We start from the raw sequence: 284,790 nt of genomic DNA, 5'->3' as shown, positions 1-284,790 counted from the left end.
ATCTGCTCTTAATGCTCCAGCAGACCCGTAGTTTCAGCCTCTGCAGGACAGTTCTCCCCTGAGATTAAAACACTTCTCTTGGCCTCATATGTAATCTCAGCAGGCCACTGCTGATGCTGGTCCTTATTTACAGCTTGCAGACTTGCAGAAACACACAGTGTGAAAGCATGTATGAAAATGACATAGAAAAGAAATAATAATCTTACATGATAAAGCAAAACTTTTTCTTGTTTTGTTTTCAGCTGCACACTGTGTGATGCACAGAGGTTTTGGTAGCAGCAGCATGCAGATGTAAAGCAGGGCCTTCTGCTGCAGTTGCCTTCCCAGGAAAACCCACTAGAGGGAGACACCAGCTCACTTATTTGCAACTCATGACTGTGTTTCACATAGCGTGGTGATTCTTGTTTAAGTGTGTGATCACTGCCATCACTATAATTGACAAAACTGTGAAAGAATGATGCCAAACTGCAACAATGCAGCAACAACAGATGTTTGCTTTTCATTTATACTTTATTTTTCCTGCATATTCAAATATCAATTATAATATCAATTTCAGGGGGATTTTGATTAGTTACTAAAATCACAGATCACCAAATGAGTTTGTCATTTTTCAGAATAGCCAAGATGAGTGGAGAGATCACCGAAGAGGGCAGCGGTGGAAGAAGTAAAAATACTCATTATGCAGAATGGCCCCTTCCAGAATAATATATATTATTTTACTTGATTATAATTCTTCTTCTTTTTTGTTATTAATATGTATTTGCAAAGTAACTAGAAACTATTATTGAATAAATGTAGTGGCGTAAAAAAGTACGATATTTGCCTCTGAGTTGTAGCAGAGTAGAAGAGTGGAAACACTCGAGTAAAGTACCTCAAAACTGTACTTAAGTACGGTACTTGAGTAAATGTATATAGATAGTTTCCACCACGGGAGGAGGGACATTCTGCAAGAGCAGTTCATGTAGAGCTCAGTTACTAACGTTTGCAGTGCTGGATGCTATTAAAGTAAAACAATCATGCAAAGTATCAAGTAACAGTGGGACTAAACTCGGCAGTATGTGTGGAACTGATGAAAAGGTCTTTGCTTGTAACTTACAGTGTGAAGTGTGACTGAACCCTCTACAGCGCTGAAACTGCTGTGTCTTTAAAACCCTCTCTGTTCCTGGCTCTTTGCCCAGAAAGTTCATTTCCCATTTCCCATCCAGCCACATGGACTGAGCTCCGCCACGCAGGGAGAACAAGTATTTTCACTCAGAGAGCGGCACCTCCGACAGCAGTCTGAGCACGGACTCCCTGTAGGAGCCCCTGGCACTGACCAAGGACTTTTACATCCACTGTGTTGTGAAGGACGCGGACCTGCCAGCTGATCCGTCAGTCCTCAGAGAAGCCGAGGTAAGATTTACACTCTGAAACTCAAAGAGTGACAGCCAGTCTGCCTGTCAGGTGCCCCGTTACGCACATCATTATGTGCTTTGAGTACACTGTAGGTTTGCTGTAGGTGACGGTGTGTTTTCTGGTATTGATCTGCTGACTTTTGGACAGTGTGTCAGATGACTCATTGAATGTGCTGTGTCTGGTTTTAAAAAGTCCTGCTGCCATGTGGGAGCTATTGTCTTTTGCATGAACACAAAGCCTCTTTTCATGGATCTATAATTCCCCTCACTAGTCGACCCAGCAGTTTGTGGTGTGTGTGTGTGTGTGTGTGTGTGTGTGTGAAGCACGGAGCTGTTAACTGCTTCTGTTCATTAACGCTCCTCTTGTGAAGTAAAAGGCAGGTTACTGGAGATGTTTGCCCTTGAGGAGGAATGAGTCACAAAGATTTGAATGGAAAAGAAATTTGGCAAATTGTGGTTCAGACTGAAAAAGCTTGGTTTGCTCAAGTCCTCACAGCAGGCAGCAGTGACCAGGCTATACAAACAGGATGCTTGTCTGCACACACACACACACACTTACACACTCTGGTTGAATGAGCAGGCTGGGGGCACCGGCACCACCGCAATCAGTGCTGTTGATGCAATAAGCAAAGTGAGATGTTTTGCTATAAACTGGCCGGTTTGTTGTTGTGGAGGCTGCATCCCGTGAGCGATTAGTGCCGCTGAGGTTTCTGGAGGATTTTCTGGGGAGATGAGGTCACAGGGAGACACACCCAGAGGCCCTGTGCTCCGAGCAGGACAGGACCAGGGGTGGAAGACGTTCAACAGCAGCTCTGACTGAGTCACTTGCCGGGAGGAAGCCATAGTTTTTGTTGGAATTTCCATTCAGTTTGGTGCACAAGAATTTTGGTCTGGATGTGGTATTTATACTGAGACACAAGGCATGACATACAGAAGCCTTATGACAGCTTTAATAGGGTTACATAATGCGCTTTATTTTTATACAAATGATAGTTTTGCAAGAGGTTTCTTTTTCCAAATTGTGTCATCTAAGATCCCAACATGAAAAGGAGCATTTTGAAAGAGGGTGCTTCATTAAGTAAAAGAACATATTCACGCTGGAATGTGTTTGGAATGAGGAACATTTCCTCTCTGCCAAAAAAGATCACGTTGGATGGCCTGTGAACTCTTGGAAGCATTTAAATCCCCACTTCCTGACCTCCCCTCTCCTCACATGAGAGTTCACATCCAACAAGTGCATTCTTTGTGCTCTAGTCTCTTTTGACTGCCCTCCAAGGATCACAAACAAGTTTTAAATATAGCGCAATCTGTTGCAATGTTTTCAGCCTGCGTGCTCTGTTCTGATTTATGGAGGCTCAGTCACCGGTGTGGACGGACGTGGCTGGGAGGGCTGACCGAGCAGGAAGTGAAGTGCTGGGGAAGTTGAGTCAACACAGGGCTGTTTCTCAGACTTGTGTCGCTTCTGGTCTCATGCCTGTCAATGGACAAACAGGTACCGAGACCGAGATTGCGATAACACAGATTTACAGACGTAGGCAGACAGACAGACATGGCCTGGCAAAAAAAATGAAACGAAAGTGTGTGGAGTCTGGGGTGGGAAGGGTGATTTTTCTGCTTCTGTCTGGATCAAAGAGAGGGGAAACAAGCATAACTGAAACAGACTTCATGCACACTATTAATCCTATTTATAAAGAGTTACCACAGTGGAATGTGCGAGGCATTGCATCAAGAATGGCATTTAAAAGAGGACAAAGTCTTCAAAGTTTTGTTCAAAACACGCTTGGTCCTTACAATCAAAAACATGCCTGTGTCATCCTTCATTTGGAACATCATTTATCAGTTTCTTTTTCCGACTATACGATGTATTTCCCTAATCATCTCCTGATCTGTGCACCACATTCAGCCCTTCTCCTTGGCTGTAGTTAAACATTACATTCTGTAGTGGAGTGGATTACAAAGAGAGGACTCCCATTTGTCTGTGGAGCTATTGTCATTTTTGCGGCTGGGATCACTCACATGACATCCCATTGACTGTTTATGTGTACACTGTGTATTACACAAGGACTTCATTCTGCCACACAGCTGTTTGACTCGCCCTGATAAACACATTGTGACTGGCGTTTCAAAGCACAACAAGCTGTGGTCAGCTCTGAGCGACGCAATACGCCAGACAAGCTCTGAACACACGCAACTGCAAGTCAACTCTTTTAGGGAGTGAAACCGTAGTGACGTTTTCCTCACTGAGCTGCATTTCTGAGGTATAATCTCCAAAATTACAGACTCCAGTGAGCGATGCTGGCAGCACAGCCCAGCCCGGCCCTTGACCATGATGGAATGGATGTAGGCAAACTATGAATGATGATGATGATGAAGGAGTTGCCCTCTTACTATTACTGTGTGGTCACTCTGACACACAGCAGGGAAAGTACAGCACCAGTGCACAGACTCTGGCAGTGTTCACAGTCTACCAGTAGATGTCAGGCTTCACTCCATGAGAGACCAGGATAACCTGCATGTCTGGACAACTTTTTCTCCCCTCCTTCCACACGGTGGCAGAGTGGTGTGACAGATTATCCTGTTACTCATGTAGCTCCAAACCTTTTTTGGCTTGTGCCCCCTTATAAACAGAATAGATCTACTTCTGATCCCTCGAGCAGCCCAATCAAAGAGTTAGTCTTCCTTCACAGATTGTTTCATCTGAAGAATTTTAGAGACTGCGGGCCATAGTCACAAAACAAGGCTATGGCTAAAAGTAGCTCCTAACTGGCGGGACTTTAGGACTCCTACGTTTTTGGTCTAAAGAGTAATTCACAAAGCATTTCAGCGCAAAAAGTAGGTCCTAACTCTGAGAGAAGTTTGGGGTAGTCCAGTATGGCAAGCCCGTTTTTACATTCAATCAAACTACACTCCTATCTTTAATTATAGAATATCCATAATAGCATTTCTCCGAGTGAGAATGGAAATTTAAGATTCAAAGCTACATTTTGGATATCTTATAGTAGAATTATGACTAGTGACAACTGGATTGTGGATATCTGAAATGGGAGTTTTTCCTCGGAATAATTATTTTGCAGATATCCAGAATGTTCATTCTAGATATCAAAAATGCAATTGTGGACATCTGAAAGTAAAGGAATAGCAAAAGTGACGTCATTTGTCCTCGGAAGAAGGAGGCTGTGGATATCTGAAATGTTCTTTATGACTAGAAAGAATTGAATTACAGATATCTGCAATATATATATATATATATATATATATATATATGTATAGTCTAGCTATAAATTAATCAAAACGGCTTGCCATAAGTAAGGACTCCAAAGACTTGCTCACAGATCACTCAGCTGCTACAGGTAATGTGCCTCATGTCAGCATGTCAGTGTTTTGGAAAAGTACAACAATAATAAACAAATCTTTTGATAATTAAGATAATTAATGTAATTAATTTACAACCCCACCCCTTCTGTTAGCTTAGGACTTCTCTCACTCCCTCAGTAAAAGTTGTGAATAGCTCTTAAGAGGAAACTCCTAACTCTTTTTTCTTCCTGTCTTGTTTATTTATCTCATGGCCCCCTTAGATTTATCTAGGGAACGGCTGACATAACAACAGTGGATGTAACAGTGAACACATCCATCTAAGGGGTGGACAATATACCAGGAGAACTTTAAACTTACAACTCCCCACACTGTGGCCTCAAAAATGACCATACAGTTCAATCAACATCAGCTGGCTATATAGATAAAAAACACTCACACACTGTCTTCTCTTAAATATCTTACAAGTGTATATTACTAGTTTGACAACATACTGAATGTAACACACCATGACTTAATGTGATGGATCTTTAAGTATAAGTTAAACTTTGCAAGAAAATACTTTCATCATTAACTTCTGACTCATCTCAACTATCAAGATTAGGAGTGAGGGACGTAGACTCTAAATACCTAAAGCACTCAGGTATTCACAGTAGAAACATACCTCTGTTATCTGCAGGTACTTCTTCTGTGTCTAGTCTTATTTAAAAGTGCAGCACACAACAGTGTTTTCTTTTACGTGTCCGTGCGACTGGGTGTATGCATGTGATGCAATGTGTGGTATGAGAAATGGGACAACCTTTCCTCGCTCCTTGACCTTTGACCTGTGTGTAGCTCAAAGCTAGAAGGGGTGGAAAACAAGGTGTGACTTTCACAGTCAGACATTGCAATGTCAAATTTTAGTGATTGTGTAAAAAAAAAATCCAGTTGGTTTTAACTTTCAAAGCTCTCATCACACCTGTGCCTTCTCTACTTCTGGTTGGTTGAACCAATTAGCGTAGATGGCACTGTCCTCCTTGCTTTGCACCAAACCTTTCCTTAAATGTATCTTAAAATACAGACATGGTGAAATAACAAAAGCAGCTCTTTTGTTTATTTTTGTGTGTGAAAGATGCCAAGTTATATAGATTTGTTTGATTGCTTTCCAGGCTGAGGCTAGTCTTGAACAATCACAAGGATTATGAACACTATTTCTGATCTCTCACATAACCCAGATTCTGTTTCAGCTTCAAACGAAGATTTAAAGAGAACGTGTTTCCGCCTGTCGGAGAGTTCAATCTGAGGAAAAACAGTTGCCTCAGGAATAGTCACATTTTCTCTCTCTAAGATTAATATGCACTGGCACTGCTTATGTTGCACAGATTTCACAACCAGTGTACACTCCAGTGTTCAACTGAACAGTTGGAAAAATGCACTTCAACATGGCCAGCAAACCAGAAGAGATTCAATTACTGGTAAATTATTATCACGCAACAAGTCATGGACATAACTCAAATCAGCTGATTCTGCCCTAAAGGACTTAAAACCACTTCACATTTTACATAATAACTTCTGAAAAATTTAATTATGAATAGGCTGCACTTGAAAAGACAGAGGCCCAGTGTTCCTCTGAACGCTCTCGCAGTGTCTGGAACTGGTCAAGCCAGATCTCTCAAAAGCCCAGAGCCACATCCTCACACAGGAATGAATTCCCACTTTATCTCATGACTCACAACATCTTTTTATGGCTGAGACTTTCAACCCAATACAACCCGCACAGAGGACTCAAGCTGATCGCTCCCAATGTTATTACACCACAATATCAGCTGCTGAATGTTTACCTCCAGTATGTGCAGTTAAGTTGGGGGAGGAGACTCGAGGAGGGAGGGACAAGAGGACCCACCTGTCAAGAGAGAAGAAGAAACCTGACAGCAGAGCAGCACTGCTACTGAACAGTCTCAGAGTGCAGGAGAGAATGCCTACTAGTTAAGTGGCAGTCTATCCATCGACTGGAGAGAGGGAAGATCACAATGGGTGGCAATATAAGTCAGAAGAAGAGCAGCAGGCGAGACGGCTCAAGGAGTCACATCAACATCACGTGAGTCAGATCACTCACCTGTTTGATGCTGATTTTACGCTGCATTTTAGAAAACCTATTCTCACTCAGTCCTAATTTACTGATTCAAACTTGTGTTGCTTACAGCTGTAGCAGCGATGAATGAAGCGCTTTAACTCTCCCACATTAATAGTTCATATTTGTGAAGCGGTATGCAGTTATAAGAATGCAGTAGCAGTGAGAATATGAAACATATACTACTACATTTCACAATACTGAGCGTATAACTGCATTCTTTTTCCATTTGGCGTGAGAGTGGCCTCTGTTCAAGCGTCCACTTGCACACACATGCAAATATTCACACACCCTCAAAATGAACCCACAGATAAGACTGCACACACTCAGACTGTTAAATGTGTTTGCTCACTGGCCTTACACAAGTATGTGGATATGCTTAGAGCAAACACACAGATGACAATAAAATAGGATCTGATCTCACATTACAGGCAATGAATCAAATAGAACCAGAAGGTTGAGCATGTTCAAAATTTAATGTGCAACTTTTTTAAAAACAAAAAGGAGTTAGGACTGGTACACCAAGCAGTCGTGACTGGTTTAACGTGATCGTTTACGGGGCTGTCTGAACACATCCACAGTTGTCTCATCACAGCATGATCTCATTGTGAGAAATATAGCTTCACTGTGTCAATATTTGCTTGAGGCGATTCATGTCCTCTTTGTGCTGGGAGACACAGTGGCAGCTCTGCCCTCTGTAGGCTGGACTACAGACACATTGGACCGTGAAACACACACTGCTGTACTTCAAGAGCTGTCTGGACTGTAAACATTCAACACAGTTCACTTATGGAAAAAAACACGTTCTACAACCACAGCTAGTGATTTCACTGTTAATGCACAGCACTGGACAGCCAGTTGATAGACAGCGTTGGTCTCTGTAATGTTTCCTCGTGCCGAAGGCTGAGACTGAGTAAAACAACACTGTTTTCTTACTGTAATTTACAGACAGAAGATCACACTTCCTCAGAAAGTAGAAAGACTCCCTTTGCTCATACGCATCAAACCTCCCAGCTTTTAAATCCACAATAAGTATATAACACCCTCACTTATTCCTAACTTTGGCTGTCTGCATCAAAACCCGCTTCTGTGTTTGTGGTCTCAGTCTCTTCTGCTTTGACCCAGGCTTTGCTCTTCTGTGTTTTAGGTGACAGCATGTCAGGCTGGCACGAATCAGCAAATCTCTCGCGCGCTTTCTCCCAGTTCTTCTGGGACTTTGATTTGGTCACAGAGACATTGTCCAGAGACATGGCGGCACCAGCCCCCAAACCTGACTGGGACTTTCTGATTTTCAGTTCAATCTGTGGAGAAAGGAACGAGAAAGAAATCAAATCAAATCATTTTGTGGCTTCATAATACATTTTAGTCAAAACAGAATCTGCCAACAGGAATGTCTTACCGGGTCTTTCATTCCAGTTCCCTCTTTACCCAGTCCCTCTCCTTTCTTCCAGCCCATCTTTTCCAGCATTTTCCGTCCTTTATTGACGTCACTGATCTCCCTTTAAGAAGACATAATACATGATTACCACTTCATCCCTTGTTTCCCTTCTCTAGAAATCACAGTCAATGACAATACACTTACTTATGAACAGAAGCGGGTGCATCATCTCGTTGGAAAACACCCTCGCTGCCCACAGTCTGTCGTCGAGACTCTGCTCGGTCCGTGTATTTGGGGTTCCTCAGGGCTTTGGCCTCCTCATACTCACTGCTCTGTTTACAGAAAAGCACGGAGGTGATTGGCTGCACAAAGAGAAGAAGAGGGTTTAACACATAAACTGGCTGCTGCTAGTCCTGATAACACTCACCTGCAGGCCATATTTGGCCTTCATCTGCTTCAGCTCCTTTTGTCTCAATGCTTCTTTATCCTCTTTGGTGGGAGCAGGGCCTTTGGGAAAATACACAGTTAAGCAAAACTCTTCCATTCGAAAATGATTTTCTTCTTTCGTCTCCCAACGTGATGAGATCAGCAACCACAGCTAGTGAGTGCAATTTCACATAGAGCCTTTGTTTGAAGAATGGTTTAAAACATCAAAAAGCATATCAGGTTTTAAGACATTTAGGCTAGGGATGTGCGCAATTAGTTGATTTAAACGTTCGACCCTTGCTTAGTCGGCACCAGAAATACTAGGGGGTTAAATGAATTATTCATATTTTATTCATGTACAACACCAGTTAACTGTTGCATCTAAGATGTCATGCAGCCACTAGCCGAGGCAGCAACCCCCTCTCCCCGCACTAATGTCCGGATATAAACCTGTGAGGTGGAAAGTGAGACAAAGATGATGTCTCGTAAAACCAGCGCGGTTTGGCAGTATTTTGATCTAGAAAATGTACATAGGTTGTGTCAGAATACACTGGCATATAAGCACTCAACTTGAGGACATTCAGCACAGGCATGTGGACGTTAACCTACAAGGAGAACAAGCTGCTGGTGCTAGCACTGCTAACAGTAGCCACATTCTACAACCTGTTAAGTAGTCTATTATTAGACTAGTCTAAATTTAGATTTCCAGTTAACCAACAAAGAAATTAGTCTTTGGGAACATCCCTGGTTTAGGCTCAATATATCACTGTTGTTTCATGAATCTGTGGTTGTGTTTTCTCTTGAGGTGGCTCACCCATCTTCTCCTCTCTCCTGTGCTTGCTGAGGTGAGCCATCACCTGACCAGGCTCACAGCCATCACAGGTATCAGTCCCCGAGTGGATATGGAAGGACAGCACAGTCTCTCCCATCTTCACCTCATCACCGTGCATCAGAGCGTGGGGCTCACACTTGGTTTTGGGCTGCAGAAGAAAGATTTGTTGATTACGACATTGCTGAGTTTAAGTTTTATTTTGAGGCAACAAACAAAATGTTGACCTGTAAGATCCTGTTTCCATTGATGACTGTTCCATTCTGGCTTCCCTGGTCCACCAGCATGTAGCTCTGCTGCTGCTGGTCAAAGTACACCTCTGCGTGGAACTTAAACCAAACACAGGTCACAGTTAGAAACATGACACAACCCTGCAATACACAAGAGAATTATGTCGATACCAGGAGAAAAATAAAAGTGGAGGGGTACCTTGCTGACTCCCATTTCTGGTATTCGGATTGCATGGTCCATATCTTTCTCTCTGCAACAGAAAGACAGCAGGTCGTCTTCAAAGAGTTGTCTGAGACATTTTTATGACTTGCTGAGAGATCAATTCCTCATATTTTTACTAAGTGAGACACTACTTGTTGTCTCACAAAGAGGGTTTATTTCTCAGTTTTTGCTTGAAGCCATGTCATTCCATCTTTGGTACTGCAGCCAGTTTCCCACTGTGGCAAACCATTCTTAAACAACACACAATTACTTTTGCTTGTTGTGAAAGTATCAAACCTTTTACTGAAATGTAAGTTATGCTGCCACATGACACAAGAGAAAATAGCACAAACCTGCCAATGGTGGCTGGAGAGTCGGCTGTGATGATGAACAGAGTGCCCACCTGCAGCACTGGAGATCTGACCACTGTCACTCTCACACAGGGCGGCCAAATGTCTTTGACTGCAAGAAAAGCAAACCCATTGCATTGTCACAGGAACATGGGGGCCTCAAACAGCTGCAGTGTTAGGAACAAATGACAAGTGAACTAGATTCAAGTTACAGCCAGATTTACACAGGAGCTACCTGTGAAGATGTGTGCCCTGAAAAAGCTCTGAATGCTGAAAGCTCTCGTTTTTTCCTCTCACCTTCTTGAGTCTGAGTCTCCATCTCTGACTCTGGGCTTTCATTGGAGGGGGAGCTAGAAGATGATAACGAGGGAGTGGACTCCCACTCCTCTTTCTCCGACTCTGTGATCTCACCCTCTTCTGGTTCGCTGTCCCCCTCCGAGTCATCACTTTGAGTTGAGCTCTTTTTTTTCTTCTGCTTTTTTGACTTGGATTTCTTCCTTTTCTTCCTTGATCTACCCTTATCATCATAGTGCGAACCGTTTTTCTGCTTCTTCCTCTTCGATGAGGATTTGTTGCTCTCCTCCCGGTGTTTAGAAGAGTCTTTTCTACGTGGAGCCACATCTGGACTGCCAGACCTTCGTTTCAGTTTTCGTGATTCTGTGGTCCTCTTAGTTGTTTGCTGTTCTACCCACTCAGTTTCTTCTTCTTCCAACTTTACTTCATCAAATATGAGTTCCTGCCATCAGACAGTCGACAGTAAGATTACCATCTCCATTGATGCTCACTGACAGCGGGCAAGCAGGCTTTGTAGATCCCATGTTCCACCTGTCTGGCAGTGTTTTTGTACATGGTTTCAGTCTTCAAAGACAATTCACTATAGACCTCCACCAAATTACAGGATTAACAGGGAAATGTTCCTGATCTAAATATTACTTTGCACAGATTAAGCACAGGCAACCAAATCCTTGAGTCATTTGTGGTCCATAACACTGTACAGAGCAACTAATGACCATTCCACCTGGGCATTACTTTCCTAGTTTGGCCATCACATTATTGGCTGTGTTAAAATTGCATCATTTACTTTAGAGCTTCATATAGACCCCAAAACACTGTGTGAATCATCCCATTCAAATGTTTTTAAGGGGTTGCTTGTGTGAATAACAGAACCTGCAACCTTTGTTGGAATTGTTCGAATAATTTATGACTATTTATTCCTCCTATCGTGATGGCAAAACTAGGCCCAGGTTAAACGTATCTTGAACTATTCTTTTTAATTGCTTTGTATGTTATTGAAGGTGTACCTCTGTGAGAAGCAGTATTCCAGTAAGAAGAAATCTTCATTTTAGCCAATGACTTAGTCACCTCTTGCACCTAGGTCAGAGGATAACCTTTTAGTCAACTAGCCTCAAATCGATACAAAAAGGGGAAAAAAGCAAGCATTTGAAGACTGAGACCAATAAAGTCATGAGGATTTGAAACATCACGGTTTTTATGGGGAACTACAAAGTCAAAAGCCATCTGTCAGCCATCAAGTATAAAATGTATGCTTTGTCATGAATCAATAAAAGATCCAGGTGTTACATACCTTATCGTCCGGGTGTGAGGTTTTCTTGGACCCTTTCTTGAGCTTTCTGACCTTCTTTTCACCGCTGCTCTTGTCTTTGCAAGGCTCTACAGTAGTTTGTGCAGCAGGAACCTCGATCCTGGAATGAAACTGGTATCGTCCACTCTCTGCATCATAGTAGTAGTAAATGCCTGTGTTGGCATCATAGTACAACTGACTGGCCTGCGGAAGAGAAAAACATGTACAACACCACAGGATTGGTACAAAGTGTCTGTCAAAAAACAACTAAATTGCTGCAAAGTTAATTTGTCTGTAAACGACCTAATTTTACTGAAAAGGGTGTTTGACAAACCGAGTCATAGTAGAAGCCTGTGCTGTGGTCATAGTACAACCCAGTAGTCTCATCAAAGACGAACCCAGTCTGTGTCATAGCCTCTTCAGCTGTGGCCCTCAATATATCAGCTATGGATCCTCCATCACCCTCCTGAAAGAGACAATGCTATTGTCAGCTCAAAACATACTCCAACTTCTAAATTCAACTTATCCACTCATATCAACAGTGTTGATTCAATTAGTCAATTAATCGATTAATTTCATTAATTTAACTATCAATTCCAATTCTAATAGTTAATTTTTACTTTCATAACATAAAAACACCTAACATTTGCAATTACATCTGTCTCAAGTAACTTTTTAATAAAACACACCTCTGTTGTGGCTGCAACTCGGTTGCCAGGTTGACCTGACACATCGGCAGCTGCTGCTTCATCTGGTGTTAAAACCTCTGCTGCTAAAACCTCTGCTGCCTCGCCGCCATCAGCTGCATCCACTGCAGCTACTGTGTTCAGGCCTTCCTGAGTGTCTGAAGCCTCTGGGTTCTGATTGTAGCCTCCATAGTAGTAGTTGTAATAATCTGGAAAGAAAATATTTTAACATTTGTAACAATTTACTCGCTTTCTGACTAACTGAAATGATCATCTAATTGAATTAACGTACATGCGAAATTAACCCACCAGTTTCTGTCCATATGTTTTCTTCTGTCTGAGTTTCACAGTCGACTCTGTCTTTACCTTTCTTCTTCCGTTCATGAATCTCTGCGCTCAGCTGGTCAACCTGAAACAATACGTTTCAGATAAATTCAGTTGGCAGTTTTGTAATAACATGATAATAGGACTGTAAGGATTGTAATTCTGAGATTTACAAAGTGTCGCCGAAAATAAAGCCCACCTCCACTTAAATCATAAAAAAAAATACAATTTTATGAAATAAAACACTGACCAACAAAGAGCAGATATTCTACTTCACACAGCAAAAGCCACAGATTTTATGAGTGTGGCTATCAGTTATTAGGTTATCAGACTGTCATTTACTAACTAATGTGATCACAAGGTGAGATGTGTTATCTCTACTAAACAATTTCCTATATTATGCAATATATCCAATATTGAAATAAAAATTACCTTCTGGGTAAATTAAACTATAACTCATAGCATCTGGGTAACATTTCCATTTTTAATTATTCAAGATTCATTTTATAAATGTTTCAGAGTCATTTTTAGCTGCCTATATTAACACCAAAACGGGATTTTACAGGATGAATAAATACCTGTATGTGTTGACAGAAAAAGAGGATAGATATCATCTCAGCTAAAATAACACACTGTGGTGAACAGCTCTGAACACAGCAGACAGCATACAGAGGTCTGCATTGAGGTCAAGATAGTCCTTTCTATAAGCGTCAGTATGCACTGACCTGTTTCCTCAGGTCTTCGTTGTAGCTCTCGGTGCTCCTCTGCAGTCTTTGGGACTGGTTCAGTTGATTCTGTAACTTGACCAGCTCGGCTCTGCACTCGTTGAGCTCCTGCTTCAGCGACTCGACTCTCAGACGGAGCTCAACCTCTTCAGACTCCGCGTCCTTTTCTCCATCTTCGTTCTCCATTAGTTCAACTGAAGACGTTAACAGTCAACTTTGTAACTCATATGAGGCAGCTTCGGAATATTTAACGGAAGCTAGCTCATATAACATTACTGTTTCTGGATGTTTACTAGCTGGTTCTCTCTTTCAATGGAGCCAGTAGATAGCACAGTTGGCACAGAAATAATGAATGACCTTAAATTGTTCAGCACAGCACTCGTGCTAAATAAGCACACAAATGTTAACTAACTTAATCGCTGACTCCATCTGGGCTAAACTAACGATATAACGTAGCGTTAGCTTTGACTGAATGGTGCACTTCTTACCGTTTGTTTCGTTTTTGTCTCTTTGGCAGTGAATTTCCTGTCAGCACGGCACATGAACGGACCTGAAAGTTGAAAATAGACATTTTGTAACTACCCTGTATTTCCGACACAGCCGAGTACATGTTTTGAGGATAATTAGACAGTTACAGTTATAACCGTGGTAATATTTACTGTCCACCCTGTTCGCAACCGCCATTTACTACTAGCTAACTACGTCACAACGGAAGTGTTTCTTCTTCAGGTTTGGCGGACTTCTGTTCCCGCTGTACATCTGACACATATCGAAGAACTTTACTGCCACCCATCGACGAACTATTTCCAAGCTTACCAGTAAAACCTTGTACATCTAGTACATTTTAGTTTGTATATTTTACCTTTACCTTAGTTCAAATCCCCTTATGTTAACTTCCCTGCCCCTTCACAATGTTGTTTTTGACGGCAACATATTTTGCTATGCAGCACGGTAAGTGTCAGAAATCAGCATACAGTGCTCCATCTGCTCTCAGTTTTCACAATTACACAGTTCACTCCTTTATTTTTATTATTGTAGAGTAAAGCTGACACTGGAGAACACATTGCACTACACTGGCATGCTAATTAGCTTGATCTTAGCGCAGCAATCGACAACATTTGTGGTAAGTTAACTGAAAAATTGTTTAGGAATATGGTGGTATTATGGTGGAAATATTGGTCGTTATTTCAGTTTTATGCTTGAGTTTAAATTGAATTAACACACTTCAAATCTTAGAAAAAAGCCCTAGTTTGTGTGCAATACTGAGCATTTTGAAATTTGAATGGAATTTGTTCTCTATGTAACAGCTAAATTATAGCCTAAATACAGTGGAGGTGTATTTGGATCCAAAGGCTTTTCATGTTATAGCTTCTAATGACTCAGATTGTACATTTCATCATAAAGAACCTATGCACAATTGATCAGTGTGCAATAGTGGGCATTATGAATGAAGTCTGTATGCTGAGTTATATACAAATGAGTGGGAGTCTGTATACTTTAATGCATTATTTAACTCTAAACTGCACATGTCATCATGGTGAGTTTGTACTGTATGCAGGTGTGTCACATAATAGATGTCATATGCTAATTTTAGGTTTGTGTATGAACTTCAGCAAAGGTCATTTCACCACTAGATGTCACTGCAACACACTGATTCTGCTATTTGACAGCGCAGACTGAATCTGAGGGAAATTACGTACTTTCATGACCTGAGAACGTACTCATCTGTGGCAGGATGTGGTCATAACTTCCAACGTCAAAGCAAAACATTTTCTGCCACTAACCAGTATGTTCATCTCACACTGTTCAGTTTGTGTCACTTACAGCTGTCCTTATTGCTGTTTGAAGGCTGACATTTTAGTTTCCCTCACAGTTGTGTTAAAGCAATAGTGAGGACTACTGTATGCTAACAGGCTAATTGTTGCACACATCATCTCTGTCAGTGGCCCTTGCTCAACTTGTCCTTCCTCTCCCTCATCTGTTCCTCAAACGCACACATAACCTTTCTTCTGGTCAGATTTCGATTCACTTCCTTCCGCTCTGTGTGTCTACACTTATTTCAGGCTCCAGAGGAAGGGCTGTTATATAATATTTGGGCTCCACTATTGTCCTCTAAAAATGAAACACAGTCTCTATTTATGGGGAGAGTGTGTTTACAGCGTTACACTGTAGACACAGTGTAAATATATCATGTGGGTATTGTGTTTCTGCATTCTTTCAGACACTTGTGCGGTGAAGTTGCAGAGCAGCTTTGTCAGAAAAATATTGTTAATGCATGTTAAACCCAACATGGAGACTAAACATAAATGTGTCACTAGTCACATTTTTACTGAGACAGGCAGAATATGAGTTGCTGTGTCAACTGAGAAACACTTCACAACAGAATGAGGAGGCCAGAGTTGTTTTCCTTCTAGTTTTAGTGACTTTTTTGTTTTCTGAAAAATGCCTTTGGGGTTCCTCCCACTGTGTTTGAAATCTGAGCTCTTTTTGAGTAGTGTTTGGATTTTGGTGGAGTGTCAGACTCCTTGGCAGGAGTTCTGGTGGCTGTGGTGGTGGGAGAATGGGGTGGTCTTTTATCTGGAGACACACACAGCTGCCCCACGCTACCTACTGATGTTTATTGATGCCATTTTTAGACTAGAAAAGCAAGCATAAAGCTGTCGTCTGGTTTGTTTTTAAAGGAGTGGAAAAGATGGTGGTATTCAGTTTAGTTTTTTAGTGTGTTTCTAAAAACACTGGCAACGAATAGTAATGATTTTATGTTAGGGATGGTAATAGGAACACTTTCTTATGTAACCTTCTTATCTCTGGCTACCATGAGTCTTGACTGGCCCATCACCACTGGTGCAGGGAGCCATTTAGAATAAACAGTGAATCCATGGAAACACAGAATTTAATGCTCTTTCCACTTACGAACATCAATTTATTGTGAAATGATAACCCCCACAGATGCAGAAAACACTTCACTATTTCACCCTCCCTTTAAGGTTTCTCACGTATTGTAGCCTTGTCCATTAATCAAACTCAACTGAGTGCTGATCGAGGATTATTGACAAGGATAGCATGTGGGAATAGTTTATTCTAATGAGCCTGAGCGACTGAGGGTCTCCACTGATGCTTAATGACTTCCAAGACAGGAATGCCTGGTTCTTTTTGCGAGACAGACAAGAAAGAGAGAATAAAGGCACAAATTGATTCTTGTGCTCCAGTGATAATCTCTTTGAGCTACTTGCTAACTACTACTTGCACAAGACTAATGCAAGCAGCCCAGCCTCAAGCCTCAAACTCCACCAGACTCCAGACAGTAAATAAGTGGTCAGAGGACAAACTCCACCTTTTCTGGTCCAATGTGGAAACTGTGAGCTGGACTGAGGCACGTGTGTCTCTGCTCCTCCATTGGAATTTGGGAGGAGTTTAGCTGCTGCGTGGCCAAGACAAACCCTGGAGGAGTTTCTGGAGGGGGAGTACAGTATTAGAAAACAATACACACACTGAGGATGCTTTAGCGTGTTATATGACAAGGCTCACGAAGCAGAAAACATCACATACACCATAGAGGTGTTCTTGAAAAAGCACTGAGTTTAAAGTAACTAAATTGCCATTGCAAACACTGCTGCAAATGTGGGTCATATTAGCCATTTATCAGAGATTTGTCAATCCCCAACATACTGTATGCACAGAGTCTGTTAAATCCCCTTGGTTGATTTCATCTTGTGAGTGCTGTGCCTCTTTTTTTATGGGGTTTTCCTTTGTCATCATTTATGAGATGCTCACCTGCAAATTAAAGGATAGATGTCTTTACAAATCTATCTTAATGCCGTACTCACTTGTCTCTTTGTACAATGAAAGCATGCCTGTGTGTACATTAAAAGAGTTATTGGTGGCTACAATCATTCCTCCCATCAGTACTGGCCATGAAGACATCTCTGCAGTGTGGACAAAAGGAATCAGTTCATTGACCACTAACTCTTTTGATGTACACACAGGCATGTGAGAATTGTTTTAAGGTAGAGCTTAAAAAATGGGAACCTGTCTTTTAAGCACAGAAGCTCCAAAGTTGAGGGGCACTGACCGCAAAAGCCCATCACCTTAGCAACAGCCAGCAGAGCCCGACCTGAGGCTGCACTCTGGCTCATAGGAGAGCAGCGATTCAGCATATAACGATGATCATGAATGTTGTGTTTGCGGATAACATGTCTAGTGGGAGCATGTGTATAGAGAACATCAGGGCCAATGGTGGGCTTCTTATTTCAAGGGTCTCTTGGTTTACATGGAGAGTCCTCTGTTGATACTAGTGAATGGCTTTAGCAGCATTAGTTATTGTAGAGAGCAGTCTCTGCTGTGGTACTTCAGACACACCTCATGAGTAATGTCGTGCTTTCTTTCTTTTCCTTTACCTTGACGACATTCAACAATATGTACCTGTGTCAGATGCTACAATGGGTTTTTACCATCTATTAATGAGTGCACTATAGGACATGGATCCCAGTCAGTTCAGTGGTCTGAAGGGTTACTGCAGACAAATTGAATTCAGCCAGGTAGATCTCCTGGGGCTGTCCAACAGAACTGGTTCCCCTGGTCATGCATGCCTGCCACTGGATGGGAGAAACAGTTAACTGTTTAACAGCCTGGGGGAGCAAAGAAGGCTTTAGGATCCAGCCCCACATTCCTAACCTCTCTCTCTGGGCTACAAAATGTGGAGCCCCAACGGTTCAGCCCCTCCTCCTCCTCCTCCTGTGTTTGTTTTCTGACTCCCTCCTTCTGCTTCAGAGTGGAAGAGCGGCCTGACAGGGACGTACCATTCTCCAACCGCAGGGGAACTCGTTTAGCTGAGCGAAGAAGGTGCGTTCATTTTTAGAACTTCAAGCTTCCTGCCTCCCCCGCTGTGTTTTTTGTCAGTGGACTGTCCCGAAGTGGAGGGGAATGGCTGGGGAGGGGGGTTCAGTGGAGGAGAGAGTGAGAACAGCATTTTGAGACCCAGCTGATCAGAGCTGTGGTATTCTGCCACAGAGGCAGAGGGAGAGGAAGCGTGACTGGGAAAAAAAGAAAAGAGAAGATATAGAAAGCAGCTGAAATCTTTGTGATTTTGAGACTGAAAATATACAAATAGAATAGAGTGAGAAAAAATGTCTCCTTCCTTTCAACTCATGTGAAGAGAGAGGCTCTGTGGAAAGATGTGAGAGCTGGTGGCAGGGTGAAAATCTGAAGAAGAACAAACACACAGAAGAGGATCGGTCAGGCTCTGGAAACCAGTCCACTGAATCCTTGAGTCGACAGAGGGCTGAAGAACCCCCTGAGAAAGGAGGGGCGATGTCTTGGCTGTCACCCGTGTCATGGGCCAAATGGACGTGGACGGCGGTGCGAGGGGGAGAGGGAGAGGAGGATGAAGAGGGGCAGGAGGCCAGCGAGGAGAGGGAGCAACGTGGAGAGAGAGGAGAGGAAGAGGAGGAGGAGAGATCTCAAGGCTGCAGGCAAGTGTTGTGCTAGAGCCCTGAGACTACTGAGACTGTGGGGGCATTTTCACAAGTGTGTTCATGTGTGTGTGGGTGTGTCCACCTGTCAGGTTGAGGAATCTTAATATTATGAAGGGTAGATGAATTGGGCAGAGGAAAAAGAGGAGGGAAAAACATATCTGCTGTCTGCATCAACGTTTCTTTCATTTCCATGCAGAGATGTCAAATGTGTTGTGTTGTCGAGCAGCGCTGACACATTTCTGGAGGGGCTGTGTTTAGACTGTGACAGTGTTTCAACTGAATGTTTTTCTCAGCCTCTCTGGCACATCCTCATTTCTGTGGCCTCACAGAAATAACACACGGCTGTCAGGTGCAGTTTAATGATGTAATCATTGCTAACACTCAAACATGACACATGCTCAAGGCCTTATTGACTCTGCTCCTCATGTCTGCTGTGATAATTATATTATCTCAGCCATTGTTCCAAGTGAACACAAAGATTTCACATCTACTTCTTTGTGCCGACTTCCACACTTAAACATTTTATTGACCAGATAATGTATCACAACCCTGCCTTAAATGTTTCTTTACTATCCCAGCAGTTATCTAACCAGAGTCACATCAATATCTAACTACACTGTCATGTTGTCTCCTGAAATGATCAGATCAAATTGAATCTACAATGTTAAAATCACAAGTCAGTGTTGAAAAGGGTCCAAATATATTGTAGCCGCAGTGTTCCCATGTTATTTTGAAATATATTTACAGTATAGTTTGTATGGTGCAGTCTCATACCTCATACTGCTGAAGATGTGACAGGAAAGAGTGGGCTGCCCTATTTCCTCTTTCTGTCTTTTACTTAAATGTTCTCCCCTTAACTGGCATGAATCAAATAGTGCCGAGCGCTGCCAAAGTACAATACAACGTCAGAGGAGAAGGCAGGGTAGTAAGGTATCATTTAGATGGATTTGGGACAGTAAAGACTCGCAAAAGCACATCAGATTGCTCTTAGCACATGATACATAATACTAGAAATATTGAAATGTGTATATGATTATATTCAGTACTCTTCAGATTTATATCCACAACAGCATTGACACATTCAAAACGTGGTAGTAGTGTTACCCCTTTAGGCATTCAAAGCAACGCTAGAGGGGAACATCACCCTGTCGTTGAACTGCAACCTGCTGTGATTAGAGGGTCACAAGTAGACACTTAAAGGATCACAAGCTAAGATGGTTGTGAAACACTAGCTTAGATTATGATGCCATGAATCCTACAGTATCTGGAATTAAATAAGTTCTCCGTATGATTGAATACATTTGTGAGGGAATAGAAATAAAGAGTTGCATTTACCACATATTGGACATTTTAATGCAGTTAGTGCAGTGCTGTTTACGCAAGTCATCTTTACAGTTCACAGCGCTGATTCAGCCTTTTGCTTTTGAGTTTGCATAGTTCAAATGTTTATAATGTGATCACTACTCCTCAGTTGCATGATTTAAATCAGTTATTTCTGTCCTCCTACTTCCTCATGTTTGAATGTTTGGGAAGTTCACACTCTTTCTCTCTCTCTCTCTCTGTGTCTCTCTGGCTTCCACAGCTCTGACTCAGAGGGTCAGTTTGACACTCCCGAAGCAGCAACTCCTGTCCACGTCCCTCTGACCTTCCCAGGAGAGCTGGAGAACAACAACACTGATGCAGACAAAACAGGTGAGGCCACTGCTGAGAGAAGAGAGAGAGATAAAGGGAAGGCAGAGTCAGCGTACTGTCCCAAGACGTAAACACACTGCAGTAACACCTCGGGGGAGCTGAAGGTTCTCATTAACATAAAAATATTAAACAGATCAGAAGAAATGCCTTTTCAAGCGCCCAGCACACATCATAGACAGATTGTCCCTCCCTGAAGTTGCCATGGAAACAAGAGTCTTTTGATGTTGCTCTACATGTTCAGACATCACATGTGTGAGCATGTGTTTGTCTTTATAGTCAATGAAAGAAAAGATGTGTCAACTAAATCATCTTTATATGTTAAAATAGTCATTGTAAATCACACATTTGGGGATTTATGAATTCCACCACTGTGTCTGAACTGTGTGCATGGCGTGTCAGGTTCACCACACCACAGTAATTGGATACATATGCACTCTGACTGTTTGAGGAATGTACCCACCTACTGCATTTGAGCTTTAAATAGGAATTTACCTGCTTTTTTTTTTTACCTATGAGTATCACGACAAGTTATGCCAATATTCAAGTTTCTTATGGATCATAAAAAACGTGTTATTGAATTGCAATGTTTTGTTACAGGTACTTAAGGTTAATAATACCTAAGCTGTGAAACATGCATGCTTGGTATGTAAGCTGGTGTGCACACTGAGCAGGGATTTTGGGTGGGTTTTGGGTGTGATGATGGCGGAAGCACTGTTGTTGTCAGTTTGAATCACTAACAGGAGGAGCCTATAGCAGAGTGTGGGAATGGCCTTTGCTCTGGAATTCAACAGGTTCAACAAAAGCTTTGGTTCACCCTGTTTTGTATTGGTAACTGATAGAGGTCACAATGAGGGGAGTGACTGAACAAAGCTTGTTATCAGGCTGAAATCGTCATGCAGCTCGCCTTTTTTACGGAGGTTTTTAGGAGGCCACGCGTTGATGTGAGGCAGTTGCCATTTCATTAGGAATAAAACCTTCCTGTAAAACAGCTCCAACGACATTTTCCAAAAGTGTACATTGTAAAGGTCAACAAGTGTGGAGCAAGGAGGGAGTTGACTTTTGTTTCAACCACAAACACCCCTTCCCGCAGCTGTGAATGAGGAAGTTTGAATCCTGGCAGGCATTAGTTGCAGTGCTTCTAGAAACTACTTGAATGTAAACACACTGATTGCTGTGTCCGTCTGTGCCCATCCAAAGTCTCCATTACTGCTTCAGCGTCAGTCTATACATGGTGACAGTATTATAAATGTTTAATAGATAGTTGAAGACTTTGTTGAAGTCGAACCTTAACTTGACTATATTAACAGATGGATACTTCAGGGTTGCTTTGTATGTCTCCTGTGGTGAAATGGATGATAAATGATGAGTTAATACATATAACATTCGTTATCAATACTATTTTGCAATGTCTTGGTTTTTAAAAAATTGCTTTAAATTCAAGATAATCATTAATATGATATAGGTGTTTACCTACCATGCACGAGTACATAGTACTTTTTACTCATACTAAAATCAATGAAATATATCATACAAAATGGAAAACAAATTAATTAAAAAACAATTCCTATATTAGTCAAATTAGACCACATGTGTTGCGTATTATTGCAAACAGGCATTGCAGCTGAGTGAGATATATCCCTGCTGTGACATGTTCTGCCTTTATAAACACAAGAGTGAGAGAACAAAAAGGGAATGTTACTGTGTTTGTATTGAATATGCATGTGGATATGAGTGAGGAAGGATGTTTGTATGGGCACGTTGGACTGCAGGATTACTAAATGACACTCTGGCGACATGCTAATGTGAAAGGAAGCAGTTAGAAACACGGTAGGCTGTGCTAGTCTCCTAGCAACATAATATTTCAAGAATATGACAGGCGTACTGAAATATGTCCATGTGTCAAAAGGTTTTCTGGAGGCAATAATTACACCACAACAGTCGCTACCCCTGTTGTCCTCAACACACAACACAAAATAAATCATTCCCCTTCTATTTTCTAATGCACTACTTGAACTACTACTACTCATAGTAAGACATCGCCATGGCAACAGCAGCAATTGGAACAGTTGGCTGGCTTGTAACCAATCAGATGTCACCTACATCTCAGTTTAGATTTGATTGGGCAGATTATCACAGGTTTTCCATACTTTGAATATGTTTTTATTGTTAATTCTGTTTTTTCTTTCTTTTTCTTCTCATTTCTTTTTCAGATGTGGATCAAGAGGAGCACTTGATAGTGACTTCTCCTGTTTGGGATCAGGATATTTTGCTCAGCCACAGCATGGGTCAGGATGAGCCTGTGGCCCCCATGGGTGGCCCACTGGAAGTAAACATCCAGACCCTGGAAGCAGAACAAACAGAGAATCTCCCAGAAGCCTTGGGCTCTGTGCCTGTCCCTGCTTCATCCTCAGTGAAGGAAACGCCTGAAGAGGCTAAATGCACAGCGCCATCCTCTGAGCCATCCCAAGCCCCAGTTCCCGTCCTAGTTGCTGATCCTGTCCCAGATGTGGCTCCAGCGCCAGCTCCAGCTGAAGCTCCTGCTCCTGCTCCAGCTCCAGCCCCATCCCCAGCCCCAGCCTCATCCCCAGCCCCAGCCCCAGCCCCAGCCCCAGCCCCAGCCCCATCCCCAGCCCCAGCCCCAGCCCCAGCTCCAGCCCAAGCCCCAGCCCCAGCCCCATCCCCAGCCCCAGCCCCAGCCCCATCCCCAGCTTCTGCTCCTGCTCCTGCTCCTGCTCCTGCTCCAATCCCCGAACCAGACTCAGTCCAGAGCAGTGAACCTGCAACCAGCCCAGCTCCAGAGCCCCCTGAGCAGAAACCTCTTGCTGAACCAGAACCACAGTGCAATGGCCTCAACCAGATAGAGCCCACTAAAAAGACTAAAACCAGCAAGCCTAAGCCTCCGTCCCTGAAGGTAAAGGCCTCGCTGAACGAGCTCGCCCAAACAAATGAGGAACAAGAACTTCCTGTTCCCAAGGCCACTTACAAATTTGACCCTGACCAGCTGGATGACAGCTTTAACCCCTTCACCAGTGGTGGATCCAAAATCCAGAACTCTCCCCCACCGTGCGGTCCGAGTTCTCTCCCTAGACTCGAGCCCCTCGGTGGCTCACTGCCTGTCTGTGAGGCCAGCTCGGCAGCTCCAGCAGAAGTGGACCTGATGGAGTCATCATCAGAGGTGAAGCCTGTGCTGCTGGAGTTCGGTTTGGATGAGGGGACAGTCAGTAAGCCACGACCGAGGAAATTAGGTGGTAAAAAGACAATCAGCAGACTCGCAGCTAAGAAGCAGAAGCCCAAAGGATCAGAGGCTCCCTGCAAACCTGCACCAGAACCAACAATGTCAGAAACCGATTCTCAACCAGCGTCAGAACCATTTTCTAAACCAGCATCAGAACCAGTTTCAGATCCTCTTCCAGAAACTGCTTTGCCAGTTTCAGACTCTGCTGCAGCTCTGAACCTTGACGATGTTCCTATTCCCAAGACAGGAACATATAACTTTGATCCCAGTCAGTGGGACGACCCGAACTTCAATCCGTTTGGTAGTAATAGCACAATGAGCAGCTCCCCAGTACTCCCTAAGAGCTCCTACAGTTTTGATCCAGACAATTTTGACGACTCTGTGGACCCTTTTAAATCCTCCAAAACCCTGAGCACAGAGGACTCGTCCAGCGGGGCCCCTCAACCGGAGAAAAAAGTAAAAGATGGAGGAAAACAGAAAGCAGGGCATCCGGCGGGCGAGAAGAAAGCGAGGCAGATTCCCAAGACAAGCAAAGAGAGGACAATCACGTAAGTCTGCAGCAAAATGAAAACTTTATTTCTTGCCCAAAGAGTTTGCAATTGTGAGGTTGTGACATTATCCCCAATAAAAAAAGAATATTTACATCTGCTAGTGGTACGTACCATACAATGCTTTGAACACATGCCAAACACTTAACTCTGCATACTGACCGATGATGCAATCCCAGGTTATATATAGGCTTTTAGCTTCAGTGGTTTGGACTAGTGTCAGCTTTTCCAGGTCTGTCTGCATCTTGTATTTATGCTCAAACTTTAAATTATCTAACATGCTCAGCTGAACACCTCTCTTCCCCCTGGTCTGTTCTTCGTCCCCTTGATCAATATCCTCTTCATCCTTCATCCTTCATCCTTCTTCCCCTTGTGTGTTACGCAACCCCCGTCCTCTGCTTTGGTCCACCTCTATTAGCCCCAGGACAACTGAACAAGTCAAGTTTCTCTGTTTTCTGTTGTAAGTACTCTCACTATCGACGCTGTCTTTCTTTCGTGCATGCTGGCTTCCCATTTTACTCTCATCGTGGCATGTGCCATGTCAGAACTGAGTGTCGAGGGAGCATGTGGGGGGAATAAATGTCTTCCTCGGTTCCACCTCAGCTCACAAGACCATCCCCTGATACATCAGCGAGTTAATTTGTCCCGTCTTGTGATCCCTATAGAAGTTGGGCAGTAGCTATACTAGCTATGTATGTAACTGTATGTAGCTGTACCTCCTTCAATATGGGGCTATGCAATCGGCTCAAAAGGCATAGACAAGCTTGCAGCTCAATGGTTGTATAAACAGGAGGAAGAGGAAATAAAATGTTAAAGGATCACTACTCGTGGATCTACATAATCTGACACTTGTATCGTTGTTATGTGCTTGTTTTGTAGGAATTCCTGTAAACTTCAGAAATATGATGAGAGCCAGTCGTTGGTGCTGGACGTGTGTCATCAGGTAAAGTGTGTGTTTCCGTGTGAGTGTTGTGTCAGCTGAAATGTTTCACCTTACTGCAGTGACACTGCAATTTGTCCATTATTCAGCAGCTGTCCAACCTCTTGGCCTCACCTCTTCACACACACACACACACACACACACACACACACACACACACACACACACACACACACACACACTGTGACACAAGCTGACAGGAGCATCAGCAGTGTCTCCAGCTCTGCAGTGCCGGCTTGGCATGATGACAGACCTGTGACTTATCACTCTGCGGTCAAATATTAGTCTGCTGCTCCCATGTGCCCTCAACATCATCACCTCCTCCATCCTTACAAGGTGTTATATAATACCAGAGTCTCCAAGATAACTTATTGTGACATAGTTTGTCAGTGTTTGCTCACTAATGTTACTTTATGTGGCGTAACTTCCCCAGCATAATGCAGGTGGAATATATTCATTAAACACTGGAGTTGCGTTTGATATGAATTAACGTGAGAAGTGATACTTTCAGTATCATTGTGCACTGTATCCACAATTGTACATGAAAAGTTTAAATCCATAATGGTACATATACACTTTCCCATGCACTAGGAACAGTTTTTGTTAAAGCTGCTAACTGGAGTTGTTTTTATGTATTTTATTTTGTCCACTTTTTGACATTGTAATGTGGATCCTATCTTCCTCTCTTGTCTTCAGGGGGAGGATGAGGTGGTGGTCCAGACCCCAGAGATCACTCAGCGAGTTCATCACGCCACAGATGAGGAGAAGCTGGCCTCCACTGGCATCATGAGCCAGACAACGGACAGCCAGGAGGAGAGAGGAGAACCCGAATGCAACAAAGCACCGGCGAAAAAACAGCCAATCATTGATGTGCCTGTTATGGATGGTATGTTTGGATTGTCAAACCCTCCACTGTGTGTAGAGTTTAAAGCAGTGTTTGGAGTTAAAATAAACAATAGCAGATAGTGAAAAGAGACTTTTGCCTCCATAGATAGGGGTTGTTGTAAGTCATGCTAAAAATGTTTTCACAAAGCAATGCATGTTTTTATTATGTGAAGCAAACAGCACGAGTAGACTGAATAATTCTGTCACTAGTCATAATATCTGGTCTCTTTTATTCCACTCGATCTTCTAAGCTTACTTGTGATGTATTTAAGCGAGTAGTATTTTATAGGACACATGAAAGCCCATTTTAGCTCAGTGTCTGCATGAGGCATGGTGTTAAAGAAGTAGCCATAACAGAGAGGTGGCATTTCCGACAATAGGATGAATTGGAAAATGTGAACAAGGATAGGGATTCAGTTACATAACTTTCTCAACAACTGCTGCAGGACTATTGGAGACTGCAAAGGCCCAAGAATGTGTCGAACTTTATGAAGACGAAAAATGGGGCATGCATGCTCAGCAAAACCCTGTCCTGGACAAAAGAAAGTTATAAATATTACACTGGGGAAGAAGTGCTTCCCACAGTTGTACATTATAAGCAGTCTGTGTCAGCGCTGCAAGTATCACAGCATCTTTTCATCACAGAAGAGACCATCCAATGAAAACCAGACAAATAGTATCAATATGTTCTTAATGCTGAAGTTCAGGTGAGTTATTGACATTGAGCGCTTCTGTGTGGATCTGCTTCTCTTTTGTAATTTAGTTATGAATAAGTAGTGCAATTAAAAGTCGTCATTTGTCAGTGAATTGTGTGTTCTTTTCTCCTCAAAGGTTCAGAGACTAAGATTGCAGATCACCTGGAAGAGAAGGACACCTGCTGTCTGAAAGATGATATAGTAAGTAGACAAAAGGAACCACAGGGAGGGAGCAGAATGATTATTTAAACATGACTTGACATGGCTTGTTTTGCACCAACTGTTCTTTATATCAATTGGGAAAACGATAGTTTAGCCATAAACTTTAGTCCTATTTTTTCATACTGTGTTGCTTTCTTATGCCCAATTAGCTATTCTGCCACAATAATCTAATAGTAACTCACATAATATTTGTTCAAGATAACCACACTTGCACCTTCAGGTTATACAAATGTTTGATTAATAAAATCAACACAAATGTGACCAGTTTTCCCAGAGCACTCCTTGCATCATGTGATCTGACATGAAAGGTAAAAACAGCAAAAGTAGTGGTTTGTGATAAGTCATAAGGGATCTAATTACAAAATGTAAGGATCATGGATGTTCTTGTCAGATTTTAGACTTAGACTAGCTCACAGTGTGTTTTCTGCACGTTCCACAGAGTGAGATATCCATGAACCAAACAACAAAGGTGACCAGCTGTGAGGGCCTGGACACGGCAGCCCTGTTCCAGGACAACATCCCTCTGAGTGAGATGGACAAGGCCACAGTGCTCACCCTGATCAGAGAAGAGGTGCGTCACTGTCACACACTCATATCATGAAGTGAATCTGCTGATGATTAGTTATTTAGATCCGATTTATTTCTCTTCATGCCGTGTCTTCCGATCAGATCATCACTAAAGAGATTGAGGTCAATGAGTGGAAGAGGAAGTACGAGGAGAGCAGAGCTGAGGTTTTGGAGATGAGGTATGAAGCTCTGCTGTTCCCCCTGATCCTTGCTTCCCATCACAGTGCAAATGTAGAAAACAATATAAATAATTTAAAGGAACAAAGTTGACAAGTGGTGTACTTTCTATTCTTATCTTGACAGGAAAATAGTGGCAGAGTATGAGAAAACAGTTGCACAGATGATCGGTAAGTTGCTGCCACCTGGTGGTGGTATGTTCTGCATGGGTTTGTTTGTTTTACTGTAATAATACCTTATTATAAGTAGCGTGTGTATTTCATGACTGCTCCCCCAATATTGTGACACCTCCAGGATACATTACATTTAAGGATGCATTACATTAGTATATATATTGCACTTCATATGTGTATAGTCAAGTCAGAAAGTACAGAACATTTGAGGATTTTAAATGAAACAATGTCGATGAGGTTAAAGTGTCAACGCTGAGCTTTATTCTGAGCTTGTTTACATCCACATGAGAGATTGTAGTAATTGTAGCCCTTTTTTTATTCATACATCCCTACTTTTTGGGGAACATAAAGTAATTGGATTGAGTTTACTTAAACTTAACGAAGTCACCATATTTAATATTTGCTTGGTGTTCTTTTGTAGTCTACAACTGCCCAATGTCCGTGGCTCAAAAACACCAGCAGGCCTCGTGATGCTCTGTCAGGCCTGCAATGCAGCCAGGTTGTCCTCCGAGTGAAGCACATGATCAGGTGTACTGAAGTCAGGTGCCTTACCTGGTCAATGAAGTATATTCCACTGTGTGGCTATAAAATACTAAATATTTAGTATGTCCAGTATGGACGTACATAGTTGGCAGTAATCTTATAGTCACTGTATCCTGTCAAACACCGTGTGCTGGAGCAGCCTACATCTCCAAAACAATGGAAAACATACCACCTGCACTGTCAGATGAAACATCAACACAATTTAATAATATAAAGGTTGCATTTGACAGAGCAGTTTCAGTCCAGTCTTTCCGGTAAGTGGTGTACATCTAGCCCTGACCTACTTAAAATCTTATCTTTTGACTCCTCCGTTGGTGGCAGAGGACGAGCAGCAGCAGAAGACTCTGTCCTGTAGTAAATCAGTCAGGCAGTTGACCGCAGAGAGGGATCAGGCCATGGCTGACCTCAACTCTGTGGAGCGCTCCTTCGCTGACCTCTTCAGGAGGTACGAGAACATGAAGGGAGTCCTGGAGGGCTTCAAGAAGGTCAGTAGAGCTTCCGTGTGACTCTCATGAGATGCTAGCCAGCCCCACTATCACATAATAGCCAGATCACTAGATATTCTCTACATGTATCTCTCCAGAATGAGGAGGTGCTGAAGAAGTGTGCGCAGGACTACCTGATGCGGATCAAGCAGGAGGAGCAGCGATACCAAACCCTCAAGGTGCATGCTGAGGAGAAACTGGACAAGTAAGCTTCCATGTCTGCAATTTGTGATTCCAGGATTCAACCATTAGACAGGTTTCTAATCCTGAAAAGTCATTTGCATTTCAAGGCTAGAATGTAGTCTCTCATTTTGACACCCTCTCTCGTCTCCTTCACTTCCTGTCCGACAGGGCTAATGAGGAGATAGCCCAGGTACGCTCCAAGGCCAACGCCGAGGGTGTCGCACTAAACGCCAGCCTGAGGAAGGAGCAGATGAAGGCGGAGTCACTTGAAAGAGCTGTCCTTCAAAAGGTAGGGAGACTGCAAACATGATTAAAATGGATTCACTGAGTTAAACTGTGTGAGTGCAAGGCAGGGTGTGCTGAAAATGTGTCTTCCCATCAGCTTTTTCTTGTGCCACCAGGAGGAACTCTGAAACTTTTTGTTCTTCTTGCGTTGGTAACATATCTTTTCCTGTTTAGTGCAATTAGATCCAACAGATTTTAGAGCAAAATCCCACCCATGTGACTCATAATGTTAGAAAAATGCAGCTTAATGGTGTTCAATTATGGGGGTTTCAAAAGTGCTTAATTCACAGTGATCTGTAAAGTTACTGTAAAGCCCTTCAACATGTGCAGGCTCTGAGCACAGATTTTATAAACGCGCAGCTGCCAACACACTGGCATGGAGTCTAACACTAGGGGGCAGTGTTTGATTTACTAAAACCAGAGTCTGGCGAAAATTAAGAAGAAATTTAGATACAGAACCCCATTACGATTATATCAACCCAAATCCCTGAAAATAAATAAGAAAGTAACTGATGAAAAATAGATAATATTGATTTACAAAACATGTTTTTAGCTCTTATTTTTAGTTTGCTGATGGGTGTCGGCCCAACCACAGTGTGGTCCTTCCCATCAGTTAGTGTCAGTGGTGGAAGAAGTACTCAGATCCTTTACTTAAGTAAAAGTAGGTACTGTAGTATCTCATAGTCTAAAAATACTCCATTACAAGTAAAAGTCCTGATTCAAAACTTAAAACTTTACTGAAGTAAAAGTGCAGAAGTATTATCAGCCAAATGTACCAAAGTATCAAAGGTAAAAGTACTCATTATGCAGAATGGCTCCTTTGAAAGTGTTATATTACTATTGAATATGATATTATTCTGTTTGTATCACTAACAAATACATGTTAGTGTCTAACACAGCTCAATGGATCTGCGAACAGATTTAAAGACTTTTATTGAACGTTTCTGTCCTGGCTTCTGAGCTTTACCACCAATGTCTAACCGCTCTGCCTCTCTTTGTCTCTTACAGAATCAAGAGATCGAGGAGCTCACTAAGATCTGCGACGAACTGATCGCCAAACTGGGAACAGAATAAGAGGCCTTTAATCAAACTCTCACTGCAACATTGATGTAAATTCTGTACATGATCACAAGCACATGTCAACCTTTCTCTCTCTCTCTGTTATATATTATTGAAACACAGAACGTTTGCACTTGCTCTTCTGATCTTTTCAGACTGAAATATGAAACCAGAACAAATAACTGTTCATTGTGTTAATCATGTCATGGCAGTTGAAGAAGCACAAAGTTAGCATGACATTACCATTTAATTATTTTGAAGGAGAAGCGTCACAATCTTTGGTTGAGGATTTACAGTAAAGATTCATCAGTTTTTACTAGTTTGTTGTATTACAAAGAATTTCCATTGCCATTTTATACCGCATGTTTAACACAAAACTGAAGTGGGAACTAAGGGAAAGACGATGTGGTCACACAGCACAGACATCTTTTACCACAGCACGTCTACACTGTAATTAACTGTGTTGACGATGTGGTCTTCACAAAAGACAAATCTCTATATTGAGTGCCTGAACTGATCATAGTGTATTAGTTTTCTGGCACATAAATATTTCTTGCTGCCATTTCTTTTGTGATACTGCTGGTTATCTACTCTCATCAGCAAATGAACTGTATGTAATATTACGGAGTATTTCTTAAGTTTGTTTCTAGAGTTTGAAGTTTTACATCATGCACATTATGCCCCCCACAAATCTCTGGGATTGTTAAATATGAAGAGCACTTAAGAGAACCATATCTTAAATTCCGTTCTATAATATTTTATTCATTTGATGATAGTTTGACGGTGACGGGTGGAAACTAAAGTTTAGTTTGACGCTTGAGTTGTAAAAACTCTTATGCTCTTATTATATTGTAATATTAAACCATGTGCCATGTTTAATTTTCTCGCTCTGCGTTTGAGTGTGGAAAAGTCTGACACATTCAGTCGCTGCCATGTAGATATTGTTGGACTGTATTCATATTTTATCTGTGAGCCCAAATGTTGTTGGTGTGCCTTTATTTCGTCTATTTTCTTTCTTCATGTTCCTTCATGCAGTTCCTTCTCTGTTGCCAAAGTATACAATGTATAGTATATATCTTTTATGATCAAAATATCCTAAACAGCAGTGAGTTATAATGGGTTTGCAGTTTTAATGCTTTGCCTGCAGTAGATGAATGGGCACACATGGTGGACTACGTTACTCTTTAAGGTGAAGGTCTGTTTTGGTGATCTGAGCAGAGGTTCATCAGGTAATAATATCTCCATCAGCATTTTCTGGTCGGATTGATCCTGAAGGAGCACAAACAAGTGCATGTTTGGTCAGCTGTGTTTCAGTTATAAAGGACAGGTCCTTCTGTGGAAGCCTTCTTCTACGTTAGCACAATCAATTGCCAAATGTCGTTGTAAAATGACATGTGTGTCAGCGTGACTCTATGTCCTATTGTAGTGGTGTTACATTAGTCTGAAGGTGCTTTTCAATGCAAATCCATTGTTACAGTAAAATATGTGTACATTTTATACTTTATGAAAAGAATACTCAGAATTTTGTTCCTAATATTTGTAAAATTGAAGAAGTAAATATATCCAGAGTGTCTGTTAACTGCTATATTTTGTGCATTATTGAATAAATGGTTAAGATTTCATATTTCCTCCATTGCCTGAATCATTTAAGCTGAGCAAATCAGGAACACATAACATCTTTGTTGTTCCTGAGTCCACTATCACAGCAGCGATGAATATAAACACAGTCACTGTTTATCCCAACAGGGAAGCCAGAAGCCACATTTCATCATTGTTTTCATGCTCTTGCAGTCACTGGCTTTACAAACATGTCATTAGTGGCATCTTGTTTGTGAGTTAAGAGCCTGCAGTTTCCTCCAGCAGTCAGATTGAACAAATATAACAATGTAGTCATAAATGTATCAGCAAATAAGTCTCAGGTCATCTGGCATGGTCCACAATGTTGGCGTTTTTTGTTTTTTTTTACCATGTTGAGAGTGCTTTATCCAAATATGAATTTTATGATGTCATCTTGAAATGAAAAATCACAAATAGGGTTAAATTTGTATAGTGTGAATTAAAAAGAAAAGCAGCAAATCCTCACATTTGTGAAGCTGGAACCATGCAATGTTTTTGCATGAAAAATGACAAAATGTTATCAAAATAGATGCCAATTAATTTTCTGTCAATTGGCTAATTGATAAATTGACTAATTGTTTCACCTGTACTTGTATATACTTGGGTAGTTTAATAACAAAACATCATATTTTATAAGCTCTTCATATGTTTTGTAAGGATAAACCCTGAATTTGTGAGTAGTAACTACAGCTCTCAGACAAATGTAGTGAAGGAGAAGGTAACAATATTTATAGTAGATAATAGTAGAAGTGGAAAGTGGCATTACGAACGTAAAAGTACAAGTACCTTAAATTTGTACTTAAGTACAGTACTTGAGTAAATGTACTTACATTTCCCCACTGCATACGCATTAGGAAATGAAGTAGTAAGGTGGAGGTAAGTAATCTGAATGATGTCAGTAAAATATGTTCATGCTAATTTTAGTAATTTCTTTATGTTTACTGTCACTGTTTATATCAATAAATTCTATACTTACCTGTTATTACATATGTCTTTTTGATGAGTTTTGTCTTGTTGTCCTTTTAGTGTACCTTGTCCCAGGGTCAGTATTTGCAGCGCCTTCTCACCACATGGTGGTGTCCTTAAACATCACAGTACCACAAACACAGGGCCAGTCGTGATGGGACCCTATTCTGACAGATCAGTCAGGAGGTTTAGGCATGGCAGTTAGTTACTTAATTTTTATTATCCAAAATGTGGAAATAGTTTTTGACTTCATCTGAAAAGCTTTAGTCCTTATATTTAATTGATATTTCTTACTTTGTTGCATCTGCAACTTCCTTAAATAGCAGAGAAAGTCAAGATCTGACTACCAAAGTAAGACTGGTCCTCCTTTGTGAAAATATTCACCACCATTTTGTCACAGATTTGGTCCAAACTTGTAAAAGAAAACATCTGGCTCTCTTTGACTTGTTTTGTCAGCCTCTCCTTTACCTTGTCTGTCAGCCATGGCATGATGGGGAGAAAGCCAGTGGACTTGGACTTAAAAGGTGTGTCAAGTGTTGATTTTCAGTGAACTCAGCACTACTACATATTTTACATATTACAGCAGTTACTTGATTCAATCTGAATATCAAAAATGTTATTCAATGGAACTTTAAAGACACAGATTTAGCACCAATGGCGCCCACAACATTTCACGGCTAACGCTATGGAACCATCAACTGTGAGGACATTTTGGGATGTGGGGCCAGTTTTCGGTGTCAACATCACATCCTTCCTAGTAAAAAATAATCACTTTCCCTCTTATGGAAAGTACAGAAAGAACATTATAGCATATAATAATACTTTAACAAATAAACTAAATTCCACATTCTTGATTTAAACAGTAAAATAGACATAAAATGCAGAGTCAGTCTGTATAAAGCTATAAGATGTTAGCAAATGGAATTCTACATAAAGTTAAAGTTTCATAATCCACAGATCCAGGTCCATGGTCTTTCCAGCGGCTGGAGTGTGTTTTTGTAACCCTGGTGATTGGGCCGGGGAGGGCGGGTTCAGGATGCTGAGGCGGCCTCTCATTGGCTGCTCTGTGTGGTGAGGAGTGGGACGGGAGCGCGCGGCCAGCTGTGAGGGGAGCAGAGAAAACAGCCAGGGGAGTACTAAAGAGGGACAAAGAACCGCTGCTTCACGTCTCATCCTCTCCAACAGGTTGGAAACCGCAAAGCCCGCGTCTTGGAGAGGGCCAACTGCTTGTTCTTCGTCTGTCAAAGTAAGTGTTTCCTGTCACTTCTCGATAATCTCAGTGCACCACTGATGGGAAGTTGTTTTGCACGTGCATAAATACATAAAACATTGAGATAGCAGACTGTAACGTGGAGCTTTTTCTTTTTTTCGTCCTCTCTCTGCGATTGAAAACATAAAAGGATGTCAATTTGAATGTTTCGACTTTTAAACTAATTTAATGAAAATGTTCATCTCATACTTGTATTCCGTGTATGTGCCACAGCTTAATCAGAATATGGGCTACTACAGTGTGCTGCATAGTCGTAAATACCTAAATAATAACCTAAATCTAAAAGGATTTAGCATCACTCTGCTATTTAGCTATGCCTTACTCTGGTGCTGACATTGGACGAGTTTCCTGAAAAAGCTGCAGGACTCTTCTGCCTCTGCAGACATTCACGAGGTCTTTCTCCTCACTGTGGATATTGGGATCTGTGCTGGACAGGGCTCAACAGGCACTTGATGGTTGATTTGTGCATTTCAGAAATGAACAATAGACCATACAAGAGCTCTGGCTTTGACTGAGAAAGCAATAAATTCAGCATGTGGGATTTTTGGATTTTCCAGTTGACTTGGCAATCCTTGGCTTTCACTTATTGTTTGGCCTCATTGTTATTATGCAACACTACATGTTTTAAATGTTCCACAATGTTGAACTCTGCGTTTACAACCTGCTTTAACCTCCTAAGACCTGGCATCCACATGCGTGGACATCACATTTTGGGTTATACCATAATACTTAATTCTGCTTATATGGAAATTCAAAATTGTCCCCGTCTGCGGAACCACATCATGTCAACAGATGATGCTTAGTTTTTATACTTATCAGGTCCCAATAAGCCCAAATAGCAGAAATTAAGATAGAGCTTGGGTCTTAGGAGGTTAAATAAAAGTCTAAGTTTCGGAGCCAGATTAAAACTGTGAACATTCGTCTGTAGGAACTGGGTGTGTCTCCTCTGGTTTTTGTAAGCAGTATTATCTAAAACATACATAGCACATGTTCAAGTGTTCGTTTTTCATAAATGGGTATGTGGAGTTGACACGTGCTCATGCTGACTGGAGGGATGTTGTGCTCTGATGGACTAATTTAAGATGGTTGGTTCTGTGGCTTTCACTGTAGTGAGAAGAAACACTCTGGATATTAAAAAGCAAAGTTAAAGTGGCTCCTTCGTCCCGCTGAACTTGTTCCTTTCATGGGAAGATAAACCAGATGTTTCACTCACGCAGTACAACAATTTATTGACTGTTAATCCATGGGTGTTTTTTTCAAGCCTGTGCGCTGTGCAGTTTGTTTGGATGTTACTATGACGTCAAGCCCCCCCCCCCCCCCCCCCCCCCCCCACTAAAGACGTGGAGGTCTCCTTACTTTCACTGTCTTCCTGCCCTTCCTTTACTCCAGGAACATTCCTCCCTAAGGGTCTTTTGGTTCCCTCAGTTGACACTTTCATGGTTTGCCATGAAATATTGAGGTGGAGTCAACTTTCCCTCTGAACCTCAGTTGCACAGCCTCCAGGCACAGATGAGCAGATAAGTGAGAAGGGGGGCACCCACCCTGCAGGAGCCCACATTTGCTCTCCATTAGGCTGTCAGAAAGACAGGGAGAGGAATCCTTGTCTCAGCAACATATCCTTCGTTCTCACCCAAACCTTCCCAAATTCTCCTTCTTCTCTCTCTTAGTGGCAGTCAAATGTAGTTTCACTGTTTGCTCAATATACTGTGAAACTGCAGAGAATTCCTGCTAGTGATTCACAAGCTTATACTTGTGGTTGCGTAGAGGCCAGTGAGGGGTCTCAGGGAGCCTGATGATGGCCAAACCAAACTGTTACTGCACAAGACTTTATACTGAAACTGCTCACACGCTCAAAAATTATGGACAAAACCGCCACACACCACAAATTGCTGTCTGCCTCTGCAACATTCAGCCCTCAGTTTAACTCTTTGGAATTGGGAAATGTTGCGTTTAAGGTCCATCTCTTTAGAAATATTCAAAAAGCATAGTCCAGTGCAGTTTAAAACAGCTTCTATTACCAATGCTCACAGTCTTTTGTCTCATTTTCTCCCTGTAGTTCACTGTCTTTCACTCCCTGCATCATGCTGCGACCAGTCGCCATCCACTGCCTCTTGTCCACCTTGCTGTGCATGTGGGCGCTGTGCAAAGCCCAGTCAGACTCTAGCCCCCCTGCACAAATCCAACTACGTCTAGCCGGGGAGAAGCGGAAACACTATGAGGGCCGGGTGGAAGTTTTCTACAATGGAGAGTGGGGGACGGTGTGCGATGATGACTTCTCCATCTCCGCTGCCCAAGTGGTGTGCAGAGAGCTTGGCTTCGTGAATGCAGAGTCCTGGTTGCCGTCAGCCAAGTACGGAAGAGGAGAAGGTAAGAAAACTAGCGTGGAGATTATTAGAAGTATCCAAGCATCATCTTAAAATCATTTTATCCAGCTGTCTAAGAAGTGAGGTGAGGGTTATAGGGTGTTAATCTCAGCACACCGCCCACCACACACACATTCAAAGACAGTATATCTTTTCATACAGTTTCACATGTTCCATGGAAATTCTTGAATGAGGTACACGTTTCCGCCTGTCTGACTGCTAATACCCTCAGGCAGTGGTTTCCCCATTAGAGAACTGAGACACGCCAATCAGTTCTGAGCATGAGGCGGGGGGGACTGGAAACGCTGGGTGTGTAAACCAGACACACACACACTGACGTAATCTCATCTCCTCTCACTTTGTATGAATATCCTCCATCACTGTAAAAACACTGAACATGAGGTTTCCAACTCTGTAACTGGGATAGCTGCCGGCTGCTGGTGTTAAATGTCAGTCGGTAGCTGTTAATTAACTCAGTGTCCCTCATTAAAGGCGCATGTTTTCCCACTGGGTCGGTCACATCCAGCCAGCCACTTCAAAAGTGAAGTAATTAACTTAGTTACTCGCTTCCCACTGCACCATAGACATTATAGCAATTCTAAGAATCACATTCATGAAGTAATACTCCCCCATACATATAATGTTGCACACATGGAATATTTTACAAGAAGCAATTAAAAAGCAGTTTGATGTACAGTATACAGACAACTGTTTGCACTGCGTGTTAGCAGTGGCTACTGCATACAAAGATGGGGGCCTTTGGGATTGAGTTAGGGTATGCCCTACCACTGTTTTGTGTACTAAAAGAAACTTGTGCCAGTTTGATGTCATTTTGTAAAGTTGGACTAATTTCAACATAAGATGTGTGCAGATACAGCATTTTGCCATTTATCACAAGAGAATTACCCAACATGTTTTAGGTAATGATGAGGAGGGGATCCTCTTTTCATGTTTAGTTTGTTGGAGAATCACTTTGAAAGGAGGGTATTTGCAGCCTTAGACTAGCTGTGTGCATGTGAGTGAATGGAAACTACTTTTATCTGTGTTTTCTTGTTGTTGGTGGAGACACATGGCTATAAAAATGATCAAGAGCATTTTCCACATCCCATCATGATGATTTACGCAGTGGTGAGAGAAACCACTAAATGTTTTTAATTGAAGACATAACTACATAACAAGTACGAGGACATCCCTTTTTGGATGCAGGGACGTTCAGATCAGATCCTCAGCTGCCTTTACACAGCTATTGTTTGCCATTATAAAAACATATGTGCCATGTGTTAAAAGAATATCAGAAAGGGCTTCAGGCTACATCTCCAAACAGGATCGACTGCAACTACACAGAATCTGTTTTATTTATTTAGATCTTTGTTGGAACACTGTGCTCTGTCCAGTTTGTTATAATTTTGAGTTAAGGTCATGCGGTTGTCTTCGGGTACCAATAAAATCTCAATCAGAAAATTCATGGCTCCCTGCGCACTGCTCTCTGCTCTTTTCACTGGCGTGTGAAATTACATTCGCATAAGGCCTGCGCTTTAACACAGCAATCTGGATTTATCACAACTGGCAATGCTGAATATTTATTTAGACAAAGGTGTCCTGAGACCATGCTGGTTCTCCCTTGGAAACTCCAGGTATTGGAGTATTTCATCACCAGAAGACTTGGCTCTTATTATGAAAATGTTCCAGAGGCAAACATCTCTCTGCCAGGAGGCGGCTACGTGACCGTACAACATGCAGTCACTTTCTTGGTATGATCAGGACGTTCCTCTGCAACATGTTCAGACTGAATGTCAGAATGATGAGCAGTCAGTCGGTGGTTGCCATGGCCACAGTTACGTGGTTTCCCTCACGGGTGATTCAGAACAGCCAGCTGGACGGCAGATGATTTGCTTCAGCCGTGACAGCATTTATTTGGCAGGTTTTGGCTGAAAGAATGCATCAGGTTATATTGGAGACCAAACACATCTCCACGTGAGTAGGTTTACTGTCTCTGTAACTTGACTTCAGTGGAAATGCTGAAATAGATGTCTAAAGGGCGTGACATACGGCTTAAACTTTCCAGGTACGATACTATAAGCACTCTTCCATTTATGTTTTCTCATAAATGAATGCTTTCTTAGGGAAAGTTACTGGGAACTGAAGCTTGTGGCCCCATGTAGCTCAATGGGAAGAGTGTGGCAGCGGTCCAGCAAGTGAAAAGGGTTTGATTCGTGATAGCAAGGGTCAACCACACATTGGGATTTATAATACGTATTGATTCATCTGTTGATTATTTTCCTTAAATAATCGATTCATCATTTGGTCAAAATGTTAAAAGAAATGCGACACATGTCCATAACAATTTCCTATAGTTCTTCAGACTGCTTGTTTTATCCGACCGACAGTCCAAAACCCAAAGATATTCAGTTTATTCAGTCTTTCACAAAAAAGTAAAGCAAAGTCAAACAGAAAAATAAATAAAATCTATCTGCATCACAACATTTATTCATTTGCTTGTATTTGCGCCACTCTCTTTGTTCCAGGCCGTATCTGGCTAGACAACGTGCACTGCAGTGGTGGAGAGAAGAGCCTGGCTCAGTGTCAGTCCAATGGCTTTGGAGTGTCTGACTGCAAACATTCAGAAGATGTCGGCGTGGTGTGCACCCAGAGACGCATTCCAGGCTTCAAGTTCATCCGGAACCAGGCCAACAACGAGGAGGTAGGCTCCCATGGAGCAACACGCGCACACATACAGTAAATATATATGTGCCTATACGCATAGAAAACTCACACAAATGTAAACACCGGGGTGGGATCACTTGATCACATAGTTAATAACACTCAGTTAGCATCGACACATGGTTCGCACACGTAAGTCAAACAGATGTTCAGCACAATAAAAAAAAGGAACAGAGGATAGGCTTAAGATGAAAGAAAAACTTTATCATCGTGCATTGATCCAAGTAGCTGGAAGTGTTTTCTTCAAATCCTTCCAACTTTCCAGACGGAGCCAGACAGATCGGTGAATTGAATGTAATGTCTATCTGTCTGTAGACAGAACAGGAGCAATATTTTGCTGCATTAAAACACAGTCTTTAGATTGTTATGATTTACCATTGTAAAATTATGAAACACGTTTGATTCACTGAATTACTTTCACACCTCTGCTCCAAACCTGCTTACAGACCGGGATTGGGAAATGTAATTTAAAAATGTCTTGTTAATATTAACCAACATTTTAATTAAGTGTCAGGTCAGATGTATCGACCATACCACATGACTTCTTTTACTCTCTGTACTGGGTTAATATATTAGCAAGCTAATGTTAGTTTTGTCAGTTAAGCTAGCTGGCTAGCTATACAACAGTTACACCAAGACGTTTGTGGGCCTAAATGTTTTGTAACAATTCATCTCTATGTACAAACTAGTATGTGTGCGATCCGTTTTGATTTAGTGATGCATACATTTCCACATAGTACGAACTTGTGAACAGCTGGCGCAACCGGCTGCAGTATTTTGCACTCTGTATGATTAAATGGATAAAACGAGTAATGAAAATAATGGCCTAATGGGCACTAAAGTATGTCTGGACAGAATGAGACAGCAGTTCTTCCTCGTAGGTAGTCAGGTCTGCCGTGACATGAAGCCAGTGAAATAATCCACAAGTTAGCGTATAATGTCGAGCTGTCCCCTCCGCCATTTGCACTGATGACTTTGCCAGGCTCCAATTAGTCTGTCCCTGCCCACACCAGACCCCCTCTCTGCAGCCTGGGAGTTTTTGGAGATGACTCAGAGAGGGGGAAGACCATCCTGTCTGGCTGCAGAGAACGCCTTTGTACCGGATGGAAAGTCAGTGTGGGCTTGTGGACGTGACGGGAGAAAGGGAGGGAGAGAAGAGAATAGAAAGACACTGCTGTGGAGGGTTTCACTATTAAAACCAGAGATGAAGCAACATTTCTTTAGCAGCTTAGAAGACAGTCGAGAGTTAACGCTTATGACTGTATTCATACTAGAGTGTTTTGTTTGTTCATACTAGAAGTCGGGGGGGGGGGGGGTTTGGCTGTGTTACCAGACTCCCTACAACAGCCAGAACAGTGACTGTGTTTTTTACTGGATTCAGTTAAGGAAACATGCCTGAGGAGAGCATCTGAAATCCCTGTGTATCTTTCTCATGCCTAGTTGAGTCATGGGAATGGAGGAATAGACGACAGGAGAAATTGAAATATTTAATAATGGACCACTGAACCCTAATGTTCTTATTTTTAAAGGTCGTGTATGTATGCAGCACCCCCTTGTTCCCTATTTGTCTTGTGTATTTAGGGTCCCTGGGGTGTTGCTGCAGTTCAGTCCCCACCCTGTAAATATTTCCTTGGTCTGGCCGCAGCCTTTGAAGTCGCAGGGGAGAGGAATGGGGAAAAGGTGTAGCTACACCTCTTAAACCACGCTCGAGCTGACGTCAGCAATGGGCAGCGCTGTTCCTTCAATCTGTTTATTCACGGCATGAATTGACATTCTGTGCTCAATCTGGAAAGTTAACACCCTAACAGAGCGTGCACTACAGTCCAAGTAGAGGTCAATGCTAAAAAGAATGGAGCAACTGGTATGTTTGCTTCTATGTGAGTGCTTTCCAACTTTCAAGATGATAAATCTTTCTACAACAGAGTACAGCTTACAAGTGCATTGTCTCGACTTTAGGCTCTTAACTTGTAATATCAGTGTCAGTGATGTGTCTGCTCATGTTGATATGATTTAAGTGAAGATTCTGAATTCGAGTTACATCATTTGGACGAGCAGCAATTTCTTCTAGTAAGTGTTTTTCAGTGCTGTATTTCAGGGTAAATCTACAGGTCAAAAAGTAGCTTCAAACAACAGCTATTTTGTTTTTGTCAGGGATACATCATGGGACTACTTTGCAGTATATGGGAATATGTTAAGACCAGAGCAGCTCACCCTGGCAAGTTCAGCTTTGACCACAAATAACAGTCTACCGAAGATCAGTCTGTCATTAATGATAACAGCAGTTTCCACTGGCACGAGTTGCAGTCGAAGACACGCTACCCTATAAGCAAACTAATATTAAGGCATTAACATTTACAAAATCTGAAGTCAGTATCAAGTTTTGCTGAAAACCAAAAGTGTCTTTCTCAGACAGGCCAAGCTCTTATGAGAGCAGCCATTTAACATCTTACCTCCCCAACGTCTGCTTTGATTAAGTAATGTCAGTCTGTAATGCTGTCCTGATCTGTCCTCTGAAGACAAAAAAAGCCATTACAACCATAATCTTCTAGTAATGCAACACTCCTAACACAACAACAGAACATACATTCCGTGTGTCATTGTCATGAATAATATTTTAACATGCAGCATCTAATGTGCCTGTGCCTGGAATCAGTTTAATTGAACACAACGCACAATGTCTTATTTCTTTATTTGTCTGTCTAACCAGACGTAGCATGAGTTTAGCAGAGGGAGGAGATTATGGCTGAGGAGGTCTTTCAGTCAGTAGGGGGGATTACATTTGTCAGCACAACCAAACACTAAGATGGCCGGAAACTTTGTTTATCATCTGTTAGTGGGGACTTTTAAACCAACTCTACCATATTTGGTTGTTGTACGTGTCATCAGTGTCCACAGGATCATTGCTATAAATACATGTACTTGCAATACATGTAGATGCCTGAAATTTCAGTCTGTATATGCATAGGTAAGCTTATTTGTACCTTTCTGATTGTTCACAAACCAATAAGCAATTTCCAGCTAAATAAATCCTACTGCTCGCAGAACCTCGCACATCATTATAGACACAGATTTCAAGTCTAGATGAGTTCATCTTCAAGTATTCTTCCTGAAGGTATGAGAAAAAAACAGAGCACCAAAAGCAGCTGCAGTTGCCCAACGCACCACTTAGTGTGTTCACGCCAACCAAACACCAGTCAACACAAAGGCTTCAGAAACTAGTTGTATTCACAGAATTCAGCGGTTACGTAAGCGCAGCATATGTAAACAGGGCAAAGGTTGCACTTCTTTATCAGGCACGATGGTGTCCGCTTACAAGAATTTCACTTCCTCACACTCGCAGCTATACAACAAAAGGAAACCCGAGCCAAAGTTGGATTTGCCTCCAACATGATGTATGCAAGAGGCTTGTGAGGAGGAGAGGGATCGAGGGGAGAAAAGGTTGATGCGTGTCAGGAGGCTGAAGCCGGTTTCTCTCAGCAGACAGATCAACCACATGTTCAACAGCTGGATCCCACTGTGGCCTTAGCTCTCCTTTGGGCTGCAGAGTGCCCAAAGTCTAGACTTTTATTATTCATACCTGCACTTTAATGATTTACCATTCGCACATTGTGCTGATTCAGTAAATGTGAATTATTTTATGTGCAGTGCACATATGCATCAAGACAAGTATTTCAGATATTACACAATTTAAGCTATTCAAATGGAAGATAAAGGTTCCCATGAGTCACTTAACTGTGTACGTGCGTCTAGTCTACCTATAGTAATGATTCTTTTCCTTTTCATTGCCATGATGAGAGCAGTACACTCACTGATAGTTATTCCAGATGCAAAGCACACAGCTACTCACACACACACACACACACACACGCACACACACACACACACACACACACACACACACACACACTTCCTCAGTCAAGTCAGTCAGGCAAACTGGGGGCCAGTGAGGCAGAAAGTGGGGTGGGGCAGATGTGAAAGTCATTTCAAAGAGCGTTGCTGTTCTCCTGCTTTTCATCTAAACTGTGGCATGATTATCATTCATACTTGCCATGTTTTGTAAGGAGGGGCGGGGGCAGGTGGGCGGGGGGGTCTGGGGGCACGTGTAGATAAACGTGCGGCGGGGCTGGAAGGCTGAATAAAGCGGAAGAAATGCACAGTAGTGGAAGCATTAGTCAGACACTGGCTAGACCACAGTCTCATGTTCACACATCTACTCACTGAGGGGGACCCAGTCAGAAAAACAAGTCTGTTCTCCAGTTGGAAATAGTTCAGTGATGGTCAAAGCTCACTTCAGAGGCTAGTAATGAATAGAGCTAAATGAAGAATGTTTCCTTTTTTCCACCACGTACGAACAAGACCAAGAATATGTGACTTTATTTCAGGAATATTGCAATAAACATTTATTTTGATAAATAGGTAATGGTTACTATTTAAGGTAGGGCTTATTTTCTTATTTAATATTTCCAACACAGCCAGTCACAGACTGAATGAATCACTACAGTACTATGGTCAGGGAGTGACAGTAAGATGAGGTAACCTTATAGAAATGTCCAGTTGAGAATTAACCTCGGTTTAACCTGCAGAACGGAAAGCCTGCACTCATTACATGTTCCAAGGAATAGTTCGACATTTTTAGAAATGTGCTTTTTTGGGTTTCCGAGAGTTAGATGCTAAGCTAAGCTAAATGGCTGCTGGCGGTTGCTTCATTTTTACCATACAGACATGAAGTTGGTATCAATCTTCTCGTCTAACTCTCGGTAAGAAAACAAAAAAGTGTATTTAGCAAAATGTTGTACTATTTCTTTCTTTAGTCAAATAATGTGGAAAAAAATATCATTCTTCTTCTTTATGCTGTGAAATAATTTTCCTGCGTTTTTCTACAAAGAGTGCTAAAAAAGTGACCAATGTGTAAATCTGGGTTTTGGCCAAACAGGATTATGCTGAGTTTATGTCTGGTGGTCTGGTTTTTGGGGGGGCGTGCCTGGACGGATCCCAGCTGTGGGTATCTGTCCTGTTCTCTTTGGTCTCACACGATCAGACGGCCAGTTTCCTCTGTCTGCGCCAAATGCAACACTGGTCAGACCCATCTCAGTGCCCCATTTCAAACTCACCTCGGACCCCCTGTCCCGTCTGGTATTTTTGTCTTCATACCTGGCTTCACTTTGATTACTCACATTTTCCATTTTATTCCATGTTCTGTATCAGATGTACTTCAGTTTAGCCATTTACGAGTATGGATTTCACTTTTGTCTTCTTTGTTTCTTTTTGTTGTTGCATGTTTTTAATTAACTCCATGTTTTTTATACCATAATGAATAATCTCTGCATCATTCTCATCTTGCGTTTATATTGAAGCAAAGTAGGTTTTAAATTGAGAACACCAGATCCCTGATCATGATCACGTCTCCTCACCTTCCCATCCTGCCAGGCACAGACGGAAAAAAACACTGGCCAGCAGGAATCTCTTCATGAAAGAGTGGTTTTTACCCGCTTTAACCACTGTGGTCAGCGGGAGGACCGGGGTCACTGTAGAAACAGTCTGACTTAGTCGTGGCTCCTCCTGCATTGCAGTCTTTAGTGTTTAGATACCCTGAAGCCTTGAACATTCCCTCAGGCTGACGCCATCTCAGGAAACCACCCTGTGGGCAAACGTTTAGTATTTCTGGGAGACGTGCCTGGATGTTGGTTTTTTTGCAGAGTTTAAGAAACGAGCTGTTGTGAAATTACTGAGATCAGCATTTGCATACCACAGAGCAGCTCAGAGTTTTAGCTCTTTTTGGCTCCCACAGTGCAGCCTCACGCCCAGCCAGGAACAAACTGCAGAACTCGGAGGGAAATGATTTGAACAATGGCAGAGGTATTAGGTAGCTGTTTTCCCATAAAGCCCTGGAGGTCAAAGGTTACCATTCCTTCGTGGTTTAGGAGTCTTCAGGCCACATGATGCTAACTGGGGTTGGTGACCCCCGGTCTTCATAGTAGACCGTGGACCACCCTCAGACACTCAACCCAACCTGAACTCTGTCACCACAGCTTCTTTCTTTAGCCTGTCTTTAAAATCTTCATGGATAACGTTTTTCTTTTTTAACTTCTCCTATGAGTGCTTTCTGTTTTCTGATCGTCCAAGAAATCCAAGATGCTAGGGGAGAAGTCTTTGAAGAGACATTTGGCCTAGATTTCTTCCACACTTCCCCGCAGGGAAAAGACTAGTGTTTCTTCCTTTGTGCCTTACTGGTTCATTCGAGCTTCCCAGCTCACTGTTATAATAGCATTGATATATTTCACGCCATATGTGCATATCAAGTAACTTTTCATAAAGTGCTGTCATGTTTGATGTATGTTGTCCGCCATCTCCATACGGGCCCTTACATCTCAGCTCTAAACTCTGAAGACGCAACAAAGATGGAGGAAAAATTCCAGACATTCATCCAACCTCCTAAGGCCTCTCGGCAACACTTAACAAGTTTAAACAAAGATTTCATCTTCAGATTTTTCAACTTGACTTGTATTTTCAAGCATATGTGCAAACTGTGCAGTTGCTAATGGGCCACAGTGGGATTTCTTTTTTTTCCAAAACGTTCACTATACGATCTTCCTTTATGACTCATAGGCTGTATTGTATTTACAATATATCAAGTGGAACAGTACATGTGAAGTCCAAAGTACAAATAAAACCAACTACATCCTCGAAATAACATTTTTGTCTTGTTCGCTTCCCTAATTATATAACCATGTTTATAAAGCAGTGACTCTATGTTGGTATATTTATGGAAACTTCAAGGTAGAATTCAATGAATGTTGAATGTGATGTAGCACTGCAGGTTCATGGAAACATGATTTACAGGGAATTTAAAAAATGACTCCATTGAAGCGCAACATTATTGCGAGGGCACACAAAGTATTTGTAACCATGGGCTTTTAAGGGGCTCCTTTGTTTGATTTGACATGGTTAGCATGAAAAAAGACACTATTGAGACACTTCTGATAAGGGGTCGAACTCGGTTTATGAGGAACAGTTCCAAACTGTTTTCATGTTACAACCTACCAATAGCTTGATATTTTCTGCCACCAATATCTTTCAGTTTTTCCACTTTTTTAAGTCAGCTTTTCCCTTTTCGCCCTGATTTTGTTTGTCATTGTGGAAAAGATTTCACAAACATCATTCAGAACACCATTAGTCACCACAAGTTGAGATAACACAGACTAATGAAACTCTGTTAGCATCTCTTGGAGGCAGGTAGATATCCTATTTGATGGTAAGAGTTGCCCAATTTCACTTTGCTAATTTACAAACACAACTAAGAGTCTACAGCCATGTTAGCGCCTCTGTTGGGCTGTATGTAGGCACAGCAGCGCTTTGAGCTAAATGCTAATGTCATCATGCTAACATGCTCACTGTGACAATGCTAACTGGCTGATGCTAAGCAGGTAAAACATTTACCATGTTCACCATCTTAGTTTAGCATGTTAGCATGCTAACATTGTCAAGGGATCACCAAAGTTAATACGATTCATCCTGCAGGGGACATGAATGTGTGTACCAAACGTCATGGCTATCCATCCAATAGTTGTTAAGAGATTTAACTTAAAACCAAAAATGTCAACCTCATAAAGTTTAAAAGAAATGCATGAAGCTTTATTATTATGTAGCTGTGGTCAGGTCTTTGGCTGGTGGTTGACTGATGCTGGTGTCTGATGTTATGAATGGCAATAAAATTTACTCTAAAAGAGTGGAATATTCTGTTGAATAAAACTCTTACAGTCTATGGTCGGCAAAATCGTCTCCTATACTTTCAGAGGTCAAACTTTCTGTACATTATCTGTAATATGGAATCCGGTGATGAAACATTTCCTCCGTTGTGTCTCTCAGGGTGTGACGGTGCAGGTGGAGGATGTGAGGATCAGGGCCACTTACTCTCACAGAAAAAGGATTCCTATCACTGACGGCTTTTTGGAGGTGAAAGACGGAGGCAAGTGGAGACAGATCTGTAACGAGGAGTGGACGGAGAGGAACAGCAGGGTCATCTGTGGCATGTACGGCTTCCCCGGGGAGAAACGCTTGAATACCCGACCCTACAAGTGAGTGATCAGCAGCAGGTTTTAGCGCCAGCAGCTCCATATATAATGAATTTTGAATTTTACTCAAAACACATTTGAGGTACACCACACATTCCTGTATGACACAAACTCAATTTTATGTTGAAAATATTACATTTCCTGGAAGGTACCATAGTCTTTGTCCATTCGAGGAATGTTACACCCTAGCAAACTGATGTGTTAAGGAAACGTTACGTAACCATGTTTGTTTACACTGGTCATCACTCCTCCCCTCATCCATTTAGCACACTGAGATTAAACAGACTTGAGCCTGCAGATTCTTGACAAGAAGCCAAACACTGCCAGAGGAAGTTTTAGAGGATGAAGGATGGACCTTGCTGGGAAACGACAATACACTGTGAAACAGTGGCTCTTTTGGCTGCATCTAATTGTTTCCTTCTGAGCATGAGTGTTACCATGCTGCCCTTCTTAAATATCATGGTCAATATGTAGCCTAACACAAAGCCGGCTATTTCCAAGAACACTTTGTGTCTTATAATTTTAATCTGCTAACATGGGAAGTGAAGTTCAAAACAACCAGATGCTTACTGCACATGAGACAATAACCACATGAGCAAATCTGGTAACTGCATGAAATAGAACATGTTTCTCTTGATCTTATTGAGCCCAGCCTATATATATATGGTATAAATCCAATATGGCCACCTGTCCTCCAAGAAGAACATGTCTTGGTTGGTTTGGTCTTCAGTGAAGTTTACACACATGAGTTTATGTTTTCATATGTTAGCCTAGTGTATTCATTATGCACAGCCAGTCAGTGTTGGTCTCTATAATCATCTAAAAGCCCCCCAGAACCACAGTCCAACCACAGTCAAATCAAGACCAGAGACTTCACAAATACATTTATTTACAAATACTGTGAGTCAGCGGGATGATCATGTGTAATGTGTTCAGGTCTGCATCTGGATCTTCACATTAGCGTTTCTGGCTTTGTGCAGCAATGTCAAAGATATGCTAAGATTAAGGCAAAGAAGGTGACTTTGATTTAAAATGACATGATCTCATCTGATTTGATGCAAATCTTACAAAGAAAGAACACTTTCTTTTTGTTGTTTATCACTTAAGATCACAAAGCTTGTTTTAAAGCGTGTGATGCTGCTGTGGTCTCACATGAGTTGACGGGGGTCAAAGATCATATTTAATCTATCTTTTATCTGGAGCAACAAAGGACAGTTCTATTCACCAAATGTGCTGACAACAGTTCAACAAAATTAAAAAGTCTCAATCAAATTTGGCATCTCTTCAAATTTCACGGACCACAAATTGTCCTTGTGTTCAAGCCGACTTCAAGCTACATTCTGTTTACAGCATCTGGATGAGCTGTAAGAACTGAAAGGCTATAAATGTAGCTCATGCTGGTTTCATTACATGGTCTGCTTCTTCCAAGGCCCGGACCTGCTTCAGAGTCCACTGTTGTTGGGCTCCTCAATGACCCTTAGTTGATGATTTCCATTCAAGTATGGGGGTCATGAGAATGTTAACGTGTTCTCACAACAATACCCCCATTGTGCTTCACAGCTTAGGATGGGCATTGTTGAATTCCTCACACTAAATAACTAAAATTCCCACTTCCCATAAAACAGCTCCATAATATTTTAGTAAAGGGTGAGAAAGAATAGTAAAATATTTGATGTGCTCTTCTACATGAGAGAAGCGAGACTGTGGGGTGATGTACATGGATGCTGTTTTAAAATAGTACTGCCAACCATTTTCCAACCAAACCTTTGTTGTGTAGAAGGTGTTTTTCGTACCTGCAATTCTAGTATGTTATGAAATTTTTTTTCTTTTTTTTTTAGAAACTCACTTGATATAGAAAGTCTTTCACATCCATAAGTCACCATTATTAGGTAACAACATTTTTAACAGACTGTTTTGAATTTGCTGTTGTGTGCTGTCTCGTGGAAATCTCTTGACATCTGAAAGTGTGTGCAGCCCAGCGGGTGATGATTAAGTTTTCGATGTCAGAGCCCCTCACCAGCACTTGAACACACCACTTTTCACAGCAATCTATGCAACAGCGTTACCATGTGACAATGACATAACATGAAATAACAAAAAAAAAAGACTACATGTTGAAAGTGATGCATTACCCTTCTGAACCAAGTTTCAAATCTACAGGTTTTGGCATGAACTGACACCCATGGGTGCCTGGAAGGGTTGGAAAAATGTTCACATTCCTCATTCATTAGCCTAAAAAACTATGACATGCTTTCTGTCTTATTTCCCTCTCAGATTGCTGGCCAAGCGTCGTAAGAAGAACTACTGGGGTTTCTCCGTCAACTGCACGGGCAACGAGGCCGACCTGTCCGATTGTAAGCTGGGCCGAGAGATAGAGCTGAAGGGCAACCGCACCTGTGAGCAGGGCATGCCTGTAGTGGTCAGCTGTGTGCCTGGACGTGCCTTTGCTCCCAGCGTCAGTGCCGGCTTCAGAAAGGCCTACAGGGTGGAGGTAGGTTAGATTGTGCACGCTTGGCTGCACAGTGGATCAGTGGTTAGCTCTGTCGCTTCACAGCATGAAAGTCCTGGGTTTCCATGTGGAGTCTGCATGTTATTTCAGTGTTTTAGGGGACAAAAGGGATCTTCAATTGATGTGATGAGACAGAAAGGAAAACTGGGCTTTAACTGCAATGCATGCTATAGACTGTATTTACAAATGCAAAATATATGCCCACGTGAGTTGAGCAGGTCATACAAGAAGAGGGCGGTTGAGGTCAATAATTGCATTGGATTTTGTTAGACTGAGCAGAATCAGATGCGTGGAAAGACTGAGTGCTTCTAACAAGGAAGAAAACAGTAATGTATTCTGTTAAGAGTAATCCCATCTGGAGGACGGAGTCTTCTCTCCTGGGAGAACAACTATAAACAGAAAAATATCAACACACTCTCCAACACTTCAGCAAGTCATTTAATGGTACCATATGGCAAATATGTGATTGAAATTGGACACACTGCAGATGTTTGTGTTTCTTCTGAATCAGACTCATTTAATTTATATTATACATTTTACATTATATGATAAGAAGCACAAACAATTTTCAGTGGAAATACATTGTTCAATGAGCATGTGAGACACTATTCTACATGCGTCCAGCACTGGATTACAACATTTCCTGTTTATTAAGGCCCTGTAGTTAAGCATCTGGAAACATTTGAATGGATGAACACTAAACATCTGTCATGCATCAATCAAATTATCAGTATTCCTGATTGGTGTTTTATTTGTTATGTTATTACCAAGGTGACATGTATTTTAAGTATTTAAGTCTGCAACAATGGTAATCCAATATATCATAAGTAAATTATTTTTGTACTTTCTTTATATCTCTAATGCAGTTATGAGCTAAATGTGCAGCATAGTGAGCCTGCTGCCTGATTGTTTGAGCAAATCATTGTTCAAGATATGACTAATTAAGAATATTGAACATATTTTATATGAAGACTATCTAGTCACTTGTTGCTGCATATTGCAGTTATGTCTAAACTGAAGTAAATAAATCAAGAGAATTTAAGATGCTTTCAATTGTAGATTTTAGCATTGATAATATACAAGACTGTTCTCTAACATTTTCACAAATGTTTCCATAGCAACCCTTGGTGCGTTTAAGAGGTGGAGCTATGATTGGCGAGGGGCGAGTGGAGGTGTTGAGGAACGGGGAGTGGGGGACAGTATGTGATGACAACTGGAACATTCGAGCTGCCACCGTGGTGTGTCGAGAGCTGGGGTTCGGTAGCGCCAAAGAGGCCTTGACTGGCGCCCGACTTGGACAAGGTATGATCTACAGATTAGTCTAACGTAGCACTACTACACCGATATGGAGTCTTAAGTGTGCTGAAATGAAGTGATAATAAATAAAATAACAAAAGGCTGATGGGCCGACCAAAATCAACAAAAGAAGGGAATCCACCCGGACCAACCCACAATGGGCAGTAGGATCTGCGTTCTTCCCTCTAACCTAATCCAATGCATTATCTAAAACTAACAGAAATAAAGCAGCGAAAGCAGGACTACCGGACCCATCAGAAACAACAAAAACAGAAATCAGGTCAGTTACAAACACAAACTGCTGCTGTGGTCGAAAGGTGGAAAAGAGAGTGAGTTGAGGTGCCTGCCCCTTCTTTATTAGTTTTCCCTCAATCAGACCAGACCAGATACACCTGAGGGGAAAACACAAGGCATCAGTCATATGCTCATCATAACCAGCAGGGTTAGCAGCAAAAAATATGTGTGGTATATGTTTGAAATAATTCAGAAAATGTCTCCATTACATTCAGTGCATATCTTGGTCACAATTCTTTAATATCCACATTTAAAGGATGCTTATCAAAAATGTTTCATGTTATGGGTTTATTAAAAAAATCCAGCATTGTCACAGTCACAACTCTTTCACATTTAAATAACTATCACTCAACAAACGTCCAAGCTCAACTTCAACGGCAGAACTCATTCCCAGCTGTGAAAATGAAAGGTGTGAACTGAAACCAGAGACCTCCACCTCCACCTTATCTTTGGCCTCTGTATCACCATCTGTTTTTGTCTCACTTCAATCAGTCTAGACCCTGAGTCAGCATATAAAGGCATTAGGGAATGTATGGAGTAGCACATTAATGTTTATACCTTGACCCAGGACCTGATTCTGCGAAATGCAATATACCACAGCATTATAAGAATCATATGTGCGCTGGAACAGCTGTCCTCTCCTCACAACACACAAGAGTGCACAAAATGTTCTGGCGGAGAAAAACAGCCTTTATGGGTTTCAGCGGAGGAATTCTTTGTTGGAGGGTGCCCAAGGTTATTCCAGGGATTTCTTTATGAGCTGACCACTGGATCCGAAAAATGGTGCCACACACAGACTGTAGAGGTGAAATAGCTGATTGTGTTTGTTTTCAGAAGTTATTGAAGTGGACTAAACAAGAATGTCAATGAAACTGAAATAGCACTTGTATGTGATTCCCGGATTTGTATGGGAGACTAGTTTTTAGGCATGTATTTCTATAAATGTAATTTGTATATATTTTATGTCATGCAAATGTATTTCATCTATGTTATGATCATCTGTCAGACCTGGGAAATTGACAGTGTGATTGCAGCAGCATTGTGTTCTTCCTGTTGTGAATTTATTTTTTTCCACTGGCTGCCAGTCCGTCTTAGTCTCTGGCTGTAATTTCAGAGCTCACATCTCCAGAGACATTCCTGCTCAGTCACATGGGAAGAAACACCAGCATGGAGAGAGTACTCACACATGTTATTGTGGAAACTCCACTACCCTGAGATTACTTTTTTTAACTTGGAAAAAAAAGATGCAGAGAGAGAATTTGTATTTTTTTTTACAGGCCACGAGTGTCTCATTTTCATTTGACAAAGCTGGCTTCTTGTTTCCTTGAACAGGAAATCTTCCATCTGTCTTCAGATGGACATGTTGTTCTAACAAAGCACACAAGCAGGCGAGCTGTTTTACTCAGGAATAGTGGGCAGGCTCATGTTTCTTAACATCACTGTGTAACCAAAAAATCTGATTTTTTTTTCCAGCAATGGAAATAGATGACTGTTCTTACAAAATTGTTTTCTATTATGTCCAAGTTTTAGTCACAGTAAGTTTCTTGTGTTTGTTTCCCTGTAGGAATGGGGCCGGTCCACATGAACGAGGTGGATTGCTCTGGGTTCGAAAAGTCACTGACTGAGTGCCACTTCAACCGGGACGCTCTGGGCTGCAGCCATGAGGAAGACGCGGCTGTCAGGTGTAATGTTCCTGCTATGGGCTTCAACAGTAGAGTGAGTTCCTCTTTCTATAGTATAAAAAAATAAAGATTTGTGTAGAACTGGATGACACATATGCCTATCTCTGTCCTTAGCTTCGGTTAAATGGCGGCCGTAATCCCTACGAGGGCCGTGTGGAGGTCCTGGCAGAGAGGAACGGCTCCCTGGTGTGGGGCACAGTGTGCAGTGACAGCTGGGGGACCATGGAGGCCATGGTGGTGTGCAGACAACTTGGCTTGGGCTTTGCTAGCCACGCTTTCCAGGTAAGGTCCCTGGAGGAAATGTGGCTCTCCACATCTTCCTCCAACAAATCATTTTTAAGATGAGCATAAAGGAGATGGTTTGGGGAGTAGTTTGGGCTCTGGCATAACACATGCACTCCAAACTGGACTTCCTCATTTATGCTGTCATTCCAGTTTATACCTAAGGGTAATTCACTCACACCTTCAAATGAAACTTTTGAACTGTGGAATACACTGGCCCCTGCAGAAACAGAGCTTTCCACAAACAACAGCAGGACTGTTGTTTACTTGCTATAGTTATTAGATTGTTCGAGATGGACTTGAGTTTGAGTGCAGGAGATGAAATGTAAGTTACATCTATGTGTAATATGGGACAAGATGAAGGCACTCTGGCAGCTCTACCCATTTTAATGCCTCTGTGTGTGTGTGTGTGTGTGTGTGCGTGTCAGTGGATGCCATTAACTCTCACTCTAACAAGCTCGAGCTTTATTGATCCCAGAGGGCAAAATAAGGATGCCGCTGTCTTAGAAACATCAAAAACACACAGTCAGCACAGAAAGCGGGTCAGGGATTGTAGACCTATGAAACAGATGAGCTTTTAACTCCTCAGCGGGAGTGACGGGGGAAAGCCTTCATTTGCTGTTTGAAGTTTAGTGGAGCTTTCTACCACTAAAGCCTGTGGCATGACTTGGCAGCGTCACAGTCCTGTCCTGCTTACGTTTAGCTCTTTAAAGGAGACCCCAGTGCTTCCTTTATGTCATGAGGTGAGAGGCTGGTAAAGTTAAAGACCCCCCCCCCCCGCGTTCTTTATATATTTCTATTTTAAGCCTGAAGCCGGTGTGGTATTTGAGGTTTAATATGATATAGGCCTGGAAAATATGTGTGAATCATGGGGATGTGCTGTGATAACAGTAGGAGGTTTTATGAGGGGAACTTGGACAGCATCTGTTGGAAGCTGTTTATCTCAAAGTGTTTGGGACAATTATGGGCAACATACTTCTAATGGAGCAACACGTAAACATGTCCTCGTGAGTTTGAGGTCACTGCCTGAGTGTTCGCCCTTTAGTCAAGTTCAACATTGTGCTTGTCTCAACCAGTGAGAAACAAAGTGCCTACTTATGATTACAAGTAGCTATTTCACTTCATAAAAAAAGACTATCCTGTGCCAAAGTCAAATAATCAGGTCAGGGTATCATAATAACATGTGCCTTTGTCACCACACAACGTAAGTTGCCATTACATAAGAGTTCTCATGTCAACGGCAGGTTTAGGAGAAAGAAGGTCTGCTCTTTGTTATCACAGCAGAGCAGGAACTCAGCCCCTCTAGGACTCTTTCCTGTCTGACTCTTAAATACTTCTGCAGGCAGACCCCATCACCAGATGGAACAAATGACACAGAGCTCAAAGTATACTTCTGTAAGTCTGTTCACCTCAACCCACCAGCAAAGTACTCCCACATCCATATCCCTCGGAAAGTATGAGGGTTTTTTCTTTTTTACAGGTCGTGTCCCTGTGGTCTGTAAAATGCTGTAATAAGGCTGAGTCAGGCCTGTGAGGACAACAGAGCACCCCTTGCTGTGTGTGTGATCTGTGGAAGATTTGCCTTGTGGGACATCTGGGATAATATGTCTGCAAATTAAGTACAGGAGGGAAATTAAGATAATGTTTCAGTTTAAAACGTTCCCACACAAATTTCCACAACAGTTTGAGCAACATGATCTTCATGTGTTTGATTCCAGCTAACTCAGGCATAAATGGATGAAGCTATGTCACAAAGCTGCAGACTTGAGACTCAGAATTAAGAATTAGCAATAAAGGCTAATCTAATCTAAATCAGATTTAAAGGAATAGTTTGACATTTCTGAAAGTACAGTTATTCACTTTCTGGCGGAGAGTCAGATGAGAGGACTGATAGCACTCTCATGTCTGTATGCCAAATATGAAGCTGCAGCCAGCAGCTGGTTAGCTTAGCTTAGCACAAAGACTGGAAACAGCTAGAAGGTAACAAAGTCTCTCTCATGTATCATGGTACTACATGGGAGGCACAAACTGGGGCCAGGGTTACATTTCAGTTTTTGTAACAAACACCTGGGTGTTATCTGTTTTTTCTGTGCTTCTCCTTTATCAGGAAACATGGTACTGGGAAGGTGATTCCTCAGCTGATGCGGTCGTGATGAGTGGAGTGAGATGTTCAGGAACCGAGCTCACGCTGGATCAGTGTCTACATCACGGGAAACACGCTCACTGCCCCAAAGGAGGTGGACGCTTCGCTGCTGGGGTCTCTTGTACTCAGAGTAAGAAACTGAAGAATACAAATACTGTATACATTCAGAATCTTACAGTTTTTCATGCAAAACATTTTGATATGTCACAGTAGGAAAAGTTGCGTTAATGATGGCTGAATTCCATTAAGCTGCTTCAGTTTCAGGGTCCTGGTATTGTTCATACTGGATCACTGTCACAGCTTAGTGGGACACTTAAATAGAATAGAGTGATTGTTAATGTTATTAGCAAAACTGGGGAATTTTGAGTTTTTGTTGATACATGCCGTTCCCAACCACCACCTCCCTTATTGCTTTCTCCCTCCCAGCGGCCCCAGACCTGGTCCTCAATGCCCAGGTTGTGGAGCAGACCACGTACCTGGAGGACAGACCCATGTACGCTCTGCAGTGTGCCCACGAGGAGCACTGTCTGTCCAGCACTGCTGAGAAAGCAGATTCCAGCTCCTACCGCCGCCTTCTCCGCTTCTCCTCCCAGATCCACAACAACGGCCAGTCAGACTTCAGGCCGCGGGCGGCACACCACTCCTGGATTTGGCACGAGTGTCACAGGTGAGACCTCAACCAGACCTACAGTTTGTGGTTTGCTGCTGCTTTTATCATAGTGACTGTACTCTTAAGTGATTACACAGGGGCAAATGTTTTGAATGCCAATGCTAAATATGCTTAGTTGAGTTGCTAAATATAGGTATATACAGTATATAGGATATTTCAACATTGTGTTTTTCCTCGTCCAATCCAGACATTACCACAGTATGGAGGTTTTCACCCACTATGACTTGCTGAGTCTAAACGGTACTAAAGTGGCAGAGGGACACAAAGCCAGCTTCTGTCTGGAGGACACTCATTGTGATGAGGGTAAATACAGCTTTCTTCCTTCCCTTTTCATTTGTATTACATATTGTGGCTTTGTGGAGACTTATGCTCCTGACTTCTGGTTTAATACCATTTCCTTTCTTCAGAGAATACAGAAAAAACATAAAATCTATAATATCAAACTATGCATGATGATAAGAAGAAACTGTGTTGTTGAATGTTTGATTTGATAAAAATATAATAAGTGTGTATATACTTGAATAAAGCTAGGTCTGAGAGGCTTAATACCAAAGCTTAAAGGGCTCTGAATGCTGACAGGTATCCAGAAGAGGTATGAGTGTGCAAACTTCGGGGCACAGGGCATCACAGTTGGCTGCTGGGATACCTACAGGCACGACATTGACTGTCAGTGGATTGACATCACAGACGTGAAGCCCGGTGACTACATCTTCCAGGTAAAACATTTGGCCTGCTGGTCTAGCCATAGCAGATATAGAACATGTGCTTCTGGAAAGACTGTCTCATCTCCAGCCAGCTAGTCTTAGACCAAACAGATACCAAGACTTTCCACGTCTCTGCATCTGCTCGTGTTTGGCATTCAGCCTAACTAAACTCCCATTCAGACTTAAACAAGCAAGCAAGGGTTGTTGAAGGACACAGAAGCCTCTGATGGACACTTTGGCTGCTGCAGACACTAAAGCTCTGACATCCTCCCCTAGAAAATCATCTTTCTTAATCAGTTGCAGCAATTAAACCCTTAACTTATTCTTTGTGAGACAGTCCCTCTGTTAGTCTACTGCCAGTCACTGAATCTGTATTATTTGGTCCTTAGTAGCACTTAAGAATGTATTACGAATGTATAAGGGGACTTTGCTTTCAGACGCTTAACATTGTTTTTTCCCTCTCCCAGGTTATGATAAACCCTAACTATGAGGTTGCAGAATCAGATTACACCAACAACATTATGAAGTGCCGTTCCCGGTACGATGGACAGCGGATATGGACATACAACTGTCATATAGGTGAGACCATTACCTTACGAGGATCACAAGCTCCTCTACATTAGTGTTAAAATTATATTAACTAAAATGGTAAAGCAACAAGTTCAGTTGAAAATGAGGCTGCATTAAAGCAGATTTGTATTTTTCATGAAAGGAAAATTCACCATAAAATGATTTAATATTTTGTTTTGCACAGCTTAGTCATGGGGGTTTGAACTTTTTTGCAATGAAATATTCAATATAATTTTTTGTTTCCGACCTCTAAACTTGGATTACAGTTATTATTCAACAGATGTAGATGCAAACATCCTCATATTTATGGTTAGAGTCAGGACTTTAACATTGTTAAGATAATTAACTTCTTTAAACACAATGAATCAAATTAAAAACCATGTATAGTTTTCATATTTTAATGGGACTGTGAAACATTTAATGCTACAATCACGTCATTTTTTCCCTTTCACATCAGGCACAACAGATTATTTCAGGGAAATGACATAAAAGTAACAAGTACAGAGGGCTTAACATCATCTGGGGTGAGAAAGCATTTGAACACTTTGCCTCTACGGCAACAATTCTTAGGTAGTTTTGTTATTTAGAGGAAATAAATATTAAAAACTGAACATCTTGTAACTTGTTTACAAAAAATAAGACAAGCTTTTAAAATGAACTAAAACATCAGAACAACTGAATCTCTCAATTGAAATGCTGGCATTTAGTGTTATCTGTTGAAAAGATTACACTCTACATGACATTTGTTAGTTGGAGTTGTGAACTCCACATAAAAATCTTCCTGTGACTACAGCGCACAATGTAATAGATTTCTTTAACCAAATCCTGAGAATGAATCTGTGGAGGACAATCTGTTGACATTAAAAGGAATTACTACTTACGCAGAATAATGCAACAAATCTTGCATCACCTGAGCAAGGAGGAAAGAAACTCCCTGCCTGGAAATTAAACACCCTTGAAACGCACTTTAGTTTCAAGGCAACATGCAATCAAATCAAAACAAGCTAAGAGCTTCTCAAGTTTCTTCCTTTTTTGTTCGAAATCACCGTTTGCATCAAACTCGTTAATACTCACAACAATAATAAATAATAATAATAAAAAGAACAATGTTTAGCAAGAGACCAGCAACTTTGAGGCTGGTGGTGATTCACTGTCTTGCTCAAGGACACTTCAGCAGGTTGGACCTTGCTGATGTGCGGCAGTCAACTCTTGCCAGTCTCCTCGCTTCACCATGCAAACCCGCTGTACTGATCAGTGAAGCAGACAAACAGTGCTGTACGGTAGTCGTGCTCTTAAGGATCAGCTAGCCGCTGGTGGCCACAGTGGAGCCACTACAGAGGGCCAGTGAATGGAGGCAGACCTCTGCTGGACCTGTCTGTAGAAAACAGAAAGACTGTTAGATGATGTTTTAAAGATTTATCACATCACAACATGGTTCAAAATAAACCTATTCCAAAAAAAAGTTAGTGGACTTTTTTTAGACAAACGATTGCCTGATTTGGAGAACACTCCACTTCACTCTCAATAAATCGCAAATGAAATGTTTTTCTCGTTCTGACGTTACTGGTCACCTCATCACATGGGGGGTAGTCCTTGTTAGAACAGCTTGTCGGGATGGTGCTATTTTATCAGATCAAAAAGAGTTTAGATTTGTTTGACCAGGAGCTTTAGCATTTGATTTGTATCACGTGACATAGCATTGCTCTTGTCTTCATCGTCCCCTCCCTGTCTGATTTCACAGGTGGCTCACTGAGTTCGGAAACAGAGGAAACATTCCCTGGATTGCTGACCAACGAGCTTTCACACAGGTAGACCAAAGATGGACGACGCAGACTGACAGACATTAGGGAAGCGTATATTAATATTTGACAACCACTAGAGGGGGCTGTACTGATTTGCTTCCTTGGAGCAGTGCTGGATTGTTGTTGGGCTGAGGGCTCTACTGGTACAATGGACATTGACTCAATGGGAAGACGAACTGCTTGCTTACTCAATCTGTTAACCACATTCAGCCATGTGTGTTCTTATCTCTTAATGTCTTAGTGCCTTTGTTGTCAGTGAAATGAAGGTTTTGACCTGGTGCTTCTTGGGAGAGGTGACATGGAGGGTTGCAGCCAAATAACTTATTAAATTAAATGTGCCGACAGTTGCCATCTAAGCCAAAGTTTCAAGAGTTTGGGAAAAGCCTCAAACCAGAAATTGCTTGGAATGGATGAAAATAGTCTACTGCTAAATCTGGTGCTACAACTGAATCTTGCACTGTATGGTTTCCCCCAAAACAGCTGAATTGAAAGGGGGGTGTTTAAATCACATTTGCTTCCACAGTATTGGATTGTTAGAGGCTTTAACTATAAACTGAAAACACATACAGTACATTATTATAATTACTGTAGAGCAGCATGCCAAAATCTATGGAAACAACACAACTGACAAGACAAATAACTCTTTTTATAAAGATTGTATTAAAAACTGTAATATAGGCTACTAAAAATTGGATTTATTTTTACGTTGTCTGTCAGTCAGGGCCCTGTGTTGAATACAACAGATTCATCTATGACAACAGTCACTTGGATTTGTTTCCTAGTAAAGATTTAAAAATAGTAGGAATGTGCTTTTTTCTTCCAGGATTTCATGTTCCACATACTTGAGCTCACTTTTGAAAATGTTTTATTTATTGATTTTGTTTTTCTTAGTTGCTACAGTAGACACACATTTCCATCTTTACGATCTGTGCATCCCCTCAGCTTCTTTCTCAATGTCTGAGTTTTGTTACGTTATTACCGTCAGGGACTATGATATAATATGGATGTACTGTAAAAGCCACAAATGTATGTGAAAATGCCGCTTCATTGTTTTGTAAATTTTGTCTTTTTTTTTGTGTAGCAAATTCAAGGATCCTTCATTTTAAAAGGGTGCTTGTCATTTGCTGCCTGACTGTTTTTATTTTCGTATGCATGGATGAATGTGGAAAAGTATTACATTTTTGAAATTAAAAAAATGGTCAAAGCATATCCCCGTTTATATGATGCATTAAACTATTCCAAGTTTAGTGTTCTGATCACTAGCAGCCAACTCACTATGGTAGTTATAGTTGGACAAAGACATGACAACAGTGTTACTCAAGTACATGCAAAGAGAACCCTTGCATGTGATTACCTAGCAAAAGACAGCATGGCCAATTTTTCCTTGCCCGCAACAAGAAAATCATAGTCACGGTGGAACACAGGCTGACTTTCAGGTCACAAAAAAAGGAATTCATTTCAAACAACTCCTCAGCCAAGTCCACAGTGCTTACTGTGTGGACTTAAAATGCCTAAAACTTTCTTTTGTCACTTGTGTCAGTCTGTTCACCTGCATCTGCCAACAGTGTTGGCAATTCCTTTCAATATCGCTGCACTCTGGCTCGTCCCTGCAGCCCCAGGGCTCTGGTCACCATCCGCTGGGCAACAGCACAGTCTGTCCTGGGACGCTCCTTCACTGGCTGGATAAACTCTGGAACACGGCACAGAAACAACCATCGGATCCACATCACCCAGTGCTAAAACAAAAAACAACCAAATTCCCAGACTGAATACTATATACCACAGACAGGCTCCCAAAATATCAAAAATGTACGGTATTATCTCCTAATCCACCACAGGGCACAAATAAGCTAAGAGAATCACCTACCTGCTGATCTAATGGCCTTGGCTTTGGCTTTTTTACTCCCTTCAGCTAGCGCTCTTGCCTTCAGCAGTGGATGGCAGATGGAGAGGGCATGGAGTGCTGCGTATGACATTGCTATACGTTAGTACATTTTGAGTCATTCATCTTTTAGCCTCAATCCCAGCACCATGATCGTTGTGCAGCGAGGACTCTTACCTGCTGACTCGCTGGAGAAAACCCCCAGGGCGTGTGTGTTGTCTACCCACTTGATCTTCATTCCACCATCACTGAGACAGACAGGAAAGCATTTTATGAATTTCCTTCAAGTCTCACATTTGAACTGTTTTGTGTAGAGTAAGTATAGAAAATATGTAAAAAGACACTCATTTAAAATGTAAAAAGTGAATAAACTAAACACTGTGGACTCCTTTGCTAAAACAGAAAAGCTATGGAGACAAACTGACAGATGTGTAGAGAGGTTTAGAATCTAAACTATCTGCTCTCACCTGTACTCTGTGAAAGCATCCAGGAGTTCATCTGTTTTGAATATAGATGGGAAGTCATAGATCTCGATCACGTGGCGAAACTCCTCCGGGTTGATAGTGACACACACATTCATATATATAGAGTCATTGTGAGGGTGATCAATGGAAACAGTGACTGCCTCTTTCAGATGGGCCTTGATCTGATAGGACAAACAAAAAACAACTGGTTACAATTCATCGTGCTAATGTGGCCTCGACATGAAAGAGGTTAAGGTAATATGAATGTTAATCCAAACAAAAACTAAGTACCAAGCAATGATAAGATATGGTAATTATATCAATATGTGTATGTCAGTAAGATGTATAAGTTAAGTATTGGTGGAAGAAAAAAAATAGAAAAACCAAGAGTAGGCTTACCTCTTCAGTTACCTCTTCAGTCACATCACTACATGGCACACTAGCAAGGTCTTCCTTGTCCTTCTCTTCCTCCTCCAGAGTTGTTTCAGCAAAGCAGGGGACAGTCTGGTCCCAGACTAGGGGCTCAGTGTCCTGCAGCGTCAGAACCTCAAGACAAAGCACTGAACTGTCAGCAACATGGTTCAGGATACCGTCCGCTACACTGGGGAGTGATTCCTGTCTGGATGTGGATGAGGACTTTGTGTTTTCTGTAGTTTCAGGACAGGAACAAGAGTCAGATGAACTGCTGATGCAGCTGCAGCTACTTGAGGCGGGACTGGGCAACTCTTGGTCTCCTAAGGGTCCTTGCGAGTTTTGTAGGGACAGTCTCTCCCGAGCAGCTCGCGGCATATAAAGGGGTTTGTCCGGCCTCTTAGGTCCTCGGCTTCGCGGTGGGAGCGAAGATTTGGGCTTGGCACTGTCCTCTATCTCCTCCTTACTTCTACTTCTTAGAAGCTCCTCACACAAGCCATTGTTGCTCTCAAAGTCACTGTCTTCCTCTACCTCACCCCTACAGAAAAATACAAATGTCTTCACATTGGAACACCCATTTCATGTATTTTACAAAAATGTAAACAAAATATTTAAATAAAAGCGCGAGAATCAGGGATTTAGGAAAACAACAGACACAATAAAAAACAGCAATGTAAAAGTGCACATACTAAGCAATACAGCCAAGATGGTTAGATTAGTTACTTTCAGGCTACGTTCAGTACCTGAGTTCAATATGACAGACCACCACCCTCCGGCACCAGCTCTCCCCTACAGAGAAGGTGGTGAACTCAGGCTGGTCCTCTACGGTCTTGTGGATCAGGTATCGCAGTCGGCTGGGTAGAGGGGGGAACAGCAGCACACTGGACAGGGACACAGACGGCATGACAACAGAGAAAAAAAGTAAGGCCATATTTTCTTTTGACAGTATAAAAGCAGAACAGTTTATCTAATGTGATGACATGTTCAAGTTATAAAGCCCTTTGTAATTCATTTCATTATATAGTATATATATATACTGGAAGACAGTCTACCCAGGTTTAGTGTTTATCAAGAGTTGGACAGCACTAGACTCTGGTCTGATAAAAGGTTTTACATCTGAGAAGAGGTGTGAGTTACTGAGGCAACTTTAGTAGGATACATTTGTTAATAAAAATGGTGTGTAGTTCTGTTCTTGTTGCTGGTGAGGACCTAGCCTACCTTTTCGTACTTTACATAGTGATGAATGCTGAATACAATACTTGCACAATGGTTTTCCTGTCCTCAAGAGAAAAACATGCTTTATTCCGATATAAGAAATCTATTTTTATCTTCACGAGGTTCAAAAGGTAGGACTGTCTAACTGAGATTGTACGTCTTTAGAAGATGACAGGAAGATGCACTATGGAAATATGGGTTCTTCACAATAAAACACATTTTGTCTGACCAGCAAATAACTGTACCTTACCTGTTGTGGTTGCTCTTCTGTTGGTATGTTTGCAGCTCCTCCTTGACATGATGCACGAATTGACTTTCTTGCTTTGGGAGATAACGGTTATCGTGAAATGCCATCGAAACAAGGAAACGCCAGGGTGGACAGAGAGGGACGGGTCCTGTGGACAGTGTGGTGAAGTTTACGTATTACTCACCTGACGTTAGCTACAAAGGTAGAATCAATCAATCAGTCATTGGCCAAATGCAAATTCACCGTAACCAGTAACGTTAACGTTAGCGTAAGTTACAATACCTTGGTTAGTTAAAGTTAGCCAAGTAGAGCCGACAGCTAGTAAGCTTGTTATGATGTGTTTTCATTCCCTAAACCACACGTTACCAATTCAAAACAAAGCTAGCGTTAGCCCACTTTGGTTATCGTTAACGCATGTGAGGTAAATGTCAGTCTACCAGACACTAGCCAAAGCTTGTAGTAACTCGAGTGGGCTTACCGTTAAGGTTAAAGTGTAGCTACTATTTTGCCTTGGGGTTGTTTTAGTGAGTTGCTGTGGACTGGAGCGCAGGGGACAACAAAGTCTCAGGCAGCAGTGGTTCAGTAGCTAGCTATCATTATTTAGCTTCCGGAGGCAGATGTCCGTCCCTTCAGAAGCAGCAAGATATCCGGTCTCTTTTCTTCAGAATAAAAGCGACATTCCTACAAATCTATACCTGACTGCAAAAAATGTAAGTGCAGTTTGTGTGGTAATCATTTTTCAAAATTATTCAAAAAAACAAATACCGTTTTTCAACCCGTTTCCCACACATAATACTAAAGCTCATTCTCTTCAAAGCCTTATGCACTCTGATATTTGTAATGAGGTCAAACACAAGGAGCTTTACAGATTTCAGGAAAAGGTCTATTTATTTAGATAAAACAACAATATTTGTAAGAAAGGTACACCGGTTGTATCAAACACCAACAATAGCAATCATCTGTGGAGTTCAGAGTGTTTAAGGTTTCTGTGGTGTTTGGTGATAATGAAAAGGGAGATGACATTCACAATATAGATACTGAATCTTATGAGAAACATGAAACATGGCTGTTGAATATGACTTGGGAGGTTTAGTGCAGTTTTACTGTGACAATGTGACGTTTCTCAAAATTAACTATATCACATTATTATTTTGTGCTAACATGCTGTATCTTTGAAGTCACAAAAAACTACAGTGTGTGTTTCAACATGACCCCCCTCCCCCCAAAAAAAGTCACATTCATGCACAGATAACAACATATTTGCCTCAACAAAGGCTACAACCAGTATGTTAATACTGTGGAGTACAGCCCATAACAGAATTACTGTTTATAGACTGTGCCAACAACTCAGTCCCAACCTATTTCTCCAACAGTTCTTGGCGACTACACATTATTTGACTTTATATTATTTGCAAAACGATACACAAGTCAAATTACTTATATTTACCATGATCAGAAAGTTGCATTTAACACAGTGGCACTATTCATAAAGACCGGTCTTGATCAACAGGACATGATTTAGACAATGCTGCATGTACAAAAACACATGTAAACACATTTGCAAACATAAAAGGCTAGGCAGGCAGAAGAGTACATATAAATAACAGAGAAAAGGATCAGATCACAATTATATACATCCAATCAGGTGAAGCAGATGTTTAAATATGTGCTGCCAGACAGATGAAGAGTATCTGGTCAGAGTCATCCCCCTATACAGAGGTAGAAAGAAAGAAGAAAAGTCTGTAAGCATTAAGGATAAGCGATGGGTACAGACAATGGAGTTAAGGCTTATTTTAAGTCCTACTACAGGATTAGCATGATGGAATTAAAAGTGGTCAGTGATCAATTTGACTGTGACTAAAAAGTTAAGGGCACAAATGTCAAATAGGAGCTCCAAAGCCTTTTGCAGTGGACCTGACTCTTCATTAAAAATACATCAGAAGGACTCCATACCCTAAGTTTCTTTATCTTCCAGAGCCAATACTTCTGTCTTCAAAGATGGTAATTTCAACCTAGAAGACAGCAAGTTAAGGGAAATACACAATGCTACATGCACATTTTCTCTTATATAATTAACAACAATTTACTTTGCTTAGCATACACAAGGTTACCGATGTTTAAATGTACTACCACAATTAAGGAGTTAAGAGCCACATTTTCCTAAGGTTGAGTAGACACTATTTAGTTTAGAGGTGGCGTGTAAAATTAGGTGCACATCATAGAATAACCTGGCCAAGCATGTAGATTGAAATATTTATAGCTGTGCTAGGCAACATCGCCAAAACCTACCAGTAAGCCTAATTTCGCATTAGTATAACTTCAATACTTTTCTACCCCACTGTTTACTGCCATTTGCCAATACACTGTGTACCTAACTACAGGCTTGATCTTGAACAATTATGGCTGATCTAGAAATAAGTCACTACAAAGACCACTAAAAAACTGAAAATCAAGAAGCTGATAGCTGTTAGCAGATCAGCCTCATTGTATCACAATGTGGACATGGAAATGTGCTGTGTAGACCTAAAAAAAACAAAACAGACATACTCTTCAGACAACATGGGGTGTCTACATAATGACTCCATTACTGTCAATTACCCTCGTGATCATGCAATTCATCTGACATTAGCCAGGCAAAAGATACAACTCTGAGGCCTCTCTCTATGGGGTCAGTCAACAGCAAGCCCCTGGGAGCATATATCTTCTCATTCTGGTCCTTAATATACCTGGTGATCTTCTTTAACACCTGCACACAGTGAGACGGACAGTAGTACACACAGTTAAGATATGTAATGATATGTAGATCTGTCCAACCCACCACAGACCCAAATGTGAGCTGATGATATAAGAATCTGAATCTGAATCAGAATCAGAAATACTTTATTGATCCCCGGGGCCAAATTGTACAGTACTGGTGATCCCATTCAAGAGTAGAAAGCAACATAAATTTAGAAATAAAAGTATGTACAAAATAGAAAAAAAAATTAGAAAAAGAAAATATACACATTTACAATATTTAAGTGAAAAATAAAAGTAAAAAATATATACAACAGCAATGTATATGTATGTCTATATATATATATACTTAAGAATAAGTAATAGTGAGGTAGTATATGTAGAAGATTTCCAGTCTGTTTATTCTCAGTCAGTGACACTCAGAGGGAAGAGTTGGACAGTTTGATGGCCACAGGCAGGAATGATTTCCTGTGGCACTCAGTTGTACATTTGGGAGGAATGAGTCTCCCACTGAAGGTGTAAGCAACATTAAAGCCGTTTTACCTTTTCATAGTGTGTCTCCATACAGAGGAAGATAGTATAGGCAGTTAGACAAGCCAGGCAGCCCTCCAAATAAGACTTCCCCCCTAGTTTCTCTGCCTCTGCATACAGGTTGTTTAGAGTCTGGATGGTTTCCTCAAACTGCTGCTTATCGAGCTGTAACCACACAGTTTAGACATTATACGCAACATTTTAACATTCAGTCAACGATCATAACATCCATGTAAACACTGTACATACATACCCTTGGCTCAAGTTCAGAGGGGAACTTGGTGTGGAACTTGCAGAGGGTTCCTGAGCTGTAGTCTCTCTGAACAAACACCTTGGAGGAGACAGCTGGCTGCTGGAGGTCCTGTAAACTGTGTGTCTGGACAAGGAATCCAAATTTAAACGACTGTTTTCATGAACAGTGTCTGTCTGAAGGGTTGGAAAAGGAGCACCGACTGTAAAGCTAGCTACACATAAACTCTGAGGGCAATCAGGACCCTTATACTAATATCAAGCCAAGGTTAAACACCTATAACTACATAAACTAGCGTTTCCCTTATCAAGCTACCACAACACTGAGTGTCTTTGCTTCTATCATTCTAATCCGATGACAATTACCGCCTATGTGATGTTGATTCTGGCTACTGCAGAAAATTATAAAATAACGTTATAATATATTATAAAATAGTATTAAATACCATGATCCGTTCAAGATATGGGGTAGCTAACCTAGCTAATAACACGTTAGCTTACGTTTGCTGACCGATCAACACCGCAGGAAAGTATGACAATGTTAGCCTTAATCATCACCCTAATCAATACATCACTGTAAACATGTTAAATATTCAGGGATCTAATCTCGCGTCGATCTATAAAACTAATAGAAACACCTTACCTCAGCCATAGTGGACGTTTCCACTGAGCTGCTGCGCATCTATGCTCCAGGGCCACCAGCCCGATATGACTTCCGGCCCATTATTTCAGAATAAAAGTGTCTTTTGCACAGATTTGTTAAGTGAAATGCGATAATACATTGCCAACATTTCTTTTAGCTGCAAGCCTGTATGCCTATAATTGCAGCTAGATAGACAGTTTTGCGTTCCCTCGCACATTTATTGTTCAATACTCTTAAAAAGCCGAGCTCCGTCAGTAAATAGCCGCTGGCTGAAGCTGTGGGCTACACGGCTACAGCCACAATGGCAGCAATTGCCAAAGCTGTCATTTCATGGATAGTCATAATCACAGCAGCTGTACAGCCTGTCTCAATCAGACTCGGCAGGAGTCAGTGAGCGCTGGCCGCAGCTTAAAAGATAAACCCACAACCTCTACTACATCATAACAGCTTAGGCTCTCATGGATCAGAGCAAAGATACGCTTTCTAAACCGATCAGAAAGAATGCGAAACTGTAAAGTAAAACTTTATAACGAGGTAAAGCAAAAGCAGCCTTAAAAAAAAAATAAAAATAAAGGGTGACCCTATGAATTTGCACTGATTTAGTTTAGACGATACAGCCCAGTTACTTAAAAACCTTATCCAAATGTAAGCTCAAGCCCCACTGAATAGGAATACAAGATTGTGAATGGAGAGGCTGGGGTCGGCTAGTATAAACCGTAGATATTCACTGACCCTTCAACAGAATTTGCTCAATATCTGCGTGATACGTCACGAAGCAAAAACAATCCTTATGATTCTTTAACTAGGTCATTAAAATGCACTTAGTTTTTCGTTTGCCATCTATTTTATCAAGTATTGTGGGGCTTTGCAAAATTGCCATCAATTTAAGTTTTATTTCGAAGGCTGACACGCCCAAACGGAAGTCTGTCATGCCCTTTCTTCCTCAATGCGAGAAAAAAAGCCCAGCAACAAAACGCCAAATAGTCTACCTTTAAACAGTTAATGGAAGCTGCAACCTACTAACACCAAAATAAATTCACACATGGCACAGAGCTAAAGAGACTTTTAAATTGAATCATGGTTTTATTTGACTCGTATGTGGAACCGTTCGCTGTATTTGTTTTAGTCGAACAGCCCGAAGCCCATGTCGTCATCTGATTCCTCAGACTCCTCCTTAACTTCCTCCTTAGCAGCTGGAGCGGCAGCGGTTTCAGCAGCTGCTGCAGGTGCTGCGACAGCAGCAAAAGCAGATGGGTCAGCCAGGAAGGCTTTGACCTGTGAGGACAAAAAGATGTGAGTTTAGTTTATTTACACCATGTGGTTTCCTGGTCAGGCAACAATCTCAGAGTAAAGGTCAATTAAAGCATTCCACTACAACTTTGAAAGGCATTTGCTGTCTGAAACCAAGTGATCCTGACTGACCAGAAACTATAGAGTGAAACATGTTTCCCTTTGTAGGGTGATTAACAATGCAGCACTACACCAAAACCTATCCTGCAGGTTAACCAATGGGGTAAGTTTCTAGTTTGTATGCATACCTTGTCTGCCAGAGGGAAGGAGTAGCCCGTCTCAACAGCGACAGCCAGGACTCTCTTGTAGCCATTGATGACGGAGTGGGGTACAGAGGCCAAAGTGGGGTAGCCAATCTCCAGACACACACTAGCAATGTTCCTCACACCCTGAATACATCAGTTTTATAGTGAAACACTTTAGATTCACATCAAAACATGACTGAAAGTGATCGTTAATGAAGTTCTCAGTTCAAGGGTTTGTTGGATGGTAATTTTACAAGGTTGTATAATGAAATTTATGTTTATGATCTGTTATGCTACTAATAGTTACAACTGCAATGACTTCATACAAGCACTGCATCTCACCTCTAGGAACCTGGCATGCAGAGAAGCCTCTGTGATGTCGAGCACCTCAGGACTGTAAACGCTGCCATTGTCATACACCTGCTGGATGATGAGTCCATAGGAGAAGGGCGAGATGTTCAGCATGTTGAGCAGTGTGGCCTCGCTGGCACCAACCTTGTCGCCTGTCTTGATCAGATTGACGTCACTCTAGGAACAGAAATGCTGGTTAGTTATGGATGCAAATATTTGACACTTGAGTTTAACATCTGTTTAATTTTCAAACTCACCAAGATTTCAATGGTTCCCCTAGAGATCTTGGTGGTGATACCCAGAGCCTGGAAGAAAGAAGTCTTCTCAGGACCCAGACCAGTGTTCTGGGCTGGCACAGTCACTTCACAAGGGGCGATGGCTCCAGCACGGGCAGCTGCAGGCACCTGGGTATTGAGTGTAACAGTTTAGTGTGCCATTTGTGCTAGAGTTGAGTTTAGGTCTTAAAGTTATGCTTGAACATTGGTGTGAGGCTCATTGTTTTTAAATTAGATTAATAAGATTTTGAACCAGTGTCTGAAACCTTACGTCCCTGGCAGTCAAGGGTGACAGACAGGTATAGCGAGGAAACAGGTTACTGTCTGCAGGGGGAACGACAAAGCAGCACCACACAAGCTGCATTGTAACTTATCCTGCACATTGACACTACTTTATAGACTGTCCTATCAACTAGGTTCTTACCATGTTGCTGATTGCAACTGACCAAACCTTAAAAAAACCATTTGCTCGCATTAACTGCTGAAATATTAAACTATAATCCTTTTAACATGGACCCTTTTTTTCAAAGCATGCAATTTGTTTGATGTTACTGTACAACAGTTTCTCTAATTAAATAAAAACCAAGTCTCCACTGGTCATTTTGGATCCATGTCATCAAGATCAGTTTGTATTTTGAGGGCTTTGACAGTTTGAGTATATCAGTACACTTGGTTAAACATAGTCAATACAACAAGCCTGTTTTTTGACTGCATTAGTTTTAAAGTGACTTTGGCATCAACTTGGAGCCAATGTTATATGGGCTGTACAACTAAATGAACCACACTTAATGTTTTTCTATGCCAGGCTCTCAAACTGCCATCATTTCTCTTGGGATCTTACCTTGTTGGCCAGCAGCATGTCCCTGACCTCAGTCAGATCCTCCTTGGTGAAGACAAAGCCCACATTTCCTTTAATGTGGGGCAGGAGTCTGTCAAATCATGGGAGCAACAGTTAGATATACTATCAGATTGTCATTTCTACAAATAAGAAAAGTTGCTTAGTGTCTGAAACCTTACGTCCCTGGCAGTCAAGGAGGGTGACAGACAGGTATAGCGAGGAAACCGGTTATTGTTTGCAGGGGGAACGACAAAGCAGTACCACACAAGCTGCATTGTAACTTATCCTGCTATATAAAAACTGATGGCTCAAGGTAGCAAAAGTAGAGACAACACTCACTTCTCCAGAGCAGGATTGTTCTCCAGGTGGCCACGGATGGCTTTGCGCATCATGGTGTTTTTACCCATCAGCACCACAGCCTTGCCACGCAGAGACAGACGAATGGTCTGCATCTGCTTGGAGCCGACATTGTCTGCACCCACAATGAAGCATTTTGGATAGTCATCCAGAAGTTGCTACAAATAGAGGGTAAAGTACATTAATGAAACAGGATTAATACATGTATACATTAATATACAGCATTAACAGAAATATTAGATATGTGTAAATATGAACTTACGTAAGCCAAGTCCTACTTACGATGATTTTCATAAAATAGTTGGACTTCCACGTGGCCCTGTCTTCCCTGGGCATCTTTGCAGTGCTTCCAAGGATCGCTAAACAGCTGGTTTAAAGACAAGGTAGTATCTAAAAGCAAAGAACGAAAACGTTAATATCGCTTGCTTTAGAAACCGAGCAAACGACACGATCGGCAAGATACACTCTGACATGTGGCCGACAGCTAACGTTAGCCGGCTAAAGACAAGCTAGCTGCATTTTAACAGGCCGCGCTAGGTTAAGTCACAACACCGCACTTTAAAAAGAGACAAAACACATTTAGATGGTATAGGTGATTGTAATTGTGTAATTCCCAAAACCTGATATGGTACATTTTTTTTCTAGATATTAGGTTCTCTGTTTTCTGAAAGAGCGAAAGAGGTCCTTACCTCGTACAGCAGGGTCGCGTGAAAGAAAGAGGAAGAGGAAGGACGCAAGAAGAATATATACAAAATAAGTCACCAATCACAATGGAGCTATGGGCGTCACTCATACTACTATTGGATGGTTGCTGTGTCAATCATTTCTGTTGCTACACTATCACCAATAAGAATAATCCCACTACAGCCAACACTTCAGTAAGTATATCACGTGTTGACTTCAATCAGTAAGCGTGGAGTAAATAATAATGTTTCTGCCTTTTCAACAGGGCTAATGGTTACGGTAACTCGCAAAATGAATGCCGATGTAATATTAGCCATATGTTTTTAGCTAACTTCCAATCGCAGAGCAAAACGATGGCACAACCGGCTCTACTGCTTCCGTGTGAGGTCTGGAGCCACGTTTTTGGGCATCTGTCAGCGTCAGACAAGTTTAGCGTCCGGGCATCCTGCAAGTATTTCAAAAAACTTGTTGACCACGGATCTCTTTGGAAAGACTGGTCAGTAGTTCTGGGTTTTCAAAATGGCTCTTACAACAGTCACTTCTGGGCCAGTCTTCGCCGCAGAAAAGTCACCAGTGTGGTGGTGAGGAGCAGCAAAGCTAAGGACTGGAAACAGCTTGCCCTGTCCCTCCCTGCTCTCACCACCGTGGTGATGGACCAAAGCTCCAAGGCGTGCCTCGACTGCTTAAAGGACTTTACAAATCTGAAGCGCCTGGCTATTAGAAGCAGTTGCACTTCTTTTTTGCTAGATGCGTCCACAGTGTGTCAACCCCAGCAGCTCACTCACCTCAGCATTTGTGATGTTGCATTTCCCACTCCAGCAATGGGTAGCTTCATTTCTGCTGTCTCCCAGTTTACAAATCTTACATCTCTGGTTTGTCATCAGGTGGGAATTTTTGAAGAAACGATCCGGATGCTTCAGTCCATACTTACCTGCCTGCCTAAGCTGAGACATCTCTCATTGTCCAGTGTGCACATACTGTGCGCCCTTCCCAGACCCAACCCAGGTCCTGTAAGAGGAGCACGTGGACAAGCTGGTGCCCCAGCTTTGTCCAGTTTGGAACTTATCAGCTGCATGGATCATTCATTACCAGAAGATGCAATGAGGCTGATGCCTGGCCTGAAGAGTCTTGCTGTTTTCTTCAGGCACTCGCATCAGGAGATGCCAGAAAGATGGCCATCGCCTGTGTGTCAGCTGAAAACATGGCTGAGAGACCTCCCTCAACTGTCAACTCTGGTCATAGTCAAGGGCCCACCTGTTAGGAAGTATGTCACCTCCATTCCAGCCACAGTAACCAGCCTCACACTGTGTGTTGCAGGATTATCCTTGGACGACATGGCAGCTGTAGCAGTGCAGGTACCAAATCTCCTGCACCTTCACATAGACACCTGGCCCTCACATTTGGGAGCTCACACAGCTCAGATCACGCAAATTTTTCCAAAGCTCAGAAGTCTCAAACTTCGCCATGAACATGTACCAGAGAAAGATTTCTTAAAGCTTCACCAGCTGCAGGACCTGGAGTACCTGGAGATTCTGGATAGCCACCCACACCTCTCTGAGCTCACTGGCAAGCTCCAAGCTCTCACAGAGTACAGACTTCAGGTCGCTACCTCTCCTCGCCAGCGAGATGTGTTGTCTTGTCCCTGCGTTAGTCAGGTATACAGAAGTGCTGACTTTTAACAGGCCAGTCGGATTGTTGACATATTGTTGTTTGACCAGTGGAGCCTTAGCAATCACGCTATGCTCACTGAGTTCATATTGTTAATTTTATTCTCAGCCTGATTTGGGCATCTGTAGTGCCTTGCCATACTCCACACTGTTAACCTTAATTGGTGGTTCCCAAACTGGGGGTCAAACCCTGACAAGGGGTCACAAAATATATGTAAGGGGTCATGAAATAATTAAGAAGATAAGAAAGCAGAAAGAACATGTTTCTGCTACACACAATGTTAATTGTTTCAGTCCTTCCAAATATGCATTCCTTTGTTTTAAGGGGTCATAAGCCAAAAGGTTGGGAACCAACATAAATGCTGTACTAAACTAACTGAGGCACAAAGTGCACCTTTATGACTACTTATTTTATTTTATTATGCATCACACTCAGGTAAAGGTAACATCCTCTGTTCATGTCACACAAAACTGACAGTGACATTTGTGAGCCATTTGCTACAATCTTACAAATAATTAAAAAACTCAAGCTGATTACTTCCACTCAGCATGTTATAATATTTTGTGAAAATATTATGTGCCAAAGATCTGATTTAATGCAAAACACTGAATAGTAACAGGTGTGGGTGAAAAGAGAAACCACAAAATCACTTTTCGGACAAAACAATGCCAGAAATAAAGTACTTATTTTATTTGCAGCAGTTATAATAAACAGTCAGTAATCAGGACCCACATAGGCGTACACCCCACCCACACAAAGAGCCAGTAAAATGAGAAAATTCAAATGGTTAAAGATCACATGAATGTCTCCATTTACAAAGCAAAGTTCACATAATCTCATTAACAGTAAAAGGCTTTGATTTTTTTTTTATTCTTTAACAGAAGCAAAAACTATAAGGCAATATACTGTAAGCAGATAAATATACATGGGGCAAAATCAACTCACAATTCCTGTTCATTTTCCCCTGCTACTTCCTGTAAGTCTGAATCAGCTACAAGTGTACGCCATACTGCCTGCTGAATGACTCAGTACAGATGGTTTCCCCTTGGCTTGTCTATTACAGTGTAAACTTTTGGGTGTTCGGAGTTACGTTACACCACAGCAGACAAAGCCTCTCCCAGAGTTCAGCCCATAAAGAGTTAAATCACAGGAGAGGCTGAGAACTCCACAGTGTATAAGACCTTATTGCATTGACACATTTGGCACAAGAGCAAACATCTTCTCAAAGTAAAAACAATCTGAATGTGGATCCTGTGTATTCATTCCTTGCACACCTAGTGATCAAAATTAAAGACAAGCAATAATGTCAAAAAAACAAACACACATTGTCTCATAAATGTGGCGAAACAGAGCTACAAGTAAAGATGAAACGAGTCATTACATAGGTTTTGCTACAGGCTTGGCCCTGGTTCGGTGTCATATTCTGATTCCTGACCAGCTAACACTAACATCCAGCTTCCATCAGTGAACCAAGCGCTGATATCAACTCAGACAGCAGGATCATAGTTCATGACTCATAAAAAAAAAAAATAAGGGCTGCAGTCTGAAGTCTAACACACTGGAATCCAAGCTGGTACGTGTGTGTGTGTGTGTGTGTGTGTGCGTGTCTGAGAACAGGGTCAACTATTGTTAGCCTACATGCCAATAGAGCCAGCTCTTTGCATATCAGTGTGAGCCCAAACAGCTCAAAAATATCTATAGTTTCATCAAAAGATTCATCGGAGCACATTACAGGTATATAAATTTAGATTGTGATTGTAACAGCGACCGGCAGCTAGTGCTGATGAAACTCCACATGAAAGAAAGCATGCTTCTAATCCGAATGCACAACCATATTTTACATCTTGAACCAGCCTCGTTAATAGATTTAATACAGTGGTAAATTCATAGTCAAATATGGAAAAACTGTTGAACTGAATTGAACTCATTCAATGTTGGTTTGGCCTGTTATGAACTGCACCATAAGGTCAACATTAATAACCATAGTACATATAATATCCTTATTGACCTACTTTTTTGTCATCATGAGTCGCAACTCTTTAATTTTATTTGAACATAATGTAAATGACACAACACACACTTTTCAGTAGGAAAGAAAATGTCTTAGTTTTACTTTCTAATTTCACCTCCAGTGGGAAATAATGAAGTCATAAGAGCACAAATGTGAAATGTAATGTCTGTGGAAACTGAGAAAGTATCTGGGTTCATTTTCATAATAAAACAGTAGAAAAATAAGGGCTAGCTACTATCTTGCTGACACCTGTAAAACGCACCTTAAGACAGTCTCATCAAGAGATCTGTGGTTGGAGTGTGCAAAGAGTTTGAACTGGTATTTGAAAGAAGTGAAGAAGGAGGAGGAGTTCAGTGTGTGTCTGTGTGCATGTACATACAGAGTGTTGTCATGGTTATTTTAAATGGCACCTCAATAGTTTCCAAAGCTAGAAAAATACATCTTTTTCATAGATTAAACCAACACTCATTGGCCAAGCACTGGGTATTCAACACTCAACATGTTTTAAAACTGCTTAAGTCAACTCTCAGTGGTCCATGCAATCAAGCAGCTGTCTCATATCTGCATGAAACCACCATATGGTGCAAGGTCTTGCCCTGCAACAGGGAAATAAAATCATTTACAGATCAGGGCTCTGAGCAAGTCTTAATTCGAACCTCATATGCTTATATATGTACACACGTACGAGGGGGGAAATTAACAGATTTTCTTTGCTGCACACAGGAATAAAAAGCTAAATAAAAATCTCTTTGGGCTCTGTTAAAAACGTCTTTAGCAAAAGTGTGAAATGCCAAGCCTGAGAGGTTGGACAATCAGGGAAGTCCCTTCAGTGTCAAGGGTCAGTAGTCGGAGACATTTCTCACCCTTATGATGTGATCCACCAACGTCCTAAGTCTCACAAACCACTTCACTGACTCGTACATGCTAGACACGTGAGTGCACACACATCCACACGTGCATTCAGACATGTAAATAAATGTGTAGACGCATGTGCACACACACTTATACACAAACACACAGTCTAACTGAAGAGTTTAACAAAGCAGCCTTGGCAGTAGGGCTTGTCATTCTGCTCCTTGAAGGTGCCTTTGTTAAGCTGCTTGAGGCAGAAAGCACACACAAAGTGCTCTGGGTGGAACTTCTTGCCCATGGCCGTGATGCAGCGGCCGGTGATGGGCTTCTGGCAGCCGGAACACAGCGAGCCGCGCCGCTCGTGGTAGTGCGACTCACAGTACGGCTGGCCCTCGTGGTCAAAGAAGCTGCCGTTTATGAACGGCGTGAAGCACTCCTGGAAAATTGGAAGAGAAGAGGTAGAATTTAGGATGATGGGGTTGACACAAAATGGCCAGATTCATTACAGATATGTTGAGTGGCTCACCCTGCACACAAAGCATTCAGGGTGCCAGAGTGAGTTGAGAGCAGAGATGTAGTTCTCCAGGATGGCCCGGGCACAGCCACCACATTTAGGGGCAAACATGTCAAAGTAGTCCTTTCTGCAGAACGCCTTTCCATCCTTCTCATGGAAACCTAGAGGGCAGCAAAGACACACAGTGACTCACTCTGTATGCTTCTTTTGATAATGAAAATTCAACACTGCTCTTTTTTCACACAAGCCAGGTGTTGTGTTATTAATTGATGAGCAGTTGGTACCTTCTGGTCCAAAAAAGGCTCCACACTGGGCACAGAAGAAGTGCTCTGGATGCCAAGTCTTGTCCAAAGCGGTCACCACCCTCTGTGAAACAAAGGAGAACCAAACGGACAATTATTCACTTTCTGCTTAAAGGTGTCACCCTTAAACCACAAGGAAAAAGGTGGTTCCTCGTGCTGCTCCAAGAGAAAGTACAGTATATGCTTGTATGTCTGTCAGTATAGGAGAAACTAACAGAAAGTCAGAGGCCAGGAGACGGCAGGCAAAGTCCACAGAGGCAGTGTGGGAGGTGCTGGAATGCTATGACTATTACTTCATGTTTTCCAGGCCTGATAGCATTTCTCAGCGGCTTCAGCTGGGAACACACTCATACTGTCCATGTAACAAGATTTCAAAACATCCACACCTGCTAAGGGCAAGAATTACTCACTGCAAACCACTGTTACAAACCCCTTTATATTTGAGAGCACAAGTGGTTCTTGGTTTTGCCACCAGGGGGTGCAGTGTTGAAAAAGAGGGCTTTTTGAGGTGGGGCAATTTTAAATATTCATCATCTGTATAGATACAGAGTGACTAAATTGAAAATATCACTCCAGGGGCCAAAAACACTGCAAATAAATCAACAAAGTAAATCATAAAATCAGTTCCAAAATCATGAAACTATTCACAATCAACTCAGATGTTAAACACAATTACTTCATGATTTTCTTTATTTAGAAATTATAGAGGATACAATCCCACCTGCACCTCTGGTAAAAAGTTATTAGAAATGATTTACTAAAGAAAGGAAGAAAGAAAGATGTCATGAATTAGGAGACCTTGGCAGTGACTCATGTTGGCCTTTCCCCAGGTTAATATCCACTGTCTACTTTCCTTCCAGTACTTCTGGCTCCGTATGTGTGTGTGTGTGTGTGTGTGTGTGTGTGTGTGTGTGTGTGTGTGTGTGTGTGTGTGTGTGTGTGTGTGTGGTGACAAGTGAGAGAGGAGAATAGTATGCAGTAAGATGGACATATGAGTTAGTCAGTCTGTATGCACAAGGCAACCTGAAGTCCCTTCTCCTCTACTGCCTCTAGGACTGTGTGTGTGTGTGTGTGTGTGTGTGTGTGCGTGTGCGCGTCTGTCTAATCAAAGTTGATGTCTGCTTGAGAAATAAAGGCAATTTCCGACATGTAGTGATTTTTCCAGTAAAGCCTTAATCCATTAAGTTATGAATAAATAAATATCATTATCCACCCACCCATGGTACACACGCTAGTGTGTGTGTGTGTGTGTGTTAATGTATGCATTACTAACATCCAGTATGGGTCCATTACAGTAGTGGCATCGCGGTGAGAACAGGTTGTGGTAGTCTTTCTCACAGTAAGGCTGCCCATCCCGCTCAAAGAAATTCCTGGAGCCTATCTCCTCCTGGCAGTGGGTGCACACAAAGTGCTCGGGGTGCCACGTTCTGCCCATGGCAGTCACCACCTGGTGTGGGGAGACACAGCGCATTAAACTGAAATGAGCTTCTTAGGGAAAGACCTGGCTCAGCAGAGAAAATCGCTGCAGCCTTGCATGCAAGAGGCAAAGGGGATATTGCCAACAGCAGCAGATGCAGATCTTATAACAATGTTTAAAGAATTAAAACATTACACATTTAAGGTTATTTATTCAAAATAATCCCAGTCCATTTCAGTTGGATCATGATTGATGATGAAAAGAATGTTCTTTAAACAGAAGTCTCAAAGTAAGCAAGTAAGTAAATAAGTAGGTAAATGTAATAACACACAGAATAAAAGCTTCAAGTTTTATATTGCTCAATTTATTGGTTACCAATTAAGTAAAAGCTGAATTATTGGTAGATTGACTGTCTTCTTGGACCTTAAGCAATCAGCACAGCCTGAGATATGTGGAACAACCCATCCAACTTGGGCAAATGCATCTGGAGTGCAAACTTCCTTTCACCACATTCTCAACAAAAAAAGCTAAGATGATGTTTTATATTTGATATTCTAAATTATGTTTGATTTGGTAATTTGTGTGTATACATTACAGATTACAATCCTGTGTGCACATGTATCGAAAATCATGCAAGTTTAAATTCAGTATGTGCACCAAGTGAAGTCTTATTTGAATGTGTACTTGTATGTGTATGATTCAGTGTCATCATCACCTGCCCAACAATGGGTTTCTTGCAGGCTCCACAGACACCTTTAGCCACCGTTTGGACTCCGAGTCTGTTGAGGTCGGACTGCAGGCTTCCCAGCATGTTGTCCAGCTTGTTGGCAGGTTTGGGGGGACCGGTGGGAGAAGTCTTTCCCTGGGACTGGATCTGGCGGAGACGGAGGACCAAAGTGGCTTCATTATACCATTCAGATATATGACAGGTTGACAAAACAACAGAATCAAAATAGCATTGCAGTTAATACTTCTTCGGACATTCAGTCAGAAGTCTTCACTTAGATCCATGATTAGTTTTGCAGTCATAGTTTGTAATGTCATTCTTTGTCTCGGTCTAATCTATGTTACTGTGTTTGGTATATGTTCTCATCATTTTGGATGATACGTTTTTGGACTTACCTCCTTGTCGTCTTACATAATTTTGTTTGTTTGTCAAAATTGTTTGTTACAACAATCTTTCCGTAAATTTCTGGAAGTACAAGTAAACAATCTATATGGTGGTCAGCTGTCTCCTCTTTCAGGTAGACGGAGAGAAAATACCAAGTCAAACCACTGACATATCAACCAGGAAAAAAACACGTTCTTATCAACTCTAATCCATGTCTGCAGGCTTTGATGATGACTCTTTTATATTAATATTGTGTGTGTGAATGTGTCCCCTTTCAGATGGTGTGGTTATTGGAGCTTCATGACACTTAACATTCCTCTGAGAGAGAAAATAGCATCTCTGCTCCATGTACTCTCTGTTACACACACACACCCAGCTTACCTCTGACCAAACAAAACAGCCAGGCATCTCACAGGACTTTGACCTGAATGCAATTATACTCTAGTACCCGTATCAATATCCTACTTTACAAGTCTTCACCAAAACGACTTCAATAAAGACACTATGGATTCTAAAGGAGGTGACAGTACATGGCATTCAACTTCAACATGCTGCTATCTAACCTAGTGGGACCTGTTGACGGAAGTCCTGTGGGAGATGCTATAATTGTGGTGGTAACTGTGCTGTCATGTGGCAGATCAGGTTTCAGTTGCACTGCGAGCCTACCATTCCTGCGCATGGCAGGACAGTTAGTGTAACGGGAACATGGGGGGGGTTACACTCCTCTTGCCTCTAAGCTCTTAAACTCTCCACTCCACACAGAGCTCACAACCCATGGCGCCGTCAGATGTCAGAATTAGAAGAGGGACTCTCTACCCTGAATGTCAGCACCACTCATAACCTCAACTGACTGGACTCAGGCTACCTGTTGCAACTTGGCATGAATGGACTCCAGTGGTAAAAAACAGAGCCAATGACCAGATCAAATTATATAATCAAATTATATAGCTCACATAGAGTTGTATACAATTTTACAATGTCTTGGATTTGAACCAAATATCCTGTAAACAGTAAAAGTAAAGTAAAACAACTCAAAGTGTAAAAGAAAGCGGCTGATAGAAAGTGAGAAGAGAGTATGAGAAAAGGAGAGGTGAAGAAGGGTGAGCCGTGCCTGCATTGGTGGGAAGATGGGGTCGTACTCGGTCTGACAACCCACTGAAACAAAGACCTTGGGAGGCGGAGGTGGCGTGATGGGCTTGGGAGGGGGGCTAGGTGATGGAGGGGGCTGGACAGGGGGAGGCGTGGGCTCCCTGGGGGGAGGAGTAGGCTCCTTGGGGGGAGGAGGGGTAGGTTCTCGAGGAGGGGGAGGGGTCGGAGGGGGAGGAGGTAGTGGCGGAGGAGTCTGCTTGACTGGGGGAGGCTTTTTGGGTGCTGGGGGAGATTGCGGAGGGGGGAGGACTTTTCTCTGTGGGGCAGGTGATTCTGGAGGGATGACGATCTGGGGGAAAGAAGGAAAAAGGAAGAGCAAAGAGAGAAGAACAAACATAACATACAGAAACGGGTCAGTGTAAAGAAAAGGAAAACAAACTGTTTAAAGAGACTGCCAAAGACAAATATAATCTTAGGGCAATGTGAAACATTATATATATTTAATATTCGCCAGTTAATTTCTTGAGACCAAACAAACATAAGCCAAACCATCAGAGGGACACATCATTTCCAACTGACTCCTGCTGTGCGCCTCTAATGTCTACCTTATCCACAGATGGATGGGCCCCTTCTTCCCGTGTTCGCTGTGGGTTGGACATGACGATGACTCCCTCTGTCATCCAATCATCTGGCTGTTGTTTACGTCTGCGCTCCACTCGCCCAATTCCCAGTTTCCCCTGTAGCTCCTCAATGAGTCGGTCTTGCGAGTTGCTCTTATTCACAATGATCGGCCCCATTTTACGTCGCAACATTCCCTCCCTGAACATTGGATGCACATTGGAGGTCTCTTTGGTGCGGCGTATAACCGACTTGAGCTGGAGAGTAGATGATATAAGGAGGTGTGGGAAGCTGGGGTTGTGCCAATCACCAGAAAGTCCATGTTGGGTTACAAACACAAGCACGACAGGCCCAGCACAGGATGTCTCACTCAAGTGTCAAAAATGCTCAAGCTCCGGCTCCAGAATATGCTTTTTTTGTCAGGCATTCGTGTATCCAATCAAATTTGCCTGTCAAAGCCAAACACAGCCTTCAATTCCATTCAAGTTCATTCTCTACTGTCAAGTCCACTGAAAACTACTCGGGTATCTGTGGCACTGCATGCTGGATAGCTGAAGTCAAGACAACATAGGTCTATTACAAAATGCTTGCACATAAGTCTGCTAAAGCAAGGCCAAAGATCAAAGAAGTAAAGTTCCTGTACAAACCTTTAATAACATGCACGTTCTTCAGCAAAAACATAACAATATCCACCCTGCTGTTTTTGTATTGACACCATCAGTGATTAAAAACATATTTTTTGCATTATCCATTGGTTGCGCAAACATGACAGGCCAGGCCCTGTGACTAACCCAGCAATGTCGACTGAGGCGAGTAGGGGCGTGCGGAAACATCCTTTCAGCAAAGCTTTCAACATCAGCCACAAATAGTCTCTACAGGGAGATTTCTCCCTCAAGCCATTTTGCAATTGCTATGCAATCACACCACATGCATCACACCACATAGATGGAGGAATTTCTACTCATCAAGACACTTTGTGTTTTTGTATTTTTGCACAGCTCCTTGAGTATTTGTAGGAGCTGCTCTCCCAAAATGAGCTTATTTCGGCAACTAGAGATGCACTGTGTTTGAACAATTATCTGACACAGCTGTTCTGCCATTATTGTCAGAGATAATTAATATCTTAGGTCACATGGCCAAATAATATAAAGACCACATGGGGTGCTAAAGCTTTATGCCAGCAGCATATTTTGGGAGAGTCAAGTTGAGCGTCCTACTTGGCCAGAAGCAGATAGTCGCTCAACAGCAGAGGGCTGCTGTGTGGGCAGTTCCAGCGTCGCATCTGGTGTCCCTGGGCAGGAGGAGGGGGTGAAACACTCATCCATCCAGCTGGACTCAGTCATGGGTGTCAGGGTTCCCTCTCGGCTGAGATCAGGGTAAATTCCGTCTTCCTCCTCCCAAGATCTGTCTTCATCTCCAGGCATAACGGAGGCAGGTGGCTGGTTCTCACTCAGTTGGGTGGAGTCAGGAGCTAAAAGTTTGTCTAAAGCATCATCCAATAAAGGCTCGCGGCATGGCCACGTTAAATCCAGCATTTCACCTCCCTGCTTTTCTGTAGGAGGGGAAGGCAGGCTGTTTGATGGTACAGCAGCAAGTGGAACTGGTGAGGCTCTGGGACTGCTGGTGCCTGGAACTGTGTAAGTTTTTCTGATTGCTGAAGCAGGACTCTTAGGTACTGCAGTTTCACTCTTTCGAACTGTTACTGGACTTGAAAGCCTTGGGAGTATTACTGGGCAAGAAGTCACTGGACTTGAAAGTCCTGGAATTGAAACTGGACTAACACTCTTGGGAACTGTTTCTGGACTCGCCCTCTTTGGGACAGTTACTGGACTAGAGATATTGGGGACTGTCAGTGGACTTGCACTTGGAACTGGACTTGAAAGCCTTGGAACTGTGACTGGACTAGCAGTCTTTGCAGCACCTTCTGGACTACAATTTACTGGAACTGGACTATAGCTTTTTGGGATTGGGCTTGGGTTTTTGTGAAACTGACTCAGATTAGAGCATTTAAGATCAGGTGGACTAGGACTCTTGGCTCTAAGAATGGGACTTTGGTTTATAGAAACAGTAACAGGACTAGGGCTCATGGAAACAACTACTGGACTGAAGCTCCTGGCAGCAGGTACTGGACTAGAACATCTGCCAACAGTAACTGGACTTAAGCTCTTTCCAAGTGGACTTGAGACTTTACTAGCAGAAACTTTAGTGATTGACATATCTGTAGTGCTGCTGACCTCAGTTTGACGAGGAGGCTTTATAGTCCTAGAGATGCTGAGGCTTTCCACGTGAGAGGTCTCAGAGGTGACACTGCCACCATCCTCTATCTGTTGGATCTGGGAGTACTGAAGGCTCTTGGACGATGCAGGAGCTGAACAACCCTCTTCATCTATATGGAGTTCCAATGGAAGAGGGGTACAGGAGGGAGTAGTGTAACTAGAAGGTAGAAGAGTATCCTCTGAACCAATATTAGGATTTATAGATGAGGCGGTTACTGCTTGGACACCTGGTGAACAAGCTACCAATGAAAGGTCTACTGCCTCCTGATTCACAGACAACTGAGAGCCAGACTGAATAGGGTGCAATAACGTAATGATCGCAATGTCCAAACAAAGACAAGACATACACAGTGGCAGAGAAAAGAGAAAGAGATCGGGAAAAACACATTGAGAATGAAGGGAATGAACAGAAAGTTGTCTCACACAGAAAGCCAGGTAGGGGCACAGTTCGCTCAATTGTCTAAAGAAATCATTCCTAAAATACTACAAAAATTAACTTAAAATGAAACCAATGTTGTCAAAGTCTTTTTGCCCTCAGACATGCAGGGGGCAGCCACAATCATTTCAAATTTCTTCTTCAAGTCTCAACAAAAATTGTAATCTTCATTAAGATAACATTTATTGCTGTGTTAATGGGCTTTAATACGAAAGGATTGGATTGCATTATGCTATGTTGTCAACATATGTTGATTTTGCTTTTGTTATCAATCCCACAACAGTATGCATCCAGTATGACTTTTGGTCAAACGTGACACCAACTTAAAGTCAATTCTAAGTTAAAAGCTGGTTGTAAATTACTGGTCAGTTCTAAAATCTTTTGTTCGAACAAAGAAAGGCTGGTCCAAAATAAATGGCAGGTTAAAAAAGAAGTAAATTAAAGCACCAACGACTACATTCATGCCACTGCAACATTGCAAACATTTACGCTTGTAAGTGAAATCTATTGAAAGAGTAAAACAGCAGAATATCTGTTCCAGGAAAACTTCACCATTTTTTTCCCTGCTGTACCGAAAACATAACAAAACGTGATCCCAAAACCGAGGTACATACAGAACCATGAATTCTGTGTATCATTACACCCATAGTATTGAATGTCTATTAAGGAACTCAGCAGCAATCCATTTGTCATTACAAAACCTCCAATATGGAAAGGACACTGAATACAATTAGTCTGATCCAATGCGTAATACCCTAAACATCTGCAACACACTCCTAAGAAGTTGCACAATGCCAAAAATAAACATCCTCCATCAAGTGTTCAAACCCCAATGACCCAAAATCCACCCACATGTGAACCATACTCACATTGCTCTGGACTTTGAAGTCAGACAGAGAGGCCATTAACTCATCCAGCTCTCGTGTGGCAGAGGAGGCAGACATTCGGGCTTGCTGCTGTGCTGGTGTTTCATCTTGTCCATCTGTTTGTTCGTCTGACACAACCAACGGTGTGGGACTGAAGAAGAAAAGTGTTGATATAACAATCCTGAGCACTAATTTAAAACAACTACATGCAATGGCATCATTTATATGCTGCTTTAATAATTTCTCGCTTACATGGGTGAGGGCACAGAACTTTCCAGCTCATCCAGAAGGCTCTCTACACTTGGTCGTACATCCTCTATTCCTCGAGCTGCCGCACTGCGTTTGGGCTTCTCCAATACAGGTGGAGCAACCTTGCCTGCAGTAGAGACTCCATTCTCCTGGATATGGTGGATGACACTGCTGGCTGGCAGTGGGGGAGCTGCTTCTTCTATTACAGAAAAAAAAATGCTACATGAATTTCCTTCATGGATCCACAGTGCATAGTTTATTACATTGTAAACCCCAAAAACACCAAAATACAGTGGAGAGAAGGGACATCTCTGTGCAATACCACAAAAACAAGTGCCAAATTTAGATAGTGACTTCTGAGTTAGTGACTTCAGAGAAACATAAGCATTTCATAAATTGTAAAGTAATCTCTTTGTGTACCTTCTGTGGGGAAGGCAGGGGTGCTTTGCTGGACAGCATTGAGCTCCAACAGCAGGCGGTCCAGTTCAGACAGGTTGCTGCCCAAGGATGAGTTCATGGCTGATGACTCACTACTCTTCTGCTTATTAGGGAAACTGTACAGAGTAGAGAGAAGAACCAATATTTATCATCAATAGAGCTACAGACTGAGAATGTTTCTAAGTCTTGACATCAGAGTTTCTGGCTCACCCATGTGTCAAAATGTAAATGGAGATTTATAGTATATTGTTTTCACTTATGTGTCAAATACAAACATAAAGTTCCCACTTTTAATGTCCTCCCTTTAATTGACAAAAATATGGTAGAGGTTTTTCACAACCAAGGAAAGTTATCGATATTCCCAAAGAGTTCCCTCACTTTTGGGGGTACACGTTGTGAGACTGTTTCTAAACTGTTGATCCCAAGTCCTACCTGTATACGTGGTCCTCTTCACCAATGGGTTGGGTTGGACTGCTGCTGTCTCTAGACCAGGGACTTCTCTGAGCTGAGCTGAAGGACTGAAGAGAGGAAGTGAAGTCACTTTAGAGTATTCAGAAGGCCATTCCCAAATGAACAAATGTATGCTTTTATTCATGAATAAATTAAACAATGTTTTTAATCAAAGGGCATACACAATAACATGCATGTGTGCATTTACCTCTGTTTCGTCTAGTCCGTTTAGGGTTTGCTCAGAGGGAGTGGGTGGGACTTGGGGTGGAGAGCAGATGTCTTGCTGGGTCTGACCCCCAACAGGGAAGGAGTAGGCGGTCTCGTCAGACAGGAAAAGCGGACGCTTGGCAATGTGGGATGTTGTGGACTCAAGGTCCGCCAACAAAGCATCTGCAGAAACACAAAACAAAGATTTTATCATCACAGGTCTGAAGCTAATGTTAATGTCTCTCGTTGTGTTCGGCCATTGTGGACAATGACTAAAACAGACACTCTCATTCTGTTTCTCTGTGAAATGTCTTGAAAAGGTACTATATAATGATATTAATCGCCACTGCAATACAAAATTATGTAAATGTGCCCATTCCAACGTTAGGATTCACAGTCTATCTAATATTTAGCACTGTAAAACGCCTAGCAACTTATCATCGGTTCCGCTTGCATAAACACAGGATTAAATAATTATAGCGTCTTTCGCAATCGGTCAAAAACTCATGTGCACTGACATCAGTTGGAGTTGTAAAAGTTGAATCATGCAGACTGTCATAGCCACTCCTCTGGTTACTCATTGACCCTCGTCTGCCTGGAGTCTTGACATGTCTTAAATCCAAGAGTCGCTGTCAAGTCTGCAGCCAGGTATACATGCTCACAATTACCATCGACACGCCAACAGCTACCATCTCTGCATGAAGGGGTCATTTAGTATTTTGAGAGAAACAACTACTAATTTAGCAATCCTAACCAGTAGGTAGAAGGACACATAACATTATAGGGGATTTAATGAAGAGCGCAGACTGTATTACTGAATACTTGGGCTTATTTTAGCGCGCTCACTCACCACAGCAGGGTTTAGTTTCTCTTGCAGAATTTCACAAGTCCTAAAAAATAAAAGCCTCAATTTAACAAACTTCCACTATCATGAAATGTCTGAACAAACTATTAGTACAAAATTACAGTTCATAAAAAATTACATATTTTCCATTATACCAATATATATGAGGCTGTTAAGGACAATGGTGTCGTCAATATGAAGTTCATTAGCTAATGTAAAATTCTAGACAAAACTAAATAAACCATAGTTAGAAGCACCAAATGTACAGCGCAACTACAATCAAACAAGTGTTATTCCTAATCTCAGAAAAGCTGAATATAATTAAAACTGCACTTAACTGTGAGGTTTTTAATGTACGTAATACTGCAATATTGCCAGTATGTACCAAACACCAACTACTGTACCAAACACCAACTACTGCAAAGTGCCATCCTAAAATAAAGCAGTGAGGCAAGAAAGACAAACCCATAGCTAAAGTAACATGGAGATGAGACGTACCTTAGGAAAAGACAAGATGTTACACCCAGGGAAGTGAAGAGGAGATAATACAGAGAAAGAAGAATAAGTGGAGGAGGAAGAGGGCAACCCAAACTGACTGTCTGCCAGGCAGGAACTGCCTTTCTTAACTCTACCATCAGCAATAAGAGAGCAAGAGAAGAAGAGAGGGAAGAGGAGGGGGGAGAGTGGGGTGCAACTGAGAGCAGAGGAGAGGGTCAGGGTAAAGAGGAGAAGGAGGGGTTAAAATTAATGGGAGCGGGTTAGGTTCACCCCCACTGCTATGCCAGCTCCAACCTAGCTGCCTGAAAGCTCAAGCAAGAGATACTCACGCAAATGACGACCCACTGAAAACAGTCTCTGAGGACGGCGCTGTCCAACTTTGGCAGGCTGAGCACGTTACAGTAGATGAAGGAGTACACGCCGTTGTGAAATGAGGAAAGTTGAGAGCAAGCAGAGCTCTTATCAACAAGGGCATGCCCAACTAAGGGAGTGGTATCACAAAGGTATATAAAGGTATAATCAGCCCCTCCTTTGCACTGTCAGCACACACTCTGCTTAGGTTACTCATGACTCAAAAGTACAATAAGGATCCGATTAAAATATGATCTCTTCTGCAATATCAATTCTAAGCACAACAAGATTTCATGAGGAGACTAACTACATGTGTACGTTTTTATCCTGAAAAGGAATTCTTAGTATATCAGAGTATCATCAGTACAGAACTTACAGTACAGTCCAGTGACTTGGACCGCAATGTTTCCCAGACTGAGAGGAGACACAGCAGAAGCAGAGCCAGATCAATACCAGATCCACTTGGCCCAACTTAGCATCAGCATGGTTAGCATGGTTAGCATGGTTAGCATGGCTAACATGCCAGTTGACTATGTTTCACAGCACAGACTCCATTCTGGACACAGAAGCCCGAGCACATTCCACAGAGACAGTTTCATTATGGATGCAGGACAGCCCACTGTTTATACTACTGCAGCCAGCTCTCTCTGTGTGTGTGTGTGTGTGTGTGTGTGTGTGTGTGTGTGTGTGTGTGTGTGTGTGTGTGTGTCCTCATCTCTCACTTGGTAGTAGCAATAAACACACCCATAGAAAGAGAGAGCAAAGAGGCAGAAACAACACAACTGTTAATCTTCATATTTGGTACCAAGTATGGCATATGATGAAACCTACCATTCAAAAGATGTTTAGAACCATCCAACAGACAGGTGTATTTGGCACTGCAGACTCTAGGCTCTACGTCTGGTCTAGTAGAAGGGGAAGTCAACAACGTGCGAACTTATTCTGAGGGGTTTTCCTGTTTTTAAAATGTAGAGGTTAAGACCTCTTCTTCTTTAAAGCATTTCCCGTGATGCAGCTGATTGCCCACAACACAGACCGAAAGGGAGATATGGATGTACCTTTTTTTTTTACGGTCTACACAGTCCTTCTCCCTGATCTTCATTACGGTTTACTTCTCTGAAATACTGCATAAATAAATTGTGCGCATATCTGAAAAGCTTCAGTACATATCTGCTGCTGATGTCACAACAAAGTTTTACTGCAGCTGGTGGAGACCACAGTCAACAGATGTTAGCCCAGATGGTTTACACAAGAGATGTTAATCAACTTAGCTCTAGAGCTGAACTGGCTTTAACCCTGCTTATAAAGAATCTGCTGCTCCAAAATAGAGTCACGCTAAAACACTAACCTCCGAGCTAAATGAAATGCATATTCTGGTAGGCAATGGCTTGTGGGAGATCTGTATACTAACTAATGTCTAAGAGGTTTTAAATGAAATCAGCAGCCCATTTCCCCTCAACAAAGTGGTTGCATTACAGTCCTGTAATTAGGAGGACATAGGCTAAACATAAAATATGGAAACCAGCAGCTCCAGGGTTGCCTTTGTTCACTGAACACTGCGTGCTGCGAGGCATGCTCCGGCCCATCCACACAAACTACACAAACACACAGAGGTGTGTCAGCCTCCTCCTCTGCCAAGGGAACATACCGTGACACACAAACTCGAGTGCAAAGCACAGACTAGTTCCCCAGTGACCAAAAATGGAACTACAGTAAAATGAGGAACTCATAAGAGCCTCCTGAATCATCTTACCCTTTGTAAGGAGAGGCAGGAACTTTTGGAGATAACTTTATTTGTGCATATATTTTTGGGAAATTCAAATATAAGGGGACTCATAAGGGGACTCATAAGGGGACTCATAAGGGATAAAAAATCAGTTTGATGTGTTATAAGAACAAAGCTATGGTAAACCTTCAGAGACTCAACTTCCTGAGAAGCAGGCAGTTGTGAAAGGGTGACGGATCTACTCCTGCCTGCCTACCTAAAATAGGCTACATCCACATCTAACAAACCTACGCCAATTAAACACAGTGCGCCCTCGTCATTTGAAGCTAATGCACAGCGAAAAAAACACCAGAATTCTGTTAGCTTCCATGTCCACGACACTAAATGTGACATGGCAGGGCACAGCTGGGCTCAAACAATGAGGAATGGCAGTGGGAGTGGCGAGAGAGATAGCGAGTGAAACTGGGAAGTGTGTGTGTGTGTGTGTGTGCGTGTGCATGTGTGTGTGTGCGTGGCGCAGCAAGCAAATCCTCAGAGGCTAAAATGTGGGTTGACGCAGATTAAGGAGACTCCCTTCCTCCCAGATGAATGGTGTGCATTTTAATTACACAAACGCCGCTCCGCATGGGGCTCATTACAGGAACGAGAGAGAGAGCGAGAGAGATAAAAAGGGGACTTGGAAGATTGGGATGGCAGAAAAAGGGATGAAAAAGACACGAAAATTAGAAATGAAAGGGGGGGGGGGGGGGTGCAGGAAAATGAGGGTATGGAAAGGAAACCATTTGAAGAGTCAAGTACGTGAACAGCAAAAGGAAGGACAGATGTTGGATCAGCACTTAAATTACACCCTTTCATAGTCAAAATAAACATAAAACATAAATATAATTGAGAGAAAGCAATCCTGGAACACTACTTTTACTCTACGAGGTTTGAACGATGTTGAGTCCTGGACGTCAACAGAAGCGAGCCTACATTATCCCTGACAGGAAATCCTGCCTGCCTGACACTGCACACACTGCTTGAGCCCCTATCAGTGCTGACCACTGCAGAGAGTGAATCAATGATGTCTGCTTCTCAACACATCTGCTGGTAGTGGTTCATTTCAGGAAATAGGTCCTATGAAATGTAATGCAAAAAAACACAGCCATTAGCGACCTGCAGGGGGTGACATCGAGTTGTGTGTGAGAGCCGAGCACACTTCTGGCTTTTTCTCCTAAAAGGCTGCTGGTATACAGAGCAGGCTTTATCTGCGAGGTTCATAAATGCCGAGGCATTTACTGAGATATGAGCTGACACCGAAGTGAAACTAACAGGATGAATATCAGCTGGGAGATTCTGTCTGCACTGCAGGTTTACCTGTGTTCTCTGACCTCCTTTCCGCATCTCCCTACTCTCATTCCTTTAATTTCTTTCCCTCTGTATCTGATGTGTTGCAAGGTGCGCGCTGGCTGATATGAATTCCTAACGTGCCACAGCTCGTCTTCCAAATATGAGAGGAAGAGGGAGAGACGGGGAGAAATGCAAGAGTGTGATAAGAGAAAAGGAGGGACTGAAGGCAAGATAGGACAGATGAAAGAAAACAAAATGTCAGCATCAAAGACATTCTGTATATAATCTGTTTCAGGGAAAGGGGAATATCTGAATGTAATATTTAAAAAATGAAAATGTAAAAACAAACTCTATTGTAAGGAACAGCCTTTGGTTACTCATCTGTGAGTGTACGTCGACATGAAGTGACAGCCTTTCATGTTGTGTTGTGAGAGAGATGGCCTTTTAAATGTGACACAAGCCGACAGAGCATCACAGAGATGATGAATCCCCCTCTTTGCTTCCACCAGAAGGGGAAAAAAAAAAGAAATCAGGACGAGATGGGCGCACATGCACTTACACTTTACTCCCCTCTGGGCTCGTGTTGGACAGCAGAAGGCCTGTGCCTGTGTTCATTTGGAGCGCTTCAGCGGGCACACTAAATTAAATCACACTAGAAACACACACACACACACACACACACACACACACACACACACACACACACACACACACACACACACACACACACACACACACACACACACACACACACACACACACACACACACACACACACACACACACACAGGTGCACCAGCAGAACAACAACACTGCACACAGGTGCCTCTCAGTTAGGCTGCCCACACATACCAGAGACAGACTGAGGCATCTAGGTCCACTATAAATACCTTCCCGCCCAGCCCTGACCTGTGGGAGCAGAGACGTACAGTAGATGATGGATGGCCATGCCGGTCAAAGCAACAGTAGGACATTGCAGACCACCCAACCAGCCTATACTGTGTATTACATTACATTTGCTGTACTGTCTCATACACTTCTACATGGTGTAAAGAAGAGCCTGGTTGGAGTTTCCTTATGTTAAGATCAATGACGTGCTACTGCTACAAATGCTATTAAATGGAAATGGCACCACAGCCCACACTTGCAATTAAGTCATAGAATATGACTGCTTACACAGCAGTTTGTAATGCACTCTAAACTATTCAATACAATTACAGTCTGTCTTGGTCTTAATACCGGACTCAGGCCCAGAAAAAATCCTAAAGTAAAGCAAACTGACTGAATCCCCTGTAAAACAGAGAGTGTGACTCCTGGTGAACATGGTCATATGATTATGACTTTAAGTAAGAACTTCATTAAAGGGGGGCCGTCCTGGTGTACTGATGTTCCATCCACCTTTGTTGCATGTCATACCCATCTCTCGCTCCCCATGTTTCCTGTCTGGATCTACACAGGCTGGATTCTGACAAGGGCAAAATGCCAGCAGGCAGCTGTTTTTAGCTTAGTTTAAAAAAGCTAAATCAACTGTGTCTTACCTGCCCAGCACCAAATGGCAGACAGACAAAGTTAGCGAAAAAGGTTGGACTTGGCCAGACACACGACTGCAAATGAATGATACTGTTGCTCCATATATCTGCTAGATGTGTAAATAAGGCGCTGTTTGCTTATTTACACTTAAAAGGTGATAAATGTCAGTGTTGTGTTGACAGCTTGTTCTGCTGTACCCAAATGGCCAAAAAAACAAATCATTCAAAGGGAATTGTTTCTTTATTTTTAATTTTCTTATTTACTTTCTTGCCAAGACTTAGATGATACCACTCTTACGTTTGTGTTGTGATGTGGAGTTAGAGCAGAGAAGGGATTAGCCTAGCTTAGCATAAAGATTAGAGACTGGGGGAAAAACTCCACAACTTTTTTACATTTCGTTATGTTTGTGTGCAAATAAAGGCGATATAATATGTGAGCTTGGGATGCGTTGGTAGTCTTAGTGTTGAAGACAGAGCCAGGTTAGCGGTTTCCGCATAGCTTCTGTCTTCACGCTAAGCTAAGCTAAGCTAATCTAATCTAAACAGCCATGCACCATATTTGACGCACAGACATGAGAGGGGTACCGATCTTCTTCTCTAACTCTAAGCAAGAAAATTAATAAGCATATTTCCCAAAATGTGTCAAATATTTTTCAAATTATAGGGTACCAACAATGCTTTTCACAGAACAACCACTCCGATATTCACAAACTGATCACATGGCACGTAATGAAGTTAAGCCTTCTGACAAGGGTGCAGCCACTCGACCGCAGAAACAGTCACATGTTTGACACCTCATCTCTGATCACTTCCACCCAGAAAGTAACACCCTTTCAGCCTACTGATGACTCTGCTTTTCCAGAAATGACTGTGTGTTTGACCTCAACAAATATGTATAAAAAAGCTATAGTCTACAAGGTGTCAAAGGAAGGTTCAGATATCCCTCCTCTGGGTTGTAGGTCTAATCAATAAGCCCCAATAAGAGCCTTGAATCAAGGATTGCCTTGTAATGAAGTAACGTAAAAGAAAATAAGAGAAGGACAGCAAGTGAAAGACCAAGTCACCACATAATCCTGCACTATACTATATCTGTCTATGTAATTCATGCGGATTAAGAACATTATCTGTATCTCTCCATTTCACTTTCTTTAGATTCTTCTGTTGTTCAACCAGCATCTCTATCTCTTCTAAAGTGCTTCACAACTGAACACAAGCCATGCTGCATCTCTGTTTTACAGTTACAGTTCGAGCAGTGATGCCTAAAATGGATGGAGATTTTGGATCATTTCTTATGTCTTTTTGTTTGATGCTTTCCTTGCACCTGCCCGGATTTAGTGAAAGAGCGAGAGGGAGGGAAATCCATAATGTCAGGCATAACTAGAATATGCTTCTTTTAAATTGCTGCTTTGTGCAGCTCAAGAGTAAAACACACTCAAACACACAAATTATATCTATGATCACTCTAAAGAGCAGACTTCTGTATTGTCATTTGCATTATCACACTGAGCCACAGCAAGTTATTAACAGGCACTTTTCACTTCCTCTCCTGTCTGTGGTTCAGTCACTTCTGATGCCATTTCTACTGATGTCTGAATGTCTATTGTTCGGTTGTGGCTTGTCATTTGTGTTTGTGCTGTTTTTTAATCCTTGCCACAAACCAATTGCCCACTGGGACAATAAATACCTACTGAACTGAACCATTACATTTGAGTAAAATCAGTAATAAAAGCTTTTTTGGATGGATGAATAATGCACCAACCTCTGCATCTGACTGTAAGAACTGAGACCAGAGTATCTGTAACTAAAACAATACCAGTCAAAAGATAAAACCCACTCTCCTCCTGCCGTCTCCCACCCACCTCCCCTTACTTATTCCCCGCAGTGAAAGGCTTACAGAGGAACACAGAGGTAGTCTGTGGGCGCAAAGGCTTTCCTGTGGTTTACGTGTTGCTCCTGTGGCTATTTTGAGCATCTGTGTGCACGCAGCAGTGGCAAAAGCACCACTGAGGGTGCATTTACTAAAAGGCAGCATGAACAATTGGTCATTTGGAGTGTTTAGTTGAATTGCAAAATGTGTTTTGGTAGTGATTTTGATTTTGACTGAAAATAACCTCTAAACCAAATGCACACGCTACGGATTCAAAAGGAAAAGAAAAGGTCAACATAATGGCAAGTGGAAGAGTAAAACTATCCACCGAACTGTGGTTGTGAAATTGAAGACCATTCATCCAAACACCTTCTTCATCAATATTGTCAGACAGGAAATCCTCAGCTTTTGTGCTGAGGCGATGCCACTCTGCCTGCCGAAAGACAATTTACTGCTCCAACTGGGGCCTCTTGTCTCAAGCAATGCACTTTCTAACAAGATCTGTTTGAGGACTTTCAGCAACTCCATATTATGACTTTTTAATGATTCCATCCCTCTCTCTCTGCAATAATCGGTACAATTGCAAAAATCTAATGAAAATATACATGAAAATGTATTTTTAAGACCCATGTGTAATAAAGGTAATGCTTCACTTACTGATATATTACTCAGGAATACAGTATTCATCTGTCAACTTTCCACCATTTCGAGTTTATACTGACAGGAACCTGATAATATGTAATTACAAAGGCCCAATGACAAATGATTGTAAAGGGGCATTAATGACATTTTGTATAGCTGAAAACACAAAACATCTTTTCATGCTTTTCTAATGAACTAATTAGCTCAAGTAAATTTAGATAAACATGATTAATAATTCATTACAATTCACGCACTTAAAAATTGTGCTTTCAATTTACTAACTTTTTCTGGAGCTTTCAACTGAGCACCGTCCATCTGTTTAATAAGACTGTGATATGCGGTTGAATGCTCTGGGGAAAAGGAAGAGGAAGAGGATCTTGAATACAAAGTTTCTTCGTCAAACTACTATTTCCAAAGTCAAGAATGACGCTCGATTTCTGAGCTACTCTGCTTAGCTTGCTACGATCATAACCCAGACTTGGATAAGTGGCAGAAAATAGATGGCTGGATGGACGCACGATCTTTCCCCCCTTTGCCTAATCAGTTCTGTCTGGTTCTGTCTTTTCTGGGTTGAAGTAGGTCACAGCACCAGAAACAAGCTGCTCTTTGTCCCCCTCCGGCAGGACAGGGACGGAGGGAAGAGGATGGAGAGGAGGGCTTGTGAGGTCGGCAAAGCAGGCCAAATCATTCCACTGGAAAACAGTGAGCTTGGTGTGGGTCCCAGAACCTTACAGAACCGTGTGTGTGCATGTGTGTGCATGTGTGTAAACCCTTGTTAAGCCCACACCCCTGTAAACCTGACCTAAGCATCACTGATGCTGTCATTAACCCGAGTGGGGTCTAGATCAGGCTTCCTGAGTGATCCTCTTTAACAAGCCAGATGCTGATTGTAAATCCAACTAAAGCACAAGCACTCTGAAACACACACACACATTTATACTCACTCATATGCTCACTTTCACTCGCATGCACACACTCACTTGTCCTCCACCCCCCCACCGCTTCCCAATTCATCAAAGGCCTTCTTTGTGGTGGCTTTATATCCCAAAGAGGGCAGTACCAGCAGTGTGTTCGTGGCTATTTAAACCTGCGCCAAGGCCAGAGGAAACCTGCTGGGCACAAACCCATTTCCTAATAAAACAGAGATGTGTTATCTAAGCCTGCAGCCATGCCAGCCAGACAACCTCTCGGAAAAATGACATTTAGGAGCCAATTAGAGGAAAGCCTGAAAAGCCACACAGGTGTATTTAAAAGGCCATCTGGCATTGTAAGAGCTCCATTTCATATGACAAATACGCATTCACTGAACTGCAGCAAAGGACCACTACTTAAACCACAGTTTCCTTTAGAAGTGGTTGATTCCTGTTTGTGCAACCAATCAAATTTTGCAATTACTGTGGCATCTTTATCTTCTATGCAAAACAGTTATACCAGCTGTTTTCCTATTGCAGCTTGTGTCAGAGGATCAGAAGCGTTGTATCAACCGAGCTGTCAGTCACTGTCAGACTGAGAATCTCACAAAGTCAGCAAGGGACTCAATTCATCAGAGCGCAGCAGGATGGTGGAAGGCTGATAACAGCTTGAGGCATACATGATCCAAACTGTGTTTAACTGCACCTTATTTTCTCCATATTGTGCTCCATTTCTTCATTGACAACATGCTACGTCAAGCTAATGAGCTGTTCTGGTTGCCTGGAAACAAAACAGAAAAAAAAACAGCGAAAACAACAACAAAGAAATTCAGGATTTAATAAGACCAAAAAGCCAACCAGTTCCTTCTGCTCACATTAGGGATGTCACCAAAAATAGGACAGGATGAGGCAAGTCCACAAGTCAGTATGACTAACATGACCTACAGTGGGCTATTCTGTGGGCTAGCAGCAAAGAATCCTCCTGACTGCCACTACAACAGAGGGGTCACTGAGGGCACTTCCTGTCGTGAAACATGCGTCTAGCTAAACGAGAAGCTGCCCAATAAAAAGGACTCATTGAGCTGACAGAAAGCAGGACAGAGAGACATGGCTGGCACATGCAGTAACTACACTGCCTTTTGCTTGAATCCCTATGCGCCAAAATGTTTTTTGGTTTGGTTTTCCACATAAACCCTGGTTCCAAGAAACCTACAGTAGCTGTTAGGAAATGAACGCTGCAGGATGTTGTTATGGTGCGCTGGGCCCATGAGAGATGACATGACGGTTGTCTGAGTGTAGAGCTGTCGCTGCTTAGTCAGCTTCCCCTTCAGAGCTGTCTGTCCACACCAGCAGTCTGTGATCAGGAGTGTGTATGCATTGTTTTGTGTGTGCATACACCATATGTTTCAAAGCCCCCGCAGCATTTTCATTGTAAATTCAAACAGATGGACAAACGTCGCTGGGGGAGATGCACGGGATTCTCTCAAGCCTTCAGATGCTACATTGATTCAGTGTGTGATTTATATGCACGTGTCACACACAGACTTGCCTAGTGTAGGCTCGCCCCATGTTGCATTAAGCCGAGGGTTACTGGAGATGTCATTTACAATAACAACTTGCCAGGTTTTTGAGTTCAAGTGAAGAGGAAGTTAACTGAAGGGGGGTTTTTGATAATGGGAACTTCCCTAGCATGGGTCAAGCTCCAAAAACGCAGGATCCTACACTTCTCATAATGCAACTCAATTGCGCCTTTTGTTAAAACCTCCCTGGCTGGGAAAAAACATGAACTAATTATTACACTGTAGAGTCACTGATCCATCACTGCATCATACTTTAAAGAAATAAAGAAGATTGACTACTGCTGAAAACAACAGTGACTGACTGACAAGGCTGTACTACTAGTATACAAACTGTCTCTGATAAACTACCACTCAGGCATAAATGACATCCGTGTCACATTCAAATACGGAGTATGTAGAGGAAATGTCAAATGTCCACATGTGAGCTGTCTGACGTTTCTTTTGGTGTATAAACAATGAACCAACCTAAATTTAGACTCGGTTGAGTATCGAGGCTACATCAGATCTCATTTGGAGTTAGTAAAGAACTACTTCGCCCACTCTAGGAGTGACATTTCCAACGCTGCAGCTGCCGTGCTGACTGGGCTCTGGGGAATCACTTCACTTCAAATGATGGCACTAAAGTGACAGTAAAGAAAATCAGTGAGAGAGAAACAGAGCAGTTACTGTATTTGCAGACATCAAACGGAAATACTGGAAGGTACTGCGGCTCAAAGTCAGTAAAAGGAAGTTAACTTTGGAGGCTATTTGACATTCATGTCTTGTTGGTGCAGGCCCAGGGCAGTGAAGCAAGGAGCAACGCTTGGCAGCGCTGATAGCTGAGGAGGGGAGGTCAATGAAAGTTTGCCTCAGAACACGGCACAGCATCTAAACTGCAAAGACTGCATAAATATAAGGAGACACACATATAAATCCATGTCTAACATAACAAAAGAAAGATTTTCCAATTCTGACTTTCATTACTGACTGGAGTTGAAAACCTGACAATTGAATTGAACTGATTAGGCCATTGCAATCAAGCATCACAATCTGCCTTGATCCAAATCTTCCTGAAGGCTAATCTGCTCTCCTGCAAACTCAGCCATCTTTAAACTGTCAATAGATTGCAGCCTGCAGCTTCCTATGTGGTTCACCACAGGAATGGTGGGGAGTGGGGAGGGAGAGGGAGGGGGGGGGGGGGGGGGGAGGGAGAGACACACAGACAGAGAGAGAGAGAGAGAGAGAGAGAGAGAGAGAGAGAGAGAGGGTGGGGCAGTGCAGTGTTTAAGGAAGATACATTTTGGCTTAGGCCCAATCCCTGCATGTGGGCCTGATCCACCCCAACGCCCTGCCTGCCTGAGAGCAGCGCTAGCTCCCACAGCTGGTGCTGAAGGAGGCGTAAGGATATAGCAAATTGAGTGTGTGCACATGTGCGGAATAGGAGGGAGAACGGGAACCCTGCAGTCAGAGTCACTGCTTTCATGTCACGGGTGTTGGAGCAATGTGGGAATAGGGAATAACTGTTAGGAATTAACAATAAAAGTGAGGGAAAGGTGTCTGCCGGTTGGTGGAAGGTTTCTAGGTGCTGCTGGCTCGGCACTTGAGAAGAAGGACTCCTCTGCTAAAAATACATGTAGGTTTCGTTGTCCTCTCTGGGCTCTGAGGTGCACTGCCTCACTTCAGCTCTTTGGGAGGTGCTTCTTCAGATCCACGACTGCATGTAAACCATTTCAAATCTTCAACACTTTCAATTTTCACATAGAGATGGAGGAAAGACATCCCAACACCATCCATACAAGCATACGACATGGGACAGGAGGAGTTATCTGTAGCCTACATTTCTCTAAGTTTGTGTGCCACACAGGTCTCTGCTAAAACGATGACAGAATTTACAACCCTGTGACATGGTAATTACACAGGGTTGTGTAACGCTCTTTTTTAAGCAGCTACTTTAAGGAAAGCCCTTCACCCATGTAAGCTGAGAAGGTATCCATAAATATTGACTGGATATAGAGTGACCAATATTCTTAGTACAGCCTCACTCTCACCATCGAGACATCAACCAGAGAACTGGGTTTTGGCCCAAATTAGATATATCTGGATGTTCTGCTCACTCTACTGTAGTCAAATTGCTTTTTATTGTAACGTAAAAAATGCAAAACAGAGCCAGTCTGAACAGCGTCGTCCTGCCTGGAATGGGAATGATATGATTACACACTGAAGAACAGAGCTGTATCTCTTATCTGACAGCAGGTCCAACCTGCAGGTAATACTTTTTGGCTGGCTTTTGCAAAACATTTATCATCTTTGACTTTACGAATGCATTCGGGTGTTTTTATTTGTTTTGTTTTTTTAAGCATCCAATGAACCTGACTCCCTCAATGCATCTCACGGATGTCCTGCTAAACTTAACCTTACAGTTGCCAGGGTAAAACTCAAAACCTTGTACACACAAACTGCAGTCAATGCTTGCAAAATGAAAACAAAAAAATCCTGATCCTGATAGCACTGTGCAAGCTGCATTACTTCAGAGGTTTCCTTCTGTTTTTAATTACGCTCCACACTTTTCCATCACTGAAGGAGGTCTGCATGGTTGCTTGTACAAATGATTCTACACTATTGAAATAAACTTGTGAAATATCCCACACGACTTGCAGCAGTCTCATTATAACCCCTACATGCATAGCTACGCTAAGACAAGAAGAATGACTACTACTACTAAAACAATAGCAAAGGAACTGAGAGGGAGAACCAGGATATAGTGAGCGTCAAGAACATTGTGCTGAGCCCAACACATCCTCCCTGTCATCAAAACCTGCCCTCAGGCATTACATTTTCTGCTGTCACCAAGTGTGCCATAATTCAGCAAGTTAAGCTCGTCTTTATAAGCAGACGGACAGCAGGGCTCTCCAGGATTCATCTGCTACTGACTGTGTGAGCAAATACAGCACTGGTGTGGTAATCAGCTGAAATCAGGGCTGAATTCAAGCTGAAAATGAGTTGCAGGGGGCTTTAAATGGGCTACAGAGGTCCTGATCCTTCATGGAGTCACTCTCTCTGTTTTTACCAGAGAAGCCACTGTTACCTTCCCACCTGCTGTAGTGGCAGTTATGTAACCCTGAGGGGCTCAATCAAATGTCAATTGACCAGCGGTCTACTTTATATGTTCCTGCTAGTTTAGAGTATGACAAAGTTGGAGGAGCCCTGCTGCAGCCTATCATGCCTTGTTAAGTGACGTAGAGGAATTGTTCGCCCACAAACACCGCCGGCCAGAGCACTATGTCCTCTCAAACACATTTTTTACTTTACAAATACCAGCTAATACACGCGTTAATTAGGCTAATTTTTGCATTGAGTCTGGTTCCAGTGCTTCCTTCTGTCGGCACGCGGGGCCTTTCAAGGCATGTAACCTCGCGCTGAGCTGAACCTGTGAGACTTTACCTACCTGGACATGTATATATACATTTCTGACCCAAACAGACAAATTAACTACAGTCAACAACCTCCTTAAAACCCTTCGTTTGGTTGAATACACATCTAACACCGGCAGCCTGTGTTTGCGCTAACACACGCTGTGTAAATGTTGCGTTCAAGGCGAGCGAACTTACCTAAATCATCCATGTTGGCCGGAAATCGTTCCAATGCTGAGAACCGGACCCGGTCCTCCTCTGTCGATCACAGCTGGACTGTAAGCAGCCGATTGAGCTCCCGATCGCCAAATCTCCGATCACAGATCTCCCTCGGTGAACGCAGTGAAGTTTTCAAGTTCCCCTGCTGCTCGACGAGCCTCAGACACACTCACGAACACACACACTCTCATACCCTACTGCCCCCCTGGAGTCTCCAACAGTCCACATCCAGCCCCCTGCCTGCCCACCAGCCCCTACACACAGGGACCAGCGACATCTAGCGACGGAGAGTGGTACTGAAGAGACTACAGTATATTACATTGTATTTCATTTAATGGTGTACTTACCTGCAGCTCCATCTTATGAATAAAGGAGATTAGATGTGAACGTCCTTATCACATCATCGTGCCAACAACTTCGGACGAAGAGAAACTTTACGTCAGGAAACTGCGATCCTGACAACACAGAAGTGTGACGAGGAGGAGGAGGAGGAGAGGCAGGCCCGGCAAGACAAGATCTACGGAAAGAGATGGACACAATCACCAAGGAGGCCAAGATGAACCTCATGGCTTGGGATGAAGAAAAAGAGACTTCACGCCAGAAGATCCCCATCCTGACAAAACACAAGTGTGATGTCGAGGACAATGAAAAGGAGGCTCTTCAAAGCTTCAGACATTGCTCTAAGAGGAAAAACAGCTGAGTGACTTCACTGAGGAGAGGGTCAGGGCTCACACAAGGGAGGATGCTCTTAGAGTGGAGCTGGAGGTGGCGGAAGCCGTTCATAGCTTCGATGAGCTGCTTGTGGAGGAGCTTAAAGAATGTTCATTGTAAAAGGGTTAGGGTCACTTGAGGAGCGGCTGCTGAGTGGGGAGGGCTCAAGTTTCGAGGAGGAGTGAGCCCGAATTGTTAGCATCAAAAATCAATCTAATCAATCTCATTAAATCATTCTGAAAACCTGAACTGATTGATTTGTGTTTGCTAAAGCTTTTGACAATATATGAACGAAGGAAAGAACTTGCAGTGATATTTGGTGATATAAATGTGTGCCTTGCTTTCTCTGCTGTCTTTTCTTGCCAAGTTGACTGAAGTTATTCAAATGTATTCAAGGATAAAACAACTGAACAAAGATATTGTACTGTAGATGACAGCTGGTTGATGGTAGTCATGATTTCTGGAGACTACCTCAATCCTGTCTTGGGATTTTCAGGCCTTTTTGCAAGGAGAGATTGTATAAAATCCCAAGCGAGCAAGACTCATAACCTCTGTACATTTACATTTTTTTGTTGCCATAGCGCCATCTATAGGTGAAATGCCATCATGATTTTGCAGAATTACCTGGAGGTGCACCTGTCTTCTAAATGTGCCTGCAACTGCACATTTGAAAGCTGCCATAACTTGAATGATTTCAAACAACAATTTGGCGTCCAAATATTCAATGTATCGACTTATTTTATAGAATTGGCTATACATATTATAGGAGGAGCAAGTGCAAAACATTCAAAATAGTTTAGGCTAATAGCTTGAAGTAGTAGGAGTAATGTCTCTCTTGGCCCATTGTCCAACTTTTCAACAAACTTTACCAAACTGACAAGATAAAAAACAGAAAATTATAGAATAGAAAAGGGAAATAGTCCCTTCAGACCCTGCGTCCACTGTGATTGACATCCCATGTTATTGGTTTCAGCTAATGAATGTATTACTTTAAATGTTGACTTCTGCCCAGTAAAAAAAGTAGACTCTTAATTCAATGCCTGCTTTTGGATTACAAGTTGCCTGGCGACAGAAGGCCTAGAATAACATAAACAGGAAGCTGATAACACTGATACAATTAATACTCTGATGGTTTATGAAGTTAGCACGACAATTTCAACCATAAAACATGTTTTTGTTTTCATTTTAGTACTGAGGTTATCAATTACTCCAAACGAAGTAACTCCTCCTCTGAACCCATATGAGTGTTGTGATACTGATGGCAGACATGACCAACATACTATACGCTCTGTGAGTTTGAAGGTTTGTCTGTTGAAAGGATATCAGAACGCTAACTGGCCTTAAAATGGGTCCACATTGAAATAGAAAGGGACACTTTTGTCATTTTGATGTAACAAAGTGTGAGTAAAAACAACAAAATAGAAATGAGAAATTAAAAGCTTTTACACACACACGTACAATGCAATGTAAGTTAAATACAGATACTACACTAACACTAATGAATGAGGAGAGAACTGACTCCTTACCCGTTTTCTTCACAGCTGAAGTCAGCCCTCTCTGAACACACACTCAGCAAAAATCGACTGTTCTCACAGAAAATTCATCTATTATTTCTCAATGGACTGAATCCCACTTAAGAACCGTATTAAATCTCAATATAAACCTCTGCGAGAGAGCGTTAATTGCAACCCCAGCACACTGTAAAATGCTTCCCCTGATCAATGGTTGGTGTAATATTCCAATAATATTCCTACAGGGATCCACAGTGTGTGGTGCTCAGCAGTGAGATGACCTTATCGTGGCTTTACATAGGTCTTTATGTGTTTTATGTATTTTATGTCATCTCAACAAGCTATCATTTTTATCTTGCTGCATGATAATGTATAGGTTTGCTTTTGAGGAATTTTATTTAGGCCTGTAGAATGAATTTTTCAGAAGGGCATGTTGTGGATACTGTGAGCGTTGAAGCCCTTGTTGATCATTATGGATGCCTCGTTGATTTATTTTATCTTTCATTTTCCTCAATGGTCGCTAGGGGGAGTTCATGTACAAACGCACACATTCAGATCCGGCGAATTACCAATCAATGCTACTGATGCTGTTCTTTTTACTTTTTCATGTTTTATTTCAGTGCCATGGTCTTATTCATTTTAAGATATATTATTATTATTATTATCATACATTTTTTTTTACTCGTATGATATTGGCAGTAAATAAAAACAGACTCTTTTAGAACGTCCACAGTTTCACTACTACAGTAAACTGAAGAATAATCTATAAAGATATTTCTCCTCTGAGTGAGATTTCCTCCCAACTAGATTTAATAAGGATTTTACTCCATATTTGGCAGGTAGGTCATTATCTTCAGAAATATTAATGCCAAAGCTTCATGTGGTTATTTGCCAAACTACTCATGTGTGGAATAACCAACTAGTTAATCACTAACTGAATCTTGTCATGTCTTTAAATCAAAATGACGACAGACATTTTAACGACATTTTTTACAATATCCTGCAGGAGGAAAATCACCAACATAAGAAGCTCATCAGCCAGCAGAAGGATCACTTGGTCTCTCTACATCAGGAGGTAAACTACTACACCGACGTATACTGTATTCTGAAACTTGGGCCTCTGAAGGGTCTTGCTTAAATATCAAAGGGACTTTCAATGTGTGTTTCACTTTTAGCCAATTGTTTTAGTTTATTATTATTCCTGATGTAGTTGAGATGATTTTAAATTCAGTTTTTTGTTTTTATATGATATGATGTAGGTCATATGATATGCATATGAAGTCACAGTGATAGTAATATGTGCAGAAGTAGTGATGCCAGTAATACCAGACTCTCTTTCACACTACACATAGTTGCATCATCAACTGCTGATATAGAAAATATTGTTTAGTGCAGCTTTAAGATAACAGTCATTCCTCTTTGCTATGTGCCATTTCTTCCCAGTGCCCGAGTTCCCCTCCTTCAATGGCCACGTCTGCTCCTACAGAACTGTTAAAACAGGACGCATGATGTAACCTCAAATGTCCAAGTTGATCCAAGCACTTATCCCTCACCACTCCCTACATGCCCCCTCCCCTGCCCTGCCCTGCCCTGGACCCCCCCCCCCCCCCCACATCACCCTGCCAAGGTCTGGCAAGTGTAAGGGAGGTGAGGGTTTTGAGGATCACTCGGTGGCATCCTATTGTGCGCTTGCCGCCTGAACTCACAGTATAGTATTACCCTCCTCGCATCATCACAGCACTAAAATAACAACAGCAGGGCTTTGTCTCAGTAAAGTCCTTTGTTTCGGTAGCCAAACATTTGAATGCGCACACACAATACACACATACAGGCACACACACACAAACAATGCCACACGCATTGTTTTGGATCAATCTCTTGGGGATTTCAGAGGACCACCAACCCAACTGCACATCTACTATTCTCAAGTGCACATATTCACTATCTAACATGGAATTAAAAGACTAGCTGGTATAGCCATGTGTTCAAGCAGTAATCTGATGATCCTATGAACATATGAGCACCATTCACAGGAATATAACCTCTTTTACACGGTCTCTATACAGTTTATGTTGTTTTTTCCTCCTTGTCTTGATCAAATGTTTAAAAATAAAATCAGAATGAGAGAGCAGGTTGTCTTTGAAAACCTTTATTAGACGGACAAGCACAGACCTAACGAATGGATATTTTCTATGAAGAATATAGGCAAGTGGTTGGAGTGCACAAAATGATAAGGACAATAATTGAATTAGTCTCAGATGAATGTGGGAACATAGTGTGGATAAAGCAGGAAGGGAGCAAGACAGCTCACTATGTTGATGCTGTCAATTGTCAGTTTTTGGCGTTTTGTCTTGATCCTCTTGAGCTCTTGAGTGAGTACCGTACAGAGACAATGCAGCCAACATTAAGATGCATGAATACACCACAGTCCATATCTCCTTCAAGGGCAGTGGGCCAGTTTCAAGTATGTCACGTACTTTCTATTTGATGAACATGACGACAAAAACGCTTTACTCCTGGTCCTTTTCCTCTCCGTGGGTAATGATGTGAACCAGGTTGTTATAGTCCAGGTTTCCTGCCACATCTGGGGGGAAGGCAGCAAACATCTGCTCCATCTAACCACCAAAAGAACAGATATTACCATCACTTTTATCAGAGCTTTACTCCCTTCAGACAGACAACACATAGCTCAGTGTGCATGAAAAGGTCTGATGATGATTCACTGGGGTTTTTTGTTGTTGTTGTTTTGTATGTAAATGTTTCTGACGTGGATGTAGCCGCTCGTCATGATGACGTTCATCCTTCGGTGCGTTTTGGAATCTCCCGCACACACAAAGCAATCTGACATAATAACGATAATTAGTGTAAAAGGACTACATTGTACCTCTTCGGGGGAGAATCGGTCGGCTTGTGTTGTTAGCATCTGTGTCACGCTGAACAGGAAAAAGAGAAGAAACACTGTATGAGTTGATGAGGCCTGTGTTCACACCAGGAGGAAATGTGCAGGTCATAATGGCTCTATTTATTGTGGAGTGGTACTGGGATGAATGATTGCTGTCAGACTCAGACGCAGTCATAAATTGTAAGTGAAAGCTCACATAACACATTGCAAATTGGCTTGGTGTGAGGAATGGAGTGCATTAAGCCACTTACTAGTCCTTCCTCAGCACACCTTTCCCCTCAGGGTCAAAGACTTTAAACGCATTGAGGATGGTCTCCTCTGGATCAGCACCTGGATACATTAACACAGTCAATACACTTCTCCAAACATATTTAAATTAATATGACTTGGGTTTAGCTTTTGTGATAAAATGTTAATCTTTAGCCAACGTGTTCTTACCTTTCAGCTTCTCACCGAACATGGTGAGGAAGACGGTGAAGTTGATAGGGCCAGGAGCCTCTTTGAGCATCTCATCAATCTCTTCCTGTTTCACATTGAGACGTCCTATTCAACGTAAACATATGACACAAGTAGATTAGCTGCACATTAAGAAAAATACGGACCTTGGCTGTTGTTGATCTAGGATCTGTTTTGCTTTATCTAATGATTACTCCTCAAAGACTATGATCTTTTTTATCTGCCACCACACTGAAGACTGAATATCGGTGACTTCAACATACCTAGAGCAGCAAAAGTGTCCCTCAGATCATTCTTGTCGATGAAGCCGTCTCTGTTCTGGTCCATGATAGTGAAGGCCTGAGGTCAGTGCGCGGGAGAAGGTACAGTACATATAAATGAGTCATGTGTTTTAGATTCTCTTTCTTCCCTTGAATATTTTGTGTGCCCTCTTTATAGGTGAACACTGGTAAGTATTTATAACCTGCACCCCCCCCCACCACCGGGGTTTAGCCCGGCATCCAGGGCATGCCCTACAGTTTATCTGCAGCCTAATCACTGATGACACAGTCTGGATTTCTGGGCACCACTGACCCTCATACCAGCATACCACAAGCCTCACTGTTGCCCAGCCAGGGGCAGGAAAATAGACAGGTGGACATACTACAACGATGAACAATGGCAGTGGAAAGACAGAGGAGGACATAAAGGGGAGAAGACATAGAGACCTCTGTATGTGCTGCTGTGTATTTTTAAAACAGAAACACTTGGATGATAATACTGAACATAGTGAGCTATAAACTATTCTCATGTCATCCACATCCAAATGTAAATCAGCGAAATAAAAATTTGATCGCTCAGCTTTCACCTCTTTAAATTCCTGGATCTGAGCCTGCTCAAACATGGAGAAGACGTTGGAGTTGGCTCCCTCTGCTGTCCTCTTCTTGGCTTTCTTGGGGGCCTTTTGGCACAAAGAAAGGAGGCGAGATGAGGCAGACACTACATACCAGTCAAGGTAAAGCTACATGTCAGACAACATAAATAAATAGGGGATGTGTAGCTTAATAACAGAAAATATTAACATATCATTTATAAAAGCGATGAGACAAGTGCATTAAACCTGAAAAAATGAGTTGACTGTCTAAGCCATATGAAGGCAATAACAATTTCACATTTATCATTTCAGTATCATTTAGAAAGTCAAACTCTGTGTTTCTTTTTTGTAATTTAGGATGCATTACATGTAGTATGTACATACCAACGCATTCAATGTTTGGTAAAAATGGAACTTTTGCAAAGGTGAGCTACTTCCCATCCAAATATGTGTTGATGTTTACTTGGTATTTCATCAAGCTAATCATTCATCACAGAAAATGTTGAGATATGTAGAGAAATATTAAATACCTAGAGTTTTAAATGATATAAACACACAGATGAGAGTGTTAAATTATTGCACTCATCTATCCTAAATACAGTTAGCATCCTTGAAGCCAAAAAATCATGTCCCATATCTGCCCTTGCACCATCAAACGGCACACACACACACAGACACACACACAGACACACAGAGTGACTTACCATGGCTGAGCAGCTGGGAGGTCAGACCAACAATGATGCCAGTGAACAATGGGGGAGATTGTGGGTAGCCTTTTGTAGCCCCATCGCTCAGCTCTACTGGATGATATTTATAAACTATGTCCACTTTAGGAAGTGATAGGTAATGATGCTTCATACAGCACATACAGTATTGCATGCTCGCAAAAAAAGCCCGCGCGCGCACACACACACACACACACACACACACACACACACACACCCATCTGTAGTAGCCACTCGCCCTGTGCGGTCGTGATTGACAATGGACAAAGAGATTGGAATAACTGGTTTAGAATATCAAGAGCAGACTGAAGGTTAAAACACTTACTCGCTTTAAACTGCCCTCTGTCCACAGACCACTGCCTTAACTGTCCAAACTACAGACAGCCACTGTATTAACTCAATGAAAGTGATGTTATAAATGCAAGACAGAGAATTAAATCTGCCAGACTGGTTTTAAAGTCTGCAGCCTCTTTTATACTTTGTCTAAACGATAAGGAGAATTGTGCTATTGTCAAACACGTTGAGCCGAACTTCCAGCACAGATGAGATGAAGTCACAAAATTGTTCTTAATATGGCAGAAATCAGGCAGCTTTCTTCCAGCTGACCACTTGTTTGACCTACTCACCTAGAGCAAACTTTTAAAACGTTTTTGTAACCGCTCAGACTCCATCTGAAAATTGGGTATTTTAAAACAGATAACTACGACCATTCAAATGGATGCAGTCTAAACTGCACTTTCTTCCCAAAAGTTTAAGGAAATGTTAAGGCTGGGTAGATGCTGAAAATTAGGACATGCACCCACCTAATGCATTAAATATAACTTGTGTGATGTAACTGTAGATGAAATACATTAGAGATAAATTAGAATAAAACTTCAAAAAGTCCTTGGAATAATGAATGAACACTGCAGAAAAATAAGAAATGATGTTCTGATTTTTATCAAACAGTTGAATAGATTGTATATATATAGTATATATGCACTTTGTATGTAGTTCCCAGGTGAAAAGATTTCACCAGTCCATCAGATGACAAGATAGAGGCCTATTTGAAGAACTGGATTATAAAGATCTTCATCTTTGACCCACTAAAGGTTTTGAAAACCTGAGCTGTCACAGCTTGTATCCAAGGACTGCAATTTTGAGCTTGAATTCATCCACTTTTACCAACGGATCATTTCTTGTCCTCATTGGATAGAAGACGTGATGAGAGAGCGTGGACAACACCAGCTCATTGAGTGTAATTTACTGGCCTGTCAGGACCGTGTTACCACCAACCTTAGTCACATTTCTCACATGGTTCTTCACATGATTGGCGCCAGCTTACCTTTCCCTGTCAATGTCATAGCACAGTATGGCACAGCGCGCATGCCACACACTATTTATGAGACCTCATGTATTCTTGAAAGGTAAAAGCACTTGTTGACATCCATGCCAATGAAATGTCTGACTGGAAACTTTCTCACCTCCATTGGCTTCTTCTCTACTGGAGCCTGTAGATGAAAGACAACAACCATGGCTCAGGTTGTTCTGTCAGATAAGATTAAGACAGAGAAAAACATTGATTCTTTAAATTCAATTCAAAATGAGATGACATGGAGGATACAGGCCAATGAAGGAGCTGCAAAGGATGTCTTCGGCCTACTTTGCACACTACACTGGTGTTAGATTTAAAGAGCTTGTGAAACTAAGCTCAGTGTTGTCAACAGCAGTAGGTGCCACATACTCAAGTGCGACACAGAGCATGTCCTTACATTGTGCTACGTGTCTCTGCACCATTAACAAGTCGTCCAGTACCACTTGTGGCTCCCGGGTCAAGAAAAGTGACAGTCTGTGAAAATGAGACTGGGTTAGGAGGTGAGGCCTCCGGTGGGTGATCTATAAAGAGAGGTGCTGAAAGCCTCCCTCCACTCTGTCCACTCACTGCCACATTAACTACTGTTGATGAACTAACAGCAGAAGGAGGTCAGAGGAGTTATTGTTAACCGACAGAGCAGATGCTATTGTTGAGAACTTCGAGCTCTTCTCAGTTTCTGATCCGAGCAGCCGCTGCAGCTACCGTGACTGGAATGGCAGGCCATCGTCGCATTGGCTGAGCGCTGGGATCAGACACCTATAAATAGACTAACTGCTTCTAACACAATGGACATGGACAAATGGTCATTTCACGGACAAGCCTCAAGAGTGAGCGGTGCGCAGAAAGCAGAAGGAAAGAGCTTCAGATATGACCTGTTTTTCTCTTCCCTCACATTATATAGAGTGGATTAAAGGTGTCTGTGTCTGTAATTTATAATAACTAAACAATTAAAGGATATTATAGCTGCTCAGTTGCTCAGTGGCACACAAGCACAACATAAGGAGACAAAGTGAAAGACAATGGTTATAATATTTAATATTCTGTGACAAAATCTCTACAGGGAACGCTAATAAAACATTTGTTAGCAGACATCAATATCATATCCAGCGTTACGGCGTTATGATTCAGTATCATGTGAAAAGAAATACAAATTAAAAAGAATATAAAAATAAAATAAAGCAGGATGGGGAAACCCCTTTTGTATCGAGTCCTATAGAGACCAGTGGAAAACATGTGCAATCTGTAGCATTGGGTGCTTTTTCTTGAATATTTGTGACCAATGAATCAGTTCCATCTTCTTGGCTTAAATACATTCAGGAAGATTTTTACATCTTAAAAAGAACCAAAATGGATTCAGAAAGTTGGAGAAACATCTTCCAATTGAGCGCCCTACTGTTAGCAGACACACTGGGCAAGTTAAAAGTGTGGCATCTCATCTGTATATATTCTAAAAACTATAACTATAAACTATATACTATTCTAAAAAATATTCTATTTCCATACATCAAATTATGATGTATAGAAATAAAAATCAGCTTCGTCAAGTGTAAGCACCTTGACAATGAGAGCCAAAATATATTTGGACGGATTTTTAGTGTTTTTTTAAAGTTGGACTGGCTGTTTAACTTGCCAAGAGTGCCTTAATAAAAGAAAAAGAAGAGATTTAGTAATTATAATCATGAATTTACTGTGCAAATAGGTAACAGTTAAAGAAAGGAGATGTTATTCACGTGCTTCGTTGCTAAATCTTGGGAGTAAAAACTGAACCCAAATGAGGCAGAAGCAGAAGACAACACTCTGTTTCATTTCAGATATACATATCCATGCCATTTACGAATCAGGAGAAAAAAAACAAAGATTATTTTCATCTTCAACTTGAACAATTTTGGGTTATATACAATATAAGGGACATTGTACAAAAAGAAATGCTCAAGTACTATGTTATAAGCTTCAAACATGATTTTTTTCCCCCCTTCCTGTCATATAGTTCAGCACTGAGGTTTTGCCTTTGACAGATGGAAGTGCATACACGAGTTGGATCCAGATACAATCACTCACTTGATAAAGGATGTTTGGACATATTAAAAGAATACTCATTGGACATTCAAGAGGACACGTATCACTTTTTTTTCTTTAACAAAAATAGACATGGCTTATCCAGCCTTGAAATTCCTTCTCAATATATATAAAATTATGTCTCCTCTATTTACAGTCAGATAGCGTTCTGAAGGATTAGAAAGTCCTGCTGAGGATTGTGGGTAGTGCAGTTTTTTAGTGTCAACCTATACAAGGGCAGACAATCATCTGGTGTGTGGTTCTGCAGGGAGGGTTCAATTATTTAAATTTGATTTAAATTTGTCTGTGCTCCAGCCAAGTCCCGTCACCGTAACCAACCACAGTCTTGACAGAAGACTGAGATTAACAGAGAATGATTGTAGTTAGCTGATAATGATTGTGTGTTGACACGTCAGCGCAGGGCTGGAGCCAGAAATGCTACTAGTTGGTTACTCTCCTGCCCTGATCTGTAGCTACTGTGGACTGAGCTGAGTGTGGAAAGGAGCCAGCTGCATTAATACTATTTTGAGTGAATCTCTGCCATTTTCACTAGTGACTGACTTTGTAAATATTTAGGCATTGACCTGTAAGATAAAGTTGCTACGGCTGTGCTTATCTATTGTCGTCACTACTGTCTGGAGTCTGAAACTAGCAAAACCCACTAAGTCAGGTCTAAAGTTGAGAACTCATAACCCAGATTTTGTTTTTGAACAAGAAACCAAATTGAATTACTAATCCCTTCTCAGAGTACTGAGCACATACTGAAATACATCTCAAAAAACCCTGCTCAAAAAGCTGTTAAATATGGCATTTTGTTGACCTTTATTGTCTTGGGTCAGTTCATTGAGAAAAATAACCTGATTCTAATGACATCTATTTATTTCTCTCATTCTCTCTCTGTTCTGACGGCTACTGTTGTTTTCCTCTGTGGGTTTGTCAGCTTCGATGTCAGGCAAAACTGATGTGTGGCAGTGTTTCATCATGAGTTGGTGACATTCTCACTGGATCTCTGCTCCCTTCTTTCCCTTTCCAAAGATGAAATTCTACGTCCATGCTGGGTAGGTGGCTCTGCTGTCCCTCAAACGGATGATTGGTCCCACACCTGTAGGATAAAGTCAAAACCATAAAGTCAGGTTAGTACATACACATGCACGGACCAGCAGTTAGATCGTTATAATATGTCAATAGAAAATGAGCTAAATGCTCAGAGCAATTCAACCAACAGTTTTATGGGATATTTCAGTCTGGACCAAAGTGATGGACGGCCTAAATGACATTGCCATGACTAGAGCCATGCTGCTAGCGTGGCTAAAAACAAGTTTTGGCACCATCATAGTAACTGAGTAGTAACAGTTGAGCATCAACTGCATACAGCAACTGTGGAGCAATAAATAGTAAAAATCAACAAAAGTGATTGTCAAACCTTGTTAACAGGGTTTATGGGTGTGCGACCAGAGCCAGTATGAAGCCTTTGGCGCTCTTCGAATCGTGCGGGGGACCTCTCCCTACGAACGTCCATCATCCGGCCAGGAGAGCGGTCCATTCGAGGGTCTGCCATGGCCCTTCCCGGGGAGCGCTCTAACCGGGGGTCAGCCATGGCCCTGCCTGGAGACCCCACCATCCGACTCTCCAGCATCCTGCCGGGAGACTTCTCTCTCTCCAGTGGACGGCTGGGGGACTTGTCCCGTCGAAACTCTGTGCGAGCCTCTCGGTAGCGGTGAGGTGTGCCGGGATCTCCGTGAACCAGGGGATTGGCCGCCAGCCTTTTAGAGATGTGCTCATTGTAGGAAGGAGGCCCACGCTTGTTAGGGCTGTTAGGGAGGAACCGTGGCATAAAGACGGGCACGGAGCATTGGTCAAAGGAAAAGGTATTTTGTGTCTCGGGGGCTTTGCTTGGCACTGTCAGGTCAGTCAACAGATGTGGTGAGGATGAAGGACTCACAATCAAGCTCATTTGATAAGCTTGCATAATCCATAATTAGAAGAGACTGAACCCATCTACTTGGTTTTCTAAATGAGAATAGAGTCAGTGGCTGACAACAACTAAAGAGCAAAGCTTTGACTGGCCTGCAAAGTTTTCAAAATCAGCATTGTGAGAAATTAAGGCTCAGCTGTTAGTCAGCTTCAAATTATAATAGACCAGTCTCAGGACATTAAAGGAGGAAGACTTTATTCAACAATTTCTTTTCTACATTTGACAGGAGGCATTTTAAAAATGAATTTTACTTTCAAAAAGACATATCTCAGGATTTGTTACATATAAAAAATGAACTCTTTCTCCTGTAAAGAGCAAAATGAAGGCGTTACTCTCCTGTTTTACAATCAGATTAAACATAAAGGCCACAATTTAACCATCACCACCTGTGGAAGCCAACCTGTGCCCGACAGTGCCAGCTAGTCCCTTCAACAACACCAGTGTACATGTAAATGTATGTCTCTGCATAATAGAGAAGAGCAAACCTAAAAAAAAAATATGAATGAATAAGTAAGATGCTCAAGTAAACTGAGATATGAATAAGTAAACAAATATATAATACTTTTTTTTTTTTTTTACTTTGAACTCAAGATTTATTTTCCATCCGCAGGATTTATTATTCCTGCAGCAGAATTAATTTGCACTCAGCAGGATTTTCCTCTAAGTGGTTATCTGCTTTATTCCCTTCAATAGATAAATGATGGCACGGCATAATGCATTCATCAATATGTAAATAATGCAGGTGTCAATCAAACCTTTATGGGATGTCCCAAATTCCTGACAAGCCAATTAAATACAGAGGGAATCCAGAGTTATGGACTGGGGTTACAATTTATTTGTGCATGCTGTTAATTTATTCATTCATTTATTTGAGCATTACATTTATGGATCTATCTATTTGCCACATTCGACTGGTACTCCACAAACAGTACCATTTTTATGGTACCATACCATAAAATAAGAAATGGAAGTCGAAGGAATCATAACATTATAACTGGGGATGGGTTTGAATTGAAAACGCTCAATTCTAGTGTCAATATAATATGTAGGTTTTGGCGCAGATATCAAAATGATACCTTTGAACTTTGACAAATAAAAGGATCAATACCCAGCCAATGATCATGAGACCCAATGACAACAATTGTACCGCATATACTAAATTAAGAATGTGTTACAGCTCAAAATGTGTGGTGACTTTAAAGACAGCAAAAGTAAAGTTGAAAGCTTGTTGTGGATAAAAAATGTGACTAAACTAATAACCAAAAACAGAGATTATTTTGGGTATTAGTTGAGTGTAATTGTGTAAACTGGTTAATTAAGAAAATGGGTGAACTGAAGCAGGTTTAAATAATAGTGTTAAATGTCCTCACCTGCGTCCAGAGCCGTTCCGCTGCAGGTCTCCTACACCCTCTTGGCTCTGGACCAGGTTGCCCTTGCAGCAGATGACTCGCAGTTTGTTCTGGTAGGAAGAGGCCAGGTAAATGGCCCCAGAGGAGATGGCTGGGCCAAGGTAGCGTGGGTTTGGGATATCCAGGTGTGCATATGAGTGGGGCCTGGAAAGAGACGAGAACACACTGTAACCTTTAAAACAGCAGTGGATGAGTCTTGTCGAGGCGTTTAATGAGCCCTGGCAGTAACAGGAAATTAACAATTCGATCACTACAATAAGTGAAGCTCCATAAAATGATGATGATGTTTACTGGGAAAAGACAAATTAGTGTAAACCCCTAACTGATGCAGAAGGCAATCTTACCCCAGAGCAGCATGTCCCAGAATTTCAATAACGTCCAGAGAGTTGAAGTAGGTCACAAACAGGTAGGGTTCTCTATAGGCTGAGATACCAAAAAATCAACTTAAAATCACTGATAAATCATATATTGACCATTAAAGAAAAAAAAGACATTTTGAAAGTGATATGGAAGAATATCTGATTTACACTAACCAAATGAAAGAGGCAGGCGGCTCCATTTGATATCATCACTTCTACTCCTGCGGCCGTATGCATCCACAAACACACCAAACTCTGCAAGAACAATGTCAGGCATTATACAAAACGGCCTATTTGTAGATGTAGATTTTCCCGCACAAACAGCATACACAACAGTACGTACATATTTGCCCGCAAAGACAGAAAATAAACGTCTAACCATGGAAACAGAGCAGGTATTCGTCTTTCTGTGGAGCTGTGGTGACCTGGATGATGGAGATGGGGAAGCTGTGGGAGGACGCGGCGAAGACAGCTGAAGCTAGCGTCACGTCATTTTTATCCAGGAACTCTGTGGAAAGAAATCAGTCAGCTCGTTCAGGTATGAATGTTGAAACCTCACAGCGATAGAATCACGATTGTGTAAACTTGCTTAGAACACCATCTGGTTGACAGAAAACATAATTTATCATTCATCAATGCAGGATTTGTGTGCTGATGTCTACTCCAAATAAATCACAATGGTGGTGTGACCTACCCTCCAGCACATACTGCTTCATCTCAATCTCGTAGAACTTGTTGGTGCCGATAATGATACTGTAGCCAGTGAAGTGGATGCAGCTGCAGGGCTCTGATGTCTCAATCTCCTGCAAACAAAAACAAAAGTTCAACACTTTTTCCAACTCATTTCTCCCTGTAGCAAAACAGAGCAACTGCTTTGCTACAGATTCATGATGTTATCATTGTATCTGTCCATCTTCAAGGCCCCATCACCTTTCTGATGCAGAACTTGTTCAGGCTTTCATTATGTCGCAGAATTGTAATCTTATTGGGCATAGCAGCACAGATACAGGTCCCATTATCAATCTGTAAAGAAAGAACAACACAATGCAATGCAATCAGGATGGCAGTAATCAGACAGCACACTGCTATGCTATTGGTGTGATGTTCAGCTCATTAACTCTGGCTAAATAATAGTCTAATTAGAGGGATTCTTTCTCTGCGTAAGTAACAACAACATAACCCACCTTTCCAGAGGAGAAGAGGTGGCATCCCTTGACTGTCTCAAAGATGAAGGGGTTGAGGTCAGGCTGAGCCGGGAGATGGGACTGCGACAAAGACTGTTTCACCTTCTTGATCTCCACCAGACACAAGGCCCTGTCCTCTCCTTCAAGACACAACAAACACACCATACAATCAGAAACACACGCAATCTCCTCTTTACTTCAGTGCATTCATACACGTTTATCACCAGCTAAAGGTCTCTAAAAGACTAGAGCATAATATGATCCTATATGTTATCTGATTTATTAGGACAGAAGAAAAAGCTTGATGTACCCTTGATGTCCCATTTCCATAACAACTAATACATCAAATAGTGTCCAGAATAATCATTTATTACAGATAAACACTTACAGTGGAGATGCAGAGTTCAATTAAATATAATATAATAAATGATCTGGCAATATAACAAAAGGCTTACTGAGTCATTAGTCTTAAAAAAACTAGCTTGCACGGATGTAAGAGAACTAAAATTACTGACTTATAATTGAGTATAATGTCCTCCATTTAACATTATGTACTGACCAGTAATCATCAGCAGCTTATCGAGCTCCTTCAGGATCTGGATCTGGAAGACGGAGGCCAGCCCGGGGATGTGGGTCAAAGAGTTCTTTATGACGTTTAGAGCATACAAACCCTCCTCAGAGCCAACCAACACGATCTAAAGGAAAGGACAAGGTAGATCGTAACAACTTAACACGTGAAACAAGCAGTCAGAGAGACGTCTAACTGGAAGGACACAGGTTTGACCGACACTGAAGCACTACTGGCTCACTCATTTATCCAAGTTACTTTGGAAGACAGTGTCAACTAAAACATAGCAAAAACATAAAACATAAACTCCATCATGTTCCTGTGGTACCTGATCAGTGAGAGGCAGAGTGCAGTTGATGTCCAATCGGTCATCACCCTCCAGCTTCAGCAGAGAGTTGCCCAGAAGTTTCTATTAAGAGAGGAAGCAGAAAGAGAGAGACATGGAGCAGAGGGTGGGGGCAGGTTGGACAGATCTTCTACTAATCAGTTGCTTTAGAGCAGCGGTTCTCAAACCTTTTCTGTCATGCCCCCCTTCAGAAGCTGAAAAAAGTTCACGCCCGCCCGCCCCTTTTCCCCTGGTCATCCCTGCAGTGACGCTATGCTCCCCCAGTTTGAGACCACTGCTTTAGAGCAAGAAAAGATGACCCAGCAAGGATGACAACTCAAACACTGAGATGTCTGTCTGAAGTAGTGAATCCATTCTTCACTATCAATAAATTAAATCCACATGTAAGCTGAGGATGTCTGTACCAGTTAACTTGACATATTTTCTCCTGAAATGCCAATGATACTATTTTCTTAAATTAGATTACATTAAAAAAACTTGTTTAATGTTGTCTTGACATAAAAAGAACTTTGCCAAAATACAATACTATGTAAAAAAAAAAAAAGAATCATGATTTAAATGATAAATGTGTTTAAATCAAAGAGCATCCAATCGAGTAAGTAAAAAAAAAAAACTAGGAACTGAAAAAGCATTTGATGCAAACTTTTAGAACTCGACAGTTTCCGATACTCAGTGTTGCGGACACAAGTTGGTTTGTATGTTTAAAGCTGTTTAACTGTTTTCTGGGTGGCCATAGAAACAATTACTTCATAGCGACAACAGCAGTCGTGGAAAGTAGTTAAAATTCATTCAGAAATATGGTTTAACACTGGCAGTGCCTTTTTTTTAATACATATTATCAGCGTTCAAAGCTTTATGGATGTTGTTCACCTCAGGCTATACAGTATGGATGACCATTTTATGCGACTAATTGGCAAGTGCTGCCGTGTGAAACTGACTAATTGGGTTGAAAAAAAGGGGTGGGACTAAAAATGCATACACTATGTGGCCAAAAGTATGTACACACCAATATCCACATGCTTTTGGTCTGGGGCTGTTTTTCTTGGTTTGGGCCCCTCAATAATTAATGCTACAGCATGTGATGATATTTTAGACAATAATGGGAAATATTGTGGCAACAGTTTGGAGAATACACTTGTCCAGGCTATCACCTATTTCCACTGCTACCATCTGGTAAGTGATATCGTAGCATCACAGCGCACACCACTCCGTTTAAAGACAGCTTTTATCCTTTTCGACTGTCTGCAGGGCACAGGTAGCTCCTACCTACTGTGCTTTTTGTTCTAGTTATTCAGGTCTTTTTTTAATATACTGTAACACTGTGTGACAGCAACGGTATACAGTGTGTACTTTGTACATGTTGATTGGAGAGCAGCCAGGGCAGTTTTTCATTGTATGAAAATACACTAGTCTCATTTTAATGCATATGACAATAAATCTAATCCTTGAATCCTGTAAGAACATGACAATGTGCACAAAGAAATGTTTTTCACAGTTACTTACTTAACTGACTTGCACAGAGCTCATTAATGCCCATTTTTGGAATAAGGAAACAGATTTTTTTAATTGAGTTTTTGGAATTTTAACTTTTAGATGCATATTTGAACAGGTAATACAATTAACAACGCAGGGGTAACACTTTTTGGAGACGCTGCTGCTTCTAAAACAGCAATATACACACAAACACCAACAGCAGAAGCCTGCAGACTGAAGTTAAGCTCACGTTGCTTAAGGAGTGTGTGTCTGTCATGTTTCAGTGTAGGGGGCTACAGCAGTGCATGGCTTTTGCAGAAGCATGCATGACATAGCATATGACACCAGGCCAGAGGTGCACAGCAGTGCCTATTCACATCCATGCGCTATGTACGTTTATGAGTGTATAGTATAACTGATGTGCATATTAGACCACTGAATGCAGCTGTTCTTCACAGGGAAGTTAATTCCATGAAACTTATTCAGGGACTGAAGCTGTTCAGCGCAGGTCAACACAGTGTTGTATGCGTGTACAGATGTGGTAGATGTGTACAGGTACTGCATGCTCAGCCAGCCGGTCGACTGAAGCCCAAGCGTTCGTGCAGCTACTTACTGTACCTGAACCAGAGGGGATAGGTTCTTCTGTCTTTTAGAAACACCTGCCTATAATATGATCCACACAACCGAGTTGAATGGAGATACACACGCACAGTATAACCACATCAACAAAGACGATGACAACACACAAATAAGAGACGTGGATGTTGAGAACATGCAGAGAGAGAAAGAAGAGGGAGGGGGAGAAAAAGAAGTGAAGGCACTGGCTGATGTTTAATGGAGGCATTCAATAAATTTTACCCAATTTTGACACCAAACAATACAGCCACTCTTGGATAAAGTTACTATTTGAAATGTGAGTTTGTCTTATAAAAGGAGAGACTGGGCTGTCTTTCTTACACATCCGATAGCCAAACTCAAATTCCGGACCCAATCAGAAAAATACAATACACGCACACGCACACACACACACACACACACACACACACACACACACACACACACACACACACACACACAATACTTACAGCATCAGAATCCACTTTGTCTTTAGATCCACGGCTACCAGCCACCACAGACTCCAGTACAGCCACCCAGCGCTGCTTGTCAGGGAAGCTGGGAGCCATGAAGTAGAGGGACTGGCCAGGCCAGCAGGTGGTGTGGGGATGTGACTCCAGCTTCAACACATACGGGATGTCTGCGTACACACAGACAGACAGACGTACAGACAGACAGACGGACGGATGGACGGATTAGCTGGCTATCTTGCTAACAGCTTAATTTCACAGCTGAGCAGAACTGTTAACATTTTGTTGTATATTGAGATTAAAAGTATAGATGGGGCATGGGGATCCAATTTCAAATTTGGGGAGAGGATGATTCACTTAAAATCCCACAATGGGCTGAGAGTAGCAGGATTAGGTGGTATTGATCCAGTACCTGACTTGGCAGTGTTGATGAGCTCAGAGGTTCCAACAGCTCCATGAACAGTCACCTCTCCATCAGGCAGACAGAGCTCCAACTCCTCCTCTACTTTTATACAGTCTAGAGGGAAAAAAAATCACATGATTTGTTTTACTGGATACTGCTGAATTGATCTACATGTTACATAAAGACTGAAATGATTACAAACTGCCTCATTAAGGAATGGATCAGCGATGTTATCAATGAAAATACAGCCATTCAAAAAATGAAGTACTGACCCTCTCTGGGCTCAGTATCATAGATGGATACTTTGGTTCCATCAAGCACCACATATTTCGTCTCCCAGCCCTGCTGACCACGCTTGCCGTTTCTGTGGGAGCAAACGCACAAATGCACACTACTGTCAAAGCTGTGAAAGAACATATGGTAAATGATCATTATTGGTCATAAGGGACTGAGGCCAGAGGTTACCTAGGCTGCTTCATCCATCCCTCCAATCGAACATGCCCACTGGCCTCTTTGATCTGCAGCGCAGGAGAGTTTGCCTTTTCCCGGCACAGAGCCTCTGAAAAGTGAGTGGCATACTCAGCTGGCAGACCACAGGTGGCCGGGAGACATGGTGAGCATTTAGGGTGACACAGGGTGTGGCACTCTATAATACAACAAAAAGAAGGGGGGTTAAAAAATTCTTTAGATTTTTTAGATATCATTAATAAGGTTATATATATAAGAGTTATATCGCAATAAAAATCTAGAAATAGGGATCATCATTTTTAATGCTGTTGTTATCACAGTAACTGACGATGACAACAGGAAGGCTACTATGCTTTTGTACCTCTTCTACACTGTTGGTTTGGGAATGTAGGAGCAATAGGAATTTTAATGACAGCCAACACAAGACAAATCTGATTCCATCATGTGAGGGAGACTAATGTGATGGCCACGCTACAAGAACTATTTCTAGTATATTTGTTGAAGCTGGCCAATAAATGTGTCCTCTGAAATATCTTCACATTCAGTACTCCCAGTACAAACCTAGACAAGTGGCAGCCTGTCGTCCAAAATGCACAGTGTCCAGGCAGACGGCACACTTGGCAGCCCTCATGTTGAGACCCACAGTGAAACGATGAGGGATGTTGTGGTGCATTCTCTCTTTCACACGACGACCAAACTCTGCAATGCAAAAAGGGAAGAAGAAGTGGGCAGGGATAGGAGTTACTGAAAGAGAAATATAACACCTTAATATTTTGTTACAGGCTTAAAATGACTTCAGAAGTCAGCAACAAGTCCATGAGATTCAGTTCTTCAAGCAGCATGGGGCAATTTGAACCATGAATGAATTATGTCTAATTGCAGGTATTTGGCATATTGATGTTCAAGTATACTAATATAGTCAGTCAGACTGAGATTATGCATGCCAATGACCATGGAATGCATTTAAATGTTTCTGGGTGAAAAGCTATTTATCCAGCCATATGCTATCTAAATCATGATTCCAGGGACAATGCTGAAAAAAAGAGAGTACATCACATCAAACTTGACCTGTAAGAATAAAGTCTTCGGTCAAGTTACACTTAGCTTGACAACGGGACAATAAGACAGATGTACAGTATGACATGAGCACGCGTGTGTACAGTATAACATGCATGTAAATGAGCTCATGCATGTGAGAAGATGCATTGTGGTGACTGCTAACTTACTTTCAAAGGTGACCCTCCTCTTTTCTGTGAGGAGCGAGAGGAAAGAGACAGAAAGGAGAGAGCAGTCTAACAATAGCTATGTGACAGCAAAGGAACACGGACAGTCGGGAGCCTGAATCACAAAGTAAGTTCAACTTAGTCAGGCTACTGTTAGCCAGACATGCGTCTCTGATAAAATACACATCAAGGTCTATCTTGTGGTATTATGGTAAGAGATTCAATTGGTCTGTAAAGTGAATTCTGAGGCTTTTCACTTTGATTTGAATGCAGTATTTAACTTTTTAGATGGGCGATTTACACATTTTGATATGATCCACTGAACCTGCTATGCAGCTATGATATATGCAGCAGTTCAGCGGTTCAGTTTCCATGGTGATCAACCCCATAGAAAAGGTCATTGAGCTTTGTGATAGTGGAGAGCCCAGATTAAAATCAATGTTACCTGGCTAATCCACTATTCTTACTTTGTGAGACAGGCCCAAGCAGGATTACAGTGTTAGCTGGATAATGCACAGTGAATAAAACCCAAAACAACGTTTTTTACTTCAGTCCATGTCCCTGGTTTGGAGTGAGTTCCAGGTTTAACATGTACTGAGCACAGTTATCCAACTTTATTTAACATCTTAATCCTGCTTTATGAGACAGGCCATAGAAAGAACACACACATAAACACACCACATTAACAAAATAAGTGAACGGAGAGTCCATTTGTGTTGGCACTGATAGCATAAGGGTGGACACTCCTGTAGGGGTAAACTATACAGGTTCAAAACAGGAAATCCTAGAGTTCAGATTCAGGCTGATGGGCTGGGTACAGCATTGAGTTTACCTGTGTGTTTGTTTATTGGTCTGTGTGCGTGTGGGTGTGTGTATGTGACTAACCTTCAGGTGTGGAGGTCTCCTTGCAGCGGGTGGAGGGGTTGAGTAGGCTGCTGGGGTTGGGTTGATGTTCTGGGGATTTGACGATGGCTGACATGAGGATTTGATGTCGGGCCTGGGCCGGCGTGGAAGGAGCCACATGTTCCTGGGCTTTGAAATGAGCCGCTGTATCACCACAAACAAATAAAACAACGTAATATTAGATCAGAGAGCCATTAAGCTGGAAATATCTGGCTCCATTACCAAAACACTAAACTAATCGATTGTGAATCTAGAAATGAATCTCATAGGACCTGACAGGTGTAGGTAACAGAGCAAGATGCTACCATGGCAACTCTGTTAAAAGATGTCTGGGAACAGATAAAGGAGGAGGCACAATACAGGATTTCCTGAGCTGAGGTTGTCATTTCTCATCTCAGATGGCAGATGAAGTTTTATGGTGATATGAGTTTTGATTAAAAAATATGATTACCAGATTTAAATCAACACCTCTGACTCTGAGTCAACAACAATTAAAAACTGGGACTGTTTATTAGAAGACATTTTGGCACTCTCTATGGGAGGATGATAATCAGCTACAGTGGGTCAGCTACAATGTCATAGGTCGTAGGTCACACTAAGACCTACCCTCTTCTCTGAGGGATCGTAGCTCTATCCTCATCTTCTGCAGAGCTTCTTCCAGCTCTGCACACCTTGAGCGCTCCTTCTCCAAAGCAAGTTTCATGTCCCCATACTGCATGGGAACTGGCGGCTGAGCCTGTGGAGCCAGCGCCCCGTTAGTTGTGGTGCCTACATCCTCCCGCCGCCGTCCAAATATACCCTGTTCAGAGAGGCAACATGTTACTAATACTATGCAAGAACAATACAATACATACAAATGTTTAAATAGAAGCTGTTTATCAATCTAATATGTTTCCCCAGACCTTCTTTTTCTTGGTGGGCTGGTCCATTTTGGCCTGAAGGAAGTCAATGAGCTTGGTCTGCTGGGAGATGGTCCCCTCCATCTTCACCTTCTCATGGGAGTACACAGCCTGCAAGAAGGAAAACAGATCTTCAGAGGAGGGAAATACCTCTGAAGAGAACTTTAAAAGAATTCCCTTTGAGATACATGAATTAGGATTCCTTTATCCTGTTGGTCCCCCAGAGATACCTTGTTACTTGCCACCATCAGTCGCACTATTCCAATATCTAACTAGGACTCTCTTTCTCCCTAAAGACCGCTGTATTTCATCAAATTGCAAAAGGTAATGCATTGAGCACCTGTATATTCTCCAGCTGGTATTCCAGATCGGTCCGCTCAGTCTTGAGCATGTCTGTCTGGTCCAGGGCGTCCTGCAGGCCTTGGGTCAGACGGAATATGTGGCTCTTCTGAAGGTCCATCTGCTGCTGCAGCTTCCCTTGCTGAGGGGACACCAGCACACAGATATTTAAATTAGGAAATCAGATTCAAAATCAGCCACATTTCAGAATGGTAGCAAATATAATCCAGTTAAGAGTGTCTCAAACTGGAGACAATTTTTTGCCAACTGTTAAAAGAAAGGTATTTGAAATACTTTCATTTCTTTAAACAGTTGGTTATGGTCTCTTTAGTTTCATGTTTTGAATGAGGGTGTTATAGGAGACAAGTCCATAACATGAATGTGACTTAAATTGAATGAATACAGGTTTGTTGATGTGCTCGCATTTCACTTCTTCACCTCTTCCATCAGCCTCTGTTTCAGTTCCCTCTCTGTCTCCAGTTTCTGCTGTAAGCTGCGGGCGTTCATCTCCAGCATGGCGTGCTTCTTCTCCAGATCATTGAGCTGTGAGAACATGTGAGTGTTCAATCGTCACAACTAAGAGTTGAATTCCACAAACACCGGACGGGTTTTCTCTCTCAGAATTTAAACAAATATTTGTTGTTTCACTTAAAGGACTGAAGACAGGGTTAAAGTTACATCATTAGTAAGGCACACAAACACTTGACGTGACTCACAGTATCAGACAGACTTTCAGCCTTCAGCCTCTGCTCCTTCAAGGCCTGCTGTAAGGCCAGTATCTCAGCCTTGTGCTCTTTGACTGCCAATTCCACTGCCTGGCGAGACTCGGTGCTGCGCTGGTCTGCACGCAGCCTGTGAACAGCACAATAACACGACTTACAATAGCAATACATTTGAATGTAAATATGGAATGAAATAGTGCAGTCACGTGTATGTTACCTGTTCTGCTTCTCATTGTCCAACAGTCTCTGCAGGTCTCTTGTGCGCCTCTCGGCTTGGCTTTTTTCATCCTCCAGGGCACCTCTCCAAGCCTCCCACTGCCTCTCCTTCTCCAGCAACTCGTCGTTTAGGGACTCCAGCTCCACCACCTGCTCCTCCAGCATGCTGCATGTGGTCTTCAGCGTCTCAATGTTCTGGGAGGATAAACGAAAGAGCAGACTGAAGAGAACATATTTCACAGCTTTTGTGTGAAACCACGTGATTGTTGTCTCTCCTGCATTTTCAGTGACAGCACACAGTCTCAGTATTATGAGGCTTAAGCGTTACATGATATAATGCATGACATCTTTTGGTCAACTTGACTTGTTACAGACTGACTATCAATATGAGGTACTGTAGGTACACAGTTACTTATGTGCAAGCATTTGTGTTTGTGTGTGTCAGTGTGTGTGTGTGTGTGTGTGTGTGTGTGTGTGTGTGTGTGTGTGTGTGTGTGTGTGTGTGTGTGTTACCTGTTTCTGGTTGTTGAGGTGCATCTCACGGTCAGCCACCTCCCTCCTCAGCCTGTCCACTTCCTGGCTGAGCTGCAGCTGGTCCTCCCTCTCGTCTGACGCTTCATCAAGCTGTTTGGACAGGTAGAAGTTCTGGCGGTTCAACTCAGCATTCTCCTGACTCAGCTGTGTAAGCTGCTCCTCCAGGTCAGTGATCACCTGAGGCAAAAAACAAACAGGTAGAGGTGTTAGCCTTGCTTATGGAAATGAGCAGATATTTTTAGGGTTCTGGCCACAAAAGTATGGGGGAAAGTAATAATTAAATTAAGTAATAGCACAGCTGGGCTACTGAAAATGTACAGCTTTATAATGACACTAATTAATGTGTACACTGATAGTGAGAAGTTACTTCCAAAAGTGAGATTTATGTTTGCCATACTAGGAATTATGTGTTAATTTGATAGTTGAACGAGGTGATTTGTTGAAAGTTTTGCATTAACGTTATCCATCATGTCATCCATTAGGTATAGTAAATGTGTGCGAACTGTATGGATTCAAGTGCTTGAGCAAAGTTGGAAAATGTCTTATGAAAGCAAGCTGTGCTTCCTTGTCAAAGATTTGATAGATGACAATGCCGCATTAGAATGAACCTTTAGAGTTGAACATGAATCACCATATATTTAAAGGTCTTGTGAAACCTTTTGAAAATTGTTCTGCTGCAGCTAAAAGCAGAGACAAAAGGCTGTGGCAGCACTTACTGAGCAGCTGTCTCTCAAGGCATCAAACTTGCGCTGAATTTCATCTCTGTGATTCTGTGAGAAACAAGAGCAAATGAAGAGTTAAATTACAACCACATCTCACTGCTACATAAAACAATGAAGAATGATGTATTGCTGACAGCATTATTCAAAACAGACTGAAAACGTAACATGAATTTTCCTCCTGACTGTGCATATTACAGATTGCCTACATCCAAATATATTTGTGCTGAATGTATGTATTTTCATACTCTGATTGTACACATATGTGCTTGCACGTGTTTGTCTTACCCTGAGGGCAGTGATCTCCTCCTCAGCCTCAGCGGTGGTCTCCTCCAGCTCAGTCTTTGCCTGCTGCAGCTGGCTCTCCAGGGCAAGACGAGCAGCCTGCAGGCTGCTAATCTGGGACTCGCGCTCCTGCAGGGAGAGGGTCAACTCTGACACCTGTCTCTTGATCTCCAGCTTCTCTTCTTCATGTTCTAGGCCCATCTACAAGAAAAGAGGACTAGGGTGAATGCTGTGTGCACATCACAGTGTAAATCAGACCTGAAACAGATTTTATTTGCATATAATTTTCAGCATTTTTTTTAAACTGCTCAGAGTACCAGATGGTAGGTGTTTTAGAATTTTTTTTGGTAAAAATCAACACAGAGGACTGCTTGAAACCAGTTAACCCACATCTGTACATTGTGCTAACATTTGCTGGTATGGTTGATATGAATTTGAAACTTACTTACATAACTACATATAGGCTACCTTTGCTTTCAGTAGGTTACAGTCAATTTCAACACTTTTCAGGAACTTTTTTAATGCCATCATACATTTTAGACCAATTAAGAGAACAAAGCAACGAAACAAAGCTGAAAAAGTAGCCAATTAATCTCAAGTAATGCAAGCTGAATGGGCAGTATAAGAAAAAAAGACAAAAAGGAGAATAATTAGACAGAAGTCCAACTTGTGGATATAGAAATGCAAATGCAAACTTGGTAAAAAAGATTTAACAGCACAGAGAAAGCTAAAAGTACATGGTGAAAAATAAGACCTCTGGTAATTGGATTTAAACTGTCATACTTGTTAAGATAAAAATAAAATAATTGAAGACCATTTCAAACTTTTTAAAAGAACACATGTACACTCTGTGCTGGTAGAGTCCTGAAACTAAGTAAAGTTTAGACACACAAGGGTGCATTTAGCTTCTCCATAGGTTTCTGACTATTGGGATGGATGGAACGGTACATCTCATCTGAAAGTACATATTTGTTTGTGAGAGAGGATGGTGTGTGTGTGTGTGTGTGTGTGTGTGTGTGAGGGTGCAGAAAGGCCAGCAATTAGTGCCAATCTGTGTATCATGTCTCAGTGGGGAAGAGTGTGTGGAGGTAGAGATATGACATCCAGTCAGCAGGTTGTCCACTGATAACATCAGCAGACAGCACAGCAGGGGGGCGGGAGTTCTCGAGCAGGAGAAAGGGGTTGTGGTTCTCAATTATGTCAAAATGTCTTTTTATAGAATAGGCTCACATTGGATGCACATATAGTTAATGGATTTTGTGGTGCATTTCTCAGAGCAGTGGAGGAACATTATGTACTTAAATCTACATGTGCGTGTCAAACAACATTTTTTCTTCTTTAATTAACTTTAATGTATCAATGTTAGACCTAATTGAATCTTGTAGAAAAACACAATTATAAAGCTACCACAGGGAGGTCAGACTACACACCACAGCTGATAGACAAATTGCACCTTGCTCAAGGATACTTCTGCAGGGTGGATGCTTGGCAACATAGGTACTTTAACCTCGGCCCTCCAGTTTAAGGGTAAACTATTCACCGGCATTCACATGTAACAATGCCCTGCTATATTTTCATATGGTTAAACATATTCTCACGTGTTTTCAGCCAATGATACCAAATTATTACAAAGAAAACAAATGAAGGCTGTCGGCTCCACTGGACCAGCCGATGCAGCTTGTGTACAGGCCCAATGGCAATTTAGTAGAGGTGCCATTATAGACCTACAGTATTTAATTAGCAGTTTATCTGAAAGGGATCTGAGCTCGCTAGCTGCTCAGCTGCCTTAATCCCTTTTGTGGATAGTAACAATGTAAGGCTACACTGCGTGCTAGTTAAAGTGAATTACTTAATCTTGAGCTAACAGATTTTGAGCTGTGTCTCTGCTTGCTGTTGCCTCACCTCCCGCAGCCTACTCTCCAGCTCCAGCAGGCGGGTCCTCTTGGTCTGCTCCTGCTGACTCATCTTCTCCAGGTGCTCCTCTAGTTTGGCATTTTGGGCCTCTAGCTTTCCTGCCTGAGACTCCAAATAGAACTTTTGCTGCCGAAGCTCTGAGATCATCTCCTCCTGGGCTTTCCTGATAAAAATATACACACAGACATGTCGATTAGATTGCATAGTTAGAAGCAGACATTCTTCAAAATCTTCTGCAGATTTTCATAGCATTTACTCAACATATAGAAACATTGAGATTAGAAGTTCAGGTAGAATACAGTAATTGTTAGTCATGGGAGCCAAAAAGTTAGTCACCTGATGTACTGTAGAAAATTCATTCAGTAAACAAAACCTTATAAATTCAGGTGAAGATGTTTACATTAAACTAATGTGAGTACGTTACAATTCCTTAAACATGTACATTTCTAAGTTAAGATTGGTTGAAGCTGCATTTTCTGAATTTAAACCTAAAGTAACCTTAAAGTTATTTTTTTCTTCATCTGGGGGGCAGCGGACACAAGTTGTAAACACAACATTGACATATTAATACCTTTTAAGTTGGTATGGCTAACTTCTCAGCAAACAGTTGCTTATTTACACATCCAGCAGTTACGGAGCAACATTATCATTCATTTGGAGTCATGTTTCTGACCATCTGATGAATGTAAGTCCAATATTCACTCTTATAGCTGTTATTGGTCTCTTACCAACTCCTGAGGGAAATATCTGGTTCTTTAGCTGCTAAATGTTCCACTATGTTCACTAGCTTATCACTAACTGTGCTTGTCTGCTGTTTGGTGCTGAGCAGGTAGTGTACAGTGGGTTTTTAGAGCATTTTTACTCAAAGCAGCTGCCTGCTGCTCCTGGAAACAACGTTGCGAGAGCGGTGTGTGAAGTTACGGGCCAGACAGCTAAACAGCGCTATAAAGCTCCATAACGAGGGGAGCTGCAGGTTCAGGTGATAATTCTCTGTAGGATCACTACAAGCGACCTCTTTCACATCACATTGTTTTCACATTATCATTTGATTTTGTTATTATAAAAATATTGATTTCAGCCTCTTTAACCTAAGAGATGATACACAGTTTATACACAGTGGAGACAGATCAGCCATGGCGCACAAAGATGTAAGTGCACATTAATGAAGCAATTGGAGGCTGGAGGAGACAGAGTCAGTGTGGGTGGGGACACTCATAAAAGCACAGTGTGGGCAAAAGGTCTAGTTAACTCACATATTCTTCTGGGTGTAGATGCTGCTGTTAGCGGCCAGCTTGTTAGCCTCTGACAGCTCAGCGATGCGCTGCTCCAGGTTCTTCATCTTGGAGTCCATAGCATTAATGGTCTGTAAGAAGAGGGAGACACAATAACATGGCGGAAATCACATGCCAACAAACAGGCTAAAATGCAAGGATACATTCCCTTGTGACTGATAGCCAAATCCTACTAAGAATCATGGTACACAGCAGCACAATTTCTTTTTATAGGAAACAGAATTTTGTACTGCAGTAAAATCCTATTAGAGTCCATTAAGGTGTTGCCTGAATCTTCTACTGTCAATGTCAGATGACTGCCTCTAAAAGCTTCTTAACTGCCTCAATTCTACCACATTAACCAGATTAGGACTTGAGCCCAGGCTTTATAGTGCAACATGAAGTATACTGCAATTTAATCCAACTGTACATTCCAATACATTGGATCCACTATAACAAATGACTGTGTAAAGAAACATTGATGGAGTCTAGTTGTCAAATTCTCAGAACCAAATTCAGAGGAAATTGAAAAGGTATCACAAACAACTAAGTAATGTTGACTTACACAGTACATTGGACTTGCATAATATAATTGAGGGAGAAAAATAAAATAAAATCAGACAATTATATACATTGCTGCTGTGTTTAATGTTACTTAAAATCCCTTAGTTGGTCTAAATCAAGCTTTATGCCCACCTCAGTAGAACAAAGCCTTTAAAAAGTTTCCTTACCGCTTTCTGTTCACTGATAAGTTTGCAGTTCTCCCTTGACTCTGCCTCCTGCTGGGCCCTTCTGGCCTCGAGGCTCTCCTTGTCAGCCAGGTCTACCTTCATCTGGGCCTCCAGAACCTTGATCCGACAGAACCAGCAAACCTTAGACTTGCCAATGTTGATTTCACAAATTCACATTTAATTTGAAGTCTGTAATTTGCTACGTGATAAAGCAATCATTAAAAATAAATAAATAAATAAATAAATCACATACTGACATGGATCTAAATGTACAACCTGGTGTGGAAGCAGTAATTAGTGTGGTGTCAAACCTCACTGCAAAACATGTGACAGCTCTGACTTATATGACACAACAACACTGATTTAAAAATGGCTGGACTGATGGGGAATTACTACACTTCTATATGTGAACATTCTCACATATTTACAATTTCCAGTGGCCTGGACAATATAAGGCTGGCCCACCTTGATCTTGTCTTCATAAAGCCTCTCCTTTTGAACCAGTTGGGTTTCCATCCTCTGAGCTGTCGACTGGGCATCCCGCAGGTTCTCCTCCAGCTCCTAAAGGGAGTAACAATACAAATATAATTTGACACATCTAACAAAATAACCAATACAATACACTACAAATTCCTCACATTAATGTCAACACTGCGGTATAGTTTTCTTTGTATATTACATACAAACAAACAATCACCGTGATGATTAGTTAATGTAGCCTAAAATCCTGGACTTGACGGCACCATCCACTGAAAAACAGAGTGAAATCTAAAAAGTCTGTTCTAATATCAAAAACATTCAAATCAAAAGAAATGAAGACACTTGCATTGAAAAGCTGGAATTCCACAAGTCGGCTGTAGCGCTGCCTGCTCATGCTGACGCTGGTGAAGTTATGTGTATGTTAAAATCTATGTATGTGATGACTCTGGTTGACTAGCAGCCATGTGTGAGGGCTCAGCTCTCTAAACAAGTGCGTGCACAGTTTTCATGTGTCTTCTGAGTTAACTGATGAGGATGGACCGGATGAATGGGAGGGGTGGGCAAGGGGGGTGAAATTAGGGGTTGAGTGGGAGTATTAGCAAGCCTTATCTGCAGCTCTCTCACCAGGATCTTTTCAGCCATCTGCTGGATCTGCTGGGATTTGGTCTGAATGTCATCTTTCAGCTTATTCTCCCGCCGCTCAACCATCTCCAGCCTCTTTACCTGGTTCTCCAGGGTCTTCCTGCCCTCCTGCTTACACAACAAAAAGAATCACGTAAAGCTAACCGCACTTGTGTTGGGGTACAGTATTTAACAAAGAAACCAGTATCATTTAACAACTGTACATGCTTTAGTATTATGGGTTCACTCTGGTACCTCTGTCTCTCTCAGGCGGCGTTTTAAAGTGTCACTAGAGTCGGTTTTGCCTCGCAGGCGCTCCAGGTCTCGCTCTAGCCGCTCTTTGGCCTGTCGAACATTCTGCAGCAGCTCAGTGGCCTCTGTGCTCGCTTTCACTGCCTGGGGAAGGTCAGGAGGTCAAAAGCTGATAGTGGATCCCAAGACAAACCTCTTGATGTGCTTAGGCAATTCCTTCCCACAGAAACATTGAAAAAAAGAAAAAGACCTGCTCTAGGGAATAAATAAAATCTGTATGTACATAAACTATTTTGCTTTTCAGAGATTAGGAGAGAGAACGAATGAAAAGGATTTATTCACTTTGTTTGAATAAATGTTTTTTTCATTACGTAATGGCATTGATTTACCTTGGACAGTTTGTCCTGGAGCTCCTGGATTTTCACCTGCTGCTCAGAGTTGGTCTGAAAAAACAAAAGCAGAGTGAACTCAGCAAAGGAACTTTATGGTATCTACAGCTCTAAACATGTAGATAAATCAATTTGTTACCTTCTCTAGTTTGGAGAGAAGCTCCTCCACCTCGGCTTTGCCCTGCTCTTTAGCCTGAAAAATAAGGCACATAGTAGAGACCGATGGTAAATTAGAATCCCACCCACTCTCTAGTGGTTGCAGTGGCAAAAGGGCAAGCAAAGCAGCCCATGCAGCACTTTTCCCATAAACCTCCTTTAGTTTCTCCTGAGGGATCTCCAAGAGCTTCCAGGTCCAGAGGGAGATGTAATCACTCCCGCAGAGTGCCCTGGGGTCTCTTCTTAGTCAGGTGTGCCCAGAACACCACCAAAGGGGGGCATCCAGGGGGCTTCCAAACCATGTGACCCAGCCATTTCAACTGAGGTCATTTGGGCCACACGACTATCAAATGCAAAACTCTGTACACGATGACTTCAAACTGCATTGTTCTCAAATATCTTAAAAATAACTATAGTCATAGTAAAATCTTGAGTGTTGAGAATCTGTAATTCAGGGGCTTTGATGAATTGGACATGAAGAGATATGTTTTTATTTTTAGGCTGAAATATCACGTATCACAGGCTCCAACAAGCCCAATAGTAGTGTAGCATCAGTCCATTAGTCTGTCAGACTAACTAAGCGGACTGGAATTTTATATTCAATAATGCTGCACTGATGGCCTCACGCTTTGTCAGACACTACAAAACAAACCAGAGAGGAAAAGACAGTATCATACGTTCATAGGCTTTGCAGATTATGTGCTTGGCTCTTATAAGGTATGACTTCAGCAGTTAGCCTAAAGGGGAAGGGGAAGACTTGAAGGAGAGAGTTTTTGAATTTAAATGGTTTTTGATGTTTTGAGTAGGTAGATAACAAAATGTTACAGCTGTTCTAAGCCATCAGTCTGAGAAACAAACAAAATAATTTGCACTTTAGATTTGTTTCCCAAAGACTGGAGTAATGTTTGTGAACTGTAGTCCTTCTATTCAGGGAATATTTTACCAGGATCACTGGTAAGACAACAAGCAGTACTATGTTTCAGGAACAAGAAGGGAATCCTCAGCATGTTATCTTCATTTGAATTTGCATTACATGACCTATAAGCATCTCTGGTGCAAACATACCTTCTGGATTCTCTGCTGGTATTCCACAGCTTTCCTTTTGAGTTCCTCACTTGTTAGCCTGGAGTCTCTGAGTTCAGCTTCGTAGAGGTCGCTGCGGCGTCGGGCAGCTGACAGGTCCTCCTCCAGCTGCCTGATGGTCACCTGCATCTCCTCTAGCTGTGCATGGTACTCCTGAGACAGCACACAGTGGACATCAATATAGAAAAAGAAACACTGACTGTACATTCATGAACACGTGAAGGAAAACTTCTTCGTTTGAAAATATTTTTTGAGGATGTAAGGAAACAAGATTGTTCAAGACTCTTCAACTAATAAGCCATGACATTTGCAAATATGTATTGTGCTTCATTGTGTTACAAAATTATTGAACTCAGCAGTGTTTCAACATGGCCTTACCAGGGTTAGGGTTAAGTAGGGTTGAACCAGACAACATTCAAGAAGTTGGTATATGCAGTGTGTTTTTCTTAAATAAATGTACTGTTGAATTTAGGCTTTACCTGTTAAAAAAACAACCAGCAGGGTTTTATGTGTATGTTTTGACAAGATACAACAGCAGCAGGGGTTTGTTTGGCACAGCCTGAACAGAGGAGCTGTGCTCTTAGCACAGGCAACAATTGCTGCCAATGCAATACAGACAAAGATATACTTCACAGATCTGCTGACACCGTTTCATTGTGCAGTGATCTATAGAAACTGCAGTGCACTGCAGCAACGACCATTTATCACCAAAAGTGTCAAAATCAAAGATAACAACTGGAGGATTACCACTTTAAAGCTGTAGTTCAAAACCTTGCACTACAGAGACTACAAGTAAAGATAATCGTAATTGCTTGCTTTGGCAACACATGTCAAATGTCATGCTAATAAAGCCTATTGAATTGAACTGAAAGGAAAAATAAATGCTATAAAGATCTTTGCAGAGACACTGATGTCGGTAAACTCTTCCTGTTTGATTTGTCACTTCCTGTTTCAACTGCAGTCAGTTACATCAGGCTATTCAACTGGGTCTCAATCATGAGGGATGACATGTCTTATCTGATGAAGGCCAGATTTCATTCATGCCGGTGAATGTTTTTGTCTGTAAAGCTATTTCCAAGTTCAACTTTGTGATTCGAATCATCAAATGTTGATTAAAAGAATGTAAATGCTGTGTGTCATTCCCCTGGGAGGAGGGTGGGTGAATCTCTTGAGTAATGATCAAAGTATCCTGCACTTTTGTACCTTGCCGGGATGCCATCTGCAGGGATGACCTTTGTGAGTGTTGAGGAGGACGAGGGAGTCCACAGAGGGGAAGCCCTGCCTGTGTAACAGGGACGCACTGATAATAGTATCTCCCTGCTGCTTCAGATACTGCTATCAGCTATGATAGTAGAAAGACGACACTGTGGACAGTAGAAGAATCCCCTCAAATAAGAGGAGGGTGTTGTGGATGCAGTATGACGGCTGCATCCTAAAACCTTTTCCCATACATGTTTTAGTATAAATACCTTGAAGTGTTTATAAAAAAATCTCCAAATGCACCACATCATTATCGTGATGAGAGGGAGGAGATAGGATTATTTGAATGAGAAGATTTACATACTTGCTCTTTAATTTCCTGCAGCTTGTTGCTCTGTTCGCGGATGTCGTGCAGCAGCTGCATGGCCTTGTCATCCTCTCTGGAGACCTCCACACGTGCCTCTTCCAAGCTTCGCTTTAGGCTCTGCAAACACATATACATACAAACTCAAGGCTGCTGTTCGCTCCAATCAATACTGATTTTTGAGGTGCTGAGGAAAGTGATAGCCAATAGCACACCAATATGTGGGGAAACACAAACTTGTGTAAGAGCATTATTGTGTTCAAACATTTCTTTAAATTCTTCACACGCACAGACATAGTTGTTATTATGACTCACACTGCACTCCGTAATGTAGGTGGCGAGGTCTTGCTCCAGAATGCTCCTCTGAGTCTCGGATGCCTTCAGCTCCACATCCTTCTGGTGGAGCACTGACTCCAGGTCAGTCATTTTACGCTGGAACCTGGAGATCTCCTGCTCCATCTGAATCCAACAGAGAAAACAGCACAACTTTACTGAAGGTTGACAACTTACAAAGGTTTCTGTTACATTTGATGCCTTAAATGCGGCAGAAATGTTAAAAAGGTACTTAAAGAGGTGATTGAAATCAGCAAGTCACATATTCTGATGATGGCTGATACATTTGACCTATCACCCAACCCAGAATGCTTCAAGAAAATGTAGTTGTAATGTTGTACACAACAAGATTAACTTGGCATCTTAGCAGCACCAGAAGCCTGCTTGATCTGCCCGTCAACCAGAATAAACACAGGACGTCTGCTAATAAAATCCATGATGGAATCATTTTTTGTTCAAAACAAAATTCTACAATATGGAAATATAATTTTACAGTTTCCAGTCAGCCATCTGTGGTCTTACTCTAGTCCTCTCTGGCTTGCTTGATGGAGCCGCTCTTGCATTTGAAAATAAGAACGATTTATCATAAAGGCTAGTGATGAAATATTGAAACATGTATAAAAGTAAAAAGAAGTGCACCCTCACCTTGTGACATTTGTCTTGAGTTTCTTGTAATTCTTTGCTTTTAATGTGCAGTTTCTTTTCCATGGAGTTGGTCTTAGCAGGAGAGTTGAGGCCTGCAGACACTGACCTGAGGAAACAACACACACACATACTACATGCCTCATCTGCAGATCACTTGAAAACAGGAGAGGTCAGTTACCAAATTCAAACAAATTAAGATTATGTACTGCATAGATGAGTGCATTTTTTCAAAAATATAGCAGATAACTGAAAGTCTCATATCATGACATGGAGCCACATGTAACAGCAAGCCTTGACAGTATCGTAGCTCTTATTAACACCCACACATCATAGATAAGCAACAGACACTGAGAGCATAAAAATATATTGGCTACAGTTTCCCTTTTAAGAAAAGTACTCTGCATAATATCTAGCCATAACAATTAGGCTACTGACAACAATTGGGATTACATTCAACAGAGCATATTTGAAGTGAAAAAGAGCAGAGTATATTTTATTTATCGCGGTTCATTCAGGACGAAACAGACTATATGAACAAAACAGCCATGTAGACCTGGGAATATCTGCTGTTTGCATGACAAAATAATGTGACAGGAGAATTTGGGCTAGGCTTTTGCTTGGGGTTGCTCTACACAGAGCTCTGTGGTGAGTCCGATGCACTCATTTTTCTTCTTTTTTTTTCTTGTTTATGTAAGGTGATGTCCTATTTTGTTTCAGTCTTTGGGAATAATTTAGAGCAGAAAGTCAATTTCCCTCGTCTCTTGACCAGAGGAAAAGGCAACTCGGAATTAGAACTTCTAGAAGTCTTTTTAAATAAATGAATGGGTCTGTATGAATGAGTTCACAAATACCGCAGAGGGATCTTTAATAAAGTTGACTCAGGCTGAGTCACAGTGTTAAAAATAATCACGAAAGCAAGCACTGCTCCTTTCGCCTCTGCATCAAGAAACATCCCCCTTAAACACATACACACAGTACAATTATATATATATATATATATATATATATATATATATATATATATATATATATATATATATATATATATATATATATATATATATATATATATAGAGAGAGAGAGAGAGAGAGAGAGAGAGAGAGAGAGAGAGAGAGAGAGAATACAGAAACACACACACCCACCCACAGACACATTTGGCTCATATCACTAACAAAAACAGAAACACCCCAACCGGTCTTTTTCACAGGAGTCTAGATTAAATGAAGAGGCCTTCCAGCTAGCTGTATCTGCTGCCAATTAAAAATTTATGTTAGACATCAAAATTCATTACGTTCTCCAGTGCCTGGCTAAACAGTTTTGGGGGGCTGCTGTACAGATAATGTGATAATTTCCACACTGAGTTTAGTTTTTTCCATTTATCTGTGTCTTTCTTAAAACGGTCAAAGAGGTGGTGAATGGGTGAGTGTGGAGGATGGGTGGATTTCTTCCTCACCTTCTTCTACTGTTTTCCCCACTGTTCTAAAAATCATGTAGGCAAAATAGAAAATAAACATTTTTGCAAGAGAGAAAATGCCAGGCCACTCTTTCCCTAGCTGGGGAATATGGCAGTTATCATGTCTCTGTACTGTGGAGGGAAAATAAATGAGAAGGCAGTACAGACTGCATTATTGAAGAGAAGAGACAGGGACGCGGGGGTTAAAGGCTTTGTAGCACTAATCAGGTAAACAAAAAGAATAGAACAGATACATTCACACAATCATGCACACACTAAAGAAAACACAGATAATCCTGCATACAACAGATCAAAATATACACAAGCAGGACTGCAGAGGCTGGGGATTTTTCAGGGAACCTTCAGTCATTTTTCTAGAAAGTGGAAAATTACCACCAACTGCAATTTGCTATTTCAATCTTGTGCTGAAACCAAACTAATAAAAAACACCAAAAAACTATTTTGAAGAAACCAATAACCAAATAAACACCCCCATTCATACGGTACATACTGTAAATGGAAACATTGTGGACCACAATGGTCCAAATGGAGCTTATTAGTACACAAATGGTTCCCAAAGACCTGAACACCAGATCATATGGTGAAACGTCAAAACTGACATCAAAAATTTACCATCTTGGATGTCACAGGTGACTGAAACATATTCTTGCATTCATGTTTATATGCAGTAAACCATCAAATTTTAATCTAAATAGTCTAAATACAAATGAACACCTCAGATTTTAAAAATAATATTTTGAAAGAAATAACTAAAAAGAACATCATATGGAAAAATTTGCTATTTATAAGTCCTATCAGTCTTGTCCTGTGGGTGGCGCTAGAGGAGAAGTTGTGGGGTTTATCTGCTGTGGAGCATAAATGGGCTCGGCAATTTTCACAACAATTTGGCCATTTAGATTTTGTTTTCTTGTGTCCAAGTGGATATTTTGGGCTGATGGTGGCACTAGAGGACAGGTCAGAGGGTTATTAAAGGAGGAAGAAGGAATCATCCTCCAAAGACTATGAATGTCCTCAGCAGATTCCTTGAGAATCAGGCCATTAGTTGCTGAGACACCATATCAAAACAAAAATCTGATCAGATGACAGCACCGGATGAAAAGTCAGTTGGTCACCTTAATTATTAGGAATCATTCTCTGGGGACTATGAATATCCATACCATGGCCACCTGGCAGTATCCATTCATGGCAATCTGGTCAGTTGTTGTCAAGATATCCTGCTCTTGGCCAAAGTGTTAGATGACCATCCAACACAAAAAACAAAAATATACTCACAACTTAAAATAAAAATGTAAAGTACATTTACAGTACATTTTCCCAAACACCTCAAAAGGCACATTTTTGAGAAATGTTTGAGGAAAACAAGGAAGACAGAAGTTCATGAGCCTACATTCAAGCCACCTTGCAAAGATGATTTTCTGACACTAAACCAGATAGCTTCTTATAAATTTGAGGCAAGCTGTTAAGAGGATTTTGTTGTCGAGTTTTACTAATGAGGAGTCAGACAGACAAGTTCACACAGAATGAAAAAAAAAAAAAAGAAGAATAGCAGGAACCTCCAAAACACATGATTAGCAATTCATTATGCCTGGCTCTGGATTCATTCAGCCCTCTTTCCTTTTTGGCATTGTAATGAAGGATGTGTACACGCATATGCAGGCAGCCAGCGACAAATCTGACACGTTCAATGAGCTCCTCTTAATCAAATGCAGCAAATAAAATGACTGGCTTCAGTTAAAAACCATGAGCAGATGACTGATGGTGTAACAGCAAGGGACAGAGACATTAGAAGAGGGAGGAAAAAAAGAGGAGGAGATGAGACGGGTAAAGATGGGGGTGGGGACTGGGAGAAAAAAAAAAAAACATCACGGTTGTAACCATAGAAATAGATTCTCTCCCCCAATCTGAGCTCTCATCCTTTTCCCTGTCTAATCTGCTAACGCTTTTTTCTTCCCTTTCTGTTGCTGCTGCTGCTGCTGTCATGATCCGCAGTCTCCAGGACCATTAACCTGCTAGAGCACTGCCACAGGGCTACAGAAATGAAACCCATCCTCTTGCATTATTATCAGAGGTTAAGAAGCCAAACACCATTAGGGATAATTACAGTCCCAAAACCCATGCTATAAAAGTCAGGAGCCCATTATGCTGCACAGTAACAGAGAAAGCACAATAACAGCAGTGAGGGTGGGAGTGTGTCTGTGTCTGGGGTTCCACCTCTCAGCAAACCTCATTCACACACTCAGCCGCATACCAATCAGCGCTGATGGCAAAGACAACGCCATTCTCTGGTCCATTCATTCGATCCATCTATGCATCGGATCAACTATGTGTGATCCCTCAGCACAAAATCTGGAATCAGAAACAGATGAGAACGCCAGGGAACAGGGAGATCCCTCCCCTCCCTCGTTCCTTGTCTGACACAGCATATGGCCAAACCCATCTTGGCCCCAACAGGCACAACACTAATGACAGGGACACAACACCAACTGCCCAGAGCACCACACTGGGTCACCTGAAACAAGGCTACCTGGAATTTCTTGCCGTGGTAATGAGGAGTCTAATGGCAGAACAGCAGCCAATAGTAGCATGGGGTCTTTAACCGACAAAGGTGTGTTAGAGAGGTGCATGCAGGAGGTCTCTGCATTGACTACGAGGGAAAAAGAGGGGTTGTCTTTGAAAAAAGCCCAACAATGCCTAGTAAACAGGTAGCACTTACTCAGTTTTGGCCAATGTTGTCAACGCTCTGCTGAAGAACCAGCCTAGAAAAGGCAGATCCTGGCCCTGGAAGCCCCCTGGCAGAGCTCCACGCTGGGCTGCTGAGGCTGGCCGGGGGGCTGCCTGCTCCGGCTCCTCAAAATTAGAGGTGTCATCTTCGGAGTGCAACGCAGGAACAAAAGGCGGGAGAACTGCAGGAGAAAGGATGAGAGGAGGAAGTAAGAGAGGGCAAGGAAGAAAGCAAGCAGCGACGAACAAAGTAGTAAAAAGAAATGGGAAAAAAAACACAACAAGGAGAAAGGGGAGAGAAAGGAAGGGAGGAGGAATGGAGCAGAGCGGTGGGAGCCTAGAGTGCGGTAAGTCGCGCGTTGATGCACATGCTGCCTCTCAGTCCCTCCCTCCCTCCTTCTCGCTCTCTCATATACACATGCTCCCTCACTCTCCCTCACTGCAGCAGAGCAAGCTAATCAGCTGGAGCCAAAGCTGAAGCATAAAGCTCTATCTGTGTCCAATTATCTGCATCTTTAAAACAAACATGTATGTATGAGATTATCTTTTATATATTGTATTTGATATTTATTACTCAAAGACAATCAATTAATACAATTAAGATTCAGGGGAATAAGAAAAAAAAAAAAATCAAATCTTCAACACACACACAGGCACAAAAAGCTCCTGCATTCCAAACACTGTATCATAGCCTGCTGATAATAATGAGGAAACAACTAGATTAATTAATATTCAGCACTGATATGAATACAACTGGACAACAACTCAGGGGGAATGACCGGCATAGCAATTTGATAATCGCTTTAGAATCACAAAAAGGAGGGTTCATTCATCTGAGGGCACTAGGTATTCTGCACAGCAAAATAAACATAACAGAACCACTATAGAGCTGCAGTTCTTTAATGTGACCATGCTTCACTGAAAATGTCAATTAATGTGAATGTTATGGGTGTGTTTTTTCCCCACAGCTGGTCAGGTGAAAATGTCAAACGCTGTGTCATTCATTGCAGTCTCAGATTTGATGGCAACAATGACGTACAAACAAACGCACATGTATTTCCGCCACAGAGAGCGTGTCTGGTGTCGCTAGCGTAAAAAGATTTGTGCTGCGTCTGTTGAGAAGCAGATGAGTTGCAGATCTTTACTCCGTCTGCCTCGCTCCTCATCTCTGCCTCCCTCCTATTCTCCACAGGAAAGAGCTGGCCTACTGCCAACAGCACACAGAATTTCATTATTTTACTACCAACAACACCACTGGTAACGCAATTGCTGTTTTGTTGTCTATGTGCAACCACACACACACACACACACACACACACACACACACACACACACACACACACACACACACACACACACACACACACACACACACACACACACACACACACACACACACACACACACACACACACACACACACACACACTACACACTACACACTACACACACACTACACTTATGTATATTATAAACATTAATGTTTGACAACTAGTCATATTTCATCTGTCCAGTGAAGTGATTACAGCAACACTGTGTCATTTGAAGCCAAATCGAGCGTTTTCACTGGAAAGACAGAAGAGCAGAGTCTTAAGGGAGAGGAATCTCCTCACCTTGTCTTAAGTTGTTCCAGTCTACACTGGAGAAGAAAGAGTGACAGTGGAGTCCCTGGAAACCCAGCCGCTCTTTGGCTCCACAAAGCAATCTCTGCAGCAGGTCTAAAAACTGCTTACTGGCCCGCGGCTCCTCCGGAAACTTAAGGAAGCGCTGGGGGCAAACAACGGGGACAAGAATTCATTATATAATGCATACTAGACTAATCAGATATTACTTCAGGTAAATCAGAATGCATATTTTCAAAGAGTATACTGGGAATGGTAAGAAGATGTTTATTTCCAGTGATATTATTATTACATATTATAACCAGTGACTAATGTTGAGATGTCAGTCTATGTACCTGAAAGTTGAGGATGTTGTGGATTGTCTTGGTAGAAGTGCCACCAGAAAAAGGCGACTTGGCATAGATCATCTCATAAGCTATGACCCCAAGGGACCACCAGTCACAATCAACCCCGTAGGTGCTTTGAGAGCCCCCATTCATGGCTGCCAGGACCTCGGGGGAGAGGAAGTCCTGGGTCCCAACAGGCACTGTGGGAGCTGCAACCTGGAAATGCATTTATAAAACCCGATGATGTCACTGAAGTTAATACATAGGGCAAACTCTGTAATCTACTTACTGTTTTGTTAGAAGTCAGCCTGGCAGCTGATCCAAAGTCTGCCAGCTTAATGTGACCAGTCCGATCGATGAGAACGTTTTCTGGTTTGACATCTCTGCAAGTGGATAGTTTAGAAGGGATTTGATACTGCTTTCACAGAGCTGTTTGTTGCCCGAGTACTGTAATATGTCTGCCGCTCTGATGATAATGGAATACATTTGTAAACTCCAGCAATGTTTTTGTATTACGTAACATCACACTCAGTGCTCTAGGTTAAATTACAATGCTACATTTCTCATGTCCAGTTAATGTTTTCCTGAATTATGAGCATTTTGCCTTCAAGTAAAAACAAAAGGCAAACAAAGAATGAAATTTAGTGAGAATGTAAGAGTACAAGTACCAACTTATGATTTCTGGCCCTACGTCCTTAATTATGTTATTCCTCAAAGCCTTGACACTTAGCTGGTGTCTTACCTGTGGACATAGCCTAGCTGGTGGACGGCATGAATGGCCTCTACCAGCTCAGCCAAATAGAACTGAGCCATGGACTCATCAAACTGATCCTCGTATCGGTTTAGCAAGGACATCAGGTCGCCGCCTGGCAAGTACTCCATTGCCTGAAGACATTTGTAGACACACATTTGTATGCAGTCAGAAATTGCCCGCATAAAACTATGGCCAACTTGGAATTTGAATGAATGTGTGTTTGAATGTGATTAAAATGAACAGGTATGTTGAAACATTTATGAATGCCTATAAAACAGGCCTATATTTAGAAAGAAAAACAAAGCAACAAGTATAGAGCGACATGCGTTTGAGCTTACATCAAAGCTCTATTCAGCTTAAGCTTATAGGGTGGTTCTCCTTGTCATAGATTCAGTTATGTAACACCAGATACTATTGCAGATTTATGTGTGATACTGCAGTCCTCATTATCTAAAAATACCCCAATGATAACTGAAATAGCCTTGTGTATCTGTGATCACGGGCTAATACAAGACATGTTTACAGTCAGTTACCTCAGAGAGATACCTCATTAAAAGCACCTTTAAAGTTTGGAGACACAGATCAACAAATCAACCTTGGCCATGTTTGACTCAAGTTCTCTTTTCTGCTGTCTGCATCCTGAGACGAAAGGCATTGGTCAGGCTGATTTGAGCTATATGGTGCCAGCCATACAGCCATAACAGGCAAGAGCCCCTGGTGCATGAATGGTCGGCGAGTCTGAATGAACGGGAGCATTCTCCAGTGTTACCTAGCAACAGGGAGACTGGGTGCCTCTCTGACATACGGATAAAGATGGATGCTTTGTATTTTCCTCCATGCTCAGTTAGGGAGCAGGGTGAGACAGAGGGGGAGTGAAAAGAGAGGAGGTGGAAGAATGGAGACATACATGCAGGGGGCAGGTATAAGGAGAGGGTGAGTGAAAGAAAACTAAAGGGCAGTACACAGAATAAGGCTTGGCTAGGTAGGAAATGCTTTTTCCTACATACTACGCCAGTCTAACGGGTTGTGAGGTTAACAGCCTTCACGACGATTACACTTGACGTTCTTTGTGAGGAGAAAAATGCCACTGTGCTTCACAGCTGAAGATTAGACCATTGAGGGACACTAACATTTTGGGAAACATGCCTGACAACCACCTTAACCAGAATTGAAAGAGAAGATCATCTATTAATTCTATATATCCACATAAAATACAGAGATCCTGGGAGTGTTTTACTTGTAGTTGAAACACAGGAAGCTTGGGGAAACCGTTAGCTCAGCCAGCTTTCACTGCCGTAGTTTCTGGAATGTGATATTGTGATTTTAGTTGCAGTTAGCCACAATCACAATTTAAGCAGAAATGGCTCGGACAAAACAACTGCCTGCAGCACCTCAGAGGTCTTGTTCAGTGGAGTTGCCAGCATTGAAAAATGTTGTTAATCTGAACAAAACCCTGGTGACCCTGGGCTGTACTGGTGACTAGCCTGCAAGCTACATGCAACATGATAACACAACAAAACATTGAAGTCACTCGAGGGTGATTTTTTTCACTTATGAAAGAGGCTAACTACCCCCCCCCCCTACTTCAAAGCATTTCTTCTACATACAAGTTGTTCCTTTCATTGCTCACTTCAGGTCTCTTCCTGTAGCGGCTCATGTACTATTCTGACTGATCCAACTGTTCTTTTAGTCGTTCTGGAAACCACAGATGTCTTGTACACTGCGTTATATAAAAAAAGGTCTGTGCATAACACACGTATAGGAATAGAAAACAAGACATAGTGGTTGTAGAAGCAGGTAACTTATATACCATACATTGGAGTTATTTTTGAGCCACAGTAGCTGGGGCCAGTGACAGCACTTTTGGAGTTGGTGGAACATGGACTTTTAAAAGAGATCAGCCATTTCCCCCTGCTTCTAGTTTTTCTTCTCTTCTCACCTAACTGTGGTTTTGGTCACCTAACTTGTTTTGGCAAAGATGTAAAGACACCACACCTAGAAAAAAATATCATGGATAGTAATTGAATCTTCTGCTTCAAACAATGTTAAACCATAACATAACATTTCAGTGGAATGGGGACCACTGCGCCCCCATCTGGTGTAGTTTAGTCTCTTTTAAACAATGGTCCAGCTAGGGACCACAGTGGCATCAAGTCTTTTCAGTTCGTGTACTTCAGTTAAAAGACAACGTCCAGACCTATACAACTACATAAAGGTCTGTACTATGACCCTAGGTATTAAAATGTATATACACCCACCAAGTGGGTGCTATTTGCTTGCCATGTTTATTTGCAAAAAAAACTCAAAACATTCTGTGAAATAGTCATTTTAGTCCAGCCTCAAGATCAGAAAAAAACCCTGCAGTCTCACCAGGTAGACATGTTCTTTATCCTGGAAGGCGTAGAGAAGCTGTGGGATCCAGGGACTGCTGTTCAGAGACAGGATCCTCCGCTCCTCTTCATGAAAAACCACCTGAGAAGAATTGAAAAAGCATGCAATCAGCAGTAATAAATACATTACATAAATGCAACAGCAGTGCTGCACATATTGTTATTGTGAGTAGTGTATCAGCTGCATAAACGCATCTGTCTAAAACATAAGGTTAAACAGAAGCTAACATCTTACGGGCTTCAATGGAGTTTAAATGTAATCTTAAAATGTAAGATTGTAAAGGTAATTCTAATATGTTTTAATTACACCATAGGAGACCATAATCCAACATTTTGACAATAAGAATCCATGCCCTCCTTTCCTAACTTCAGTTCATGTTGTTAGTTTTGTAAGTGGAACGTCATTCAAATTATGCAAAGTAGTCACAGGTGGCGTGAACAAACCATTTCTTGTTCATACAAGTTGTTCACTGTATTGCTCACTTCAGATCCCTTCCTGTCGCAGCTCATGTACTATTCTGACTGAGATCTGTTCTATTAGTCACATGCCAGAGAGCACAGCTGTGAAATAATGTACCCAGATTTTGTTTTGCTGTACTCAACCCTCCAGCACCCTCCAGTGGGCCTTTTTCAGACTGTAACTTTGTAGCACCAACTAGGTTGATAAACAGTAAGACGCCTGCATGGAGGATAGTGAAAAAATGAAACACTACTTGCGTAAAACTTTTTGAGTCCGACAGTTGCTGCTTTGTAAACGCCTTTCTTCTTAATTTATCCTCTTGTTCTCTTCATTTGGGGATCATTATTTGTCAGTATCGAATGAAAAATATTTAGTTCCTTTGAACTAACACTAATAACAACATGGTTATATGAAATGTGTCTATAGTTATTAATGAACCTTTAGAAGAAATTACAACTCTCGCAGCAACTGAGCTTGGCTTTAGCTCTTGACGCTGGTTGAAAGAAATGCTCAGACAAAACAGGCCTTTACCATCGCAGACATTGTGACTCGTCACAGCAGGAACAGCATAGGTGACTAATAACACTGACAATGGCTATGTGTCCTAGTAAATCATGCCAGTGTGACAGTGAGCAAACATGCCAGGACCCTGACACTGAAACAGCTAAATGGAATTCAGCAATCCTTCATTTTATTATTTTCACCTGTGTTTTTCCTACTGTGACATACAAAAATGTCCATAAACAATCATGTGGTATAGCCATATGATTGGTGGTAAAATAAATGGAGAACAACTTTCTAAAATTCCTTTTCTATATTTTACTACTATTGCAGTATTTCAACTTATAAAACCACATGAAGCTTACATTCTCTTTTGAGCGTAAAACTGTCTTGTCCATGACTTTCAGTGCACAAACATCCCCGGTGGCCTTCTCCCGAACTACTTGGACTTCGGCGAATCGGCCGCGACCCACCACTGCACGCACCTCAAAGTCATTATGCAAAGGCTGCAGGGCTCGCAGCTCTGAGACCACTTCAGAAACTGTTTCACAATACAAACACACAGAGGTTTTACACACATTGTTTCTGAGAAATTAAGTGAAACAACTTTTAGGACATAAAATTGTAAACATACCACAAATACAAGATCTTATTCTATCGGAGACACACAGTTACATGCACATTCTATTGGTATTAAATATAAATAAAGTATGTCCGGCAAGAATTGAAAATAACATATCAATATTGTTTTTATGGCCCATATTTGCCAATTGTGGAATCTGAATTCTAGTGATCTCGTTTTAGAATGATGTCACTTTATAACTTTATACTGTAAAAACTGTGAACCAGAAACATAAGAGAAGTATTGTGGTCTTCAAAAGCAACAGCAACAGCTAAACAACAGCTAAAAACAGGTATGTTTTAAAAGCTGAACCAATTACATCCACTGACACAAGGCAGACTGTATCAACTAATGTGACTGGAAAAGTACTGGATCGGCCTAAAAAAACAACAACAAAAAATGTGTAAAATGTATGCTTACACTTATTGACAAAGTTGGCCACATGATGTATCCTCATAAGCTCTGGGGAGGCGCACTCTTGGTAGAGTAGCAGCAAAGCCTCCAGAAACTCTTCCCGACCTAAAGTGCATCCTCCCTGCTGCCCACACAGGCTGACTCGGCCCTGAGGACAAAAAACAAACACAGGAAAAGGAAGTCAGCTCCTGGCAGTCACTGCGGCTGGTTTGAAACTGTACAAAGCGTTTGAGACAATGCGTAAAGATAATGGCATCAGGACACCTAAGATATACATTACTTTACCTGAAACAACTGATTGAGTCGCGAGCTGCGGCAGGTGATGGGGTCAGCAGAGGACGGCAGCGTTTTCAGGCTTCCCTGACTCACGTATTTGAACTTCAACATGGCTTCTAAACAACACACAACCTGAATGACACAAAGTAGGTCGAAGTGAAAGAAAGTATGTACTTAAATGTAACGCCTTAACTGGTTAATGATATATAGCACGGTAGTATGAGGTAATGGAAAGACCAACGAAAAAACTGTCAACAAATGTCAACAAGGCGTCCCTTTAGCATGCTAAGTTAACGTTGGTAGCGTTTGCTAACTTCCCTAACAAAGAAAAACGTTAACGCGACACGCATGAGTGCCCTTCAGTTACATTTACGCAGACAAAACAGTACGGTATGAAATTACTCACCAGACTGCCATGCAGGTAGTTATAATTTAGTTTTCAATAAACACAGAAACATTGACATGCTACGGAGCACACTGTTTTCCTCTCGATCAACGTTATTTCCGGTGAACTTTCAAATTTTGCGCGTTCGCCGCCTCCCTCTCGAGCCTGCTGAATGAAGGTGGCGTTTGATTGGATGACTGCTTTTCTGGGTGCAGCCTTTGTTTTAAACCAATGACTGATGTTTCAACACTGTCCCCGTTGATCACCTCAAAAACAGACTCTCATGAAAGGTTCTTACATATAGAAGGATTTTTAAACGGAAAAAAATTATGAGCATAATATGAATTGTGATTATTGTGAGTAATTTTAATTTGACAGTTACAGCTGCTGATCTAAAATACCATGTCTAACCAATTTTATATTGTATGAAGCAGGGGTATTCCAGTCTTGTATTGCACTTACATAAAGTTGGCTGACTAACAGGAGATGCATTAAAAAATAAAAAATAACAGAATGGTCAAAATCAAAGCAGCAGGCTAAGATACCTTGACTTTTGGTCCTTAGCATGAGTCAAGCTCCAGAAACACTGGATCCTACATTTCCCATAGAGCAACCAATGGCATAATTTTGTTTGACCCTTTTGCCTGGTATTTTCTTTAAAACATGTTAAGATAAGTCATGGTTGTTTCTTTTAATAATAATGAAAACAACATTAGCTATAATGAAAGTTAGTATCGAATTCAGTCTGTTACCCCCTTACACTTTCAGTTTTACAAGGTCATGTGGTGCAGCTTGTATGGTGTGTTTGGACTAACTCTGGTGCAAGTATGACATTGCTCCTTATTAGCCTCACAGACAATCATGCAATCATTGCAATACTCCACAACAACACCTCCCTAGTATTCCTTTACGCATAATAAATAATATGCAATAATAAATCAGATCAGGGCCAAAACCTTTATTTCCAACAGATTTACATGTTTCATTATTGTCAGTTCCAGTTTTCCAAACTAGCATGGTCAGATATTCTAGACTAACAGGGGGCATAGTGGAGAGACTGGGGACGGGCCAGCTGCCTTTAGCCTGCCCCAGTTGGTGTAGGAGATGCTGGAGGTGTGGTGTTAAGGTTGGGGTTGAGTTTGGGATTTGGGGTTGGGAGTAGGGTTAGGATTGGGATTTGGAGGTGTAGGGGCAGGGGCAGGGGCTGGGGCTGGGGCAGGAGCAGGAGCAGGGGCAGGAGCAGGAGCAGGGGCAGGAGCAGGGGCAGGAGCAGGGGTAGGGGCTGGGGCAATATAGCATCCTCTCTTGTGCCACTGCATGTCCCGCACACGTCGGACGGACTGGATCTGAGGTGCAGTGGCTCCCCAGTCATTCCAGTGCTTGAAGTCTCCATGCTCAAACACATACTGGCGCCCTCTGTAGCCTGGATACATGTATCCCACCCACCTTCAGAGGGAGGAATGAACTGGGTTACGCAATATAACGATATGCTTGTAAAAAAATACAAATTCATTAAATTATCTTTAAAAACAAGACAATTACATCTACTATGAATAATATTTAAGGTTACAGCTTACGTTCCATTGATAGCCTTGGCACTGGCCACACGGTCCTGGAAACCATGAGCCCACAGACTGGGGACATCATCATCAACAATCTCCATCTTTCTACCTTCAAAGCCTGCATTCTCAAACAGGTGCAGCTTGTGATCTGCACTTTCCTGGAGGGAAAAACAGGTTTGAGCATGTTTGACAGAAAGTAGTTACATCTGGTCAGATACACACTGACAACACTGACCACTTTCAGAGGCCTGAACGAGCACAGGCTGTAGGTGCTCTGGCTGTTGGTCCAGGTGCTCCACCGAGGATACTCTCCTTTCTCCAGCACAAACTGTTCTCCTGCAAAACCTGGACGCTCAAACCCCACCCATCTGATGACATGGAGAAAATGCACATGACATATAAATGCGCACGTAAGTCCTAAGCAAGGGGAAACGAAAACAGGATGCAGATGCAGTCGAAAATTATGAGACTTGATGAAAGGAAGCTGGATTACTCACGGTCCTGACTCCACAATGATTGAGCCAATTCTCTGTGTCTTCTCCCATGCATCTTTACATTCACCAGACAACTCCACCTTCTTTCCACGGAAGTTCTCAAACTCAAAAGCCGCCAACTGCAAGACAGGTGGACAATGTGTCTCCACCGTCGGCAAAGTCCCAATTCATGCCATTTCTTATTTTCATTTCAACTCATACAGCAAAGCTCTTGTTCAGTTAGGTACCTTATATGTGGCTCCAGCCCCTCCTTGGCCCTTCTCTGCAGGCAGCTGGTCTGGAGTTCCTTGCTGTTCTGTCATTTTCCCTCTACAAAGCACAGCAATTACATAGTGTGGTGGCATTACAGAGATTTTTACTCTTAGGTTAAATTCATAGAAGAGAATTGTGTGTTTCTGCATAAACGAAAACATTATTAAACTTAAAAACATGGTCAAAAGTGGGACAGAAATGTCTCCTTTTATCAGAACTGCTAATGCTAATTGCTAAAGACATTTGCACACTTTTACTTGTTTATTACACTCAAATCCTAACTGTGTCAGTTGTATAACAACAGATCAATAGTGCACACACAAACAGCTACTTAAGAAGGAAGCCTTTGGATGCAGATAGAAGAGGGGACAGGGAGAGAGGAAAAGAGAAAGGCCTGTTGGAGAGAGGGATGATCTTCATTTCTTTCTTTTTTTACCTGATTGGCTTGTGCTTCACTGCACCACGTACAAGCCACGCTCTCCGTCTTTCCTCTTTCTTTTCTCTCTTTTCTGTCTGTCTCAGTGTGAGGGTGTGTGTGGGTGTGGAGGCCTGGCGAGCGGTCGGTGGAGGCCAGTGGGGGTATTTATGGTTTATTTCTGGCCACAGCAGCAAAAAGCCTGTTGATGCAGCAAGTCTGTCGCACCCATTGTGTCCATCACACTGCTTCTCAATAGGCTTGCCCCTCTGTCCCTGGCACACTGGCAAACGCTGCCCAGCTCTGCCCATGCTGCCACCCTGACCATGATCCTATAGTGGGCACACGCACTGACTGCCTGCCAAGAGAATGAACAGAGATCAGTCTCACTCAGCAGTATTGGCCCCACCCAGCTATCTTGCTCTCCAGTTTCCTGTCTTCTACCTGTTTCTTTACCTTTCTCTTCATCCAGAGTCCAAAAAGCTGCATCCAACATGCTTATAATGGACCATGAATGAGACTATGTTACAATTATTTCCAAGTTGTGTCTTAAAACTGACCTGTGAAGATGAAGAAGCATGCCCCACTAACTTTTGCACTATGGAGTGCAGTTTCCCATCAAAAACACACTCTCGATTGCATTTCATAGAAAAAGATTTAATAAAATTCCCTCAATTTCCTCTTATCATACAGTATGTTGATCATAAATGATTAAGGCATTGGTGACAGTCATTCTTGAACATTAAAAAGGCACATAAAAGAATCTACAGCAGGTGAATGCCTTTTTTTTTTTTTTTTTTTTTTTTACAAAACACACTTCCTGATTCTGTTATAGCATGCCCAAAAAATGTCCTCCCAGCTCACTGTTCTGACCTGCTATTGGGCATTTTAATAAAACCAGGAAGTGCATCTTTAAGTTTTGTGGAACCTTACTTTAAAGAGAACACAGGCATTCACGGTGTGACAAAAAGAAGGAGTCCCTTGACCATGTTACTACAGGTAGGTTCTTGATTATTCTATTGCTTAGATGTATGACTATATGGACGGTGATTTCTTATCATTTTTCTTAAAGTGCTTAAAGGTGTACTTGGGATGATCTGTCATTGGAAAGATAATGTAAAAGGCCTTTGTACAATTCAAACTAAATTAAATCATTATTTATATTCAGTATTTTCTGTACATATGTGTGTGTGTGTGTGTGTGTGTGTGTGTGTGTGTGTGTGTCAATGTCAATGTCAGTATATAATGGACTCACACATTCAAACAATAAGACAGTCCATGACTTTGCCTCTATACAACAGTAGATAAAACATGTACTTGGCATTAACACATCACAGTCTTGGCACATAGCCTTAGTTGGCACCATATTTCATGTACAAGATGGAAAAGTTCTTGATGGCCTCTATGTTCAGCAAAAGCCTGATTCCCCCTCCTGCATATCTGAGTAAAGGTCCAAAATAAAGCACTCTAAGTGCAAAGTGGAGCAATCATGGCAAGGTGTCTGTCAGCAGCAGCAGCAGCAGCAGCAGCTGAGATGGATCAATTCTTGCTGAACGGCGACGGCACAGTGTTTCCTAAAGGAAACGAAAGAAAGAAAAGTTCAAATCTCCAAATCCCATCGACTTTATGTAATATATTCAACATTTATCACATATCATTTGTTGGATGGGCTTATCTGTAAGTACTCTACACTACTAGGAGTGTTAGGAGTGTTTTTAGCATGGGTGACCCAAGTGGCACTCAAACCCATAACCCTGTTACATTCACACGCCCTTTAAAGAGCTATAAAGAGCAAAATATAGCTGCAAGCAGCAATTCCACAGGCAAGTAAAAGTGCATCCAGCAGAGCAAACTGCATCCAGGTACGATGAGGTTGTCTTTACCCACTCCACCAGTTTAATCATGATAAGAGAACCCTTTTCAGAGCTGTGGCTCACTTCCTGTTTTTGTCTTTGCTGTCAGTTTAGTCACAGTCTGAATTAAATAACACGAGCGTTCCCGACAGCGTTGCCGGAAAGTTTAAACCATTCGCTTTCTATTATCGCAGACCTATTCAGCTGTCTTGCATTATGACTCACAAGCAAATTAGTACTCTTAAATAATGCCTTCACTCCTACAGTAATTCAGAGCATAAGCCACATGTCAAAATGTCAAAACCTTCAAGCTCAATGCTCCTCTACGACTGATCCTGCTAAGTCCTACAATGCTCTATATATCACAAGCAATTCTTGGGTTAGGAAAGCTTCTATGTGCCTGTTATAAATACCAGCACCAAATTTCTGTTGCTAAATTGGTAAGTCATCCAAAATATATATTTTTTAATATGTAGTGATCACTGGATCATCTTTATATGAGAAGAAGCTAACATGTGTCTTTGACAAACTCAGAATGCTGGTAAAATGAGAAAAAAAGAAAGAAAAAAGAAGTATGTTGATAAATGAAAAAGTTTTAGGCATTACAAAAAGGCAAAAAATGTGAGTGGAACCTTTAACTGATAGTGTTTGTGATTGTGTTATACTGATTATATACGAGCCTATAATAACAACAATAATCTTGACTTTCTATAGCAAGAACAACTCTGTATAGCAAGAAGTTATGGTTTGAAGTATTTTAAAAGTTATATTTTATTATGTAGCAAAGAACCTGTGTCTCTGGTATTTCAATTATCACCTCATCCATATAACTCACCTGTGTGTGGCTAAGTCTCGCTGTCATACTGACTCAGACGCTTCTTAGACTTGAGCTCTTTCAGCCAAGCGGGGGAGGAGACGGCCCTGAATGACACACAGAATCACAGCTCAGAGGAGTGTCATATATAAAACGCATACCAAATTTTCTTTTAGAATTTTCTCATAATTTCTTTGCTGTCATGCTCTCTTCTTACCCTCCGTCCGTGCCGCCTATGGGTGGCAGCACTCGTGCAGCCCCCGCTAGATGAGCGGCAGAGCGAGGAGAGCGGGACAGTTGTGAGGGAGATGGTGTCACCTCCTCATTTTGACTTTCCTTCTGTCCTCTCCCCTTGTCTTCTTCTGTTTCCTCTCCTCCTCCGGTTCCTCCTCCACCTGTTCTCTTTTTTAACTGAGCCTTGGGAAGTAAGTTGAGTACACTTTACTAAAGTCCAATGCCACCCGCTTGTATCATGTTATATATTATAAAGAACATGGTGTACTTAAGTTCTCCTTGAACTCTGACAGAACTTACAATTAATGCTGCAGGGCTCAAACCAGGGAACATGGGGACTCTCTGAGACGTGGGAGGAGGGGAACAGATCTTCGATTTAGGCTGTTCCTCCTCAGAGTCTGACTCCCTTTGCTTAGAAGATGCCTCCTTTTTATCTAAAAACATGGAGTTAACAGATCACTCAGAACATGCATTGAGTCAACATTTCCAGACTGCTTTTCACCTGGAACAGTTGTATTTGATTGCTTGTTTATTTGGAAATGTAAAAATCTCCTGAGCTCCAGGCCTCCATGTAGATTAGATAACATTGCATAACATGCAGTAATAACCTGTGGAGTCACGGGTCCTCCAATCTGGGCTTTCTGTTGGAGCCAACCTTCCACGGAGCGAGCGTGATGGACGCGTTCGAATTCGCCTCTTACCCAGATCTGCCTTCGATCTCTGTGCACTGGTGTCAAGGAGAGGAGTGGAGCTCTGTGCACACACACACACACACACACACACACACACACACAGAACTGAATACACTGTCTTCACACACCATCACACTACAACAACAACGCAGATACAAGTGCATAAATTCCCAGGTAGGTATGCAAAGCAACAACCAAACAACATGTTAATGCTGGGAGCTGATGATGTCAACTATCACCATTCACAAAGGGTGGGAGGATTAGAAAGAAAGAATCACCAACCTCAGGGAATGGAGCCGGCTCTGCCTCTTGGTGAAAATCATGGGTATCAACGTCTTCAGACGAGACTTCAGGAGATTGGTCAGGGACGGGCTTTGGACTGAAGAGAAAGAAAGCTAATTAAAATCACAGATTGAATGCAAAGGGTATTGTTTAAATGCTGTCAATTCAGGTTCACGAGTCATTTTAGTCACAAAGCACCACTCTTCTCAGTTTCTGTGTTGTGCTCTATTAACCACAAGGGGGCACAGGGAGCTCAACTCTTGAAAATACTTGATATCACATTTTAGTGTGCAGCTACACTTGGGTTATGTTGTCACAGGATTTATGTTTAAAAATAGAAATTGTCTCATTAGGTTGAATATTTAAACTTTGTCTTTGCAAAGTCCAAATCCCACACAGATTTAAAGTAAAACAAAAAACTGAAGAACAGAAAAGTCATTCTGGCTTCACAGTCACACCGGTTATCATTGGTCACACTACACACTCCACTGATCATACTGAGAAACCCGAGCCAAACTGCACCTCTGGCTACTTACTTTAAGACTTCAATGTCAGATAGCTACAGGGCTCCTATTTGCAGGTGTGCTCAGTCAAAATCAAATCACCTCAATGTGAAGCCACGCCTTCAGTACAAAGAATGACACTTAAACCTGTCCAGTCCTGTCTGTCTCCATCAGGGTAGATGAAGGACATGAAGCTACGTAAAGATACAACGCAGATGTCAGTATGTAGTTAACAGTGTATTATAGTGCAACCTCTTTCTCTACCTGTCAACTCCAGATGTCTCTTCACAGGCCTCATTCTGCTGGTCGGGCTCAGTGTCTATCAGAGCAACAGTGTCTCCGTTTGTGCAATAACTGTTAACCTGCACCTGGGAGACAGAAAGACAGACATTACATTAAATGAGCATGGAAACATATGATACAACAGAACCAGATAAAACATGAAGGAAGCATTTGATATTGTGGGATATATTGGTTATATGTTAAGCATGTGCAGATATCTACCAATACTACTCTCTCTGTTGGATCGCCTGATTTATCATATAAAATCAAATGATGTAAATGATCTTCTGTTTTGTAAATCTGCACATTAGAACTTCACATTGTGGAGCTGACGCAGGGAGAAAATGGACTGTGTGCTGGGCCAAGATCACTAAATACAGAGGGAGGGAGGACTAAGGACCAGCCAAGCATGCATCTTTTAATGAGCCGGTCACAGAGGCTGGGCTGTCCTCAATAAACACCATGAGCATGTGTATGCACGCACACACACACACACACACACACACACACACACACCTATGTGCCTACACAGAGACACACCAAACACACTCATGTTGTCACGCCCACATGCTGGAATGCATGGGTGCACACACACACACAAACAAAAGCAACTACTGTACACTTCCTCGCAAACATTCCTTTAAGCTCACTTCACATTTCGTCAAGGGGCACATCCCAATCTCGTGTCTCGTGTCAATCTCTGATACTGTCACCTGGATACAGAACAACACTCGAGTAAACACCCCAGCCCTCCGTGTGGTGGTTTCGTACACATCTCATCTCTTACACAGGTCCCTTTATTACTCAGGACTCATGGAGGAGCTTCATTTGCACAATGCCTGTTATCTGGCAGCATCACAGCATGAATGAATAGGCCTCTAGTGATTTTCCTACAACCAGACTGTGTTTGGTTGCAGATAAAAAAACAAAGTCTGTTCAAACAGAGACACCACCATGCATTTATACTGAATCCGTTCTACCTGAATCTGTCCTAGCCACTGAAGCTCTCAAAGTTTTTAATGATGTTAACTTACATATTTGGTGAGTGCCACGGTTTTCAAAGTCTGAGACTGAGGGCCTCCCTTCAGAATAAGCTTGGAGAAAGGGTCTCCCTCACCCTCACTTAGCTTACTTGCTTAGTTTCGCTCAATTCCTGGACGCCTACGGGTTCATCAGAGCGTTTTTGCATAAAACACCTGCCTGCTGTGGCTGGAAACAAAATTGATGAATTAATCAAAACAATAAAACAACATCAACTCAACAACAACCTCTATACGTGCACACATAAGAAACAGATTCTTTAAAAACTTCACCACCACCTCTAAACTGCAATAAACCTGTACATGTGAGCGTGTACCAGTACAGTATGCTCGGGGAGGGCAGAGGATGTGCAAGTCAGGACAGAGTCTGCTTTATTATAGTCTACCTACATCTCATTTTTGTCACGGTCACTGGAATGTGTAAGAGAGCTTGTTTACGGTGTAGTGGAGAGGAAAACATCTTAAAGATGCCACAAGAACAACTAACCGAGACTCTAATCCAGAATAATAGATGAAGACTGTCAACGAAACATCACCTCTAATAAAGGAAAGTGATGGATCATCAAATTTAAAGTGGAAATAGCCTGCAGGTTCCATATATGTACACACACACACACACACACACACACACACACACACACACACACACACACACACACTCACATGCAGGCAGCAGCCACAGTAAACACTTCAAGACAACCAAGATTGACTTCAGCATGTGTATGTCTCAAAAACAGCAGTTGGCACCCAAAGATACATTTGTTTTATCGCCAACGCCGATGATGATAAGATGTACCGTAAGGGGATTAAAATAAACAGATATATGTATCTGCTCTCCTGCTATTTTTGGCAGCATATTTCCTGTAGAACAAAAGGCAGACACAGATACAGAGGGCACAGACACAAACAGACACACTTGGATAAACCTTGTCTAACTGTTGTCACACTTTGTTATGGTCCTCTGTTTTATCTCTGACACAAACCACAGACACAGAGGGGAAGGGCATGCATATACACTGATACAACCCTACATTCGGACAACTTTATCAGATAACAGTGTCCTTCCTGAAGCAGACTGCCACTGCCGGCTGCACTCCCTTTCTACATTTGCATTGTTATCTGTTAACACGTTTGTGGGAAACATTAGACTAGGGAATGAGTTACTTGGGATACATGGAGCTTTGGTGCAAACTGTAAAATGCACCTAAACGCTTACGCCCTCAAAGCTGCCATATTTATTTATCACTGTACCCAATGTCAACGAGCCAAGCCTTTAAAGGGTATTAATGTAAAATCTGATTGTGATTAAGCAATTCTATTCATTAGACTTGCCCTGGATCTGATGAGAACAGAACATTTCAGAGCATTCATTGACATCTACTGGGCTACTGTATCAGATCTTACAGAGCAGGTTTCAGTGGCTCTCCTCTGCAGAGTCTGACGACTTCTGACGGAGAAGCGACGCAGGGATCTCCTGCCACGTTTGGCGAAGCTACGAAGAGGTGACATGGCTCTCTGAAACCTTCCTTCTCCATCTCCAACTCCTTCTTCCTCCTCTTTATTCTCCTCTTCCCCCTCCTGCTTCTCTTCCGCGACGCCCCACACCAGCTCCAGAGCCCCTTGCAAGGAATGTCGCACGCTGCCCACCCAGCCCGCCACCTGCAGCTGGGCGGCAGACAGTTTCCCCCCCAAGTACTGCATGGTTGGAAAAGCTCACACAGCTGGTCGTCCAGGCACTAGGGTCACCATGGGAACTGGGTCACCAGAGAAACTGAGGTTCAGCTTTGTGAGAGATGAAGGGATTTTGTGGGCGAGTCAGAAAGCTGGGTCTGTAATCTGGCTTTCAGTTGTCATTTTCAGCAAGCAGAAGGTAAAGAGAGCGCAAATCATCTTTTGTAAAAAGGCGTCATACAAAACAAGACACAGTCCATCTTTCATCTGAGTGGGATCCATCCTCTCTCTCCATATTTTTATGGTTCAGGTCACACAAACATCCTGGAACAGTCTATTATTAGCTGTCAGCAAAGAAGTAAATAGTCTGACCAGCCATGTGTTTGCACTATGACAACACTATTCCACTGCAACAGTCACTGTGATGGATGTGACATCCCAAACAGCAGCGTCCCGAAGAAAGACTATCCCATCATCACATTATCATCCGTTTAAAAAAAACTCTGACAGAAGTCCCTTTGCCACAACTTTGGAAGTAAAAAAATAGCAAAGCAGCTGCTACTCCCGCACACAACAATTTTAACGATTACCTCTTTTCATGTGCACCCCCTGCCTCTCTTTTGAAACTTGTTCTGCCACAGTCAAGCCTGTTTGCTTGTGTACCTACGTCCCAGTTCACATCGCGACTCCCATTTTCCATTCGAAAAAAAAAAAGCAGCGTGGGAAATATTTGCCACTCCAAACATCCAAAGCCAGGTACAGAGAGGTAGATCACCCCTTTATCTCCTCCAGACCTGTGTGATTTCAGAGAACGTCAAAACAATGCGGAGGTCTGTGCTCAGATGTGGAAAATCCCGAGGGAAGGAAGGAAGGTGCGGCAGGCTGGGCCAAGGTGCTTTCTGTACCTCCCTCCGCTGCTCTCTCCCCGTAGGTAAATGCAGGTAGCTGAATGAACCAGCTCTTTGTGAGAAGAGAGGGCAGTGGAAAGAACAGGAAGACGTGTGGAAAGTTGAGAGAAAGTTTGAGCAACAGGGAGCACAAGACGACAGAAAGAATGGACTTTCTTGTCCATGGCTTAGCCCATCCTCTTTTGTGTGTCTTATGTGAGCCAGAAAATGTGTGTGTGTGTGTGTGTGTGTGTGTGTATCAGGGGGGTGACAAGCTCTCTCAAAACGGGGTGGAGAGATTGAGTAGAGAGACAGAGAAAGAGGGGCACCATGTATGGTGATTCTGACACGCTGCCCTGTTGACCAGATCCAAATGAGGGCATGATGACCACATAGCACCTTCTCACTACCAGATCCATCCATCCGTCCGTCTGTCTGTCTTTTAGTCAGTAGCCTGAATGAAGGTGCACGGTTGGCTGCACAGCTTGTGTTTGCCCAGTAAACATTCTCCTCATTCTGTCAAAATAAAAAGCTTTCTCTCAGCCTCACAATAGTGTCTTTGCCGTGGAGGTTTGCTTGTGTGCATAAAAAGATTATGTTGCATTTATTAGATTATACTGTTTTGTGTTGTAGTGGCCATATTACAGCAGTGTAAGGTGGACGTCCACACGAGACGAAACTTGTTTGTGTGGTGCAGAATAAGGAAGTGCAATTTTTAAGAGCAGCAGCGCCACTCAGTGGTGACAACAGGGCTGTTCTCACACAGTCATGACTAACAAAGCTTCAGTACCAATGGCCTTACAGCAGCCAGAGGTTATGTACAGTGCCCCCCTTACAGTAGGCTTTGTGGGTTGGTTTGTTTGCTGAAGCATGCACGCAGCAAACAGAGACACAACATCACAAAGACGCACACATGCACTCACACAGTTCAGGGCTCCGGAGTTCAGTGTTTTCATTAACTCTGCAAAAATGTTGCATGTTCGAACAGGTGACGAGCGGATCTGTCTTGACTGCCGTGGCCCTGTCAGCTGTTCATTCACTCTGATGTGCTCTAATTAGGTGCGACCACCACTATTTGCTCCAATCATCTTGAATTGATTTGTGTCAGATTTTTAATGTTCATGTCTGTTGCAAGATGTTCATTTTGTTATATAATGTACGTGACTTTGCACTTTATATGGTACGTAGGCTTTCTTTAGGTGTGTTGTTAGACTGTGATCAAACTTTAGTCTGTTACTCATTTACTTATTTATAACAAGGGGAACAATGCTAAAGGTGCCTAAAATGTCCCAGTAACATTGGCTGACTGTTACACTCCTGTTTATTTGTTCGCTCAGACATGGTTTGTTAACTGCAGCTGTATAACAACTTCAATGGACTTTGAATGTGAATCAACTGAAGCAGGGGATAAACTTTGTGATAGAAGCAGTCATCATATTTATGTATGTTACCATATGCATAGCAGCACTAATAAACATTTCATGCTTGTCTAATTTGTCAGGTTTCAGTCACCAACACTCACAGGTTCTCCAGCTTCAGGCTAAAATATACACCTCATATGAGTCACATCTCTACAAATTAACAACCTACAATTGAACACAAGCTTCAAATTGATGCCTGAATTATAAAAGGTTGATGAAATGTAGCCATTTATTGTTAGCCATTTGATAACAAGTTAGTTTTTATATTCACAAATCAGCTAAATGTTTTTAAATTGTACAGGAAGTAGAATTAGGAGTGGGCACTATGGAAAAGATGCCCTATCACAGTATATGTAACTTTTTTTTAATATTGCAATCAATACAATCTTGATATAACACATTTTCTTGAAAATCAGTTGAGGAACTTATAATGGGTGACATACACAGACAGGAAGGTCTGTTTTTGGTTAATTCAGTGATTTAAAGGAATAGTTTGGCATTTTGGGAAATAAGCTTATTCACTTTCATGCTGAAAGTTAGATAAGAAGATTGATACCACTCTCATGTCTGTACAACCGCAAAAGGTTAGCTTAGCTTAGCATAAAAACTTGAAACAGGGGGAAACAACTAGTCTCTGTCTAAGTGAGATATAAAGTATTCAGTAGCAAGCATTAAAGGGGGTGGTAGGCAGATTTTGTTACCTTTTGTTACTAGAGCCAGGTTAGCTGTTTCCCCTTTTCCAGTCTGTATGCTAAGCTAAGCTAACTGCTGGCACCAGCTTCATATTTATCATACAGACAAAAATAAAAAAGTAATTTTCTTATCTAACTCTCGACAAGACAGCGAATAAGCATCTTTCCCAAAAGAGCCAAACTTTACCTTTAAACACCATAAAAGTACTTCATCACATTGACGCAAAAATCATACAAAAATCATTTTTTTCCATAAAGACTACAGAAGATGTTAAAGGGATAGCTATGGCAAAATGTCCGATGGATGACAAATTTATCTTGTCTCATGGTACATATTATCATATTGCTCACCCATAACACCCACCTAATTAAATCAGTAAATAGTGGTCAATGCAGCCAACTATTGCAATGGGAGAGGCTAGCTTACTGCATTACAATCAAAAATAAATCTAAAACATACAAGGTGGAACCCTCCCAGAGGTGCAAATTGCTCAACTGGCTCTGCTATTCTCTGCAAAACCACTGGCACGTATTAGGTAACATTTCTATCTGCTAAGACTCAACCATAGCTGCTGGAGGTAACCCATCTAAGGTGCCCATGTGAAATAATCCATCCCTCCTTCATTTGCCATATCTTTTTTCTTTTAAACTGCCTTTGACTTTGAAAACAAATGTTTTCTCTATGCACCAAAAAGAACAAAATCAATGTAATAGACATTTTGCAGAGGTAGCTGTAACCTCACTTCCTGTTAGATTTCTTGCTGTCATAACCACACATGTGCATACATTCACCACCGGACATAAGAGTGCATACAATCTGATGTACTGTTACAGCTGCCTGTAAGATTTAGAAAATGCGTTAGGAACTAAGAGTAAATTGACTGAAACTACCCTTGCACAAAACTGAAGAAAGTCCGTCTTACTCCCCCCCCCCCCCCCCCCCCCCCCCGACATATCATCTTCAGGGGTAGTAATTTGAGAGCACATTCACAGCTGTCTTTTCATCGTCACACCTCCTAAGTCAACTCTTTCTCTTATATCTTTTTATTGTAACAAGCTCTTGCAGGCAGACTACTGACACATGGCACGTAGATGTAGATTTCAGGCCATGCTTGTTTCATTACTCAATGTCACACTTACACACACACACACAAACACACACACACACACACACACAGACACATACACGCACAAACACAAGTTCTTGAGCTGTGAGTTAATCAGGCTGAAGCAAGTATAACAAGATGTTTTTCCCCCGTGCTAAAGGAATGGCAATGTGTGTGTGTGCAGGTGAGGCGTGTGTGGCTGCCAGGCTGAAATGATTCAGGGGTGAAATAACCACATGTACATGTACGCTCCTGTCTCTCTGTTCTTAACCTCACCCTTTCTGTGTCACTGAACAATTAACCCTTTCATATAAGAGTGCTGGTGTTCACAACATCTATCAAGCATGGAAGAAAATCAAGCTGCATTCCAACCAAATGGGACTTTGCATTTACCTCCTCTTTGTCTTCTTCTTCAACTTCATCTTCCTGTGTCTCCTCCTCCACCTCTTCCTCCCTCTCCGTCTCCTTAACCTCTTCCTCCACATCCATGGAGATGAGCTGGTCCTTCTCTGGCCTCTGCTCTTCCTCTTCTTCCTCTGGCCTTACCTGGGCTAAAGCAGGCTCTGGGCTGTCTGGTTTTTCCACCTGCTCTGGCACTTTGTTTTCCAAAGGGCTGGTGTTCAGGGGCACCAGCACTTCCACATCCTCTTTATCCACAGGGTCTGCTGCCAAGCTCTGAATGACCGGACAAGTTTCTGCTTTAGCCTGTGAGCCCCATCTCTTTGGTTTAACTGAAAAATCATCAAAATCCACCTTGATCATTGGCGGCCTGACAGAGAAGTCATCGTAGACCACTTCGATTTGACTCTCTGTAGTTTTTGCTGAGGGGGGATCTGGTGATTCTGACTTCTGAGGCACATCTTCAGAGTCAAGGCTGATTAAATCTGGCTCTGCTTCGTCCACCGCGCTCTCTCGTTCCCTATTGGTCAACTCATCCGTTTCTCTCTCTGCCTCCATTCTTAGCTTTTCCTCCAGCTCTTGTACTCGCTTTCTTTCCAATTCCTCTCGCATTTTCCTCTCCAACTCCTCCACTCTTTCTTGCTCCACCTGTCTCCTCCTTTCCTCTTCCCTTCTCTGCTCCTCTCTCTGTTTCTCCATTTCTATTTGCCTCATTCTCTCTATCTCTTCTTCTTTTTCTTGCTGCTCCTTCAGCCTCCTTTGCTTCTCCCTTTCTCTTTCCTCCACCTCCTCTCTTAATATTTCTTTCTCCCTCTCCTCTTGTCTGAGTCTCTCCTCTGTCTGTCTCGCCGTCTCCCTGTCCTCCTCTTTCTGCCTCTGCAACATCAGCTCCATCTGCTTCTCTCTTTCCCTCTCTTCCTCCTCTCCTCCTCTCAACCTCTCTGTCTTGTTCACCCACTCCTTTTCCCACTCCTCCTCTCTTTGCTTCTCTTGATTCATTTCCTCCTCTCTCAGTTTTCTCTCCAATCTGTGTTCCTCGTGTTCGTCAATCAATCTCTTCTCCTCCTCTCTCAGCCTCTGTCTTTCTCTTTCCTCCCTCAGTCTCTCCTCTTTCCTCTCCTCCTCCTTCAATTTCTCTTTTTCCCTCTTCTCCCGTTCTTGTTTAAGTCTTTCCTCTTTCTGTTTCGCCCTCTCTCTTTCCTCTTCTTTCTGTCTCTGCCACATCAACTCCATCACTCTTTCCCTCTCCATCTCTTCTTCTCTCAGCCTTTCCTTTTCCCTCTCCTCTTCTTTCAACCTTTCTCTCTCCCATTCCTCCTTCTTATGTCTCTCCATTTCCTCCTCCTCCTTCAGCCTCTCTCTTTCCCTTTCCTCCTCATCCCTCTGTCTAGCCTTTTCTTTCTCCCTTTCTTCTTCTTCTTTTTGTTTACGCTCTTCCTCTAACTTAAGTCTCGCCTGTTCAATCTCTGCTCTCCGTCTTCTTTCGAATTCCAAATGTCTCAGTCGCTCTTCTTCTTTCTCTTTCGCCTCATCTGCCTTCTTCTGAAGAACTCCTGCTCTGTTGGAGACAGGCACTGAAACAGGAATGTCCTCCTCAGCTTCATCCTCAGAAGCATCTTCTTCTTCTGTGCTGGATTCAGGATCTGAGCCCAGGATCACTGGAGGCCCGCCATCATCTCTCTCCACGACACCAAAGCGGACAGAGCGGCGTTTGACATTGTCCCTCTTTGGAGCATTCTGAGCCGTTTCACTCTCAGCGTCTCCCTCATCAGCAGCAGTGTGGCTTGTAGATGGGATGTGATTATTGTGTAGTGGGACATCACCCTCTGTTGATTCACTCTGTGTGTGCTCTCCTGATGTCTCTCTTGAGCTTTCCAGTGGCTTCTCTTCAGTAAGTGCACCATTAGATGTTTCCATTGGGGTCTCTGTGTGTTGTTCACCAGGTGAGACCTCTGAAGGAAGATCCACCGCCTGACCGGATGTCCCTGTTGCAGGTAGTTCAACGGGTTGCATTTTGGGTGTTGGAGCAGTCGCTGGCTCATAGCTGAGGAACATAAAGGTAGTTCAAGGTGAAAAATGACAGATCAATGGCAGTGCTCAGATCTGTCATTTCAACACATCCAAGCCCCTTTGATCACACCAGGTCACATTGAAGAAATTGTTTGATACGCTCATTTGCTTTCTTGCTGAGAGTTAGAGGAGAAGAAGAGAAGAGAAGACTCCATGTGTTAATTCTTTTAGTTTAAATGACTTTGGACGGTGCCCGGCTAGCTGTTTCCCAATGTTTCCAGTCTTTATGTTAAGCAAAGCTAATCGCCTGCTGTCTCTAGCTTCATATTTACCACACAGACATGAGAGTGATATCAATCTTCTTATCCAACTCTCTGCAAGAAAATCAACTATTCCTTTATAGGGCTGGTTCGCCCAAATTACAAAAAAACCCTGTTCTTTCACTTACCTCTAGCTGTATCTAGCCATTCAGATTGTTTTGGTTGTATTTTCCAGGTTCTGAGAAATATATCTGTCAGATTTCTGCCTCTGTGTCACCACAATAGAGGTGGATTTGTATCATTTGTGGTGCTCAGAGCACTGAAAGCTTACATTTTAAAAATTCAACAGCAGCTTCTCTTTCCAGAAACAGTGTCTTTGTTACTCTGGCTAATCCACACAACACACTGCTGACAGTTCCAATTAAAACTGTCTTCAGAACAGTGAGGACATTGTTTGTTTGTCAAGACATCTTTATTTGGATCTGTTGCATCTGATGACAAAAGGTGAATCTGACATGAAAAGTGTAACCCGGGCCAAACCATAATATGACTCATTAACATTAAAATAAACCTCTTGCTTGATTGCACTCGCAAGAGAATGTTCTTTTCCTTTTATTCATGTTGTAACACGTCGGCAAACACAAACAGCACAGATGAAAGGAGGCTCACTCACCTCTTAGAGTGACTTTGGGGTACAACCTGAGGCTTCTTCTCCGTCTTTGGACCCTCAGAGCTCGTTTCCGTGGCCCAGTTTTTGATTTTCTCCTTTACACCTCCTGTACCATTTATCATTTCTGGCTCCTCTCTCTTCGTTACGACCTCCGGCCTCGATGAGGAGTCAAACAGAAGACTGATCCTGCGTTTTATACTGCCTCCTCCACCAAAATCCTCCTTCAGTCCACCTTCATCACTCTCTCTGTTTGACGGCTCTGATGTTGTCTGGCTCGGCTCTGGATCCGAAGACTCTGGCTTGTTCTCGTCATCTTTGGCGCTGGTTGTGGAGATGGTTATACTCGGCTGGGGGGGCAGAGACAGGCCAGCGGACTCAAACTTCGAGGTGAGCTCCGTGGAAAGGCGCTTCCTGGTGCTGCCCCATCGATATGCTGGATTGGCTGTAGAGGACACATCACCACCTGATTCTTCAAGCTTTTGGACCACAGAGGTCTCAGTTACATCTTCTTTCTTTTTCCTGTCTTCCTGTTCTGGGTTAGTTACGATATCTGTGGACGCTCTGTGGTTTGTTTGGATGGCATCGTCTTTCTGGACTGGCTCGGACTTGGGGGTCTCTTTGGGTGGAGTGGTTTGTGCGGCTGGATCTGAATTTCCTACACTAGACTCAAGAGTCTTCTCTCCATGTGGACTTGCTTTACTTTCTTTGGTTGTTTCTGGTTGGTCTTTGGTGAGCACACTTACAGGGCTGTGTTTGGAATCAGAGGTGGCAGGTGGCTGGGGGGGTTGCTGAGCAGGGGTGGTCAAAGCTGGCTTGGGGACACCTATGGCCTCAGGTTCTCCAGACCGCTGTGCTGTTGTCTTAGAGGCTGCAGGGACTGTCCTTGGGGCATGGATGGAGCGAATGGTGGTGTTCTTCTGCAGAGAGAAAGGCTTGGGAGTGAGCCGGGGTTTGGGGGCCAGAGCTGGCTTGGGTTTTGAGGTGCCACCAGCCTGGGAAGCCTCAACGGAGCTCTCCATAACTGAGTCGCTGAAAGAGGAGAGGAGAGGAGGTGTTTACATACAGCAAGCTACATGTTTACATTGAAAAAACACTCTCAGCCGAGACGCAGCCAGTTGGTTATGTTGTTACAAAGAAGACTGGATGCGTCTGGTCGGTTTAGATTTTTGAAAGCACATTACGTCTGCAGGAGCAAAGAGAAACTAATCAATCAAACTAAACAAAGACCAGAAACTTCGAAAGGTCTTCCTGATGGCATTATCTTTATTTTCTTACCTCATTTTAAAAAAGCTACAAATAACAAAAGACGTGTTGACAAATAATGGGCTTTTCTACAACATTACACCATTTAAACATCCAGTGTCTCCCTCATAATCATGATCTGACCTTCCACTGTCATTTTTTGAGCCTGGGGATAATTGTAATGTTGCAAGAAGCCTCTGAGGGCACATCTTGATTGATGATGTCCAAGACTTAATGAAAATCTAAATTAATAGAGAGAGGTCGTACATAGAATGGGTCATTAATATGTCCCTATTTTGCCTGGCCAGTCACAATTGAAGGACAAACTATTTGTTTATGCTGCAAGCAACATGGACTACATTTTATTATTTCAAAATACAGACCCTTTCAAGATTGTATCTACCAAAACATCTTTGCCATATCTAACTAATAACAGGTTAATAACCTTCTGATGGGGATTTTTGATAACTTCATCACCTCAAAGTGCATCCATCAAGCAAACAGCTGCAGTTATGTGATTAGGTGATAATGCATTTTACACAAGAATTGTACAAGCAAAGTCTTAAAAAAGTACATTTATAGACATGAAGTGTGATATTACACTGTTATAATATGTGATTTTGCTATACAGCTCAAAACAGGCAGATAGGAGACATGTTGTCAGTTGCTGGAGCAGGCCTGATGACTCATCTCACACACATCATCAACAATACAGTCTGCAGGAAACACACAATCACACCAGATCTCCAACTGAAAACCACTAAAAGATAAATCAGGCGTCTATGTGTGCAGTCACATTTTTGTCAACACTAATACCCATCCCACAAAAAAAAGTCACAATGTACACACCGTGAGAAAAAAAGATAAAAGTCGTGTTTCCAAATTTGTTACACTAGATACCACAGGCATTGTAGGCGGCATGACATCTGGTTTGACCTGTAAGACAAACCAGTAACTCCACGCCCCACAGCTTAATACTGTGCATGCATGTGTCAGCAAAACACTGACTGTGTCACTCTCACATTATCAATCCACAGCTGGTTTGCATGAACTGTTTTGATTCCAGACAACACTCAAGTGTGTGCATTAGCTGCATTGCTCAATCACACAGCACCTCTGGGTGTGCATGATATAGTGGACTCCTAAAGCTGTGTACACCACTCCAGGGAGGTTAAATAATGTGTCTCGTTTGTGTCTGTTTTCCTCCTCTTTTTTTCCCAACAGCTGGATTCCTGAGAAACAAACAGTGTCTTGCAGATAAAGCTGCAGTCGACAGATTGATTTCTGTTGCTTATTTAGGCCACACTCACGGACTCGGTGAAAAATCATTCTGCAGCAGCACTTGCAGCTTGTGGGATTTTTGTTTCTTTATCTCTGTTTGCCTTTTAGTGCCTGTTGACCCCGCCATGTCAAACGTTACACTCGGTACCTTTCCCTTTCAGGTCCACCGTATTATTCATTTACTTCTTTGAGTGATGCTGTGAGCAGTAGTAACCAGTAGTTTGTGGCCAGTCCAGTCCTCAGAGAACCGAAAGATCGCGATGTAATGACTTGTAGGACACATTAAATAAACGGTGAAATGAACGTTATATCAACACATATGTTTCATTACGGGTTGTTAATAAGTTACTAATAAACGCGTCAACAGTGAACTCGCAGTCGTTGAACCAGCAGTGTGTCCTCTGCAGCTGGACAAAGGAAACTGAGATAAATGTATGTAACTTTACGTAAGTCTCGTGAACGACTCTTCTGTAAGGATGCGGATACTCACAGTCAAAATATATAATGTTACCCAAATGTTGACGTTACAGAAACATAGTCATAAAGATGGTGCACCTGCTCTTGCTATATGAACTTTTCCAACGTACATTGTACATTTCGCTAGCGGTATAAAGTTGTTGTTTTTTTTTTTACCTTTTGTCTTCACGCAGTCATACAGGTGGAGGAAGGAAGGAAGCGGGAAGAAGTTACAAAAGAAAATCGTTCCTCAGTTTTCCGCGACCGTCTCGCCCGCTGAGCTGTTGTCACAGTGTTTTTTCCCAAGTCATTCACACTAACGAGACGTCAGACTGCTCCTCCACCCAGCAGACACTCCCTCCGCCCGCCACAGGTCGAGCCACGCTGCTCCGGGGTCAAGTCACACGCGGAGAGACACGACTAGACAGGAAGTGGCGTCTGTTTCTTCAAAATAAAAGCACAACAAAAAGTAAGTTGGTATGGCTGAGAGATATGCTTTATATACCGTACATAAGACTATCACTGAAGATGCTGTGGCGCCATGTACTGGATTATAAAGTGTGCTCAAACAGACAGCGTGATTTCAGTTTGGGCAGTACAACTAAAGAGCCGATAAGGGCCCTGCTGAAGGGGCCCTAAGAGGAACTTCCAAATGTCAAGTGTGTGTTTATTTTCTCTCTTAAAACTGCAATCTGGTCATTTCTATATGTTTAAAAAAATATTCAATATGACAGAGTATTGTCTATTGTGAAGCTGTTATTGCAGTGGAAACGTCCTTGACCGACCAGAAGAAAATATGATGAAATCAGTTACTCATTTACTTAGTGTACTTATGATTAAGTTACCTTACTTTACTGTGGCGTTTTTGCACATTTCACAGTAAAATGTGTTAATTATAATGGGAGGTAACTTAAATGCTTTGCATGCTGGTTTCCTGAGTTAGTGTAGCCAACTTTTGTCAAGTGTTAGCTTTGGGTGTAACTGAACAATTGTAATAAGCATGAAAATGCTGCTGCTGTATGGCAATTAATCCAAGGTAAGTGATCAATTTGAAAATATAGGCCTGTCTGTATGCTTATATATAGCTGAGAAAATACAAAAAATGAACTCAATGAATGGGCTGAAGTGACCCACCATAATTTGAAATATCATCAGGACTGTAAATTTGGAAAGTACGACAGTACGTTGTTTTATTTTGTAAAATTAGGACCGGGAATTGTCTGTAAATTAACTGTAGCTTGACGGAAGTACGCTGCTCAATTGACTGGTTAAACAGGTTCTGACTGCGGCGAAAGGGCACTTCACACAAAGTGAAAAGGAATTGGATCCATGCAGCTCTTGCCGCTTTATGGAGAGTGCTGAGGCGACCTGCCGCATCTTAACAGCAGGAAGTGCCCATCAGCTCTCACATACTGATCCCTTATTTGCATAACACCTGGGACTTTTCTGCGTTCATTTGCGTGGCCTGCGAATTGGGACAGAAAACACCGCACAAAGTGACATGATCTTTGACATTTAGCAAATCTGAGAAATAAGACTTCTTCGGTTTATTCACCCGTGTGTGTGTGTGTGTGTGTGTGTGTTTGTGAAAGTGTGTGTGTGCGTGTGGGGCTGGCTTGGGTTGTTACAATTATCTTTCAAGGCATACAACATGCAACAGGGCAAAATTGCCATGCTTTCTACTTTTACTCTACTCCATTTCAGAGGGAACATTTCTTTAGAAATTAAGATCTTTGCATACAAAACATATGAAGAGCATATAAACATGTTTTGTTATAAATTAAACTATCCAACAGCATACACATATAGAGCTGAAAAGATTAGTCGATTAATCAATTATTCAATCAATTTCTGGTCGACTGACACAAAATTTACTTGTATTTGCAAAATGTATTTATATTTTGAAAAGCGTTTTTCATGTGAAACCATTTCATGGGTCCATCTTCCAAAATGTGAGGATTTGCTGTTTAACCTTTTAATTATTTTAATTATTTGGATTTATTTTGAATAATTTTGAATGCACTGTTGGTTGGACAAAACAAGCATTGTAAAGGTGTCACTCTCTAACTGTGAAGTCATTCCCCACTATTTTCAGAAATTTTACAAACCAAACAATCAGTCAATTAATTCATAATGAAAATAATCATTAGTTGCAGTAAAACAGTAACAGTAAAATTCTGCCTTTACATTAATGCATGAGTAGTAATAATCTAATATATAATAGTCACAGGTGACATTTCTCTGTATTGAGTATTGAGTACTTTTAATACTTTAAGTACATTTTCCTGATTATACTTACATACTTTTAAGTAACATTTTCAATGCAGAACTTTTGAACAGGGTATTCTTTTTTACAATGTGGTATTTGTGCTTTTACTTAAGTAAAGGATCTGAATACTTCCTCCACCACTGCATTTCAATAGCCCAGAGCTCCACCTCAACCTGCTGCAATATTTAAATGCTGTTTACATGTTAGTGCTTCAGTGGTAATAATGCAACAGTATATTAGCACTGATGGCTTGTAGGCTTCGCTCTGAAAGGGTTCATTCTGTAGGATGGCTACTTTATGATACTTCAGTGGGCCCACAGTAGGCTATTTTTACATTGTGGTATTGCTACTTAACCCAGATAATGAGCACTTCTTCCACCACTGCTAATTATAGCCTATATTTGTCACAATACAACAACGACAAATGCCTACTTGTTTTATTATCATTAGTATTATTACGCTTTAATAAATGTGGACATATTTCAGTATTTTCAGATAGTGCTGTAGAGCTGAGGGGTTGTCCATCGCCCCCTGGTGGACGTTTCGAGGAACCACTTCACACCCTCCTCTGGCTCACAGGACGAGTTGTCATGGCAACTGTACAGCATGTGCTTACAAAAACAAGAGCTTGACCGTTCACCGACAGTTCCCTCGACATTCGACATCTACGACGCCATCTTCTTCTTCTAGCATTTATCCGAGAAGAAGACAGCAGGTACTCGCGCGAAGACAGAGAGAGAGTCGACGATGAGCGGAGCCAAAGCCCGCAGCGACGCGCCTGTTGCTGAAAATGTCCCCGGCGGCGGGCACAGCACTGCGGCTCCTCCGCGGGACCGCAAGCCCGGCGGAGGGGTTCTGAAGAGGCTCAAGTCCCGGAGGAGCCAGGTGGACAGCAGGCCCGTCACGGAGGAAGACCTGCGGACACAGAGTGGACACATCACGCCGGAGGATGTGCTGGGGCTGCGGGTGGCTACGCGAGGTTTGAGTCTGTTGTTTACGTGGACCCAATGATGCTTAATGTGCTGCCTCTGCCGAGTGAAGTATCTGAACATGATGTAACCGAGAGTCCACAGCCTACACAACACAATCAATCCACACATTACAGAAAAGTGAGCACAGGACGTACAGTTGAACAGGCTAAGATGTCATTTGAAAATGGAGATAAGATTAGTTTGGTATTTTATTATATCTGTTATAATTATCTGAGAAAATACACCTCTGACATCACAAACAGTTGTCAGACGTCATTTGATATATATCTTTCACTCGTGGAGAAACATTTGGAATTTAATAGTGGGAAGCATGTGTGACATAAAGGTTATCTGTGGTGTCACTTTTATTGCACTAAAATCTTACTATGACATCAAACTCTTCGTAAAATGTCATATGCAAATAACCTCACAGAGCACTGCTGTGACATCACAGGCAACGACTTTCTGTATGGTCTTCATTAAGAAATAAAAATAAAAATGACGACAACGTGGTAGTTTCTCATCCATGTTGTAGCCTACATTTGCAGCTGTTGAGGCAACATATGATATTTGAAAGGAAAAATAACTGTAAAGATTAAATCAAAGAGAAGGGCACTGTTCATGACATGATGAAATTGTGAAGTCAAAAGTGTCTTTTAAAAAACAGCACACATAATGGGTATGTTATTGTTGCCTTCATACGCGCCTATTTTCCTGTGTAACTCTGTGATGACACAGTAGCCCCACAGTGACCATTAAAGCTTTGTCTTAGCTTATCTCAGTTTATGGTTAGGGCGCATATGTATGTTTATGTATGCAAAGTTACGCGTGTCTGTGTTCAAGCCAAAACTATGTCACCTGAGTGTTAACAAAGTCAAGCACAGTGTTTTGCATGCTATCTTTGTGCCTCTTTGTGCTTTAAGGGTGTGCTTATTAACTACAGTGGCTTGAAAACCATTTCAATGATTACAACAACCTGTCTGTCATTGTTGCAGGGTACCTCTGTAAACCCGAGGACAACGTGTATAACATCGACTTTGTACGCTTTAAGATCAGAGACCTGGAGACCGGCACTGTCCTGTTTGAGATTGCCAAACCCCCGCATACAGGTAAGGTGTATTAGCCCACTCCTTGTGCTGTTTTATTGTAGTGTTTGTTCTGTGATGCAAATTAAGCCATCGACTGTGAAGTGTCTGGCTTCTGAGCACTTGAAATGAATGTACTGACCCCGCTGACAACTTGTTCTCGTTATCAGCTTCAAGTGAATGTCTCTAAGCATGTTGTCAGGTTCAGAGGCATCCATCGCTGGTTATTTGGATCAAAAATAGCCCTCAGTGTGGATTGTTTCAAATGTCTCCTGTGGTCCTGCGTTGTGGGTCTCAGACGACGATGAGGAGAACAGAGAGGCAGACGCCAGCGCAGGCCGGTTTGTACGCTACCAGTTCACCCCGGCCTTCCTGCGACTGAGGACCGTGGGAGCAACGTGAGTGACTCACACATCCCCAACACACACCTAGGAAAAACACACTCACCTGTTCCATGCACAAACAATGAAAACAATTGCAGCGTTGTTTCTATGAGCCAGACCAGTGCAGTATGACTGTAATAACTTTATTACTACGCATGAACGGACCTGCTGTTGTAACATCTCAGTCTCCCTCCTCTCTGAATTACTCAACCAGGGTGGAATTCACAGTTGGAAACCGGCCTCTAAACAACTTCCGCATGATTGAGAGGCACTACTTCCGCGATCACCTGCTGAAGAGCTTTGACTTTGACTTTGGCTTCTGTATCCCAAACAGCCGCAACACCTGTGAGCACATCTATGAGTTCCCTCAGCTGTCTGAGAGCCTGGGTGAGTCATCTTTTCCTAACACACAACCATTAGGTGTGTCGTTATTATGTTTAAAAACAATAAATCCATATTAGGATTATCTTGAAGTATACTGTGTGTTATATGATGCACTCTAGCTCGGAAGAGATTGTGTCACCTTTTCCAAATGTTGAATATCTTGGAGGAGATAGAAGATCTGTGTGCCATGCAAATACCAAAAGAACCGATCAGCAGTTCTGACTATACATAATGCCATACTGGCTGTAAGGAGAGCCCCTTAAAGGAGGTGTTTGACTCCTTCCTTGTCTCGTGTCACAGTGGAGAATTTAGCAAAAGTAAACATTAGGTTACCATTGGTGATGGAGGGATGTGCATCCAACATTAGCAATAAAATCTTTAATTTGTGTGCCAGAATATTGCTCCATATTGTGAATGCATGCATTTTTATGACCCTCATTTATGGTATATGGGATAGTATGTCATCATGGTGGCGTCTGTGTGTATGTAGACATCTTATCTGATTATTATTATTATCTGATTTTGGAGAACCTTGCTGCATAAATGTGCATATTACTGAGATTCTTGAAACCACTAATAGAATACCTACATGCCGTGTGTGCATTGAGTTATTGGTCGCTGCAGTCGTTCCTCCACTCCATACTGGCCATAAAAAGAGACCCCCTCCCAGCGCGACGACACTGTAACAAACATGTGGAACAAAATCCACAGAGTAAAAAGTTCAGCTGAAGCGAATATGAGGCTTCAGCAGCCTGAGCTTGTTAAATGAAGTGGGTATCTTCTTCCCTGTAGTCCATCTAAGTCCATCTAACTGGAGGACAAAAGAGGGAAAACAAAAAACAGAAAATATTTTCTCCATAAATCACTATTAAGTTTCACCATAATCAGTGAATAACAAAGTTGTGTTTTTGTACAGTAATCAGTGAGTAATCAGTGGGAGACTCATTCCTCCCAAATGTACAACGGAGCGACACAGGAGATCATTCCTGCCTGTGGCCATCAAACTGTTCAACTCCTCCTTCTGAGTGTCTGAGAAACAGACACTCTTTTTGATTCTGGACTAATTTCCCCTCGGTCAACAACTACTACCTCATTATTTATTCTATATTTATATTTATACTTCAACTGTGCACTACTGACTGTTACTGACTTAAAATTACAATAATCTGTACAATAATTCACTAGTGCAATACATATATATACATTGTTATTGTATATATTTTGTACTTTTATTTTTCACTTAAATATTGTAAATGTGTATATTTTTTATTTTGTATTTGTGGCCTGCTAAACAGTAAATTCATTCATGTATTTGGTCTTTGCAAACGGAAATGATGTACGTGTTTATTTGCATATAGAGCGGGGAAGTGAGATCCGATCACAAGTGGTCACAGGAGACGCATGTTAATGCCAGGTGTGAACAGGGCCAAAATGTATTGCCGGTGTTGCGTCCCAGCATCAAACCTACATGCAACCACCAGGAAGTATCCCTCTGCCGCAATTACACTTGATTTGAACTTAGACTGCTGAAGCCTCACATTAGCTTAGGCTGAACTTTAGAAAGCGGAACAAGTGTACATAACACGCGTGTGTGAGTATCGTATTAAGACAGACTCAAATAAATCTGAAACCTTTAATGCTATCACATAAAATGTTCATATACAACCACTTGTGTTATGTGATGACTACGGTCTCATTAATATTATCTAATTATTTCCCTCATTAATTGCCTATCCAGCGCCACTGTCTTGTGTTATGTTGTGATATTTTTGTTATTATGGAGGGACATTAGTGCCAAATGTTTGGAGTGGTCGCCCCAATGTGAATCAAAGCTCGTCCCGCTGAGCGACAGAGCCACCGAAGCATTCAAACATTTCAAGTGCTTCATCAATAATTGTGACCCAATCATCTCAGGTTGTTGTTTTGTTTGCTTGGATATTTAAAAAAAAAAAGCCTTTGTTGGGATCAATGACGTGCCTGTGTTGTCTGTTTTTCAGTCCGTCAGATGGTGGAGTGTCCTTATGAGACCCGCTCAGACAGCTTCTACTTCGTCGAGAACAGACTGGTCATGCACAACAAAGCAGACTATGCTTATAACGGAGGACAGTGATATCTGCCTGCTAGCATGCAAACACAAACACACACACACACACACACACAAACATGTGCATGCACACACGTACTTACATTTATAGATATACATATACACACCAATGCATGCACATGACTGAACACACAGACAGTCCGTTCTCTCATACATGCACAACCAGCTACAGACACGGTTGAATTGCCTCTTGTGTTTGTAAAGATGAATTGCCATTCACTGCGATCATTTTAAGTGGGGTGTAGTTGATATTGCAGGGGGGTCAATATCAGTCTCTGCTCCGATGTCCAAACAGGACGCTTCTGTTAGAAAAAGGTTCAAAACGGGTTCATTTGATCTGTTTTTAATTATGGACAGATCTGTGTTTAAACCAAAAGAGGACTCAGCACTCCAGTGACGTGTGTCTCAAACAGACCAAATGGTTATTAGATAGATGGTTAGTCTCCTCTTAGCAATTTTAAAAGTGTCCTACCACCCCCTCAACACACACACACACACACACACACACACACACATACACACACACACACACACACACACACAGACATGCACACACTCAATCCCCAAGTGACACACATAGTGTTTACGCAGTGTTTGTCAGAAGCAGCTGTTCTCAGAGCTACCGCCTCCACAATCCACTCCAGACAATATCGGGGGAGAAAGAGAGAAACCATCCACAAAAACACTCCTGTCAAACACACATGGTCACTCCTGCGATCCCCTCCCCAGCTCCCGCTCCTCTCTCGCACACACACACACACACACACACACACACACACACACACACACACACACACACACAGACACAGACACATCACTAATAGTACTGTATAAGATTTTGATCAAAGGTCTCTGAGATTGTTGCAATTGTCTGTTTAACGGTTTTCTCTGGTTGATAGCAACATGGAGATAAATCAGGTAACGGTGAACTACGATGTAACTGGGACCTTTGACTGCGACCAAACAAAAGACGTTAACCTCATGTGATGAACAGCAGTCAAAAAGGACATTTCAAGTAGAAAATGCTCATAAGTTCAGAGAGTGGCAGAAATGATCTGATATCATGATGCATGTGATGATATAACAAACAAAACAAATGACAAAAAGGGAAAAGATTTGTAAGAAATTATCTGGTATTCAGTGTGGGGAAAAAGTGTACTTTGGTCTTTCTTTCCCATCTGAGTTTAATTAGCTGTATTTTTTTAACCATTCCTTTATCACGCACATCTTAATACATCAAAATCAAGTTGGAACAATGTCTGGAAATTGAGGGGTCTTTCTTCTAGCTAGATAGTGTACTTCCTCTTTGTACTTTGTAAAACTTTGGTGTTCAGGGTTAAAGGTGGTGTTTGTAAAAAATAAATATATATATATAGTTTGTAAAAAGTGATAAAAGAAAATAAATGTACATTTTCAGATACAAGACATGTGTTGTTTGCTTCATTTGTGAGAGTGAGTTGAGCTGATTTTGGTTGAAGGACAAGAAGTAAAGTCCCAAAAGTGGCCACTAGGAGGAGTTATATTATAACTAGGTTACAAATGAGTGCCACTGGTTTCAGTTTAGGTTCATGTTTGATTGTGGAAAAGATCACAGCAGTGGTTTTTATTATTATGCTGCGACATGTTGACACTCATATCTGGTATTTGCTTTAAAACTTCAGATGGGGTCATGATCTGATCCCTTTATATCCGTCTGTGGCTGTACTTTCACTGCAGAGGGGACATAACACTGATGATATCGTTTTAATTCCACGTCATTACTTTATCTACGGGCCACAAGTGAAGCGCTAGCATGGCACGCAATACATTTTGAAATTTGTTCAGGATTGTTACACTTTGATCATCCATTTTTTTGGAGTCTTGTGGGATTTAAACCAAAATCTGAGCCTCTCTCTGTTTATTCTTTCTCAGGCTGTTTCCTCCTATCTCTGTGTTCATCTCTGGATCTCTCTCAGCCTCTCTCAGTTTCCAGCTCTCATGCCCAAAATCTCATGGTCTGTTCTCCCTTGCTTCTCCTTCTCCGTTTTCTCTCTCCACACCTATGCAGCTCTCCCTCCCTCGCTCTCTCCGCTCTGTTTTTCCCTTTTCTTTTCCTCCTCTCTCACCTGGTAACCAGACCTCTGGAGAGGAGTGTTGAGTTTCCACTTTCCCAGAGAAGAGGACAATCTGAGCCACACAAAGAGCCACAATGGACCCCCTCTGCTCTCTCCTCCCTTCACTCGGCCGCTGCACAGCTGCACACACACTCACACTCACACACAGAGAGAAACATACACTGAAATATATAAGAATACATACACCCTCTGCTTGTTATTCGCCCTTTCCCATTTACCTCCTAATTTTCTTTGTATGAAGCTTTCCATCATCTTTTCTCCAACTATCAACCAACTCTATTTAACTCCTGCTTCAGTGCTGTTTCCCTGTACGTTTTGGTGCTTAATAAAGCTGAAATGTTCTTTGTTACATTGCTGATTTAATTACTTTAACATTGACGATTGTCATCTGTCCAAAACATTGCATGGTTACATCAGATTGGGGCTGTGAGATGATTGGCCACTTTGTTATATATTATTGGGAATCTTTGTTTTTGTAGCTGTGGCAAGGCCATGCAAACAGGAAGAGGTCCGAAGTTTAATATAAATACAAATGTGTCTTTACAGCGGTAATTCTGCACACTCTGGGGCAGCCGAATTTAGCTGTAAACACAATGTTGACATAGTATCACTAACATGTTAGCATGTTAGCAAACAACTGCCAGCATTTAGCAACATTTAGAGTCGTGTTTGTGATCACCGGACAAATGCAATTCCAATATTCACACTCTATTTTGGTCTCCACCAACTTGTGAGAAAAATCTTATCAGAGTTTTTTCATTTAAAACAGCTGATGAGAGCGGTGAGACTGAATCAAAACACTGAAGTTATGGGTCGTAAAACCAGAACAATGAGCTGAAACACGCTGAATTGTTAAGTAGAGATGAGGGGAGCTGCAGAGTTGGGTGTGTTTGTCACTATGAGCGACCCCTGTCACATTACACATAATTTGATCCATTGTTTACATAAAAATATTGATTAGTGCAGCTTTTATGATGACATTATCACCTTTATAAACAGAGAAATCACAAAGAGATGTTTAGTTAGACAAACTTACCACCTCTGGAGAGGTTTAAATGTGTATATTACTTTCCCACGTGATGCCATAGACATTTAGCAACTAAGCTAAACTATGCTAATCTCACAGTTTATCATCAAATGCTTCAAACAGCCTGTAGATATTTAAAAAAGGCATCCATAAGTTTACTCAACACACGTTTCCCAAGAAGTGAAAAAAAACCTTGAAAATGCATAAAATATAATGGTGTGAAGATCCAATGTGTCAGTTGCTGATTACACCACAAAGCAGGGTGCAATTTAACTGTGAGCTCATAAATCAATAACCACAGCCTCCCATCAGGCTGTAGGGCCTGCACACTGAAGCACGCAAGTAAAGCAGCTGTCGCCACGTGTTGGTATCATACAAATCTCAATGTATCCAATTTGAGTGTTTACAATTAGTGTACGCACACACACATCCACAGCAATAAATACACACACTTTCCAACTTTCCAGGGATGATTTGTGTGTTCCCAGGCCTTCGTGGAACACATTTCAGCAGTCAGTCGTGGATCAACATGCACGCACCGGAAACGACTGGACAGGTGGGATAAATCAACCTCATTCACCCCCTCCCCCTACACACACACACACACACACACACACACACACACCTATCTTTGTAACTGGCTCTCTCATATATCCTGTTCAGTGAATCAAACCACATTGAGATTAGGAGTGAGAAGCACTGGTTTATTGAGGTTCCCCTGAAACACACACTCACACACACACACACACACACACGCATCTACACTCAGGCAGGGGGACAGGGGGGGACAGTGGTCTCCTATAAATAGCAGCTAGGAATGGCGTTGATAGGTCCTGTGAAAAGAAATGGAGGGGGGAGTGGAAAAAGGATTAAAAGAGATACAGGGACGCACTGAAACTCCACTTGTTTGTGTGTGTGAGAGAGAGTTTGTGTGTGTGTGTGTGTGTCTAAGATACTTTGGAGAGAGGTGGTATGGATTTCTTACTACCAACAAAATTTCTCTCCCATGGACCACCCTCTCTTAAAAAACACAACACCATCCATCCACTCTCTCTCTCTTACATACTGTATACACACTTCCCCATCCTCTCTCCTGCTCCTGAGGCCCTGGTGTGAAATCCATCATGTGTTAACACCACATTACCCGCAGCGCGTCTCCCGACAAAGAGATGATGAGTCACGGCATAGTCCTCTCTTTTAAGTCAGCACGACGATCGTCTCAAAGATGGTCGTGACTCCTCTTCTGTATGTGTGATGATGTCATTTCCAGCAATTGCTTGTTGACATCACCACCAAAAAATCATCATCACTACTACCTCAGTGTCGACAAAGAAACACTTCAAAAAAAGCATTTTATTAAGTATGTGTCACTTTTAGAAGAGCATCTCATTTTGGATTGAACGGATGCTGTAATTTAATGTCATGCCAAGCAGGGCTTTGTAGATGTGACAAAAGATAGCAGATAATTAGTTATCTGGGAGTTAATAATGCACTGCAGTGATGGATAGACAGTCCTTTAACAAACTGTGACTCCCATACCAATTTCCACGGTGGCAAGTGCAGTATTGACAATCTGTCCTTAAGTGTTAGGTCTCTGCGGATTTGTAACCAGAAGCCTTTGTGTGGCTTCTGTGTTGTGTGTGTGTGTGTGTGTGTTTCCCTACGTTCGTCCGCCCAACCGTCTGTGTGGTATTACAGTGTAGATCTCCTCTGCTGCTGCTGCTGCTGCTGCTGCTGCTTATACTCATGCAGCCGACAGACAGAAATAGTCCTGTGTCATCAGGGTAAATAGGTTGTGGTCTGTTTGTGCTCGCAGGAAGCCCACAGCCGCCTTCAGAAGCCTCTCAGAGCCTCCCAGCCCCGTCAGTCCAGGTTGTTTTGTGTGCATATGATTAATAAAAGGTTAACTCAACCCTCAGTCAACTGCTGGAGAGGCCTGTAAATCTCCCCCACAATCTCTTCCTTCCTCTCCCTTTCTCTCCTCCCTTTGTCTCTCTCCCTTTGCCACACCTTCCCCTGGGGGATGGAGGGATTGTGATCGGAGAACGGAGGTGGGGCTCCTGGCGCAACCACAGGTGTGCTTGTTTCCTCCCTTCTCCTCTCTCATGTAATGATTTCTTTGGCTCGCCACCTGCCAGGTGGCAAAAACACCCACAGCAAATGGAGCGCTTTAAAATGGCCTCCTGGCTTCCGATTTAAAAGACTTCTTTGCTTGCTCTGTTTGTCTTTATCCATCAGCAAACATTACTTTTTCATTATCCATTGCCTGCGTTTCATTCAATGTGGTCTTCCTGGATCTACTTGTTGCTCGTTTACATTTTGCATCGCATGCAAATGACGGCTCCTGGCCCTAAAAACTGCTGCTGCTGAAGCACATGGCTGACAGACAGAGCAACAGATACCGGCTTTTCAGATGGTCAAAAGTTGCCTTTCTAACTCTTTTCTCTCAACTCCCCCTTCTCAGCTCTCTTTCAAACTGCCTCGAGGGTGGTGGAGAGCAGGTCCCAGGCCCCTGCAGGTCAAAGGTCGCTCACAGACAATGGGTTCCCACTCTGGGTCAGCTGTGGTCAAGGAAACAAAAGACTTGGATTGGACAAACTATCGCAGTGTTTTAAGGTGGCAGAGTGAGACAGAGGGAGGGAGACGGGACAGAGCAAAGGCAGAAATAAAAAGTGCAATGTGAGCGTACTGAAAAACCTCTCTCATACACCCACCCACACATACACACACAATTGTTTTTAAGCATACTTTACCAGATTTAAAAATTTGAAAACTGTTGCTTAAGCCCCTGAAACAAGTTGCTGAAAAAGCTCGACATCTCCGTCTCTTAATTGTCCTCCTCACTCTCTTGTATTTGTTAGGTTTAAATGAATAATCACCTACAAACATTGACTTACTTTAGTGTTATAATCAGAAGTAAAGCCAAGTGTTTTTGCTTTATTCTACCCGTATCTGTTCACATCACTCTAACTTGTTCCATCCCCTCCCCCATGCTGCTGTCTTTCTCCTCTCTTTTTTATTCAGTGCCATTGATCATGCATGCAGAAATTCAGCACGCCCAACCATGGCTCTAGCCAGGATAGGTTAGCTAGTGCAAGGACTTGTCCTACATACTGTTCTCTCGCTATGGTCCACCAGGCCACAGTCACACCCTCCCCCTGATCTGCCTCCCCTCACACACTGCCACACACACCCTGCGGCCCGTCTCAGAACCAGCACATGCACGAATCATCCTGCGGTGCTGGGAATGTTAACTCATCATTACCAAAAAAAAGGTTCAGGTTTTGAAGATTACAGATTACAGCATCCAAACTACAGAAACTTCTAAATCTCAGTATCTTACATTTCATTTGACTCACAAAAGCCCCCCAACCTGTGATTTCATTAGTCTAAGAAGTGGTTTTTGACTGCATTATGTGTGTACTGTGAGATTTTGGCTTCCCTGTGTATCAAGGTCACACTCTGATGAGTTGAGCAAGTACATTTCACAGAACTGTGTGAGCACTTTCACTTTTGTTAGAGCGGCTGAGGTATGTGACGAAGCTGCTCAGCTGACCAGGCTTGCCCTGGCAGAGAGAGTGGCTGAGTTAGAGGTAATGCTGCTAATCTGCCACTTAGCTGGTTAGGACGGTGTGTCACGTGGGGGTGGGAGAGAGGGAGTGGGTAAGATCAGGTTTAGATGAGGGGTGAACTGTGATTGGGTAAGAACTGGATGAAGGGTGTAAAGTGGTGATCACAGCTGTTTTGGATGTGATGGATTAGGATGAGAGCTGGGCAGCAGGAACAGGTGGGCTGAGGGGTGTCTGAGGGTTGGACCAGGCAAAGATGATTGATGGACGGAGAGGAAATCAAAAAGGGAGGGTTGCATTAGGCTTTGAAAGACTATGTGGATGTGGGGTTAATGTTGATGATGATGAGTCCAGGAAGTGACTAAAAACAAGGTTAAAACTAATTAATACATGTGATGGATTACAGTTGGATCTGGTCAAGGGTGCAATGAGGGTTGGATTGAGCAAAGGAAATTAATACACATACTATAACATAGTATGACATAACATCTCCCATCACATCAGGCATCATGTAAGATCCATATCATGTCACATCACATCATATTAGATCACATCACATCTCATGTAATATCACTTAGATTAACATAACATAACATAACATAACATAACATAACATAACCCCTTTCAGCATACAGGACCTCGTTGACCTCTATGCAATCTGAAGCTACCAGAAGGACTTCATATCCAGCTAGCTGTTTTATGTAATCTAGCGTCTGGCTGACTGGGTTAGGACCCAGTATCCTGGTTACAGATGCCTCATTTCACCTGAGACCTAACCTGGCACTACAGGAAGACATCATTCTCCATCAGCAAGACATCAATACCAGCTATAAATTTAAGTTAATGTAGATCAATTACTAAGTGACAAGGTGTTAGTCACTACAGTATATGCACAGATGCATATACATGCTGGTCATGTGTGGTTTTGTCTATCTCCTCCAATTTGGTTCCTGGTTTTAATTTGTAGATGTTTTTTTTCTGTTTCATTATGCTGAATAGGGGGAAGCTACTGTAGATCTCAAAACATTCAAAACGCTTTAATGGGCCATGCTGTTGTGATCAACCAATGACAAGAACGGCGGGGAAAAACTACAGAGAGAGCGCCACTGGCAGCATGAATAAAGGCAGGCAACGTGCAGGGGGGAGGGAGGGAGGTCCGAGGCTGGGGGGGAAAACGAGGTAGAGGCGGAGCTTCTCTCTGAGCGTGTATGCGCGTATGTGTGTGTGTGTGTGTGTGTTTCCTCGCGCTCACCCCTCCTCCTTTTAACCACCCCACCCCCACCTCTCCTGCCCCCCCCCCCCCCCCCCCCTCCCTCCCTCCCCTCGGCTGCCCGCCCCTGAGTCTGGAGCAGCAGCAGCAGTGGAGCTTCACTGCCTCTCCTCGCCTCACAGTGCGGGAATATACCAGCGGAGAGCAGAATGGATACGGAAGGGAGCCAGAGCAGCCTGTCCTCCAGCACGGACAACTCCCCCCACGACCCCTGGTAACAGCCTCAGCCCGCCCGCCTGCGCTTGTGCTCGCCTCTCGGCCCGGTTTGAGTTCACCTTGGACTTTAGTTGAGTTCAGTGCGGGAGCGGAGCCGCGCCGAGACAAAAGACAAGCACGCTGTGTGTGTGTGTGTGTGTGTCTCTGTATGTGTGGGATGGATCCACTCAGCGCAGGAGACACAGACGCACCGCTGCTTTTTCCGCCTGTTTTTCCCCCCTCTCCTCTTCCTCTCTTGTTTGTTTATTTATCCCGGTTTTTCCTCCAGAAGGCCACATTGCAACTTCTCCTCCATCCTCTGGAAAATCCTCTCCTTTTTTCCTCCTCTAGGGGATTATAACGGCCCGACTGGCCGATTGGTGACTTCGCAACATGGCCGATGCTTTCTTACTTTATTGATGCTATATTACACACAATTCCTCCCGGTTTCCACCACCACCACCACCTTGAATGTGCCTGTGCTGTGCTTGAAAGACGCGTGTTATTCTGTCTGACTTACAGCTTTGTATTTCTCTCATTCAGCAAAATGTTCATCGGGGGTCTGAGTTGGCAGACAACACAAGGTGAGCTGTCCCGCACGCTACTTTAATAAGTCTGAATGAAAGCCTCCTGTTTACTCCTGTGCACATTTTTGGCTTAATAATAGCTTCCATATAACCCGCGAGGCTTCCTGGAAGTTAGCGAGAAACACTGTAAATAGTTAAATCAAAGCCTCCTATTCAATAAGGATCAGCTCTTGGGATTTAGACTTGCCGAGGCGCAGGGAGATTAACACTGGAAATGCATGCACATTCGCCGACTTTGTCTGCCTTTTCCTGTGCATTCACTACACTGTTAAATAGCGGAGAATGGCATCTATAGTAAATGTGATCGATTATTCAGCGTTAAAGCAGAAGTTCGGCTCGTATCGATGCCCACGCTCGTGTGTTGTTTTCCTCATTGTTGCACTCGGATGAATCCATTCATTTTATTTTAAGACCCATGAGCGCAGGCTGCTGCATGAATACAGTTTATTCTTGTTGCGATGGCCCGTGTTATTATCCCGCTGCCGCTGCTGTGTCAAAACAGCAATCGTCACCAAGTGCAGCTTTGTTTGTGGTCCGCAGGGCCTAATGGGCTATTATGCTGAATGGCCAGATAGCCCATGTACAATCTCTGAGGACCGGAGGGACACAAACACAACGTGGTCCGCCCGACCCCATTGTCTCTTGCCAGCACGCCACCGACACCAGGGCCTGTAGGGAGAGTCTCGTCAAATTCTCTGGATGCATTTAACCGTGTTCCCCCTTTGCTGTCTCCGCAGAGGGCTTGAAGGAGTACTTCTGCAAATTCGGCGAGGTGAAGGAGTGTATGGTGATGCGGGATCCCGTTACCAAGCGGTCGAGGTAAGAAGGAGGCGTGTGCGCTCCGCCGTCCTATCACCGGGTGCCTCACGCTCTCCCATGCTTTTCCATGAGACTGTTTAAGGCGCCTTGAGTTTGCGTCCTGATTTTTTTTTGGGGGGGAGTTGAATTGATTTTTTTTGTCTTCCTTTGCAGGGGTTTTGGGTTTGTAACATACGCAGAACAAGCCGGCGTGGAAAAGGTTTTGGCGCAAAACAGACACGAGCTGGATTCCAAAACGGTGAGTGGAGCCTTTTTTTGAAGATGCTGCCACTGAGTTGTCTTTGCTGAACTTTTTCGGGATTCTGTGTTGCATGTTTTTTTTCTCCCCCCTCGTTACATTTTGCCTCCAACCGTATGGCTTGTAAAGTTGAGGAGTGCGTTTTGGAGCAGCCCCTCCTCCTCCTCCTCTCTGCTCATTTCCCCCTCCAAATCCCGGTTCAGGGCGCCAACATGAAAGCGTTCTTTCTTGGTCTTCATTGCCATGGTTACCTGGGGACCTGAATGGGGTAGGAGCCCCTGCAAAAACCCTCAAAGGGTTTATGCACAGAGCTAGCAAGTTTTTTTCTTCTTCTTTTTTTTTCTAAATAGAAAATAACAGCACCCATTTTCTAGTAGCAGCTCTCAGAGAGGAAAAAGAAGTTTTTTGGAAAGGAAACAGTTGTGGCGGTGGTTCCCAAACTGATGTCAGGGGGGAAGTCTGTGAGGTCCAAATGAGTCTTTCTTGAATTTAAACATTGATGTAGACGCTGAGGTTTGTTTGAACAACTATTGTGATCTGGAGTTTCTCTGTGATTTCCCCTCCTACACTACTGACACGAGAAATTTAAGATGTGGGTAAATGGGACAAATCAGTTACCAAGCAGAGGTCAGAGCACTCTACGTGCTTGTGTTTAGCAGCATCACGTCCTTACAGAGTGACACGAAGATGTGTGTGTGAATCCCTGTGGTCAAAAGCTGCTGACTCTTGATTTAAATGTCTATGAAGGTGTGAATGTTGCTGTCTTGGTCATGTAGATTGGTTGTAGAAATGGGGACTGGGTGTGTCTTTAGCTTGTGGCTTAGCTAAGCACGCACACACACACACAATAGGGCTCATTTGAGAGTGAAAACCGGTGGCACAGAAAGGCAGCAGAGCCCAGGGGTGGAGAAAGGTAGAGTTAGTTAGTTGTTGGAGCAAGCCTGTTGCCGGGGGTGACGCCAGCCACAGGAGACCGGCGCTGTAGCTGCAAAGCCTGATGGGATTTATGTCTCCATAACAACTTCTCAGCTATTTTGCATTAACTTAAGACACTCGGCTCGGTTGGGCAGCAGAGCTCTGACACACACACTCACACACACACAGATAATGCTATGCCATGACAGGCCTTTATACTTGTGTGTGTGTGTGCTAGATTGAGATGTTACCTGCATGTTTTTAGGTGCAGTTTTCCAATAGTTGAACTGCAAAGTTGGATCTTGTTTTATTGCAAAATGAGTGTTGCTGCTGGTAATCTGTCAATTTTTGGGTAAGCTTGGAAGTCAGTTCTAAGCAACTGTAAAGTGTTACTCAGTGAGTCATATTACCTATTAAAACTAGGTACAGCCTGAGCATTTGAGAGCCAGGCCATGTGTGTGTGTGTGTGAGGTGAACATTGGTTTGGAGGCAGAGGCTTTTAGAAGCTCAGCTTGGCAGGCCACTGGTGGGGTTAGGCGTTGCCCTATTATAAACCGAAATACAGCATAAGGCCAAACAATAATAATGTTAACCACTTGAACGCAGCTTTGGTTGCTCAGGTTGTTGTGGCAGCAGTCTGCGGAGGGCGGGGGGTTGAGGCTTGCTGTGGTACCATTTATCCAACCAGGCGTTTTAAACAGGGGTATGGTTGCCATTTTGTCGTTCCATTTTGGAAATAAGAACGCATATTTCTTTCTTCGTGCGTTTGCAAATCTCTCAGATTTGCCAGGGCTGTATCGTTAAAGACAGACAATGACTTCGACTGTGTTTTTTGTTATTGCTTATAGCCCAATACTACGACAAGACACGAAGCATCACTGATGCAAAATGAGCGAATGTTGTGCAGCAGCAAAACAACCCATTTGTAGCTCCAACCACCGTAAGTAACATGGTTTCCACTTTATGTGGTTATAAATAATTATGAATAAAGCCCTTCAAGAGTTAATTTTTTGTTCAAACACACAGCAGGTCAAATTCTGTGGTGTTGGACTGAATAATTTTGACAACTTGCGTAGCTTTATGGGATCTGCCTGTAACATTTCCCTTTTGAATTATTTTCTATATTTATCTATCTCTATATTTTCTGTGTCTCCCTCACACTTTCACACTCACACTCTCTCCACAGTTAGAGGAGGATAACTATTGTTTGATCAGCATGAGATGTGAGAAAGACATCCCTGGAATGAGGAAGAATATTCGATGCTCTGATTTCTTTTTCCTCTTTATGCTGAGCCTTTGGTTTGTGAGAAAAGACGCTTCGAGGCCTGAAGCAGGAGGGAGAACGACAGGGATGTAAGAGAGCAACAGGGTGCTGTGTAAGGACTCACAGGGTGAGAAGTAAACTACATTAGCTGGTGCAAGGTCCATACCACTGGTTACAAGTGATATTAAACATTTACAGTCCTGTTACGTCCTGTATTGTTTTATGTGGCCATAGAAAGCAAAAGCCACAGACCAAATACTGATTGAACATTATAGTTTTTGTCAGTACACGTTCGCCTGGAAATGTAAATGCGACAAATGGGAGGTTGTCTGTTTGTTTTTAGAGTGAGGTCTGTTGAGGTTGTTGTTTTGGTTGGAGGTCAGATTTCCTGCCGGGGCAGAGTATGGCCTTAGGGCAGTGGTGTGCCGTTATATTTCTCTGGACGGAGAAGAGGGGCACAACTGGTGTTTGTTTTCTCTGAGAGATACTTTACTGGAACCAGTTACGGGAAAAAAGAAAAGACAGAGATATTCTCTGAAACGCTACCACGGCTCACTCGCTCGGATTAGTGCCGGGTGATGTTAGATATTAGACGAGAGGTCATTTGTGTGATTTGTGACGTGAAATTTGTCTGCACAGTTTTGCTTTTCTGATTCAGGCATATAAGTGATGGATTATTGTGCACTCTTTCGTGACTCTTTTGTAAACACATTTCTTTAGCCATATTCACAGTGCAGCAGGCAGTACTTTTGACTTATGTATTCAGTGATGATGTGTTAGTAATGTGTGATAATTGTTATTTTTTAAGGTCAATGTCCCAAAATAACCCCTAAAAACCAAACTAACGTGACAAGAAAAAACATCCTTTTATAGAAGGGAATGGCATAAAAATAAGGATTATACAGGAGATCCTTTTTTACACCAAGTAACCAGGAATGCTCTTTTCAAAGTGTGTTACAGTAGGTGGTAATTGCTACTTTTGGCACGACCGCCTGTGAAGGTAGAGTAGTAGTCACCAGCATGGTGCTGCTAATGTAGCTGCTTTCGTCTGTAGCCGTGTGCTGTAGCAGCATATGTTAGCACCAGCCTCTGTGGACCGTTGGCACCACAGGCTGCCGTGGCTACTGGTCTAACACCTGGCTAGTGGGGAGGCTAGATGCTAGCACCAGCTCCCTGGTCCTGACTGATTAGCTGTTAGTGCTGACGTGGACAAAACTGGAGAGGGGGGATGGAGAAGGTGGAGGAGAGGAGAGGAGAGAGAGGGAGGCCCCAGCTCCCGGGCTGTAATTAGTATAGATCTGAAAAGCAACTAATCGGATTGAAGGACGCAAACTGGATTGGGCTTCCGAGGTCCATGCAGATCCGGGGATAAAGCCTGGTCCTGCTCTGAAGGTGGATCCAGGGTTCTCTTTCCATGCTACATGTGCACAACCCCACCCCCCGCCACCACCACCACCACCACCACCACCACCACACACACCCGCCCTGGCGAGGCGCCCTAGCAGGGTTACAGGGGTAGGGGTGGGGTTGGGTTGGGGGTCCTCATTAGTGAGCTTCGTTAACTAATTACTGTGCCATTGTTCAGCTGTGCAGATTGACCCTGCTGGCCTGAGCCCAAACCAAGTCTCCCTCTCGCTCTGTGTGCATGCATTGACATGCCAGCTCCTTTTGTCTCCTCTTCTGTTTATAGCTTTTTGTTTAGCTTATATTGATTATACTGCCATAATGGGGCAGCCTGTGGTGCCTTTTTTTTTTCATCAGTGTGGGTGTTTTGCCATTTTGTTGCAAGAATGTCTTGGCAGGTTGGCCAATGTGTCAGAGCTTAAATGTCTATATGGTGAGTGTGATGCATGATGGCAGTACACTTGTTGTCGGAGGGGTGGATTAGTATGCGTGCGTATGAGTGTATTCATGTATTCTCGCCTATTTAATTGCATGTATGTGTCACTTTGTATACATGTGCTGGTGTTTATGTTTGTGCTACATTACATGTGTGCTTGTGAGTGTGTGTGTGTGTGTGTGTGTGTGTGTGCGTGTGTGTGTGTGTAGGAGGGCCTGTGGGGGACGCACGGGAGCCCCAGTTCCTCTACGGGCCCATCTGTTTTGTACTCTTTGTCCTGTTAATTAATGAAATCAGAGGGGCTGCCTGCTGGGACGGCCCCGCTGCACCGCCACACTGGACAGGCCCACTTTCTCATGGGCTGCCTCTGTTTTCCAAATGAATGCCTTCTCTTTCTCCCTGTGCTTTCTCATTTTCACACTCTCCCCTTGCTCTCTCTCTCTCTCTCTCTCTCTCTCTCTCTCTCTCTCTCTCTCTCATATCTATCTATTTATTGATTTGACGTTCTATTTTTTTTTTTACTTTTGTTTTCCAGTTTGTAACACTGGTGGACGCGCTGGGCCACGTGAGGTGACTATTGGTCGTAGATTAGTCTAGTCTTACAAGCTAAACCACCTAAATCATATTGTAGGCTCTGCCGTCACTTTGCTGTGTAGATGGAGCGGAGGTTGGATGTCATGAAGCAGGATGTTAGTCAGACCATTTCACGAACACTCAGTCATAACTCTTCTTTGTCATTCTGGGAAGGGCGACTTTTTCCTTCCTAGAAAGGTTTTAACATTATTCATAATTAGTTACGTTTTTCACCACTGGTTCGGGGACTGTTGATTGGGACTGTTACATCGCAGTGAAGAGCTATTTCTGAGTGTTGCAAACAGTGACCTGGCTAAGTCATTTTCCTTTTTTGCTTTGTGGCCAATCTGTCTTCCTCGAGGCTAATCCGCCAGTCTGATAGATGCTTTAGTCTTTCATTTATTATAGCCTTCTGAGTACAGTGTAGAAATTACATGTTAGATGTATTCTGTTATTTCGCTGAAGTGGAATGATTTTTTAACAGCATGGCATGACTGTAGCCGTAGTAGCACTACTACAGATGTTGCATTAGGCCTAACCTAGTCTAGTTGGTAACCTTTTGTATTCTAGGCTGTTATTTAAGAGCTCTTGATCATTTAAAAGCTGTGAAATTTTGCTGTTTTGACATATGATGATATATACCATGAGACATATACACTTCAACAACCGATTTTTCTGTACCGTTCGTACTATGGTATCTGTCTCTCTGATTACACTGCATTAAGAAGACTGTGAGGATGCATCTTGATTTATCAGGTGTTTCATTTTTTTGTACGAGCCAAATAATTAGCGCCTGGTTATTTTGTCCATTAAAACATTTTTCGATTTCAAGAAAAATTAATTATTACAATATATGTTGATTTTGTGATCTGCACACATACCACTCCTAACGTAACACTGGCAGTGTTTCCAAGCAGAATCGAAGAAGCAATGGATCTTACAAAGACACGTGGACAGGAGACTTGATTTCCAAACTCGCCACATGCTGGTAAATTAGTGATAAGACTGTTGGATGTTTGTACGCAGTCAGCTTATAGAAACAGTTTTTTTCATGAATATTTTACTGTATATATACTGTACATGACTGCTGCGTTGTGAGAGTTGGTTTCTGACCTCTGTCATTGTCGGCTCACGCTCTTGCCTCAGGGCAGCAACTGTCCTCTAGTCTTGTTAAAACAGTTCAAGGCGGGGGGGGGGCTGGCCTGAACATGAGAGGCTGTTACCTCTCAGCACTTTGAAACACCGGACATGTTGTATTTCCCAACCACTTCACACACCAGGACTGTTTTGTTAAGTTGGGATGTAGGTACATTACTGCCTGTTGTGGTGTGGTTCTGTCATTGTGTTATGCTTTGGAGGTCATTGCAGCTTCTCCTTTCTTTAATGTTGTTTGCTTGATAAAACATATGTACAGCCAGTTTTGTCAGTAGTACAGGTGCACTGTTACACGCACTGCAAATGGTAAACACCCTCATATAGAAATGGCTACATCTGCACTTCCCATTTACACTATTTGTGTCTTTTGCTCTCCTCTTTTTGATTTCTGTTAATGGATAAAAAGCAGGTGGTACGAAAGTCACAGTGTTGGTAATCAAAGAGTGTGAAGCCACACATCTATAATGTAACGTTTGGCCTACTGAGCACAGATCCTGTAGAAACGCTGTGTTGCCATTGTTTGTGAGTGTGCTCTGCCGTTGCCGATTGCCTCTGGTGGCTTTGCGTGTCCTTGTCACCTTTGTCTTTGTGCTCAGGCCAGCTGGAGGTGACATGACTCCTCTCGTCGTGTCCCCACTTCAAGGTGCAAAGACCTTCTGCAATCCCTCCCAAGGACGCTGCAGCTGCATCTTAGTTACACGGCGTTGTGCTCTCGAAGCAGTGTTAAATCTGAGGCACTTAAAGGTCCTCGTAGGATATTTCTGTCTGTAGATTTGTCATCAGAAGCAGGGAATTATCACAGGAAAGAGATGAAAGGATTGCGTGAATATTGCTTGAACGCCCTCCCTTGTATTGTGTGTTATTGTTCACATAATAAGTACTTATTTCTGGCCATTTGATAGGCTCCTTTTGCTTGCCAATATCAATTCAATACCTCTGATAGCGGCTGTGTGAGACACAAGGGGTTTTACTTCACACATCCAATTATTAGAACAAAGATGGAACTCTAAGACCATAATACACTACAAGGTCCTGTGACCTAAAATCATCTCTCTCGCTGGCTTGAGTGAGAATAACACGAGATTCCTCACAAATTTAAAATGCCAGGCCAGGCTTTGCATATTTAGCATTATTAAAGGCCAGCTCATTCAAAACTCATTTGCTTCTAATTTTATCTGTAACCTTGACCACGGCCGAGACATTCCACTTGTGAGAAATATGGATACAGTCAAATCTGGCTAATCCAAAATGGAGGTTGTCTGGATTTGTGAGATTTAGAAAAAAATATATATATATCCATCTGAAATGTATTCAGAATATTAAATGCTCATTTTGGATGTCAGACTGCCCTGCTCCGTCTAGCTTGTGGCTAAGATGCATTTAGTTGTGTCAATTTAGAGAATGTACATATCCACGTCTCACTGTGTATTTTGTTCCCCTACGCCTGTTTGTTTGGCTGGTGTGTTTGGATTTTTTGGGGCTTGCATAAACAAGGGTCTACTATACATACTCGCAGATTAGCATACGCTCTATTTTTGGACTTGTAAGGCCTTCAGATGGGTTCAGACTTAGAGGCTCTGTGTTGTAACTAATTCTAGTTAGTTAACAGTGTGATAATTCATTGATGCCCAGAGTGAAATTTATCTTACACAAGCACAAGATCAGCTACTGAACAGCATATCCGGAGCAAGTAGAGGTTTGGTGTTTTTGCTCAAAGAAACTTACGCTGGGGGGGGTGCATTTTAATGGCGGGTGCTCTGGGTAAGAAGACGTCTACAGGAAATATTTCTCTGTTTAACCCCCTTTTTAAACCTTAATATTTGATTTGGGTCCTGGAAACCCCAGATAAAAAAACACGTTTGACACAGTTTTATCAAATTGATACTTTTTCCTAATTTCATAAGAAATTCTTATAAACATGATTTTGAACTGATTACATGTTTTAAAAAATTAAACATTACTTCTGTTTAGGGACTCCGAGACTCCAGCTGTAAAACATGGTTATGTACAATGGATTTTCATCTGTTCCGTATATAGATTGATGTTACCCTCCTAAATCTTAAATAAATGTGGATATCTGTAATTGGAGTTTTATAAGAAAGGAAGTTAGATGTCTATGGGGTTGAACTGGCCCCAAATGTAAATAATGTGTAGATATGCACATAAGATATTGTACATTTCTTTGTCTGCGAATGGCCTTTTGGCAAACTAAAGAAATATGTATTTATTCATGCATAGCCTTGTAACATATAAAATATTTCCTTAATATTTGTTTTAATAACAATGCATTTCAGTTTTGGCACCTGAATGAAAGCCGAGTGTGTGTCAAAGGGAAGGGTGACCACTTTAATACTTTTCCACATATTGAGTTTTAATAAGGCCAGAAGAAAAGAAAAGAGAGAACATTTTTAGGAAAAACTTTTTGCCATTATTGTTATTATTTTACACTACAGCAGTGCTATGCGTCTCAAAACAACAAGAAGGTAAATGTCAACAATAGCTCACTTCTAATAGACTCCTCTAAATATCTGTAGTACAGATCTATCAGTCATTGCAATCAATCAAATCCACAGTAGGATGTCATGAAATGTGTGCGTCATTCAAGAACAGAAATGTTTTTCCTCTACTTTCACCATTGTAACTCATCTCAACTCATCTCTCCCTTACAGATCGACCCAAAGGTGGCGTTTCCCCGCCGGGCTCAGCCGAAGGTGAGTGCACCCTGAAGGGGTTAACAGCAAGGAAGGAGTATTGATGATGTCATGTGTCACCCCTCATCACTCAGCCCTGATTGGCTGAGATTAGAGTCAGGCACGTGACCAAAGAGGAGCGGCAATCCACTTGTCCATCCTGACACTGTGACCCCATGCCCTGACCCCACCCAACCCCCGACCGTCAGCAGCCAACATCTTACACACACACACACACACACACACACACACACACACACACACACACACTCATTTTTGTCCTGGCACACACATGAATGAATGCCTACACACAGTAGTCACCTGTCTGCATGCACACACCTGCGAGCCCTAAATGTAACAGACCTTAAACTGAAGAGAGTTAGGCTGAACGCTCAGAAGAGCTTTCAGAAACATCTGAGATTAGATAAACACAAAGTCTCTTTATCACCGCCATCTACCCCCTGCCTAATGTGATTAGTGGTAAACGATGCCTTCTTCTTCTTCTTTTTCTGCGCCGCTAGCTGGTGACCAGGACAAAGAAGATCTTTGTCGGAGGACTGTCAGTCAATACCACCATTGAAGATGTGAAGCATTACTTCGACCAGTTTGGAAAGGTAAAGTATACACAAATCTGGCATCTATTTGTAGCTCCTGTCTTTCAGATTCAACAGTGCAGTGGTTCCCAACCTTTGTGTCAGACCCACAGAACTGAAGAACCCCTTAATCCACAACCCCCCCCTCATGTTACACACTGAATTCAGTTTAAACTGGATATTATTTAACATTTAACAATGACAATAAAGTGAATATAATAGTGTATGTTTTTTTTATACAGTTGAACGGTTAATTAGGTCGGTTTGGTTAAGTTTGCATTTGTACTACGATGTTTCAAACATTAATCCATTACTTTAAGATATTTCAATAATTTGTCCGTTTGCTAACTATTTCAGCTGTTTATTCATTCCTTTCAGCTAGTGTTCACTATTTCAGCCATTTTCCTTTTAGCTAAGTCAACCATGTATCCATCACTTTCAGCTTACTATTTCAACTGTTTGTCTATTACTTTTAGCTCATGTTAACTGTTTCATAATGCTTCTTGCTCGCTCACCAACTTGTTTTCATGCAGCCAGGTGTTAAAGCTGATTGATTGTGTGGACATAATTCTTAAATCAAATTGAAATTTTTATTTTATCAAATGACTTGAGCTACTCCACAATCTTTCCACGTACCACCTGGCAACTATAGAAGTAGCCCCTGGGGTACAAGTACCCCTGGTTGGGAATCACTGCTCTAATGGTCTGTGCACCTTTGATAGATTATATTCATCTTTTGGCCCTGTCCCTTTGATATTGTTCAGCTTTAACTTGTTTTTCTCCTCCCTTTCTACTTCTTTTCCGCTTTTCATTTGAGTCGAGGCACAACAAAAAGTGCAAAAGGGGCCTAATTTCATAGAAGAAGTAGTGAGAAGAGGACTGAAAGAGAGAAGGAACCTAAAGGAAGGGAAAAAAAGATGCTGTGTGGTCATTGATGGTCTGCTCTGCCAGCCACAGCATTAGTTAGTTAGTTTATCTCTTTTGTTAGCTGTTTTGCTCTTTTCCGATCACATCTTAGTGTTTTTTAGCTTCTACAGTTGTCCTGCTCAGCTCCTTTGAATGAAATTTGGTGAAAGGCAAACACATGCTGTGGAGACAGATGAGTGGCCGGGGAGAGGGAGGAAGAAAAAAAAGCAGCGAGAGGAGGGGAAGAGGAGAGGGTGATGGCGGGGGACTGAAAGGGAAGAAGCAACCCCCCATAGAGAGAGAGGGAGGGGAACTCTGAAGGGTTGAAGGGCAGAGAAAAGGAGGAATGTTGAGATAGTGAGGAGGAAAAGTGACTATGAAAGGGAAAAACACCAATCTGATGGGCCATAAATATATCAAAGTATCCATCATGCGTGAAATCTTGGGTTACTTTTTAGCTAACTATACTTAGGGTTTTGGAGTGTGTTTGAGTGGAGTTCAGGCTCTTCAGTATTGACTAATCAAATGCAACAGCTGCTCCTGTGACAGCCCCCCCCCCCCACCTTACCCAAAATCAGTACCTCAGACACCAACTCCCCTCCCATCCCACATACACACACCCTGCTCCAGTCCCTCTCAGCTTGTTGCCGTGGTGACCTGCTTTCGCCCATTGTCCCACTGTAATCCTGTGTGTTTCTTTTTTGTTTCCTTTAAAAAATGTGTATGAAGTGTGTATTTGCATGAATGGAAAGAGGGTTGTGTGTGTGTGTGTGACAGTGGCATCTCCGTGGCTGCGACGGGAGGCGAGCTTGCATACATTTGCACAGACTGTACGACTCTCAGCCAGTGATCGAGTTGTTGCAAACATTAAGTGTGTGGTTCTGCTGTTGGTGAGCAGGAAAAGAGTCTGAAAATGAACAACGCTTCAGGATGTAGGCCTAATGGGCTGGAAGAAATTAACAGCACGAACCTCCTTCTGCCTCGTGTCTGGCTGTGTTTTTTCTCTGTTGGCCTCTGACTCGTGTTTGGGGTATTAACATATTTCAGGTGCTAGTTCAAATTTGAATAATGTCTTCTGAATTTGGGGTCGTGGATCCTGGATCGCATGTGTGACCAGCACAGAGTTTAACTCATTGTAAGGTGCATGTTGTGACATGTGTCAGGCCTCCTGACTGTTTTATAAAATGGCAGCCCTGTGCCGAATCACTTCTCCCTGGTGATCACAGACACTCATATCTAAGACAACACTCCCTCCGCAGGATGAGGGAATATTTGGACTGTTTGGACACGTGAGACCAAAGCTGCATCAAGGATAGCGCCAATCCCACAGTGCATTCCTGCTGAGCGGGAGGTATTTCTTGTTTATTATCTGAGCCTGGTTACAAGGTGCAGGTTAGGATGGAGTGGGACTCAGTGTCCTGTTTATTTTCATACTGTGGCACCGCCTCGCAGAAGGAAAACACAGAATGCACTATGCATTTTCTGCAACTCTTTGATACGCGCCGCCGTTTATTTTTTTGGAGTGTACTTCAGAAAGCACACCTACACAAACTTCATCAGGCTGGACTGAAATGGACTGCGTGGTTGACACGCCAGGTGTTTTGGACCCAACCGAGGAGTCAAAAGCATGTATTAATGTGTGTATTAAACAAATCTGAGCTCCTGTTGCTAAATGTCCCCAGGCCAATAAGACTACAGCAGCCATGTTTGTATGAGAAATAAGGCTGAATCCTGAGGTGAAGGTCTCGTAATCCCCCTCAACCTGGTGACAAGTTGAGAACACCTCCCTTCCTTTTTGGCCGATGCTGAACACAGGGCCCGTGTGGATCAAAGAAATGTCTTTTAAACTGGAAACCAGGCATGCAGTTAGGTAATTTGATAATTAGCATTTCAGGCATTTTGGTCATACAGCCAATTATGTTTAATCCAAGGGAAATCCCTGTTTTCACACTTTCTATCCTGCCTCTCTGTACTGCATTCCTGGAAAAAAACACTACCAGTAAAATCAAATGAGTGAATAGGTCAGAGCAGTAAGCAAAGGAAGGAGTGGATAAGATGAAAAATGCAGCATGGACAGGGCAGACGGGAAAAGTTGGGACTCCACTCACCCATGTGAGCTGGCGATTAGGAGGCTTGACTGAACACTTTGTCTGCTGGCCTGTTTAGAGAGAGATGGCCGGAGAGAGAGAGAGGGAGAGAGCGAGTGAGAGAGGAGAGAATGAAAGAGGGAGATGCGAAGAGACAGAAGGGGAAAAAAATGTGAATGCCACCTTTCATAATCTTGCAAAAAAAGTGTAATGGACTTGTCAGCAAGCGCTTGTTCTTCAGACAATAGCTGCACGCTTCACTAAAAACTGGATATTTTTAATGCTGCACTCGGAGAAGCTGCGCATGATCGCAGTTGACCCTTGTTTTTCGGTGCATCTGGGAATGTCAGAACTTCATGAGAATATGACCTTAACTTTTCTTTACTCTCTGCATGCACGCTGACTAGTTAGCGACTGAGCCGCTGCTAAGCCAATCTCAGACCCCCACAGCTATCCAATCAGATTGTCTTACAGCACCCTGGGCAGTGGACATCGGAGATCGTCTCCTTATTGGTTTTGGCAAGGGCAAGGGGGCTGGTGTGCGACCACAGCATAAGCTCACGCACGTGACAGAGTAACTTCAAGTCAAGTCAGCACCCCATTGTATTCTAATGGAAGACAATTTGATGAACCATATTAGCACGCCTGTACAGCATATTATCTTTTTGTTTTGTTTTGCTGGCTTCAGAAATGTGGCTTCAGACCTAGCACACATCAAAAGCTCCTCGGGCTGGATGACCATCGGTCATCTCCTCCAGAATAGATGCTGCTAATGCTAACGGGGGGGCTAGCTGTGCGTGTAATTCTACTCTTATGATAACATGTTGGCTCGCAGCTGTCTACTTACTGTCCTGTTCCCTGGCTCTCTGCTGTGTCATTGAGTTTGGACGACCGGAAGGGTGGAAGGCATGAGGGGGAGAGGAGAAGAGGTGGGAGGGGTAAAAACTGAATGAAGGACAGAAAGAGGAGGGGGTGCTTTCTCTCACTGTGTGTGTGTGTGTGTGTCCGAGCTATATGTTGACAAGGATGAGAGTTGAAAGGGTCAGGGAGGTTGTAGAGGCAACCTTGATTCATCATTTGGCAAGGAAACTCACTTTTCACACACAGACGTGCTCTCAGTCAGAGCAGAAGGCAAAGGTTAGAAATCGGATGGCCTGTTCATCCAGAGGCCTCTGCCACTCATGTTACACTGGTTTGAGTTTCAGCGCTTGCTGCCTAATGAAAATAGCCATGTAGTCATACTCCACACGTGTCTCCGTGTGACGTAGGAAGGCCGTGATGCATATTTTTTGAACGTTGCTGCAATACTTACTACGACAGAAAAACACAAGCGTTATTTCCACGGCGATCCCAGGCCCTCGGCTTCCCTTTCTCTCTCCTTGTGCCGTCAGAGCTCGAGCAGAAGCTGCTAACTTTCCTGCCAGTGAAGGACAAGTGAGGGAGGGAGGGAGGATAGAGGGTGAAAAGGGGGAGGAGGAGGAGGAGGAGGAATATGAATAGGGCAGTGGAGTGAGTGCAAAAAAGGAAAGTGGAGGGAGAAGGAGAATAAAAGGAGAGTGTGTTGACAAAGACCCCAGCTCACTTTGTTCTATACTCTCTGATCCAAAATGTTCGTTGACAGATTTTCTATCCTCCGTCAAAACTTTTACCTTCTACATTTTTTTTGAATCACCCCATTATTCATCACCGTTTCTCCCTTTTCTTCTCCTTTTCTGTCACATGCAAACTCTCCCTCTCCTCTTCTCCTTTCTCTCCATTCTATTCATTGAAATTAGTTCGGGGGGTGTGGTGGGGGGGGCAAGTTTCTTCTAATTGAAATTCTTTACAGGGTCTCCATGGGAATAGTAAACTTTGTTGAGAGGGAAAGAAAGACAGCGAGGGTGAACGAATGAAAGGAGAGAAAAAAAGAGGGAGAGAGAGCAGTTTGTGAGAACTCGGGAGAAAGACAGAGACGGAGCAAAGAATGGGAAAGAATTTCCTCCAGCGCCTTGTGAACGAGGAACATTCACTTCTTTTTCACCTTGATAGATAGCATTTCATTTTATTTTTATACAGCACCCCCCCTTCCCTCCCTCATTTCCCCATCGCTCTCTTCCTTTCTCTCCCTCTCGTTCTTTCTTTTTCTTTTCTCCTTTGTCACCTGTCACCCCCTCCCTCTCTCCCCTCCACCCTCTCCATCTGTTTTCCCCTCTTACTCCAATGCTAAAGAGGGACAATGGCACCCCATGCTGTGTAATGATGTGTGGGTGTGTGTGTGTGTGTGTGTGTGTGTGTGTTAATATGTCGAAGCTCATCTACTCTTTGCTTTGTTCTCACAGGTCGATGATGCCATGCTTATGTTTGACAAAACAACAAACAGACACAGAGGTACGTATGCAGAGTTATGATACACACACACACACACATTATGTTAACATGTGTAGACATACAAAGTGGGGACACCTACAAACATGTCCTCTTAAATGAAATGAAAGGAGAAACTCTGTGAGTCATTGGGAAATAACCGCACACTCCTTTGTCTCTCCACTGCTGTTTCATTTATCTCTGTCCTCTCTCAGCGAGTCAGGAGTGCAGCCCCCGCTGAGGGTTGAGGTACAGGGTCAGGATGGTTACAGGCCAGGATGTAACTTAATGAGACGAGTGAGGAAAGATGGAGAAGGGAAAGAGTAGGGTGGAGTTAGAGAAATAGGGTGTGATGGTTGCTAGAAGGACGGTCAGTCAGTTTTTGGTGAGCCACGCCCCATCCCTGCTCCTCCATGATGCCAACAGCTGATTGACAGGCAAGCCATGCGAGGCGTGCTCTGATGGCGTCAGCTGCTCGTGTTAGAAATGGCTGCTGACAGTCCTTTTATTATGTCCACTCATAGGTTACCTGGAGAGTTTCTGGGATATTGAATCTGGTCAAACGTTTGGCGAGATGAACTCTTTCATGTTGTAGAGAACTTTTCAAAAAGGAAAATTCGGTCTTTTTTTCATCAGTATAATTGCCGAGCTCTGCGGTCGTGGGGTCTCCGCTGCACATGTCTTTGTCACAGACCACCGCATGATGATGAGGATACCGCAAACGTGAACAATCAGAGAGAGAGAAGTGTCGGAAATAAGAGTGTGTTTGTGTGTCTTCCAGGCTTTGGCTTTGTTACCTTTGAGAATGAAGACGTGGTGGAGAAAGTGTGTGAGATTCACTTCCACGAGATCAACAACAAAATGGTACGCATGTCCGCAGTAACATGTTTCAGGTTTCCATTTAAGAACTAAGAGTCATTTAAACCATACATGTTCAGTTGATGTCATATAGAGCATTATCTACCCCATGATATGAGGATTTGCTCGTGTCTTTTATGTCTTTAGTGTTTTTACTGAACTTGTTAATGAGCATTGGTTTCCCGCGCCACAGGTCGAGTGTAAGAAAGCCCAGCCCAAGGAGGTGATGACGCCGACGGGCTCAGCCAGAGGCCGCTCCAGAGTGATGCCCTACGGGATGGACGCCTTCATGCTGGGCATCGGCATGCTGGGTAAGAGCCACAGTCAAATATACCCGAAGCAAAGACACTGCACCAAAAGCATATGTGTGTATACATATATAGCAAAAGCAAATCTACCAGTCACCGAGAAGTGTCGTTAAGCATTAGGTGGTTCAGAGCAGAAGCTTAACATGACACTGACGTTTAAGGACAGTTTTATCAAATATACGTGATGCCACAATTAGTATTGTATTTAACCGTATAGATTAAAGGGTATTTTCACATGTAACTGAAGAATTTGAGCCGGAAAAATATTCTAATTCTTGTGCAATTCTTCTGCATGTAACAATCAGAAAGGTTTGGTAGCCTTGTGAATGTGGCTCAATGATAACAATATTTTCCAATGGGCAGGAACTTGCTGAACACACCTGAACACCTTTCACCAGTTCCACCTTTAAATTTCATGTACATCTAAGTCTAGACCAGTTTAGGGCTCTTAATCTTTATGCCGCAATATAAAACTAAACCACCATGTAAAGAACGTCTTCTATGGCTCCTTACATGTAATATTTCTTCTCCCATGAGAGGTTGAAAAAACAAAATCCAGTTGACTTGGAACTAAAATTGGCTTCTTACTTTGGTTGATATTATTTCTGAGCCGTTTCTCATGCACACATCTCCACCAGTATGAAACTAAAATGTATCAGAAATTTAGAGGTCACAGACTGAAGGTCGATGGAGTTCTACACTGCTGGAGTAAAATATGGTTTGAAGGCGTTCTCATTGAGAAAACAAACTGAGAGCTTCACGTGCCATTTGTGGTTGTTTGGCTCCCTCTACTGGACATTAGACGTTACTGCGACATATTGACCGTACTGCAGTCCCAACAGTCTCAGTAACGGCTGCAGAGGCCGATTACTCATTGGGTCTGGTTCGTTCTTGATTCATTTTTGGTGAGAAATACAGGGGAAAAATCTTGTATGATAACGTAGACGCTTAACTCATCATATGCCCCCAGTAGATGAGTTGATCCAGAGCTTCACAGTAAATACAAAATACTCAGCGGCTGAAAATGAACCCCGGAAGAAATACAGAGAACCTAAAAGTTCTTATTGATGGCTACGTTTGTTGGTCTTATTCAAGAAATTGGTCAAATTTATGTAAAATATATCACATAATGACAATTTTATTACTAGTATGCATGTTTTCTCGGTAAAACTGGTTGCCTTGTATCACTCATCGTTGTATATTGCGTACTGAACTGACTGCTCTACATGCTGATGATTTTGGTGCCTCTGTAGGTTACTAATTTTTATGTTAACCAGCAGATCAATCTCCCCTAAATACATTTACACATTTATACATATAGTGTTTGTCTTCATTTCAGCCACGTTAGCTAAACTGATGATTATTTTCTATCTTTAACAGGCTACCCAGGTTTCCAGACTACTACCTACACCAGCCGCAGTTACTCTGGAATTGCTCCTGGTTACACTTATCAGTTCCCAGGTGAGTCCACACACATCCAGCATCTAATCCACTCTGTATAGGTCTTCTAACAGGGAGAGGAGAAAGGTTAAAGGGTACAGGCTGATGGAGCATGTAGTTGAGTCAGCTGTGAAGTACTGGGGTCATGAAATGCGTTCAAACTACAAGAGCCGTGTGGGTGGATCTCTTTCTCACTCACACACACCAACACACACACACACACACACACACACACACACACACACACGCTTAATACCATCTTAATTTCAGCAGAGTCGCTGGCTGCTTGTAGATTGAGTGTGTTTTTTACATTTTTTCTGTCTGTCTTTCCAAACCCCCCTCCTTCTCTAAAATGTCTTGTCTATTATTTGCCTGTTTTCCCTTTATATTCTTGCGTGTTTATTTTATCTACTTATGTAACCCCCTTTCATTGGGCTGTATCGCCCCTCCTTTTCCTTTGCTCCTGCCTTCCTGCCTGTCCTTACAGTAGACTGTTAGCTTTCTGTTGTGGCGACACGTCTCTGTGTATGTGGCAGTAGTAGTGTAGCAGGTGGATGGTGACTGTATTTACTCTCTCTTGACCTTCTCTGTTTCTAGAGTTCCATTTAGAGAGGACCCCCCTCCTGACATCAACCCACCCCCCTGAGCTGGCAGGTCAGTGGCTCCTCACTCCTCCAAGGGTCCCGAGAGAAAAATGAAGAAATCTTTTCAGCAGCAGAAAGTCAAATGAAACTGCTGGCAAGACAGCAAAGCATATTCCCCCAAATGTCAAATTATTCCTTTAAGTTTAATGTAAACCGACTGTATATAGTCTGGTAGTTTACTAGAACAATGAACCGTCTCACTCAGGTGATGAAATCAAATGTTTTTGTTCAGCTGTTGTGAAAACACACCTTTAGATAAGTGTGTGATCCTGTCACTCTACAAACGATCCTTTAAACTTACAATAAGCTTTCTGTCTATGTGTATTCTGTGGCCGTATTAACAAAGTGCCTTATCTTACCACTAAGGACTCCTCCTAAATGGCGCTAAAAGATTTCCTTTCCTCTCAAAGAGCTATTCACAAAGCTGTTACTGAGGGAGCGAAATGAAATTGAAATAAAAAAGCAAAAAATAAATAATAAAATGCACTTGGAAATTAAATTTAATTAAATTGAATCACTTAAATTGGCAGCATTTCACTTATTGTGAGCAGGAGTCTTCTGGACTGCCTCTAATTTCTCTCACACTAACACTTTTAGCGCTAAAATGCTTTGTGAATTACTCTTAGACCCAAAATTTAGGAGTCCTGAAGTGACAAGCCCCTTATTTTTAGGGGCTGAGGATGTTATGTGAATAAGGCCCCTGCATCTGTCTTTACACCGCCACCTAGTGGCTCTGAGTTGTACTTTCATGTTTACATAAAATTGTCCTTGTTTTTATCATGGGCATCATTTTGTTCCTTATTTACAGAGCTCAAAGTCAGATTATACTGGATGATATATATATCTATATACATATAGATATATATATATGTATAGATATATATTATTGGTGCAGTTGTTTTTTTATTTAAAAAAAATCAGATGACAGATGTTTGAGCAGATGTCAAGTCAGCCGACACCGAGCTGTAGATGGTTACTCGAGATCTGACATGAGAGCGATCCACAATGACTGTCATCTGTGTAATAATCTGGTCTGTTTGTAACCCTCAGCCATTCCTCTGACGGCATATGGACCAATGGCAGCAGCCGCAGCAGCAGCAGTAGTTAGAGGTATGTGTGTGTGTGTGTGTGTGTGTGTGTGTGTGTGTGTGTGTGTGTGAGGCATGCTTAGACAAAGAATGTGTGTACTTGTGCATATGCTTGTATGCGTGCCTTAGGTAGAATGTGTGTACAATGTCCTGCTTGGACAAATAAAATAATATTTTTAGACCTCTGTGTGTGTGTGAGACGCCCTCTAGTGTTGAAGCCTGACTCGTCCTCCTCTGTCTCTCAGGCTCCACCCCTTCACGCACAGCTGGTTTCCTGGGAACCAGCAGCCCTGGACCAATGGCTGACCTGTATGCTGCAGCTAACCAGGACTCAGGAGTCAGCAGCTACATCAGCGCCGCTAGCCCCGCCCCCAGCACAGGGTTCGGCCACGGTCTAGGGGTAGGTCACCCACCCCCCGCCGACACACTCAGGCTTGAATACATGCTTGGGTGCACGCATTATTCACAAAACTAATAGAAAGTGTATCCGCTCTTGTCTGCGTATCCTCAGGGTCCTCTGATTGCTACTGCGTTCACTAATGGCTACCACTGAGAAGACTCAGGTCACTGAAGACGGGAGGGCTTCTCCTCTGCTGATGAGCCAATCAAAATGCTGGCTGCCCACTGATGGCACAACCTGATTGGCTGGCCACAGCCTCTACCGGACTTCCCTGGCCTGCCTGTGGCTCCACCCACCGACTGAATATCTTTTTAAATCCTGAACTCTGTTTTGCTGTACTAATCTCACTTCAACATAACGTCCCCGTTTCTCCTCTTTTGTCCTCATGTAGTCTAATAACTAGACCCCCCCCCCCCACACCTACACCTCCACCTCCTTACTTTCCATTATCCATTACTTTCTTTTGAAGCTGAGAAAAGAAAACTGCAAAAAAAGAAAAAAAAAACTCTGAAGAAACCTTTGTCATCTTTGACAAAGACACAGAGGACAATTTTGATTTATTTTTTATTATTATTATTTTATTTCAATGTGACACGTCGTTTCATCATGAAGTCCTTCACAGCTGTTACTGATGTGAGCAGAGGGAGTAAAAGCCGTGCGAGATGGGTCTTTGTCTGAAAACCATTTTTAACAAAGGAAGAACAAAATCCAACAAAGTCCTTTTTTTAACTCGAGCGTCACGGAAACATGAAAAAAAAAACAACAACCTAAAATGTATATTTTGGTAGTCTTTAAAAACAAAACCTTTGTAATATTGTTATTAATATTGACATAATAATAATAATCTGTAAGGTATTTTATTCTGTAATTGGTTTTAAAGCAATGTTTTTATGTCTTCCTGTAAGATATTGTACATAGACGTTGGGGTAAGGGGGGTGGGGGGTGGAGGGGTTGCTGAACCGGCTGGCATGTCATTGGTTGGTTTGGAAAGGGTTAACAGCAATTTGACTGGATGTCATCTACTACTATGTGTGGTCATCTCACTACTTTTCTCCGTATGCGTATGTTATATGTGTGCGTTGTTGGCCAGTCCGCTCCAGATGCGCTCCAGCGCGGCGAGAGCTGTTGAGAAATAAAACTTCCAGGAGTTTGTCTGGCATATTCGTTCAGTTAAACAACAGTTCTGTTACAAAGTCACCACTTTGTTTTGCTTTGCTTCTTGAGAAAAAGCAACTCTGACTTTTTTTTTGAATCATTTGAACACCACGATGAACCAGATTTCTTGCATCTTCATGAAAACTACTTCAGATTAAGACGATGGACTTATGGAAGAATCGCGGCCTAAACCAGGAGAAATCGGGTTCACGGGGTTGGGAGGGCGGGGGGATGGGGGTTGACTTGACTTCCTCTTTTTTGAAAATATTATATATATTTTTTTGCGCGATTCACTTCTTAATGTTTTTTGTTAATTGTTTTCTTTTTTTAAAAAACAAATTCTTTTATGCGGTGTTCTCCACCGTGAAAACAAATGAAGGACATTCTCAGAGAAGCAATTGTAGAAAACATCACAATCATGTTCTGTCCTCTTATCACTATTGAAGGTGCATGTGATTGCGTCTGAGTGTGTGTGAGTGAGTGTTTGTGCGCATACATCAAGGTGTAATATGGAACTACTTTTGGCAATGAAGGAGCATTTCGATTGCCACTTTTTTGCTTTTTGGTACTGAAAAAAAAAAAGATCGCCCTGTTCCATTCTGGCTCATCTGCTCCTCTCCCCTTCCTCCCTCCCATTTCATGTTAGTTTTAATAAATTTGTGCTCCTCTGGAACAAACATATTGTTTATATACAGTTGCTGCTCCGTGTAGTGGTGAACAGAGGGGGTTTGGGCAGGGAACCAGAAATGGAACAGGGTCTCTCTCCCAGCCGGCTCTGATACAGGACCTCAGTACAGACGACGCTGGCTGGCAGGAAAAGTCAAAAAGCTGGAACAAATTCAACATTTTGCAAAAACAAGTCGCCTGTTTGTTCAGCCTTCTTGCTGCAGCCTGTTTGATGTTCAGCACAGCAGAAAACTTCCTGACCCAGCCAGTAGTTCCTCTGTCAGATCGCCTGGGACACGACATAAAACTACTGCTGGACACCAACACTGTAACTTTTTAACTTACAATAAAGCAATAAGTTATTTTTTACCTTACAAATGAAAATACTACTATTATTGGTAATAGCAGACGACGTGTGGATAATTCTGCGGCATTAAGACTTATTTTCAGAAAAAAAAAGAAACTATATTTTTCTGTTTTGAGATCTTGTTCCCCTTGTATATTGATTTTAATTATGTCTTTTGTTGTGTAAGGAAAAGGGCCAATGCTTTGAATGGAGCTTGTCGCTCTACATGAGCTCAGTTAAAGTTTAAGATTTGGGCTGTCCCCCGCCAAGCTTTACAGCAATGCTTTTCTTTTTTCCTTGTTTTATTTTTCTGATAATTTCAATTTTAAAATCCTAATAAATTATTCTAAAGCATTTGATGGTGATTGCTTCTTTTGACAATATATGCAGACACGCAGGGGCAAAAGTCTTCAACTTAAAGCCCCCCTCTGTAGAATTTGAACATTTCTGAATTTGGCGACTCCAAGTGAAAGGATCAAAAAAAAAAGACACCCCTCTCCAAGCAGATTTGACCTGGGGATACACAACTTTCACACCAAATGGAGAGAGCAGCTGCACTCCCCCGTGAACTACATTAAACTAAATTGAACTTTGACCTCCCCACGCACGTCCAATGGGATTCTGGCATAAAAGTTATTGTATGTATCTCTGAATTCCCAGATTTAAAACTGTACTCTCTGATCATAGCAGGTGTTGAGCAAAAATATCTCAAACATGGCAGAAAATACCAGTAAGTACGAGGATGCCAGGTTAGAAAATGTATTTTGTTAATTTACATTGTGATGCACTCTGCAGAGTCCTAGTGAACTATTTGTGCTGTTCTACATTCTTCGCGCAAACTATTTGCTCTCCGTGTTTGGTCTGAAACCACCAACATAAACTACACCAGTTTCCACCTGGATTATTTTTCAACAAACAAAAAACACACAACCATCAGAGTCAGTTGAAAGACGCAATAATACATACAAATTCTGAACATAGTGGCTTTGAAAACTAAAAACTCTTGTACCCCTGGTCCCTGTCCTGACCCTCTGCGGCCCTGGTGCCATGACTACTCGCTTTTCTCATGGCCTACATGCCTCTAAGACCAGCGAGGCGCCCATTACGTGTTTTTACACCTGCCCTGAAATTGTCCAAGCCACTGGCATATACAGGACATCTTCGAGATTCAGAAAAGGTAGGTTTCCTTTCTTACTATCATATTACTGACATATTATGTGAAAAGCTACATTAAGGAGGTCGATTACATACCAAATTTAAAGAGCAAAAAAGCTACAATGACGAGACTTTCAAGAGACAGTAAATGTGCAAGGAGGACATGTTTGCCACCTGATCATTTAAACTGTGACAGTTCCAGACGAACAAAAAGAGAGGGGTACCTCTGGCTCTTGTATACTGTAAATGACGTGCTGTGTTAACAACATTCACACACATTACACGGCACTGAACTGTTGACGGGGATCATTTCCATGTATCAGCATGTTTGTGCGTTTGAGGTGCCAGCAGTGGTAAACAGAGTCTGATCCCTCACACCTCGTCTCAGGACAGCGTCCTGGATGGAGGCCAGCAGGGTTAGTGATCCTCTCCCCCCTCTCCCCCCTCTCCCCTGCTCCCTCTCTCCCACCAAACTCATTTTTGTCTTTTCCAGCTTTGACGACTAGAACCAACACACAACACATCAGGCTTATCGACCAGACTTTGGAACTTCTTGTTTCAAATATTTTCTAATTAAAACTAGTTCAACTCCTCAAGTTGTATTTCCGTCGTTCTGTTTGTTTGCAGCTTATTAGTAACTTCTCACCCGTGGCTGTGTTTCCTTTCCTGTCAGGCACAATGGCTCTTGGAGTGCTTAATTCGCAAGTGAAAAGTTCCCTGAGTGATAGCGCATTTTTTGACCGTGGTTCCATAGAGGAACAGGAACCTCCACCTCCACTCCGTAGCTACCTTTGTTTGACTATTTTCACCTGCTTTTGTCCTGCGTACCCCGTCAACATTGTGGCCCTGGTCTTCTCTATCATGGTGAGCGTGGACTATGTAGCTTGGCTTAAGCTGATGGCATTTTCTGTAGATCACTTTCTGGTATGAAGATGTACGGCTGTGTGTCGCTAAGGGAAAAGTGTGTCAGAGAGAATATAAATGTGTTCTGTCTTCAGTTTCTGTTTAATGTGTTTCAGTCACACAGTGTTCTGACGTGCTGTGTTTTGAGTACATGTGTTGGTCACTAAGATGTAACACAGTCACACACACCTGTTCTGCCCATCAAACAAACCTACTTGATGTTCCATTTTGGAAAAGGAAATGAAATGACCATGTTGCAAACGAATGATACAAACATTCAATGAATTACTCTTATCTGTCTGTGGGCCTGCGAAGTGCTGTTTTACCAACATTTTAAAGAATACATTTTAACCATTAAACCACGTGACCAGGTCCCTGCAAAACAAGATTTAGATGACACTTAAATGTTTCCAAAATTTGTTTTGTTTAAACTAATTGCCTGCTAATCTTGGAGTAAAGGCATTTCTGAGACTGATCAAATGCTCAGCGGGTTTGTTAGTGTCACCATTTATAAAGTAAAATCCCCAAATGTATTCACATAGTTTTGTGTGTAACGGTGATTTTGATCTAATTCTCAGTCTAGGAACAGCTATTATCATGGTGACTATGATGGGTCGAGACAGCTGGGCAGGAACGCTCTCTATGTTGCTGTTGCCTCCATCATCATCGGCCTCCTCATCATCGCTATCACCTGCATCGTTCATTTTACCACTGTAAGACACACACCTAGGTTTGGTTCAAATTAATTTGATATCTCTGTATATTTATTGTAGAAAAAAAAGACCATGGTCAAAAGTATTAGTTGCCTATTTCAACTCAGTGCAAGTGTTCTTATCTTAGTGTTCTATTTCATCATTAATTTACTTAATAACTTAACACATTTACTGGATACCATTTGTTTATATATTTAGTTATAGCCATTATTTTTTCAAAATGCCCTTTTCATAACGACACATTTTATTTCATGTCACTTTTCATGACAGTCGTGTTGGCAAAGTTGTTGCTCTAGCTAACAGGTGCTAACTGGTTACATCTGGTAGCAGTTGTCGAGCTTGCTAACTGAAGAGGCTTAAAGGTGAGAGGGCGGTGACGACACCACTGTCATGAAACGTGACACTATGAAATAAAATTTGTCATTATGAAAAGGGACACAATTGAAAATGCCATTATGAAAAACAGACTTTTGGAAAAGGGCATAAAATGTACTTTATAAAACAGTTTTAAAACTGTTAATTTTAACAATTAGTTGGGTTTTAATTATATTTTAAAAATAATTTCACAATTATGCTTTATGCTTAATTTGTGTATTTTACACAGTTCATCCATATATGACTATCTATTTCAAAATTACTAATTTATCTATTTATTGAATATTGAACAATTTGAGGTTCCATACAAAGCCTGGCAGTATATTGTGTGTCAAATATGCCACTGAGACACATGATGTAAAATGCAGCACATTCTGTGTAAATACAAGTAAATTGCACATTTTACAATATGAGTCTGTCTCCTGTGGGTATCAACCACTACAATGGCTTTAAAAGATGTTCTTTCATGAGAGTCCTTTCTTTAATGTACTTCTGTTTGTGTTCCAGATGGATTTTTAGTGCTGTGGAAGTGGAGAGAGGGGGACAAGAGAAATAAGACACTTTAATAGAAAACTCTGGATGGATGATGTCTGAATGGGCTCAGGTGGTTCATGTACTGTACCATCTGCCAATGAAAGGACTCTGACTTGATTTATGTTTACTTCAATCTGAACGTTACTTCCTCTCATGTTTACTGGTCTTCATTTGGACAATCAAGGACTATAAAATCTGGTGAATGGATACATTTCAGTGATTAATGTCAACGATGCTTTGAATTAAAAAGGCAGCTTTTTACAAATGTGTAAGGAATACACGCTTTACAGCAAGTGTTTGTTAGGACGTGACCCCAGTGTGAGAAACGAATTCTGTTAAGAAGAGTGCTCGATAAATGATATTCCAAAATAAAAAGAAACAATAACAACAGTTTTATTTCTGCTAATACGCTGAAGTTCTTAAGCTTTATTAGAAATATTTAGTAATGCCATTGATACTTTTGTGCGACAACATTTATATTCATCATTATTATAATAATGTGTCTGTTGTCGGTAACCATAATAAAATAACTTTGTACAGTATGACTTATTTCATCTGTAACAACAGAGAATTTATAATGTTTGAATGCTGTTTAATGATAACAGCCAACTCCTTATTAATTAGCTCAACACATTTCTAGATTCTTTCCAGCTGTACATCAAGCTTGTGTCTAAGAATTGCTGTAGAAACAAACCGTTGATTAATTTTGTTCTATGATTCCTGTTTTACTGTAAAAGAGCAATCCACCGTTTTTACATGTGAATATCAGTTTACTTGTTGCAAAGAGTACTGTTACTGAAAACACTAGTATAATGTCTTCAGTGGCTCTGAAGGGAGCTTTTTAAAGTGAGACTACGTAACCCTTAAAAGAGGAAATAACACATTCTTCCACTCACAGATAAAAAGTTAAATTCATTAGTGATAAAAACACACCTTTGTTCAATGTAATACAGTCAGGGGCTTTGCTGCTAGAGCCATACGTGGGCTGGTGTGACCAGTAGCTTGTGGTGGCTAACGTTGGCCAGTGTTAGCAAACTGGTTAGTCTTTTCACTGACTTAGTGTCCCTTCTCCACTTGTGTTACCGTTACAGTATGTTTTTAGCATTTAGCATGATCCCTTAATTGTCACTTGTGGCTGCAGCCCAGCAACTACTTGGAGTGGTTTTGGAGCTTGACTCATACTTGGGATTGAAAGTTAGAGTATCTTGCTGCTGCAGTTCTTACCAGTCTTATTCAAATCTGTCTTGTGAGTCCACTAACTAAAATGTTGTGCCCCTTTAACTATAGACTTACAACCTTTGGTTGGTAACTGTAGGGAATATTTCACACACTCGATTAATTTCATCTTGTTAATGACAGAATCAGGCTGTTCCTGCTGTCTAGCGTCTAGTCTGTTATTTGACTAGCGCCACACTACTTCCTGTGTGGATTGACATGCCATGGTATGGCTCCAGACTATGCCAAATTTGGCATCAAAGCTATTACATAAAAGTAAACACAAACCAAAAGATCATATTACATGTCTTTTAGGTTCTCCACACCTGTTGCCCCACCCTCACTTTTAATCTGTTACCCTTTAAATCATGTTTACAATGAGGACTGAAGGCACAATTAGTAGAATTTCACAGAAACAGACTCAGGCCCATTTGAAATATTTCTTTAAGAGAAACGTAATTCTCTTAGAAACTGCCTTGAACCTTGGACTACAACCTGCCTTGCTATGAAATGTTCTTGTAGTTTGATATGTCATAGTATATCCCAAACTAAATATAGATTTCCCCTCCGTATTGCAGGTTTCCCAGCATGTCACGTGGCGGTCAAGCAGAACTGACCCTGTTGTGAGGTAACTGTAACATATGAAAAGTGTCAAATGTGGGAGGAAATAAAGCAATGATTCAGATGGTCCTGATCCTGTGTGTCCATCTCAGTTTCTTCCACTTCCATGTTGTTTTCACACATTTATTTCACACCCCTTCATGAACCCTAGGGATATACAAATTACATGTACATGCTATACACATAACAAAATAAAATGTACTGTTTGTGTTTTCACATTCAATTCGCAGTATGCACCTTTTCCGTCAAACCAATCTTCTGTATGCAGGTGTATTTCAAAGCCGTGCCTCTGATATAACAAGCCTGCTGCCAAGTTCTTCTATTACACTTGGACAAATTCGTTTTGGCAGTAATCTTGTACTATTATCTCCCATTACTTGAAGGAGAAGTTTGTAGTGCCACCTCTTTGATGTCACACCAAAGCAAAACTCGAGAGAACAAGATGAAAAATGAAGTAAGTGCAGGGATTAGGTGACTTGAAAGCACTTAGTAAGATTATCTAGGGATCAAAGAAGACTTTGTGGCAGGGAACTGATTACCTCACTATATACTGAAGCTCCTTTGTATTGAAAAATTCACACACAAACAAAATGCACAAACAAAAACTTTTAATGCTACATTAAAAAGAGATGCTGATTTCCAGCTTTGTGAGACAGCTGCTTTTTTCTTCTGCACCAGAATAATGAATTATATTCTTTTCCAGCTCGCATTCACAGCATCAACCCACCTGGAGCGGTGCTGTTGTGTTGCTAGCTGCACTACAGCCAATACAATTTGGAGAGCACTCCATGACTCACATGAAGTGCTCATAAATAGGCCACTCGAACCAGCTGCTTCCATTAGCAGCAGATACAGCCTCCATGCGTACATATCCCGTGACACATTCCTCCCAGGGAGCAGCAGTTTGATCCCGTTTGAATAAATGACAGAGGATAACTGTGGGAATGATGCAGAGCGGGCAAGGAAACAAACATGCATTCGTGTACCTGGTACCCACGGCTACCCTGATTTCTTTAATGTCGATTTATTTCACCTAGTTTCTTTTTTTAAATGCAGACTTTGTTAGATTTTACTAAAGCTGCATTAATTGGTCACTTGGGGGCAATGGAATGAGCTGTAGTGACAAATAGTTGCCAATTTACACATCCAGCAGATAAAGAGCGACATTAGCTTTCACTTGGAGTCGTGTCCATTGGTCCATATTATATTATATACAATAAGTCGAATATTTACTCTCCTTTTAGCTCTGTTTTTGGTCTTTAAAGTACTCTATTAATCCCTCAGATATTAAATATCTGGCTCTTTAGCAGCTAAATGCTCCACTGTATTCACCAGCTAGCTGCTAACTTTATCTGTCCGCTGTTTGATGCTGGGCATTTAGTATACAGACGAGAGTAAACCAAAACAGTAAAGTGGAGGGCCAGAAAACCAAAACTATAAGCTGAAAGGCGCTAAAACGCTCTGTGGAGCTGAGGGGAACTGCAGAGCCAGGTGATACATACCTGTGGGTTCTTCACTGCAAGCGACCCAATTCACATGCACTTAGTTACGTGATCCATTGTTAATATAAAAAGTATTTATTATAGCAGCTTTAAACTCAACAACTAAGATTCCTATAGAATGTTGTGTTAGCTACAACATACTGAAAAGTACTCAGTACTACTGTTTGTTGATGTTGATGCAGTGGGTCAGTGAATATCTTTAATAGCCATTTGACAAACTGTCATCGTGTATTTGTAGTTGTCTGCTGTTGAGATGCGTTTTACTCGGTTCACAAATGTGTTGACATTATTTTGACACCCACGTCTACACTGATACTGCTTATGTCGACCCATATCTTTATCCACTTGAAGTGGTGCCCACTGCCCACTGCTGATATTATATTATAGATGCTAATAGAAGTTTAGCTGGGTGCTTGTCAGGAGAGATCTGATTATTGTGTTACGTTATGAAAAAGAATCTCGTTAGTCTTGGTGTGCTGTGCTCCTGAAATGATGCTATAAAATGCTCCAAGCCTGAAATGAAATAAGGAATAAAATGTTTTATAGTGATTATAGAATTTACTGCTGTTTACAATTATAGTGAGGACTCATGCTTTTACTGAAAATACACTGAGCAGCCAGCCAGTGATGGCCAACAAGCTATCTATCATTAATCAATAAAGAAATAATTCATAATGGCAATGCTGTAATTAATTGAGAAATTAATCAATTGAGAAGTTATCTATTTAGTGTATTTTACCTTTGTTGGCATACATTTTCCATTGTCTTTTTTGTTTTTGTTTTAGCTAGTTAAGCTGCTCCTTTATCTTGTTTTTACCTCAAGTAATACATCATAGCTGTTCACCCTACAGTCTAGCCACAGTCTATACTTAGAAATGACTGTATCACAAACAGTAACCTGTAAGAAATGGTCTTTTCTGACCTGCTGCAATTTGTCCTCTGTCACACACTGGCTCATGACTGTAGCTCAGGCACATTAGAAAAGTATGGATGATTCATGTGAATATTGTCATCACACAAATAATGGCTGTTCACCATTACTGTGTAGGGAATTATATAGAGTACACTGTACATAATGTTCTGTTTATTTTGAAGTGAGGAAAGTTTGAATTACTGTGTGCTGGACACCTAGAGGAGATGGACTGAACATGCTCAGCTGGCATGTGGTCCCGCTGCCAACAACACCTGCTATGTCATCAGCTGCGCTCTACAGTCCCATTCCGACACGTTATGCTTATCAACTTTACGCGTGTGGGTGTGTTTCAGTTGGAGGAGTTGTTCCCAGCAGCCACTGGTATCTGCATGACAGTGGTGTGCGGTGTGCTAGAGATTACAAACACTGCAGTGTAAAGACAACCAGGCTTATCTAAGTAAAGCAGAATGAGAGATGAATGGAAAATAAAATGAGTTGTTTGCTGTTTTGGCTGTATATTAATCAACTATTGATCTTAAAAGACATGAGGTGAGACATGCTCATTAAAGGTTGATGTTTCCATTTAGTCAGGCAGTGGAGTATTGAGCAGACAGACATTGTGATTGGTTCATTTTACATTTGATATGATATGCATGTGTTTGGTCCCTAAATGAAAGAGTAAATCTCAGCTTTCTAAGCAAAACAATCTTTTAATGTAAGTAAAAAAAAAAAAAATGAATAAACAAAAAGTTTTTGTTTTTACAGACAAAACATGTCTAGAACTGCATACATATCAGAATAAGACTGGGAATGATATTTTAGTTTTTCTTAGGTATTTTACACATTTATATCGTGAAAGTGCCAGTAATTACATTAGATATTACATCATAATAAACAAAATACCCGTTTTTGAGAATGAATCATGTATCAAGTTACACCTTGATACAACCCTTGATAATATCAAACTCATGGAGAGAGGTCACCAACATAACTGCAAAATGTGTTGTGGCCGATTCAGCAATGACATCTTTCAATCTGCCATGTTGTTCAGTTACGAGTGTTTAAGATGAAAACCAGCAAATCTCGCTGGAACCTAGAATACATATTTCTTGCTGAGCTATAATATAAAGGAGAGAAAACAATAAAGAGCTGATTTATCAAATCAGATGTCTTAGCAAACTCGAGTTTCAGCGTCTGGCAGCAAAATAACATTAAAGAAAGGTTTCCCTCCCACATGTTTTCAGTTCAATTTTCAATAATTCAACTGGCAACTAGATGATGGATGAAAGTCTTATTTTCAGCGGTTACAGGCGTGCACAGCTTTTGTCTTTCTTTTCCTGGCCTTCTTCCGTCTTTGCGTCTGGGAAGCCCAGCTCATAAGAATATGTGTGTCTGCCGTCACATTTCGGAGGTTACACAGAGTTATGTCCTGCCTGTGCACAGCCAAGGAGCCAATTTGTTTTGCATTGGCTTCTCTCTCTCGAAATAATAACTGACTTTGATCCCAAATTCTCGAGATTCAGTGAGAGGGAGAGACAGAGAAAGAGTTAACTGCAAGTCTGCTACATTTTTCTATTTTGTTTTAAGCTATTTTTACTTGTGCTTTTGCTGCTCTGCACTTACCAGTAATAATATTTTTGGCCTGTAGAGGGGCCTCAAGCTAAATGTTCCATGTTTTCCTGAGTACCGATCCTGCCCTCCACTAAGTTAAACAGTAAACAGATAAGGGTATAAATAAAGGGTATAAAGGGTAAAAATAAAAATAAGATAAGATAAATAACAACAGTGCAGTGACCAGAATAAAGTAAAGTGTCTGGACACTTTATCTGGACACTTTACTTTATTCTGGTCACTGCACTGTTGTTATTTATCTTATCTTATTTTTATTTTTATTCTTATTCTTATTTTAGCTTTTATATTCTACTTATTTGTTATCGAATCAGTAGCACCTTCAGACCACAGCAAATTCCTTGTAATGTATGTTACTTGGCAATAAACAGTTTCTGATTCTGATTCTGATAAATAAGCAGACTGTAAATCCATGTTTCTTTAAACGTTGTCCTTAAGAACGCAAGACAGTTCAAGCCAACAGATACAACACCTATGTTTGTACAGAACACAGATCAAGATCTACTTCCATAATCAACACAAGCAGGTCGCTTGGACAAAAAACTGTTCCAAAAATTCCAGTTCTTCCATGATAATTAACTACAACTTCATAAACTGATCCCACAATGAAAGATTCTTTTAGTCTTTACAAGTAACATGGTAGTATAACACTGTTCAGCTGTTCAGTCTGTGTTTGGCAGCGTCAGCCTCCACAGGGAGAAACTGTATACACTGCAGACATAGCTAAAAATGTTAATAGATTATTGGAATAAACAGTCTGATTGCTTCAACAAACCGTATTCAATTTGAAAATAAATGAGACATCTCGGTCTCTCAGTCGATGGAATGTATCAAATTGTGGAAACAGTTTGCTGGTTTTGTCTCTGTGTCAGTCAGCCATAATGTAGCCTTGCTCTGTAAATTACCAAAGTCACCCACAGTAAACAGTAGATTCTTGCTTATTTCACCTGCACCTGAAATATCACTAATCCTGTTATTTTCTTAGAGACGACTACACTTTGGTTTCAATTTAGATCACCTTTGGATTAAACCTACCACTAAAACTAATTTCTTTTTGGAAACTTATTAACTGACTTTTCATTGACATAAAAAAAATACTCTTCTTCAGCTTTCTCCTTCTAGCACACCAGCCAGACGTTTATTCACGGCCTTACACACAGCACATACTGTTGTGTCATTTTTTACCACCAAATAACTTGAGCAATATACGATCCCATGAGAGGCATCATTGTGACTGACAAAGATGTATCATCAATCTACCGCAGAAACCTCAGTCGAAAACAATCCAGAGAAAATGAAAATGCAACAGAACACGATCTCCTAGTGGAGCATTACTGTGTGGGTATGTACATTCATCAAATGCTGCAATACTAATTGTTTCACTTTCTACTTTGTCAGCTGCTTTTCAGTCTTACAGACACCTCTGTGCTGAAATCATATTGCAAGCAGTTCATATAATAACCTTTACTGGAAACCCTGGCAGAGTGATCATTTTGCTGCTTACTTAGATGTGAAACTGGCCATATATTACAGTATCGATCAGATGAGCTAAAGGGTAGGCTTCTGTAATGACTTTAGTTTAGACAGGCAGTCTAGTTTATTCCCAATATGTGAGATTGCATTAAAATCATTAACATCTAAAACCTCAAATAACATGATAGAAATGCTCCCCCCCATGGGTTTATCCATTCATGGAGCACTAACAAACCCCATCGTCAGAGGAGGAGGGGCGGGGCTGGAGAAAATGGAAGCAGCATCAGGATGGAAAAAACTAAAAGGAAAGAACAAGATGACTTGGACAGACAAGGAAAAGTTCCAATTTTGGAAATTGTATAAACTTGCTTTGTACTGGGTGTACTTTTGCAAGAAATACAGTTCCCCCTGATTGAGCCGTAATTTGGGTCCCTGTCATAATAGCCAAGCGTGCCTCCCTCTGTTTCCAGTCCTGTGTGTTGAACAGCTGAAATAATTTGTTTGGCCATACTCTGCACTGCGATGCGAGGCGGAAGTCATTGTTTTGTCTGACAGGCAGCTTTGCTTGTTCTCCGTAACGAACCTCTACCCCCCCCCCCCTCACTCCTGTCTGCAGCAGCAGCAGCCCTGTGTAATTACATCCATCCTGCTCCCCTCTCCCCTACGCTTGATATCACTGCTGACATCCACTAGCACAGCCCCTCCTCTCTCTCTCTCTCTCTCTCTCTGCCATCAAAGAGCTCTCTAACAAGCAAGAGTGCAGTCCTGCCTCGTCTTCACTGGTGTGTGTGTGTGGTGCAGCGGAGCAGATGGAGACGGAAAGGAAGAGGGGGAGACAGATGCAGAGATAAGAGAAGGGGAGAGAGCGCGGTAGACAGCTGAAGGGGGAACTGTTGTTCATGTGAAAAGAAATGGAGAACGCAGGATGACTGAATTATACAGAGGGATATTTATTATGAGGACAAACTGCTGGCGGAGTCTGTGGGGTAAGTGAGCAACTAGTATCTGAGACTTTGCTCTGGCATGTGACAGCACACAAAATTCAAAAATCTTAGCATCTTGTTGAGCTGAAGTTAACATCAAGAAATATGTTTTTTCCAACCTAAGCCTCTTAAAATGTGACATTATTAGACACTGAATTAAGCCATGACTCCCACAGGAGATCTCTAGTTGTGATTGTTGCACCCTCAGACAGGGGGAAGTTTTGAATTGTGTGTGATGAATAACAATCCTCCTAAATCTCCTAAGAGTGAGAGAACGGAGGCTCCTCTCCACCTGAGGGGTGACGGCTGCACCAGATCAAACGCTCTGTGATTTTATCAAATCCACCTGTCACACTCTGTGGGCAGCCAGGCTTCCCATGACAGTTGAGGGGGTATGAAATCCACTGAGGCAGGGGGATCAGATGGATTGATAAATGTTGTTTGTGATCGCTTGCATGCAGATGTTGTAAAGTAAAGCACTCTAGCAGGGTTTCCCGACAGTTCCAGGTAGACGTTTGTGTGTGTGTGTGTGGCAGCAGCGTGTAACTGAGAGAGAAAGAGACAAACAGATTACAGAGTGACTGATAAGAGGAGAGAGATTCAAGTGAGTCAAGTGAATTATTCAGTTGGGGTTACATCGTTGTGACTCACACGCTTAGTAGAGGAGTTTTTCTCACGGGAAGTGACTGCACTCTGAGCACTTATTTGAGAGGGCAGAGCAAAACTTCTGAATTGAGAACAAGGGCCACCATTCTTGAGCTTTTATATTTTTCACGTTAAGGCAAAAAAAGAAACCATGTCAAATGATCAAAATCCCAATTAAAATTTCACATTAAAGGCTCAAAACAAACTGCTGCCTTGACTAACATGATCAGTAATTCCAAATGACACTGTTGACTGTACTGAATTCCATCCAATGTGACTTTATAATAACACAAATCTTGCTGTTCTGCCAGAATTTCACAGGAAGAGATCACTGGATGTCACCTTCTCATGCCAATTAATGGTGATAGTAAACAAAAGGAAATGACAGATGTTTAATGTTTTTACTGCATAAAGATGACTGCAAAGTCATTTGTTTTTGATAAATCTATCTCAGAGTGCATATCACAATAAAATCTCAAATCGTTCAGATACTCCTTTCTTCTTATTTATCTTCTGAATCAAACTCTGTAACTCAGAAAGTAGTTTTCTGATGTTGTTTGGATGTTTTATATGAATTAAAAATGATTGAGACTCGATAAGCACCCTCCAGGTAAACACTATTCACTCACTGCAGCATAAGTTCATTGTTAACTATTCACACTACAAGTGCTTTTCTAATGTAAATTTATGGATATGCTAATTTCCAAATGGGAAAATAATGGGAGTGAATTTTTAATTTAGTTTTGTATATTGTGCATCTGTATTAGCATATGGGGCCGTCTGTACTGCAGATGTTAATTTGAAGGATTATGAAGAAAGATGAGATCAAGTGTATAGATGTGTGTGGAGAAGTGGGATAGTACATGTGAAACAAAAGTATGCAGCATCTGATTTGACACAGAATTTGGGCAAATTTTGGTGAATCAAATTGCACCGTGCAAAGCACAGTCATGCATCTGGTGTGTAGCTGAGAGCTTGCAGCTCACGGGTGGTGCACGTAGAAATGAGATGAGATTATGAGGAATCCATTCATCACACCTTATCAGTGGGTGTTTTAGGAATGGGTTTGGGGCTAGAAACAATCAAAGACATTGATATTATCGTTTTAAAAACAGCGCATACTGACGGATGTGGGAATCAGCATCTTCTTGTGTGTGACGTGCAGAGTTGTACGCCTGTGAATGCTGTGTGGTTATTGTGCAGCAGCCTGATGGTGGATGTGTAAAATGTAACGAAGCTGACCACAGTGGATCCAGTGTGCATGATTCTGCTTTGAAAATGCACATTTCAAACGGCTGATGGAGCATATATCTGCTGCCTTCAGGTGGCTGTATGTAGCCTACAAGAGATGCTGCTAAGAATCAGAAGGGTACCAGGGTGATGGGCCCATGCTGATTCAACACAACTTGATTAGGAAAATGCACTGTGTGAGCACAATACAAACCTAAACGATGACGCTTCTAAACCTAGATTGTGACACAAAATGGCCACAAAACGTGCAAATAACACCGACCTGCCTTAGTACTTTAGTGGAATAACTTCCCTAACAAATGCACAATTGATCAAATTACCAAAACCAAATGACATGCAGCAAACCTGGGTCTTTTACCCAGTTAGTAATCCAGCCTTGCCAACCACATGCCAACAGTCGGCAGGTTTTCATTCCAACCCGATTAGTACTTCAAGTAGAAAGGAAGAACTCATTAGTAAAATCACCTGCTGTGGTGATTGGAAGGAAAACCTGCACACCTCTCTGGCACGTTTGGCCACCTCTGATTTATACTTTGCTTTACTTGTTGTTGTTATATTCAGAATAAAATGTATGTGTTTTTGCTGTGCATGAGAATTTGTCTCATGGTTGACAAATTACAAGAATGACCTGATCTCTTTTTCATTTTGGTCACCAAACATAAGCACTGAAAGGTTTCTTTGAATAGCCTCTTTTAACAGTTTCTCATCAGCAGGTCACACCAGCTCAGATGCAGCCACATGAAACGATCGATGATGCAGCTGTCTCACTGCTCACCTAATGAATGTTGATACGTTATGTTACAAAGCTTGATACGTTGCCCGACAGACACAAAGCTTGCTCCCATGTCCCATCTCATACTGTGCTTGTGTTCCATTATTCCTAATTGTTCTATTTGCTCCTCTCTTACAGACACTGGTAGGCATTTACTGGAATCGTAAGCTGTGTTTTGATGTGACATCAACATTGCCAGAAAATGCTGCGAGGCTCATCTGTATGGCGGAGTGGCAGTGTGTCACCCTAAAGAAGCTAAAAAGAAAAACAGAGCCTTGAGGAACAAACATTCATCTCTGCAGTGAGAGTACCTAAAGACTTTCCTGCTGTTGTCTAATCTAACTATTCAGCAAAACACAATGTGCATCGTGCCAAGGAACAGTCCTTTTTTGCAGTCACAATACATATTGATTTTATCGCCTCACAATACCTAAGGCATTTAACTATATGATGGGAATGCAGTAAGTTAAGTCCATCGGTGGATAAGTAATCATAATCCTATGGATTCAAGCTTCTACAATTAAGTCTTAAATCAAAACATTGGTGATGCTCAGTCTCACTCATTCCCCAATAATGAACTAAGGATATCATGGAACCAACTTAAAGTCTAAAACTTAAAAAAACACTGCAGTCCAGTCTTCATCATGGAATCTGAAGAGAGCATGACGGGACTGTCCACAGCTGCGTTGGTGGCCATCGCCTGCAACACATTTGTTGCAATTCTCCTCCTTCTTCTCTGTCTAATCCTTTACCGAGCCTGCGGGATCCCCTCCAGCCCGGAGAGGGTGCCAGTGCTGGCTCCGCGGGAAGGAGAAACCCAGCAGATGAACGAGCACAAGTACCTGCTGACCTCCTGACTGCAGAAGGATGAGTCAAATGTAGCAATGAGCGATGGCCCTGGTGCACAGGAGAGAGGACGGAGGGAACACTGGGACTGACAGCAAGCAACAATCTTGCTTGTCCTTCATAGTTTTTAAAGTCAGCTGCTGATCTGATGGCAGAAATGGCTGTGCTTCACTAATTGTGGTGGAGTGAGGAAACTATTTTTAAGCAGCCATCACTTGTCGGATCTCATCCTTGGTTTGACAAGGACACACACACACAGTCTGAAAAAAAAAGGACATGGCCACAAGGATGGATGCAGGTTACACAGGCCAAGAGAAAGGAATGTTCAGTACGTAAAGAGCGGCTGTTCTGTTGTTTCTAAATATATCCTCTTATTTCATACCATAAAACCAGTCTATTGCTGAGAGCAGGGACTTGATCCTGTGTGGAGTGCGTGTGTCATTGTCACTCAGAAATACCAGTGATCTGTGAGGCATAGCGCCTTGCTGAGGGTGTTACATAAGGACTAGAGAGGCTTAGTTGAGATTTGTGTCCTCTTCAATACGGCCCTCACACTGACATCTGCTTGTGGCTGTCCGTGATGGCCCACTCACTCTGGACTGAATCACAGGACGCTCACATACAGAGGGCCTTCTACAGATCGCAAACACAAACTGCCCACGTTTCCCCACATCAATACTTAAGCATTTAACCTGTATCGCTTGTGTGGCAACTTCAGACTCAGCAAGGCATGTTTTAGAGTTGCAAGATTTTATGATGTGTATTTTAAACTTTAAAATGCCTTCCAGGCTTTTAGCTGTTATCAGAGTAACACTGGGTAAGGAGAAAGTCAAAAAGGGTTTCAGAATATATTGGTGTTGCTCACATGAAAATATGGCTGTGTGAAGAATTTGAAAATTTCCAACTTTGAGGCTCCCAAGTGGTTACCAAAAAGTGCACTGTGACAGACAGCAGCGTACACTGCAACATCCTCCTCCACACTACCACAACCATGGATTCGGGGAAACTGAGTGGAACAGGCTGAAAGCAATACATACACAAAAACTTCTCATCAGAATAATTTAAAAGGTGCTGTGATCACATAAATACTCTCCAGAACATGTAGTCGCCTAAAGAAACTATTCAAAAACACTTTGACAATGTTAAGATCAACTGTTGGAATTGTAAGAACTCATGTCCCTCTGAGGAGGATGTTGGAAGTCATTTTAGTAAAATAATTGACTTAAGTAGCTGTGGAAAAGACAGTGGATACAGAATAAAGCAACTGACAACACGGACTATCACATACTGCTGATATGTAAGAGTAATGGTACACACGGGTGGAATTTCCCTCTGGTAATACTACAGTTGTTGCTCTTTCTAACCACTAGACCACTCTTCCACCCAACCCACAGTAATGAGGTAACTGTCGCAGCTGTATTCTCATTGCTACCCCAAGGCCATAATAATTTGTTACGCATTATCTGTAAAAAATTAGGTGATTGAGCGGACCTCTCTAACTAAACTTGTGGGGCTGAAGTAATGAATCACACTTAAGGGGGGAGAGTGCTGCATGTGATTGCAGGAAGATGTGAAGGGCAGAGGAGCTCTTTGTAGCGGAGAGAGAAAGTAGGAGAGCCTGGGACACTGTGGCAGCATTTGATTCCAGTCGAGCGTCAGAGCACAGGGTGGTACTTTACTGAAGGACAAGATCATTAAGACAGGGAGGAATGGAGAAAAAGGCTAAAGATAAAAACTGAAAGATGGACACCGCTATGACTCAAAGCAAAGTTCTCCCCGTAGATGGGATATTAAAAGGCTCCTAGCTCATCCCTGGATGGGTGCCCAGGACAGTATGTGCCAGCCAAGATAAGTCGCCTGGATATGGTCCATAAATGCTCAATCTATTACGCTAATTTCTCTCCCCGTTCACTTGCAGTAACTCTCCCCCCTCACTTTTTAGCTTAATCGACTTGTACAGTACATACGGAATGGGTTTAATAAATCCCTGCAGAAGAGGTCAGTCAAGTCAATGGAATTCTAATGTTGCCTGTTCAATATGTATCAAGTACTGCGGTATAAATAAATGCATTATTAATTGAATATGAATAATTTATTCACGGCTTAAGAGAGATCAGAAGAAAACATTTTTAATAAACGTATACAAATTGTTTCCTTGTCATGACGATGCTGTTTACTGTTCCACACGTTGAGCAAAATAAGTGATTTAAAAAAAAAAAAATTTATGAATGAGAATAAAAGATTGTACCATGTTGTACTGTTGGGGAGAGAATCCACGGTGGCCACGTTAAACTGTGCTTTGCTCTGGTTCCCTCAGCAGACTAAGGAGCTTCTCCATCTTGGCTACTTCTACTTCTGGACCCTTAGGCAGCTCCTGACCCTTCTTGCTCTACACACACACACACACACAAAAAGAGAGAGAGGGAGAGAGAGAGGGAGAGAGAGAGAGAGAGAGAGAGAGAGAGAGAGAGAGGAATCAGAAATGACTTGACCTTATGTTTACCAAGCACTGGGGGAGAACACAAACCCAGCAGGCAGGCAGTTAACATTAAAGTCCAAAGTTTGTGGCGTGTCATTATTATTGGCACATTAAATATGCTGGTGTGTGGAAAATCACAGCCACTTAAGAGCTACATAATATGGCTAAATGCAACGCCCTGTTGAGTTAATTCTACCTCTGTTAAAGGATATTTAAGAGGCCTATCATTATCAAGGCTCTTTTACTGTTATTACAGGCTTCTCTAAAACTGAATTGGACTTTGATTAAAGAAGCCTAATATAATCTTATAGTTCAACATAACTTCACTTGATTTTTACCATCTTAATCAGGAAATAACACAGTTGACTGTTGCAACATGTATTACAGCTTGTACCACTGCAACTGTTAAAATGTATATAATGATATTACAACTTACTGGATACACTGCACAAATATGACAGTCACTTAGCCACGGTCACTCTCAGGAACACAGAGGTAATTCGTATTCATATGTCTTGTGCGTTTGGAGAGAGGTATGTTACTAATAATAATTAGCATGATTAGATATTATTATTATTATTATTTATACTAATAGACTTGATTCACAGAGTGAGGTGCAAAAGCCTAAATCTTTCCCAAACTGCATGAAAATCAGGTAGCACTGTTAATAAAATGTAACCACTGTTGATGTAAGCAGTGAATACATTTGACTGACCTGCTCTCCCCAAGACATCCAACAAACTGGCTCAACAGTTAAAAAGGAAGCAGTTCACAATATATTTGGGTTTATAAAACAGACTGCTGGAGGGATCATGTGTCCTAAAACCTTTTTCACAATGGTGAAATAATTAGAGCAGGTAAAGCACAGGTGTAACTGATAACATTAATGACATAAATGTCCCAGTAAGTCATGCTAGGCTGTTTTCGAAATCGCATACTACCATACTAGTCATACTAGTCATACCAAGTATGACGTAAAATTGGGTATGTAGTGCATTCCAGCTGCATAGTATGTGGATTTTGTTTTGATTTCTGAGTATGTGACGTGAGCTTACTGGACATACTCAATATAAACTATTTTCATTCAACGGTAGCTGGGACCGGTCATGTGATCAATACAGTCATGTGATGCAGAGAAGACGTATTGCTTGAGTACTTCCGTGTCAATAGTTTGCTGGTAATGGCATACTTAATTGTTTATTTAGTATGCAGTATGCCATACTAGTGATCGAGTATGTAGTATGCAGTATGTCAGTATGTGATTTTGAACAGCATGCACAATGACAGGCCCTGGAACTAGAAGTTCTGAATGGAAGTCAGCAATCATTAGTGTTATTAGATACACCTGTGCTTTTCTTGCTATGACCTCACACAATACCTGCTGTGAAAATGGTCTGTTTTAATCAAGTCTTATTTATTGTGTGTGGTATGTTCACACTGGAAAAATGACAACATGAAGGATAAACATAAAAGTATGCATACTAAAATATGTTAAATTTTTTAGTGTGCACCTTTTACTATATTCTGCTAGTACAAAACAGTGAAGTATATAACATTTTTGTATACTGACTACCAAAATAGTACACTTTAGTTTTTACATTAGTACATAATGTACCTTTTTAAAATTGTGTTGGTATGGAAGTGGGACGCAGTGAAAGGGTGATTCATCCCTCAACACGGTTGAACAAATGAGGGGTGACTTGCAAACTCCTCCACCTTTGAAGCTGGGAAAATGTATATCTATATTTTGGTGTAGCTGTTTTTAAGTTTGAAATGGATACAGCAAGGGGGCTGATCCAGACAGACAGCTGCACTCCCTAAACGGATGAGCATCAAATCTCAATGCAACACAATATCTCTGCCATGATGAATGGCTCAATAAAGCTTCGTCCACAGTAGAGAAGAAAGGCTGACTGGGCACACACCAGCACTTAAAATGAATGAATCCAAATCATGAAAATGCATTATCTCTCAAGATATCAACCTGTGTTCTGATTTATTTTCTAAATTGCTATTTTTCCTTGCTGGTTTGCTTATCGCAGCAGTAAAATCCCAGACTTGTTCTATCTGTATAAGAGTAATGCGTACAGATAGGAAACCCCACCTTTGCAAGGCCCAGAATTTTGCGTCTGATAATTTTCTGGCACTCAACAGTAACACAAATGTAAATGTTATGACAGACGTTATATTCTGGGAGACAATTGTGATTAATAGACAACATATTGCATAAGGCTGCTTTTATATTGCAACGGCCACTTGTGGTTTGCGGGCAACAAAGAATGAGGCCACTGAAAACAGAACAGATGAGATGAACACATTCATGCTGCACATAGTCGAAAAGAACACTGTGTTGTGTTGAACACAGACAGGGGTCATCTAAAGATGATGAACATTTGGAGTGTGTGTCTAAAGTACACTGTTATGTGCACTTTTGGGTACTTAATATGCATTATGTGAATTGTGACACACTTTCAGAGCAGATTCAGCTAGAAACTGACGACTGCACAAACTTCATCTATTGCAGTAAACTCTCAACACCTCACACTTTCAAACATACAAGGTACGTCACCACAACCACAACACCACATGTGTGTACAGCATAACATCACTCATACCTGACATTACCTCATTAGTGACTGTAGCCCTCAGGCTTAAGAATGGGAAATAACTGCTCGGTTCAGCACAACAGAGAACACTCAGAGCATTTTAGAACACACTTTGACAAGCTACATCCTGTAGTGAGTTTCTTATAGTCAGAGTTCGCACATTTGACCTCTCATTTTGGAAGCTCAAACCAATTAATTACAAACTATTCGAGTAGCACCACAGGACAAGAGAGGTCAAGTGGACTGGCTCGGTGAGAGTAAACGAGCAAAAGAAGTTGGACTGCCTCGTCAGCCTTATTGAATGCCTTTCAAATAGGTGAGTACAACTCACTTGTATTGAAACAGTTTGGACTGCAACTGTGCCAGTGTTTTGGGTTTATCCATGAACCACCGTGCCCATTGTACTAGTTTTATAAGACATATTATTGATAAGATTTACTGTGGGCGTTTGTGCCTGATGCTTATTTGCCACACTGGGTTCTAAAATGCTCTGAGTTGTTGTTAGTGGTGCTGAATTGTGCAATTATTTCCCAATTGTATGCCTTAGGGCTACAGTCTGAGGTCCCTAATGAGGTAGCACTGGATGTGTGTGTGTGTGTGTGTGTGTGTGTGTGTGTGTGTATGTGTTGTTATGCTCTACTTATACAAACTGTGTTTATGTGTGTGGTTAAAGGAGAGCCGTTTATGTGTGTGTTGCAGACAACACACACAAAAACGGCCATGTATAATGCACAAGATGGGTTGTGAAAATAAATGCGTATTAGTATAGTCATTAGAATTTCTTCTAGTTTACATGCACCAATGTGAATAACACAAAGGGAAACTGGAGAGGCTGCAGAGCTGATTTTAAATGGGCCCTGATTAAAGTGTTGTGACTCACTGTGCCATTTGGTTTCCTCCTGTGTTTAGTAGGGCCGCTGTGATTACTCCACAGCTCATTAACCATTGTCATGAGTGGCAACAGAGCCTTCAGTGACTCATCAATTGTGAATGGACCAAAGTGGAATACAACTTGCTTTGAATACGAAATTTACTTTAGATTTCCTTTCTTTAAGTTTTCTTTCCCCATTATGTCTTGGCATTTGTTGCCAGTTTGACAGTACGAGTGAGAGGGAATATGTGGAGGATGACTTGTGAAAAAGATCCATGCCCTCACCATGGGTGCACTTAAATCTGGGGGTCACGATTATATGATAGGCCTTTAAAACCACCGGCCCACCAGAAGACTCTCTTTTATCTCACTTTACATTCAATTTCAGTAAAATTTCCAACACATAACAATTCATGTTCTGCTTCTCCTTCTAGTGAGCAAGCTTATTCATTTACAAAGAACCCTTGACTTCTCTGTGGCTAATTGTTAACTGGCCTAAATGAGCAAGGGAGAAACAAATACAGGCGATTAGTAATGCTGATAATGAGCTGGTGAGGAGGGGCAGAACGATGGCCTTCGTTCCATCGTTATTTGGGGAAATTAGCTCGAGGTCAGGACTCCGCGAAGAATGAATCATCTGATCTGCTCTCATTGATGTGGAACAAGTGGCAGTCATAAATAATGCAGAAGGACAGACTTGCATCTGGACTGTTTACGGATAAGATGGCATATAAGGTGAAAGAACACAAAAGCCCATTCAAGTGCAATTGTAACACTTCTCCACAGTGCTGAAAGTGGTAGAAGATTTGGTACCTAATATGTGTACCAATAGAGCCTAATTATAGAGACACAGCAGCAAGAGAAGAAATATGGAATGGTAAAACAGCCGATTTGGAAAGGCAGGTTTATCTTCTTACCACTTAAAGGAAGGCTTAATATGGGCGTAGCTTTGGAGTGAATTAGCTCTAATCATTCACTCCAAAGCATGTAATGTAATTGAAAGTCCCTCTCTGGCAGCTCAATAAGACTCTTACCTTGGGTTTCTTGCGGAGGTTGGGGGAGAGTTTGAGGCTGGTGACATAGCCTCGGTCATCGCCCACTATGATGATGGGATACATGGGATTAAACTCAATGTGTGTCAGCTTGGTCTTCTTTTTGGCCACCACTGGCTGCTGGCAGACGGCCTCATATTTGTTGATGTTGAGATCAAAAACATGAACCTGAAAAAGATGAGAGAAGATGAAAGAAGAATTAATGTGCTGTTTGAGATTTTTTTTTTTTTTTCTTTTTTTTACAGTTCTGACCCTCTAATTGAACTGACGTTTCCGGAGTTTGGCATTACCACTAATACTGAAGGTTTAAATAGAAATCCAGCAAAAAAACTGACTTAGGCAGGAGAATGTTTTTTGCCTCAAGAGTAAGTAAAGGCTAAATCTGTTGTTACAGGCTGCCTTTTCATATCTTGTGTTTGTGTTGTCTTTTATGTGAGAAGGAGAGTGGTGGAGCACAAGCCTCTGCAGGGGTGCAAGCCTGACCATCTGGTGCAAGGAAGGGTGTTCCCAGTAATTCAATGAGTGTGCTCTTCTTGTCCGTATGTGCGTCTGCATGTGTGTGTTTGTGTGTGCTGGCAGCCCAAATACAAAAATCATAGACATCGTTATTCAGAAAGAACCAGATCACAGATATTCTTCTTTCAGCCTAAGTGCATTTAGACAATCTGTCGACAAACAAATGAGCCCACTTCAAAGCACAGCCCACTCCTTTTACCAGAAATATGAGTGTGCCCCGGCCACTAAGGTTCACACTGCCTATGTGTACCAGCACCACACAAAGCATCGCAGTCATCACTTGCAACCAATCATCATATTCAACCAGGGTATGACTTTCTGTAACCTCCATCACTACAGCCATTATCTACCGTGTTTGATATATATAAGCACAAATGTAACATGAGTCATGACTGATTTCAGTACACACTGAGTACATTTGTAACTCACGCAAGAACAGAGAGACATTTTACTGACAAAACAGTTAAATGATTTAGTTAGTTTTGTTGCTTTAGATGTTCTTAAAAGTTTAAGATCTAAAAATGTAGCATGTGGGTTCATGCAGGCATACTAACTGAAATACACGGCAGTCCATGTGCAGCGGGTTAAGAGGAGCTGCACAGAGAGTAAATATGGATTTGGACACTAATCACTGGGGGATAAGCCTGGACCTCTCATTATTTCATCCAGACACTTTATTTCCTCAACAGTCAGCTCAGATGGAGAGGCAAGGACAGAGAGAACGAAGAGATATTTGTTTGCAGTGGCACAACTCGGTGTCATTCTTACACCTCAGCCTGCCAGGCAAGTCATTACCCTTATGAACACATGGAGACGCGCACGTACGCACATGTACGCACACACACACACACACACGTACGCCATTGTGTCTCTGACATTTTGCAGTGTGGCAGCAGCAGGCCAGGTTGTCATCAACAGTAAATACACGTCAAAGAGTGCGCAACTCATGCTGAGTCACTCGAGCTCTACTAGACACCGGATGTACTGCAAAGAATGTGCTATCCTGATTATACAGATTAACATCATGCACTGCGACCGCACCAGTGAATGTGGGAATTCTGACAATATTCTGTCATTCCTCAAAATCTGACAGTGACCAAATGTCAAGGAGAGTTTGGCCTTGCCTTTGACTGAATGTAGAGCAGTTATTTAGTGGATCCAGTAAATTCTGTACACCCCTGTTCATTATTTACTAAATAAAGTAAATACTAGTATACCTATATATAACCACTAGCTCCTGTCAACATCTTTTTCAATCTAAGCTATTTTCTAAGCACATCCTGAAAATCAGACTAGAGTGACAGTTCAGTTTTGAGTTCAGCACACTGAGAAAAAATGGACCAGGCATACTGACCTTGATCGACTCCAATTTAATATTCTTGTCCTTTCTGCTGCTTAGAAAGGAGAGGATATTGTGCTTGTAAAATGTATGCCAACTGATGAGCTTTTAATGAGTTTTTTTTAATAGCGGCTGGAAACTGCTTTTGATCCAGTTTCAGAGAATAAATTACCATAGTTACAAAAAGGACTGAGACTTAATATGCTTTCTAGAAAAGTCATTTAATTAGATTTTTTCTGTAGAAGATGTTTACCATTAAACAAACTGCTGGAATTATTGTGGCTTCAGACATCAGTTGTATGCATTGGCAGTTAATTATCTCCAACTTGTATACTATAAAAGGGACATTTGATTTGCATTTGTGACATTTCCTCTCTTCCATATCTCATCAAGCCTGATGTTTGGTTGTGAAATAATTAGCATAATCGTGGGTATACTACAATATGTATTGTGCCTGTGGGGACTGAATCCCGGCATTGGAGAGGACGGGACACACAGACACACATCATGTAAGGTGTCTCTCAAATTGCTCAGCTCTCATTTCCTCTTTGTCACTCTCACTCAACTTCACTTGGCACGCTGGACAGGAAATGTGACAGACACAACACTCTGGACTTTTATAGCATGGTGCAGACTGGTGCGAAGACAAACAGATGGGGACAGCTTGCAGCCATACTAAGAAAATATGTGGAGATAAGGAACACGGCATCCACTGAAATTACTTTCGGCTGGAATCAATAACTACTGGCAGGGCAGGAAGCCGCCTTTGTTACAAGAAATCGTGTTTGAACAAACTCATTTGCCTCAGGCTACTCTGCAGTAATCTTAGCGGATTAGCCTTATAAATATAGTAAGGGTTTAGTCAGCTGAGTCTATAACGATATTATAAGGATAATAATGAAGTGGGTGGCAGGTGGTAGATGGTGCAGCTGTTTGTGATTTCACATGTTCTGTCAGGTAAGTGTCAAGCTTCTGTTATCTTAGGTACACAGCAGATGTGTGGTGGTGATAATCACAGCCTTCAGACAAAGCATCCTATCGGCCCTTCTATAGGTCTGAGCAGTCAGCCTATATCACCTGGAGCCATGAAAATATCTTACATGTAATTATATTTTTGATTTAATATCTTGATACAGATCATCCGTCATTTGTCCCTTCTTCTAACTCTAGTTAAAGGAAAAAACATTTAATGACAACATTTAAGATACACTCAGTTGCCAATCTAATACAACAGTCATGCAGTAAATCCTTCATGAAGATTTGTAATGTTCAGTTTTTGTTGAGTCTGTCTTAGAGAGGTGTTGACTCAGCTGTATTGTCACTTCGGAGGCTGCAGTTTGTGGCATTGTTGAATTGTGTCAAATTATATTGACTGTTGCTTCTATTATTTTGTCCACCCCATTTATTTCAATCACATTGCCCAGCATGTGGACAGTGTAAAATCTGCTTTTTCAACTATAAATGTAAAACACTTGAATGTACAATCAATGATGTGAGCTTCTTAATAAATCTCATAAATAATCCACTGTAGATTCTGAAGGACAAAACAAGTAAAACCAGTTATAACCTGCTAAACTCATAAATCAAGCTGTGGGTGGGCTACAAAATGTAAGTTTATACGGATACTTACTGTTCCATCTGTTGTGACAGCGGCAAATACAGTGGAGGAGTATGGAGACCAGGCAACATCACCGACAGCTGCATTCAGGTCAAAGGTGAACATTGGAGTGCTGGAAAAACACAAAGACATCAAAGGTCAGACAGGAAATCTGTAACTTTTCATGAAATGCAATGTGCCTCTGAAATTCAGTGTCATCCAGAATGAACAAGAACAGCTATTCATCAGTTTAAGTTGGTGTTTTCAATCTAGTCTAGAGTTGAGAGTCAGAGAAATATCATGTTTGAATCTGTCTGATTCTGCATTATAGATATAAAACAGTACACTTTATTTCTATGGCCAAGGCAATGGTGCAACTCTGATTTATTCAAATTAGTTTCCAGGGGTGGAAAACCATCTTTAGACTGTCATCCATGATAATCAGTTACAATCTGTCCAGACACTGATGCCTCATCAGAGCCTGGCAGAGAAAATGGGTGGAGATGAAACAGTAGGCTCCTGCACAGTATTTCCTCACATTATTAACTCGTGAAACATCACTAGAAGCAAGATGAAGAAATTAAATATCTCTAAGAGCTAAACTCATGCACAAACAGGTCTTCTTCAAATATTATAATATAATATGTGTGTGTGTGTGTGTGTGTGTGTGTGTGTGTGTGTGTGTGTGTGTGTGTGTGTGTGTGTGTGTGTGTGAGCGAAACAAAGCTTAACTTTGTATTTCAATAGGTTGCAGCTGTGGTAACACATATGTACATGAAAGCAATTTGGACTAGCAGTCTGTGGGTAATTGGTGTTTCATTTACTAAAGCAGGAACTAATTACATAACCAACACCTGAGACGGCCTTCTGGGCACATTCTGTAAGGGAAGGAGAGCTCACTGTTCACTAGTACAATATGTCTACTATCAGCAAGCTCAGAATAATTCAATGTAGTAATGTAGTGCTTTGAACTGGACACGTTGTGTTCATTTATGACATTCATTTATATGTTATTTATTGTTTTTTGGAACTATTTCACTATAGCACCACTATATACTTTTTGAGATGCATTCACACTCCAACCACAGTCATTGAGATTTTTTCAGAATACTGTTTATATATAACACCCTTCCTGACAGACACTATACTCTCAAATATTGCAGTGGAGGTGAAATATTTTCGGAGCAAAACTGACCCTCACAAATTGCATGAACCTTAGTAAACACACTTCATTTAAAACGTATTGATTTAGTGCAAGATGCGCCTCATATGACAGACAAACTGTGCTTCCATGCTGCTGTGCCTGTTTGATAAATAACATGCACTCTGGTAAGTCTAGAATATGTCTGAAATTAAATGCAAAAGGCTAATAAATCTGGCCCAGAATCTTTCAAAGAGACAGCTTTTTACAGCAGAATGACGCTGCACATACTATAAATCCAGAGTCAGAGCTATTAGGATTCATAAAATATGTTTATCACTTGGCTGAGGTGCAAATTTATCCAGCTAACGTTTTGTGTGATTAATAAACTTGATGCAAGTCTATTCTATTACTACCCCTCAGGACTGGCTAACATCATCTGACAGCTTTAAGGATATATTAGACTCAGCCGTCAAATAAAGCCAGCAGTTTTCAGTGTAAAGCTCTCACACATTTCTGAACAGTGTGGTAAAGTTCGTGAAAAGTTGTTTGGTACAGTCAGACCCTCTCTCCTGGAAACAATATGTCTTGTATCTGGGATGTTATGGATCATTCTTGAAAACCCTGTTTCCCATAATGGGCGGATGATTACTATCATTATTCAGTCAAGCTGTCTGTGCTGACAAGAAGTGGGAGGCGAGGAAAATTATGCTGGGTCCATGATGAGTGTAAGAAGGTAATGAAGACTAATATACTGAAATATTATGGAAAGATTACAGGCATGATGATTATCTTGTCCCTTCTTCACTGAATGTACATAGACATTTGAACATGGTGCATTAGTAATGTTGCTAACCATGAAAATATAAATACAATAAAAAATTGCAGTTGCTATTCTGTAACTAACCACAGCATTTCATTCCCAGAGATAAATGACAAATGTATCTACCATCTTCTTATAGCCAGGTACTTTATTTGAATAATGTTAAAACTAAAACATAAACTATACTTTAATAAACCATCAACTAAACTGAAATAATAATAAAAGCTACCGTTGCTGGGAAATCCTGATATTAATAATAGCCAATTGACACAATTTTTTTTTCCTATGTATTTTTTCTTCTCCTCCTTTTTCTCCCAATTTGACTTGGCCATCCCCTCATTCACTGTAGTTCTTGTCACTGCTTAACTCCCACTGTCAGCCTAAAGAGCATACACCCTAGTCGCTGCGATGGTGGGCGAGTGCTATTACTCAATAATAATATCATCAGGCAATCCGAATGCCACAACATTTTTCCAACGTGTACCACAACATGTTTGTCTCAACATATGAAATAAAAATAATGTAGAACTGGAAAACTACACAGGAATGGAAATGATATCGGATGATAAAGGACAACAAAACATAATACTGTAGATGACAAGCTTCTACTAAAAACTAGATAAAATACAGATAAAATAATTACAACTGTTATAGCTGTGATACAATAGAGTGCTGCAGGAATGAGTCCTAAAACATGGAAATTAGTTAGCATTTTTACATTTGTGGTTCCCTCGTCTCAAAGTCAATGGGTTTTTTGAATGGGTTTTTGGTTAGATGCCTGAAATAAGGTCTGTGGTTAACACAAGCTTAAGAGATTTTAACGTTTCGTTCTACGACTTAAAATACGTTAGCAGATACCCCACTTGTGAATTTTGAAGGTTTTACGTGTCTTAAAAAAGACGGATGCTGACAAGTGGCTAAATGAGCCTACAGTAATTGTCGCGGACATTAACGTCTTCATGCCGAACACGGAAAGTCATCTACTCACTAGTCTGCCTGTACATCCTTGTTGTGTTCATACTCTCTATCTGTCTATATATCTATATCCATCTATATTCTCTTAAAAGTTAAGCTTAGTAGTGGTGACGTTAAAGTAATGCGACCGTGATTCCATTTACACTTCAAAAATCATAAAAGTGGTGTTTATTTGTGAAGATTATCTTGCTGAACAAAACGTGGAAGTATCATAAACTTGTTTGCCACCGAGCTTATTTTCTGCAATAATCCAAAATCTAATGGAAAAATCCCATTGTTTTTTTGGCGAGGGAACCAGAGCAATGCTAACTTCCCGGTTTGCCTACAAAAATACGTCATCCCTGCAACACTCTATATACAGAGTCTAGAGTGATGTCATATCTACAGTAGCTGCAAGTATTCACTCTTTTACTCTTATCAGTTGTCTTACTTGATGGTATGGTCCCAGATCTTGACGGTCCAGTCTGAACTGCAAGAGATGAAAACCTTCGGGTGGAAGTGGTTCCACTTTACAGCATCCACTGCCATGCTGTGGGCATCATAGGTCTCCAGGAACTGGCTTGAGTAAGTCTTAGAGCACTAGGGAATAAAAACAGTCTTGATTTAGACCAAAATTGATGGTATAAACACAAGATTTAAGACTTAATATTCTAAAACAGTGTTCAGTGACTGAACCCATTCATTACCTGCTACTGTAACTACTGTATTGGAGGATTGTTGAAATGTCTAGGAACTGTCAAGAACAATTTATTGTATTTGAACTGGAACAATGTGCTTTTACTGTACTATAAATTAAACTATACAGCAATTATTTGCATAACTCTAAGCTTTTATACTATTTCTCTCAAGTTGCAATTTTCCCTTGCAGTAAACTTAAGGGCTTTAAAAACATCTCAAATAGATTCCTACAATACTAAGTGATAACTCTCCAATCCAGGAGGTACACATCAAAGTTTCCATGGGAACACCTTTCCTGCTCAGCTTAATTAAATTTTGACTGTAATCCTGTAATTGTTGTTGGTGTTTTATATAGTAAAAATAAAAAGTAAAACGAGGCCTAACTAGGAATCACTATGACTTGACAAAGGTCCCTCCAGCACCTCAGAAGACATTATTTCACACTAGTATTAGTCTCCATGACTAGTAAACAGATAAAATATCAAAAGTGATAAGGACATGTTCAATTTGTGAGGAAGTCTAAGGAGAACTTCAAATACAATATTTTCTTGAGAATGCTTCATGCATCTGGGCACATGTCATTTTCCATTGACAGCTGACAGAAAAGTCTTGCTGTGACATGGCTGACTGGAGAGAGAGGCTAGATGTCTAATATGCTTGACAGGTTTAACCCAAAGAGAGTAATGTAATCCTCTGTGATTCAATGTTACCCTATAACCTACTACAGTTTGTTTGACAGAATAGGGTTTACGAAAGCACCAAAACAGCAGCAGATTTAGACTGCAGGGATAAATTAACTGGACAATCCAGGATAAAACAGCTAGATGGCTTGAGGGGACAGCTGTTGTACTTCCAAGCACTGACAGTTTGATTGTTGACCTGCAGCTAGGTGAAAGATTCCTCTCCTGAGGTTTCTGTGCCACTGAACCTTGAGGTGTCAGACAGAACATATTTCATCACGCATATATAGTGTGTGTATGCCTATATGTCCGCAAGGAGGGTGATTTCACAAGGTGTGTGTGTCCCTATACACGCAGCATGTATCACAACCATCATGGAAATAGACTTTACCTTAATCATGTTGCCATGCACAAAGCCACCAAGATATAATCAGAAATGTTTCAAATGTGTCTGATCACAATTAAGTCCAATGAGTAAGATAATCAGGGATTTCCAAAGAGGTGGATTTCAGAGTAAGTCAGGAATACTAAGGTAGGATAATTATTCTTCTGATGTGAGAAGAAACTGTGACAGTCAGTTTTACTGACAACACAACAAGACAAGTAAATAAACACTAATGGGTGTCTTGTATTAAATACTGTTTATGCATCATGTAAGTACAAGTAAAGTCCCAATGCAATGGTAAAGCTCTTTTATATGATTCAGATTGCTTATTGATGACAGTGAAGTTCTTTAAAGCAGTTGCTGGTTTTGGTCTTGTCAGGGTTGGGTCCTCAGGGTCAAATGCTTATAATGATGAAAACATAATGATATAATGGGGCCTCGTCCTTTAAATTTACAACATCATTGTCTCCTAAACAGTGTGTGCACCTGCCTGTGTGTGTACTTAAATTGGTGCAGTTATATGCGCTCTAGCATGCATTACATTTCCAGCAGCCAGGAATTAACCTCAGCTCCCATAATCTCACCACCAAACACTGTATTCTTTTTGTCATGTGAGATAGACTTCCCTGAAGCACTAGAGGTTATATCATAAACAGCCAATTTCAATGATGTGCGCATTAGTCAGTGAGCTGTTTCAACGCTTTCATGTTCAAAATCAATTGAATGAGGGCACAGTAACTGCAAACAAATGAGACTTTTACGAGTGTCTTTCTGCCTACGGTGGCAAGAACATGAAGAAGAAAAGCATAGAGAAGGTGGGAGGCCAGCCAAAAACTACCAGCTGTCTGATGTGGACAGAAAGAGCCTCTGCTTAAGGAGACTCATTAAACGCTTAATGTCAAGCCTGAGGGGCTCCCAAAGGGCCACATGGACACACACAAGCGCATGTGCACATATCTACAACCACACACATACACACTATTAATGGAAACTTTCTATCTTGTGTACCCTCTAGAGAGCAATCCCAGCAGGATATCTGCGAGTGCACCACAAACAAAATGAGCTTCCGTTTTTCAGGGCAGACACTGGGAGACAGTGTAAAGCCCCAAGATGATCCTAATGCCATTTAGGGTGTACAGAAAGAAAGCACATTTTAGGGATAAGGCTTTGCTGACATCATCAGCAGAATTTTTGGACGAATTTTCAAAAGTCATCGTAACAACTAACTTGGCAAAAACTTTGTTTTGGTTCTGTATGTACAGTCCCTTATGGTCAAAACTAGTAAAAGAGTGTGACTTGGCAGTATATTTCATATTGAAACTATGTTCTTTTCTTTAAGAAAGTGGTAAGTCTAGGAGACCCAGTTATACAGTGATGATGGTCGGACAACTGAGTGAACCATGGCATTCACATGAAGTTGAGATTCAAGCCAGTTGGACCAGCCACTGTAGTTTAGCCAAAGCAGATACAATGTAGATATAAGGCCGGGTCAAGCCGCAGGGTATCTGCTCTTTGCTTGGCAGCTCAAAGGTCTGCTAGGTCAGGGCTAGAGAAACCTTTGGGCCCAGTAGACTTATGGTGTTGGCTCTGTTTTGAACTGATTTTAAAGGCATTGTCAAACGGGACAAACTATCAACAACACAGTTGGAGGATAGTACAAAATAGCTATATATTGACTTCAAACAGAGGGAATGAGATGGACAGCTAATTGAGACGCCTGTGTTCAAATTAATGATAAATTCATCTAATATATCCTACCTCCTGAAACAGTGCACTTTCAACATTAGCACATGGTGTATGTAGTACATGGTGTGGAACTGGGACACAAGTTTTAAGTTTCTACTTAAATGATCTAATACCCACGGCTGCCTGTGTGTTCAAAAATCTATCTAAAAATGAATATAATAATGCAAATTATACACAATTTGTACTGAATGAAAACCACTGGTATGGTCCTTTAAAGTACATAAATGAAGTGAATAATATAGTACATGGCCTATTCATGCTTTTTAAAAATTATTTTGCTATTTTATAGGGTTATGGTTTTATCAGTTACACTCATACTGTGTTGTAATTTATAATTATAGATGACTGTCCTTTAATATATTGTGTATCATAGATTTGTCTATACTGTATCATATAGTCGGGACTATGGCCACTGTGCAGTATCTTGATGTTATTATGTTATTATTGAAGTTGTGCTGTGATTCCCTTCCCCGCTGGAGATTTGACTGTCTAAGTGAGTCACGTCAACAGCATGCTTAATGTAATTAATTAATGTAGTTGTGACCTATATCAACCAGCCAAAACCAGCATAGTGGAATCCTTGATTCATACCTTGTGTATTTTCCCCTCCTCTGTGGCAACTAGGAAGAGATAGTCGATCTGTTTATGGAAGTCAAACGATGTACCACAAGCTGTGGACAAAAGGCATCAAGCACTTAAATTAGACACGCTCTGTTACAGACACTGGTCTGATGTACTGGACTGTGGCAAATCTGATCTGATATCAGATAATATTTAAAGTATAGTACTTTGCATTCTTATACACATGTGCAAGATTTTATGCTGAGCAATGGAGATCCTACCGATGCTGGGCTGCTGTCCACCATCTGGCCCTTCAGAGACAGCACCATTCAGTGACAGTCTGATAATGTCAGTAAAGACCAGCTCATTCTGCAAGCATGCAAACACACCGTGATGCAGTAATAGATATATATACACATGCAAATTACAGATATGAACACATGCAAATGAAAACAACCACACAAAAAATTGCAAATGTGAACAAACACACAGACACACTTATCCAGAGTGCACACAAAAAGTATGTAATTAGCATCTCAAAAGTTGCATTATATCTGCATTTTCCTGAGATAACGAAAGAGATTTATTACTACCATTTAAGAGTACAAGTTACTGAGAGAATATATATAAATAAACATAATTCCTTGGCTAACCTTGACGAGTGTCCAGGACACAACTCGGCCGTCAGATGACACAGAATAGAAATTGTGGTTATTGTCCATGTCATCATTCTGCCAGCACACCTGAATAAAAAAAAAAGAAGAAGAATCTACTGAACAGAAGAAAATGGTTGGTTTTAGTTTAAGTGAAAAAAGTTCATGTGCATGATCAAAACAATATCTGACAAAGAAGATAGATTTATGTGACATTTCCTTTATTCTCCAGCACATGAAATTCTCTATTAGGGGAGTATCCATCACAACTCAGCATCGCTGCATGCTTGGTGTTAGAGAGTTTATTTGGCTACTTCCACTCCCAAATGTAAACGTACAAATGGAGAAGGGTGGAATGACTAAACACACACCCTGAACTCCCATCAGCTCTGCCTTGTCCCCCACTCTCACCTGCCAGACGGGATCAGTGTGCTTGCCAGTCTTAGCTGTACTCTTATACGCAGGCTCCAGTCCCTCCTCCTTCAAGTTGTAGACAGCCACACAGCCGTCATAGAAGCCTACCGCAACCAGGTAGGAATGCTGCTCATGGATGTTGAGGCACAGGACGCCAGAATTGGTGGGGTAGATGTACTCTGGGAAGGCAGAGTTCTTCAATGAGTAGAAGACAAGCATGCCACGCCCCTGTTTACTGAAGTCGTCTGGCCGGGAGGGGGATAGAGGAGAGTGGATGGGAGGATGCAAAAAAGATCAGGTCAAATACCAAATATGCTTCATAGAAAGTAACAAATTATAAATTATGAATCCTCATTTTTATCCTGCATACTTACATGATCCCATGCCCACAGCAAAAAGGTCCGGATATTTCTTGTTCCTGTTGAGGACAGGTGCATCAATCAGTCATCCTCCCTTCTTGTTACGGCAGAGGGGTTACACAAACATTGGCATACAAACACTGATAGTTGAGGTATACAATCATTGACATTATCTTTAAACACTAGATGGTGTGGCAGATGCAGCTACTTATTTCCCCCCAGAATAATAATGAACATCATTCTAAGGGAACGTTAGCAGAGTTGATGAGCAAACCTACCAGCAGAGGGCAGTGACAGACAGTCTTTTGGCTTTGTCATATTGGAACTTCCACAAAGGGAGAAGGGTGCCCTCCTGGTCCCTGAACTCATCAGACGCATCCTCAAAATATTTGAAATCTGAGAGGGCATGAAAGGAGGGCAAGGAGAAGAGAAGAAAAGAGAACGTGTCGCAACTTAAATATCAAATGGGATTGTAGTTTATCATTGTGTCACTTGACATATCTGCTAGAACATACCTTGTGCTATGTCATCAAATGTATTTTGATTGACCATTCGTTCAAAGATCTTGGATGCCTTGCCCACTTTTGTGATGTCATCATTCTATAACAGAAACATGACAACATTATGGGTGGAAACACTGCACTACATTGTATTGTATGTAAATTAAACACTGTTATATTTCCCTGCTTCAATAAATTATCATAGACTAACATAAGAACATGAGTATGGTGGTAGAATCCTGGGTGGTCATACTGTTAACTTTGAAGATACGAATGATTTGACAGCCATTAACAATGTACTGTATGGTAATGTATGTTTGTATGGCAACAACATGAATGTCAGATGTGCAAATATTCGATCCATGTTAAGTTTAGGCAGGAAAGTTGGTGAGCACTCAGTTTACCTGAGTCTCCACCAGCATCATCTTCTTCTTGCTTCTATCATTATCTTTCTTTGACGGCAAGGCTTTCTGCTTCTCTTTATTCTTTTCTTGTTTCTGTAGCTCCTCCACGTACGCATCATAGATCTCCCACTGCAAAGAGAATAGAGTTATTACAGTGAGCCCACGTGAGCATGTATATTCACTGATGCTCAACCGTGTGAAAACAAGTCTGGCCTAAAAAATCTCTTTTAAACAAGTCTGGGAATCCAGTACCTGATTAGCTGTGGCAGAGAAGATGCTGCGTGGAGGAGGCTCAGTCTGGCAGCTTCTTTCCTGCGTAAAACAGAAATGACTCCACTATATATACACATCAATATTGTTATCTTTTTTCATACTCTCCAATATTACATTTTTCTCTTTTTAAATGTTAGATATCTCAACCAATGTGTAAAAAATGTGTATTGTGATAAGACATAAGATGCTCCTCTAACAGGAAACTGGTTATCCTTCTCCTTCCTACCCTAAGTGGGTTATTGAGGGTCTGGGAGGCCCTCTCACTGAAGTTGAACTGGTTAGTAATTTTTGGCTCCTTCTTGTCAGTTTTGGAGGCAACACTGTCTGGTCTGTCCTCTTCTCCAGCTTCCTCCACTTCCCCTCCATCCTCTACAGGTGTTGCCTGTGTGAAAACCAACAGGGGGAAGTGTTGTAGCTCAAGTTAAACTCTTGACTTATTGACCTTGTGAGGAAATGTTGATTTTTCAAATTAGAATATGATGTCCAACACAAACTGTGCTCTGATTTTAATTCGACAAATCATATTTTCACCGGGGTTTCTGGTTTCTCCTCATCAGGTTCTGTTCCAGTGTCAACTGTTGCGGTCTCTGGACACATTAGAAATATAAAATCAGATTGTGACTGTGTAGAAAATGAACATATCACTTTTTTTTTTACATGTAAATTCTGGTCATGTCTCGAATTTTATGGCACATGTTGAAAGTGACACCTTGTGGCATCAAGTATGCACTACACCAGAGAAGAAAGCATAACATCACATGTAACAAAAACACACCATGGAACATTGTGCGCAGTTGTTATGGAAGAGAATCATTTATTAGCCTTGAATATTGAAGTGTGATCTGTAAACACAGAATAATATTGCAGTATGTTTCAGTAACTACCCTCAGGGAGACCGTCCTTGGCCCTCAACCTACGAGCCTCATCAGAGTCCTGATGCAGGAGGCTGCCCTCCAACACAAAGTGAACAGCCATCTGATCCACAACACTGGTAGGCTTGTAGGAACGTTCCTGGGAAACACAAGCGAGCAGAGAAACCTGTTAGTTTTGTTTGACTGTGGTTAGGAGAGAAGAAAATTAAACTACTTACATGGTACCAAACACATTTTTGAAACACAAAAGCTCAGGAACATTGGTTGGGAATAGTTTACTGTCATCTTTTAAATGTGAATAGCCGACAGGGAAGCAAGAATGTCTGCCTTTCTCAATAAATAATCTTAAAATATGAGGTGACTTTAGTATTGCAGCGATGTCAGCATCTACAGTGAATGATGTGAAGTTAAAAGCCTGGATATAACTTTCTTACCTTGAAGCTGTAGCGAACAATATTTTGGGGGGCATGTGGGTTGTTTGCAGTCAGGATCCTTGTGATTTCCTCTTTCAGCACCTAATGTTATCATTATAGTTAAAAAGCAGAGTGCATAACAGCACAGGTTACACATGCCTGACTAATTTGGCAGAGGTTTTGATTGTGAAAACAATGACCAAAAGATAATGATGCACTATTCTAGTTGGAAAGTGAGCCAATTCCCTCAACCCAGCCCATGTGGATATCTTAAACTTGAGAAATGAAAATCCCCATAGCTTACAGCCTCAGTGAGCTCCAGTTGATCTGGAGGCTTAATAAGTGCTTTCCCATGAGACCACTCGTCCCATCCATCACCAGTATCCACACCCTCTTCCTCATCCTGCAAAGATACATACAAAGGAGATTTATATGGTGGTTAAATGAAAAATGACTTAATTTTGTAAGAGCACACGTGTTTCTCATAGTTCTTCCTACTGCAGCCAGATACCAAAATTCAGAACTGTTATCAGTTTCTGGAATTTTGTCACAGCTTTGTGAGTTGGAAGTGCACCCACGGTCACCCACCTTTTTCTTAATTCCAGCTTTGGTTGACTTCCCACCTGGTACCTTCTGAACAGTTGAGCCCTGAAAACAAATGAAAACCAATTAAATAGCTAGCTGCGACAGTTTACGTACTACTACTACTACTACTACTACTACGTTAACGTTAACTGTCGTAGCGTTATCACTTTGCTAGCTAACGTTAGTTAACGTTGACGCTAGCTAAATTAGCTACCTTTCTCACAGATGCTGCAACGTTATTGTTAGGCCCGGGCATTGCGAAGAAGAAGAAGAGTCCAGTTAAATGACTTGACCAACAATTTAACTATTTAGACTTGTCAAAATACAGCACAACGACACAACGTAAAAAATAAACTTTTAAATAGTTATAAGGAACAGTAGACTCGCAGCTTCCGGCTGCTGTATATAGGTTGCCAAGACAACCAGCCCTCTCGGTCGATCACCAAAGAGGGCAAAGACCCTAATAAAGTCAAGATAGTTCCCATTACACGGAGCTCACACGTCGAGTATTCGAGCTAAATGTCGGTTTTTTCCAATTGTAAATTACTGTATATTAGCAGCGACACTTTAATTGTATCAGCTCCTGAGAATATCTTACACGTTTTCACAGCCACCGATCACTGATGGCAACTTTTGAAACAGCGTTTTGTTCCTTAGAATGCTGGTTGTCCTATATGTTTGAGTACGGAGAACAGTACGCTAAGAAGGAAATATGTTGTGTTACGAAGGCGAAAGGGGTGGCTATATATTTTATGAAACTATTACGACACAAACAAAAACCGAAAAATCTAGTATTTACTCCGATATTTAAATGAGCCGTCAATACATGAATTTGCTTCCCTACGTATTTCAATATGATCCCCTCTGTGATTGGACAGAATAGTCATGAATATTCTATAGACCCGGAAGTGGGGCGGTACTGCTGCTTTGCTGTCGAGTCACCTCTGTCAGGATGGAGGAAAACGAACTGCTATCATGCTGAAAAACGAAGGATCCCGTCAACCGAGCATCATAAACCAGGGATAGTTAGACATAAGTCACCGTTTATCTTGACTGCTTTATCGTTTCTATACCGCTTTGCCAAAATGATGGAAGAAATCGACAGGTTCCAAGTACCTCCCGTCAACGGAGAGACACAGCCTTTGGTAAGACAGGAAAGATAAAAAACAAATCTTATGCAAATAACTCTGGATGCAAACGCAAACGGTTTTTGTCTCGTCTGTTTTGCGGTTTATCGTGACAGCTGTGTCACATAATCTGCGTGTGAGAGCTAGCCGATAGCAATCTTCCGCTGTGACACAAACTGGAGCTTTGGGATGGGTGTAGATTGCTATTCTATAGATGAAAGCATAGCGGCTAACGTCACATCTTTCTCCATGGGATGATTAACTGTTACATAAATAATACATATAATGTTTAAATAATAAGTACATCTTCACTTTATTGTATCATAGTAATTAAACTACGCACTTGACAAAAATCATGATTTAAAAAAAAGAAAATCCACGTCAGTATGCGCCTGTTTACATCAATAGCTGACATAGCCCACTGTTTTTACATTTCGTCATTTGGTGACGTGTTATATTTGGGTCGGGATGGCTGCATGAGCTGTTAGCCCAAATGATCGCGTGAATAGGAGATCTGTCCAAACCGATACTGCAGACTGCAACCCTGAGGATGGTTAGCCCGAGCAGGCCCACAGTAAGAGAATAGTCTTTCCTTCCATGATTTATCATAGTTTAAGACCTGCCAGTAACGTTAGCACCGATATACTACCAACAGTAGCCAGTCATGACATGAAAATGCTCTGTGCTTCATTCCCCATGGCATTGTGTACAACATAAAGGTGTATTTCTCTGTGTTTGAATGCCATTATAAAATAGGCCCAACCTGCACACTGGACAAGATCTGAATTGATAAGTAATGGCCACCAATAATAAACTGATCCACTGCTCTTATTCCCTACATGTCATTTTGAGTTGAGCTTTCATTTCAGCAATGCATAAATGCGCATTATTATTACCAAAGATAATTCTGATACGCTGGCCTTATTCTTCACACTTCAACAAAGCAGTCTCAAAACAGCTGTTGCTTTTTTTTTTAAGTGTTTGCCTTAGGGGTTTAAAAAGCAAAAGCAGAGCTCCAAGTTCTACTGTTCATTATTGTACCCATGCTTCCCGAACCCTACTACCCCTGAGGCTGAAACTTCAGCAGAAATCACAGACGAACATGCTTTCTCCGGTACAGAAAAGTCTTTCTTTGTGCAGCAGCAATTGCCTCTCCCTATGAAGATTTGATCAGTCCGCTCTCATGTTTCATCCAGTGAGATTTCTGTGGAAATGAATTCAATATCAGAGACACTTGGATTGTGGCTGCAGTGTGCCTGTGCTCAGCTTGTGTCCTAAAACTCCTGAAACCGTATAGTTTATTCTTTGTCACCTTGTGTAATTACGATGCCTGAATCAAACAGCACTGTGGGTCTCTTAAATGGTCCCTCCTACCTTTTGCAGTTCCAGCCTCTGAAACAGTCCCTCTCATTACATTTATTCTGTACCTGATTGTGTCAGGATCACAGTTGCTGTGGCTCACATGGCTGTGTATTTTAATGCTAATAACTTCATTGTGATTCCTAAACCGCATGAATGGGCTTGGCACCTGCCTCCTTGTTGAGACTGAATGATTTGAATCATAGAGTTATTGTCTATTATCAGTTAAGGATGAGAGACAAGTTCAAGCTTTAGATTGTGAACGTCAACTTGTAAATTATTTTGAATTAACCCTTGATTGAAATTCGTTTTTTGAATACCAATAACGACCCTTTTAAAGAAGTGGCCCATTACTAAGCACAAGGACATTTGAGAATAATTACTCTAGGCTTAATCTAATTATGACAGATTGCCTTGCAACACATTGAGATTGCAACACAGCCCAATTGTCATTGTCATAAGGATAGCGTGCAACTGTTGTAATGGTCACCTGATGTACCAGTCTACACTCCTATTGGCCAGTGGGAGGCCATGATGTATAATCCTACCAATCGCTTGGTGTCTATGCTGTGTCAGCAACCTTGTGGCTCTTCATCATTGGAGGCAGTAAAGGAGTTGCTAACAGGAGGACAGGCTGATGAAACTTAAGAGGTCATTTCATTTATATATGTGTGTGTGTGTGTGTGTACACATTTGTTTGTGTGTGTGACCGTGAGTGTAGGTGTATGTGAATGCATTTTGGAGGTGAAGGCCACTGACCTTGATTTACTTTTAATACATCAAAATCAATGTGTCACCCCAAATGTCACAGGTCAGGTCTTAATCATTTGTCAGTGGCTGTCAGCACTTTGGCCCACTTCAGCTAAAAGCTGTGACTGACTGCACAGAATAGTAAGGTATGATATCATACCAGATACCTATAAAGGCTTTTTTGTGTTGTATTTAGGGTTAGGAACATTTGGTAGCATCTCTCCAGGCCAACCTTTACACTGATATCATGTGAGCTGTTTATATTTAGAGGAGTTTTAACTTGTACATTGTGGGCCTGTACTTGCTTGTTGCTATATGTAATTGTGCTGTCTTATGTGCAAGAAGTGGCAGTGAATTCTGTCACAGACATCTAAATACCCTTTCATTAGTCGCTGTCAGTTCTGCTGAAAACATTTCAAAGGGATTTATACGACAGACAATATGACCCTACCTCGTCACAGCATCTTTCTGTGGTGGAAGGGAAGTATGAAAGATAAGAATGAGAAGAAAAAATTTGTGGGTAAGCCTAATGATCCCAGAGAAAGGCCTGTCACAGAACAGTAAGAGCTCATGTTTGTGCTTGTTACAGTGGGAATACCGCATCGGTGTGCCATGCTTTCATTCTCCTACTAGTGTGTATAATGTATTCACTGTTGCAGCTCTCATTAATTATTCCAGCTTAGTGAACAATGCTTCATCACCAGATGAGGATGAGACTATTGTATCCATTGAACGTGTGTTCGGCCATATTGCTGCAGGTGGCTGCTGAGAAGCACTGGACATTGAACTTTTTACTTTGCATTTTGCATCTCGTGCATTAACGAGACTTTACCTGTATCTAAACATGTTGTGCTTTGCTATGCTTTGTTACTGGATTGTGTTGCTTGCAGCTTGTTTTTAAACGGGTTACATGAAAATCGATATGCAAAATAAGCTGTCCCCGCTAAATGCTCATGAATTTTTCATCAGGCTTTCATGTCAGATTGGATAAGCTCTATTGGTCTCATGGAATTGGCCTAAATTCTGATTATTTACTTTTTTTAATGAAGAAAAAAACCCCATCTATGCCTGTTATGTGTTTTTATTTTTTAAATTTTACATTATTAAAGGGTATTAATACAAGTAGCGTACTATCTCTCAGTATAAAGCAGTGGCCTATATGAATTTTCAACTTTAACTATAAAGTTCAGCTCCAGTTTAATTGCTTGGAGGATCCTTTAAATATAGCAGCCATTTCTCTGGAGAGAATACAGTTATTGAAAGCCTGGTAGCCTTCGTCCATGTGGCCCATGGAGCCCCTCAGAGTGCAACAAGGGGAGGCCTGTAGGATCAACATAATGTGGAGCTCTGTCAGCAGAGCAGGCCAAGCGCGGCCCAGCTCCCCTCTCTCAATCTGGGGAAACCGTGGCTCCAACAGCAACCCCCTCTGTTCTCCCACAGCCTCCTCCCCAATGCCATCGCCGCTCGCACAGAGACAGCAACATAGGCAGAACACTCAAGTCTATTGATGCTGCAAACCAGGCAGCCATAGTAGCACATAGGCTTGGGAAATCTCGCCTGGGTATTGGACACAGGCAGGTTCTAAAAAAAGAGCTTATTTTCTGGGCTGCGTGAGCCTTGTGATAAATCAGTGGGTCGCTCTCAGTACGGAGTTGATTGTGCCCTCAGGACTATGTTCAATTGAAGGTGCCCAATGGAAGTGAAGCACAAGTTGATTAGAATTGTTTTACTAGAAAACAGCTTGGGTCCAAGTTTAATCCCTGTGAGATACTGAAATAGTTAACTCTGCAGCAGTGACACAACTGGGATTATGAAGGTCTATGAAGAGACAGGACCTACCCTCGGATATACATCTGAGATATATGAGACTACACTCAAGTAAAGTGTATATCACATGTTAGTTGTTAGTGTTGTTATTTGGTGGTATCAAAGCTATCATGCTCTGTACTCTGCCCTTTTTTTTCTAGGACCCTGCAGCATCCTCCACCTCAGAGGCAGACCCGGACAACAAGGGAGAGACTGTGGCCATGAACTACAAGCCGTCACCACTGCAAGTCCAAATAGGTATCACAACCAATGCACTGTAAATCAATACCTGACATGACTTCACACTGTATAATTAAGGTTTAATAGTAAGCAGTGGAAAGGCCTTGTAGAATGCATTTAAAAGCATTTAATGCATGGGAGAAATGTGTCTCCTGCACACCTGCCATAGTCTACCACAGTGTGCAGGTTTGCCGCAATACAAGGTCAAAATAAGCACAAACATTCTTTTCAACATCAGTTCATATCCAGTACCATATGATATTCAGTAAGAGTATTGTATGTCAGTGAAATTATATTTCCCAGCGTTGCAATTTATCTCTACTGTCAGAACGTTTCTGAGCTGTCTCTGTTATTGTACCGCCACAACACTGTGAAAGCCTTTGTCACACTCAGGATTCCTCATTTCTATTTATTCCTGAGGTCTCCATTCCAAAAAGCTTTCTGAAAAGTATTGTTTCCTGAAACTCACCAGTCAGTATCTCAAAAGTGTTCTGTTCGGCCAAATGATTCTCTCCTCACATTTAAATTGAAACGAAAGGTCTTAAAATGAGCTTTATTTATACTGCACATTTCAAACACAGAGGCTGTATACTGTATATCACTTTTTTTTTGTTTTAACATCTTCGGTTCCTTTTTTCAAGACGTTGAGGTTTATTGATGTATGTACTGATGACCTCACATCCTGTGGTTGCCCAGAGAAACAGAGGGACCTTGCCAGGAAGGGATCGGTGAAGAATGGCACCGTGGGAAGTCCTGTCAATCAACAGCCCAAGAAGAATGCCAGGACAAGGTAACAGCTTCCACTACCCATTTGTTTCTCTGTTATGTTGACCAACGCAACCACAAATGTTACACTTTGCATCAATTAGCATCTCAAGCAGTATGTTTTTGTATCCTCTGCTTCACATTTCAATGCAAAAATACCGCAACCAACTGGAATGCAAAGCATGAGGACAGCACGGCCTGCTACTGAAGGCGTTATTTGCCGCCAGCCTGCTAAGGATGCCATCAGACTTCATAATGTTACAACCAAACACACAACAAGGCTTTTTAGAGAGGGGGGATTGAATGTTTTTGTGAGTGCAAATGGTGATAAAAGAGTCGGAGCACACTGCGCATAAACCCAGTGCAACCCAAATGTATTGACAACTGGCTCATCTGTGTAATCCCACTCCCTGGTGGATTAGTGGAAATATAAGAAAGGCTACCGACTGGTCTGGACCCACGAGTCTCTGAGGGGGAAAGATAATCTGGGAACGCCTGCAGTCTGAAAGCTACAGATTAGCCCCAATTTCTGTGTGTTTGTGGCAAAGAGAGCGCCATATTCAGGACAATTGCCCTGTTTCGTGTGTTACACTGCTTCCATGATTTGAAATGTTTGAACGTATTTTTGTGGGTGTTTCAGTAAGACTTTTGTTGAGGCTTTTTCAAGTTTTGTGTTCTGTCTGTTTTCTGCGCTCATCTCCAGGCTGGTGGTGCCAAACAAAGGCTACTCCTCTTTAGACCAGAGCCCAGATGAGAAGCCCCTGGTAGCACTGGACACGGACAGGTATGTACATTATTTTGTTTCTATGTATCAAGTTGTTTAACACTGAAATATGACGCAGTTAGAAAAGCAAACTTTTCAGGCTGACCTCAGAGGAGGGAAAAGGAGGAATTGGCTAACTTTTTGTAGGTCTCACTCTGTCGTGATGGCGCATTAATCCATAGAGCAACTTGAGAGAGTTCTTAACGGAAGGGATCCTAAAAAAGGGGGCAAAGCCTCTCCCAGGGCGCAGGATTAGAGCGGGGTGAGGATTTGGACAGGGAAAAGCGGCTCAGAGGGAGTGCTTGAGTCCACCCTCTGTATTTGACACAGATGAGTCCCACCCTTAGAGCCCTCCGTATGCTGCGACATGAGGGAAACTCTCTCATGTGCAACGAGCACTCTGGAGGCCAACAAAGCTTACATCATGTGTTTCATCATACACACCCTCTGACAAGCTTTCTGACTCACAGAGACACGGGACACCCATTTGTTTATTGTCCACATTTTAGATTCACGTACACAGCCTTTGCACAAAGTTGCTCTGTTCTATGTGTGTCTGAAAGGCAGATTACTCATTTGGGGGGAGGGACTCTTAGCTGCATTAGCATGATATTACTACTCCTTGGGTCACATTTTATACTATACTTGTTAGTGTCCTGTGTGTTGTTGAACGTGTGCTACAGTATGTCTGTTCATGGAGCCTGATTTTTAAAGCCAATCATTTCCATAGGGATCGAGAGACTGTAGCAGATTGTCTCTGTGGGTTAAAATGTGAAATCAGTGCCTTGGAAATCACTTATCGCCCTATTCACCAGTTCAAATGAGAGATGCAACTAATATAGGCATTTTTTAAAGGAGGAGTACAACTCCGCCTGTGAAAACAGTTGTACAATATAATGCCTTCTGTGGCTTTTGATGTCTTAAAAAAAAAAGAGACTAAATAACCTTAAATAACCCCGTTAGAGACTACAAATATAAAACAAAAACTCGGACCATAGAGTTTGAAGGTCATGGGCGAGTCAGGAGGTGTAGAATGAAAGACCTTACAGAGTTGCATTATGTGAAATGTAGGCTCCAGGCTTGACCCTTACTCTCAGGATATCTAAACCTCTGCTGCTTTGATTTGAACCATTTTTTTAAATCTAGCAGCAATACTAAACATTCAAGATATTACTATTCGGTACTATTATTTGGACCCTCGTCTTTTGAGACGCTTTTGTCTGACTGCTGATGTCTCCTGTCTTTCAGTGATGATGACTTCGACATGTCCAGATACTCCTCATCAGGATACTCCTCAGCCGAGGTGAGATGTCTGAGGGACCAGGTATCTATACACACATTATACTGTTTCACTGCGTCATTTGGTGAATCTACAAACATCACTACCCGATCACCCAGTTCCATTGTCTCGCCACCCACACCAGGTATATGTGCACCCATCGAAAAATGTGTACCGGCTCCTCCAAGAATTCATAGTCACAGTCATTTGTAATGGTTAATCCATAATTCATCCTATTTCCTGTTCCTTTCTTCCTCTTAGAGTAGAATATTGTTTGTTTTTGCTTCTTGCCTTCCCCCATTGCCACCAACGACCTGACTGTACTTTACGTTGCTGCCTTCTGTCTCTGTAAAATTTTGTAAAACTCTGTAAAACTAACAAGGTCGTTCCTAGCTTCAGGATTTGTCAAAGTTGTCCTGAAGCTCTGCTGATACTTTATCGTCTCTCTTCTGCTTCTACAGCAGATCAACCAGGACCTGAACATCCAGCTCCTGAAGGATGGGTACCGGCTTGATGAGATCCCGGATGACGAGGACCTGGATCTGATCCCCCCCAAAGCAGTCAACCCCACCTGCATGTGCTGCCAGGCTGCTCCCTCCACAGCCTGTCAAATCCAGTAGCACCACCCCCCTAACCCCAGAATATCTCCTGCCTGGCACCTGCACTGAGGCCAACTATTGACCAGAGTGGCAGCAAGGAGGGGGGAAAAAAATCAGCTGGCACTGGCACAAAGGGAAAACAAGGGTTTATAAATGCTAAAATAAGAAATGGAGATAGGTCACGTCTTGAGAAAAGAGTCAATATGTACAGTATCTGTGCACGTTCCTCCTATGGTAGGATCTGTGCATCTTAGTTCTGCATGGTTGGTTCAGTGAGGACTCGACCGATGGCAGAAACATTACCTCCAAGGAAAACATGTTACTTTTGCTTCTCTTTTGTTTGACTTCCATCTCATGCTTGTGGATATTTTGGTTTAGGACCATGTTGTGGAAAAAACAGAAACAAAATGGGATGACAGGAACTTGAATAAATACCTGAAATGGTGACAAGGTGACATTACTCTGAGAGTGCATCGTCCATGGATTTGATGGTCAAGAGAAAGGACAAGAGGAGATTGGAAGTTCTGTAGTGGCCATTGTTTTTTCTCTTTCTCATTTCTTTCAGCCAGTCTGCTTCGTTTTCCTGTGTATATGTGTCAAACATGGAAATGATGTGTGTGTGTCTAAATATGTCCAGGAAAGTAGTGCTAATCCATCAGGCTGCTGATAAAACACTAATGCTTACACTAAGATAGTAATTCCAGATTTTTTTTTAAGTTTGTCTGTTACACCAAGGTTGTACTGCTTAATTGTTTCATATTCAGTTAAAAGAAGCTGAAAACAAATAGTTTTGCATGTTGCCTGTTAACACTGTGTCCTAATGGCCAGCCTGTGCAGATGATTTACCCGTTTTTATTGACCCCTAAACACATCCTTGTGCCGATGAGACATTATGTGAGGCGTGCTTTTTAAAAACATAAAGTTAGACATATTTAGGTTCACCCACTCTAATATCAGTAGATAATAGAGAAACGTTATTAGATAATAATGGCAAAACAGCTCTCGAGTTAGTGTGTACTTCATGTGTGTTTGTCCACGTTAACCCCGACATACAGTGGGTGGATGTTTAAGAGGATCACAAAGGCAGTTCCCACCCGTAAATGTGGTTACAATACAACAAATTAATTGATAAAAAGCTTCGATGTGTATGTGCAAATACATAGAAAGTTGTGCAATTTTGGTCATGCATTTGGTCATACCTGCTGTGGGTTCTGAAGAATGTCTATAAAGTCATTCCATATTGCCTGGATGGAAATGAAATGTTTTTTTTTTTTTTTTTTTTTTCAGTAAAGACACTGCTTAATTTGCAAATCGAGGAAAGTAGAAAATGCTTTCCTTTCTTTAAAGTTCTGTTGTAAGTGTATTTGTTTTGTATGGTTGTACATTAATACTTCCTTTGAGTTTTAATATAACCAATTTGTCTGATTTGGGGACAAGAACTGTATATGTAGCACCGGACACAGCTGTGTATTGTCAATGCTTTCATGCCAATGGATGTTTTCCATGATGTTGAAAAGGAAGTAGTCCTTGCTGTTAGGAAGTGCTGAATGCATACTGTTTCTTTTTCATGTTAACATCACTCTAAAGACATCAGCTGATTATCTAGTAGATGGTAAACGTCACTTGCATGTGAATCTGTTCTTGACGGTGGAAGATTCCAAAAACACAGCAGCAATGAGAGTTTTTCCAAAGTGGATGACTTCCTGATAATAATCCTGGAAAAACATTTATTCTTTAAAATAACTGAAACCTTGACAAGCTCTTATCCAGCTTATAGGAAAGATAGCTGATGATATAACTGCAGTTGTAAGTTTGTGTGCGCTTTACACTGTGGTGTACCTTGACTCATGTACAAGGGATTTGAGATCAGGAAGGTACTTCTGAAATACTGTGTGCATCGACTATGTACAATCTTACTTTGATTGTCTTTGTAGATATATTGCAGTGTTGTTTGGGAAATCTTGCATTAATCTTTCTTAACTGACACTCTGCTGATTTTGTTAGCACATTTACAACTTAATGAAAATCCACACAGAAACGACAACAGCAGACATTTTATGTATTTCACTGATTGGAGTTAACGTGTGTAATGTACGACTCCAAATGAATGCATCTCTTATTAGTTTTATTTTGGAGAGATGCCGGATCTGTAACCATACATGTAATTGTGGTCTGGTCAAATGAATGGATGAATTGCACCAGATGTTGAGCATAAACAGAACTAAAACAACAACTAAACAAAATGTTAATTGTGTCTGTTAACCGGGGTATCTCCTTTCTCGTATCACTGATATACCTGATACAGCTGCAATGTTTCTACAGCATTTGAGTTACAAAAGTAAACAAAAAATATGACCTTTTTGTTTGCAAATAAGGTGCCATGTGTGTAGATAACAAAAAAGACTTGCATTAAGTAGAAAAAAGACACGAGCAGTACAGTAGGTCAGGTAATATGTCACTAACTCAGCTACTAGCTGAGGTGTGTGTTGGACCAGTAGCTGTGTACAGTAAACATTAACATCGCGTGATTGACTGTGGTGCTGATTTTCTTTTTCTGTCATTTAACATCGCCCTAATAGATTCACACGCAGGCCGTCGCAGTCGTCTTTCTACTGAGTGCACTACTTCTGGCCGATGTCGTCTCACCTGGGGAGTCTAAAGTAATGCATTGTAACAGAAGCTATTTATTTTGCAGTTGTGTGTTTTTAATTTATTTTTCAAGAATGGGAAATAATTCATACGCCGACAGATGCTTTTTATTTGTCAGGTGCTTATTATGATGATTGTGAACTGGTTCCATTTAGAATTTAACAGTGTTAAAGTTCTGTGTATAGTGAAGCATATCAGAAAATAAATATTAGATATCTGACATCTGAGATCAAACTTTTTTTATTGTCTCATTTCTTTGCATGTCAATGTACAGTACATGTGAGGTCTCTGTGCAGCCTCAGTCAGTTCTCAATCCACCGGCTCTTCAGCTTCAAACTGTTGTCCCGGCAGGAGATGAAACAAATAGCTACTGTACGAAGCAGCTTGCCTGCCTCCCACACATAGTCTCTGCTGGTGATGTGTGATTTACTACTGAAGTGAATGAGTGTAACACTGCAGCCAGTAAAAGAGTGGCTGGGGAGGGATGGATAGATAGATAGATAGAAGAGTAGTGAGTGTGGGGGGTTGGGTATTTGTGATTAGCCTGGAGTTGATCCCTTGGGAGCAGATGGTGAATGGTGGCTTACCTACAGAAGACGCCTTGAGTCCCGGGAGCTAGTTTGTGTCCACGCTGCAAGGAGTAGCACCGAAGTTGGGGAAGACGTAGTAGGAAGGCTGCTGGGAAACAGGTGAGGAACATTTACATGGCCAAAATGATGCTGTTAGAAGATGGCCGACTTCATAGTTATAGATAGGAAATGTCAGCGTAGACTGTGGGAACCTCCTTATGGAAGTCCAGGTTGGTTGAGACATTCAGTACAAGACAATATGGATGTCCCGTCTTCACCCATTCCTGATTAAGTTGTCAAGGATATCTGTAATGGGAAAGAATCCTTAGCATGAAAAAATATTTGGACTTTATTGATACAGCATGTACATTTGAATGTGCATAGTCTGGCCTTGTATGAACTGCGCACTGTAACATCAGCCTTCCCTCGTAGATTGAGACCATAAGAGAACCCGGGCAGGACGTCACGTCATGTCGCTGAGAGACCTGAGTTTGGCTGCTGTTCTGCTGCTGCTCTGTGCCCAGTGTCTGCATGGCTCTGCTCTTCCTGCTGTGTCCTCCTATGAGTTCACAGCCTACAGGATGCAACAGTACAACATGGCACAACAGAAGCATGGTATGTTCAGAGAGTTATAACTCACCTCCAGCTGTGGAAAGTTATGTACCATGTACATTGACTGAAGCTCTTCACTTAAGTACAGTTTTACTCTAGTATATCTATGCTGTTTAATACTTACACTCCACTACATTTATGGGACAGCTATAGTTACAGCTTACGGTTTTACATAAAACAACAAATGACATCTTATGAAATAGAAGCATTGTTAATGATTAAACCAGTATTTCCTAACCTTTTTGACTTGTGACCCCTTGAGCTGAGTCCACTTGGAGCCCCTTGTCATGTCAAGGAGTTGTTAAATAGAGATTTCCCCTCCAAACGTATCTGATGGTTTCATTTAAATAACAGTTTGAGGCCCAAATAGTGTGGCACATGAATAAACTTTCCATCGCTGAGCAAAAGAACATCGAAGCGAAAGTGGAGCTAAAAACGTTCATCGTGAGACTCGAGTTGATATTTGTGTTCATTCATTCTTGTTTTGTCCGCTGAGGTTGCCGTGGAGCCATTGTGGTGGCCGAGGCACGCTCAGCTGATGAGCCGGTGCTGACCCGACGCTGTGTCATCATGAAGGTGCTGGACTTCACCACCGAAAAATTCCTCAAGGCCCAGAGGCAAAATGCTGCTGCCATACTGATCCTGCTGCCCAAAAACAGCTCCAGTATCCCCCACCACGCTGTGCAGGTAGCAAGTCATCCAGAAACACCTTTGTGCTCTAGGACATGCTGTAAGCCAACAAGGACGAAATGACAAAGTTTCTGAATGTAATATCCTATATCTTAGTGCTCCATGTTATTGCGTAACAGCTTGCTGATATAGTGTTATATATATATACATATTTCCTGGTCTCCCTTACCTCACCACAGAACATAATTCAATTTCTGATATGTGGTAACAGAAAGAGTTGTTTCAACAATCCTTTTTTCCCTCTCAGTCCTTCATGGTGAGTGAGAGCGAGGCCTTGCTGAAGGAGACCCTCATGCCCGTGTATGTGGCGCCTGAGGACGAACAGCTGCTTTATATGTATGAGGAGGTCAAGCAAGCTGCAGCCACCCGGACCTCATCTATATTCATCAGAGGTGAGAGGAGCAAGAGGATACATGGATGTGCATTTACATTTTACTGTGAGGAAGCTGAAAAAAACCCAAACAATACTGCATGTCTACGATGAGGTTTGAATGTTTTCATTTTTGGCAGTCCTTCGAAGTATGGTCACAGCTACAGCCTTTCAGATCTTAGTGGGCAACAACGTCCCTATTAAGGCCATCACTGACAGCGCCATCGCCACACTGGAGGTGAGTATGGAACTATTCAAATTTCAGCCAAACCTGATTATTTTGTCTTGTGGTTGGTCCTCAGTTCTGCACTGCATAACTGGTGATGTTTATTTCAGGGAGTGCTTCCCGGAGCAGGGGAGGATGCACCCACCATCGTCATCACTGCCCACTATGATTCCTATGGGCTGGCACCAGTGAGTCACATGAAAATGATAAAACAGTTTCCAAAGCTCTACCCTCTTCAAAAGTTGATTAAAGCACTTGCAGTATAATGCTATGTTCATGCATATGTTTGTATTTGTGTGTAACACAGTGGCTGTCATATGGAGCAGACTCTAATGGCAGTGGGGTCACCATCCTGCTAGAATTGGCGCGTCTCTTCCAGAGGCTTTTTAGTAGCCCGAGCACAAGACCACCGTAAGTTACAGTTCCCCTATAGAGGGACCTTTTAACCTAACCATGTGCTATAGGGTCATTATATGTATTATATGTAAAGCACTCAGTAATACTAATAATGTAAGCACTAAAAGCTGTGAGAAGATGTATTTTTATTATGGCAAAATGAGAGAATAACATCCCAAACTGCACAGCGCCATCACCATCTGTTTTGGTAGATACTGCCAGATATACAGGTTTATGATCATCATTATCTGAAAAACTGGCTGTCATGTTGTTAGGTAAAAAAACATACTATAGATGTTTGACGGTTTGACAATTTATTTTTTGTCTTTTAGATATAATTTAATGTTCTCCTTAACCGGAGGAGGAAAATACAACTATCTTGGCACAAAGAGATGGATAGAAGAGAATCTGGACCACGCTGGTGAGTTGTTCTCGAAGTGTTTGGGGCTTTGGATCCTATGCTGTAGATCAAACATGTGGAAAGTAGTCTACAGAGCTAACATATCTGAGCATGAGCAGCTCAGTTTGATTTATTTTATCCAACTTTTTCTCTCCAGAGTCCAGCCTGCTCCATGACAACGTGGCATTTGTTCTGTGTTTGGACACACTGGCCAACAGTGACGAACTGTACATGCATGTGTCGCGCCCTCCTAAACATGACACTCCCATACATGCCTTCATTCAACAGCTGGAGGAGGTGACAAGCTTTACCGCTGGATGAAAAATATAGAGTAGGCCTATCTCTGTCTTCACGGCCTTAAATTTGTGATCACTCCTCCAGGTGGTTTCCTCCAGATTCCCTTGGGTGAAGGTGGGATTGGTCCATAAGAAGATCAACCTTGTGGAGTCCACAGTAGCCTGGGAGCATGAGCGCTACAGCCTGCGCAGGATACCCAGTTTCACTCTGTCTCACGTGGAAGACCCCAAATCTGAGCTGCGTGGCTCCATACTAGACACCATGTAGGATCTACATTCTGCTTAGGATTATTATGACTAGGTGCTTGAAGCTCGGCTTTGTTTACTATGAATTGATATGAAAAGATGATGACACATCTCAGTTGTCTGTGTGTCTTCCCACAGATCACAAGTGGACTTCAGGAAACTTAAGCGTAACGGCATCATCATAGCGGAAGCACTGGCACGTTACATGTACAATCTCTCCGACAAGGTGATTGAAAACAGAATGCATGTATCCAAATACAGAAACTGTGGTTTCATCACTTGTTTCATTTCCTTTCACCAACACTTGAATGTGTGATTCATCTTTATTATCTCCCACAAGGGTTCACCCAAAGATGTGCAGGTTTTCAAGGGCCAATCGGTAAGTTCCTGGTTATTTTTGGTCAATATGCAAAGACAAGTGCTGACCTCTGGTGTTAGTTTGTAGGCATTGCAGAGTGTTTGCGTCTGGGTCTGTGTAATAATCATTGCTTGTTAATTTGATTAATTTGAAGATTAGGGACATTTGAATAAAACCATCTATTTGAGGTATATTTGGAGTGTAAAGGGTTTAAAGTGTAGAAGGTTTAGTATTTTAGTTACAGCTTGATGTCAATGTTATTAAACGTCTCTAATTGAAAAAGTAATGTGAATTGCAAATTGAGTTTTTTATGGGTAAAATTTGGGACAATAACTTTTTATGTGATGGCACAGAAGACATTTTTCTTTCTGCAAATTCCTGATGCAGGACTTTCATGACGGCCGCATGTCCAGTCTGATGTCCTTCCTGGCGTCAGTCCCTCGGGCCACCCAGCTGCTGGATAAGGAGCCCAGTCACATCCTGCTGGTTAACTCCCTGGAGCACGAGTTCAAACGTTACCTGCAGCAAGTTCACAGGCACGCCTTCCGACAGGACAAGAGGTGACATGAAGTAGTAGAAAACACATACTGTGCAAGGCATGCAATAGCAATACAACAATATCACTACTGATTAACTATATTTCCTCATACAGGGACCCTGATATTACCTTTTTTGATCAAATGAACCAACCAGTAGTGATGCACAGGTAAATATCTGCGCTCATAAGCATTTTGTGCATGGGGTGATTTCAAGAAGACACTTTTCACGCTGACACTTTGTCTTCCAGAGTGAAGCCTGCAGCCTTCGATCTCTTCCTGGGCGGCTGCATTGCTGCTTATTTGGGGATTGTTTACTATGCCATTCAGGTTTGTTAATGTCCCATTTTTAAATTGCCTGTTCACATTGCATTGCCGGCATTACTTCCTTGCACACAGCGTGGCACCTTGCATGTTGCCTTACACTTTTAAAGCACTGACGGAAAGGCAGACAATGCTTGACGTATCAGGTTTGTTTTCTCACAGTAATCTGTGTGTTCTCTCTTACAGAACTTTGGTCATCTGTACACAAAGCTCAAAGCAGTGGTGAAATCCAAGCACCAATAAATAGGACTATGACAAGGGGCTTTGAAGTCGGCATCGCACATGTTGGACTACTTCTTCACTGACTGAGCAGAACATGAAAGCCATGCACCAAGAATCTTCTAAGACTGATCATATGCATAACTTATAACATGGGCGTTTGCTTTGAAATGTATATTGTTTTTTTGTACCTTTCATCATATCCATTGTGCTGTAAACCACTTCTTATATGAACAGACTGGAATTTATTTGTTGTTTGGAGGAGATGTGAAGTAAACAAAATAAATAAAGGAGGAATCTGGGATTTGCCTCGCGTCGAAGTGTACTGAAGAAGGGAACACAAAGTAGAGATTGGATTTGATCTGAGCCCCCGTGAAGGACGTTCCTGCCACATCATTACTATGATTCCCCATGTCCTCTGCTCTGCATCTGTTGACATGGATTTGCCTGGGCTTGACATGGCTGTCAAATAAAGGCCCAACCACTGCAGTGAGATGAACAGCCAGTTCCTGTCACAGATAACTCAGAGAGAGCGGTGGAGACACAAAGGCACCCTACAGCGCTTGGTGAATTATTGATGCTCATGTGGCATGCTGACAGTGAATAGAGGTGACCCTGGGTGGTAGTGGGAGATTCTCAGAATCCCATCCCCTCCGCTGCCTTGTTTGAGATCTGGAGATCTGATAAGACTGATTCTGTTTTAACTACAAGGCGGCGAAACAGCTGGGAGCTGAGCCTCATCGTGAGCATAGTGTTTGAGATCAGTGCTGGCTAGTTTGTGAGGGGCACCTGTGAGGGAAGTAGGTCATGGACACTGACCCCAGGTATGTGTGTCTCAGCAGGGGGCCTGGGGCTTAGGAGGATTAGTGGCCGAGCGCTCAGGTAGCACAAAGAGTTGTTCTGGTTCAGCAAGGATGCTCTTAACCTGTCTCTACTTCCAACATAGCAGATTCATCACAATACCTACGAGCTCAGCAAAAAGTTTTTACCATCTATGTGTTCATTGATTTGGATCCAAGCTGGATTTATAACTGATGCATGCACAAGAGAGATACTATGTTGTGATACATTTAACACAGAAAGACTAATGTATACCAGCAAAATAGGTGGCATGCACAACCCAGCAGCAATTTTAAGCAGAAAAAAACAGCACATATCAGGCAATGATGCAGAAGAAATAACAGATAGACAAGTATGAGGGAAAGGGAGGAGCCACGAGGTGACAGAGGAGGAGAAGGATGCTCATGACTCTCAGGCGGACTGGAGGGAGGGAAGCAGTGGCAAATAAGTAAGACCATAAGTGAAGATGGCTCCCCAGCTCTACATCACCATGTACAAAGAGCAGTTTGCCTCTCCCGGAAGAGCGAAACGAGAACAACTTCGACCCACCTCTGCCCACCGCAGGAACAACCCCCAGCCCCGGCCGGTAAGGAGCACAGCCACATGGACTGTAGAGGTTGAAAAGGACAGCATCATTATTTATGATTGTGCAAAGAGATGTAGAATTTCTTGAGAAAATTAGTCTCAATGAATGTATTCGTTATTGGCGATGGTCCTTCATTTGATGAAATTCAGCAAATAAAGTTAACAAAACAATTGCACATTTCTAGGTGGTGCATTTGAGGTCAAACAAGACTAATTGGGTCACTTATTATTGGCACTCTCTTTATTTGTTCTTCATCGAGCCAGACTAAAGTGTGTTACACTCATTGGCGGGTGGTTGTTTACATTTCCCGGTGCTTGGTGAAAGCTGTATCCCATCTATTATTCAGTACTTCCTCCTTGCCTATTTATTTATCCCGACATGGAGTAAACAGGGCCAAGACGAGAGTACAATCACCCTACTGTATAGGGGGAAAAAAACCTTATAACTGCACAAGAGAGGTGACAATAATGTATACAAAATGTACAGTTTGCTTATATTGACTCACTTTTTCACAGTTTTCAGTTTATTATATTGATATGATTTCAAAGAGGAAAGGTGTTTATCGAATCTAAATCTGCTCTTTACATTCTGAGAATGCCGAGAGAGATAACGAATAATCTGGGACAAGGTTTATTTAATGAGAATCAATCAATAAATAGTACATATGCCATATTAAATGTGAGATACGGTATACAGTGCATGTAAAGAGGAATGTTCAATATAGTGAGGAAGAGAGATTATCTGTGACAGTGACATCCTGTGTCTCCTTCCCTTTATTTTCTACTTCGTCTTCTTAAGTTTCTACCTGTCCTTCTTTTCCATGCCTCTCCAGGACTTTCTGTTTCCCCGGAGTCTTCAGTCCAACTACAGGTCACGCCGCACACTACCACCCCCCGTGGACACTGGCCGTCCTCTCTTCCCCCCTGTCAGACATTTATCATTCCACAGTCCAGTTACGACTTGTCCTGACAACTATCTAAACACACCGGAGGCAGGCAAACCAAACCACATGCCCCCAGTCAACCCATCCACAGTACAAGCTCTGCCCTCTGCTGACGGGCTGCAGAAACTACCGCTGACCGAGCCTCCGGCTAGCGCTGGATTTAAGCTACACACAGCTTTGAAGAACCCAGCAAGGTATCAGTTCATCAGTTTAACCTATGGTCCAAAGATAACTCTAAAAACACAGTGATTCTAATTGATTTTCTTTGCATTAGAACGGATTATCAGAGGAATGTTCACGCAATCTCAGCACAGCAACTCAGGTGAGAGAATGACCTCTGACCTCTTCTCGTGGCCTTTACAAACACTGGATAAGTTGATGAACATTATTGAGTGATGATTGAGTGAGTCCATAACTCCTGTTATTGTGTAGAAAAAATTGAAGCTGACATTGTTTTTGACAGGCAACATGCAGGTGCTCAGCTTCGGACAAGACCCCAAACCAGCAACCCTCTAGCAGCTCAACACCACTTTCCGAGGGCACAGTACTGGAGGTCTAGCTCAAATGGTAGCCTAGATTATAGGTACGTATTGATTAAATAATGATGCTGATGCCATAAATAATAACCACAGGTCTCATTTTTGCTCTGATTGTGTCTCAACAGCGGGTGCTACAGCTGCTTCCAGGTGGTGAAGCCCTACCAAGCTGGACACTATATCATACACCCAGAGTTTGTGTCTGAGTGCCTTCGTTAGGACTATTAGAAACACCGGCTTCCTAAGTGGGGATTGGGGACCTGCAGAGGTCCTTGAGGGGGCCCGTTGGTTCCCCAGCAAAATGAGGGATCGTTAACTTCACCATTGTTTAATTCTCTGCTAATTAACCCAGCGAGATGAGGTGTAAGAATGAATAATGTCACTGTTGGCCGCACTCTCACCACTATTATCTCCCTACATACAGCGTGGACACTTTTACAATTCAGTACTAAATCAGCAGCACAGATCTTCCCATAAGGGGCTTGTGGCGATCTAATCGAATGAGGCGCTATGGCCCTAATGTGTATCTGTCTGTGACATTAAAATTTTATCCCGCCATTAGAGAGATCATTTTCCACATGTGATGTTGGAATTCTTTATTGCATGTTCGGAGGGTTCAAACAGAAATAGTTGCTGCAAACAATGAAGCTTTACTCAGGGGTACAGACTTATTATGGTGATTATTGTAGGTACTTTCTAGTGATACTATACCATAGACAAAATATACCACCAGGTCATCATATTGCATAGCACAGATAGACCTCATGTCCCCATAGAAATATTATAGGTTTTATTTTTCAACTTTGCTAATGGCTTTTTCCCAGTTCTCTTTGGCTCATTTGCCTCACTATAAGACCCGTGTGTTATGTGAAGTTTTTCCAACCAGTGTGATTTGCTCAAATCGTGTAAAACAGTGTAATCCGTGCAGAATGTGAAAATAAAGACTTCTGTTCCCACCTACTGGACTACATTCCCCATGCTGTGGTGGGCGTAGACGAGGCGGATACGCATCAACATGCCTTGATGCCTCTTGGTCTTTTTCTGTGAACTGTGGCAAACAAGTTGTTCTTGGAGCTGCCGACGGGGCTGCCACTGATCGGTAGGCAAAAACTATTTATAATGAACAGCTGAAAATAAAACGGGACAAGCATAAACGCTAAGTAACTGCCACTTTACTGACACGGAGTCCGTGTTGTTTTCCCTCCGTTAACTTTCTTGCACCACGACAGCGCACAACATCGGCTTTCTATACATCGGACTATACTGTATGTTGACGTTGTGGGTACATTAGCAAATTAGACAATATTTTCTGCACGATATTACCATATAAACGCGCGTTTGTATGTATTGTACGTTTTTATTTAATGAGAATAACATACACGCAGAAAGTTCAACTCTTAAACAGCCTCTTTTAAAAAATAGCCACGTCCGAAGTGAAGATCGTCGCTGATGGTAGTTGCTTTCGGAGCTCTGTAAAGTTCTGCCCTCTCTTGTAGCCTATATTCAAGTTTATCAGCCGAGAGCACAACTATTATCAGCAGGCAGCAATACGCCACACACGCGTGCGCACGCACACGCGCCACGCGCGCGCGCGTTTTTTGAAGTCGCGAGCCTTTCTCAGACTTCTGACTGCATCAGCACTTGTATTTGTTTTTCCGTCAGAATAGTTTGTGAATCGGCTGAAATGGCAGATATGAACCCCCTCTGTTCACACCATAAACAAATAAACGCCCCAGTCTGAAAACTGCACTAAAGAGTTTTACTCAGAAAAGCCGCCATATGCGTGTAAATCAACTTTATAAGTGTATTATTTTTAATGTATTTGTGATAAGGAGTTAGTCGATGAATTAACTAGTTTGTTAGAAAATTAATCAGTAACAATTCTGATAATGGATATTATTTTTAAAATCTGTGTTAGATATAGGCTAAGTAGGTCATTGTATTATATTGTATTACTGTTATTCAATAGATCACCTTGGGCTGTGGGAAATGGGCATTTTCACTATTTTATGATATTTCATAGATTAAACGATTCCTTTATTAATTGAGAAAATAATCATCAGATTTAGTTAGTTGCATCCTGGTGTGATAAATGTAGATCATATATCACATATCTCCTTGCGCTTCTCCATTAAAAAACAAACAAACATTTTAATAGAATAGACCTAATATACAGTAAATCTCCTGACTTTCGGGGTCAATTTCCCTCCCTGAGTCCAGCAGCCCGAGTGGATCTCCAAGGAACCAACAGTTAGTTCTCTGTTAATTAATGATGGGCTTATGTTATCACTCCTGTTGTTGGAGGAAATCTATACTAAGGGTGGTTGAACACAGAATTAGTCAATTAGATTGCTAATTAATAGCAAGCATTTTTTATTATCGACCCTTGCTGCCATGGCAGACCACGAGGGCCAATTGTACTTAGGACTAGTCAGCAAACAGGGAATCTGGAGAGGACTGAGCTCCCCTCGGTCGGCTGTGTACCTTAATCTAATCTATTCTGATTAGCTAAAGCCACAATAACTAACATCAACCAGTTAATTACCAGTAAGAGTTTTTGCTGCATCCCTGCTGGGAGGGACAGTCAGGTCTAAATACAATAGAGATGAACATGTATCTTTCTGTTTTTGTATGATTTGTTGCCAGGATGGCCAAAATATCTGTTTTTTGCCTAGGATTAACCAGGTATCTTCCAGTTTTGGTCAGTCTGGCTTGATCGAGCACAAAGTTTAGTATTCTTTCCTCTCCTTCCCGGCATTGGCAGAGCTCTAAGGCCAAAATCCCCTTTTCATCCCTGCTACTTCCTTACATACAAATGAGTCTTCTTTCAATCGAACTCATATGTTAGAATTACTGCTGAGAACATCCACTTTATCCTCTTATGGGTAATTGGCAGTAGATTTGTTTTGTTAAATCTCAGACACATCTTTAAAGTTTACATCCTGACAGCGTAATACCTCTAAGTGCTGTGAAATCACTTTGTGCAGCAATGCAGATCATGTAAGACAATGCTACAAATGTAATGGAGGCTTTGAATTGACAAGAAAACAAGACAGAATGAGAAACAGGCTGACATCTCATGTGCTGATCTGGCTGGGGCTGTTCCTGGATGTCTCTGATAGTTAAGTGATTTTCAAGTCAATATTTTTTGACTAATCAGAACTGGTAAGCAATATAAGATGAATGTGCTGTAAAAAGGCTCCAGAAACAGGAAGCCTTTTTGTGGTTATCATTTTGTTTTGAACACATTTCCTCCTGAAAACCAGTGTTGGTATGAAAAGAGCAAATATTGTATATAAGTCCTGGACACTGACTTTTCAAAGTTATCTCTCTCTCATGACAGGCAGGCAAACAGACACAGCGACGTGGCCAGAGTGCAACAAACGAGGAGAACAGATTTGCCCACAGAACAGCACAAGTCATGTACCAAGTTGTACCGGGTGGAGCGGGAGGCACAATTACAGATGTTATCCCCAAGCAGAAACACAGCAAGGACACTCGACCTGTAGTTGGAGCTGGAGTAATTGGCCTGGTGCTGGTGATTGCAGCAGTGACTGCATGGTGTTATTACATAGCCTCTCTACGCAAAGCTGAGCTGCTGAAGACTCAGCTACTGGATCTGAATAAAGATGGATATATTATCCGCAACCAAGGAGGGTCTATTGTTTTCAGAATGGATTTCAGGTTGGTATTTTTCAACTTTGAAATGTGATGCGTATGTAATGATACATATTTCAGACGCAACAGACAATTAATGTAAAATGTAAATATGTGCAAGTCATTTCCGTGATTTCATTGTTGAAGTGTGAGATGTGTGTTGAGAGAGACTGCTTGAAAATGTAATTATGTTTAAATCTTGGCAGGTCAGGTACGCTGGATTTGGATTCATGCTCCAAAGAAGGGGAGATTCTGAGCTGTGGACGCACCACTGATAGAAAACTGAACTTCTTCATTGAGACTGTGCGACCCAAGGACACGGTACAATGCTACCGTGTGCGTTGGGAGGAACTGGTTCCTGACATTCCTGTTGAGCATGCTATGACATACAAGTTTGCACACTGGTATGGTGGTGCAGTGTCAGCAATTCAGCACTGGCCTATTTCTATTTCTGGCCAACAGGCTCCCAAACCCTTTGTTACTAGTGACATCTACTCAAACCGCAATGAATTTGGTGGGATTTTGGAGAGTTATTGGCTTTCTTCCAATGCCACAGCCATCAAGATAAATAATTCTGTGCCCTTCCACCTGGGCTGGAATGACACAGACAAGACCATGTACTTCCAGGCGCGATACAACGACAGTCCCTTCAAGCCAAACCCAGGAGAGGCACCATGTGCTGAACTTAGCTACAGAGTGTGTGTGGGCTTGGATGTGACATCCATACACAAGTACATGGTCCGCAGATACTTCAACAAACCAAATAAAGTGCCTGCCAAAGTCATGTTTCGCCATCCCATATGGTCAACTTGGGCGCTACATAAGACTGACATTGACCAAGAGAAACTCTTGGCGTATGCTGCCAACATCCACAAGTACAACTTTAACTGTAGCCACCTGGAACTAGATGATCGCTACACCAGCCGCTATGGAGAATTTGAGTTTGACACAACAAAGTTCCCCAATGCCTCGGCCATGTTCCAAAAGCTGAAATCAGATGGATTTCTGTTATCACTCTGGATCCACCCTTTTGTTAACTATGACTCGGAAAACTTCCATACTTGCGTAGAGAGGGGGCTGTTTGTCCGTGAGCCTACAGGCCGGCTGCCAGCCTTGGTGCGCTGGTGGAATGGCATTGGCGGCATTTTGGACTTCACAAATCCAGAAGCCCGTGATTGGTTTTCCTCCCAGCTACGTTCACTGCGCTCCAGGTATGGGGTGACATCTTTTAAATTTGATGCAGGGGAGACCAACTACTTACCATGGAAATTTAGTACCCGAACTCCCATTCGGGACCCAAGTTTTTTTACAAGACGTTACACAGAAATGGCTATTCCCTACAATGATAGAGCTGAGCTGCGCAGTGGCTACCAGTCCCAGAACATATCTTGCTTCTTCAGACCAATTGACAGAGACTCTGTGTGGGGATATGAGTTGGGTCTCAAATCTCTTATCCCCACAGTGCTCACCATCAGCATTCTCGGCTATCAGTTCATTCTACCTGACATGATTGGAGGGAATGCCTATCTGAACCGCACAGATGGAAATCGTGCATTACCCGATCGAGAACTCTATATCCGCTGGCTGGAGCTGTCAGCCTTCATGCCCTCCATGCAGTTTTCTATTCCACCCTGGGAATACGACAACGAGGTGGTTGAAATTGCTCGGAAATACACAGCCCTCCATGAGAGTATTGTGGCGCCACGGGTCCTGGAGCTGGCTGGTGAGGTGCTGGACACCGGGGACCCAATCATACGGCCCCTGTGGTGGATCGCCACAGGTGATGAGACGGCCTATAAAATCGACTCACAGTTCCTGATTGGGGATGACCTCATGGTAGCCCCAGTTTTAGAGCCTGGAAAGCAAGAGCGTGACATCTACCTCCCTGCAGGCCGTTGGAGAAGCTACAAGGGGGAGAGATTTGATATCAAGGAGCCTCTGCACCTCACAGACTATCCTGTAGATCTGGATGAAATTGCTTACTTTGTTTGGGTGTAGCAAGAAGGGAATGTAAAGCTGAACAGACTTGATTATCCTATTTGCTCCAATTTGCTTGTGAGACGAGCTTCACAAAGCTTTTATGCTTGACAGGAGAGAGAGCCGTGTTTCCATAAACGCATTTTTATTTTGAAGTATTGCATTGAAAAGCTGTATGGAAATGGCTCAAAAGTTTGCTTAAAATTTGCTTGACAATTGAATGGAAAGACGGCTATTGTATGAAAAGGTTGTTTGTCATGGAAAAGCTTTTCTGCAACACAATATGAAGACGATTAAAAAGAATTTGAAATTTTAACACCACATCACAAATGTGAAACTGCTTCACTCACACAATGCTCGAAACCTCATCTTAGTTTTTCATTTAATTTAATGAATGCGTCTTTTTTTTTTGTTGCATTTTTTTGTGGTTTAATGGAAAGATAGCTAAGTAGTGTCCTTTTAAAGAGAGACTATGTAACCTTTGCTGACTGGCAGCCACTGACAATTACGGGCTAATAATGAAAGGTGAAACATCATATAACAGTAGCATAAGCAGAGAAGAGTCATAAAGTCAACAAACTCAGTGTTGTCAGTTATACAGCAATATCTGTTTAAAGTTTGCTAACATTAGCCGCCATAAGCTACTGGTCATACCAGACCAAGTAAGGCTGTAGTAGCAAAACCCCAGCATGTATTAACGTGAGTAAGGGTGTGTTGAATGCTTATGAATTCAGCTTTTCATTTGTACAAGGAAGAATGTTATTTCATCTTTCAAAAGTTACATAGTCGCGCTTTAAAGGCCATACAATACATATATGAAACATTTGTCAAAAAGGGAATATGCAAACTGTGAATTGAGTAGGGTATAAAGATGTTATATGTTTGTGTGTCACAGCACAAATTTAAGCCAAACAGATTGTATCATGGGAGGACGATTGAATGGGGTGTCATTACTGTCATTAAGCAGATAGTAGGGTACATAAAACATATGTTGATTAAAGAAATTCTCAGTTTGACTGAGATATCCTACTTTCCTTCGACACTAATGATTCTTCTGCTCTTCTGCTCTGGGATACTTTTCAGGAAGTCAGGTTTTATGCTTCACTTATCAGGATGAATGCTTGAAGTGTAATCATTACAAACGGCATGTGCTCTCGTTTGTGTAACACAGTGTCATGTAACTACTCTTAGCCCAGAAGAAGAAGATGCCTTTTATTAGGCACTAAATATTTTATGCTCTCAGGTAACAGCTTTTTCAGGCTGTAGTGTGTTTTGAAGTGTCTGGTAATTGTCTTTATTGTGCTTTGCTGACTCAGAATACAACTATAATGTATAATACATTGACTTCCACATCCAAAATAATTGGCTTTTGAAAGGTTTTGTGATGTTTGTAACTCTGAAACACAGTAACATAAGCGATAATGGTCTTGTTACTTTATATCTACTTGGTATGTGGTGTGGAAGTCAATAGATGCAATGAATTTAGCAGCATTTAATCATCAAATTAATTGGTACAGTGTATTTGTTTTTTGTTCATGTGAATATTTTGTAACTGCAGTAACATCTCAAAATGCCATGTATTAATAATAACTGCTACATGTCAGACCATGCATCTTGTTATCCAGAGAAGAAACTGATATTGAATGTCTCATCAAACTTGGGGGAAGGCAGTGAGCATATTCCTTTAAGTGTAACCAATAAAGAGTAATATTGGTATCATGGTCGAGCTGTACGAATGAAGGCTTCTGAATCCCAGAGCCTTTAAGTTTAACATGAAGGATTTGTTGAGGTGGATTCTGACTGGCTTTGTAGCTGTAATAAAAAATATTGTGTTATTGTGAAGTAATGATAAGGAAACGTCCACATTCTTATGGTGCAATTTTCTCATTTGGCAATATATATATATATTTTTAATGCTGTCTGCTTGTCACCCATTATGCATCCTCATGCTGACTCTGTGTGTGCTTTGACATGTATCCTCCATTTGACCTCGACCTCAGTGGGTTTTGTTTGTGCCTTTTGACATAGTTTCATCGTAACAACACTACCTATTTATAGCAGTTCTCACTCAGCATCTGGGCCAGGCCAACCTCTGAGGCTATTTCTGTCTCAGACTGCCTTGCTTCATCACGAGACTGAGAGGCTGTATCTCGGACTCAACGTTTCTTTGCTTCTGGCTCTGTTGACCCCAGTGTGTGCTGTTTGCCTTCAGTTATTGTAAATGAACTTTGGCAACATTTGCATGCGACTAAAGGGCAGCACTAATTTCGGCAAGAGTGCATATTTGATGTCATGTTGTATGAATGTATTAAAAGAAATGAAGTTGGACTTTGGCTGTCTGTGAGCATTTATGTTGTGCTTAATTTGCATGGAACACACAGTCTTAGTTTTAAAAGTACGGTGGTAAAGAAAGCACAGTTTTGCTACCATGACTGCCACGACCAGAAATCCTTTAAGAATACTGAAAGAGTGATCAGTGTACGCCTGGCTTTTACTTTTTACACACACCTACAAATAAAATACAAGAAGAAAAGACACATGGGCATGAACTTCAGGTCAGTGAGCTGGCCGTGCAACCAGTGAGCCAATGACAACCTGTAACCTCTTATGAGTCTGCAATACATGAAAACTAATGTGCCCATCAATTCAATATTGAAAGAGACACCCTTGAGGGACTTTTCCAACTTTTGGCGCCCGGCTCATCATGGAGCAATAATGACAAGTTGATGAAACAATTGTGCAGGTTATTTGGAGGCTGTGTTCAGATCAATAAATCATCTGGCGGTTCATGATGTGAGGCCAGAGAGCAAGTGATATAAAAGTGTATGACCAGACACCAAGAATAAAAAAAAGATAAACTTGCTACAGTAGGAGATAATAGCAACAATATTTATTAGAATTACTGCATTAAGCATCAACAGCTCAGCTCGACTGGACCCCTTCTTGCAGCTACAGTCGATCTCTCATATGTTTGGGGAATTTATTCCATTTCACAGCAGCGGGATATGCTGCAGAACTACTTCACTTTATTTGCCAATGCCTCATCGTTCTTCAGAATTGATCTTGACTTGCAGGCTGTGCGGGGAGGACATACATCCATTGATTAGCTGTCTGTGTGTTGGAGGGATCAATATTATTTGTCAGTTTGCTTTCTGCAATCATATTGTTTGGTTCTGCCCATTTTTTCATAGGCTGGACAGATTATTTATGTAGGAGCTTTAGGGGGAACTTTGAGATTTCCAAGAGGAGGGTTGAAAAAGAGATTAGAAAAAAAGGGCAATTTATTACAAACAATAGGGGCTTGATTAATTATATTTATATATATTGTTCAGTTTGTGGGGACATGTAAAGAAGGTTTAAGTATAAAAAAAAATGAAAGAGCTGACATGGAAATTTTAACAGATATTTAAAACTAAACAATGACATGGAATGTGTGGTTGTTTTGGCCGTGTGGTGCTGCAGATGCCCAGAAGGGTGCAGTGTAGTTTCATTGATAAATTCTCTCTCTGACATGTCAGTGGACCATGGTCCAGATGTTATGTGCGTACACATCACACACACGCACACACACGAAGCAGGACACAAAACTGGCAGAGCACTTCCCCCCTTCCTTCCCCACCTGTGAGCCCACCTGTGTGTCCATCTGCAGAGGAGAGACGCCAGTTGTTCTGGTTAGGAGCCAGTGTGTCTCAAGTACCTTCCCATATCCTCCTTCCATGAGCCTGTCTGCTGTCCGTCCTCCCCCAGTAAGGCATGTATATTATACAGAAAGAGAAGTGGTGCCATAAAACCATAAAAACACTGCTGACTCACAAAAAAATAAAGATATTTTAAAAATGGATGCATCTTTTGCAATTTCCAGCTTACTTTTCTAATCAGAACAATGGTCAGTGTCCTCAGTTGTTTGGAATATCTGACAATTATCAGAATAAATAATGTAAATAATGACCATGATCAACAATTTGTATAAAAAGAATTATTTCAGCACAGTATCGTAGTTTGTGTTTCTGTGGCATACATTTAACAGTACATTATGTCTATTTATGTTGTAATTTGTAACGCTACATAACAAGACTTGAATTAACAACTGCCACAAATAAGCTTATTAATGAAAAATACATGTACAAACATGTATAAACATGATCACTAAAACTACAATAAAACTACTGAATCCATCATCCAAACTGTTGTTGGATCACAATTATAAACCAAAATGAACAAGAGACAAACCATGATGAATAAGCTTCAGTTTTATTAAAGAAGCTGTCCAGCTTCTTTGGGCTACGCGTGGAATGAACGTTTATTGTAGGAGACCACAGGGGAAATAAAACCCCATGGCCGTCTCTTGTGTGAAGTGAGAATCTTTGTCCTTAGCCCAAGATTTTCACTCCGTAACTAGAATGACCTCGCATCTGGTGCTGCCATGGCTTGTCTGACAGGAATATGTCTGTCCTCGCTAGGTAACAAATGAACCCAACACCCCAGAGACTGGTCTCGCATCTGTTTATCTTTTTCACCTGTCGGTTCGCTGCACTGCATCAGGCTTACACTCCTCTGCAGCCTTTGTGGATTTCAGAGCATGCCTCTGGCATCACAGGGACAGAGATAGCAACGTTTGTGAACTTTATGACTTGGCGTGACAGTATAGTATAGTGTGTAAGTCCACTTACATATTTGCTTTTATTTACTTACTATTGTAAATGTATTGTATATTTTTGTGCAGCAATTTTAAAACTCTTGATATTCTTTTCGTTATTGGCACACTGTTCTTCCTTTTATATTGGCTGTCTTTGGTATTCTTATACATGGTATTTTTCTAGAGCTGAAACGATTAATTCATTAGGCGAGGGACAGAAAAATAATCAGCAACTATTTTGATAATCGATAAAGTTAAGCAAAAGTGCTAAAGATTCTCATGTTCCAGTAACTAAATGTGAGGATTTGCTGCCTGTTCTTTTTCTTTTCTAAACTGAACAACTTTGAGTTTTAGAATGTTGGTCAAAACAATGACCTTCACCTTCAGCTTTATGAAATTGTTGGGGGGTGTTTCACTATTTTATGACATTTTATAGACCAAATGAGTAATTGATTAATTGAGAACATTTGATAATGAAAATCATTAGTTGTTTTGTTGTTCCAGACAATGACAATAAAGCATAAAGACAGTATATGTATATAGTATAGACTTATGGAAAATAGCGACAGATATGCAGACACACTTAAATAGTAAAATTAAGGACTTAGGTGAGGACAACAGGCAGGGCACTTCCTCTGAGCCTTGGTGGGGGTAAGAGGTTGAACGAAATGTCAGGCGCTGAGGAACAGGTGCATAATTGAAACATTGCGTTGCCGCTGCAGCCGTGCACAAGGTTGTTTGATTGATACCGTTTTAGAACACTCCTGTCCCCTCATGCTCATGGGGTTTACCTGGGGAGAAACCAGGGGAGGGGGAAAGGTGCTTAGGTGGCTCATCTGGGTTTTGGAGGAAAATTGGTGCCATCCATCAAACACTGCATTTAACAAACGCTAACGCAGGCCTGGCCAACAAAGGATTCGTATATAAGGCAGCGAACCGGGAAACATGTGAGGTGCAGGGACTGCTGAGGGTCTATCAATCAACCAGTCAGCTCCTTTATTTAACAAGCGAGGGCCACAGACCCTGAGGGCCACACTCCATATTCTGGCTGGTTGGGCTTGCAGTCTTCTCCTGTAAAAGGAAGAAAAAAGGGGAAGAGAGGGATGAAGGTAGGAAGGAAAGAGGGGCATGAAGAGATTGGGGTTGGGGGGGTGATGGAGGTGCAGAAGGGTTTGGCCCGTGTCCCCTGGCGTGCCGGTGCGCTTCATCTTCTCAGTGCAAGGGCCTGGAACTGCTACTTGATGGGATTTTCAGCCCTGTGGCCTCCGCTGTCCCAGCATCCATCTGGAGGGCTGCCGTGTGCACAGCGGAGAGCCAGCCACTCAGCGACACAGCCATAAAGAACAACCCGTAGGCCAGCCAATGCCACTGATCTGAGGCTCGCAGCTCTGTTCAGTGGACAGGCCAACACTCAGTGGCACACATTCCTGTCAGGGACACAGGCTGATCCCTAAGCTACTGTGTGCTCAGTGGAACAGAAGACACGCTCTGTGAGGCAGCCCACATCCAACCACTGACTCCTTCAAAGCTTAGAAAATTGGAATGGAACAGGGACTTCACTATTCAGCATCCTTAATGGTGTGGAGAGGACTATCTCCCCTCTCTCATTTGTTCAGTCTCTGTGTGTGTCACAGCAATGGAATATACACTTATCCTTATTTTCGTGTTGCGTGACTTTTGATTTTTTCTCAAGATTTCACAGTGCATTCAGTGTCTGATCAAGGTAAGAAGCACATGTTGTAGTGGCGCCTTGTAGACGATGCAAATGTATCCGCTGTGGTCGCACAGATTCCTCATTTGAATAAGCCTGTTGGAAGCTTGGCCATAATAAAACCTCGCCTGAAAACAATGCTTCCTTTGCACATTCAATTTTTTTTAACGGAGAAGTTCAATTTAATACCACAACGCACTGCATCCAGAACAATAATATCAGCTATATATAATTGAAAATCAAGACCAAATATGCAAAGACAATCATTACTGCCTCTCATTATTGGATCCAATTTATGTATGCCCCTGGGGACAGAGTAGCAAATAATGGATTGGTACTGTGGAGAGCCGAGATACTGTACGCGCCGTAGTGGTGGTGAACATGCACGAGATCCAGCCCTGATACGAGTGTGGAAAGTTTGGATTGAAAATGTTTTTGTTTCTCCTCAGGGCTACGCGGCATCATTAGCATATTTTTTCTCTCCTGACGACTGTAAATTCAGTGAATGTAGCCCTGTGGTGGGTAAGGTGGGCAGACGGCAGACTGTATAAATAAACAGAGTCTGTCTGAGGGCAGCACTGTGGCCCCCACCTGCCCACCATCAATCAATATTACAGCGGCCACTGGCAGCCCAATCGCCATTTTATAGGTCTGTGAAATGATCAAACATCTGCTCATAACCATGCTTCATATATAGATGGGTCATACATACAATATCACATTCTACATGATAGCATGCTGCACAACAAGATCTAACAATGACTATACAGTACATTTATCCAAAAGTGTGTACAGGGGCAGATGGGGAGGGGGGCTCACCACATACTTTGGATCAATAAAGCCAAAATGGATGACACATGAGGCTGTTCGTCATCTTTTTGTTTCCCAATAATCACATGCAGTCTTGTTTTTGTGAGCCCTAAAGACTTGGGCGAGTAAGCACGGCTCCACGTCAACTGTTTCCTTGTTTACTGTTTAAAAGTCGGCCATGTTGATGGAAGCTCAGTGAACATGATAAAAGTTGAGCCCAGTAACTAGTTTGGCAGCTGTAGTAGACAAAGGTTGCGGGGGCCTGGTCCATGGAGAGGGGGATTGAATCCAACTGGTCCAAGGTTAATGGTGGCTTGGAACAAAATGGATTCAGTGCCAGGGGCGTGCTGACAGGTGATTTGACATGAGTGAAGGTGGGCCATCAATCTCCCGTTGGCCCCTCTGACCCTCCCCCGCCCAGCCGTAGCAGCTAGGTGGCGCCAGGTGTCATGGTGCCCTGACCTGCACCGGTCTCCAGATAGCCCACCTGCTGTCTGCCTAAAGCTCCCCCTACGGCTAGAAGAGACTCCCATCACTTCATGCTTGGCCGGCATAATGAAACCGTGATTGGAAGATAGTGAACTGTGACAGGCAGTAGTAGACTCAAAGTCTCCTAGCCAAATTCAAACCTCTCGCTCCAGGTTTCCTTTCACAGCCCACTCTTCTCTTGAATCGCTCTGACAATTTAATGGTGCAAAAATGATAATCTGCCAGCCTACCTTTAATATGCTTTCATACTCTGTGTGTACTTCAGAATAAAGGGATTTTGTAACTCATTCAACCTGAGGATATCAGGTAAAGTATTCTGAGGTGAAAACTACTTTGTGTAGTATGAGTGTCATTATGTTCATGTGTGTCCACGCGCTCTCCACCCCCTGAACCCCCCCCCCCATGGGAGGCTCAGCTTCACGTTTAAACCTGACATAAATTCCCTGTCACAAATCCCTGGGGCAGCCAAGCTTGTAGGCACAAAAGCAAATATTTCCGTTCCTGATCATGGCCAATCCCTTTTAACATCCCCACCCACTGACCACCCCCCCCCCCCACCCCTCCTCTGAACCTACCCTAGCACCGCAAGCCAGCCATTTGTCACAAAGTAATTATAGAATTATCGATTGGCAAGCAATTAACACCTTTCTTCTCTTTTTCCACCCTCCTCCTTGCCCCACCCAACACCCCCTGCCCCTCCACCCCATCCTTTAATTTGAACTCGGAGAGAGAAAGAATGGGGGGGGCGTGGGAGTAACACATTTAATCCTGCTGGCATTTCCTAGTTCTCCTCAAATTAATAGGGCGACAGGGACAAAACGGCTTTTCTCTTTCTTCCTCTGTTTCCTCTGTTGTTTCTCTCCTTGTCTTGCCTGCTGATCTATCTTTAACAGACAGGGAGCTGCTTAGAGTACCGCCAAACACTTTAATCCAGCTGGGATGAATGAATAGACCATTAAACCTCATTTCAAAAAGAACACCTTGCATGCTTCATAACAACCACATAGCTCCCGAAATGATAGCTGTAACAATGTTGTCGAACTCTCGAAGGGAATAAGACCTAACCAGTGCAGACTATTCTTTACTTCCTCTTCTTACTTGGCAGCCTTTACTTACTTCTTCTTCCTGTCCTGTTTTCCAGCTGCCACTGGAAGTAGTGGTCCAGATGGACGTGCAGGGGAACAGTGCTAGAACCGCCGGCTGGCAGGTGTCTGAGTCGGGATGGATGTCATGGAACATCACCTTAGTAACATATGGATAGGGACAGGGGAGTTGATTCCCCTTCTGGCAAGTTTGATAACACATCTTCTCTTTCTGTTTATCAGTCTCTGCCTCCCCACATCTCTCACTCTCCTGACTTTCATATTCTGCTTGTCGTGTCCACTAAAAGGAATTGAATGTCATTGAGATTTATATATTTTACAGTTAATTTCTTGTTTCAAATGCTAGGACATTTTGTCGCATCTGAAATGGAGCATAATGTGTATTCTTAGACTATGGATCAGACCCAAAGTGGGTCACGGCTCTACTTTTAGTGTCATCCCACAAAGTAAAAGTACCAATAAATATTAATGAGTCTGTATCCTAGGACGAGAGACTAAATTTCTAATTTAGGTTCTGCACTGAAAAAGAACTCAAGATTTAATTTTCCTCTGCTTTCTCAAGTTGGGGGTGGGGGTGGGGGGCAAAGCTGCTTCTAAATTGCAATTCATGTCATCACACTAGCGTTGTATTGTTTTTTTTTTCTGCAGGGAACAGATGAGATGGAGCTGCTGTTGTCAACGTTCACATCAATGGTGACAAAATTAGTCATGTTGAAAAGATATGATAGTAACGAAGCAAATGTTGTCACCAACACGAACTGGTTAATGAATAAGGAATATGTTGGAGCTCAGTTATGATCAGAGGAGAGTGTTTCTCAGTTTAGACTTGAAGGGACTATATCATGAATGTAAGAACACAGTTACAGAAAAGCATCTGATTTAATATTTTAATAGTCTGAATATTGGTAATCCTATGCACATTAACAGAAATACTAAAAATGATTTGCAAATGCAACACACTTGATTTCACCCAAGGCTCTCCAACCCCCCCTCCAAATGCTGTTAACCAAATGTGAGTGGCATTCATTTGACAGCAATTTAGGAACAATTTGAAGCCATTGAGGGACCTTTCTCTTTGATGCTGTAGTGTTGATCAATAATTCCCCTCAGGATGTTATTCAAACACACATACAGCAATATTCCTTCCTGAAAAACACTGTGATATTGACCCGTTTTTCCTGCCCTGCAGCCATTCTTATTTTCTCAAAGAAGGGGGTAACCCAGGAGACAGACATTGCTGTGGCCCTCTGCTCTATGCAGGTTTTGTGGCTTTTATGGCTCAAACACCATGACTCTCTGTCACAGTTTCTTCAAAGCCTTCTCACACTTCTGCAGTACATTCGGTACGGCTGACATTTAGGAGAGTTTTAAAAGAAATCTATTTGTAGGTGTTTTTATCTGAGCTTGTTAGTCCACCTGCATTTGTTTTTGAATGTGAAAGTGCACTGAAGACTTTTGGGAACTCCTGGAATCATTATTAAAGTCACCATCATCTTGTAATTGTACAGAAAATTAATTAGAGATATTCAAAAGAAAATGCAGACACTCAAACATTTCACTCACAGTTTCTGTCCATTCAGTGACTTATCAGGATTGCTGCACCCAAAGGCTCACTGCTGAACGTGACAAAAATGTTTGTCTAATCCAGCACCTCTTACATAGTGATGAACGGTATGATCTGCACTTTATGTCTGATTATTTTGTGACAGTGTTCTGTCCTGTCTTCCAACACCATGTTTTGTATTGTATTGTCAATAAAAAAAACAAAACAAAAGATTTGTACCAATGTAAATGGTGCAATGCTACACTAATCAATATGTTTATGGAATTTGTTAAAAAAAGAAGAAAAGACCTCTCAGTGACAAACCCATAGATAATTATCACCTGACTCACATTATGGAGCTTTTTAGCGTTTAAGCTGGTTGTTTTGGTTCTATAGCATTCAACTATACTTTTTTGATTCACTCCTGCTGCTCTCATCAACCTCATTTTCAGCAGCAAAAGGCAGCAAAACCCCCCAAAACAAAACAAAACCCCCTCCCTGCCCAGCATCAAATATCACACAGACAAAGTAGCAACTAGCTGGTGAACATTGTGGCGCATGTAGCAGCAAAAGAGCCAGATATTTCCCTCAGGAGTTGGTGGAGAGCAAAACTGAGCTAAAAAGAGAGTGAACATTGGATCTCCATTCATCAGGTTGCCTGAAACGCGACTCCAAATAAATGCAAATGTGTGGGCAAATGTTTGCTAACACCTTAGCTATATCAATTTTATGAAGTGATATTATGTGTTGTGCTTACAACTTGTTGCGCTGCCCCTGTGGGGGAAAAATACATCTAGTATTGTGGGTATAAAGCAGTTTTCTTTCTCTACAAAGAAAAACTGAATGTGGTAAAACAGGCCTTTTCCACAGCAGACACTTTTGACTTATTATAGCAGGAAAAGTGCAGGTGAAATAAATAACATTAATGGTGGCTCTGTTCCATTTAAGTGTCCTGGTAAGCCATGACAATAATTCGGCATGCGCAATAGTGGGGCCCTGAACTGGCACACCCTAACCGAATCATTAATTCTATTCTCATTAATTTTATGAATTACACCTGTGCTTATGTCATGTCGTTCGTCACCACCTGTTGGATGTGCAGTAAGTGTAACATTCACTCACCCTTTAGCTCCACTCTGGTCCACCAGAAAAATATCTGTCTCCCTTTACTTGGCTGAAGGTTTTAAATGAAGAAAGGAACAGGCTCTACTCATTTCCTTTATATTAAAAGTCTTCTTGAGTATAACCAGCCAGGGGCAAAGATCCATAGAATTTGCAAGTAACTTTTCTTGCAGTTTTGTAACAAACATTTTATATAAGATAAAGAAAATTGCAAGTGCTCATTCTTGTTATTTGTAAATGTTCTACTTTAATTTGTTTACTTTGGCTTCCGCCCTTTCGAGATGGCCAGGAAGTGTACAAATGGCTTGAGTGAGCTTGCAGGTAGTGATGAGCAGATCAATACCAAAAGTATTGATCCTGCTATACCTGTGTCATTAAGCAAACTATTCATTTTCAAAAGAGTGGGCTCAATATGGTAAATACAAAAAAAGCTGTCCCCCAACTCTGTTTTGCACAAAAATACTGATCCCATTTCTTTTTCCATTTACTGCTAAATTGTCACAGAATCACATAATTACAACCACCTATGGTCAAAGAAGAGATTAGCTGTTGTAGTGCATTTTATACCGACCCATGATGCCCTACTTTACTAAATTGCCTTTCACTTGCTGAATCAACACAGTCCCCAGCCCTCAGAATTAGTCTGGAGATTGAGCATACAGGCTACTTGCCTGCAACAAAAGAAAAATTAGGGGGAAGAAGTGATCCAAGCACATCCAAAGGGTGTCCCAGGCATTTAAAACCTCTGCGCTTCATTCACACCGCAGTGTCACATGAAAGTTGTTGAGGTTACATGATAATTGTTTGCTCACATGGAAGTCATGTGAGAGCCCTTAGAGTCGGTGTTTGTTTCTGCTTGCTGGTGCAAGTTTTGGGATGTGCCTAATTTATCACGTGGATGGTGGGAATCAAACAGACAGTGCTGGTACAGGTTCTCAATTTCAAGACCCCCACCCCACCACCTTTTTTCAGGGAAACAGCACAGTCTAGGAATGCCTGTTTGTTGTTTGACATACCCTCCGTTGTAAGATTGATGTTATCATTCACTGAGTTGATGTGTTTTGTGAAAGCCGCTACCTTGCAGCTTCTTTTTTCTCACCCATGTGTCATCCACACATCTGAACCAGGAGTCATTTGAGTCCTCGTAAATATAAAAAATATATTTCTTTATCTAACCGTTACGCACAACTATTTTACTCTTTCAAACCTTCCTCCAAATGAAAAGTTTAATTCATAAGCATTAAAATGCAATGCTCCTCAATTCAGTACACTCAGGCTGCTATAGGCTTACTTGGTTGGGTATGACCATTAGCTTATGGTGGCTAATGTTAGCTAATGTTAGCAACCTTCAGGTAGATATTGCTAATGTTTACTTGTGGCTTTTACATTGGCTGTTGTTCACCAAAAGTTACATAGTCTCACTTTAACATCACTGCTAGCACAAGACCCCTCTATAAGACAGTGACAAAGCTCTAACCAAAAGCACTTCAGAAGCAATTAGCTGCATTGTGAAGGTTAAGCATGTGTCTGTCATTGTCCTGTATGGGCTTTTTGTAATGACTTGTTGATTTTTTTACATAATGAACAAAGGGAGAATACTGTATTAGTACATTGACCAGACAGGTTGGTTAAAATACCATTCGTCCCCTTTATTTCAGTATAATGACTTAATGAGATAGTGTCTTCTGAATTTAATAAGGATAAGAAAAGACTGGTGGAGCAACAGGTCGGCCTTCAGGAAGTGATGTGAGAAGCACTGGATGGAAAATTGAGTTGTGGAAATGTCGGGTGGAAAGGGGGCTAACTGGCAGACAGAATGGAGGACCACAGCGCTGGTCTTGTTCCCATTCGGGCCAGGACCTGTGAGCACAAGGTGGACACCCCTCATCAGCCCCCGTCCCCACCCCTACACTTGCCTTCCAGGCTCTCATTTTCCACATGATTAGCTTTCCACCTGTCCTCCGGCTGGCCCATGCCCTCCGGGCCGTCCGCGTCACGGCACCATTTAGCACTGGCAAGATTATCACCGAGACATGCTTCGTCACTATGGACCTGATGGGAAGAAGGTCTCAAAAATTATGCATGAATTTATCTTTTGATCCCTATGCCATAGTTATGTTAAAAAAGTCAAAACTTTTGAATGAAATAATTGATCACTTTCTGTCCCGAGTTTTATTTATTCACATACTATCTCTCCAAAGATTACAATGTTAGCGTCATGATTTATAGGTTTATAGATTTACCAGCAGCAACAAAAGAAACCTAAAGAGCACATTGATGAGCTCAGTAACACTTACCTAGAGTTACTTCAGTTTTAGATGGCAGTCATGTCAGTGTAGTTCTTTTATGAATCAGCGGAAGGCACTGTTTACTACAGAATACCTGCTCTACAGCTCTATGAGCTGACTGCTGAACAGTCATAGCTCTTAATGCTTCTGCTCAGATGACAAATGTGAATGGATTCATTGGCTTTTGGTAAGATCACAGTATCACCATAGTATCAATGCATAAAGATGTTAACATTTGAACATTTTGAACTGTAACCCAGAAACAGCCTTCAAAATTATGAAGACCTTATTGTATGAATTATCTCATCAAATCAACAATTCTTATAATTTGAGATGTGAAAGTAATCTCGTTCCTGACCTTAGAATCACTGTTCAAAGCTCGTCTCACAGTGTGACATACAGTTGAATCCAAATTTTGTCAAAGGTGTGTTTCTTGTGCAAACTGACAGGCTGGTTTTACTCCTTTGAATACATTTTCCACCTGTTTGAACCTGTTGTGTGATGCACAGTGGCACGGCACGACACACAGTGTTATCCCTTGGTAATTCAGCCCGCTGGTAATACATTTATGCTCCGTCAGAGCAAAGGATTGGCCCTGACCCATGTTGGCCTTGCCTCTGATGTTGGTGGCTTTAGACAGCAGGGACAAAGAGAGGGTTACTAAATAGGGATGGAGGTCATGGTGTAAAAAGTGAAACCTCCTCCACTTAAAATTATGACAAGCCAGTGCATTAATAAATTGTGGATGTCCATGTTTGTTTTCTGGCAAATATGATGGCAATAGAGTGACAGAAATCGCAGCAGTTTTTGTTTTTAAGGTTATGCTACTCAGCCTGCAGTTTTCATGTATTTTGCCAATTAGAGGCTCCATTCTTTGAGACGAGACACAAATTCTCACATCAGACTATTCAATGCAGATCCAGGCTTAATTGAACACAGGTGAGAGTTTAGCAGCAGGGAGAAAGAGAAAGAAAGAGAGGGAGGAGGGGGGTGTCAGACAGAGTAAAGTTTTTCAAGTCTTTGTCCCTCCTCAATTTGCATGCCTAATGAAGCTGAGCAGGAGTTAATAGCGGGTGTAATGACTTCTGACTGGCTGGGCTGTGGGCTGCTGGGACAAGAAAGGCTCTGAATGGCTAACTGTGGAGCAAGGTGGGCAGAGGCAGGTAGGGAAAC

The 284,790-nt window shown here is 41.9% G+C and overlaps 19 protein-coding genes across 33 annotated transcripts; 8 read left to right on the top strand and 11 right to left on the bottom strand.

Moving 5' to 3' along the window:
• The first annotated feature begins 1,378 nt into the window (after positions 1–1,378).
• Positions 1,379–32,333, top strand: tacc1 (transforming, acidic coiled-coil containing protein 1). 2 transcript variants are annotated; one of them, XM_070902811.1, is made up of 13 exons: positions 1,379–1,392; positions 20,605–20,714; positions 22,925–24,497; positions 25,377–25,440; positions 26,134–26,323; positions 27,154–27,218; positions 27,679–27,810; positions 27,909–27,985; positions 28,110–28,153; positions 29,021–29,184; positions 29,283–29,389; positions 29,536–29,656; positions 30,661–32,333. In XM_070902811.1, the coding sequence occupies exons 3-13, from the start codon at positions 22,996–22,998 to the stop codon at positions 30,724–30,726; spliced, it is 2,532 nt and encodes an 843-aa protein (XP_070758912.1). In that variant the 5' UTR covers positions 1,379–1,392; positions 20,605–20,714; positions 22,925–22,995; the 3' UTR covers positions 30,727–32,333. The 2 variants fall into 2 exon arrangements, with proteins under 2 accessions (XP_070758912.1, XP_070758913.1); XM_070902812.1 differs by lacking the exon at positions 1,379–1,392 and adding an exon at positions 6,735–6,783.
• Positions 7,283–14,224, bottom strand: aggf1 (angiogenic factor with G patch and FHA domains 1). Of its 2 annotated transcripts, XM_070902674.1 has the most exons (16): positions 14,184–14,224; positions 14,037–14,098; positions 13,549–13,742; positions 12,809–12,908; positions 12,503–12,708; positions 12,148–12,279; positions 11,817–12,017; positions 10,529–10,967; positions 10,235–10,343; positions 9,879–9,930; positions 9,677–9,778; positions 9,435–9,600; positions 8,622–8,701; positions 8,399–8,526; positions 8,216–8,315; positions 7,283–8,117 (listed from the first exon to the last, which is right to left on the bottom strand). In XM_070902674.1, the coding sequence occupies exons 3-16, from the start codon at positions 13,732–13,734 to the stop codon at positions 7,872–7,874; spliced, it is 2,247 nt and encodes a 748-aa protein (XP_070758775.1). In that variant the 5' UTR covers positions 13,735–13,742; positions 14,037–14,098; positions 14,184–14,224; the 3' UTR covers positions 7,283–7,871. The 2 variants fall into 2 exon arrangements, with proteins under 2 accessions (XP_070758775.1, XP_070758774.1); XM_070902673.1 differs by lacking the exon at positions 14,184–14,224 and having other exon boundaries at positions 14,037–14,167.
• A 4,312-nt stretch (positions 32,334–36,645) lies between the features above and the next one.
• loxl2a (lysyl oxidase-like 2a) lies at positions 36,646–59,723 on the top strand. Its single transcript, XM_070902065.1, has 13 exons — positions 36,646–36,931; positions 39,453–39,628; positions 47,515–47,723; positions 49,995–50,211; positions 51,348–51,531; positions 53,384–53,535; positions 53,616–53,783; positions 55,891–56,056; positions 56,353–56,593; positions 56,784–56,899; positions 57,176–57,312; positions 57,768–57,879; positions 59,612–59,723. Exons 1-13 carry the CDS (start codon positions 36,646–36,648, stop codon positions 59,680–59,682), a joined length of 2,235 nt encoding a protein of 744 aa, XP_070758166.1. The 3' UTR covers positions 59,683–59,723.
• Positions 59,093–63,998, bottom strand: r3hcc1 (R3H domain and coiled-coil containing 1). The gene is made up of 8 exons (XM_070902066.1): positions 63,895–63,998; positions 63,173–63,310; positions 62,430–62,967; positions 62,022–62,200; positions 61,732–61,802; positions 61,540–61,635; positions 61,222–61,362; positions 59,093–59,245 (listed from the first exon to the last, which is right to left on the bottom strand). Exons 1-7 carry the CDS (start codon positions 63,996–63,998, stop codon positions 61,253–61,255), a joined length of 1,236 nt encoding a protein of 411 aa, XP_070758167.1. The 3' UTR covers positions 59,093–59,245; positions 61,222–61,252.
• A 762-nt stretch (positions 63,999–64,760) lies between these two features.
• LOC139282727 (golgin subfamily A member 7-like) lies at positions 64,761–68,100 on the bottom strand. The gene is made up of 6 exons (XM_070902573.1): positions 68,051–68,100; positions 67,412–67,534; positions 67,171–67,323; positions 66,536–66,637; positions 65,845–65,903; positions 64,761–65,600 (listed from the first exon to the last, which is right to left on the bottom strand). Exons 1-5 carry the CDS (start codon positions 68,087–68,089, stop codon positions 65,856–65,858), a joined length of 465 nt encoding a protein of 154 aa, XP_070758674.1. The 5' UTR covers positions 68,090–68,100; the 3' UTR covers positions 64,761–65,600; positions 65,845–65,855.
• Positions 68,101–69,104: 1,004 nt separating this feature from the next.
• Positions 69,105–72,116, bottom strand: rplp0 (ribosomal protein, large, P0). The gene is made up of 8 exons (XM_070902565.1): positions 72,096–72,116; positions 71,689–71,796; positions 71,389–71,564; positions 71,053–71,140; positions 70,194–70,340; positions 69,928–70,113; positions 69,589–69,729; positions 69,105–69,325 (listed from the first exon to the last, which is right to left on the bottom strand). The coding sequence occupies exons 2-8, from the start codon at positions 71,740–71,742 to the stop codon at positions 69,173–69,175; spliced, it is 945 nt and encodes a 314-aa protein (XP_070758666.1). The 5' UTR covers positions 71,743–71,796; positions 72,096–72,116; the 3' UTR covers positions 69,105–69,172.
• A 2,315-nt stretch (positions 72,117–74,431) lies between these two features.
• Positions 74,432–101,609, bottom strand: LOC139282572 (paxillin-like). Of its 2 annotated transcripts, none has more exons than XM_070902347.1 (11): positions 101,459–101,609; positions 86,596–86,777; positions 86,370–86,455; positions 85,920–86,053; positions 85,503–85,698; positions 85,254–85,401; positions 79,570–79,728; positions 78,711–78,884; positions 77,420–77,501; positions 77,148–77,296; positions 74,432–77,057 (listed from the first exon to the last, which is right to left on the bottom strand). In XM_070902347.1, the coding sequence occupies exons 1-11, from the start codon at positions 101,469–101,471 to the stop codon at positions 76,791–76,793; spliced, it is 1,590 nt and encodes a 529-aa protein (XP_070758448.1). In that variant the 5' UTR covers positions 101,472–101,609; the 3' UTR covers positions 74,432–76,790. The 2 variants fall into 2 exon arrangements, with proteins under 2 accessions (XP_070758448.1, XP_070758449.1); XM_070902348.1 differs by having other exon boundaries at positions 85,503–85,695.
• Positions 80,628–83,096, bottom strand: LOC139282811 (arp2/3 complex-activating protein rickA-like). The gene is made up of 4 exons (XM_070902698.1): positions 82,890–83,096; positions 81,660–81,929; positions 81,077–81,403; positions 80,628–80,636 (listed from the first exon to the last, which is right to left on the bottom strand). The coding sequence occupies exons 1-4, from the start codon at positions 83,094–83,096 to the stop codon at positions 80,628–80,630; spliced, it is 813 nt and encodes a 270-aa protein (XP_070758799.1).
• Positions 101,610–105,834: 4,225 nt separating the features above from the next.
• On the bottom strand, positions 105,835–108,668 carry myl2a (myosin, light chain 2a, regulatory, cardiac, slow). Its single transcript, XM_070903164.1, has 7 exons — positions 108,617–108,668; positions 107,907–107,999; positions 107,323–107,398; positions 107,042–107,146; positions 106,855–106,933; positions 106,586–106,634; positions 105,835–106,316 (listed from the first exon to the last, which is right to left on the bottom strand). Exons 1-7 carry the CDS (start codon positions 108,617–108,619, stop codon positions 106,212–106,214), a joined length of 510 nt encoding a protein of 169 aa, XP_070759265.1. The 5' UTR covers positions 108,620–108,668; the 3' UTR covers positions 105,835–106,211.
• A 4,392-nt stretch (positions 108,669–113,060) lies between these two features.
• cita (citron rho-interacting serine/threonine kinase a) lies at positions 113,061–148,267 on the bottom strand. The gene is made up of 49 exons (XM_070902373.1): positions 148,166–148,267; positions 147,887–148,028; positions 147,210–147,385; positions 145,864–145,965; positions 143,482–143,624; positions 143,029–143,122; positions 142,749–142,955; positions 142,405–142,558; positions 140,784–140,973; positions 136,596–136,701; positions 135,933–136,076; positions 135,618–135,737; positions 134,036–134,206; positions 132,954–133,007; positions 132,815–132,868; positions 132,429–132,569; positions 132,177–132,305; positions 131,538–131,633; positions 131,073–131,189; positions 130,324–130,433; positions 129,059–129,233; positions 127,160–127,357; positions 126,869–126,922; positions 126,132–126,329; positions 125,620–125,813; positions 125,397–125,532; positions 125,119–125,223; positions 124,682–124,822; positions 124,345–124,452; positions 124,049–124,241; positions 123,425–123,586; positions 122,543–122,566; positions 121,878–122,015; positions 121,314–121,494; positions 121,121–121,212; positions 120,858–120,962; positions 120,446–120,615; positions 119,979–120,023; positions 117,870–117,950; positions 117,533–117,668; positions 116,974–117,113; positions 116,720–116,812; positions 116,484–116,592; positions 116,169–116,297; positions 115,964–116,044; positions 115,775–115,853; positions 115,392–115,574; positions 113,470–113,857; positions 113,061–113,148 (listed from the first exon to the last, which is right to left on the bottom strand). Exons 1-49 carry the CDS (start codon positions 148,265–148,267, stop codon positions 113,125–113,127), a joined length of 6,414 nt encoding a protein of 2,137 aa, XP_070758474.1. The 3' UTR covers positions 113,061–113,124.
• Positions 148,268–149,497: 1,230 nt separating this feature from the next.
• LOC139282701 (beta-crystallin B3-like) lies at positions 149,498–151,405 on the bottom strand. Its single transcript, XM_070902541.1, has 6 exons — positions 151,286–151,405; positions 150,825–150,906; positions 150,601–150,716; positions 150,339–150,471; positions 150,119–150,261; positions 149,498–149,987 (listed from the first exon to the last, which is right to left on the bottom strand). Exons 2-6 carry the CDS (start codon positions 150,897–150,899, stop codon positions 149,663–149,665), a joined length of 792 nt encoding a protein of 263 aa, XP_070758642.1. The 5' UTR covers positions 150,900–150,906; positions 151,286–151,405; the 3' UTR covers positions 149,498–149,662.
• A 495-nt stretch (positions 151,406–151,900) lies between these two features.
• On the bottom strand, positions 151,901–169,360 carry LOC139282663 (apical junction molecule ajm-1-like). Of its 2 annotated transcripts, none has more exons than XM_070902482.1 (10): positions 169,237–169,360; positions 166,084–167,109; positions 163,135–165,184; positions 155,907–156,010; positions 155,140–155,236; positions 154,774–154,918; positions 154,466–154,608; positions 154,149–154,348; positions 153,953–154,038; positions 151,901–152,838 (listed from the first exon to the last, which is right to left on the bottom strand). In XM_070902482.1, the coding sequence occupies exons 2-9, from the start codon at positions 167,097–167,099 to the stop codon at positions 153,963–153,965; spliced, it is 3,831 nt and encodes a 1,276-aa protein (XP_070758583.1). In that variant the 5' UTR covers positions 167,100–167,109; positions 169,237–169,360; the 3' UTR covers positions 151,901–152,838; positions 153,953–153,962. The 2 variants fall into 2 exon arrangements, with proteins under 2 accessions (XP_070758583.1, XP_070758582.1); XM_070902481.1 differs by having other exon boundaries at positions 154,466–154,599.
• A 2,715-nt stretch (positions 169,361–172,075) lies between these two features.
• LOC139282664 (protein unc-119 homolog B-like) lies at positions 172,076–176,261 on the top strand. Its single transcript, XM_070902483.1, has 5 exons — positions 172,076–172,307; positions 173,295–173,408; positions 173,683–173,782; positions 173,982–174,154; positions 176,149–176,261. Exons 1-5 carry the CDS (start codon positions 172,076–172,078, stop codon positions 176,259–176,261), a joined length of 732 nt encoding a protein of 243 aa, XP_070758584.1.
• An 8,123-nt stretch (positions 176,262–184,384) lies between these two features.
• On the top strand, positions 184,385–205,331 carry LOC139282484 (RNA-binding protein Musashi homolog 1-like). 6 transcript variants are annotated; one of them, XM_070902224.1, is made up of 14 exons: positions 184,385–184,449; positions 184,974–185,014; positions 185,755–185,836; positions 185,990–186,074; positions 194,491–194,532; positions 195,033–195,125; positions 200,416–200,464; positions 201,222–201,304; positions 201,492–201,609; positions 202,987–203,067; positions 203,644–203,700; positions 204,741–204,800; positions 205,024–205,178; positions 205,290–205,331. In XM_070902224.1, exons 1-14 carry the CDS (start codon positions 184,385–184,387, stop codon positions 205,329–205,331), a joined length of 1,053 nt encoding a protein of 350 aa, XP_070758325.1. The 6 variants fall into 6 exon arrangements, with proteins under 6 accessions (XP_070758325.1, XP_070758322.1, XP_070758323.1 ...); XM_070902221.1 differs by having other exon boundaries at positions 205,257–205,331; XM_070902222.1 differs by having other exon boundaries at positions 205,024–205,182; positions 205,261–205,331.
• Positions 205,332–209,178: 3,847 nt separating this feature from the next.
• On the top strand, positions 209,179–222,886 carry LOC139282992 (transmembrane protein 233-like). The gene is made up of 3 exons (XM_070902921.1): positions 209,179–209,364; positions 209,982–210,133; positions 222,661–222,886. The coding sequence occupies exons 1-3, from the start codon at positions 209,179–209,181 to the stop codon at positions 222,884–222,886; spliced, it is 564 nt and encodes a 187-aa protein (XP_070759022.1).
• Positions 222,887–225,162: 2,276 nt separating this feature from the next.
• Positions 225,163–245,053, bottom strand: dnai1.2 (dynein, axonemal, intermediate chain 1, paralog 2). Its single transcript, XM_070902979.1, has 20 exons — positions 245,012–245,053; positions 244,801–244,860; positions 244,517–244,615; positions 244,234–244,314; positions 243,812–243,938; positions 243,459–243,514; positions 243,154–243,309; positions 242,907–242,966; positions 242,655–242,783; positions 242,266–242,350; positions 242,029–242,146; positions 241,766–241,809; positions 241,389–241,636; positions 240,978–241,067; positions 240,606–240,693; positions 240,355–240,434; positions 236,705–236,853; positions 233,369–233,468; positions 229,866–230,051; positions 225,163–225,264 (listed from the first exon to the last, which is right to left on the bottom strand). Exons 1-20 carry the CDS (start codon positions 245,051–245,053, stop codon positions 225,163–225,165), a joined length of 2,100 nt encoding a protein of 699 aa, XP_070759080.1.
• An 829-nt stretch (positions 245,054–245,882) lies between these two features.
• On the top strand, positions 245,883–253,506 carry fam219aa (family with sequence similarity 219 member Aa). Of its 6 annotated transcripts, none has more exons than XM_070903042.1 (6): positions 245,883–245,909; positions 250,001–250,054; positions 250,778–250,869; positions 251,548–251,628; positions 252,856–252,910; positions 253,351–253,506. In XM_070903042.1, the coding sequence occupies exons 1-6, from the start codon at positions 245,883–245,885 to the stop codon at positions 253,504–253,506; spliced, it is 465 nt and encodes a 154-aa protein (XP_070759143.1). The 6 variants fall into 6 exon arrangements, with proteins under 6 accessions (XP_070759143.1, XP_070759140.1, XP_070759142.1 ...); XM_070903039.1 differs by having other exon boundaries at positions 250,001–250,097; positions 250,776–250,869; XM_070903041.1 differs by having other exon boundaries at positions 245,883–245,942.
• Positions 253,507–257,173: 3,667 nt separating this feature from the next.
• LOC139283169 (BOS complex subunit ncln) lies at positions 257,174–261,400 on the top strand. The gene is made up of 15 exons (XM_070903131.1): positions 257,174–257,318; positions 257,812–258,002; positions 258,253–258,397; positions 258,516–258,613; positions 258,712–258,789; positions 258,909–259,012; positions 259,330–259,418; positions 259,555–259,694; positions 259,779–259,957; positions 260,078–260,165; positions 260,280–260,318; positions 260,685–260,857; positions 260,950–261,003; positions 261,085–261,163; positions 261,344–261,400. Exons 1-15 carry the CDS (start codon positions 257,174–257,176, stop codon positions 261,398–261,400), a joined length of 1,659 nt encoding a protein of 552 aa, XP_070759232.1.
• Positions 261,401–267,702: 6,302 nt separating this feature from the next.
• Positions 267,703–270,317, top strand: myorg (myogenesis regulating glycosidase). The gene is made up of 2 exons (XM_070902802.1): positions 267,703–267,965; positions 268,145–270,317. Exons 1-2 carry the CDS (start codon positions 267,703–267,705, stop codon positions 269,934–269,936), a joined length of 2,055 nt encoding a protein of 684 aa, XP_070758903.1. The 3' UTR covers positions 269,937–270,317.
• The last annotated feature ends 14,473 nt before the right edge of the window (positions 270,318–284,790 follow it).

The sequence above is a fragment of the Enoplosus armatus genome, chromosome 3, assembly GCF_043641665.1.
Source record: "Enoplosus armatus isolate fEnoArm2 chromosome 3, fEnoArm2.hap1, whole genome shotgun sequence".
NCBI classification, from domain to species: domain Eukaryota; kingdom Metazoa; phylum Chordata; class Actinopteri; order Centrarchiformes; family Enoplosidae; genus Enoplosus; species Enoplosus armatus.
This window is presented reverse-complemented; position numbering and strand designations above follow the sequence as displayed.

Excerpts from the sequence above, each read along its gene's own strand:
- aggf1 (XM_070902674.1), bottom strand. The coding sequence starts at position 13,734 with ATGGAGAACGAAGATGGAGAAAAGGACGCGGAGTCTGAAGAGGTTGAG. Across the intron at positions 12,280-12,502 it reads GAGTTGCAGCCACAACAGAG|GAGGGTGATGGAGGATCCAT; the intron begins GTGTGTTTTATT and ends TGTCTCTTTCAG. Across the intron at positions 8,316-8,398 it reads GCACCCGCTTCTGTTCATAA|GGAGATCAGTGACGTCAATA; the intron begins GTAAGTGTATTG and ends GTCTTCTTAAAG.
- tacc1 (XM_070902811.1), top strand. The coding sequence starts at position 22,996 with ATGGGTCAGGATGAGCCTGTGGCCCCCATGGGTGGCCCACTGGAAGTA. Across the intron at positions 25,441-26,133 it reads TGCTGGACGTGTGTCATCAG|GGGGAGGATGAGGTGGTGGT; the intron begins GTAAAGTGTGTG and ends TCTTGTCTTCAG. Across the intron at positions 29,390-29,535 it reads GCTGAGGAGAAACTGGACAA|GGCTAATGAGGAGATAGCCC; the intron begins GTAAGCTTCCAT and ends CCTGTCCGACAG.
- loxl2a (XM_070902065.1), top strand. The coding sequence starts at position 36,646 with ATGCTGCGACCAGTCGCCATCCACTGCCTCTTGTCCACCTTGCTGTGC. Across the intron at positions 56,057-56,352 it reads TGGGGTCTCTTGTACTCAGA|CGGCCCCAGACCTGGTCCTC; the intron begins GTAAGAAACTGA and ends TCTCCCTCCCAG. Across the intron at positions 56,900-57,175 it reads GGACACTCATTGTGATGAGG|GTATCCAGAAGAGGTATGAG; the intron begins GTAAATACAGCT and ends GAATGCTGACAG.
- r3hcc1 (XM_070902066.1), bottom strand. The coding sequence starts at position 63,998 with ATGGCATTTCACGATAACCGTTATCTCCCAAAGCAAGAAAGTCAATTC. Across the intron at positions 62,968-63,172 it reads GTCTGTCATATTGAACTCAG|GGGTGAGGTAGAGGAAGACA; the intron begins GTACTGAACGTA and ends ATTTTTCTGTAG. Across the intron at positions 61,803-62,021 it reads GATGCTTTCACAGAGTACAG|TGATGGTGGAATGAAGATCA; the intron begins GTGAGAGCAGAT and ends TGTCTGTCTCAG.
- LOC139282727 (XM_070902573.1), bottom strand. The coding sequence starts at position 68,089 with ATGCGCAGCAGCTCAGTGGAAACGTCCACTATGGCTGAG. Across the intron at positions 67,324-67,411 it reads CCTCTGAACTTGAGCCAAGG|CTCGATAAGCAGCAGTTTGA; the intron begins GTATGTATGTAC and ends GTGTGGTTACAG. Across the intron at positions 66,638-67,170 it reads TGGAGACACACTATGAAAAG|GTGTTAAAGAAGATCACCAG; the intron begins GTAAAACGGCTT and ends CACTGTGTGCAG.
- rplp0 (XM_070902565.1), bottom strand. The coding sequence starts at position 71,742 with ATGCCCAGGGAAGACAGGGCCACGTGGAAGTCCAACTATTTTATGAAA. Across the intron at positions 71,565-71,688 it reads ACTATTTTATGAAAATCATC|CAACTTCTGGATGACTATCC; the intron begins GTAAGTAGGACT and ends CTCTATTTGTAG. Across the intron at positions 70,341-71,052 it reads ACATGCTGCTGGCCAACAAG|GTGCCTGCAGCTGCCCGTGC; the intron begins GTAAGATCCCAA and ends CTCAATACCCAG.
- LOC139282811 (XM_070902698.1), bottom strand. The coding sequence starts at position 83,096 with ATGCCTGGAGATGAAGACAGATCTTGGGAGGAGGAAGACGGAATTTAC. Across the intron at positions 81,930-82,889 it reads GACTATCTGCTTCTGGCCAA|CTCAAGTCGGTTATACGCCG; the intron begins GTAGGACGCTCA and ends TCTACTCTCCAG. Across the intron at positions 81,404-81,659 it reads CCCATCCATCTGTGGATAAG|ATCGTCATCCCTCCAGAATC; the intron begins GTAGACATTAGA and ends TCTTTCCCCCAG.
- LOC139282572 (XM_070902347.1), bottom strand. Across the intron at positions 86,456-86,595 it reads ACGGACTAGACGAAACAGAG|TCCTTCAGCTCAGCTCAGAG; the intron begins GTAAATGCACAC and ends TCCTCTCTTCAG. Across the intron at positions 77,058-77,147 it reads CTGAATGCTTTGTGTGCAGG|GAGTGCTTCACGCCGTTCAT; the intron begins GTGAGCCACTCA and ends CCAATTTTCCAG.
- myl2a (XM_070903164.1), bottom strand. Across the intron at positions 107,147-107,322 it reads GGACACTTTTGCTGCTCTAG|GACGTCTCAATGTGAAACAG; the intron begins GTATGTTGAAGT and ends TACGTTGAATAG. Across the intron at positions 106,934-107,041 it reads GTTCGGTGAGAAGCTGAAAG|GTGCTGATCCAGAGGAGACC; the intron begins GTAAGAACACGT and ends TAATGTATCCAG.
- cita (XM_070902373.1), bottom strand. The coding sequence starts at position 148,267 with ATGTTGAAGTTCAAATACGTGAGTCAGGGAAGCCTGAAAACGCTGCCG. Across the intron at positions 132,306-132,428 it reads GCCGCCTGAGAGAGACAGAG|CAGGAGGGCAGGAAGACCCT; the intron begins GTACCAGAGTGA and ends TTGTTGTGTAAG. Across the intron at positions 123,587-124,048 it reads ACGATCCCTCAGAGAAGAGG|CGGCTCATTTCAAAGCCCAG; the intron begins GTAGGTCTTAGT and ends GTGGTGATACAG.
- LOC139282701 (XM_070902541.1), bottom strand. The coding sequence starts at position 150,899 with ATGACAGAACAGCAAGGAACTCCAGACCAGCTGCCTGCAGAGAAGGGC. Across the intron at positions 150,717-150,824 it reads GGGCTGGAGCCACATATAAG|TTGGCGGCTTTTGAGTTTGA; the intron begins GTACCTAACTGA and ends CCTGTCTTGCAG. Across the intron at positions 150,262-150,338 it reads CGTTCAGGCCTCTGAAAGTG|GAAAGTGCAGATCACAAGCT; the intron begins GTCAGTGTTGTC and ends TTTTCCCTCCAG.
- LOC139282663 (XM_070902482.1), bottom strand. The coding sequence starts at position 167,099 with ATGGAGAGCTCCGTTGAGGCTTCCCAGGCTGGTGGCACCTCAAAACCC. Across the intron at positions 165,185-166,083 it reads CCCCAAAGTCACTCTAAGAG|CTATGAGCCAGCGACTGCTC; the intron begins GTGAGTGAGCCT and ends TATGTTCCTCAG. Across the intron at positions 155,237-155,906 it reads GAGACATCTGGAGTTGACAG|TCCAAAGCCCGTCCCTGACC; the intron begins GTAGAGAAAGAG and ends CTTTCTCTTCAG.
- LOC139282664 (XM_070902483.1), top strand. The coding sequence starts at position 172,076 with ATGAGCGGAGCCAAAGCCCGCAGCGACGCGCCTGTTGCTGAAAATGTC. Across the intron at positions 172,308-173,294 it reads GCTGCGGGTGGCTACGCGAG|GGTACCTCTGTAAACCCGAG; the intron begins GTTTGAGTCTGT and ends TCATTGTTGCAG. Across the intron at positions 173,783-173,981 it reads CTGAGGACCGTGGGAGCAAC|GGTGGAATTCACAGTTGGAA; the intron begins GTGAGTGACTCA and ends TTACTCAACCAG.
- LOC139282484 (XM_070902221.1), top strand. The coding sequence starts at position 184,385 with ATGGATACGGAAGGGAGCCAGAGCAGCCTGTCCTCCAGCACGGACAAC. Across the intron at positions 186,075-194,490 it reads ACGAGCTGGATTCCAAAACG|ATCGACCCAAAGGTGGCGTT; the intron begins GTGAGTGGAGCC and ends TCTCCCTTACAG. Across the intron at positions 204,801-205,023 it reads AGCAGCAGCAGTAGTTAGAG|GCTCCACCCCTTCACGCACA; the intron begins GTATGTGTGTGT and ends TCTGTCTCTCAG.
- LOC139282992 (XM_070902921.1), top strand. The coding sequence starts at position 209,179 with ATGGCTCTTGGAGTGCTTAATTCGCAAGTGAAAAGTTCCCTGAGTGAT. Across the intron at positions 209,365-209,981 it reads CCCTGGTCTTCTCTATCATG|TCTAGGAACAGCTATTATCA; the intron begins GTGAGCGTGGAC and ends TCTAATTCTCAG. Across the intron at positions 210,134-222,660 it reads ACTGTAAGACACACACCTAG|TCCAGTCTTCATCATGGAAT; the intron begins GTTTGGTTCAAA and ends AAAACACTGCAG.
- dnai1.2 (XM_070902979.1), bottom strand. The coding sequence starts at position 245,053 with ATGCCCGGGCCTAACAATAACGTTGCAGCATCTGTGAGAAAG. Across the intron at positions 244,861-245,011 it reads TTGCAGCATCTGTGAGAAAG|GGCTCAACTGTTCAGAAGGT; the intron begins GTAGCTAATTTA and ends ATTTGTTTTCAG. Across the intron at positions 244,315-244,516 it reads AACTGGAGCTCACTGAGGCT|GTGCTGAAAGAGGAAATCAC; the intron begins GTAAGCTATGGG and ends TGATAACATTAG.
- fam219aa (XM_070903036.1), top strand. The coding sequence starts at position 245,883 with ATGATGGAAGAAATCGACAGGTTCCAAGTACCTCCCGTCAACGGAGAG. Across the intron at positions 250,870-251,547 it reads AAGAAGAATGCCAGGACAAG|GCTGGTGGTGCCAAACAAAG; the intron begins GTAACAGCTTCC and ends GCTCATCTCCAG. Across the intron at positions 252,911-253,347 it reads CAGGATACTCCTCAGCCGAG|CAGATCAACCAGGACCTGAA; the intron begins GTGAGATGTCTG and ends CTGCTTCTACAG.
- LOC139283169 (XM_070903131.1), top strand. The coding sequence starts at position 257,174 with ATGTCGCTGAGAGACCTGAGTTTGGCTGCTGTTCTGCTGCTGCTCTGT. Across the intron at positions 258,790-258,908 it reads ATTCCTATGGGCTGGCACCA|TGGCTGTCATATGGAGCAGA; the intron begins GTGAGTCACATG and ends TGTGTAACACAG. Across the intron at positions 260,858-260,949 it reads GCCTTCCGACAGGACAAGAG|GGACCCTGATATTACCTTTT; the intron begins GTGACATGAAGT and ends TTCCTCATACAG.
- myorg (XM_070902802.1), top strand. The coding sequence starts at position 267,703 with ATGTACCAAGTTGTACCGGGTGGAGCGGGAGGCACAATTACAGATGTT. Across the intron at positions 267,966-268,144 it reads GTTTTCAGAATGGATTTCAG|GTCAGGTACGCTGGATTTGG; the intron begins GTTGGTATTTTT and ends AAATCTTGGCAG.